The 288,358-nt window shown below is 50.3% G+C and overlaps 2 protein-coding genes across 3 annotated transcripts; one reads left to right on the top strand and one right to left on the bottom strand.

The window, feature by feature from the left end:
* Window positions 1–23,504: 23,504 nt before the first annotated feature.
* Window positions 23,505–36,502, top strand: SNTA1 (syntrophin alpha 1). 2 transcript variants are annotated; one of them, XM_084271359.1, is made up of 8 exons: window positions 23,505–23,803; window positions 26,278–26,463; window positions 33,324–33,522; window positions 33,615–33,822; window positions 33,890–34,020; window positions 34,774–34,970; window positions 35,081–35,268; window positions 35,552–36,502. In XM_084271359.1, exons 1-8 carry the CDS (start codon window positions 23,524–23,526, stop codon window positions 35,642–35,644), a joined length of 1,482 nt encoding a protein of 493 aa, XP_084127485.1. In that variant the 5' UTR covers window positions 23,505–23,523; the 3' UTR covers window positions 35,645–36,502. The 2 variants fall into 2 exon arrangements, with proteins under 2 accessions (XP_084127485.1, XP_084127486.1); XM_084271360.1 differs by having other exon boundaries at window positions 34,865–34,970.
* A 36,033-nt stretch (window positions 36,503–72,535) lies between these two features.
* TOX2 (TOX high mobility group box family member 2) lies at window positions 72,536–222,609 on the bottom strand (the record flags this gene model as incomplete). The annotated part of the gene is made up of 9 exons (XM_084271592.1): window positions 72,536–73,734; window positions 78,772–78,902; window positions 80,960–81,367; window positions 83,878–83,958; window positions 94,864–95,091; window positions 99,180–99,419; window positions 135,964–136,209; window positions 162,125–162,190; window positions 222,508–222,609. 9 exons carry the CDS (start codon window positions 222,607–222,609, stop codon window positions 73,698–73,700), a joined length of 1,539 nt encoding a protein of 512 aa, XP_084127718.1. The 3' UTR covers window positions 72,536–73,697.
* Between the last annotated feature and the right edge of the window lie 65,749 nt (window positions 222,610–288,358).

Genomic DNA, 288,358 nt, shown 5'->3' on the forward strand with positions numbered 1-288,358 from the left:
ACAGCCCAGCTGCAGCCCCGCACCTTGAGGTCTGGGTTCCATCAGGTGGCCAGGTTGGCCTTGGAGAGACATCAGGTCCTTGGACAAGCGGGATGAAGAATCAGGGAGTGGTTTGGGTTGGAGGAGACCTTTTAGAGATTGTCCAGTCCTGTAACAGGAACCTCTTGTACTAGATGAGGTTGCTCAAAGCCTCATCCAGCCTTCATGCATCCACAGCTTCACAGAATCACAGCGTCACAAGGCTGGAAAAAGCCTTTGAAGATCATCAAGTCTAACCAATCCCATCCTAAGCTAAACTTCTCTGGGCAAGCAGTGTCTTGCTGTCCTTGTAAAAGTTTCCTTCTTTATACCCAATCTAAACTGACCCTTTTTCAGTTTAAAACCACTGCCCCTTGTTGTGTCACTACAAGCCCTAGTAAAAAGTCTCTCTCCATCTTTCTTACAAGCTTTTATCTATTGAAAGGCTACAATAAGGAAAAACGTGACTTTTCCCAAAGACCAGATAACCCCATGGCCCTTCTTCTGTGGAAAAGTGGGGACGTGAAAAGCCTTGCTACAAGCTGTCATGGTTAGGTGTGACTTTGTTGGACAGGGAGCTTTGTGTGTCAGGAGATCTCCCACATGGCTGCCTGGTCTCCCAGCATTTCTGCTTTTCGACAAATGCCCCAGGGAGCCTGGCCACAGGAAAACACATTTAGATTTACATAGGAAAAGCCCCAGAGGTTAAGTCAAATGTCCACGTCAGAGCTGAGAAATGAGTGTCTTTAAGTCTTACAAAGTCCAAGCTTGAGTGCATTTACCTCTGGTATATACATCAAAGCCCAGAAATGCTGGAGTTTGTGATCATGAGGGCTTCACTGAGAGCCTGAGAGTTCTGCACAGGGTTTTTTGAGGCCGCAGCCTTGTGCTGACATCCAATCAGCATCTGTAAACTAAGTGCAACCCTGATGCCATGCTGGAGGGATTCTCTGTGGTAGGTGTTCTCCAGGGAAAATGCAAGTAGGACAGCTGGGTCAGGGATTTCCCGAAAGACTTGAGTCTGTAGGAGGAAAGTCATGTGTCTACAAATTGGGTTATAGCCAAGGTTTCTGTTCCCAGCAATAAAATGGAAGCAGGGCCAGGACCTAGTCTCCTGTCCTAAGTAGATATTCTCACTACCAGTTAGCAAGTCATACTGGTACCAGTGTGGCTCCTGATGCCCTGCCACCTCTTGGCTCAGCCTTGGCAGAGCTCATCACCAGTGAAGGAGAGCTTGTGGGATGGAGCAGGCGATCCAAACTGCGAGCCCTAGGGTGCTATCCATCCCCTCAGGTCACTGCCTGTAAAATCAGGGCAGAAAGAGCTGTGAGCCCTACTCGCCTCTTGGGAGAAAATGGCACACAGGTCCTGGCTGCTGTTTCCCAGTAGGACCATGCTGCCAACAAACTGGGTTATTAAATCTCCCAGTTCTGGGATGGTGGCTGCCAGCCTGCAGCCTGTTGAAAGCCTGGCTACAGGTGAGCTGTGGTACACCGCAGCTTGAGTGAGGTTAGCTCTAGATGCTCAGGGAGCCACAGGCTCATTTTGAGCTTGCTGACCAGGAACAGGTATCTCTTCGTCCCAGATGTCCCATGATGGAGCTAATCCAAATTTGCACTAAAGTGTCAGTAGCATCCATCTGGTGCCATCATCCTTGCTTTAATTCTGTAGCTTTGTGTCCTCCCCTTGAGAGGCACCAGCACTTCCCTGAACCATCCTGTTGTCCAGAGCCTGCATCCTCTGTGCAGCTCTTATCTCCTGCCTCACTGGTCTGCAGCTCAGCTCTTGCCTGTGTTTACCACCATTTCATTTCAGTGTCATCTACAGCCTCACTGTGGCCAAATTTATGCTGGTGAAGCAGAAAGGTCTGTTGTGTGGGGTGCTGATAAGGGCTTTGTTTAATTTTAGCTGGTCTGCAAAGCGTGTGAAGCCTCTAGGAGAGCAGCAGGTTGGGCTCCTTCAGATGCCTCACCAGCATGATGGGAACAGCTCCTCAGCCACAGCCTGGCATCTCCCTGAGGCTCACCTACTCGGGAGCCTGAGTGCAGAGGAGGAGGTGGGAAGAGCTGAGCTGGTGGCATGAGGCTGTTGCTACCCCGCTGTGTGTCCTGTCCCTCATGGGCACCATGACCTTGGGGGGATATGCCCTGGTGTGAAGTGTCACTGCCCGGGATGGGGAGGAGGGCAGGAGGGCTGGAACCACAGAGTGCTGAGGGGTGCTGGGGGAAGCTTAAAGGAGCAGCTGATGTAATTTTGGATTCCTTTCTGTTCAACAGCTTTGGTGTTGCCCAAGGAGAAACTGTGGTGGGAACAGAGCTCAATTGCATGTACTGCTGCTTGGTTTGGAAAGATGAAACAGCGGCAGAGGGAAATCCCAGGGAGTGGATTGTGCTAAATAACACTCATAATACCCACAGAGTCTCAGGGTAGGGTACATACCAGGCTTGATCTTGCTGACCTCAACGCTGATGGACGACATAGGAGCTCCGGACAGCAGCTTTGGGAACTTCCATAGTTGCACATGACTTTTCCACAGAAACAAGCTCATATTTTATAAATGTGGCCATTCTGCTGCTTCTCTGGCAAGTGTCTTCTACAGAGACAGAAAGGTGTGAGCAGGGAACAGGGAATGGGCTCTCCGTGCTCTTTACCAGATTTGGGGTGAATCCTGCCAGGGTTGTGGGTAAGACCTGGGCCACAGGCATGGTCCTTTAGGGAGGATGAACTCCAGATCCTGATGGACCGTGTCACCCTGAGACATGCTGCTGTAGCCTGTTGTGTGGGGAGCGCCCCTTCCCTGCCTCCAGCCCCCCAGATTTTAAGGAATACCGTGAACTGAGCTCATCTCATGCTCTGGAGCTGGGGTGTGGTTTGGAAAACATCAACAGCCATCAAATGAAGGGGCTGGTTGCAATTTTTGCTCTGTTGGTACGTGGGTACCCAGAGCAGGGTTTATTTGCTCTAAGAGGAAAAAAACGCACCCAGCCTTTATGAGTATGGATTTATGTTCTGTGTCCAACCAAGCAACACCTGTTCACTGAGCTGGTGTTTCTATATATCCTTGAAACAGGCTGGTGTATTATAGAGGAAGCTCTACTGGCACATGGAATTTGTTAGGAACCCTTGTTTTTAATCATTTGAACATGGGGTGTTTGGGACAAGAGACAGAAGACTTCTCAGTCCCGTGCAGCACGTCAGCACGCTCATCCTAGAGGGGTAGATTTGTGTGTCTAAATATATATACACATATCCCACCCCACTGAGCATCCACAGCTTTGCAAACAGCATTTTTAGGACTATAAACACACAGACACCATACAGGGTAGTAACAAACACACAAACCCTCTGAAAACATTCACACACTTGGCCCACAGCTCAGGAGATGCCCCGTCACCTTGAAAGGGGTGATCACATTTCATCATGTGTCAGACAAATAGTTAAGGTGTTTTCCTGTGGAGTCCTTCTCCCTTTGGTGCAGGGGGAGCAGTGCTTGCCATAGGAGCAGGCACACAGCTCTGCTCCCACACCACACTAGGTGAGGTGTGCTCTGAAGATGCATCTCTCCATTTCAGTTTGCTGTCCTGCCCCATCCTCCCACCCCACACCCCTGAGCACTGATGTAAAGCACCCTTCTGGGTTTGAGCCTCTTTCACTCACTGTGCCCCTTCTTGCTTCTGGCCCAGCTCCTGCAAAGGTCCTACCAAAATATACGTCCTTCATTGCATGGCCTTGAGCCCCCCGTCTGAATAAAGCTTGTGCACCAGCGTGACGCAGGTGGCTGTGGGTGAGGAGCTCAGTCTCTGGGAGCAGGACTTCTCAGCCTTGCTCTCATTTTTCCAAAGTACAAAGATCTGTGTGAGCTCCTACCCTGCAGGATGCCCTGTACTGCAAGGTACAGATGGAGATGGGTCACCAGAAGGTCTGAAACACTGAGATATCCCTCCTAGACCCTGTCCCCGCAGCTGGTGAGGGAGCTGAGAGCAGTTGAAGGTCCTCTCTGCAGACACGTGTTAAAAAGAGGGAGTGGGATGGCTCCTAGGTGGGGGGGAGGTTTTAACTGGTGATTGTGGCCCCAGGCCAAAAGATGTGTACCCATTCTTGCTCCCCACAGCTCAGCTCCTTCAGCTCATCCTGCTCTTCCTCACCCCTTTGCTGTCCCCTCCCAGGTCCCACAACAGCCTGGTCCCGAAGTTCCTTCTGCAGGGCAGACAAATCTGGTGGCAGGGATTAACGGTCAACGACCAGCGAATGCAAGAGGGAACATCATTTGGAAATCTCTCATCTCACAGGCATGTGTAGCTCTAAAAATGCTGAAGAAAGAGTAATTACTGTCATAAAAACAAGTGGGAAATGAGATAAAGGGCTTATCTCATGGGGCAGGTCGTGGCAGGGTAACCTGCCTGCTTCCTTCACTGGGAACTGGTTTCAAAACAAGACAAAATGGAAAGTTTGGTACAAGCATCGTTGGCACGGGTGAGAACTGAGGGAAAGGAGAGCAGGGCAGAGGGTGCCAGAAACGGAGGTCTGGAGCTTGGTGGAGTTTCCCAAGGTCAGTCCTGTGTCCGGTCAGTGTTTCTCCTGGCACGAGGTGAGTGCATGAAGGCAGGTCAGCACTGCCCAAAGAGGCAGGCGTGGATGGGGGGACCATGAGGGGACCTCATTGAGCCAAGAACTGCTGGAGGAGAGGAGGGGTGGGAGGAGACCTGTTCACCAGGCAGGAGGCAGAAACCAAACAGGCAATAATTCTGTGGCTACATCTGGGGACATTATTTATCACACAGGTCCCTTTCTTCAAACATGAATGTTTGAACCTGAGAGTGTCCAGCCCAGTTTAGAACCATAATCCTGTCCCTGAAACATCTCAGATCTTCCTTGTTTGTACATTCAAGCTGATGGGTGCCTGCTGCAGCCACAAAGACAGTGATACTGTCCTGAATATTGTATTTGTTTTTCAGAGGCCATCTGGCTGCGTTTCGGTATTGTTGGAGAGGCAGTGACACCCCCAGGGCTGCATTCCCCCTGAAATGCCCTGTGCTGGCAGAGTAAATGACCAGAGGGGTGGAAAAGAGATGTGTGAGCATTCAGACATCAGGGCTGTGTGTCAGGATACACAAGCAGGTCCTGTCCCATGTCACCTGCTCCTGCGGGTCACTGTCCAGCCAGGCAGCTGCACACACCAGAACCTCAGGGTGCATGCAAACCGTGACAGCCTCTGCAGGGACATCTCCTGCCAGGGTCTAGAGACCCTCTCTCTGTGTGCTGTGACAGAGCTCAGTGCCAGGCAGGGTCAGGCCAAGGTGATGCAAAGCCACCAAAGACAAAGTTGTCAGACTCTGCTGCCATACCCAGCAGGAGCTAAGGGAAGTCCAGCGCGTGGCACTGGTTTGGACTTGTCAGAGGATGCTGCTCCCAGGTTGATTTGCTTTTAACTTCTTCTGGGGACACCCACCCCACCCACCCCCAGGGACACCAGAGCCACAGTGTGTATACATGCCATTCAGGGTCCTGCAGCATAAACTGCTCAAACTTTCCCCTTTTGGGTCTCGAAGTCCCCCTCTTCTCACTTCAGAGCAGCACTCAGCTAAGCCCGTGCCTAGCTGCACAGGCTGCCTGCCATCTGGCACGAGCAGGACCAAGTAGAGTTAAATAAATGTTAAATACACACTAATACCACGTGACAACTAGCAAAAGGCAATGACTTCAAGCTTGAAGAGTCTGGTTATGTAAACAGCATCCTGAAATTAATATTTACCTTTTAAAGCAAACAGATATTTGGGGTGTTTCTTAGTCTTTCTGCCTAGCAGATGCCAAGAACAACAGCTTGGTACTGCAGGGAATTGGCTTGACAGCTCAGGGGACAGTAAACTCCCCACCAGTCTCCAGACTGTGAGGTCAGAGCCGGTCCCTCTCTTTTCAAGCAGATAAATTCGCATAAGCACCAGATTAATCTTTGCTCAGGGGCTGCGACCTCTAATGAGGAGTGGGAGCTGCCCCGACGTCGCAGCCGGGCAGCGGGGATTCGAGCAGCAGATGGGCTAGAGGATGAAGGGTTTGGGGATGCTCAGAGCAGACCCTTGTCCAGGGGGGCTCGGGGGAGGCAGAAGGGCTCTCCCATGGTGGGCAACACCGCTTGGGCAGCAGCATTGCCTCCAGCCTGGCTGCTGTGCTCCATTTCCAGCCCGACCTGCACCTGTGGGGTATATCCCATAATTTCTCTAAGGAGAGATCATTTTGCACATCACAGCCACAGCCCCATCAGAGTGCAGCGTGGTTGCTGCCACCCTGTGAAGAGCAATCCTGGTCATTCCCACCCCCATCCCTGCACTCAGACCTTTCCTGGGGTTCACTACAGTGTTTTTAGGAATTTTTTATCACTTTCCAGCCAGGGGACACGTGTTCAAAACACAGGGACAAAGCAAGAATCAGCTGCCACCCCGGAGGTGTTGGGGATCTCAGTAAATGGGAGATGAGTGGAGGCAGGGATGAGACTCTGATTCCACCTTCACTGGGATATTTTTTGTGGATGTCTGAAGCAGAAGGACATTTTGGTGCATCTTGCAACTCCCACCTCTGCCGTCACTCGCTGCCTGGCTTTATTTCACCCCTCTTCTCCTGACACACCTCCTTGGCTTCATCCCTGGCACTGTGCTTTCAGGTTCATCCTCCCAGTTGGAGACAGTTCTTCCCAGTTCTCATCACCTCCTGCATCCTGTGTCTGGCTGTGGGTCCACTCATCCCACCCAGCAGCTTGTTGAGGATTTGGGGCTTGGATTTCTCACTCCCCCCAGCAGATTCTCAGTGCATTTTTCAACCTCCCTTGCAACGGGAGAGAAGCAGCACAGGGAGCTGGCAGAGTCAGGGGTGTGTCCAGGCTGAGAACAGAGCTGGGGACCCTGAATCCAGCCCTCGGGGATGCAGTGATTCCACGAGCATTGAGCCCCTTGTGGGGGGACATGAGGCTGCCACCTGCTCCTCGCCCGCCACGCAGCTGGCACTTGGGATGACAAACCGATACCCGCTTTTGGAGGTCGTTACCTGCCAGGCACAGCAAAGTAAACCCATTAATGCCAGCAGCATGTGGGTGGGAGCTGGGACGGGCCGGGGCCGGGAGGATGTGGGTAGGCTCTATTACCCCTGTAAAATAAAACCCAACAACAGCACCGGATCGGCTGCGAGTGGGGCCCCTCCGTGGGCAGTGGGGGGTGGTGGTGATGGGGACTGATTAAACAGATGTCACCCCAAAAGTCTTGCCTGGAGAGCCAAGCTGAGCGCACCAAACCCCATGAGCTGTAGGATATTCGAGTGCCAGCGAAGGGCTGCACCCATCCCAGGGTGCTCAGCATTTCCATAGGGACTGTGCTGGCAAACGTAGTGCGTTTGAGTGAGGATGCATGCTGAATACCCCTTCCCTTTGAAATCTAAACCTCTTTGCATGTGAACTTCTGACAGTGTATGCTGGGACGTGCAGTTGCGGTGATCTCAAAGGTGATAGCGAGTGGTAAGTGATGCATCTGCAGCGCCAGCATCGAGCGGGGAACCCACAGCTCATTGCAGGGCAGCGGGGCTGGGTGATGCAGGGAACAGGCTTTGACAGCCATCGCCTCGTCAGGAAGGGCTGTTGGGCTATTTCCCGACTTCTCTTCCTTCCTTGATGAGGTCAGACAAAGCTGAGCTGGAGAGAGTGATGGGCGTTTTCCTACTGACACCTTTTCAGAGGAGCCACGAAGATGATTAGAGGGGCTGGAGCAGCTCCCCTATGAAGAGAAGCTGAGGGAGTTGAGCTTGTTCAGCCTGAAGAAGAGAAGGCTGTGGGGGTACCTCATTGCAGCCTCCCAGTCCCTGAAGGGAGCAGAGAAACAGGAGGGGAATCAGCTTTTCCAAAGGACAGGCATGGCGGGACAAGGGGGAATGGATTGAAGCTGAAGGAGGGAAGGTTTAGATTAGATATTAGGAGAAGTTCTTTCCAGAGAGAGTGGTGAGGGGCTGGAACAGGCTGCCCAGAGAGGGGGTGGGTGCCCCATCCCTGGAGGCGTTCAAGGCCAGGTTGGATGGGGCCCTGGGCAACCTTGTGTAGCTCCAAGCCTAGAGGTTGGTGTCCCTGCCTGTGGCAGGGGGTTGGAACTCTGTGATCCTTGGGGTCCCTTCCAACCATCATGTGATTCTATGATTCTTCAGTCTAAAGCCAGCAGGATGCGATTGGGTCACCTGGAGATCTTCAGGGATGCAGGGATATGACAGAAGGGTCTTGGTGATGCCAGCAGCCCTCTCTCTTCCTGAACCAGGTCCATCTCTGGAGGGGGTATCCAAAACACATTTCAGCATCCCCTTACTAGTTACAACCAATTGGTTATGACATTTGGTGCATGGTAATCGAATGCCCGTTTTCCCTAAATAGCAACTGATACAAATCAGACAAACCCTGAATCTGCTCTGAAAACGAGTGGGTTCCTTGCATTTTCTATGAAAACCAGAAATCCAGGCTCTGAATAAGCTGATTCTGACACAAATAACCCTCTCCAAACTGGACAAAACAGAAATACTGGATTTTTGAGGAAGACCCATGGCCCTCTGTAGTCAGGAATGTTTTCAGAGCTGCGAGCAGGAGTTGGTCTTTCTTCAGGGAAACAAGCACAGAGCTCAGTGAGGGATGATGGTTCAGAGCAAGTTTTCCTCCAGATGATTTTGACAACTTTAATCCTCCTGCCCTGCATGTTCCAGTGGGTTTGTGGGAGGATTTGCACCCCCTGGCATGCCTAACAGGAGCTGGTTACCAGGAAAGCTCTCCCTGCTGCCGGCTGGCTGGTCCCAGGTGCCCACTGCTCCCTGGCCCCCACACCAGAGGTGCCATCAGCCTGAAGCTGAGCAGGGACAAAAAACCTTCCACCTTGTGCTGGGGCTGTTGAGTCCAAAGTAAGAGCTGCTGGGGTGATCAGCTACGTTTGGGTGTGCATGCGGGTGGGTGTGGGCGTGCTCCTCTGACCCTGCCACATCGCCCGGCTCTGCCTGGCCATCACCGCCGGTTGTCAGTGCTTCATCCAGTTTGGTTATGGCTTTTTATTCTGATAAGTTTTTGGGGAAACACCACCACACACACACACACCCCCCACACACAATCCAGGAACTCTAGGGAATTAAAAATAGGTGTTGCTGAGCTTTGACTGCAGCTGCCTGTCCCAGCCGTGCCCTGCCCTGGGTGCCCTGGGCAACTTCTGCTGCAGCACAGGGACTCTTCATCTGGGCAATGCCCAGTGCAAATCTGGATGAAATTTCCTTTTGGAAAATACAAGGGAACAAGCGAGTGACCTTTTTGTTCCAAGCTCAGGCTTCATTTTACATGATAAGCCTGAGAGCTGGAGATGAGCAGAGACTGAAATGATGAATTTCACTTAAAAACCCCACACCATTAAATGGCACATTCTGAAATGTCATGATTTTTCCAGCTGTTCGGCACAAAAACCAACTGGGAAGTGTCAGCATCCGAGCCCCCATCAACCCTGTGATCCCAGATGGCTCCCAAGGCTTTGGCCAATCCCTGGCTGGGTCCCTGTTTGCTTGGCCTTCCTTAGAGAGACACACGGCTTCACACCCTGCTCCTTGCTTGAGCCTCACCAGCCTCTCCAAGTTGGGTCTGAGGCTCTGCCCAAAGTACCAGGATGGTGAGGGGGGTTTGGGGTCAGTTTTGCTCATGGCCAGACCACCCACCCCAGTTGCTGATACAGTACCTGCCCCAGGATGGTGCCTCTTCCAGCCGGAGCTGGCCCCGCGGGCAGCACACGGTGCCCTGGGAGCAGCCAGCTCAAAGGAGGAGTGGCGAGCAGTGCAAAGCCCATATCAGCAATGATTTCCTGACAAACAGTGCGGCTCATTGTCTGTTCTCATTTATAAACTGCTCCACACCAGCCATCTGATATCCATTATTACAATTACAAACAACCCACAGTAACTCTCCAGCTGGTCAGCTCCATCCTAACAGCACTGCAGCCATTCAAGGATGCCATATGGTACCAGAGTTTCCAAAGCAGCATTGTCAATCAGCCTTATTAATTTCTGAGTTCATTTCTTTTCCTTTTAGGGATATATTTTTTCCCCCCTTTCTTTCTTTCTATATAAGACAGAGACACTTCTCTGGCCTTAATTTGGAATATGCAGCTTGACAGAATAATTGAAACATCTACATCTACAAGGCAGCTGGCAGGGAGAGGAAGAGCCTGAACTCCACGAGCAGCCCCCCGAGTACCGGTGCTCATGCAAGACCTCCAAGTGTCTCTTACCATATATACCACAGTGCATGCCACGAGAATATTAAAAACCCATTAGATCCGGAGCGCCGGACATGGCTGGCTCTTTTACTGCAGATGGAGGGTTGCTAATGGCCATTTTCCTTCGATCTCTTGGTCTCCTTTGAGCTATATTTATTTTTCCCCAACATTTTGGAGCCTTGGGGTGGTATTATTGGAGACGCTCGCAGATGCTGAGATGCCGCCGGCTCTGCCGGTGCCTGTCCTGCGGCGAGCGGGGTGCCCACGTGTGTGTCCCCAGGTGCTGCCCGACCAGGTCTGTGCTGCTGCTGTCGGACAGATCCTCCCTTTGGGGTGATTTATGTGGAAAGAGCCACTTTTGTGCTGGGCCGCTCCTGGCTGCATCATGTATCTGTCACGGTGTCGTGGCAGCTAGCAGGGAGGCAAAGGGCTGTGTCTAGCCTGAGCATGGGTGCTGGATGTGGCTGCTTCCAGCCCTGCAAACACACAGCAATTGGGCATTGTGGCTTCTACACTTGCAGCAACCAGCTGCAGGGACCAGTGGGGTTTATTTGTGCCTTTGCTTTTGTATTTTAAAGCAAAACCAGCAAGCAGCCAGGGACTGTTTCTCTTCTCAGCTGTATTTGGTGGTTCTGGTCCCAGCTGAAGCTCAGCACCTGAGTGCTGGCAGAGTCTCCTCTCCTGGGAGCGGAAGTCATGGGGGCACAGGAGACAGGGACCTTTCTGGATGAGCCTCCAGCAGCATGGCACCCTCAAAGCATCCCTAGGAAAATGTCACAACATGCTTTCCCCGGTGTTTGGTCTCTCCCCAGTTGACCATGTGGTATTTACGTGCCAGAGTAGAGCTGCCTGTCAGGCTGTGGGTGCCTCCAGCAGCATCCCCAAAAGTACCTGCAGCTGGAGGGTGGGCAGAGCTGCTCTGCACAGGGCTTCTCTCCTGTCTGCCATACGTGGCCAGGGAAATAGCAGGCAGGGTGTGAAGAGAGAGGGACATCCAGGAGCTCTGTGTGACATGGCAGGGGAGAGCGGCACGTTTTGGGGGCCGTGCATAGAGCATATTGCATGGGATTATGTAAAACTCTTTGTTATCCTCCCCACTGAGGGCAAAGAGCTCGGCAGGGCTGGGACAGTTTTTGGGGAGGGGGGGGAATCTATAGCTGCACAGATGGTGCACAGTGGCCTATGGCCACTGGAGGAGGACCTCCCTGTCCATCTGTCCTGTGGGCATTTCCCACATTGCTCTTAGATCTTTGGAGGCAGGTCCCAACCTTGGGGAGCCTGGCGAGGATCCAGCACCACACTACAGCCTAGTCCAGCCCTGCCAGTGGCTCTGCTCACCCTGGAGTGCTGACTGATGTCCATCTCTGTTGCTAAGCTGCCTTGAGTAGCATCTCTTCAATGATGGGTGCTTGCTAATGGACAATATTAACTGCTTCAGACGCTGACACCCCTGAACCATGTGGTTTATTGCGCTCCTCCCTACACTGTCCCCTCAGCTTGGGCTGGGAGCCCCTGTCACATGGTTATTCCTCACTGCCATCATTTCTGTCTTGTCCAGTGTGCATGGGCACATCAAACCAGCAGGTTTTGGTGATTTATTTCTGGGTATGATAACAAAAGACCATCTTCTGTTGCTGTTTTGTACTTTGTTTGGCTCTCAGCCTCATGAGCCCTGATCCCCACCCAGTTCACACACTGTGGGGATGCTGCGGGACACGGGTGCTCCCTAGGTGGGTGCCAAGGTGTCTTGTGTCCCTGGTTTGGTGTTGTTGTGTGGCCTGGTCTCACCCACTGCGGCTCCTTGTGGCCAGTGCTCTGGTGTTGGGCAGCAGCCTGAAGCCCTCCCTGGTACCTGTGGGCCATGGGGACCTGCGTCACTGCTGAGCCTTCGTCTGGCTTTCCCCTGTCCCTCTGGCCCTCTCTGCTGTGAGGATGAGAAAGGCTTCACAGTCCTGTTCCACACCAGAATTCACTCCAGGTCTGGTTTAGCATAGGATGGGAATGGTTGGACTTGATGATCTTCAAAGGTCTCTTCCAACCTTGTGATTCTGTGATTGCCCCGTCCTTCCAGTCCCTGCTCTCTGCCTCGGCTGGGTGCCCAGGGCTGTCCAGGAGGGCTGGTGGGCTGGCCTGGGGTGCAGACCCCTTCACTTTCCCCATCCCATCACCATCCAGCCCTGTCCCCCTTTGCTGCAGCTCCCGTAAAGCCATTCACTCACAGCCTCTCCGCAGGGCACAGACCTCCCTCTGCCCACTGGTTACACCTTCTCCTTGGAGTTTCTGAACTTGGGACATTTTGCTTCATTTTTCTGCGTCTTCTCCCCTCTGGCTCTTGGAGAACCACCCTGCACTCCGAATCACAGAATCACCAGGTTAGAAAAGACCTTTAAGATCATCAAGTCCAACCGTTCCTGTCCTGTGCTAAACCAGATCCCTGAGTTTTAAAACACACCCAGGGATGGTGACTCAGCCCCCTCCCTGGGTAGCCTGTTCCAGGCCCTCACAACTCTTTCAGGGAAGAACTTTTTTCCCTCACATCTGCTCTGACCCTGCCCTGGGGCAGCTTGAGGCCATTTTCCCATGTCCCATCTCCTGTTCCCTGGCTGAAGAGACCATCACCCACCTCTCTGCACCCTCCTTTGAGGTAGTTGTAGGCAGTGATAAGGTCTCCCCTCAGCCTCCTCTTCTCCAGGCTAAGCCTGCAGGAGGCTGCTCGCTTGCTCTACATCTCTCTTGCTGTGGCCACAGAGACATCTGGGTCTCCATGGAGCAGCCCTCACATCTCCCCTCCTTGCTGATGTGGCACAAGTGAGTTTGCCAGTCAAGAAGTGGCAGTGCCGCGCGTCAAACGTTGGCAGAGCCCGGCACTGTGCGGCTCTATTGTCTCCCCACATTCTCAATGCCACTTGTTCAAAGGAGCCCTCCTGGCCACAACATTCCTTGTGGGTTGGGAATGTGTTGGGAGAGTCTCTGGGATCTCACGTGGGTCCCTCCAGCCCAGCACCGCAGGGCCAGATGCTGCAGGGCCATGTGGCAGCCTGTGTCCTGCAGCAGAACCTCTGCTCTCAGGTTTGTTTTCCATTTTCCCCACCCCTGGTGACCTTTTGCAGTTACCCCATCACGCCCCAAAGAGCTCCCCATTACTAAACCCATCCTCTTCCATGTCTCTGCCCAGCGCTGAGGCTCCAGGATCTGCCCTGTCACAGTTGCTTCTGCTTGAAGGTTGTTGGGTTTTTTCCCCCAGTTTTGAGTTTGTTTTTTGGGGTTTTTTTGGTGGGATTTTACTGTTTTCTCAGCATTCTTCAATTATGATTTCACATACCTCCCGGAGCTGACTCACTGCTGACACCATCGTCTCTGTGTAGCGGAGGAGAAGCTGAGCCAACATGACTTTCTGGTCTTATTCCCTCCTCTGCCTACAAGCTTCCTTCTTCTCCTCTTGTCCTTCCTGAGAAGCCTGGTTCCCCACATGCCATCAGTTCCTCGGGGACACCTCGCCACGAGCATAGTGCTCACCTTGCTTCATGCTACCTGTGCCCGTGGTGCTCTGGGTGAGTCCTGGCATCGCCCATGGTTGTATCTACTGACATTCCCAGGGCTCAGAGCACAGGCTGGGCAGGAGAAGCCCCCACATCAGCACCCCTCCTGACACATAAATTACAATTTATGCTAAGACATAAGGAGAAGGGAGTAATTCCCTTTTTTTCCTCAGATCCTTGAGGGTGTTGGAAGAAAAAGGGACGCTCTGCCAGCTGCTCTCCCCTGGGGCCTGCTGCCCAGGGATGGGGAGCACAGCCAGCAAGCTCCCATGCAAAACCTCCCCCAGCCTCACAGGAAGATGCTGAGGTCAGTGCTTGCTCCAGAGCCTGGCCTGCACCAGCTTTCCAAGAAACTTTGGAGGAGGGAACCCCCCTCCCCCCAGAACAACAACCGAATTTTTTCATTCCCAGCTGGAGCGAGGCCAGGACAGTTTTTGGTGAAAATGGAGCTGTTGTCCTCTGGCCAGCTGAATGGCTCCTGCCCAGCCACCGCCATGGGACAGCAGAGCTGGGGCCAGGAGGGGACAGCCAAGGGGCACCAGCCTGCGGTGCAGTGGGTTTTGGGGTGAACCCTGCTGAGTCCCCAGCGAGGTGCCGCTGGAGGGGACCGGCTGCCTCTCCTGCGGGCTGTGATCACGACTTTGCTTTGAAAACTCGCCAGTGCTTTGTTCTCCCTCTGATACAATCCATTTGGAGCAAATGCAGTCTCGGAGCATCCTGCCAAGCCCACAAGCTTTGGGGAGGCTGCTGCGAAGCATTAGCGGCAGATAAGGCCTCCTCGGGGATGGGTGTCTGGTGAGGGAGGTGATGGTGGCAGAGTCTCGCCTCTTCCTGTCCCTGGCTTGGGGACAGAGGAGCCTGTGAGGCCTTCGTCAGCCAGGGGATCCCAGCCTCTGCCTTGTTCCTTCCCTGGCATGCTCCGGGGCCTGAGCCTGCACCCGACTCTGCCTCGCATCGCTGCGGGGCCCCTGCCAGCCCTGGGGTACCCCAGCATTCCCCCTGCTCCCCAGGGAGCTCAGTGCAAGGGGCAAGGGTGCACAGCTTGGTGGCAGTGGGGTTGGGATGGAGCCCCATGCTGGGCTCCTGGTCCTGAGCCCCAGCACTGCAGGACCCACAGCTGGACTCACCAGGGCAGGAACTTCTTAAGCGCCTGGAGGCAGATTCTCCTTGCTGCCTTGTCCCGCCTGGTTCCCATCCAGCCATCGCTCCTGCCAGGTCTCTGGAGGGACAAGCTGGACAGGTCTGCCTGCCTGACACTCTGGCCAGGCACAGAGGGCTGCTGCCAGCCCTGGCACTGCCCCTGGCTGTCCCCTGCCCCCCAGCCCCCATGGCAGTGTCAGGGGTGTGGGCAGGGCTCCCCATCCCTGTGTGGGGTACAGGCGGGGCTCCCTGTCCCTGCATGGGGTGTGGGCAGGGCTCCCCATCCCTGTGTAGGGTGCAGGCAGAGCTCCCTGTCCCTGCATGGGGTGTGGGCAGGGCTCCCCATCCCTGTGTAGGGTGCAGGCAGGGCTCCCTGTCCCTGCATGGGGTGTGGGCAGGGCTCCCCATCCCTGTGTAGGGTGCAGGCAGAACTCCCTGTCCCTGCATGGGGTGTGGGCAGGGCTCCCTATCCCTGTGTGGGATGCAGGCAGGGCTCCCTGTCCCTGCACCGTGCTGGCTGGGCGGTGTGATAATCCCGGGATGCAGGCTGTCCCCAGCCCGATGGCCCCGCGGGGACACGGGGCGCCTGGTGACAGTTGAGGGGGAGGTTGGGGGGTGGGAGCGGGGCAGGGCGCAGCGGGGAGGTTAATGCCGTTATAAGCCGGGGCGGGGGGTCTCCAACAGACGAGGCCTCGCCGGCCAGATGGGGAAACTCGTCTGCCGCTCGCCGGGGCCACAAAGGAGGGACCCCCGGTAGCAGCTGGTCCCAAGGAAGAGGTTAAGGAGACACGTGTCGGGGCAAAGCCCAAGGGTGGCAGACGCGGCCCCGGCCTTTGTCGGGGGTCACCTCCATCTGAGGGGGAGCAGGTGGGGCGGGGGCCGCCCGCGCCTGGGGCCAGAGGGGCGGTGGGATGGCTCCATCCCGGCCCTGCGGGGCAGTGGCCGACTGCAGGGCCACGGCATCGCCCCTGGGAGCTGTTCAGCACCATCCTGCCTTTGTTCACCTTCTGGATAATTAATTTTTTTAATTTTCTTTCTTTCTTCCCCCCAGGATGAACGGCCCCATGGCGGGAGTTGCTGATGGGGGTTTGCTGGGTGCCCTGGCCTGGAGCAGGGGACAAGGCAGGGGACAATGGGAGGGTGAGCGGCTCGAGAGCAGGGGCAGGGTCTGGCTGAGCATCCTCCCAGACTGACTCAGAGGAGCCCAACAGGGATGCACACGGGCATCTGTCCTGCCTACTCCCTTCTGGTACTCCAAACTCCAGGTGATAATTCATCCCTGGGGTTGGGACCAGCCGGGATGCAGCCCCGTGGGCATCACTGGCCCCAGGACCCACTGAGGATGCCAGAATCCAGCCAGGACACAGCCCTGCACCCCTCATCTGGCTCAGCCTCCCGCTACCCCCTCTGATCCCCTCACTGACGACATGGGGCTAATTTCAATTATCTTCTCCAGCCCATATGAATTCTATTAATATCAAAGTAATGAGGTAATTACTGTGATTTGGAGGCACGGCTGGGGAATTGCTTGGGATAGGATTTCACCAGCCAAGAGGGTAAATTAAAACCTCTCTTTGGAAAGGAGCAAAGGGCCATATCAGAGGTGAGCAGGGGCCAGTCAGGGACAGTGGGTGGTGTTCAGGGTGTCCGTCCCAGGGCCACTACTGCTGTCCCTGGGTTGCCTCTTGTGCTGGTGGGACCCTTTGGAGATGCCATAGGTGGAATGGGGAGCACACAGTAGGGTGATTCCCCCCATTCCTTTGCCACAGCCTTTCCAGCCCCAGTGCAAGCCACCTCAGGGCTCATGCCTGGAGCATCCACCCTGTAATCCACCCTTCTCAGCCTTTCCCTTGCTGTGTGGGTCCAAGCTGCTGCCCTGATGCCTGGTGCAAGAGCCTTAAAAGTGGCACTGAGATGGGCAGCATGCATCCTGCTGCAGCAGCAGCCTGGGGCTTGGGGCTGTGGCAGGTCCTTTTGGGGCACATGGGGTTCCAACAGCTCCACAGAGGATGAGGAGAGCTCATAGCCCCTGCCTGGCCTCTGGACCAGAGGAGCTGGGGCTTTTCCAGGTCCAACACCCTTCCCTGACCATCAAGAAGACCTGGCAAAGTTCTTGAGCCCTGAGCTCATTGAGGGTCCGTGGACCTGAAAAGACCATTGGGAAGGGGGATGGAGCAGGGGCCACGCATGTATTTGCATACACCCTCCTGTAGAACAAGGTCCAGCTCCTTGTGAAGTTGGACAAAGAGCTTTGCCCAGGGCGGTGGTTGGGACCCGCAGAAGTGATGCCCATAAACACAAGGCAAGGGGCCCCTCCTGCATCCCTCCTGGCTGTGGGGTGCCTGGAGGATGCAAGCAGAGCCTGCAGTGGGGTCCCAGCCAGGAGCTGGGGGTGTGCTGGGCACAGGGGTGGCTGGTGGCAGAGCAAGGGGAGCGTGAGTCCAGCCAGGGGGTAAAAATAGCTCTTGTTGGGGAGCAGGAGCATCACAGATGCCTGCAAAACAGGGAGGGAGTGTGAGGTGTCTCCCAGGTCCTTAGGAGGGGAATTGATGAAGAAGGGAAGGGTGGGTTTGGGGGTCATGGTCCTGAGCAGAAAGCCAGGACCCTGATGGACACCACCCCGAAACCACCCCAGGCTGGAACCAGCCCAGAGCCCAGAATTACTGGGAGGAGGTGTGAATCCCTCTCCAGTGCCCCCTTAGCCCTACTTGCTCCTCTGGGCTGGGAGAGGGTCAGGGCAGATGAAACAATTTGTGAGTTGAGTGGGGGGGTTCTCAGCTGGCTGCCAAGCACCGCCTGCCCTCCTCCGGGTCCCGAGGTGGGGAGTGGGGGGCTGTTTGTCCCCCACCAGGCAGCACCCAGCCAGATGGGTGGGTTGGGGCAGAAGGCGCCCCGGCGCCCAGGGAGGGAGGGCTCGGGCCACCCCCCTGCCCACGACAGGCCCCGGCTGGCTGCAGGGCGGCTCTTTGCTGGCATCTGCTGTCAGCTTGAGATCCTGCAGCTGCCTGTTCAGGGAGCGGGAGCTGGTCCTGGCCCCGCTCCCGGCAGGACGGCCCGCGGGAGGATGGGTCCGGCATCCCCGGCTGGGCAGCGGCCCCGCAGGGAAGGGGGTTCCCAGCCAGACCTGGGGAACAGCCCCCTGCGCTCCTGAACAGCCTTTTTCCGGGGCACAAGCCTCTTCCCAGCCCTCCTCCCCTCTGCACTGTGCTAGGGACAGCCTGCAACCGAGCCAAGCCGGCAAGGATGCTGGGGGTCTGAGGGAGACCTGTGAGACCTGCTGAGGGGAGACCTTCTCCCCACCTCCACTGACCTGCCAGGAGGGTGCAGAGAGGTGGGCGATGGTCTCTTCAGCCAGGGGACAGGAGATGGGACAAGGGGCAATGGGCTCAAGCTGCCCCAGGGCAGGGTCAGAGCAGATGTGAGGGGAAAGTTCTTCCCCAAAAGGGTTGTCGGGGCCTGGCACAGGCTGCCCAGGGAGGGGCTGAGTCACTGCCCCTGGGTGTGTTTAAAAAACAGGTAGATGTGGTACTTAAGGACATGGTTTAGCACAGGACAGGAATGGTTGGACTCGATCTTAAAGGTCTTTTCCAACCTGGTGACTCTGTGAACATCCCTGGAGCCAGAGAATGAAGCAGCATCCATCAGGGGCTCCTCCTGCTCCAGACAGTTGTCATGTTGATGACCCATCACAAAGAAACGATGGCAGCAGAAAGAAGTGACATTTTTGAAGCTCTATTTGTTGAGTTAAAAAAAGCCCAGGGGCTTGTGCCAGGGGAGCTGCTGCTTCCCATGGGCAACCCAGGGCTGTGGCAGAGCCAGGAGGGGATGGGGCTCCCAGTCTGCGGTTTTGCTGGGGGTGTATGGGGCCCAGAGGCACTGGGAGGGGTGTGGGAGGGTCCCTGTCTGCAGTGCCACATCCAGAAACCCTCTCTGTGTGTGGGACTGCGTTTTCTGGGGAGGGTGGTTTTGCCTGCAAGTGTGTTTGTCTGTCTGTCAGCACCCTGAAGTTGCAGCCTGCCCAGGATTTTAGCAGCCTCCCTGGCAAACATGTGAGATCCAACCAAAGCCAGGCTGGAGCAGCTGGGGAGCAGGGAAGGGTTTGATATTGCTCAGTAAAGCACCCAGAAGTTGAAGAGCCTGGCAGGCAGCATTGCCTGGGCTGGTGCTGCCTGGAGGAGAGATGTTTCCTGTGCCCACAGGAAAGGCCACATCACCAACACTGGACATCTCCAAGCTCCTGTGCATTGCCTGTGCAGCCAGGGACCACAGCAGCAATGTCCCCAGCACTCTTTGCAGGCCTGGTTTGAGCTGGGATTTGCCTGCCCTCGCTTCGTGCCTCAGTTTCCCCACAAGCTCTGGCTACACAGGGGTGCTGGTGCTGCAGATACCACACCAGTGGGTGGCCTCTCCAGCACTGTAGCCCACCAGCTCAGCAGTCCAAGGAACAACTCCTTCCTTGTGCCTGGCAAGGAGGAAACACCACTTTCCTTTGCAAGATGCAAATTAACCAATTTGGGGGTGTCTTCCCCATTCCCCATGGAAGAGGCTGGAGAGGTAAATCAGCCCAATCAAAACTGCAGGTGGGACAGTGGAGTTTACGATCTGCAACTCATGTGCTGATTTTACATTTCATTTACATCTGCTGAGTTATCCTTAGGGCTGATTGATGGCCCTGCCACTGCTGCCACGTGGTTTTACAGCATCTGAGAGACAGAAGCCCCACCAAACACTGAGCTTTTGGCCTTTCCCAAAGCTGTTTCAGCTTTTCCCCATGTTCTTGTTCTTTGACAGAACTGATCCTGCTCTGATAGCCTAAGATCTGCCACGCTGCACTAGAAGTGTTTTCCCACCGTGAGAGCCCAGCTGACGGTGCCTTTCTTACTGGGAAAGAGAAGAGTCTGGACTGAGACAGAGGAAACTGCAGGGACTAATTGTGTCCCAAAGCAAAGAGAAAGGGCTCCCAAGTTAAAGGACTAAGATTCCAGTGAAATTAAGGTCAGACAATGCCTTTTCACTGCCTTTCCTATGTAAAAAAGGATGAATCTGTTGGTTGAATGCATATTGCATGGTCAAATCTATCCATACCTGTATTAAAATATATAAATCTATCTATACGAACAACTACATAATAAAACCTGATTTATTTCCCTGTGGGGTTTCCACGGGGCTCAGTCCTTCAGGGCAGTGTTGGTGCTGTGTCCTCCCATCCTTCTCCAGATTCCCAGGGGACGCTGAGCAGAGCAGCACTTCCCCAGTGCTGAGGGATAAGCCTTGTTGGAGCATCCCAAGCACATCCAGCAGCCCAAGATGTTACCTGGATCCTCGTGGCTCAGGAACATTGTTCCAGGGACTGAACTGTGAGCTCTTCAGTTCTTACATTTTTGTTTCAGAAGGAATTAATTTAATTAACACAAGCAACAAAACATCTCACCATGGCATGCTATAAATAGATGGGTGGGCTCTGACACAGCTCCCAGCTATGCCAAGGAACGAGTCTAATAATAGCTGATAACGCTGAAGTTCAGGGGACCCGAGAGATCAGGCAGGGAAAATGCCAGGATGGGCTCAGCCCAGGGTGCAGCCAGCTGGGGAAGGGCCTGAACAGGACCCTGAGAAGGGCCTGGCGTGGAGGGCACGGAGCCCATCGCACCCACACCACCGGGTTGACCTCCTGGGGACTGTTTGGGGGATGGCTGGAGACACCAGTGATGCTTTTTCCAGCTAAAAAGCAGTGTTTTTTCCCTTGGCTGGGGTCTGGGTGCCCTGGCAGCACCCCCAGCCCCACCCTGCAGCCTCCCATGCTCCCCGGGGGCCCTTTCCCTCCCACCGCTCCTGCTGCCAGGGAGAAATTCCCAGCTGGGCTTTTGTCACCGACGCGTGTGTGTTCCTGCAGGGAGCTTCTATTTCTGTGAATAGCAATTTTTCAAGCAACTCCCCCAACCTGCCCCTGCCCCGTCCCCCCCACCCCCCCCACCCCTCCCCTCCTGCCTCCCTTCAGCGGGGGCCCTGACAAACGCCACTGGCATCCCTGGAAGCTGGGCCTGGCTCCCAGCCCCTGCCAGAGCCTTCACCCTCCAGCCTCCCATCCTGCAGCCCGTCCTCCCACACCGCAGCACGGGGGTTACGCTCGGGGTGTCTTGTACAGGGTCAGATCCAGCCGGGACCACACCGTGCACTGGGCTCCCAGCCCTGGGACACGAAGGAATTCCTGAGAATTCCTGGGAATCTGAGGAGCCTGAGTAGAGGGGGGCTTGAGAGCCCGAGCAGGGGAGCAGTGCCTGCGGGGAAATCCCAGAAGAAGCAGCTCCTCTGTCTGGGGGGCACCAGGACTCCCCAGAATGTCTGTGAGTGCCCAGCATCCCTGGGACACAGCTCTTGTCCGCCCCAACTGTGCAGAGGAGCTGGAAAAGTGGTTTTTTCTTTGATTAAAGCCTGGAGCGACCCCCCCACAATGCTACACCAGTCTGCTGAGCCCTGCCACTCCTCCCTGATGTCCCCCCTGCTCTACTTGGCCTCCCCATCTGGGACCCGGGTCCTAAGGGCCCTCAGGGCTCCCAAATTGCATTAGAAGAAACCCAATGCTGTGGTACCTGCCTTGGGTCTCCTTCCCATGTGTGTGATTGATCCGATTGCCAAAGGAATATTAATTTCTGGAGAAGGGGGGAGCTGGTGGTCCTGCAGCCCATGCAGCAGTGCTGGCCATGGGGTGGGCTTTCTGCTGTGACCTCAAGAGCTTTGGGAGTCCCCAAGCATGTCTGGGCCCACAGGTCTGCTCTATCTGCAGCCCCTCAGCTCCATTGTGTCCCGCTTCCCCCTGGAAGCACCTTCGTGCTAACGAAGCCCATCCGCACGGGGTGGGGGGAGAGCTGGTGGGCAGGGACTGTGGCAAACATCTCCAAAATCTCGGAGCTCCCTTGGCCCCAGCACGGGATGAGGGGATATAAATGAAGGGATGGCACAGGGAGAACGAGCCCCATCTCCACTCGAGGACAGAAGGACAAAATTCCTCTTTGCTGTACACACAAGGAGCAGCACGGACCCTGGATGGCCCCGTGGGGTGTGTAGGGGATGAGGTCACAGGGAAATATTTTCGGATGGGTGATGGGGCCGTGCAGAAGCGCTCACTGCAGCAAGCAGCACGGTCCTGGGAAGGTGGGGAGACACTTAAAGCCAAGCCCCAGCCTTTTTAGCAAAAAGGAAGCCAGGAATACGAGTGAGCTGTCTGTTTTGTAGAGGAATAACCTTCAGGGTTTGCTCTGCTGCAACCTCAAGAAATTCCACAGCTGCTGCTGCGTGGGAGGGAGCCCGAGGAGCATTTTTCCCCTCTGTGCGTGGCCGATGCTCCGGGCTGGCTGTGGCCCCCAGCCAGGGAAGGGCTGAGCTCAGCAGCACAGGCTGTGACACCCCAGCCCAGGCAGCCAGAGCCCTTCGCCATGTCCCCTTCCCAGCCCACAATAAATACGTTATACTCTAAATCCTTGTGTTCCACAGAGGCTCAGGGACCTCGGTAGCCCCATCCCAGAGACCCTGGAGCTGCCCAAAGCTCCAGGAGTGCAAAGGGTACACATGGGGGATGCACCAAGAGGTATTTTCGCTCCTAGAGGTATTTTCACTCCTAATTGCTGCTGCTTGGCTGCAGAAAACAATGCAAACCTGCCAAAGGCAACAAGATATTGTTCCTGCTTTCCAGATCCAGGACAAGCAAGGGAAACACGGCCTCTTCTGTATGTCCCTAACACCACCTCCCTCTGCCTCGCTCCGGTCTAACACCCGCTGTGGTTGGTTTTGTTTAGGAGGTGTCTGTCCTGGGGTCACCCCAAAGAAACCAGGTCCCATGAAATTCCCGGTGCGGGGCTGGCTGAGGCAGCCCCTGCCCAGCCCCATGGGCACCGTGGGGCCTCCAGCTCCTCTGGAGGAGCCACAGGTGTTTTGGGAACTTGGTGCATGGCACAGAAGCCCCTGTGACGCAGCGCCCACCCCCGGGTCTGGCTCCCCCTAAGGCAGGGGTGCTGGAGTGGGGTGCTCCCTGGGCTCCCCGAGATCCCGCCCTGCCCTCAGGTTTGTGCTCTGGGTCCTCAGCCCAGTGCTCTTGTGGGGCCCCCAGACCCTGGTACCGCTGGGCCCCCCACTAGCTGGCGTCCCGCCGCGGGGACGGTGACTTCGGGGAGGCTGTGGTTGCCGCGGGGGGCACACACACACTACGGGCTGAGCCAGTCGCCCCCAGCCCGGCTCCCGCTGCTCCTCCCACGACACAACCCGGCGCGGGGACCCCCCGGCACGTCCCACACCCGGGACCAGCCACGGCAGAGCGCCGGGGGCCTAAGTGCCCCCTCCTCACCGCGTCCCGGGCCACGGTGGGCAGCACCGGCGGGCAGCGGGGACCCGGGTGTGTCCCAACCTCCCCCCAGCCCTGCCCCATCCCGGGCCGGAGCGGGCAGTCCCCGGGGATGCGGGTCCCGCCCCCCACGCCCCATCCCAGGCCGGAGCAGGGAGCCCCCGGCGGGGCGGTGCGCGGGGCGCGGAGCGGGGCGGTGGGAGCGGCGGGGGCGGCGCGGCAGGCGCGGAAGATGGCGGCGGGCAGGCGCGCCCCGCGCACCGGGCTGCTGGAGCTGCGCGGCCCCGGCGGGCAGTGGCTCCGCGTCCTCCTCACCCTGGCCGAGGACGTGCTGGGGGTGAGCCCGGCCGACGGTCCCGGTCCCGGTCCCGCTGCCGGCCCCGGTGAGGTACCGGCGGCGCAGCTGAACGGCGGCGAACCGGGCTCCGCCGTGCCCGAGGCGCTCGCCAACATCAGGCGCACGGTGCGCGTCGTGAAGCAGGACGTGGGGGGGCTCGGCATCAGCATCAAAGGTGAGGGTCGGGGCCGTGGGGGGTGGATGTGTCCGGGCACCGGGACCGGGCACCGGGACCGGGCACCGGGACCTGTTGCTGCCTCTTCCCGGCCGCTCGCTCCCCTGCTCGGCATCACACCCCGCGGGGGGAGCGGAGCTGGGGCTGGGGGCTTCGCACCCCTCGGCACTGCGCTGGCGCGGGGCAGTGAGGGGCCAGCACAGACAGCCCGGGGAGAAGCGGGCTTTGGGGTGCAGCAGTGACCGGCAAGCGCCGAGCACCGGCCGGAGCGTAGAGGGGGGTCTCCGGTGTTTGGGAGCCGGACCCCCACTGTCCCTCCCGCTGCGCTCAGGGGCAGGGTGCCGTCTCCTGAGGCAGGTGGGACGCGCAGGGAACCCGGTTACACAAAAGCTGCCCTTTTGCATCCAAAGCGGGGCTCAGCCGGCGAGCCCTTGTCCCCTCCCAGCCCCCCTCCCCGTGCCAAGAATGTCCCTGTTAAAGCGTTGGCAAAACCAAGCGATCCCAAACCCCTCGAAGACCTCCGGGCGTGGAGAGCTGGGGCGCTGAACCCTCATTCCCGAGCCGGGAGATGCCCGCTCCCGGGGAGCTGGGCAGCGGGAAGCCTCGCTGTTCCCATCCCTGTTTTCCTTCCCGAGTGGGATTTGCCTGAACTTCAGGCTGGAAACTTCCCGGGGAAGGGATGGCGCTTCTGCCTGCCTTTGCCTGTCACGCAGCTCTGCCTGAGCTGGGAACTCCGTGAAAGGAGGATTAGACAGGCAGCAAGCAGGCAGGCAAAGGGCCATCGCCGTGCTTGGGCAAGGGGCTCTGTGACTCCGTGTGCTGGCAGGGCAGGGGGTCCATAACTCCGTGTGCGGGCAGGGTAGGGGGTCTGTAACCCAGTGTGCCGGGAGGGCAGGGGGTCCGTGACTCCATGGGCGGGCAGGACAGGCAGCGGCGGCCACGCTCTGGCCTCCTGACGTGGCTTCTCCTCCCAGCTCGGAGGGGACGTGGCCACAGCCTCTGGCTCCCTCTGGAAGTAGGAAGATTTTGGCTTGTGGATGTCCGGGCGCTGGGACTGGATCGAAACGGTGCCGCTGGCTGTGTCGGCAGGGTGCCCAAGCCTGCCAGTCCTTTTTGGGAAGCATAAAACCCCCTTCAGAACACCCCCTTGGCTGCCAAGTTACCGCTCGCTCCGGGGCTCTCCCAGCAAAGGAGGAACGTCACTGGGTTCAATTAGAACTTGATTTTGGCAGGGCTGTATGCGGAAACCGGGCAGTCACCGTCCGAACTGGGAGCTGGGAGCTGTTAGAGGTGGGGGGATGGCCCTGCCCGTGCCACCGCTGCTGCTGGCGGGGAGCATCGCTCCTCGGATGCTGAGACTTCCCCATTAAAACCCGTGCCAGCTGCGCTTCTCCCAGCAGTGCTGCACCCCAGCCTGGGGTGTGGGTGAGGTGTCCTCCTTCGGGTGCGACAGCGGGACAGGCACCGTAGCTGCTGGGCTGGCCTTCCCGTGGCTGGCCGGACAGCACGGAGCCGAGCTGCCGGAGGCTCTTGGGCCCTGGCATGGGCTCTTGGTGCAGACAGATCTGGCAGGGAGCCGCTGCCGTAAGGACGGGCTCAGCAGCTCGGAGCAGCCCCCGCGGGGGCCTCTGACAGCTGATAGCCAGAGCCCTCCGAGGGGCTCAGACCGTGTCTGAGCAAGGAGATGCCTGTGGCCCTGGCTCAGAGCAGCTCTGGGGTGGTGGGTGGTGGCACAGGCTGGGCTCTGCATCTTCCCCCAGGACCAGAGATCATCTCTTGGAGGCTCCTCAGGACAGGCTGGTGTGGGGCACGTCAGGGGCTATTGATCCCCAGCTGCTCCTGCCCGGGCTGGGGCTTGGCAGTAGCTGCTGCACCCCTGCTCCCTGGCACGCCTGCGGCATTGCTGCTCAGATCTCCCTGCGGGTTCAAAAGTTAACGTGCAAATTGATCTCCCCAAGCTGCCGGGAGGTCTGAATAGCATCCTGTTAGGCAGGAGAACGGGGAGCAGCAGGTAAAAGAGGCTCCTGCGAGGAGAGGAGCAGGCGGATTGGTTCCCTTCTCCCTGGCTCTTTTGCCTCTCCAAAAAACGTTCAGCTGCCTGATCTGTTCGGATCATGAAGTCCTCAGAGATCGTCGCTCTGCACACACAATTAATAATGCAAATAACGACACACTTTCCTGCCAGGATCGATGGGGAGGTGGTCAGGGTACGTGTTCGTTCTGCTCCATCTGCGACCGTTCGCAGCAGCTTTGGAACAGTCTGTAAAGCCTGGTGGTGTTTTGGTTACTGAGGTTGTTATGAGGGTGCCATGGGCATCTGAGGAAATGGGGCAGCAGGATGTCCTGGCACAGCTGAGCACTGGGAGGAGGGCTCAGCCTCGCTGAGACTGTCTGGTACCTAAGCATCCCCCTCCCCACAAGCTCCTCCATGTGCTCCAACAGCCACAAACACATCCTTTCTCTTCTCTTTCAAGGTGGCCGAGAGAATAAAATGCCCATCTTGATCTCCAAGATATTTAAGGGGCTGGCAGCGGATCAGACCGAGGCGCTGTACGTGGGGGATGCCATCCTCTCCGTCAACGGGACCGACCTGTCCGAGGCGACGCATGACGAGGCAGTGCAGGCGCTGAAGAAGACAGGCAAAGAGGTGGTCTTGGAAGGTAGGAGATGAGGAGGTGAGGGGGGACAAGGGTTCTCCTGCTTCTGGGGGACCGATCCCCATTTTTCCTGGCAATGTGCTGGGAGCATGTGGGTGGCACATCATCTGCATGCACATTTGCATACCCTTTCAAATGGAAAACAACATGTGCAGCCTGGTTTAACGGCTCATCCAGAGAGCTAGAGGTAACTGCTGGGATCTCCCTCCAGAGAGGGAGAAGCTTGTGCCACTGCTCCATGCCCAGTGGGACCACGGGCAGGCAGTAACAGGAGGCGTGGGATGGGTTTATGGGGTTTGTGACCATCATGCCCTGAGGTTCCTGCAGCCATGGAAAACTTTCTGCTCTTCCTGTGATTTTCATTTAGACCCACACCCTGGGCTAGAGCAGGGCTGTGTGGCTCTGCAGGCTTACACCGCTTGGGATGGGGTCACTGGCACGCTGCTCCTTGCTGGGGTAGGTTTTGGGCAGGCAGGAGGAGCAGGATGCTGGGTCAGCTCAGGAGTGCAGCCACAGGAGGGGCCTCCCAGGGGGTGTCTGATAGCTGAACCCCAATGGTGCTGCTCCCCGAGATGTGACAGTTGAGGCTACAGACATCCCCGGGATGTCGCAGCCTTCTTCAGCCCAGGGGAGACTGAAGCTGGTTCTTTTGGGAATGGGCTCTCTCTTAGTACTGGTTGGCCAGTCCCTGGCATCTCCCTACCCCGTGGGGGCTGTCAGGCTGCGGGAGCCCCTGGAGCCCTGCTTGGGGAGTGGGGGCAGGCTGCTGGGTTGGGACCATGGGAGGAGGGACACATTACATCTGTCTGTGCTTGCCCACCCTCTGGCAGCTTGGCTGGGCAGGGGCGACCACCCAGGCTCCATCCCTGAGGATGGGACCCTTCCCTCTCCAGCCACCCCCGCTGACAGGGGGCACCGCAGACCCTTCCTGGGGCAGCTGTCCTACTGCACATCCCTAGGAGAGGATTTATGTGGGGGCAGCATGCTGGACTCTGCTCAGAAAAGAAGATTTGTGTGTTTTCTGCAGCCAGCAACCACCGTGGCCCTTGCTTTCCTGCACCTTCCCAGATTGTCTCAGCTCCAGATTTTCATTTTTAGCTTCGCTCAGCCCTTTCTGCTGTGGGTTCCTCCTCTCCTGGGAGCCGCAGGACCACGGTTCAGCCGGAGGAATGTGCTGCTCTGCACAGCTGCTGGGAGCAGAGAGGGTTGGTGGTGGGGTTGCTTTTCTTTTCCTTTTTTTTTTTTTTTTTTTTTGACCAAAGAGAAACACAAGAGCCTCTTTCTCTGGGAGGCTGCAGAATTCCTCCCCGTAGCTGCTGTTCTCGGACCACCCTCTCCCTGTTATTTCCTTTTCATCCTTTACTTTGGCGTGGGTTTCCTTTCTGCGGGAGGTGGAGATGAGCTGCCCTTTCTGTAGAGAACAACTTCTCTCCCTGGACCTCCTCCTCCTCCATCCCCTTGGGGACTCAGCCAGGTTGTCCTCCCCGGAGGCAGCCGCAGGCAGAGCCTTTGCTGTAGCTCAGGTATGACCTGCTGGGCTTCTTAATTAATTAAAACTCCCAGGGAGGACCCCTGGGAGGAGAGTGGGGCTGGGCTGGTTCCCACCATGACGTGCTGGAGGCCTTGTGATCAGTTTGTAGCTGCTGCTGTCGGTCTCTGGCAGTGAGGGGCGTCGTGGGGCAGGGGTCTTCCCTGCTTGGTGTCACGTACACACACTGTGTGTCTCCCCTTCCCACCATGTTGGGATGGCTGGCGCTGGACAGCCCTGCCCAAGGAGGATGGCAGGGCTGGCACCGTGTGGCAGTCCCAGTCGGGGTGTCCTGCTTCGGGACACGGTGTCCCCTGCCTTATCCCTGTCACCCCGATGGCTCTCCTGGAGCTGGCCTGCCCTGGGGAGAGGTGGCAGTGCTGAGGGGCACAGGGGGCCCTCATAGGTGGCAAAGGGGGGCTTCCCTACTCCCTTCTGCTGCGGGCTTGCTCCAGGGCTGGGTGAAAAGCCCACCATAGCCTTAACCTCGAGCAGGCGCTGTCCCAGGCCATGCTGACTTCCTTTATGGTTCCTGCATCTGTGGGTCGGGATGGTGACTTGTGGTGAGACTGTCTGAAATGGCAGAGCTGGGAGGTGACATGATTTAACCCACACATGAGCAGTGGCTCCACGGGCCTGATCTCACCCCCAGCTTGGCTTCTGGCTCATGGGTGTCCTTGCTGGCCGGGCGTGAGGACACACAGATACCTCTCGGGGTGTCCTGCCAAGGTTTTATTTTGGATGTGCCAAGCTGCTCTCTTGATACTTGCAGGAGGAGTTTGACTATATTTATATTACATTGTTATTTTGGGAGGAGATGCTCTCCCTTACCTTATTTTTCCCTCTTCCCCTCTCCCCCTCTCTCCACTGCTTGGTATCCAGAGAGCATCCTCAGCAGAGGAAGGGCTGGTACATGTCCTTCCACCCACCCCGGGAGGGGCTTTGGTGCCAGGAGCGATTGTCCTGCTGAGCCCCCTGTGATGTACTGGCACTGGGAGTTAACTGGGGCAGCAGTGGGCATCTCATTCCATGGCAGTGGGGGCTCTGCATCTGCACTACAGCTCCTGGGGCTGTCACAGCTCTCCAGGACTTGGCACAAAGTTACAGCTTGGAAGCTTGAAGTTCAGCAAAGCTGAGGGATACCAGGAGCCTGCGGCGCTGGGGATGCTCAGCTCTGGTGGGCTGGTTGTCCTACCCATGGGAAGCCCAGGCAGTCGCAGGGGGTGGAGATGTGTGTGGTGTGAAATGTGAAATGCCCAGAAAACTTAGGTGCCCCTGGGGTAAATAACACACGACACAGAGAGGAAAGGGGTTTGGGTGGAGGCGGGTGGCAGCAGCTGGGGTTTGTGGTGGTTCCCGGTCACCACCAGCCTTCTGCTCAGGAGAGAAAGCCCTGAGGTGGTCCCCAGCCCTCTGTGGGACACTGAAGTGAATGTCCTCTGGCAGATGTGACAGTCCTTTCCAGCAGCTGGATTTGCCCTTGACAGTGTTCTGTGTGCTCTGTGGTTTTGGTGTGGGAACAAACCCAAGCAGAAACGGAGGCTTTGGACCTGCCCTGGGGATGATGTGGAGAGGCAGTGGGTGTCCACGTCCTCCCACCTTCTCCACACCTTGCTACCCTTAGGCTTTGCTTTCCCTGGCGAGTTTTCTGGGCACATGTCTCCTCCCATGGAAGCTGAGAGACTTGTCCCACCATCTCCCTGGGGTCACTCAGCCTGTGGGTCACTGCTGGCCATACAGCACAGGAGAAAGTTCCTTAGCAAAGTGCTGGGGCACAGCATGTGGCACAGGGTGCTGGGACAGGGTCTTGGGGCAGGAATCACAGACTCACGGAATTGTAGGGGTTGGAAGGGACCTCAAGAGCTCATCGGGTCCAACCCCCTGGCACAGCAGGGTCCCTAGGACAGGTCACACAGGTCGGCATCCAGACGGGGCTGGAATATCACCAGAGAAGGAGACACCCCCTGGGCAGCCTGTCCCAGGAGGGACAGCAGTGGTACCTCCACCCTGCAGCGTCCCATGGTGTCTTCCTCCCTGGGGTGGAAGGGTTTGGGCCAAGGCAGCAGAGACCATCAGCTGCTGTCTTGTGCTTGGAGCCAGGGATGCTGGACGGGGCAGCCTCTGCAGTGGGCATTTCGGAAGCATGTCACAGTGTCAGCTTGATGGTTATGGGTCATTTCAGGGTGTCTCCTTGGGGTGTGTGTTTGCTCACCCTGCTGATTGAACATGTTAATTCTGTGTCTCCTAGTCCTGAGGCAGAGGGAGACCATCTGGGGACGGGCTTAGTGTCTCCTTAGGGCCAGCGCTGGATCTCCAGGACCTCTCTGGAAGCCTGCCTGGCATGATGGCTACCAGCACAGTTGGACTTTTCTGACAGGCTGTGCTAGCAAGCTTCTGGAAAGCTCTTGGCAGCTCAAACAGCAGGACCCATTCTACCCCTGACTGGCAATGCTGTGCTAAACCTCTCTCCGTTGCATCCATGCCATGGTCGCCAGGATGAAGCAGAGTGTGCCAGCATGGGGCTGGTGGCCCAGGCAGTGGGTGATGCCCTGGAGCCCACTGCTGGGTGTCCCTGCGGCTGGGGCTGACTTCCTGCCTGGAGGAAGGTTTTTGGCTCCTTGGCAAAGCTCTCCGGGCTCAGGAGCTTGGCTTTGGGCCATGCTGAGCCATGAGCATGTGTGTGGGGCAGGTCGTGGTAACTCGGGGTCGAGGGCACAGCGGTGCTTGGTTTGGGCTCATTTCCCAGCCGTGGGAGGGATGGGCTGGCAGAGCAGGAGGGTCTGCTGCCCAAGAAGTAAACCCAGGGAGTTTTGATGGTTTTGCCCCTTTCTGGAGGAGGGAAACACCCTACTGTAGCAGAGACCAAGCAGGGCAGGCCTCAGGTGTTGGGTTGGACACGTCCCCAGCACAACTCGCTGTAGAATTCAGGGTGCCCACAATGCTCCAGCGATGCCACAAACAGCTGCTCACATGTGGCCTCCCCAGAGACTTCTGCTGTTTCCCCAAAACCTGAAATAAAGTGTTACTCAGTGCAGAACCCTGAGGGGCTCTTTGTCCCCCCTCCTTGATGCCAGAGAGGCCCAGTGGGACAGGCCATCTCCCCGGGGAGCAGTGGGACCGGGAGGACTCCTTGCTGCTGGCTGATCCCTGGTGGGGTGTGAGCCAGCTGGGAGCCCCAGCCCAGCCAGGGTTCTGGTTTTAAAAAGCACCGAAACCCCAGCAGAAGAGTTATGGTTGCCAGCACCAGAGGTGATGCTCAATATGGTCAGCTGTTCTCTTTCATGAGATGGGTGTAATTAATGGATCCATTCAATGCCAGGCAAGTCTGTGCAGTGAAGGGACCGGCAGAAGTGTGACTGCAGCACCTGTGCCAGGAAAGCTTCATGGCTTCAGTTGGGCTTCTCTGGGCTGCCTGCTACTCTCCTCAGGGGAGGTGGCAACTCCCATGGGATGCTTGCCCAGCAGCTTCCTGGGGGGGGCATCACAGCCCCACTCCCCTCCCAACCCCACCCCATTGTGTCCTGGCTCCCTGCACTGGCTCAGGACCCTGCTGTGCTGTGGGAACCGGTGTTGGTGCTTCATCACCAGCCGTGAATCTGCCTTAAATCCACATGCCAGAGAGGCACTTGCACCCCTGTCCTGGGCCGGGCAGCGTTCCTCTCCTCTGCTCCGTCGGGACGTGACCCCACCACCGCTCAGCGAACGCTGGTGACGTCCTCCGCGTGCCCGGGGAGCCAGGGGCTGGCGCGGGGACGCTGCTCGGGTTTCAGCGGCTGAAGGGTGTCTTTCTGAACTCCAATTAGTTCCCAGGCACCGGGATAATGGCTGGTCCCCGCTGCCAAGATCCATGACTCGGGGTGACATCCAGCCCGGCTCAGATGCCTGCGGGAGCGCGGCGGCTATTTATAACGGGAGGCGCAGGGCACGAGGCCGGTGGCCCCACGCCGCCCCCTCGGCCCCGGCCGCCGCGCGGGTAACCCAACCCACGTGCCGCAGCGGCGTCGCAGCCATTTATAGCCACGTCCTGCTGGGTCCGGGCAGAGCGGGGCACCCTGCGGGGCTCTGCTTCCCCGCCGTGCCCCGCCGCTGCTCCCAATGGGGTCTGGGGACTTGGAGGTTTTGGGATAGGAAGGAAGGGGGAGATGGGGGTGGTGGGCGGGTGGAGGGTGGGGTTGATAACGCTCTGAGCGCGGGGTCTCTTCTGGTGGTGAAAGGATGTTTTTACTGGTGCAAAATGAGGCTGCAGTGGCTTTGCTGCAGCGATGGTCCACCAACCAACCACCTAGCATCGGCTGCAAAGCCAAGCTCATGTCCTCTCTCCTGCCAGCCACACTGCTGACTTGGAGCTGGAGTGGAACCAGCGGTGACAGCTGGAGACGTGGCAGCAGGCACGTGTCCATCCCGTGGTCCTTTCCCCAAGGGCCACCGAAGGGCAGCCCTTCCCAGAGCCACCACCCTGTCCCATGCTGTCCCCTTCCCAAGAGCGACCACCCTGTCCCGTGCTGTCCCCAGGGTGAGGCTGTGACTGGTCCCGCTGGGCTGTGGCGTGTGGGGCATTCCCCCCACCCCGCTCAGCCCAAGCTTTTTGGCTGGTGCTGCCGACCTGATATCCCAGGCATAGCTGTGGGACCCCACCAGTTCATGGTGCCTTTTATCTCCCCCTTCCCCTAAACCTCAGGAGCCAGCACGGCTCTGAGGGCCTGGGCTCCGGAGCCAGACTGGCTGGGGACCACAAGCTGGTTTCTAACTCACGGGGCAGGGCCATGCGAGCTGCAAGCGGGCGGTTCAGGGCTTTTCCTGGGGCCAAGCCATGGTATTTGAGAGCTGTTGTTCCCAATTGGCGGTGGGACCTGCTGTACCAGCACGGTTTGGACTGTGTAATTTTGGCCTGGGACTCCTGCCCATTCCCCGCCTCCCGCCTCCATGTGCTGCCCTGGGGACCCAACCAGACTTGGATCTGAGAGCTCATCTGGGTTAAAGGAAAGAAAAAAAGGAGGAAAGGACGTTTTTACCCCTCTGAGGGGTTCTTCAGGCTGGGATGGTGGGGCAGAGGCACTGGGGGGATGCTGGGTGTCATGTCACCCTCTGGTACAGCTTCTCCCACCAGTGCCCCTCCCTGAACCCATGGGGTGCTTAGCAGAGGTCCAGCTGCAGAACCCCGGGGTGGGGGATGGCTCCGGGGAGGTAGCAAGGAGGTACTAGCTCTGGTGCAGGGGTGTGCAAGGGGTATTAGGGGGGCCCAAAGGGTATTAGGGGGGCAGGTGGGTGCTGGTGGGCAGGATGAGGATGCCACAGGCCCTGCTGTGCCTTCAGCTGGGTGCTGCCTCTTTTCCAGTGAAGTACATGAAGGAGATCTCACCCTACTTCAAGAACTCCTCTGCGGGGGCAACAGTCAGCTGGGACCCCTCTCCTGCTGCCCTGCAGAAGCGGTCATCCCCCCTCCTCCCCGCTCGGGAGCTCCGGGAGGGCAGGACTGTGCCTCTGAAGATGTGCTACGTGTCCCGCAAGTGCCTCCCTGCCGACCCAGAGCACAGGTCAGGGCACGGTGCCGGGGAGCGGCACTGCCACCGCGGTGCCCCGGGGTGCTGAGAGCTGTTGGGGACCCGGTGGGACCTTGTCCCTGCAGGTACCTGGAGGTGTGTTCGGCGGACGGGCGCGTTGCCCTCTTCCTGCGGGCAAAGGATGAGGCCACGGCCCAGTCATGGCTCAGCGCCATCCAGGCCAACGCGGGCGCGCTGCTGCCCCGTGTGAAGGAGGAGCTGCGGGCCCAGCTGGCGGGCACCAACACCGTGACTGGACGGGACATCAAGCACGTGGGCTGGCTGACCGAGCAGGTACCCCAATGCCACTGCTGCCCCTCACCAACCTGCTGCCGGTGGCCCTGACCCCCTCCCCTTGCAGCTCCCCAGCGCCGGCACCAGGAACCTCTTGGCCGTCCTCACCGAGAAGGAGCTGCTGCTGTACGGCAGCCTGCCGCAGAGCCGCGACGCCCTGGGCAAGCCCGCGCACAGCTACCCCCTCATCGCTACCAGGTGGGGACCACCGGCCCAGCGCCCTCCTGCCCTGTGTGGGGCATGGGGTGCTGGCAAGTGACAGCGTGGTGGCAGGGGCTGGGGTCAGGGCAGAGCCCCAGAGGGGTGGCAGGGATGGGGGTGCTGGCAGGGATGGGGTCATGGTAGAGCCCCAAGGGGGTGGCGGGGATGGGGGTGCTGTCAGGGGCTGGGGTCAGGGCAGAGCTCCAGGGGGAGTGTCAGGGGCTGGGGGTGCTGGCAGGGATGGGGTGCTGGCTGGGAACAGGGCAGAGCCCCAGGGTTGTGGCAGGGGCTGGGGGTGGTGGCAGTGAGGGGATGCCGGTAGGGATGGGGTCAGGGCAGAGCCGGCAGCGTTGCCGGGCGGTGGCAGGGCCCGGGGGGGTGTCAGGGGTGTCCCTGGGCGGTGCGGGGTGTCAGTGCCGGGGGGCTCCCGGCGTGCGGAGGGGGAACTCCCGCGGTGCGGCCGCGGAAGGTGCTGGGTGTGCGGGGCTGCAGCGCCCCCTGCTGGCAGCACCGCGCCGCGCAGCCACCGCCGGGATGCGGGATGCGGGATGCGGGATGCGGGGCGGATCGGAGCGCGGTGCGGGGTACGGGGCTCCGTGCGGGGCGATGCTGAGGCGCAGTGCGGGGCGCGGAGCGGGGCGGTGGGTTGGCGCGGTGCGGGGTATGGGGCTCAGTGCGGGGCGGTGCTGGGGCGCGGTGCGGGGTACGGGGCTCGGTGCGGGGCGGTGCTGAGGCGCGGCGGTGCCGCAGGCTGGTGCACTCGGGGCCGGCCAAGGGCTCGGCGCTGTACGAGACGGAGCTGTCGTTCGCGCTGCGCACCGGGACCCGGCTGGGCGTGCAGACCCACCTCTTCAGCCTGGAGAGCCCCCGCGACCTGGCGCTCTGGACGCGGCTGCTGGTGGACGGTACCCACGGCGCGGCAGAGCTGGTGCAGGAGGTCTCGGCAGGTCAGCGGTTTGGGGGAGGGAAGGAGGGGGGTCAGGTGGAGTCCGGGCGGTGGGTTGGGGCGGGCAGCCGCCGTCTCACCCCTGTACCCCCTCCCGTTCCTGCCCCCCAGCCTGCACGTGGAAGGGGCAGGATTGCACCCTGTCCATCCACATCGACAAGGGCTTCACCATCGCCACCAGCGAGCCCGGGCTCGGCAGGACCATCCTGCTCCAGCAGCCCTTTGAGAAGCTGCAGATGTCCTCTGATGATGGCACCAAGATGCTCTACCTGGACTTTGGTGGCCCGGAGGGAGAGATTGTGAGTTGGCTTTAGCCTCTCTGCCCCCACCCACACTCCCACCGTCCCCAGGGTGGAGGAGAGAGGGGGAGCAGAGCCCCCACCCTGTGCTCATCACCATCCTGCCTGGCACGTGGGGGTGAGGCACGGCTCATCCACCCTGGCCATATGCAGCCCCTGCGGTACGCAGCCCTTCCCAGGGCTCCAGTGGGGTCTGGGGGGGCTCTGGGTGGTCCCCACAGAAAGCTGGCTGCTCCAGAATAGCCCTCCCCATCGCAAACACCCCTCTGTTCCTTTCTTACAGCAATTGGACCTTCACTCCTGCCCCAAAACCATCGTCTTCATCATCCACTCCTTCCTCTCGGCCAAGGTGACCCGGCTGGGGCTGCTGGCATGAGGAGGGAGCTGAGCACCAGGCAGAGCAGCCCCAGCCCCTCGACAGATCTATGCACCTCCCTCCAGGCCAAACCCAGCCCCAAGCCATCCCAAGGAGACCAGAGCCCCTGCAGAAGGGTCACGCCACCCCTGCCACGGAAAAGCACCATCCAGCTGGGAAAAACTACTCTGGGGTGTTTGGGGGCAGCGGTGGGATGAAATCCCCCTTGGATGGCAGCACCAGGACTTCTCCAGTCCCTCCTTCCTCTCCTTCTTCCCACACCGATGCTCAGTGGCGTCTGGAGAAGCCCAGTCAGGGCGGCCGCCCGGTCATCACCCCAGTGCCTTGTGAGATGCTATTTTCTGTACAAAGAACCCGTTTGTATCCATGTTTTATATTTATATCACCCAGGTAAAAATGCTGACATGGCACCAGCGCTTTGCCTGCCTGGCTTGGGCACCCCAGAGAGTCCCCAGGTCCTGCAGCACAAGGACATATGTCTGTCTGCCAGACAGACAACCCAAGGGCTGGAGCCTGGAGCCAGCTCCGTAGTGCTCGTGAGATGGGAACTGCTGACCAGCTCTTGTTTGCCAAATTTTTCCATATTGTTCCAAACGATGGGAACCACATTTCCCTGCCAGAGTCGGATGTTTCGTTTCATTTTGCTGGCTCCAGGGACACTTCATTTCTCGGTTTAGGAGGGAGGTTGTCCGGTGGCTGCTGGGAAGGAACTTCTTCTATGAACCAAAAGATTCTGCATGAAAAGGCCTTTTTTTCCTTTTTTTTTCCTTTTTTCTTTCTCTTTTTTTTCTTTTTTTTTTTTTTTCTTTTTTTGGGGGGGTCAAATAAACTTTGCAGATCCCACCCGGCGGGAGCCCAGATCTGTCTCCTGCTCTCACTTGGAGAAGTAGAGAATTGAGTTGTGGGTGATACCTGGCTGTGTCTGGGGGTGTTTTCTGCTGGGGGGGTGTTTGCTCAGAGGCTGTGGGATGTTGCTGTGAGCCAGTGGTGTGGGTCTGGGGGCGCTGGCAATACTTGGGGGGGGTGTGTGTCAGACTGGGACAAGAACTCTTCACAGAATCACAGGATTGTAGGGGTTGGAAGGGACCCCCAGAGCCCATGGGGTCCAACCCCATGCCAAAGCAGCTCCCTAGGACAGGTCACACAGGTCGGTGTCCAGACAGAGCTGGAATATCCCCAGAGAAGGAGACTCCACACCCCCTGGGCAGCCTGTCCCAGGGCTCCAGTCTTCTAGAGCATCTGATGCTGTGCTGGGCATGGCAGAGCCTGCTGAGGGGACATGCTGACACCTGCCTTGGCAGTTCCAGGGGGGTATAAAACCCCACACCTCACACTCAGTGCAGCACAGGGATGTTTCCACGCTTGGAAAAGTGTATTTTAATTTTTTTTTCAATTTCTCTGATAAAAAGCTGCTCAGCTGGGCAGCAGCTGAGGCTTTGAGTGGTCCCTTCATGTGCTACCCTTTAGTGGGGGTCTGAAGTCTCCCAGGAAAGGCATTAGCTGGGAAGGTGGCCAATGCTCAGGCTGAAGGCTCAATAATTAGCAGCAAAATAATATAAGTTTTAATGAGAAGTCCTGCATCCTGTTGCACTGTACAGGGTCATCCCTGGTGTGGGACTGATGAGAGTGGCGAGCTGCTGTCAGCACCACCCCAGGCTGGGCTGCAGAGCCCTGTTTGGGAGAGGATCCCAAATTCCCAGCTGGGCTGTGGGCCTGAGGTGCTGTCCCTTAAAGCAGAGGTGATGCTTGTAGGTGAGGAGTCTGTGAGCTGCAGGGTTTCCACTCCAGTTAGAGTGTATTTCCACACCCAATTAAGGATTTACCTAATAAAGATGAGCTAGTCCTTAAAAGAGGAGGGTGGGCATGCTTAGTGGGGCTGGGGGAAGGCTGCCCTCACTGTGCCAGCAAAGGGGAAGGTATTTGGGGGTGGGGGGCGACAACCCTGGGGCTGTTGCAGCCTTTGGGGTGCAGGGGGAGAAGCAGGGAACAAGCTGCAAAAAATGGAAGGAAAGCTGTAAAAACACAAAGCAACAAGGGGTGCATGGGGTTGGAGATTGGGGGGAGCATGGGAACAGCTTACCTGGTGTAAGGGAATAGTTCTTTGGGCGGGGGGGGGGGGGGGGGGGCAGAAGCACTCGGCTGCTCAGGTCTTGGTGGGACAGGGTGGTGGGGAGGAGCCCATGGGGGGTACAGCCCGTTCCTCCCCATGCAGAGCCCCAGGGCTGGCAGCAGTGAGGTTTTATGATGAACAAGGCCCTGCTGTTTATTGGACATAACTGCCAGATTTCCAGGAGACCCTGGAAAATGGATTTGGAAAAGAAAAAAAAAAGAAAAAAGAAAGAGAGACACCCCCCCCCCCCCACACACACACACACACTTTACTAACTGTTAAATCAATACAACAAGCAATTTAGAAACAGATGGTGTATTTTTCTATGATCAAAAGCATGCCTGCACAGGGAAACACATTATTACTGCCATTTACCTTCCTCTTCCTGCCCTACAGCCATTACTCTTTGGGGCTCATTCCAATAAAAGAGGGAATCACTCCCAATCCAGAGCAGATTCCCTATTAATTTTATAGACCACAAACTGCCTGGACTTTGCTGCATGGCTCAGGCAGACCGTCCCTCTCCGTGCCTGGGCTATGAAGGGAATGGCTGGGTCTGGAGATGGGGCTTTCTTTTCTTTGATTTCTTTCCATTTGATATTAGTGATGGGGACACACACACACACACCCCAACACACCTTTCCCCCATGTTTTTTATGGTGGGAGCTTTTTCCCCACCCATTTATTTTATGGTGGTTTCTCTACACCCTTCTGGCACCATCCTGTGCTGGATGGGACCCTCTTCCCACTGATGCTCTTGAAAAGGGGCCCATGAATAAGCCTTATTTTGCTGAGTGATGTCAGACCACCCAGAAAGTGGGGATAGAAGCTGCCACCCCACGAGGAGCTTGTGGCACCTGGCACCCTCTTCCTAAGTCCAGCAGCATCTTTGATTCCCACAAAGAGGTGGGAATTCAGAGAGGGAGCACCAGCATCCTGGGCATGCTGGTTATTTTCCAGGCTCGAGCTGAAGGGTTGAGGCCAGTGCTCATCAGAGACTCCCCCAAAGTTTTGGGGAAACAACACTGCCATGATTTCCTAAAGCTCCCAGTTTCCCTAAAACTCCCAATACCTGGAAACATCTGGTATGAACACTGGATTTCTCTTCCCAGGGAAAGTTTTGGGGTTGGCAGTGGGGAGTGTTTCCCAGTGCAGAGCAGCATCTGTAGGGAGCGATGAGCGTTCCTGCTTGGGACTGCACCACACTATTCCCTGGGGAGACATAACATCTCCTCAGGGTTTTATTCTGCCAGGCACTTTATGGCAGCAGGACTAATATTTTTGAAAGGGGCTTTAAAATAAACATAATGAACTCAGCTCGTAGAGCTGGAATGATGGTAATGGGCTCAGATAAAAAGGAACATTTCCTCACTGGAGTCACTTGAAGGCAACTGCAGTTTTATTTGGCCACCCCGACTGAAAGGGCTCCGGGAAAGGGGATTTAAAAGGTGCTGAGAGGATGGCAAATGGGAAAGGAGGAGGAAAAATGGTCATATTTTGCTCTCTGCGTGGAACTCCTGCGATGCCGGTTGTCAGGGGTAAAATGGGGATGGACATGGGGGCACAGAGACATTGGCACCCAAAACACTTTGATGCCGGGCTGGAGGGAAGCGGGTGGTGGCAGTGGGGTTGGCAGCAGCCCCTCTTTCATGCCGCCCCTTGCCCTTTGGGAACAAACCCATCCAGGACATGCAAGGTGAGCGCTCTGTTCCCTCTGTGGGGATACCCAGCTTGGTCAGCATCCCTGCAGCAATGTCACAAGTGGGAACTTTCTCCATAACCAGCTTTTCCCAGTCACGAGACCCAGGAAACAGCCCCGAATGAAGGAGCTGGAGTGGGAAGAGAGAGATGCCGTGGGAAGAGTGATTAGGTTGTCCCCAGGTGTTTGCTCACCCACAGCAGAACACTGTTTCCCTCCCGATACCGCTTGTACTTTCCATTAGTTGGCTCTGACCTTTCAGTGCCATAATCAAACAAGACAACCTAACACTTAAATCTGAGCGTTTAGCGCTGACATTTACAATTGGTTCTCGAGTTAGAGAGGCTGAATGAAAATTTCCTAGCAGACAGCCTGCTGCAGGGAACGGGGATCAAATCATTCATCTGCTGAATAACAGCCCCCCCCCCCCCCCTCAGCTGCCTGCCCGGGCCCCCATCGCATCGCCTGGTATTTGTACTGCAGCGCTTGTCATTGGACAGTCAATATTCATCTGGAGTTAGTGCAGCATGCTGGTGCCAGCCACCCCACCCACAGCTCCCATTCGGGATGCAGGGAAACTGTATTTGGCATTTGATGAATGTAAACAGGAGTGATCTCACCCCGGCGTGAGCCCTGCGGGAGCAGGGAGGCTGCATTAAATGTTAAGAATCCAAGGTGGTAACGAGGATGTTTTCTCTCATTCAGCTGCAGCAGCATCCTTGCCCGAGAAGTGAGCACTTGGTGCAGCCCTCAGTGCATCCCTCATTGCATGGAATCATAGAATCACAGACTGGTCTGGGTGGGAAGGGACCCCAAGGATCACAGAGCTCCAACCCCCTGCCACAGGCAGGGACACCAACCTCCAGGCCTGGAGTTACACAAGGTTGCCCAGGGCCCCATCCAACCCGGCCTTGAACACCCTCAGGGATGGGGCACCCACCCCCTCTCTGGGCAGCCTGTTCCAGCCCCTCACCATTGTCTGTAAAGAACTTCCCCCTAATATCTCATCTAAACCTTCCCTCCTTTAGCTTCACTCCATCCCCCTTGTCCTGCCATTATCAACCCTTTTGAAAAGCTGATTCCCCTTCTGTTTCTCTGCTCCCCTCAGCCTCTCTTCATAGGGGAGCTGCTCCAGCCCTCTCATCATCTTTGGGGCCTCCTCTGAACGCTCTCCAACAGTCCCACATCTTTGTTGTACTGGGGGCCCCAGATCTGGACACAGGACTCCAGCTGGGGCCTCATGAGGGCAATCACCTCCCTGTCCCTGCTGCTACCCCCCTTCTGATGGAGCCCAGGATACCATTGCCCTTCCGAACTGTAAGAGCACATTGGGTGCATCCCTCAGTGCATCCCTCAGTGCATCTCTGGGTGTATCCCTTGCTGCAGCTCCACAGGCCCTTGTGTGCCCTGCGGTGGCTGCTCTGCTCTCCCGTCCCCATGCACATCCCTAGGCAGTGATGGGCTTTTACAGCCCTGAGCAGCATTTTCCTGGTGAAGTTACAAGACTGGTGGGATGTCGGGGTGTGCTGAGAGCCAAAACACCCCTGGGAGCGCCCAGGTCCTGCACCCATCTGGCTGTGGCCTCCCCCAGCCATTTCTCCTCCCACTTGAGACACTTTATTCAGGTAAAACCATTTTTAAATAGTTTGGCCAAGGTTTCTCATGCTCACAACCTTCAGTGCTCCTGCTTCCCCCAGACAGCAGCAAAAGCAGATGGACTGCAACCCAGGGCAGCACAGCCCACCCTCCACCCTGCCCAGGAACAGCCTCATCCCATAAACAGGCTTAAACAGCCCAAAACCCTCTCTCCCACCTGACTCTTCTCTGCCTTTCCTAATAGGACATAGAAAGAAGTCAACATATTTGTTTAAATTATGGGATAAAACCACCCATAAACCATCCCAAACATTCACTATTCCCCTGTTTTCCCAGCACTGCTCCATGTGCTGCTTTGCTGACATCCTGATGCTGGGACATCCTGATGCTGGGATGTCCCATCAGGGTTGTGGGTGTAGCTGGGATCAGCATTGGCATCTGCACCCACTCTGCATCCCACAGCTTTTCTTCTGCTGGGAAGAACGAGTGTCCTGCTGGCACAGTGTGCCCGTGGTCACCCGCGATGCCGATGTTCAGGTGCTGTGGGGATGGTGGGATGGGCATAACGAACACACCTACACCATCATGCACCTTCACTGCAACAGCCAGACAGCTTCCTAAGGAGAAATACAGAAAAAGCAATTATTTTATTTTAGTTTTTATTGTATTTTATTTCTATTTTATTTTACTTTATTTTATTTTATTTTATTTTATTTTTTCTATTTTATTTTGTTTGATTTTATTTTATTTTATGTTATTTTATTTCTATTTTATTTCTATTTTATTTTTAATTTTCTTTTTAAAAAAGACTTATTTCTCACTTTTATCCAATCATACCTAAAAAAAAAGTTTGCCCTTTCACTCTTTCTGGGATATATTCTCTTCCCTCTTGCTGCCCCAGTGCTGGGCCTGCCTGCTGGGGTGCTCGGTCCCCTTCCAGTGTGTGACATCGCCATGGTGACAGAGCGTGATGCAGAACTGCAACTGCGTGGCTCACGTGAGGGGTGAGTCATGGCCAACCCCTTTCTCCCCTGTGGAGAGGCACGCTGGGTTGTGCTGGGTTGTGGTGGGATTTAACGTGTGACACTCTCAAGGAGAGTCCCTCCCACACGCTGCGGCGTGGCTGATGCTGGAGGTGTCCAGCCGTGTCCCACCATGCCCAGTCAGGACCCCCTTGTTTTGCTGGACCTTCTCCATCCGTCCAGGATGCTGGAGCATCCTTCACCCCTCCATGCAGCGCTTGGGGGGTATAAACACTTTCTAGCTGGGCTCCCATCAGCTGATGAGGACACCCCTGTCTGTCCATGGGGCTAGGCCCTATGTCCCTTTCCTTGCTGATGTTCCCCTGCTGTCACCTGCTCTGCAAGAGCTCCATGTCCCTCCCCAGGGCTCTCTCGTGTGCTCCAGCCATGGGCAAAGGCCTCTGAGTGACCTTTCCCTCCCTGTTGGTGTCACCCAGAGGGGAGGGGGTCCTGTGTCCTGACCATCACAGCAAAGGCTCCTCCAGCAGCCTCCTGACCCCCTTGGGCTGTAACACCACAACACCCCCCCTTGAGCTTTCATCTCTCCCCCATCTCTTTGCTGAACCTGGGAGCTGTGGCTGCTGCAGACACCCAGGCACAGGGAGCTGCCCAGGGGACACGGGGGTCCCTCACACAGCTGCTGGCTGAGCATTGTGCAGGGCAGAGGGCTTCACTAGGGCTAAACCATCTCCCACCCAGCTATAATCTTGGAAACCAGTAAGCACCAGTGTCTGCTCAGTGGGAGTTTGTGTGCTTCACACTCCAGCTGTTTCCTGTGAAAACTTCAGTAGGAAAACTTCTGTCTCACTGCAGGTAAATCTTGGACCTTCTCTGCAGTTCCCACTCTTCTGGGAGCTCCCAGGTGATGTTAACCTGCTCCCACACCTTCCTACTGCCTCACTTTTTAAAAAGGTAACAAAAAAGTCAGGAGTACAAGGAGAGAGATGGGAATGGGTTTCACGCAGCATCTCTGGCCCTGAGGACGAGCCCACAGGTGACATCTCGATCGTCCTCCTTGCCACAAAAGGAGGAGGCAGCTGGTATGGATGCTGTCACTAGGAGCACTGGACAGAAAGGCAGGGACAGCTGGGGATGGTCATCCCAGCTCTGCCATTCATCTGCTTTGGGACAGGTACAGGCTGGGCCCCTGCATCAGTTTCCCTTTCTGTAAAGCAGGCATCTCCCTGCTCCCCCTGGTGCTCGCTGGCAGCCATGAGCAGCAGAAGCAGGATGCAATCCTGCACCGAGTTACCCCAAGGGATGAGCTGTGTTGGAAAAGTTTCTGAGATGCCTTTGTAGACGTGTGACACCTTTGTAAACCCACATTACAGCACCCACCTGCTAGGAACCACTGGGGTAACAAGCTGAACTGATTTATCCATCTGCTCCTCCATCCATACCTCACTCTCCATTTAATACACCCATTTAATTTCTCTCTCTGTGTCTTCTCTGACAGATTAGGCTTTGAGAGGCTCAGGACCAGAGAGCAGGGGAACTGACATCCAGCAGACAGAGGCTGGTTCTAAAGCAGGGCTATGGGACCCACATCAAATTGGACATCAGGAGAACTGAAGCCAGAACTGGGATTTGATGTACAATGTGCTGAGACACAGGTGAGACCTTTCCAGGGTTCCTGTGCTGTGTTGTACTATATATTGTCAGTGCCACGTGGTAGATTTAACCCCCCCAAAAATACCAAATTCCTTCCTAAACCAGCAGGTTGTTCAGGAAGGCTTTACAGTGCCACATCCCCACGCAGTGGAAAGGACCTGTTGTTTCAGATGGTGATAATGGGAGTAAATAACAAATTAAAAAACCCCATCAAATCAACTAAACTAAACCAATTCTGTAGATCAGGAAAAATAGCAGAATTTCCAACCCCCAGAAAGCTCCTGCTCCAGCAAAGGGCACGTATCCATGGCAACAGGAGCCCTCACTGTCACGATAATAAAAAAATATATTATTCTAGGAGAGCTCTTAAAAGGGAAATATACATTTTGCTGAGGTGGATGATGAAATATTGGGTGGCAGAGTGAGGAGTGAGCCAGAGGAGTCTGGGAAGTGATCCCGGTGGTTCTGCAGCCTGCCATGGGTGGGAGTGGGGATGCAGACTGGGCAGGAGGATGGGGAAGCATCCCACAGTTGTATCTGGGACTTGTCTGCCTCCATGTCCTCTGTGGTCCCATGCATGTGCCTGGGAGACCACTGTGGAGGAGGCCCACCCTGACATGTAAACCCAGAGCAGCAAAAGCTGGTGGCAAAGGCTGGAAATCACAGGGCTGTGCTGGTGCAGGATGGCATTGGGTGCAGGGGAGCTCCAGGGGAGACCCTAATGAGGTCTGGTGCCCCAGCTTGAGCTGGCACCCAGCATCCTCGTGGCATTGCAGCCCATCCTGTGCTCCTGGCTGCAGGATGTGAGCCAGCCAGCTGTGAGCTGTGGAGCTGCAGCAGCTTTTTGGGAAGGGTTTGAGGGTTTTAGCAAAGGAAAATAAAACTGTGGTAAACCAGGATATTGGCTGATTTTTTCCTGGGTTTGAATTTGGTAAAGAGGCTAAAAGCTGATGCTGGAAAATCAGCATCTCACCCGTGGTGACAGGAGGATGTGTGGAGATTTGCAGAACACTTTGGAACAAGGCAGAGGAACAGAGAAGCTGCATTTTATTCCCTCCCCCTGGATACCTGGGGATTTCTCCCCAGCAAGAAGCAGGGGATGAGCAGCACAGTGACAACATCCAGCTGAGCTCACAGCAGCAGGTGCTGCTGTGCACCCTGCCCATGGTGGGACACAGGGCTGGGATCCCCAGGGGAACTGTGCTGCTCCAGCTGTGGAGCACCCGGCTGGACCACAGCATCCCCTGTGCTCTGCCAGTATGGGGTGGCAGAGGAGCTCAGGGGTCCCTCCTGACCCCCTTTGCAGCCCGTAGAGAGCTCATGGCTTGTGCTGCTTCCTGCACATCTGGAGGGGAATGGCTGCTCTGCAGATGGGCTCCCTCCGGTCCCAGGTGGTGTGTGCTGTGCAGGGTGGGGATGCTCCTGCTTTTGGTCCTTCTCATCTTCAATGCACTGATCAGGTCTCTTCTCTCTCTCTTCCAGCCTCTCTCCCCAGTCCTGCCCTGCCAAAGCCAGTGTTTTGGCCCAGCATCGTGCCTGCCATGGGTAAGGGAGCTGCTCAGATCAGCCCAGAAAGGGATGGAGTCAAAAATCACACTTTTAGGGAGTCCCTGGTGAAGTTGGGCAGCCAGGGATCTGGAGAAAGAGGACCCATGGGGATTCCCAGCCCACTACCCCCTCCTCCCTGGCTGTCATCTCACTGGTCCCCCTGGCTGGTAAGATTTCTAGGCTGGACCACTCTGCAGCACCATTAGTAACCTCTGATGGAGGTAACCTCAGCTTCTGCCCCAGAAAGATGTGCAAATCCCCTGTGGGCTGGCAGAGTCCTTGGGCTGTGTCATCCCCTCTGGAACCTGCCATCCCTGCTGTAACCTCTCTGGCTGCCTGGATGCCAGCAAATGCTCAGCTTGTTTTAACGCTTATTTCTCCCTCCTCATGCCTCACACTGTCTGTGGTGAACCATGAAGTCTCCTTCCACGCTCCCACCCACTCAGGAGATCTTTTCTGGCAAAGCACTTCAAAATATATCTGCATCACCCTGGGTGCTGTGGGAAGGGATATGGCATCCCCCTGGATCTGTGTCCTGGTACAACTCCCTCTCCAGGGGCTTTAGTAGGAGCACAGACCCAGGGCTCACGTAACCTGCTGCCCAGAGACAGCCCCACATTGGACTCCATGCAGGAGGGAGAAATCATCTCCACAGGCACCTTGGAGGAAGCAAAGGATCTTGAGACCTATGGATAAACGCAGGACTGAGTGAGCTGGGGCTGTTCAGCCTGGAGAAAAGAAGCCTGAGAAGGGATCTGATCAATGGTTATCAATAGCTGAAGGGTGGGACACAGGGGAAATGGGCAGCCTCTTCTCAGTGTCTGTGGGGACAGGACAAGGGGCGGTGGCCTCAAGTTGGAGCACAGGGAGTTCTGCATCAATCTGGGGAAGAAATTTTTCATGGTGAGGGTGAGGGAGCCCTGGGACAGGCTGCCCAGGGGGTGTGGAGTCTCCTTCTCTGGAGAGATTCCAGCCCTGACCTGTGTGACCTGTCCTAGGGACCCTGCTTTAGCAGGGGGTTGGACCCTGTGATCTCTGGAGGTCCCTTCCAATCCCTATGATTCTGTGGCCCTGTGATTCTGGGACACCACACCTTACCTCCAGCATCCCACAGCACATCCACATCCCAGTGATGTTGTCTTGGCTCCAGGGAGTGTGCAGTGAGCAGACAGCAATTCCTACAACCCTCACATCTCGGAGGGAAGGCAAAGCAGTGCGAGTTCTCTGCAGAGCCCCTGGCAATGCCATTTTGGCCAGCAGCAAGCACAGCATCCCCGTGCTGGTGGGGATTGGCCAGGCTTTGCTTGTGGTCTCACAGAAATGCAAGGACTCAGGAGCTGGTGAACCCTGGCCCCATAACCCCACACTAGAGCCTGCACCTCAGTGTCCTGCATCCACAGAGGGGTTTGCTCTGTGCCCTGGTGAGCATGCTTTTCAGCATCCTCAGCCCCCCTTTTCCCTCGTGGGGTGGTACTGGCAGTGTTATTTTAGCCTAAAAGCAGGAATCAAGGTTCTTGGCTCCAGCACCTCATTAATGCCCAGCACAGCCCACTCGAGTTCTAAATGCCTCACTGCTCCATCAGGCAGCATCCAAAGGCACTGCCAGGGGGATGGAGTGCGGCTCTCTGACCGGCACGGTCCCAGGCACTGGCATCTGGGGAAGGGCTCTCAGGAGCCCCAAAATAGCAGCTGCTTTTTTCCTTCCTTTAGACCCACAGGCACATGGAGTTTGTAAAAGATTCCTGGGGACTCTCCGGGAGCAGAAAGGTGGGAGCCGGGGGCTGGGGGCAGCAGGAGGATGCGGGGGCTCGCTCGGCCCACCTACCACCCCCCCACTGTAGGGACCCCCCCTCCCGCAGAGCTGTCGGGTCCTGCTGCCCCCCGCCCGGGCGCTGCTGGGTGTCCGAGTCCGGACTCGATCCTGGCAGGCGTGGGAAGGGCAGGAAACAGGGAGCAGAGGGCTCGGTGTCCCTGCCTGTCCCCCCGGGGGCTCACCCGCACCCCGGCCTGTTACAATGCCAGCTGCAGGGCTGGGGGTTTTGGTTTAAAAGGGGACAGGTTCGGCTTAGCTTGGATTTCTTGCCAGGGGCTGGCGAGCGGCCGCTTTTCCCAGGGCGCTGCAGGGGGAGCTCGTGCCGTGCGGCAGCACCCCAACTCCCACCGCTTCCCTCCGCACCCCAACTCCCACCGCTTCCCTCCTCACCCCGACCCCCAGCCCCTTCCCTCCGCACCCCAACTCCCACCACTTCCCTCCGCACCCCGACTCCCAGCCCCTTCCCTCCGCACCCCAACTCCCAGCCCGTTCCCTCCGCACCCCGACTCCCACCGCTTCCCTCCGCACCCCGACTCCCACCGCTTCCCTCCGCACCCCAATTCCCACCGCTTCCCTCCACACGCCGACCCCCAGCCCCTTCCCTCCGCACCCCAACTCCCACCGCTTCCCTCCACACCCTGACTCCCAGCCCGTTCCCTCTGCACTCCTAGCCACTTCCCTCTACATCCCAACAACTCCCAGCCTCTTCCCTCCGCATCCCACGCCTCCTCCTTGGAAGAAATCCTCTTGCAAATGAGCCCAAGTTTCTATCTTGCCGCCTAACCCAGGAGAAACTGAGGCCGGGGACACCTCGCTCCGAGCGATCCCGGCTGCAGCTCGGGACAGCCGGCCCGTGGAGGAGGGAATAGCAGCCCATGGCTGGGGAAGGGTGTTTACCTGGGAGCTGGACTCACAGGTACACACAGATGCCACCTTATGTGTTCTGCCCATACAGCTGGAGCAGCCCCCTCCCTGAGGATGCTCCTGCACCACCTGAGCTCTGAGAGCGGATGGTCCCAGAGCCTTGGCCTGGATGGAGCTCTGCTTGAGCCTGAAATCAGTGAGATAAGCAGCAGTTCTGGGGCTCGTTCTGCTCATGCATCGGCCCCTTTGATTTTCCTGTTTCTTGTGCCTGTTTCACCAGCAGCTGTTGGCCCTTTCAGCTCAGTTTGCTGGTGCTTAAACAATACCCCAGGCCATGGGCCAGCCTTTACAGGAGGACCTTTCCTCCTTGCCCCAGCAAAATCCACCCAGCACAAGTGCAGAGGGTGGAGGCGACAGTAGATGTGGTGACTCCTTTGGGAGTCAGTCTAGATCTTGGGGTGCTGCTGGACAAATGTGGGACTTTTAAGAAGAACAGGGAATTTAACAGCCAGAGAAGGTTCAGGATTAAGTAGGATTAACCGTGTGCATGGGGAAAAGGGGAAGTTCCCCAGGATGCTGCAGCCGGGTCGGGGCCAGCAGAAGATTATGTGCAGCCCCATCTCTTTCTGTGCAGCTGGGACATAGAATCACAGAATCATAGAATCATAGAATCATAGTCTGCTCTGGGTTGGAAGGGACCCCAAGGATCATAGAGTTCCAACCCCCTGCCACCAACCTCCAGGTCTGGATCTAGACAAGATCCATGTAAACCCCCCTCCCAATTTGCCTGGTGTTCAAGGAAAACTCAGCTCAAGATCTTCCTGGGATGTTTTCCTCCCTCACAGCCTCTACCTTGTTTGGCACAACCTTATTTTCCCTTCCTTGTAATTCCAAACTTTGCTCTGGCTCAGGACCAGCTACAAAGGAGCTCCAGGGAGAATCACTGGCTCCTTTCCCTATCAGCTCAGGTATCTCTGATCCAAACCACAGGAAAAACCACCTAAACAAGGAGGTTAAATAAACGTGTGCAGGCTTATTTATCTATCTTCTGCTGCTTGCTCTGGGGAACGAGTAACAAGAAATGAAAGAATTAGTTAGGAGTTGCTTACCCACCAGAAACACTTTTAGCCTTTTATCTGTATTCCTCACAGGTGCCATTTTCATACAAACACAGAGAGGATATGTACTTAGGAACGTAGTGCTGGCTTGGGATGTGTATAGGAGATATAAAGGACTCTGGATAAATTGGAGATAATTTAGCTTTTATATATACACAAATATAGATATACACATCATTACCATTTTATTTATGCGTGTGTGTTTACACATACAGATCTTGTATTTACATATTTATAGAAATGCTAAATGTATTGAATGCTATCAGAGGCAGCCCGTGGATACACGAAACCCTGGGAGCTAATGAATGGAAAAAAAAGGAGGAAAACAAACATAAAATAGTGATAAATCAATGGCCTCACCTTTTTCTGCTGTTGCTAGAAGTAAATTACGTTGCTGAACAAATACATTCACCTCACAGCGTACTGTAGTGGAGGTGGTCAGAAACAGCCTCCCTTCTTCCTCAGCTTGCTGGGTTTCCATTTTCCAAGCAAAAAACCCATCACAACTTTGCTTGGAAACCAAGCTGTAAGCATCACTTAACCCAAAATCCACTTTTCCACCTAAACATCCCTCTTGGTGCTGCTGTTTGATGTGGTGGAGGCACCAGGACAGCCCAGCATGTGCCTTGCTGCAGGGCTGGGGTCTGGGTGGGAACTGGAACAGTTTTTATCAAGCCTTGCTTTAGGGTGGCACTGGATGGTTTTGCCTGGGAAAGTTTGCCCAGGTAGGACATCACACGCTGCTCCTCACCTCACCATGCTCCCAGGTGATGTGAGAGAGCTTAGAGAATTGGAAAGAGGAAATCTTTTTAAGGTTGAAGTGGAATTTCACACCTTTTCTAACATGATATTTTGGGTTTTGCCTTTTGGTTTGGGTTTTTCCCCTGCCCCCCTGCAACAGTTCTTGGTGACTCTAAAGTGAATTAAACATGAGCTTTAAAGGCTGGATGCTCTCCTGAAGGGTAAGTTCCCCTGCCTGGTTTGGACACCCACCCCCAGCATCTGGCAAAAAAAAATTGAAATCACATTGTCTGTGCAGATGAAACTCCCCCAGGCACTGATTTCTTGGTTTGTTTTTTGGGTTTTTTGGGGGGAATGGCTTCACTTCCACAGACAAGGCAGTTGTGAGATGGTATTTGGAATCAAAAACATCATCAGAAGAGCAAAAGCCCATCCTTGGTGGGGCTGCTCGTGCCCTGTCTGCAGCAGACAGCTGCCTCTCAGCTCCCTTTGAATTGCTCTCAGTGCATTACTTGGTTTGCAATTTCATTCCTTTTCCTAGGAGCAACCTCAGCTTTATGTTTCCCTTTTAAGCTGATTGAAATAAAGTATTTGAACAAATGTCATGGGCACTTAGAAATCTCTCCTCTGTTTACTCTCCTTTGCTTTCATTCCGTCCACCTTCTGCAGGACCAGCTCTTAAAGCCTTGAGTGCTGTCTGTCTAAATTAATGCATCTTGTAGGCAGAATACCATACAAATTCATTAATTTTTTGTAGATTGGAAATATGCCTTTATTAAGTCTCTGTTCATGTTTTTCCAATGGTTGAATAGTTGAGCTTCTTTATAAACCATCAGCAAAGAGACGGTGGCTCCTTGAGATCCATTAGGTACATACCTCTGGGAGCCTGTTCTTCATCCAGCAAACATTTATAGTTTGTGCTGAAAACAGGCCCCAAAGAAGAAGTTTTGTCTTCTCCCAAACTCCCTTCAAAGTACCTGTCATTGCATGCATGACTCCTGCAGCTCCAGGCAGGCAAATCCGGGGTGGGGGGATTCTACCTGCACCTCTATCTCACCCGACACCCCCATCCCTGGAGCTGTTGTGCCTCCTTTCAAGCCATGCTGTCAACCTTCTCTTTCCTTCCTTCCTGCCCTCTACTGACAGGAGATGCCTGCTCCTGGGGCACAGAGCTGCTGCCCCCAGTTATGTCTGCTTTGCACGATGGGCACGAGGTTGGCACCTGCCTGGGACAACGTCAATGTGTTTCTCCAAGCAGCAAAGCCCATAAACCTTGGATTAAACCCTTTGGCTCCTCAGGGAAATGAGGCCAGTTCCATATATTATCCTTTTCCAAGATGATTGTCAGGGTTCTGGGGACGTATGGAAGTGGAGGCAAGGGCTGAAGTCTCTTGTGCTGGCAGGGTGAGGTAAAGGTACCAACGCCAGCCTCTCCTCCAGGCCCTGCTTGCCTTTATGGGTCCAGCTGGTGAGCCAGGAATGTTGTGGGCACCCAACAGCACCCACCCCACCTGGCTACTCCAGGACTGTTTTCCCCAGGACCTGTTACAATTAGCCAAGGCACTTTCAGCCTGTGACTCGTGGTACACCTGCCTTTGGGGCTGGAATTCATCTGATGGCTTTAGCATGATCTCAAAGATGAACTGTTTGCCTTTCCTTGTGGATCAAAGACAGTGTCTTCTGTTCATCACAGCTATTTGGTGGGCAGAGAGCAGGTCCCATGATGGGCAGGGGCTGGAGCGAGTCTGGCCCAGGGTGCCCTTTGCAGCTGTCCTGGGACAGCAGTGACACGGTTGCCCAGTCAAGTAAGGAGCAGGAAGCCTGGGACCAGGTGTAAGGTCTCATTTCCCACCTCACAGCAGCATGTGGGGAAGTAGGATGTGCTTTAGAGATGCAGTCTGCATCTCTGACCCAAGTGCACCTGACCCAAGTGAGAGCCCCGGGGTGTCTGAGCACTCCTGCTACGGGGTGGGGTGGTCGGGACAGGCTGTGAGGTTGTGCAGCAACATGCTGAGTCAGACATGGGGCCAATGCTCCTGTAGGAAGGAACAGAGATCTAGTTTATGCCATAGCTTGGGGAGGGAACAACGTGTGGAGGACACATCACTGGGGCTTGGGAGAGGCTGGGAGGGCTTCTCCTGGGGATGGTGGTGTGTCACTCTTGCAGAGCCTGGATGCCAAGCCAGGAACCCAGCAGGGAAGGACATGGGGGAAGGACGTCTCAGCCCATGTCAGTGAGATGCTGAAGGTACACTGTGTGACTGCTGCAACCTTCCCACAGCCCGTGTAGCCTGGGCACCACGCACCATCTGATGCAGAACACTGGGCCCTGCATGTTGCTATGACATTGTACCCTGCATGCCTCTCAAACTGAGGCCCTGATCTACATGGCTTCCTCGAGGCACGGTGGTCCTAGGGTTGTTTCTGGACTCCACAAACCACTCTGGTTTCCCCAGTGAGACTCTGTGTTTCCAGGGCTCTGAGCACAGATGTGTTTATTTAACTGATTTTCATAGGTTTCTTCCAGTGCTTCAGAGAGAGGGGAAGCTCTGGGTACATTAAACGAAGGCAGTGTAAAAAAAATCAATTGAACTCCCATCTGAGTTGCACAGAGAAGGGAATAAATTGAAAATTATTTTTAAAATGACTATTTTGATTGTTCCTGCTGCCAGCTGGACCAGTTCCTTCTGCAGCAGGAGCTGCAGCCCTGGCCAGGGATCCTGGAGATGCGTCTGCGTCAAGCAGCTTCAGAGGACACAGAGACCAGTGGGAATAGTTGAAAAGGGCACCCATGAATGTTGATTTCGGGCAGGACTGAGGAGCACTGGCTGTCCAAGCCCATATTTTGAAGGAGTGGATGTAGGTGGACATAAAGGGGTGACCTATGCCTTGATAGTCCTTGAGGATGGGCCCATGGGGAGGAGGCTGGTGTTCAGATGATGCCACTCTCCAGTCCTTGGTGCTGGTGGTCACACGCTGGGTTAAGGGCAGGTGCCACCCAGGGAGCAGCTCCATGACTTTGTCTTTGCAGTGTCACATCAAAGTAGATCTGTGCACAGTGCTCCAGAGGAGGAATTTGATGGTTAGAAAATGTTTGCGACCCCTTGTCAGCAGTGTGGAGCTTTCAATGTGAAACTGCAAAAGTGACCCCAAAAGGCTGAGGTGTTTCTGGCCAGTTTGCTTTTTCAGTAACAACTTCCCTGGTTTCAAAAACTCTGGAATGTGCTTTTTTTCTCTGCTGCTGGGAAGTTACATGACAACACCGTCCTTTGCTTTGAGAGAAGTGACTAATTTTAACAAAAGACTTGATTTGAGTTATTTTCTTCATCATTGTGGCCCATAATTTGAGTTGTGATTATCTGTCAGACAGGCTAATGGCTAAAACAGATGCAGTGACAGACTCAGAGGAGCGATGCTGGCCGTGCCACCCGGCCAGCCTTGTCCTCTCTGGCTACTAGGGGTGGCAAGGAAGCCACTGTCCCTTCCACTGTGGGATCCCACAGAGGAACTGCTCACCAGGGACATGCCAGGACAAGAGCGGGTGAAGGGTGCTTCTTATGGATTGTGTTGGGGTGGGAGTTTGGGATGGAATAAGAGAACCTGGGGGTTGCCCAGGCCTTATGGGTTGTTTAGGGGAAGGGCCAAAGGAGGTGAAAAGGTCGAGGTGGATCAGGGAGGAATGAACGTGGGAAAAGGGGGGAAAAAGCAGCTGGTATTGAGAAAGGTGTTTGCAGCAGCTTGTCCCATGGAGTAGGAAAGAGGTCCAATGGGACAGCTGGGAAAGGGATAACAGACAGAGAGGATAGTTGGTGTTGGCCTGGCTTTGCTGGTGGGAAGAGGAACTTGCAGGTCTGGATGCTTCCCTGGAGCCAGCTCATCACCTGATGCTCAAGAGGAGAGTGGCATGGCCATGACTGCCAAGACCAGCTGGGGCTGGGTGCTTGAGGAAGCCTAACCAGGGGTCTCCTCCAAGGATGTTCTTTCCCTAGTGTCCTTATAAGGTGACTGAACACTGGGTGTGTACCTGGCCTCGCCATGTCTGTCAGCAGGTTGCAGGGAGGAGGAGGAGGGACTACAAACAGGAGAGAAGGGGAAACTGGGGACTGGATGTGGAGGGGAACAGGGATGGCTGCACTTTGGGAAGGGGCACAGGCCGAAGTTGAGCAGTTCCCAGCAGGAGTCACCTGGCAAATCCCCCTGGGAATGGCTGCTTTCCTGGGAAGGAGGCACTGGGTTGCATTCAGGGATTTTAGCTGGAGACTTGAATGCCATGACCCAGCCTGCCTGCTCCTGTCCTGCTGCCCCAGGGACCCCAGGTGCACCTCACTGCATCACGGTAAAGCCCAGAGCCTGCCCCAGCCCTTCCCAGGAAAGCCCCAAGTGAGCATTCTGAGAAACACAGCAGAGCTCTGCTTCTGCTTATTACCACATCTCCCCCTCAGTGCCCTGGCCACAAAATATCCGTGTGTCCAGCCTCCGGCCAACGAGCCGGAGCATCGCGAGGGGCAGCGCGGGCAGCCCCACCGCCAAGGGCACACCTGGGTGGGCTTCTCCCTGCTCTGGTGACTTGGGATACCAGCACAGCCCAAGGGTGTTGCAGTTTTGCATGGCTGGGTTCTGGTGGAGAACGGGGGCTGCAGGTCTGGCTTCTCCAAGCAGCAGCCAGAAGCTCCCTGCAGGCCCCACAGAGCAAACACCAGCTGGATCAAGGCCGCAGTCGTTGCTGACCAAGGCCGAGCCCATCAGCGATGGTCATGGTGCCTCTGGGAATCACAGTGAGGAGAAAAAGCAACACAAGCAGCTGCTTTGTGCCCCCAGAGAAGGAGTGAGAAGATGGAAGGAACTGTGCAGGCACAAAGGCTGGGGGGTGGGGGGGCAGGCGGGGACGAGTTGCCTCAGGTGCTAAAGAAAAAGATGGCCCAGCGGCCCCTGGAGAAACCCATGGTGCAGCGGGTGTCCCACCACAGCCCATGGGACAGGTGAGACCCCACCTGCAGCCCATGGAGAGGTCCCATGCTGGAGCAGGGGGAGACAGACGGGAGATGCTGTGACCCGCGTTGGAGCAAGGCCCTGGCAGCAGCTGCAGCCTGTGGAGAGAGACACACACACAGAGATGAGTGAGAGGGAGATCCATGCCAGAGCAGGTTTGCTGTGGGGGGCTTGTGACCCTGTGGGGAACTGGGACTGAGAGACTGAGAGAGATGGTGATTTATGCCTGCACCCCATAGCAGTGCCCCACGCTGGGGCAGCTGGGGAAGAGCTGAAGCCTCATGGAAAAGGACTCACATTGGAGAAGTTAATGAAGGACTCTCTGCCATGGGTGGGACCCCACAGTGCAGCAGGGGAAGGGGGTGAGGAATGAATGCCCCCCTGGCCAAGAAGGAAACCAACTTGTGAGGAACTGACCCAAACCCCCATTCCCCAAGTCCCTGCCCCTCCCAGTGGCACAATAGGGGGAAGAAGGGAGTGAAATCATGACTAGAGTGAAGTCTAAGAAGGGCGGGGTGGGGGGAAGGTGCTTTAAGATCTGGTCCCACTTCTCATTACCAGACTCTGGTGTCACTGGGGGTGCAGGGCAGGGTCATCAATTAGAGAGTTTTCTGTCCTTTATTCTGTGTTGAGCCTGCTTTACCTGTGATGCTCATTGTGGAATGGTCTCTCCATGTCCTTATCTCAAGTCCTGAGCCTCTTAATATATATTTTCTCTCTTGTCCAGCTGAAAAGGGCAGTGATAGAGCAGCTTTGGCAGGCGTCTGGCCTCCAGCCAGGGCCAAACCACTACAAGGGGACAGGCGGTGGCCAGTGGAGCTCTGTCACCTGGAGTTACTGAACGTTCAGACATCATCTCTTGTGGCACCCATTGGGTGGATGACCAGAACAACCTGGTTTTAAAACCAACACGTCTTGAGTTCCAGGTATTTGGTTTTACTTTCTGAGCATGCAGAGTTTCCATTTTCAGGCTTCCCTTGAAAACCCAAAAGCTTGTTTTCTGCCTTCACGTAACCAACTGGACAGTAGCCAGGGGAAGGGCTCTGCAGCTGTGTCAGAACAGAACACACCAAGCCCTGCAACACAGAGGGATGGCAGGTCCAGCTCAGCCCTCCTCTCCATCCCCACCAGCCCTGATGGCTGCAGAGCTGGGGTGACCTTTTGTCCTCCAGATGCTGCAAGTTAGGGGTGCAGGCTGCTCCCTGGGTGTCCCCAGCTATGATGGGAACCTCTCCCCATGTCACAGGAGGGTGGCAGGTTGTCAGGTGGACATCCCTGAAGTGATTCCAGAGTCTGCTCCAGACCTTCCCTCCATTCCTGGGATGCCTGTAGAACAGGAGATCTTTGGTGCCAGAACGATTCAGCCCCAAAGCCAAAGCTCAAGCACTAACACTTGTTCACACTCAGTCTCTCCCTTCCAGGAAAAAGCTTGGGAAACATTTGTCTCTGACTGAAATGGTAGGAAGGAAGAATTTGTCTATACTGGGTTGAAATTGGAGCAATCAGGGCACCAGACACTGGTCTAAGAGATGGGCTGATTCCCCTCACTACTATACCCCATCACAGTTAAACCATCACCTACTTGTGCATCATCAGAATGCAGGCATGCCATAAATATCTCATTTGCTAATTTTGAATGGCCTTAAAAAATAAAACAAACAAAAAAAAGAGAGGTTTTGTGAATTACCTGTTGCTAATAGTTAAGGAATCAATAGTTCAGAAGTCATCCCAAAGTGAAACCCTTTGGTCCTTTCAGGGATTTTCTGTTTGCTCTTTTGCTCCAGTTCAAGAGCTCAGATGTCTTAAAAAAACACAACTCCTGTCCTCTGTGGAGCTGGGCACCATAGTGCCCATCAGAAACCTCACTGGGGCTGGAGGGGTCTGGAACTGGGCACAAGCCACAGCAGGTTGGTTTGGGAGAGAAAGGGGTATGAAACCCTTCTGGGAAAACTACTCCTCTTGTCTGTGAGGTGAGGAAGTGGGATTGATTGCACTTCATCCTGATTGATAGCCTGGGACTGACCCATCTCCCCTTCTCTCTCATGTTCTCTTACCTCAGTCTCAGGTATTTTTCTGGGATATTTTGGGGGAATTTCTGAGGAAGACAGGCCATCCCACTGTAAACTAGCCCCATGTACAAGCTCCTTCCCACACCTGCTCCCAGCCTGGTGCCAGCAATGCAGCAAGCCCACAGCACTGTTTATGGCTGTGGTATATTCACCAGATAATACATCTTTGCTTACTGAGTTTATGATTGCTCTTTAAAGAGGCAAATTAATTTACATCCTATAATAAAAACTGTTTGGTGACACACAAAAGCTTATAGATGTTGAGCAAAACTGGTGAGGTGCCCACAGCTGGGGAGTGTGGGTGGAGAGGTGGTGTGGTGGTGCTGGTCCAGGCATGTCCTGTCCTGGGGGTGAGGTGGTGGCCAGGGTTGGTGCTGGCCATGTGTGGAGAAGCCTGAGATTGTCCAGATGGAGTGGTGGTCTCAAAATCCCCCAAGGAAGTCAGATCCAGCATGGGAATGTCCTGGGGAAGATCCTTTCTGTCTCATCATGGCACAGCCAGCACCCAGTGAACATCCAGCACCAGTGAACACAGTGCCCTCAACCGAATGCCAAATGTTCCTCTCAAATTTTGCCAAGGAACAGTCCCTTTGCTAGGAAGAGTTCAGCTTTCAAAGCCAGAACATTTTCTTTTTTTAACTGAAAACTCACACTCTCCACCCAAAACACCACTGAAGAGCAGGGGCCGCTCGAGCCTGTCAGCTCCGCTTCCCTCTCCCTTGTTAAAAAAACCTGCTGCTCCCTGCCTGAAAAATGTCAGAGGGAAATTGAAAAATAACATTTTCCCCTTTTCCTGCTGCCACACCTGCTTTCCTTCAACAGCAACTGGCATTTCTCCAAGCACCTTGACAAGCTCTGCGCCGACGGGTGCTGACGGAGATGGGTGCAAGCGGTTGGGGGGGGGGATACGCAGGCACCCGCAGATCCCAGGGATGCCCAAACATGGTGGGGTGCTGCTTCTCCCCAGGGGTGTGGGCAAAAGCATGGGACCCCCATCTCCAATGAGCTCTTCCTCTGCGAAGGGAAGGGGTAAGGAAAAGATAGAGAGTTTGGTACAGGCTCATTGTAAAGATGGAGAGACCCAGATATGAGTCAGAAGTGCCCCAAAAGTACTGGAATAACATCACTGTGATACTGAGAGTAAGTGCAGAGGGGCTCAGTGCAGCGGCAGTTGCAGTTGCTTCACCTACTCAGCAGCTTGAAAGCATGGAAAGAAGTTAAAAGCCAAGTGACTCGCACTTTTATCGCCCTGCTATCGGCTGTGCTGCAGGCACTGCCACCTCCCCCTGCTGCCTGCAGCCACGGCAGCCCCAGGCTTTGCATGGCTGTAAAAATAAGGGCTGCACAACACCTCCAAAAGCATCCACTGATAGAGCTGGGATGGGGCATGGAATCATAGAATGGTCTGGGTTGGAAGGGACCCCAAGGATCACAGAGCTCCGAGCTCCTAAAGCTCGGTTGGGTGTGCAGCCCACCCGCCCACCCGCCTGGCGTCTCTTATGTCACCTCACTTGCGGGTGGATGCTGGGTGCTGCAGGAGCTGGGTTTGCCCAGGTAACAGCATCCAGGCTGGAAACCCTCCCAGCTGTTGTACCAGTGCTTGTGCACCGTGTGTATTATCCAACTGGGTTGCTCTTCCTATACATCAAGGCCAATCACCCAGCCAAAAGTGCTTGCTCAGAGCCTCCTCAGAGCTGAGCAGACCAGAGCAGGACCTAGGAAGTGCTCTGCAAGCTCGGGGACAGAATATGGCCCTGCTGTCAGGGACTGGGAAGGCACCTCAGCAATTACTTCAGAACTGAGCTTGCAAGTCTGCTGGTTTTGTTCAGTTCATCTGAAAGCCTTTGACACATCCGTGCTGTGTGTTTCTTTTATGAATATGCAAATCAAAGCAGTGAAATTACAGATAATGATATGTAGTCAAAACTTTTCAGAAGTTAATGCATATTCCTTATTTTGCAGATTTCTATCACATTTGTATTTGCAAAATAGATGAGATAACGCCGCTCAAGAGAACAGCTTTCCTGTCACCAAACCAGCCATACACCTTTCAAATCCTGCCCTGGAGAGCTGCCAGCTCCCTTCCTGGTGGCAGCAAGGTCCCTTCTGCAGGGACAGGGGGGGTCATGCTGAGTGCCTGGGCATCACTGGCCCAGGACCTTGCTGCAGAGCTGAGCTGCCATGCACTGTGTGCTTGGTTGGACTGAGGCACTGCTGTTCTCCCATGGTCCTGACACAGTGCTGTGGTTCTGCTGTGGATCTGGGACAAAACCAGATCTTTGGAGATCAGCCACAGAGGCTTCTGCAGCCTTGGGGAGGGGGTGTCGTCTTGGAAAAAAAAATGACTAATTTGATAATTCGTTGCTCTCTTGTTGTCAGCCCAACTTCAGATGTGGCAGTAGCGATGCAGTGAAATTCTTCTCAAGATGAGAATGTCTTTCCAAAAGGCAATTTCATATTTTTCCAAAGTTTTCAAAATAATGCTGGTCTGGTGGGGTTTCTTGCTCAGGGAGAATGTCATGAAGAATATGGGGGGTTTTACACAAACACTTGGTTTTGTTCTGCTTTAGGAGAAATGTCAGCACACTACCAGGCAGTGGAAATATGGAGTTTGACCAGACTTCTCCTCTTTCAGAGCCATTCACTGCTGTTCCAGCAATGTGCCCCAGTGCCAGGTGAGAGGCAGTGCTCCCCTCTGTCTGTTCCTCATGCTGCTTTCACCCTGAGCACTCCATGTGTGGCAGGCGTGATACCCTGGGAGTATTTTGCAGGTCCTATGTTGGCTGCACCAGCGAGCTCCATCCCTTTGGCCACCAAGTGCTCCATGGGCAACCCACAGGTGCTGACCCACAGCACTTGGGCTCCTGGCAGCACCCTGCCCAAGCTCTCCACATGCTTCTGGGCTTCCTAAAGTCCGTGAGTTGTTGGCTGGGGGCTGCCTGCACTAATTCCCTAATTCCACTGCAATCCCAGTTCATTCCCAGCAGCAACTTCCCTTGGGTTTTGAAGAGGAACCAGCCTGGGCTGCCGTGGATACTCATCACCCATGCTTGAGGGGACTCGTAGGAGCATCTTTGCCCCTCCCAGTCCCAGCTCTGGTGGGAACTTGACCCTTTTCTGCTCCGCTCTCCCCCCCAAATTAATTTCATCACCTTTAATAATGTGCGTGGGAGAGCGGTTTCCAGCAAGTGACACCCGCTAAGGCAGCGGCTGGCGAGCCCTCCTCCCTTCCCCCTCCTCTTTTTCTTCTTGCAAACACCTACATCCTTCCTGTATTGTTTCAAACCGCAAGATAATAAACTGAGAAGCAAACGCTGTCAGACGGGCGAGTGAAAAGGTCTGTGGGGGGAGGTGGACCTCTGCACCTCGGGGGCTCCACCTCGCCCTGCAAATATCACCGGAAACCTCCGTCCTGCCGCTTGCATAACCAGGGCTGGGGTGCCGGGGTGCTCACCCCGAAACAGCCGTGCTCGGTTCAGCCCCTGACCTTCTCCTGTCGTTTTTTGGTCATTGTGTCCCTCACCGCCTCTCCGGCAGCCCCCAGCAGCCCAGGGCTTGTGGCACAGGGCTCTTCTGCTTCTGGGAGCTCCTCAATGGGGTCTCACCACCAGTTGTTTTAGCACAGAGGGTTTTTTTGGGGTTTAAATGGCTCTTCTCCTCCCCTTGGCTGTTGTCAGGCCACCTTCATCCCAGCTCCCTGCTTGCTGGCAGAGAGGGGCCAGATCCTCTATGCTGGGGTGGCGAGGCCAGCAGGAGGGTGCTCCACAGAGCACCCAGGTCCTGCTCTGACCCGGGGCTTTCAGACTAAGGATGCTAAAGTGAGCAAGAGCAGCAGCTCAGCAGCGATGTTAGAGGGGAAAGCTGAGGCTGCCAGCACCCACTCAGCAGGCATGGGAGACACCTCCGGGCAGCACAACCCAACGCGTGTCCCCAGCCCTGCCCTGATGAGCCCTCTGTGCATTCGAATCCATCCCTGCTGGCAGCAGGATGGATTCACTGCTGCTCAAAACCCCAGAACATATTTCATGCCTAAAACATTATAATTAGGAAGAACAGCAAAAAGCTGCAGGAACAGAAGGCTCCTGTGGCTCTCCAGGAACCGCCAGCTGAGCACTGGCAGTTCAGGCACGACTTCGAGGAAAACCTTTGCTCAGGTTTGTTTGTCACAGCCAAACAGTTCCCTTGCACCTCTGAGATGGAGGCACCTGGGAAGGTCAGGCCAGTTCCCAGACAGGCAGAGTTTAATGGGATTTTGTTCTCGATATACTCAGAGGTTATCCTAGGGCAAATACTTAGGTCCTGATAAGACAAGACAGGGCTTCAGGGGAGCTCAGAGTACTGCCGTGCTTCTCCACAACTGATATCCCATCAGTTACAGGGCCAGAGAGATGGTCTCTACCTGCAGAAGCAGTGCTGGTGATGTTTTTTGGGGGAGCACATGGCTGTGCCCTGCAGTCCATCCCCCATGTGCTCTACCTGCACCTGCAGCACTGAGCCTGTGGGAATGCCTCAGTGCCTGCTGACAGGGCTGCTCTCCAAGCATATACCTAAGCATTTTTTAACCCTTACAGAACCGAATAGTACCTCATGGTACCACCATCTTGCCAACTCTCTTTGTGGCAGGTCCTGGGGACACCAAATGGAGCAGATCCACCAGCCCAGCTGCCAGTTTGCAAAGCCAAGACTCTTTCTGTTCCCCAAATGAACCAATTTCCTTAACACACTGTGCAGAAAAGCACGGGGGAGCTTCAGGAGCTCTGTGAGCTCCACCTGTCTCAGAGTGGAGGCCATAGGACGTCTGTCCTGCCTTGTCCGTGGGGATGAGCTGCTGCTGAGCAGTGCTCTGTGCAAGGGCCTGGAACGAAGCAGTGAAACCGAGCCCTGCAGCACCAGGCAGTGCTGGGAACACCGGGACGTTTTGGTGGGGTGACCGTGCGTTGACCCTGCTGCCGGCGCGTGTGAACGGGGCTGCACTTTGCGGTCCGTGCCCACCGGTGCAGGGGGGGATCTCTGGTTTGGCTCGGTGCAAGGCTGGCGTTTTAAACCCCAGGGTGCTCAGAAGTTAACCACGCTGCAGCTTCAAGCTGGCTTGATCTGAAAACCCACCGAAAGCACCCACGGGTCATGTGCTCCTTGCAGTGCATGTGGAACCAGGCCTGTAGCGCTCAGGCTGCACCGCTGTACCCTCAGTCACGTAGGCTTGGGTTTTGGGGAGCACCCTGAGCAATCAGTGGGGCTAGGTACACAGCATGACCCAGGGACAGACAGGCTCATGGAGCCTGGACAGCAGCTGATGATCATAGAATCATAGGATCATAGAATTGTAGGGGTTGGAAGGGAGCTCCAGAGCTCATCGGGTCCAACCCCCTGCCAAAGCAGGGTCCCTAGGACAGGTCACACAGGTCGGCATCCAGACGGGTCTGGAATCTCTCCAGAGAAGGAGACTCCACACCCCCTGGGCAGCCTGTCCCAGGGCTCCCTCACCCTCACCAGGAAGTTCTTCTGCATATTGGTGTGGAACTCCCTGTGCTCCAACTTGAGCCCATCGCCCCTTGTCCTGTCCCCACAGACACTGAGAAGAGGCTGCCCATTTCCCTGTGTCCCACACTTCAGCTATTATTAACCATTGATCAGATCCCCTCTCAATCTTTTTTTCTCCAGGCTGAACAGCCCCAGCTCACCCAGCATTTCCTCGTAGGGGAGATGCTCCAGGCCCTTAATCATCTTCCTAGCCCTCCTCTGGACTCTCTTTATGAGATCCCAGGGAGCCCAGAACTGGACACAACACTCCAGGTAAATACTCCATGATGGCTCCTGCATGCTTGTCGCAGGCTGTGCTGAGGCTGGTACTGTGGTTACACTTCATACCAGCTAAGCCCCAGCCCTGCTAAACCATGTAGGGGCATCACCCATCTGGCTGCTGTCACTGAGCCCAGTGAGGGGTGTGGTAGCAGAACTTGTAGATGGGCTGAGGCTCTGCCATGTTATGTCCTACAGAAAACACTCTTCCTGGTCCGACATCAAGCAGAATATGACTATTCCCACCTGCAACAGGCAGTATTACACCGTTCACTCTAACAAAGCAACTGGTTCCCAACTAGAAGAAATGACCCATTTTGATCTTGCTCCTCTAATAAAGACCTGGACTGATTATTTGTGTGGCTGCCCTACCTGGAGCATCCTGCAGAGACCATACCTCCAGAGTGCTAATAATGCCTGTGGAAATCCAGAACAAGAGACACCCCAAAGGGTTCCTCTTGCTCTCTGGGAGGCTCTGCAGTCCCCAGCCTTCTTGCCTGGGTGTGAGGGAAAGGATCTGTGCATCGTGGGAACTGAAGATAAGGATGTGGTGGAGGTGCATTATTATCTTTTCATGGGAAATTTCTAGATGAAAGGAAAAAAATTATGGTTTATGTCTCATTCTGTATTCACATTTTCTTTTCATTTTGGGTTTTGAGAAAGGAGAAATTATTCATGTCTCCAGTTCCACCCTTTCTCTCTCTTTTTGGTTTCTCTCTTTCTCCCTCCGTGCCAAAAATGAGAACACAAGGAGATGGATGGCAAATGTTTATAGGGAAGAGGAGACTTATTCTCTCCAGGCTTTTGAGTCTTTTCAACTCTATAGCTTTAAATAATGCCCTGCAAGTGTGGAAAAATGGCAACTTGGAAAGTAAAAAAGTGAAGTGTCGAGACATTCCAGTGCAGAGAAATGAAAAGAAATCAATTCTTGAGTATTACTTGCTTTAATGCATTCAGTGTTATGAAGGGGTCAAAGAAAAAAGACCCAAAACCACAACCCAACAACCCAGAACGTGAAAATCTTGATTAGGAGTCTTGAATTGCTGAGGGGCTTTAAGAAATGAAAGCTTTCTAACCTGTAAAAGGGGAACTGTGCATTTGTTTTGTGACAACTTTAGGTTGCTTTCCAATTATCCGAACCAAGATATTCAGCTGTTTCTTCTCTTGATGTTCAGATGGCCCAGGGAAAGAGCCAGCTCTCCTGTGAACACTGCTGGGACTTGCCCACCCCTGCAGGTGTGGCCAGTGGGACCATCAGTGGGCTGAGGCTCATTTTGCCCATGGCCAGGGCAGGGGTGTGACTTGCTCTGGGTGTCAGGCTCAGTTTACAGGCTGGGTATCCCTAGGGAGAGCAGGAAAGCTGTGTTGTGGTCCTTCACAGCGCTCGCTCGGCGACTGAGGTGATGCAAGAAACTCCCAGGAGATGAGTTTTCAGGGTGGAAAAGGCCTTCAAGTCTTTCCTGTCCCACCTTTTTCCTTTGGTAATTTTAGAAGCTGGAAGAGCCTCTCCATGTGCCATTTCCAAAGTGCTGGCAGGGAAACAGGGGGAATGCTGGAGACCTTTTTTTATTCCCCTGCACCACTCAGGTGAGAGGGAGACAGCGCAAGCCCCGTGAGGGGTAGTACTACACAAGCCCTCTGCCAAAAGACTAGCCACAATTAAAGCAGTCAAATAAGCCTCTAATTACAAAAACTCCCTGCATAACTACAGAAATATTTTGTGTAAATTGCTAGAGAAAAAATGTAGTATAAACTGTGCTCCAAGCCAATAAATCTCCTTGCAGTGTAGTGCTTCCGGAGACGGCATCTAGCGAGTGCCTGTGTGTTCCAGCAAGAGAAAAAAAGGTTCAATATGTTCTCAGATGCCTTTATCCTGTTTCTCTGCTAACTTCCCCCAAGCCGTTCTGTCTCCTGGAGAAATCCCAAATCCCTGGGACTTCTTCCAGCCCTCCTCTTCACTGTGGGAGTTACAAGCTCCTCATCAGGAAACAGAAGTGATTTCGTGCTACACGTGTGCCCCGATGGGATGGGGAGAAGCAGCCTGACTTTCGGCATCCGGCTTCCAGGCTCCTCTGCTGCTGACAGCTGCTGAGATGGGTCTGAAAGCCCATGTGGCTCTCTCCAGCCACCCCTCCTCATCCACTTGCTGCCATCAGGTGTAGGGTGTGAACAGTGGTCCCGGTGTTTCCCCATAGGGCTGAAGAGTGGGTGTGAGTTAGGATGGAGGGAGACATATTCCCCAGACACAACCATGGTGAGACATGACCAGCCCGTGGGAGACTAGAAGGAAATCTATGGGGGAATTGCCATTTCTGCTCAGATATGTCTCATAGACCAACAGGTCTTATGAATTTTCTGCTATTTACCACTGATTGGTGGCACTTTTTTGTTCCCCCATTGGTTGGGAGCCATAGGAGGGGCTGAGGAGCAGAATAACCCCAGCTGGGTGTCCCAGCAGTGCAGGTGCTGCGGGGCAGGGATGCTTGGGCACAGGGCCAGAGGGGTATAAGAAGACAAGGATGAGCTCTGACAGACCCTCTAGGACAGATGCATCTCAGGCTTTGCAGTCTGGTTGTTTTTCTACTGTTAAATTGTCACTAGACTGGTGATGCCTCTAACAGGTGGGTTTGTTCTGCTCATTTCCTCCAGGTTGATCCTACAAACCACTTCAAACCTCAGGATTTCTGTGAGTGTGGTACTGCTGCTGTGCTCACACATCCCTGTGCCAGATCCAGGCAGCTCCACTCTCTGTCTGCCTTCCTTTCACAAGCACCAGCCCCATGGAGGCAGAATTGCAGGGCACGAGCATGTGGCCTCACAGCTTTGCAGGAGATACTGACCTCTGGTCTTTACCCCATCAGAAGTAACTGCCCTTTTATAGTCATAACTATCTCCCGTGACCAAAAACTCATCTGGAAAGCAATGAAACGTACATTAATTACATACTGAAGAGCAGTAGAAGTGTTACTCTTTCCCACAGACTTGCAGTGCAAGAGGCTTCCCTCATAATAAAACTTTAATGTGATTTCAGGAGAAGCAACTGGGCTCTGCTGCAGTGACTGAGCCCCACCAGCAACTGCAGGCAGCTGTGGGTGCCTGGCCTGGCTGACCTTAAAAGTGGGTCCCTGGGCAGTCCTGCAGCGTCTCCTGGTCCTTCCTATCGTCCCTGGGTGAGGATCCTGGGAGATGAGGGGGGATAACTTGGGGTCAGGATCCCACCAAGGGATGTATTCGTCCCCTGTGATTCTTTTCTGTGGGTGAGTTTGCAGTTGGTGCTGGAGCGACGGGTGGGTCAGAGTGCAACACAGAATGCTCTGACACCCCACCCACACACCACCAGGCTATAATGCACATGGGCCAGGGATTGGCCTTTCCTTTCATTACCTTCTCCTTTATCCCCATCCTAAAGCTGGTCTAGATGTCTCCATCCATTGTGGCCACAACCACTGCAGAGCTGTCGTGGCAGAGGTGTGGTGCTGGTGGCTGGATGGTGGCACAGGCTGAGGGGACCTCTGGGCCAGGAGCTGTGAGAATGGGGGCTCGGAGTTGTGATGTGATGAGGAACTCAGGGCATGAAGGAAGTAGGGGAATCTGCTCAGGCAAGGGCATGAAGACCGTGAGGACCTTGGCAAGGAGAGGGATAGGGGACTTTGAGACCCCAGGCTTTCTACACCAAGGGGTATGGGATGATGAGCAGTGTCTGCCCACCTCCCACAGGGTCCATGACATCTTTCTGGTCTAGGAAATCAGATCATCCCACTCAGGCAAAAAAGGAGCAGTAGGTAACGTACTACCTAGGGAAACAGAGCAAAACCCTGAGCAGAGACTCCCTGGTGGGTTCGCAGCCTTTTGCTGCCTTGGAGCTGTGATGGGAGCATAAACACACTCAGAAAAGCAAGGCAGGAGCCCTGGAGGTGCTGGGATGGAGAAGATGAGCACTGCTGAGCAACAAGTCATTCAGCTGCACAAATACCTGCAAATGAGCTCACCAGTATTATCTACAAAAATAGCCACCTCCTGGGTTCTGCATTATTTGACCTTCGGTCCCCACAAACAGAACTGGCAGAGCCACAGAAAGCCCTCTAATGTGCTTGCAGTGTAATAAAGTAACCCCATGAGGAATAACATCTCCAGCAATTACTGTGCCAGGTATTATGCTGATTTATCAAATTGCAGTTGAAAGTCAAGACGGACTGAGGATACAGTGATGAAACATCTGATCTCACATCTGACTCTCAGGTACCCTTCTGGGCAGCACGGTATTTCATCCCGAAGAACTGTGGTTGCTCTCAGCTCTCTGCTTCAAAAACCATCGTTCAAAATGATAATCTTGCTCTCCTTGTATGTCAGAGGAAGTACTTCCCCTGCACCCTGTGATCAGCTGTTGAGGTGATGCTGAGGATTTTGGGCTGGGCCACACAAACCCTCTGCAGTCTGGTGCTCACGGAAGGGGAGCATCACCGCAAGGCAAAGTGGCACTTTCAGGCCCTTCTGTGATGATGGCATGATGAAAGATGATAGCAAAGCTGCATCACATTGTGTTTGCTTGATGGGTGATGCTTTTCCATCACCTGGTGTGACAGTGCTGGCCAGAGGGCAGGCAAAGCCACCGGGTCCTGCTGATGAGGCTCAGATCCCAACTTCTGCAGCCCCTTGCACCGTGCAGCAAGGACCCCATCAACACAAATCTGCCCCAATGAGCTGGGCTGTGACACAGGTGGAAGTGTTCCATGATGAAGCACTGGTAGGTCTGGGGTGATGAGCTGGAGGTGCTGTGCAGCCAGTGCTGGGTCTGACCTGCAACCACTTTGCCCAGTTGCAGGGTACTGCTGAGCCTGAGGATGGGGGTTGCAAGAGTCACAGCATGCCAAGAGTCATGACATGCCCAGTGCTGCAGCATGTTTCCTTCACCAGGGACTTCTTCTGTGTCTGACCACTCTGCTTCTAGCAGGACCACAGCAAGGACCATTGCTCTCACCACCAGCACCACACAGCAGCCCCAGTGGGACCCTTGGGAATGGAGACACTTGCCTAGGGGCAAAGCTGGCCTCAGCTGGGAACCAGGACCTCACCAGGGCTGGCTCCTACCATGTGCCACACTTGTCAGGGACCTGGGATTTGTCAAATGAAGCCCTTTCCTTTGATCCTTCTTGCATAAAGTTCTTAATACTGCTTGTCAGGACCATTTTCCCTTCCATTCTGTCATCTTAATACTAATAACACACATGTAACAAACTGTCCTGTGTAACAATTGTGCTGTGGGGGCATTTGTGGTCATGGGCCTGTGCCATGGGTGCAGCTCAAGGTGGTGCCTAAGGTGAAACCACAGGCAAAGACCAGGCCCTTTCTGCACACCCTTGGTGTCTGGGAGGCTGTATCCCAGTGGGGTGCTGGTGGGTATCACTGTTTCCATATGAACCAGGCATCTCAGTCTGGAGACATTCCACCCTGTCCCATCCTGTCCCATCCCATTCCGTCCCATCCCATCCCATCCCATCCCATCCCATCCCATCCCATCCCATCCCATCCCATCCCATCCCATCCCATCCCATCCCATCCCATCCCGCCTGGGGCTGTGTGGGCTGGCCCAGAGGGCTGAGTCCTTGTGCTTGAAGGGTTAACACCACCTAGATCCTGATGCTGAGATTTGCTACAACCTACAGTGCTGCTAATTGTGTCTTCATTAACCAAAGACAATTAGTTAGGTCTCTCCCTGCCCAGTGCCTCTTACCTTCCCTCTCCACCCTGGGATGCCTGGGAACACCTGCCTGGGTTCTGCCTCCCCCATGACATCACAGAGCACATCTGCCCTGCAAGCCCCCTGCCCCAAAGCTGTTTTGGAGCCTTTTGAGGATTTAGTTGGTGCTTATTGACTAGAAGTGGAAGTGCTGCAGCTTGTCCTGCCTGGGAACACAACATCCCCAGTCACTACTGCTTGGGTGGGAGGAGAGGAGATGCCAATATCCTTCTTCAAATACAGGAAAAACTACCGCAACAAGGAATGCAATAAATCCTTCCCTGTGTTCAAAAGTGAGGGATTTGCTTTGTAGGGAGAGAGATTTAGGTTATCTGCCTGGAATTTAAAGGTTTTTAAAGGGAGGTTAGGCACACAGGCAGGGTTTAGGCAGAGCTGACCCTGCCCTGAGGTGCAGGAGGAGATTGGACGGCTTCTTGAGGACCAGCTACCACCTTTTCTACTAATGCTTCTGGCAGACTGAGGGTTCAGACCAAGGTGAGGTTCACCTGGCCACACCATCACTGCCTGGCCCACTGCCCCTGGGATGCTTGCCCTTGCTTGTGCAGGGCTGGGGCTGGATCCATTAGTGGAGAGGGGATGCGTTTTGTGAACCAGCTGTGATGGTGGATGGGAGGCTCAGCTCCCAGTTGCTTCCCTGGAGCAATTCCAGGTCCAAAACAATTGGCTGACAGCTGGAATACCGTTTAAGCACAGCTGCCATAGTGCGATTTCAGAGATTAGTAGGGATTAAAGCAGTCTGGATCATCTAACAATTTCTTATTAATGCCCCAGGCTCTGTAATAGCCAACTGCCCTGCACCCCCAGGCAGCTGGAGATGGGTTGCTGTGTTCTCCATGGCCACCCCCACAGCAGCCACCAGCCCTTTGCTGTTGCCTGCCTGTGAATAGGCAGAAATGTAGGTAGGATGGCTAGAAACTCATCAGAAATGTGGGTTTATCCTGAACCAGCACGGTTGCCTTTCAATGGGTCTCTGCACTGTGGTCCCACCAACAGGGGAGACCTGCTCCGTGAGGGCTTTGAAACCAGTACCATGGCCACACAAAAGACAAGGCAGCCCAGGGTGCTTGCTGGGGAGCAGGTCCATGGGGCAGCTGGGCACCCTGGACGGGCACTGTCCTTCAGAGAAGAGAAAGCACAGGGGCCTGGGATAGTGCAATACTTCCAGCAAAGACCTCTTCCAGACCTCCTCCTTGGGCTGAAAACTCCTTCCTGGTGATTTCAGTCCCTCAGGGCCACTTACCTGCTACACACAAAACCCCTTAACATTTCAAAGTCCTATCTCCTTGTTGTGATAACTCAGGGTAGGTTTTAGTGTCCTATTCCCCCCCACCCACCCCCCAATTGAATAATTGCATGTTTGGAAGAAATCTCCAGGCTCTGATGTGTGGAGTTGGACCCAATGATCCTTATGGGTCCCTTCCAACTCAGGAGATTCTATGATTCTAAGAGTTAATTATCTGCTCCTTACTACCTAGCCAAACTGGGTTGAGCTGTTCTTGCTCGTGCTGCTCCTCAGGAAGGTTTATTATGCTCCTTGTTTTATTTTCAAATGTCTCAAGATTACAGAGATAAAAAGGGACCTTCATGGCATTATGCTGGCCACCAGAGAGGAAGAGTCCCACATTTATAGCTTCATCCAGCAACTTGCTCATCTCCACAGCAGTTGCACTGTGTTGGTGAGATTTTGCTGTGCTTAGACCAGAAGAAAACGTAGAGTCACCATGGTCAGTGGGAGAAGGAACAGGCACCTTTTCTGTTTCTACTTCCAGAGGGCGGGAAGCTCGGGGTTAAAAGTGTAACGGCTCAAATGAAAGTTGATTCACAAAGTTACGTCTTGATTTCATGTCTCTCTCATGCCGAGAAAGCAAATGTGCTCAGCAGAGAGGACTGCCACTCACTTGCCTTGCAGTAACGCTGCCATGGCCTCACAAGGCGAAGAGGACATAGAGTTTAGGCCGGGCTGATTGCAGGAGGAGTTCGTGACCTGCCTGGATTTCTGTGGGGTCCTGCAGCTCCAGGGACTTGCTGTCCCTTGCCATGGTGCCCTGATCTCCATCTATCCCATCCAGTGTGGTGAAGCGGGCACATGATTAGTATTAGTTGGCCAGCAATGACCTCTGTAAAGGGTGTGCACAGTTCTGCCTAAGGGACTACAATGCTAGCACGTGGTGTGCATTGTGATACCTCAGGAGAAGCAACCTACCTCTGAGATGGGGTGATAAAGAGGAAGGGGAACAGGAGGCGCCTGGAGGCTGCAGACCCAGCTCCGTGGCTTTGTTAGGGAGACAAAAGCTGCAGCTCACCACAAGGACCTGGGATGAAGAGGGGTTAACGACCATTCAATGTCTTTGAAGGCCAGCAAGAGATTGCAGTGCTCCTGCTAGAGTGGGTGATAATGAGCTCTCATCATGGCAAAACACAAGCATTTCTTGGGAACCCTATGAATATGAATATACATATATGTCTTGTATAAACGCTGTGTAACTGACCCTTAACACATTAGGAGGAGCGATCCTGTGCTGCCCAGCACTGCAATAAAGAGTACTTGCTTAATAGTCACCAAGGCTAGTGAGTTTTGATTTTGGCTTTTCATGGCATCGGTGATCTGCTGGGCACTGCTTGGTTCAAACCCACCATGCCCCAGACCACTCTTCTGTCTCTTAAGGTCTTTTCCATTGCCCCATCCAGATGGATTTTGGGGTAGGTCGTTTGGTGTGCCAGCAGGGTGTGTGGGAAGATGCTACAGCAGATGTCAGCTACAACTCCCACCGCATTACTTCTCCTGTCCAGTGACCTGCGGGCCAGCAAGACCTGAAGCCTGGTACTCTGATGGGGCAGCAAGTTTTTGTACCATTTCATTAAGTCACAAAATCAGCCCTTTACCTCATCAAAAATCCCCTTAACTCTAAAGGGTGAGCTCCTCCCTGGCCTATTAAGTGGCCTGAAAACTTGGAACAGTTATTTCAAGTCATTAGAAAACATAAATGTTAAGGGCACTTTCACCATAGATGGCAGCAGTGGAGAAAAATCGGATCTTGGTGGTGGCCATTTGGACCTGAAGGAGACACAATATCCCAAATTGCATGAGAAATGCCGCTGTGCCCCCCCTTGGTCCCCATTTAAATGCACACTGAAAGAAATGAGGCCTTAAGCTAATTGACAGTAACGTTAATGACAGGATGTGCTGAGACAAATGGGCTTAAAACGATGTGTTAACAGGTTCCCCCAGGCAGGAGGCCAAAGGTGTGAGAGTTCAGAGAACCCCTGACTGGTTTGGAAGGGCAGAGACCTCAGAGCTCCTCCAGTTCCATGGGCAGGGACACCCCCCCGCCCCCCCCCAGCCCAGGGTGCCCAAAGCCCCATCCAGCCAGGGATCCAGGGGCAGCCCCAGCTTCTCTGGGCACCCTGAGCCAGGGCCTCCCCCTCCCCAGGAAGGATTTCTGCCTCCCAGCTCCTCTCCAGTTGCCCTCCTGGCCCTCCCTGCCCTCAGCACCAGCCCCTCTCCAGCTCTCCTGGAGCCCCTTGAGGGACTGGAAGGGGTTGGTAACTCTCCCCAGAAGCAGCTTTCCCTTCTCCAGGCAGAGCCAGCCCAGCTCTCCCAGCCTGGCTCCAGAGCAGAGGGGCTGCAGTCCTCAGAACATCTCCATGGTCTCCTCTGGACTCGCTCCAGCAGCTCCATGTCCTCCTTGTCATGGGGTCCCCCATGATGGACACCTATTTTTACACCATTTAAATTTTCCATCCTTCTCATGTCCTTCTCATCCCAGCTTCCTAGGAAAAGCTGGAAATGGGGCTCCTGTGGGCATCGCTGGTGGCCACCAAGAAGCTTGATGACCCCCATGTCTGTAGGGTCATTTGGCAGAAGGGAGGAGGGTTGAGAGGGCTGCTGGGGTATGGGATAAATTTTTAAGGAAATGCACTGGGCAACAAGTTACTGCTTGAGAAAGGAAAGTTCCTTCTGCTGGAACATTGGGATTTTACAGGAAAAGGAAAGTTGGCATTTTACAGGAAAAGGAAAGAAAAAACAAGTGAGGAAGTGATGGGAGGGGAGTGTGGGATGGGAAAGCTGAGGAGGACACTTCCTGGACATCACTGGGCAGGACAATTCCAGGGTGTGCCCCCAGAATAAGGAGAGACTGGTTCAGTTCTACTTTTCATATGTTTTATTATAAAGAAAGGTAAGATAAGCATTGTGAACCGAATGTGCCGGGCGCTGCGAAAGCAGCACCAACCAAATAAAAAATAAAAAAAACCCAAAAATGCACCTTATGAGAAACTGTAATTATGCTCTCTAATTTTTTTTCATAAATAGACAAAAATCATTGTCAGCAATTTTTAAATAGATGGACATATGGCAGAAAAAATATAATAATGCCATACAACATGGATATAAATTGTCCATTTCTTGCTGTACAAATAATAGAAACAAGTTTGGCAGGCTTTTTTTTTTTTGTTGGTTTTTTTTATACACATCTCCCTTCTATGTATAACTAAAAAATGTGCTACAATTAATATAAAATGCTTTTACTATAAAGTAAACTACTAATTTTTTTCACAAAAAAATCTTAAAGATGTCTTTAGCACAGCTCTAAAACACTTAGTAAACTACTTACAACTATCCAACAAATTATATTTTCATGATCTTTTTCACATTTTTTTCTCTCATATTTTGCCTTCTGCTCTCTCCCCCCACCTACCTAGCAATAGTTTTTAATTATTTTTTGTAATTTTTTTGTTTTTTTTGCCAGACATCCAAGGCCTTTTTGCATGTACAATATTCACACAAACTTCACATTTTCTTGCACAAAGTTTAGTGCTGTTAGCAAGTCAAAAGAGTGCATCCTCCTACTGAGCTGGCCTAATGCTGTAGGACACCAGACCTGGGCCTACGCTGCGTCTAAAAGCAGTTCACTAGGAAAATAGTCTGTAGCTAAGCTGATGGCAAGCAGAAAGATGGTGTCCTCAGGTTGGCTTTGGGGTTTTGGTATATATTTTTTTGGTGGTTTTGTGTTTGTTTATTTTAATTTTTTATTTTATTTTATTTTATTTTATTTGTTTTGTTTTGTTTTATTTTGTTTTGTTTTGTTTTGTTTTGTTCATGATTTATGAGGTTTTGGGCTTCCACAGAAAGTAGACTTTAGAGTTCAAAACCAATGAAAGAAAACTGCTCTTAGAGCTTGGGAACGAAGCCAGCGACGAGGTGCAGTGGTAGCTCTCTCGTCCGTACGACTTGCTCGGTGCCTCTCCGGGTAGTCTGTAAGATAGACCCTCTCCAGTGTCCTTCATCTGAGCCTCCTCGAAAAGAGATGTTGAGTTTTAGGTGAGGTAGAGTGCCTTGTCCCTTGGCAGCATGCTGTAAAGAGAAAGGAGAGGGCAGAAGGGGTGAGATGTGCAGGGAAACAGCCGGGAAAAGTCACCTGGGGGAGCTGAAACGACCATCATCTGCACCACCCGGTCCCAACGCCTGTTTCCAGCCTTGCCATGGAGTTTGTGGCACTCCATCATGCAAAGCGTAGTGGTCTGCACTGAGGGTGGGGTGTGCAGAGGTGAACCAAGCATAAGACATGTAGGACTAAGAGCCTGGTGTGGTTGCAGCTCTTCCTGAATTTCAACAGTTAAGTCTAAGACATTAAATTATTTCCTGTAGCTGAATTTTTGCTCCCACCAGGTTTGCAGGGGAGGACCAACTCTGGATTGCCCTGCAGAGCACATGTGTGTGATGCTGCTACCAAGTCCACCCTCACGCTGTGGAGCGCTGTGCCTGGAATCAGCCCCTTGGTCACTGGTGCTGCTCTTCCTCACACACTGTCCTTAGGCTAAGCCAAGGAGCTTCAGGTAATATACACTTGGTTTTGGGTAAAATCTGTCTTTCTGACACTGTGTAAGGTGTAGGGTTCTCAAAAATCTGACTGAGAGGCTGAAGATACTTGCGGGTGTCCAGGATAACTGACATCAGGTTGACAGCTGAAGAGCACAAGAGCAGAAGACAACACCTCCTTGATGCCTTTTTCCTCCTCTCCTAAAATAAACACAACTAGAAAACCTAATGATCAGGAAGTGAGGAAAAGTGCTTTGAGACAGCAGGATTAACTGGCCTTTCCTGTGGGTCTGATGAAGACATCAGGAGGTACAAGGAACCCAAGAAGACTGCAGCACTGCCTTACTTGCAGGATGTTATGGAGGAGGGCAGGTGGGACAGCAGCCAGGCCATGTGCTCTGCATATCCCTGGCCCACCAGATCTTGAATAAATCATGTTATCAAAGCAAAGACTTTGATTTCCAGAGATCCAGGCGTGTCCTGGAGAGGGATCCAGCTTACACCACTGAGGTGCCCCGCATGTGGATGGCTCCACAGCAAGGTGTGCAGGTAGGTATCCCCACTTCTGTCCCTATCTGTAATACCTGGTGCTTCAGCCCTCCCTGTTGCCATCAGCAGTGCCCTACAAGGGAGCCCAGATGCTCTTTTTTTCCCAGACACTGTACAGGGAGGAGTGGCTGACATCCTCCTCCCCTGGCTGACATCCTATATGGCTTTGTGTGGAAATCCAGGCATTTTAATGGGCTTTATCATCTACTCAGACCTGCTGGAAACAGTGTTGGCCCTGTAAAGACATCTTGGCCTTAAAAGGTGGTGAAGAACATTAAGAAGCTTTGGGAGATCCCAGTGTGAGCGGAATACTAGGGAAACAGCAAAGAGCAAGGTAATGCTGTTGTTGATAGAGCTGTCTTCTGATACAGCCCAGAAGAGTCTGCACTTCGTTAATCTCCACACTGCACAATCTGCATTTAAAATGCAGCCTTCCCTCCTGCACTCTGCAAAGATTTAATGCCACTGAGTAGCAGTGAGGTATTCCTCTACTAAAACTTCATTAATTTTACAAAATATGCCACGGAACATTTCCTAGTTCATTAAAAAGTATTACCATAAATAATTGAGTCCCAACTAAGTGCATTTGTGAGGGTTTATCCTTGCCTTTTGACAGTGTTTGCTCATTTAGCTTCTGATTTGGAAAATTCCCCCATTTGGAGAGGATTCACTTCATCGTTAGCAGGAGGAATTAGCCAGGTTCTAAGTGTCCGGATGAAGTGGCTGTACATGTTTTGTGCATCTGGACAGGGTGGAACTCAGAGCATCCTGGTTTTTAGCACAGAGGGAAGCAGGAAGAAGGGAGAAAAGCTGCTGAATGATGGTACCCCAGAAGAACCTGATCCCTGCCCTGCGAAGGAGTGGAAGAACATAGATGAATCCAGCTCAGTGCTATCACCAAGATACCCAGGAAACCAATCTAAGTGAAACCCCTGAGGACAGCTTTGGTATGGAAAGAGCTGTAATCAGAAGTCAGTGAGGAGATAAGAGTGAGGTGCCTCGTGGAATTAGGCAAGATTTACAAGTGGTTGTAAACCCTTGATACAGGTGAGCTAGATCCCCTGGAGAAAGTCACTGCAAAACACAGGTATATTCAGCAGGAAAGAGAGAGTGTGAGAATAAGGCTGTCAGGTGAGGGAGACAGGGGACTGTGTAAGTAGGTTGTGATATGATGGCAAAAAAAAAAAGCAATAAAATCATATGCTACAATTGCTTGTGGGAAGTGATAGTCATATACTAAGCAGGAGCTGAGAAATGCTACCCGTGTCTTTGCTAGCAATCTAGGACAGCTTGGGCTTAAGCCCAGAAAGAGCTAGGAAAATTGGATGGAAGTCAGCAAGCAGAAAATCATTAAGAATGGGGAGAGGATGGGCTAAGAGACATTTAAAACCCCCTCTAACATGGCTGATTTGTGAATCAAGGGGTGTCTGCTCACAGGATCCTAGAATTGGAGGGGCATCAGGTAGGAAATGTCATTTAGTGGCACCTTAACCAAGACTGGTAGGCTGGGAAAAACCCCAAACCCTACAGCAGTTCCCTTATTAGATGGGGAAGGACAGAAAGACAACCCTGTTACTTTTTCAGCAGTCACCTGGATGACAAACACGAAAGAAAATGCAGCATGAGGGGGGCTTTACCCCAGCTAACCCAGTGCCAATGCACGTTGGGAGCTGAATAAATACCGAGGTGGGATGTGAGGTAAAGATCCCAACCCAGAGAGCTGACTGCCTGGTGCTGGGGGTCTCAGCACATCCTCTTTCAGGAACCTGGGACTGCAGCTGAGCCACATCACACTAGAAAATAATCCCTTTTCTTGCCAGGTAGTTGCTGATTTTACTCCTCAGAGCACTGGGTGCTTTCATTGCAATTAAGATGAATGCAGTTTGGAGGTTGAAATGGGCAATTACATGATCCAGAGACTTCCCAGCTATAGCTAATACTGTGCTGATGAGTCCAGCCCAAGGAGAATGCCTTCCCTTTCCCATGCTCTGCCCAGGTCCTGCTGACTGCTGGGGCCCTTAGCACAGCACTCACCCCGCACCCCTCACACCCAGCTCATGGCAAGGTGCCATGGAGGAGCCCCAGGGACACCTTGGAGCATCGCTTGCAAATCAGTGCTAGGAATACTGGAGAAAGCAAACAGGATGGGGAGATGATGAGCACCAGATGGTCTCTTTTCTGGACACAAGAGTAACCTGAAGGCACACTGGGGCTACAGCCCTACAAACATCTGCTGATGCTGCAAGCAGTGCAGGGCATGGGCTTAGGCAGCAAATACGGGGAGCTGGCAGGAGGTGCTGGCACTGCCAATGCACCAGGCTCTGCAATAGCACGAGCAGCTCCTGTGTCTCTAGCCAGGGCTCCTTCCCTAACAGACATCGGGGTTTTTTGGTGCACTAAGCACTCTTTGCAGCACTGATCCATATCCATCTGAGTTCATTGCTGTAATCTACTCTAATAATTATCTGGAAGTCTCTGCATAATCTGTCTGGTTTTAAAATGATTTTTTTCCTTCCCAGGAAGCTGTGATAAACCCATGAAATTCGATATTTCTGCTGTGACAAAGGCATGAAATGCATGAGCTTTGATCATGAATTGCATGGGCCCTTTTGCCTACAATACAGCACTCTGGGCAGATGTCACAGAGCTTGTTTTAGCAACACAAAACTCAGTCCTGCCTACTACAGGAGTGCTTCACCCCCTTCTAGAGTGCCCCACGTTTTCAGCAGTGGGATTTGCAGAGAGAGCCACACGTTTTCCCTGCTGATCCTCTAAACAGCAATGCTGTGGGGGCTGTGCTAATTTCTGTGGGAGCTGGCTCTGCCCAGCACCTCTGGAAATTGGGATCCATTTGCCACAACCCTACAAGTAGTATTATTATTTAGTATTCTGCCCACAGCATCTAAACCAACTTTTATCATCAGGTCCTAAACAGGTCCCTTCCTTCGGGTTGTCTGAGAGGCTTGGGGAAGGACCACGTGAAGGCAGCTGGCAGAACCCAGAAGGATCCATGCAGCCCAGCACCCTCAGGCAGGCAGATAGCAGTGATATTCTAATGGCTCAGCAAGTTATTTATTTCCCTGAAAGAAATAAATGTCTGTACAGTCTGTGCCCAGCCCAGCAATTGTAAGTGCACTGCTGGCACCGGTGGGAGCTGTGCTCTGAAAAGGCTGGGCGCTTGCTATTATCTCCAGTGAAAGCACTGTGTTCCAGTACTTGAAGCAAATCAAACAATACTCAGAAGCTACCATGCCTCCTTCCCTACCTGCTCCCCCAGCAAACCACGTGCCTGTTTTACAGAGCACAATAGCTGTCTCCAAACTGCTACTGCTGAGCCACGAGCAGTGGACGAGCTGAGGCTGGAAATGGCTTTCACACCCTCCCTGTTCCCCCACTTTGAGACTATCCTGATGTTTTTATTTATTGGTGAATTCAAGAGGCATTGAAGGGACCCTTGTGCTGGCACACTCATGCCAGAGCTCGCAGGGCATGAGTAGGGAGGTCTGTGCATTGGTCTGTGCATTGGTCTGTGGACTTGTCCTGCAAGGGGCAGGGGCCAAACTCTCAGGAGGACGAGGTTTTGCACCCTGATCAGGTGAAACCCCAGGACCAATAAGGGACCAATAAGCTACAGGAGGTTGTGGCCTCAGCAATAAAAACAATCACTTTAGGAGCAGGACATTGCTTATGGACACGACCATAACCTCTGGGGACTTTGCCTGTGACACAGCTTCCCAGGCCTGCTCCAGAGGTAAATGCACCAAACTCATCCCTTCCTAACAGGATGGATGCACAAAGAAAGGAACCCTCTTCATGCCCAATGAAGAATTTGTGATTTTCAAGCTCTGTGCTTCCATAGCATCACTTCAGTGAGCCTAGAGAGAGGAGGAAGCCTTGAACTTCATTGACCATAACTAGCCCACAAACGTGTGGTAGGTTTTAGGGCAGATTCTCAGCTGTTGTACACTGTCACAGCTCAGATAACATCAAGTGCATGAGCAACATTGTGTTTTGTCTACTGGCCTGCAGTGGTTAATCCCACACTCTCTGCTGGGGTAGTCGTTGTCCCACTCGCTGCTTCCTGGGGGGTTTGATGCACCAGGCGAACGGGGTCCAACACTGTTTTGAAACTCAGACGAAATATGTGAGAAGTCCTGAAGGGGTGGAAAGGAAAAAGGAAGGGTTACAGGAGCATGAACCATGGGACAAGCAGATGAACACTGCATAAACACTCATTGCCCCAAAAATGCAGCAGCGCAGAGCTGAGGGGGAACCCTGGGGACAGCAAGGGGGGTCCAAGCACAGGACCCAAAACCACCGCGGTGAGAGTCATCACAAGCAGGTGCCAATGCAGCAACATCTGTTTCACATCCCTCTTCCTCCCTCTTCTTTTTCAGGACCTCCCTCCTGAGGTAAGCAGCTGCAGAAGACCTGAAAGCCTTTGCATCAGCAGCCTGGCAATCCAAACTGCTTCTCCACTGGCAGTGCAGCGCCCTTTGCAGCAACGTGTTCTCCCATCATCATGTACAGTAACACAGCAAGCACCTCCACACAGGCAGCGCTCGCTCCATCAGCTGTCACCACTGGCAGTTTAACAAGGATGCTGTGGGATTGTTTTATCTGAAAACTAATTAGCTTTGCCCAGTTTGAGGGTTGGCTTAATTAGGCAACATTTAGAAATGCATATAAACAAGAGCCATGGTAGTTAACTGACCAAGAATATGGATTTCTTCAAAACTTCCAGTGGGTTTTTGGTTTGTTTGTTGGGGTTTCTTTTTACATTTAAGTTGTTATTATCAAGCATATATGGAATGAAGCTTCACCAAACGGTGCCCTCAGCAACAACAAATCAAAGTGATCATGAGGACCCCCTTCTCTGCTCATTTCTGGACTACCACTGGATTACAGAAGCCACTTCTGCTTATGCAGAGCCAAAGTCCAATCAGTGTGCTGGGGAAGTTACTTGGGATACTCTGAGCAGGTTGGAAATTAAAATCTGATTGAGGATCTGACCTTCCCACATCTGCTTTTAGCATGGTCAGGGATAACTGTACTTCCACACCCCTGCTCTCCTTTGCTTTTCTTCCACTGCAATAGCTATTCCCAAAGTTAGCCCCAAACTGAACAGGCCACGTTATGGGAAAGAAAACATTCTTCATTGCTAAAGTACTGTATGGATTTGGGGAAACGCAGCTAACAAACATGTCAAACACAAATTACTCAGCCAGCTGGGTGAATACTGCAGTTAAAAGCATCATCAAGTGATGGTAGCAGCTCTGAAATCAGAGCATATGTCCTCCTCTGCGAATAGTCCATCCAGTTCGTATTCCAGATGGAGAGACTCTGGAAACCACTCATCTCCTCCTTCGTATACTGGCACGTTCTCTAGAAGGTATAGGCAGAGGGGTTTGCTACAGCCCATTTTTCTTCCAGATACATTTTCTTAATTGCAGGTTTAAAGAGGAAGAGCCTTGGGGCCCACAGGCTGGGTCCCTGAGCGTGGGCTGAGCCGGGCTTGGCTAAGGATGGTTTCCTTCAGCAGGTTTTACGTGTCCATAGCACACATCCATGGGATTTGCCTTGCTGCTCCGCTGCCAGCATAGGCACACATGCAGGCACACACTGCACGCTCTCGGCTCTCTGCCACAGAAGTGATTTTTCTCCTGCTGCCAGGCAGATTGGGGAAAAATATTGATTTTCTATTTTGTTTGTGACATTCCCTCTATCCATTTCCTCTTCCCCCTGGTAGCCCCTCTGGATCCTTGCTGTTATCCCATGCCCTTCCAGCACTGCCTTTCCTTAGTGCTGGTGTAAGAGGAGAGTCTCGCTGACGATCAACCCCTTGTTTCAGGTGACTGATGGTGGTGATTATCCCTCAGAGACAAAGCTGGGGGACCATGAGCTCAAGGAGCATCAGGAGGCACCCCCAGTTCCCACATCCTCCCCCCTCTGGAAATGCTGTCATTGCTCCATTGCATGAATCTGCCCCATTTCTGTGGGTGCTCACACTCCCAGACAGCTCAGCACTCTTGAAAACATCACCCCCAAACTACCAGATCTTCAAGCTGATGGAGCCTTGAGAAGAGTTCCCTGGGGACAACATCAACACCCACCATCTCCAAAACATCCAGAAAGGCACAGACCCAATGGGAAGATGGGAAATGGCGTGGTTCATGCTGCAAACCCTCCCTCCCTCCCTCTGAGCACCTACCTGCTGCCCAGGAGGCGAGGCGTTCATGGGGGGCTGTACCTGTAGTGCCATGGGGGGGGAGAGGAGGGGCTGCTGGGGGACCTGCTGCATGCTGAGGGGCTGGCTGAGGAGGGAGCTCTGCGGGTGGTGCAAGGAGAGCTGCTGGTGGAGGGGAGGGCTGATCTGGAAGGAGGGTGGGGGGGAGGCACTGATGCTGGGCAGCATGGGTTTGGAGGTGAGGGTCCTGGAGAGGCTGGGGTGGGGGTGGCCGCGGTAGTTCTGCAGGTCCGATGGGGACAAGAAGGAGCCCAGGCCGGGGTATGGCGAGGAAGCCTGTGGCGGCATGGGGTACATGGGCTGCTTGGGGGGGATCATTTTGGAAGGTGGATTGCTCTGGGCACTTTTCGTCTCCCCCTGGTCGGCAGAGCTCTGTGGGAAAACAGAACGGAGTTTGATGAGCAAGGAAGGGAGGAAACATAGTTATCCATCTCTGGATGTCTGTCCATCCAGTCCAGCTACCTGGGCTCCCCATGGCTCCTGCTCCTTGCCCACCAGCCAGCACACCCAATTCCAGCCCTGGGGCTGGGTGCCGTGTCCACATCTGGGACATCAAAGTCCAGTAACTCAACTGTGCCTGGGGCAGAGCTGGAGCGCCGCAGGGGCACTGAGAGCCAGCTGCCTGCCTGCAGGTCACACCTACAGCTCACCCAGGTGGGTGACAGAATGACTTTTGCTTCCTACAGACAAGGAACGGGACCATAGAAACTCTGCTTTCACATCCCTGCGGTCCCAGCGGGGTCTGTGACACACAGGACAATGGTGGCCTCATTTCTGCAGGGAAAAGAAGAGCAGCAGGACATTTTCTGGCTTGTACAATGAGGGTTTTGTCCTGTGATGGGTTCTGGAACGATACTCCAGACCCTTTCCCAGCCAGGATCACACTGTGTGGTTTTACCCAAAACAACGTTGCTCTTCTGCAAAGACCCATCGGAGAAACCAGGAAAAAATGAAGCCCTGGAGCTCGGTGACTCCATGCCCTCCGTGTGACCTGCCCCAAGCTGCCACTGGGCACATTCAAGGGAAGATCTCCTGGTTTCCAGAGGGACCAAGAATTGCTTCTAAACCCACACACTGTCCTGTCCATGCTGTTTTTCTGCCCTTGTTGCTGTTTGGTTTACAAGTTAAGACAGATAATGGTGCTATTGTCTTCGAGCTGTTCCAGCACACCCCCACAATCACACAGATCCAGCAGATTTGGGACATCACATTATTTCTTGTGACAGCTGGATGTGATGATTGAGTACTGAGGGTGTGGTATCGTACCAAGGAGAAGCTTGGAAGGGAAAACAACCCAATACACAGACTCACGACCCAAGGGCAGCACATCCCTCTGAGCCAGAAAGCCTATGAGCTCCTCAGAAGCTACCTCAAATTCACAGACAGCACATGCCCATGTCTCTGAAGGCACGGAGGAGAGCAAGGTCCCAGCTTCCCTGGGATTGCTGTCCACGTTTGGAGGGTTGGGATAGGTCCATCACTGCCACCTTGGGTGCAGCCTTGCATCACCCAGAGTTCCCATATGAACCTGAAATCCCCTGAAAGGTCACTGTTCAGTGACTCTCTGGGCTTTGCCCATGTCCTGGTTTCAGCTGGGATAAAGTCAGTTTTCTTTCTAGTTGCTGGCTGTGTTTTGGGTTTAGCATGAGAACATTGGTAACACCCTGATGTTTTCACTTGCTGCAAGGTAGTTGTAGTGACTACACCAAGTCAAGGACTTTCCAGCTTCCCAGGCCCATCCAGGGGCACAAGCAGCTGGGAGAGCACAGCCAGGATGGCTGGCCAGATGGATATTCCCCATCCAATAACGTCATGCATCCTGTGAAACTGGGGAAGCTGGGCAGGACAGTGGGGTCCTGCCCAGAAACAGACTGGGCATCGTGGTTTTACCCTTCCCATGCATGGTGAGCAATTGCATTTCTGCATCACTTGGTTTTTGTTATTATAATAATAATAATAATAATAATAATAATAATAATAATAATAATAATAATAATAATAATAATAATAATAATAATAATAATAATAATAATAATAATAATAATAATAATAACAATTATTATTATTATTATTATTATTATTATTATTATTATTATTATTATTATTATTATTATTATTATTATTATTATTATTATTATTACTTAGACTACTACCATTCTCTTCCTCTTTCTTTATCTCAACCCACACAATTGTTTTCCATTCTCCTGCCCATTCCCTTGGGAAGAAGGGTGAGCGAGGGGCTGTGTGGTGCTTACCTGACAGCTGTGGTGAGACCATGGCAGCCCCACAGCAGTGTGATCAGCAGGTACGTGCTCACACGCTCATCAACCTGCAGTTTTGGGGCTCACTCCCTAACATCCCTGCTCTTGGCTGAGCGTGCACAGGGGTGAAGCAGGACCCAGGGTCTTGAGCAGGGGGAACAGCCTAATGGCCTGGAGCAGGGTGCAGGCAGGATGCTGATGAGCCTACAGCTGGGGTGTCACCTTCCCCCCGGGTTATTCCCAGGGAGCATTATCCCATCTTCCTGCCCTTGGTTGTCAGTCCCTTGTTTACTGCACTCACACCCCCAAAGCCTGGTGAGGAACAGCAGTTGGTGGTGGGGACAGGCACCAGGGACCCCCAAGCACACTCCTCCCCTGCTCTGACACCTGCTGATGAAGACACCCCAAAGCGGGGTCTCATTTCAGGGCATAAAGGCAGAAGGTAGCCTGGTGCCCGCCCTAACTGCACTGCAGGGCACTTCTTGTACCTAACACTGGGATCAGTGCTGACAGCACAATTACACTGTGTGTGGGATAAACTTGTTCCTCCCTGGAGAGTCCTGTGAGTTGCAGCTAACCCAGCACTGCCACGTCCAGCGGCCGCGCGAGCACGGGCCGTACCTTGGAGACCAGGCTAGCCCGGTACGCAGCCAGGGCTTTCAGGTACTCCTTCTTTGCGGCTTCTGTTTTCCTCTTGTAAGCCTGAAAGGAGCAAAGAGTGGATAATAATTAATAATAAGCAGAGCAAGGTGCTGCTGGGCTCGGCTGAGCCCTGCAAAAATGTGTGCAGGAAAAACTGATTTCTGCCAGAGAGGAATTTACCCCAAATCAGGTAAATAAAAGCACCTGGATTGGACCACGAGGGAATTTTAGGAGGTGTCACAAACTCAGGAAAATCACTTCCCAACAGGAACCATGGCAGAGTGTGACCCAGGCTCTTGGAATCACAGAATCACAGACTTACAGAATTGTAGGGGTTGTAAGGGACCTCCAGAGCTCATCACGTCCAACCCCCCTGCCAAAGCAGGGTCCCTAGGACAGGTCACACAGGTTGGTGTCCAGACAGGGCTGGAATCTCTCCAGAGAAGGAGACTCCAAACCCCCTGGGCAGCCTGTCCCAGGGCTCCCTCACCGGGAAGAAGTTCTTCTGCAGATTGATGTGGAACTTCCCATGCTCCAACTTGAGGCCATTGCCCCTTGTCCTGTCCCCACAGACACTGAGAAGAGGCTGCCCATGTCCCCCTGTGTCCCACAATTCAGATACTGATAAACATTAATAAGAGCAAGACAAGACCCCAGTATCCCCAAATGCCAAGGCCAGCTTAAAAAATGGTGAGGCATTCAGAAATGCTGAATTACTAGTTTGTTTTCTTAGCTTTCCTGTCATTAAACCTTTAGAGCTCCAAACTCCAGCTCTCCTCTGTAGTCCTGACAGCTGGGAAGTGCTTTTGCATCATATAAAAGCCAACGTTTTTACCTAATCTTGACTCGGGGAGCTGGGCCTTGCGGGGAAAACAGCGACTTATCAGGAGAGTTTGCTACCCCAAGAAATAAAATCATACAGCTTTGTGAGATCGAATTATTATTTATTCTTCCTTCTCTTCCCTGCAACGAGACATGTTCCATGATCGTTTCACAGTGCTGCTCCCCTTTCAGCCCAGAGTTTGGCCCTCTGTGCATGTAAAAATAGGAGCCTAATCCAGCCTGTCTCAAGCAGCGTGAGTCCCCACGGGTAAAAGAGATTAAACTCACCCAGCAAGAGGAATACTTGAAAATGGAATAAAAACTTTCAGCAAAAAGGCAGAAACTCCTAAGAAAAATCCCCGTCAGTCCTCTCCTCTGCTGGAAACTCAAATCCCTCCTCAAGCAGTGCACCCAAAGTTGATTTCAATTAGGAGAGATTTGCATACATTTAATTCTGCTTTAAAAAAACCCACACCAAAACCCAACAACCTTTGCCAGCCAAGATGATGAAGCCTGGTGAGGATGTTTAGCTCCTTCCCCCTCCACCCTGCAAACTTCCACGGGCACAGCAGCACCCCAGGCTCCCTCCCAACACCAACCTCCTATGGGAGACTAACCTTCTGGCGGTTAACCTACCCAGCTAGCTGAATTTCCATTTGAAATCAGTACAGCTCAATTCTATTAAAAAGCAGCTTGAAAACGTTATTTTCACCACTAAATCAAGCAGATTCCTGTACTGAAATGTTTATGACTTGACGTGCTGGAGGTCTCAGATGGTGATTTTTCTGGAGCAGAGCGCGTCCCTAAGTTTGTCTTTGGCTTTGTGGCGCTCGGGCAGTATTATATTTGCTGCCTTCAGAGGGAAATTACATCTCAAAATGTCAGCCTGAAGAAGAGTTGCCCTGTGAAAAAACAACTGTTTCTTCAAACTGCATGGGTTCCCCTAATAAAAGCTGTTACCTCTCCCTGCAAACCTCACCTTGCCACCGCTGCAAGGCAGAATTGGGGGCTGCCCCCCAGCTTGGCTCTAATAGATGCTCTGAAATGTGGTACCTGCTGCCTCCATGGCCATGAGATAGGAATTCCCATGTCAGGGGCTGGTGTAGCAGTGGCCATAGCTGGGTGCTGATGTATTGAAGCAGAGTTAGGGGTTTTTTTTCCTCTCCATAGCAGTGAAATGAGCATTTTTGCCTTTTTTTTTAACTCTGGGACAGTGGGAAATCAGCGTATGCATGCACAGCTACGCAGAGATGAATTCAATTACTAGGAAGACTTGTGTGAAGAAAGAAAATATCTGCAATTTATGGACAGTGAGAGGGCAGGTAAATGAGACTTCCTTAACCTAAATGCAAATAAATGAATAACTAATAAATTTGGTGCCTATCTTCATCTCCATCACTTGCTTTTTCTGCTATACCTTTTTTTTTTCCCCTTCCCCTCCCCACACTTCATCCGTCCTTGTCTTTTTTAGACAGCACTGAGCCTCAATGCCTGTTTGGAAAGAACTGCTGGGTTGCAGCAAGACTGGGGAGGGCAGTGGAGCAGCGTTCACTCTCAAAGGGAAAGGGGCTCGCTCTCGAAGGAGCCCCCACACTGCTTGGGGCAGCCCCTGCTCCAGCCCTGGGCTACAGAGAAGGAAAAGAGGATGAGCCCAGGGGGTGTTTCCAGCTCTTGAAGGTCCCCAGTGGGTTATCTCATTTGTGACCATAGATGCATAATCCTTGTTTGGGATCAGTGTTTTCATCCTTCCGTGGTGCATGGCTTTCCTTGACACTCAGAAGATGCTGAAACCTCCTTCCAGGCCAGTCCAGTTGGTTGGAGCCTTCCAGCCCCAGTGTGGATGCACAGACTGGTTTGGGCTGGGAGGGACACCAAAGCCCCTCCAGTGTCACTCCTGCCATGGGCAGGGACACCTCCCCCCAGCCCAGGGTACCCAAAGCCTCATCCAACCTGGCCTTGAACCCTGCCAGGGATCCAGGGCCAGCCCCAGCTTCTCTGGGCACCCTGTGCCTCACCCCTCACTGCAAAAAAACACTCTGAGGGTCTCGTGTGGGGATCTGGAGATCCAGTCCTGCACATGGGTGTCTCTCTGCACCCAGCCAGCGCTCCACCAAGGACAGGGAGCAGTGGCACGCTGTGGTGCCGCTGGGAAACACGCTGACGTGGGCAGAGCAGATCCGAACAAAACTCCTCACCAGCCCTCTGTGTGACGGCAGCTCCAGCACAGTATTTATAACCTTTAAAATTTTAATTTAAACATTGACAAAACCATGTTACTTTCTAATTAAATCCCATTTTCTCCCAGGGATTTTAATTTCAAAGTAATTTATCAGATTTAAGGATCCTCAAAACATTCTTGCCTGCTTCTCTTTCTAACCTGCCATGCCCGCTGATTTATTTTCCTTATTCGTTAGCAGGAGGATTCATTAGTCATTAAGCGAGTGGGTGGGTTGGGAGGGAGCAAAAATGGTTAGTGATTATGAAAACAAAAAATCAGAGCTGTAAGAAGCATATGTTGGGATCGTAATCCTGACACCTCTGTGTCTCAGCAAAGCAGCTAGTAATTGTACCGTAATGAAATGTTCTTGTTTGATAACCAGTTAATTAGAGAAGACAATTATTCCAAACCCCGCTGACGCCCACGAACGGCTCCGTGTCGCGCAGGCACTGACTGACAGCCGGAGCTGTTATCGGTAACCTCTGCATCCCAGCCCTCCTGCTTTAGCACAAGTGCTGCTTTCCAAGGCTGGAGAAGGATGAGGAGAAGCTAAACTCTCCCCCAAAAAAACATGGGGTCCATTGCTCCCAAGTGAAGAGGTCTCTGCTGCGTTCCTACATGGAGGTTGGGGTAGCCTGCCTCAAAAAAAGAGGTAGAAATGATGGGGTGAAAATTGCAGCGAAGGTCTCCAGGAGAAGGGCTGAAGGACTCGGGTGAGGAGAGAAGATCGAGAGGACCCACCACCTCCAAAGGAAACTCAGCAGAGAAAGAGGCAATGAATGATCCTCTGCATCCACCACAGCTAGGAGAAGAGGCAATAGGCTTAAATTGTGACAAGGGAAATGTTGGCTAAGCAGGAGGAAAGCATTCCTAACAGTCAGGATAATTAAGCATGGGAAGAGATTGCCTGGGGAGATGTGTAATCTCCACCACTGAAGGTTTAAGAACCGATTAGGCACACATCCATCAAGAATGGCTTATGTGGAGATGATCCTAACTTCAGGCAGCAGTATGGTCTGGTTGACCTCTTAAGTCCCTCCTTGCCCTCCTTTCTATGATTCCATGGCTGGGTCTTTCTCCCCTGAATGTATAAATTTGGATTTTATTCAGCTTGTAAATCTGGAGGGTGTTTCTTGTAGCTATTACACACTCTCCTGCAAGGTACCTCTTGGGATCATTGTAACTTACAGCTAATTCATGACTCAAAAGGGCTTCCTCCCTGCACAGAGCTGTCTGCCACGCTGCCCTTGCCTCTGCATACGGCCTCCTCCACACTGCCATCCGAAATGCTTACAGCAAACATGGCCACGTCACCCTTATTCCTTCCCAGCTCCTCCTCACCTCTTCACAGTCTCCTCTGTATCCCTCCCACTCTCTGCTGAGGGAAGACACATTCTATCCCGCCCCCCCCATTAAAACCAGCTAACCCAAGCTACCTTTACTGTGTGTGTCTCAGTACATCTCCTTTGGACTGGATTGCTGAGCCCTGAGGTCAACACGCTTGGAGACACCTGTCAATGATGCCTATCATGAGGTTGCTGGTTAAGCAGTGCTCTCATTTCTCTGGGCTCTCCCAGCTATGGCATGGGAGCTGTTGAGCATCTCATGCCCCTGAGGACACCCACATAGAGGACTCTGTCTTTGGGAACTGTTTCATGGTTTCAGGATAGTCCCTTCTTGACCCTGGTGGAGATGCTGTTGTGAAGTAGTCCTTTGGAGAATGAATGGATAAACCCATAACAGCAGCAATTACCACTGATTAAAGCATCCTGAAAGATTTGTGCTTTCCTTTGCCTTGACTTCATGGTGCCACCTGGCTGTAAGTCATCTGTCACTCCATGTGAGGGCACAAGTGCGTCTCCAGGACAACCCACAGAAGGCTCCAAATGAAACACAGAAGGGTGACAACCTTTCAAGGCCAGGTTGGATGGGGCTCTAGGTAACCTTGTGTAGATCCAGGCCTGGAGGTTGGTGGCTGTGCCTGTGGCAGGGGGGTTGGAACTGTATGATCCTTGGGGTCCCTTCCAACCCAGACCTGTCTATGACTCTATGAGAAAGCCAGCCCTAACCTCCAATGAAAAGCACACAACGTTCAACTTCCAGACATGAATCTTGGAGATCTTGCTGTCCAAGAAAAGAAGTCCCACTCTTGGAGCTGCTTTTAAGAGCTGCTCTGACCCTTCATGTCTTCCCTATCCTTCTCCTGGCCCATCAGACCTCTCCTGAAACCTTGTTTAGGATCAGTGCTTTCATCCTTCTCTGGTGCATGGCTTTCCTTGACACTCAGAAGATGCCGAATCCTCTTTCCAGGCCAGGCCAGTTGGTTGGAACCTCCCAGCCCCTCACTTTGGGGCAGTATCTGCAAATTGCAACCAGTGGTGGTGGCTCCTTCCCTGAGAGCTCTGTACAATGCTGGAATGGGCAGTTTGATGGCCACGCTGCAAGGCAGCACCGGCTGCATGTGGTTCCCATTGGATCTCTCCCCTCCAATGGCTCTGCCATGATACAGCTATACAGCTGTCCCACTGCAGTGTCCTGTCACCTGATGATGCATCAGGTTCAGTGAGCAGATGGATCTGATTAGATGGGTGATCTATTATTTTCTGCTGAGCAAGTAATTCTTCTGCTGGGTAATTCATCCCCAGAGTGTGAGCACCCTGTTACTGCCCAGGCTGTGCATTTCTCTGGGAAAATCACACATGTGTCTGGCCATGGAGTCATGTAGTGTTACTGAACCGGTCCTGGGGAAGCAGGAACTCATCTCTGGTGCCTTTGTGTCCCCAGTGACTCCCCAGATTCATAAACTCAACTGGAAATGCTGATTTCGTCTGACTTTGCTTCTCCTTGCTTAGGATGGGAAGCCCTGGTTTAGCCTGAGGTTCACTCAGCAGATTGCTCAGGAGCTTCTTGATGTCTCTGCTCTAAGCTCCCAGGGACAGGGGAAACATTGAGCCAGTGCTCTGAAACTGTTGCTGCACTTCCTTGAAAAAAACCAAGCTGGATCCAGAGACCACGTGCACCTGCCAGCTTGACTGTGTCCCCATGATCCATCACCACTGGGCTCCAAACCAGCGTCCTTCTACACCAAACTACAGTGGGCAATGGGAAGGTGTTCAGAGAGGAAGTCAAAGAACACGGCAGAGAAGTGCAAACGCCACCGGTGTCTTCCCAACATGCCCCAAAGGCTTTGCAGGTTTACCACCCATATGAATCCCCTTGGTGGAGGACAGCCACCCTGGGCTGGGTGTCCTCCGCTCCGGAGCAGAGGGAGAGGCCACACCTCAAGTGCTGGGTCCAGTTCTGGGCCCCTCACCATAAGAAGGACATTGAGGTCCTTGAGCAAGTCCAGAGAAGGGCAACCAGGCTGGGGAAGGGGCTGGAGGGCAAATCCTATGACAAGCGGCTGGAGGGAGCCTGGAGAAGAGGAGGCTGAGGGGAGACCTTATCCCCACCTCCACTGACCTGCCAGGAGGGTGCAGAGAGGTGGGCGATGGTCTCTTCAGCCAGGGGACAGGAGATGGGACAAGGGGCAATGGCCTCAAGCTGCACCAGGGCAGGGTCAGAGCAGATGGGAGGGGAAAGTTCTTCCCTGGCAGAGTTGTGGGGCTGTGGAACAGGCTGCCCAGGGAGGGGCTGAGTCACCTTCCCTGGGTGTGTTTAAAAAAAGGGTAGATCGGGTACTTAGGGACGTGGTTTAGCACAGGACAGGAATGGTTGGACTTGATGATCTTAAAGGTCTTTTCCAACCTGGTGATTCTGTGATTCTGTGAGTGCTGGTGGCCCCATGGAAGGAGGGGAGGGGGCTGCAGCCCTGCTGGGCGGTACGAGCTGGGACCAGGCTGTGAGCACTACATCCGTGCTGGGAAAGAATCCTTCCTACTGAATTAGCAGAGTTTAGTGCTCAAACTCTTCTAATTTCTGTCAAACCAAGCAGCCCTTTTAAACCTCTCCGGGTAACGCTGCGAATCCCGGCCTGTATCTGCTAATGGAAAACAAATAACTACCTAACAGGGAGGCAGGGGATTCTGTGAGCCTGGAGCAGGGACCCGGAGCTGCAGGAGGATTACCACCACCACAGGTACCCCATTGGACGATAATGGCTGAATTAGCATTTCACTCTCCACCGCAGCCTAAGCTATCTCTACCCGAACAGCTGCTAAACTATTTGCAAAGTTCAAAGAGGATGTATTAATTTTATATGTTGGTTTTTTTTTTTTTCTTTTTCATCCTTCCCCCAGTCACATTCTTCAGATTCCTGTGTAAGCTTCTTAGAAAGGGCCATGCCAGCTGTTGAAGAATGAAGATTACAACGTCCCTGCTAATGCAGCGTGGGAGATATTTAAAGGTATTGTTATTTATCACTGTTACGCCCGTGCAGCCACACTGGAAGGGGTTAAAATGGGGAAGAAAACGGTGCTTTGCTGAACAGGTGTCCTTGAGCGGTACCCAAGGACACGGAGATTGCTAATCCTGTATTCCACAGCATGATCAAATCACCAGGCAACAGATATAAATAAAAAAAGGCAGGAAATAAGGAAATTTAGATACAAGTGTGTCAGAGGGAAAATGAAGATTCATTGTGAAGAGGCTGAGAAGAGAAGAAGAAGAAGGAACAAAATGACAAAGGCACAAATGATAAACCAGTAAGAACGAGAGGGGGGGGGGAGCTGGGGGGGAGAAGGAGGTGGTGGTGGGGGGTGAAAGCCTCTCTCCGAAATACATGTCTCTGACAGCAGCAGCCAAATCAAAGATGCTCTGAGATTATATGGTTTCTTGCATAATACACATTCTGGTTCCCGCCTGGTGTTTGTCTTTCAGCCAGAGCACAGGGAAAAAGCAGCTCTGAAATGGGACGTGAGCAACCTTTATTTTGCTTGTTTCATCAGGAGGAGAAAGCAAATTTGCTTTGTGGGAGCAGCAGCACCTGCTCAATGGCAAATAAATAGCTACAGCTTTGATATTTCAGCGCATATAATCATTAGCAGCGCAAATGGCAGAGGATTAACCCTCTGTGTGCCGGCTGGAGCTACCTGGCAAAGGGATGGCCTCTTGTTTCTGCCTTGGAAATGCTCCAGGTTGTGTCTATGGGGTGAGTGGAGCTGGAGCAAGGCTGAGGGTCTGCCTCTCTGGGGGGGCACAGGACCACCCTAGCCTGAGGCACCGTCTCTGTCACAGCATGGCTACAAGCCATCGGCACTGGGCTGTCATCGTCCCTTCTGCACTGGTCACCCCTGGCTCTGTAGAGCTCCTCCATGCATGATGGAGCTGCAAGGGGTGGGTGGACACCTCTGCAGGTACAGAGGGGCACATGCTGGGGGCTGCTGACATGTGGTGTGGGATCACAAGCCCAAAACGCCCTGGCTGAGGTTGGGTGTATTTGCCATCTTGCTTTGAACTCCATCCTTGGTTGCTGACCCCCTGTCCCCCCTCCCCTGGCAGGAACTGAAACACATGCAAGGCTGGAAAAACACTGTCCCTGTTGGAAAGTGGAAAAGAAGGTTTGTAATCTTCATCTGAAGCAGAAACTAACAGTGCTATAACTGCATGGTGGGACTGGGGGCTGCACATTGGCCCAGACCCACCATGAACACCTCAGGCTGCGAGGGATCCCAGCCCAAAAGCACATCCTCCAGCCTCAAATCCACCCACCTTTCTCATGCCAGGAAGAGGGGAAGCTTACTTTAACTAAGACCTTGGTCCTAATTTTGCAAGGGTGTCCAGATCTGATCTCTTGCTTGCCTACTTTGCCATTGCTGTGTTGGCTTTTCCCTGGGTTGCATCACTTTCCACAGTGAGGGGATGAAAATACCCAAACCACTGTCATCATGAGAGCTGGGAGCAGTGCCCTGGGTGAAATATCTCCCTTTCCCACCTCTCCACCCCTGGAAGAGGTTTTTTTCCCCCCTTTCCTTTTTCCCTTCCCATTGCATTGCCTTATGAATCTAAACAAACTCGACTGGGGATGCTGGCAGGGGAAAGCAAACAGGGACTAAATAAACTCTCCTCCAGCCAAACACTTCAAGAGTGAACGTGCCCCATCGCACACACCAGCAATGGAGTGCCAGAGCTGAAGATAAATAGCGTCCCTCCAGCCAGAGTCCCGGGCAGGGAGGTAGCTGTCGTGGGAGAGAAGTATACAGCTGGAGACAAAGCCAGGAAGTTAATATTTAAGCATTCAGACAAGGAACAAATGACTTAATTAAATCAATTACAGAGGGAGAAATGGAGCCACTTAGAAAGCGTGTGTAAAGAGACGGCAAGGCTGCTACTCTCTCATAAAAGAGAAGAAGGGAGAGTTAGTGAGGAAGATAAAGGGACTGGTCTAATCCCTGCTGTTAATTAAGAGCCCAGCGTTTGCACTGCGCTGAGTCAGGGTCGCTCCCGCTCTTCCATTACACACACCAGGCGTGCAGCCGCGCTCCGTGCCCAGCCCACGGAGGTATTTGTAAGCAGATGGAGTCAGGGAGAGGCAGTCCCAGATGTTGGGAGGGATGAAAGCAGTAGAAAGAGGTGCAATAAAAGGTTTTCTGTGCTCCCCACCCTCCCACACCTTGCACCACCAGCCCAAACCCAGCCCCTGCCGTACAGCTGCCCTGGCTGCAAGGCTGGGGCCAACTGGCGGCACAGGGATGGCTCTTCATCCCTTTGGCCCAAGAAATTCCTGCATGATCCCCCAGTGGTCCATCCAAAGAGGAGGAAAGGGAGGATCCTGAAAACATCAAAGCAAGGATTGCACAGAATGGAGAGTCTGAATGGTTCAGCAAAAGGGCTTTCATCCCAGAAGGTGCCTTGCTTTTACACCCAGCTTGGCGACAGGTGGAAAGCTGGGCTGTTTCCTAGCATGACTTCCATTTCAACGGGTATTTTTTCCTTCTTGCTGCTCCCTCCCCAAACATAGCTGCTTCAAACACTGCCCATGGACACCCAACAGGAGATGGAGCTAACACCCAGTGGGAGATGGAGCCAGACTGATGCCTGCAGCCAGGCTCCAGGAGAAGGTCTCTCCACTCATGGGGGAAATGTCACTTTGAACATGTTTCAGGTTCAGAGACACACACCACACAGTGTTGGATCTTGCTTGGCCAGACAAAAAGATACTTGCTATGGAAAGTGTTCCCTGGGGTTTTCTCAGTAGGCAACAAGCAATTACATGCTCCTGTAACTGACTCAGCATCAACAGAACAGTTAAAATGGGGCCCAGAAGTCTCCTGAAAATGGCTGACAGCTTTGGGACAGGAAGGTTTCCTCTGTGAGACCACTTCAGACATGTCTTTCCTAAGCTTTTAAAGCCTTAATGTTAGAGTGGAGGCCAGCAGTGTAGAGAGTTAACAGATTTCAGCTGGTTTGCCATCACCCCTTGTAAGTAAATAAGCAGACAAACCCATCTTCCACCTAAGGCTGCAAACCCCCATGTCAGGGAAAGGCCACTGAGGTTTTCTATGAAGTATGATCTTATCAAGAGTAATTAGTTGTCATAAAAATTCACTCTTTGTGTAACAACAGAAGGTCTTCTCAAAAAGGGTCAGAGGCACAGCAAAATTAATGCCTCCTTCTGCAGCCCCATCCCTGCCCTTGCTCAGCCCCCCCCCATCCTCAGGGCACATGGGTGGCAAAGACCTGTGTACAGGGTGTACCCCAAAGGAGGTGTCCAAGGGCCGGGTCACATCACTGCTGGAGCAGCTCGGGGTCAGGAGCACGGCGTGCAGACCGCTCGAGCATCGCTTCAAGTGGCAGTGGGCACTTCAGCAGCACTCCTGAAAACAACCTCTGCTGCTGTGCATACACTTGAGCCTGTTTCAGGCCCTGGCTACACTCTGAACGTGCCTGGTGAGACTCTGATGGTCTGAACCACGGAAAAACATATTTAAACAGTTGAAAGGACCAAAAAACTCCCCCCAAAACCAAAAGAGAGATCAGTAACTCACTTGTTTTTGTTCTTCTCCCAAACTGTCCCACATTGATGCCACGATTTTCGATACATCTCCGAAGGTAGCGTTGGGGTTTTGCCCTTTGATGGCAGCTTGTGTGTCTCTGAAAAACAGGGCGTAGGCTGACACGGGCTTTTGGGGCTCATTGGGATCCTTCTTTTTCTTCTTCTTTTGGCTTTTGGGCTTTTTGCCCAGGTCTGTTGATGGTCTTTTCTCTCCAGTAACCTGCAAAACCAAGAGATGTCTCTTAGCAGTTAGCTGGGAGGAGCCTGATGAGGGTCCCTCCTAAGGCTTCTCAGCAAAGGGGTTGAGAAATGACATGGAAAGACAAGGGTTCCCAGTGTTGTGAGTGGGGGCAGAAGCCCTGGGGGGTCTCTTTCTTCCCCAGCAGTGCCCAGCATCATTCCACAGACTGCTGGAGGCTGCCTGAGCCTGGCATGGGTGCTCCTTATGGCCAGGGTTACAGTTTGGGTTCACCCCTTGCTGCTCCAGTCATCCCTGCTCTAGATGCTCATCCCCAGCTACCCCCTCTCCCCCTCCTCCTCCCCAGCATCACAAGCTCCCTCTCTCCCTGGTTCCTCTTCTGACACCTCTCCAAACACCTTGCTTCCCAGACAGATCCTTTTAGCAGTCCACAATGTTTTCCAAACTTGGCTTCCACATGGTTTCTGGTTTCCAGCCCAATAACCCCTCTTTGCAAACTGCTTCTGACCTGTCCCACCCATGTGCATGCTGGTGGCTCAGCCTCCCTGCTCCTGGGGCAGGAGGGTGGTGATCACCAACCAAGCAGCACCAGCACCACATTATCCATCACTCTGGAGCCATCCAAAATTTGTTTCACCCTGCTAACACATATCCCTTATCCAGGAAAAATACTTGGGAATTAAACTAATTAATCTTATGGATAAAACATTGTGCATGCCCAGGCTGGGTGCTGCTGGATGATGAGGTGTGCCAGTATCCACGCTCAGTATCTTGGGGGTGGTTGAACCAAGGGGAGCAGGACACAGGCGGCAGCAGCTGGACCTTGTGGCTGCTCAGCATGAGGCACTGCTGCCCAAGGAACACAGCAAGGTGGGAACAGGGATGTTTCCAGTGAAGAAAGAAGATCCTATGGCTGAGCCTCTGCTGGGATACTCTGGGCAGTGTGCTGAACATAGAGGACCACAGAAGCCTGTGCATAACGGTGTGCAAAGGAAAAGACCCTTGGAAAGTACTTGGACACACACCATAGCTCTCAACACATTACCTGTGGTCAGTGAAAGCTTGCACCACAGGGAAGCACCATTATCCTTATTTTATAGCAGAGGGAAAACTCAATCCACCAGTGGTTAAACACAGCCACAAATCAAACCCTTTGCTGCCAGCTGGCTGCTGTTAGCAGCATCTCTGCATCCTCTAGCAAGCAGGGCACTGGCACCTCCACCAGCAGACCCTCTGTGCTCGGGCATCATGCGCCCAGCCCTACCAGAGTTGGGTGGACCCAGCTCTTCCAGCCACATGGGATAGTTACATTGCTAGACAGTTGCCCAGCCTGTCACTCAGAGGTCTGATAAACATTGGGGAGCAAAAAAATCAATTGACATAGGTCTAAACACCAAGCTGGGTGCAAAAGGCCTTTTCTCCCCATGGATTTGTTGATTTGATTGCATGCTTGGAGACACCTGGAGTTAGGAAGCTTCACTTCAGCTGGCCAGGAAAGGGCAGCAGCAGACCTGTCCTCTGCTCTGCAGCTCTTGACTGGTCATTAACTTCAGTATCAGCGCAGTGACATTTGTCAAACAGACAGTGGCCGCTGGTGAATGAGCAGTGAGACCAAAAAAAACTGCTTTTAATTGAAAATTTGCCCGATTGGGCTTGAATGGGAGGCCTGAGGGGAAAGGCCAGCTTATTAGGAGGAAAAAAAACCCCACACACAGTGGGGCTTCAGCCCGTTAGCAAGTGAGATGGTATTTTAACCAACTGCCATCCTGCTTGATTCACCTCAGAGCCATGGAGGGTCCTGCTCTCCTCACCACTGCTGCACTGCTCAGGCAGCACCAAAGAGCAAATGGTATTTATGGAGAACAGATGCTGCTGGGAAGGCTGCTGGGAGCTGGTGTATCCCAGGATGGACCGGAGCGGGTCAGGGCTTTGCCTGGTTTTGCTGGGGTTTACCAGGTGTGGGGCAGCACTGGAGAGGGCACGAAGAATACTGTGAAGATGCTGAGGGTGCTGGAACATTGCTCTGATGCAGAGAGGCTGAGGGACTTGGGACTTTTTAGCCCATAGAAGAGAAGACTGAGGGGGGATTTTATCAATGCTGATAAATCCTTGAGGGGTGGGTTAGGTGCATGGGGTCAGTCTGTGTTCAGTGGTGCCCAGGGACAGGACAAAGAGGCCATGGGCACAAACTGGAGCAGAGGATGTTCTACCTAACCCTGAGAAGGAACTTCTTTCCTGGGAGGGTAGCAGAGCCCTGGGCCAGGCTGCCCAGAGAGGTTGGGCAGTCTCCATCTCTGGAAACATTAAAACCCCATGATCCTGGACACTGCCCTATGCAGCCTGCTCGGGGGGGGATCCTGCTCTGGCAGGGAGTGGGACTGGATGATCTCCAGAGCTCCCTGCCAACCCCCATCATTCTCTGAGTCAGAGTGACTGTGAAGGCTCGTGCAACGAGATGAAGTATGTGGTCACCAGCCCCTCACTGACCTTCTCAGTCACAAGATTAATTTCTGCTTGTTAGCCATCACTCTGATGACTTAGTGCAGAAATACCCTTAGTGGCCATACAGAAAATGACTGATGGGTGCCTTCAACACTGTGTAGACAGAGAAAGCAAACAGAGATCTGCCAGCCATCACAAGGGCCTGCTGCCTTCCTTACACTTGTGGTCTCCTTCCTCCACCATCACTCCTGTCCCACCAGTCTCGCTGGGTAGTTTACAGGACAGAAAAATGGTGTGTGTGGGGGCATGCCTTTAGGGTTAGAAAAAAACCCCCCAAATTTCTACAAGTTTTCATTATTTGGACATCTCTGAATTCTTCCTACCCCCATGGGTATCACTGGCTCATTGAGATCCAACCCAAAGCTGTGACACCTGCAGTCCTGGCCAGAAAGATGGAAGATGCAGAAAGAGGCACAAAGAGAGAACCTGGTGTGTAACTAAACTGAAACTCATTTTCAGCTGATGTGAAAGATTTCAGCTCCCAGCGAATTGCCCAGAGCTGTGTGACATGGGTTCTGGGGAGATGGGAGACCGTGAGGTCCAGCAGCACAACCCATCCCACAGTGTCCCTCAAAGGTGGAATTGCAGTTGGAGAAACATCATCTATTTTCCATCACTCGTATCCCTTCTTCTTAGTTTTATCTCCTGAAGTTCAGTTTTTGCATCCCCATGTGCACTCTGCTTTGAAACTTCCAGGTGTGAAGAGAAAGCTGCTAACGGATGGAAGCTGGTTGATGGGAATACATTTGCCTGGATTTCACAGAATCATAGTGGCATTTAGGATGGAAAAAACCTTTAAGATTTCCAAGGAAAGGGAAAGGGTCTTGTTCAGCCCCAGAACTCCCCTAGTTTTCTGGTCTCTGCACTGTTTGCTGCTCTGGATACACATTCAAATCCTGCCACAACCATCTATTCTTAGGGGCCAAGGTTACAATGCCAGTGCTCCTGGTGTCAACCCTGGACCAGCACCTTCCCGAGGAAGGTCTTCCATGCCAGGCTTTTACCAAAGCCCCCAGGCACCCACAGTGTTTGACCTGCAGAAAGATGGGCAACAAGCAGGATGTCCCCGAAACCCAGGGAAACCCTTGGGCTTCTGGCTGCCATGCTCACCAGGAGTTGGGTTGGCCATAGAGGCAGACTCTGTACCAATAAGATATTGCTGATTACCTAAAACACTGCCCAGGTGAACTAACCACAGTGATTTTCCTTCCCTGCTTCAGTCTCCTCTACCTGCGACCAGCAATCTCATTTTGCATCCAAAGCTTTGCAGAACCTTAGCCGTGAACCCGCTTCGCTCATCAAAACCCCCACTGGAGGAAGCTGCAGCTTGGTGGAGCTGGTAAACTGTGTGAAGCCCAACTCTCATTGCCAAACCTGCTGCATGTACAACCCAGGCATGTGTGCTAGCCTGACAGGGGCTGGCTCACCCAGGGATGGAAACATTCCCCCTCTCATCCTTGGGCAAGTCTCCCACTGTATATATTAAAAAAAAGAGAAAAGACCAAAAGTCTGTGCCCTGATTTAGCACAATTTATCCCCCACTGGGAAAACACCCCATCACCAGCCGTTCTCTCGCTGCCTGTGAGAAGAGGCGTGACTGCACGTACCTTATAATGTGACTCTGTCTCCTCTTCCTGAGTAGAACTGGAGGGAGATGGTGTAGCAGACTTACTTCCCGGGGGCGATGGGGAACCGTGGGTAACACCGCTCCGCATCCCCATCTGAGAGATCAGCTGTGACTGGCTGAGAGCACTCATGGGGCCGGCTAACATCCCGGGGCGATTGAGCAGGGGCACTTGACGGTTGGACTCGTAGGACGCGGCGTCCGAGTGGACCATCTCCTGGATCTGAGTTAGGAGAATATCACTTTGTAATTAAAGAAGGTATTAATCTATTTATCATACTGTCAGATCGCTTTATGATGAACTCCTACTGACTGATATAAAGTACTCTACACAGCTGGTAAAGTCTTCCTTGCAACCTCTTCCAAACAAGGCAAGAGCAAGAGGCAAAGTCCATGCAGTCAGGGCTCTGCTCCTGCCACCGCCCCGCTGACAGGGACTTCAGAGAGGTGCTGAATTGTGTCTGTATGATTGTCTGTGTGTCCAGGAGGTGCCCCTGACTGCTCAAGGACCAGTGGTGTCTGGTACCTGTCAGAGGTCTGAAAGAAAAGTTGAGAAATGAGCCATTTTTGGCCAAACAACCAGGAGAAGTGATGGCATCGCAATGTCATGGGCACTTCTGGGGCCAAACCTCACTGCAGCACACGTGGGGCCATTGCTGAGCATCAGCACGTGTTGTGCCAGGGTACTGGGGGCCCCTGGCTGACTGCCCAGCCCTGGTACATCAGTGATGCAGCATTAGAGGCCATGGAGCCCAACGTGCTCTTCCTGAGCATCGCTTGATGTTGACACTTAATAGCTGCATCTGCTTGTCTTAGTCTACAAAGGGAACACAACCCCTGTCCTGGGATGGACCCCAGCGTGCTGGGGCAAGATCTGCTGGTGGCCACCACCTCATTACAGCTCCTCCAGGACACAGCTCCTCTCACTTGTAATGTCACAATCGGTTCTGATCCCACTCAAAATCAATGTAGGAGAAACCCCAAAAAATTCCAGACAAGGACAAAGGAAATGATTTGGGTCCTGTTCAGATTTCCCAGGGAGGGAAGGGATGAGAAGCGATGCATGGATGGGCACACGTAAGAAATGGGAGAGGTGGTTGTGTGATAAGAGTTGTCCCCAAAAATGAAGTTTCCTAACACATATTTATCTGTTCTCATAAAACATCTGATGGGACCGAAAGGCGACTAATGACACACAGCTGCAGGGACGCACGGACACGGCACCGGCCAGCGGCACAGGCGCTGTCTCCTGAGCACAACAGCCTTGAAAGCTTCAGAAGAAAAATGAAACATACAGATATGGCTAATAAGAAATGCCAGGCACTACATTAGACAAAATAAAAATGTCTTCTGGAGGGGATATTCCCCCTTGTCATGACATAAACCAAAGTTCAAGTGGTTGGATCTGAGGGGGAGCAGCAACAACCCCCTGCTCTGGCCAAGGAGGGATGATGAGATGAGATGGAGACAAATGCAGCCACACTGCAGCAGGTTCACAGAAGGTTTTGGGGCTGCCCTGCTGTCTGCTGAGCCAAGACCCCATTTCCATGTGTACCCTTTTCCCTGAAGACCCCATTTTCACCCCAGGATCCAGCCCTGCCTGGCCACCCCCCGCAACAGGGCTCAGCCCCACGCAGCCCCCCAGGCAGAGCCAGGCTGGCTGCTGCTTCACAGCCTCATCCAGCCACGGAGGCAGCTGGTGGGAGGGAGAGCGATCCCTGCCTGGAACATTTTGCAGACTTTTCCCCTTTTATATTAATCTGATTAATGTTAACAGGAGTTTAAAGACCTCAGCTTTATTTATTAGCAATCTTCATTTCCGATAAGCCCGCTGAGGTGCAATCTCTCATTACCAGGGGAGACTTGCCAACTCCATTAGCAGAAAGAAACCCGGGGAAGACCTGCAAGAGCTCGGCAGGCTTCAGAGGAAATAAATCCAAACTCCAGCCCAGATTTACTCCTGCAGGTCAGGAATCAAGAGCTTTACACAATACCCAACAGCGTGTTCTGCTCACTGTCAGATTCCCCATCAGTAGAGGAGCATGTGGCAGGGGAACAGATTCCCCTCAATCTGCCCTTTCTCCTTATTAATTACAAAGGGTGGGGATTGAACTTGCAGGAAGAAAACCATGCCAGGCATCTTGACAGCTCCAGGAGGAGCCACGGTGAATTGCTGCCCTTGGCTGCGGTGGGTGTGAGGGAACACCAGCAGCGGGGTTGCCTTTGGGCTGTCACTGAGCTGGGGAGAGTAGCTGCTCCTTGAACTGTGGCAAGTTTTACACGCCTTAAAACCTGCCCTATGGCAGAGGTCTGGCCTCTCCTCACCAGGTGCTGCTGTGTGGGAGGTCCTGGCCAAAAACAAGACATGAAGGATGTGCCTGTGGCAGCCAAGCAAGATGGGGATGGATGATGGGCTTTGGGCAGCACAGAAGGCGTCAGAGAGGCGATTTCACAGACTCACAGAATCATAGGGGTTGGAAGGGACCTCCAGATATCATCCAACCCCCAAATTTTGCATTTCTGATTGAATTTGTGAGTGTTGAGGGACTGGCCAGGGGTGAACCTGCAAGGTGGGGGGACAGGTCAGCTCCCATCCACTGTGTGCTTGCCCCTTCCCAGATCCCTGTGAAAATGGTACATTTCTCTTGGATTTTGTTAGTTTAATCCAGACTTTCCATGTTGGAAGAGATCTGACAGCTGCTAAGCAGAAGAATACTTTATTTTCCTTATTTTAAATTTAAATGAAGAAAAAGTTTAGAAGAAGATGGGTGTTTTGGAAACGGGGAAGGCTATGCAACGTGGCTTAAAAATGTTTAAAATTCAAATATAGCTGGTTCACATTTGCAGCCATGGCAGTCTCTGGGGTAAATACTGTATTAAGACAATTTCTTTGAAACTTTTATTATGTGGCCAATAGACCAAAACGTCTCCTTTTATCCATTAAAGATGTAATCATACACTTTTTCTTTACAGCACATGTTATTTATGCATTGGAGCAGAACCAGTCCAGGAGTGCAATTATGGATATGGGACACGTGCAGCCAATGGTTATGAAAATTTCTAGGAAAAAACAGAAACCTGAGCCCCACCTCACACAATCCACACAAAAGCCTCTGGCCAAGAGCACCCCAAGCACAGCCCTCTCTTAAAAAAGCAGAGACATTGGCATTTGTCCTGGGATATCCCCTCCCAAGGATATCTTAGCCCAGGGGTCTCCTTACTTAAAATCTTTGATGAATAGTGTTGGTTCTGACCCACTCCCTCTGTCTTTCACATCTCCATCTTTTCCCATCCTGGCCAGGAGGACACGTGTGACTATGCTTCCCACATGAACCCAGCCGACAGCTGTCTGGAGGGGCAGGATTTGGCTCCATCACTTGCCACTCAATGAATTTCTATTTCCCCTTTTTAAGAAACAAAAAGTTTTGGAACAACACAGCAGGCTTTCACCTCCCCAGAGCCCCTGCTCTTGACTCCCAACATCCTCAGGAACGGAGAGGCTGGGCAGTGGAAAAGCCATTTGCATTCTCCAAGTGTAAAGTGTTTGGGGTGAAAATGAAGGAGGTGGCTTCTGTGCAGCTCCAGCACTTCTTCTGTGGGCCCTTGGGCGACAAAGGTCCTTGCTCAAGCTGGGGAAAGGGGTAGTCCTGCTTTATGCACCCATCAGAGCTAATATCCACCTCCTAAGAAAGACCCAAGGAAGAAGAAACCCCAGAGTAGGATTCAGAGATGCTCCTCTGCAGCAAACTGCCTAATTAGGCAAGTAAATGATGAATGAAATCGGGATGACGGCAAGCCAAAGGTAATGAATGCAATGTTCCCCCCACAAAAGCAAACAACCTCTTTTCCCCTGGCACATCAGTCCTGCAGGATGCAACCCCTGCTGTGGGCTCGCGGGGGCTGCACCCACGCCTTGCCCCTCCACCATGCAATCAGCGTCCCCACAGAAGCACACACATAATTAAACCACCACCCTGCCATCCTGATTAGCTCCATCACCAGGAGGGGTGGCTCCAAGAGCCAGGTCAGGTCCCGTCCCCATCCCATCCTGGGTGCTGGGCACAGCAAGCTCAGCACTGCAAAAGGCTCAGGACGTGTTTGCAGCCTCCACTGAAAAGATGTTTCGCATCTCCGAGGAAACATGAGTGAAATGTGATGTAGTCATAGCTAAAGTAATTAAGTGCATCTTACTTAGCAGATTCCCAGAGGCTGTGCTAACTCCAAGGCAGCTGCTTTTTTTTTCTTTTCCCCACAATATTTCGATTTAAAAAAAAAATATGAATATGCATATCAGGCCTATAAACACTCCAGCTAATCCTGAGAAGGAGAGAAAAACAGGATGACAAGTTTCTGGGGAGAAGGGTAATCCAATGCGAGTAACTAAACACCCCAAGGATGAGCCTGGCTGGGGACCTGGGCACCCTGCAAGCCAAGATAATGTTTCAAAACAGTTTCAAGTTAACCACCCTCCGCAGATTCATATGTAGTAAGCAGGTCTTTCCAGCAATAGGGGCTACAGAAGTGGCCAGCAGATCTGGGGTCTGGACCCCGGCTCAGCAGGGGGTAGCTGCTGCTGAATGACCTCTCCTGCAAAATCCTAATGCCCAGCTGAAGCCCCGAGGCAGGTTCCACCCTGTAACTACCCTCTGCCTTTGCTTTGCATAGGATTTTCCTCCTCCTCCTGCTTTCCTTAGTCTTGGCCACACCTTGAAGATATCACCATGTTTTGGTGGCAGAAGGACAAGTTCAGAGGTTCTGTGTTACTCTCCCATGTTGTGTTTTCCCTCGCTGGGATCCTGGGTGGGGACATGTAACGATGATGGCCAAGGCCAGTGGGAGCAGGCAGATGGTGCAGCCCCAGCCCAGGGGCATTGCCAGGGAGACCATCACACTAGGACCAGCAGGCTTCCCTGCAGAGAAGGGCTTGGGGTATGAGAAGCTGGACGTGACCCAGCAATGTGTGCCTGCAGCCCAGAAAGCCACCAGTGTCTGGGGCTGCATCCCCAGCAGTGGGGCCAGCAGGTCTGGGGGGGGTTCTGTCCCTCTGCTCTGGGGAGAACCCCCTGCAGTGCTGCTTCCAGCTCAGGGGTCCCCAGGACAAGAAGGACATGGAGCTGTTGGAATGGGTCCAGAGGAGGCCATGGAGATGATCCGAGGGCTGGAGCCCCTCTGCTCTGGAGCCAGGCTGGGAAAGCTGGGCTGGCTCAGCCTGGAGAAGGGAAGGCTGCTTCTGGGGAGAGCCCTGAGCCCCTTCCTGTCCTTCAAGGGGCTTACAAGAAAGATGGAGATGCACTATTTAGTAGTGCCTGTTGCAACAGGACAAGGGGTAATGGTTTTAAACTTAAAGGAAGGGAGATTCAGATGAGACAAAAGGACAACATTTTTTATGCTGAGTGGTGAAACACTGTCCCAGGCTGCCCAGAGAGGTGGTAGATGCCCCATCCCTGGCGACATTCAAGATTGGCTTGGATGGGGCTCTGAGCACTCTGATCTAGTTGAAGATGTCCCTGTTCCTGGTGGGATGTTGGACCAGAGGAGATTTAGAGGCCCTTTCCAACCTCAACCATCCTGTGACCCTATGACTACTGCCCTTCCTGGGTGGGCTGAGCAGAGCTGCCGCAGCCTTCCCCAGCTGGAATCTTCCTCCCTGGGAGGCACGGAGCAGCTATTCCAGGGGCAGCCACGAGGTCCACCAGCAGCACAGCTTACCTCTGCTTAAGTTTGTTCCTCAGAACAAGCCATTACAATCACAATCAACCAGGGAGAGAAATTATCTGCCCACGAGCTAAGAGACAAAGTTTTCCCAGCAGGCTTTTTCCGCGTTGAAGTTTCAATGTGAACGCAGCCCCATAGCTGAAATGCTTAAAGATGATTTACTTAAAAAAGAGAGAGAGAGAGAGCAGGAGAGAGGGAAGCCGATAAGAAAATATATCCCCAATTACCACCCCTCCTCTTCCCGATTTGTAACTGCTCCTAATAAACTTTCATGGTCTGTGTAAAATGCTTTAGTGCGGTGACAAATTTCTGCTGGAATTCGAGATGTCTTGTTCAGAGTAATAGCTATCTCACACAGGTGCCCAGCTGCTATTGTAAAATCAGTAAGCATTTAATTGAAACAAATGACTATAATAATAGTACATTATCCCTGCAGGCTCATAGCCATAACAGTTTTAATTATTGAGTTAAGAGTCAAACTAATTTATCCTTTAAAGTAACAGCCACATCTTTGGTTCCACCGATCATCCTATTATGAATATGGAGGGAACAGTAGGAAGGGATTTTAAAAGGAAGCAATTTATTTTTGTAGGGTTGGGGGGCACTTACCATATGGCAGAGGCTTTCTATAGGCAGGAGAGTTCCCAGCCATGGCTGAGAATTGCTGGGACAAGCCTCCCTCATGGATGCTCCTGGTCCCCAGAGGGACCAAGCACCCCTCCCCCCTGCCCCCCCCCCCCCCCCCCCCCCCCGCCCCAGCTCCTGGGGATCTGTAACCCCATCAGGCTGCTAGAGAGTGGCTTTGAGGGTTTAGGTAAATGGAAATTTCTTAAAACAGCACTGATATTGCATTTTTTCTTCATCAAACACAGTGAAAAAAAGGTTTTACAGGCTCAAGATTGCAAGTTTGATCTGAAGGAACATCTCTGAATTAAAGCCAGGTAGCAAAGAGAAAGAACCCATGTTCATGATTCAGAAAGAGTATTTCTGAGACACAAGTGTGCCCCAGGGCAGACCTGACAACACAGCTTTCCCAGGCCCTGGGATTGAACTGCCTTCTTACTTCTGTCCCTGTGCCACAGGGCATCTCAAGCATCACTGTGCGTCTGTGGGGCGGGACTCCAGGTGGAGGGGACAGAGCAGGGCAAAAAGGGGTGGCTGCAAGGCAGCAGCAGCAGAGGAAGGCAGGTGCTGCCCACTCCCAAAAAAACCCTCCCTGCCCAGTGTGGATCAAAGGCTGCCCGTGGGGATGGGTTCACTTAAACTGCCCAGCGGGTGATCTCTGGAGCAAACCCCTCAAGGCCAGCCCCCACAGCCAGCCCCTGGAGCTCTGCATCCCCCAGACCAGAGAGCTCTCACCAGACTGTCCTTCAACAAAGCACTTGCAGATCATAATCAAACCCCTTCTGCTTTGGGCAGTGACTCAGAACAGTTCCCTGCACTCTCTCCAAGGTTCCCACCCTGCTCCTTACTATGGATGCTCTTTGCACTTCATCAGCCAGCTCCTGCATCCCACAGCCCTCTTCCAGAGCCACCACCTTTAAGGAGAAAAGTCCTCATCTTGACAGTGTTTTTGCTCCCACAAGTGGGACAATGTTGGTTCTCCAGCATTCATTATTGGTGGTCCAGGCCTTGCAAAAAGCTCTGCATCTCCATCTTCTGTTCCTTACCTACTCATTGTGATACCTACAAACTTCACACTGGCAATTATTTAATGCTTTCTTTGGCAAAAATATGACAAACTCTGGGTAGAAAGAGTGACAAGCTGATCCACCAAACTTGTGCAACATTGCTTCTGTATTGTTCAACTTTCTCAATATACTTTGTGCTTCCAAGTCAAGTGTCTTGCAGATGTCTGAGTATATTATGTTAACACCGCTACCTTTATCACCCAAACCTGTAATCTCATCAAAAAAGATATCAAGTTAGTTTGACAAGTTTTGTTTTCCATCAGCCCGTGTTGATTGGCATTAATTATATTACCTTCCCTTAATTCTTTATTAATTGAGGCCTGGATCTGCCACTCCATTATTTCGCTGAGGATTGATGACAGTCTGACAGGGCTGTAATTACCTGGGCTGTTCTGTTTCCCTTTTTAAATATTTGCACATTAGCTCTTTTCTAGTCCTCCAGAGCTTCCCCAATATTCCAAGAATTACTAAATACCAGCAACAGCAGTGCTGAGAGCTCCTCAGTCAGTTATTTCACACAGAATCACAGCATCACAGAACGTTAGGAGTTGGAAGGGACCTCGAAAGATCACTTAGTCCAACCCCCTGCCAGAGCAGGGTCACCCAGACTAAACCACACAGGAACACATCCAGGTGGGTTTGAATGTATTCAGAGAAGGAGACTCCCCAGCCTCTCTGGGCAGCCTGTCCCAGGGCTCCATCACCCTCACAGTGACAAAATTCCTCCTTATATCCACATGGAGCTTCCTCTGCTCCAGCTCACACCCGCTGCCCCTTGTCCTGTCGCTGCCATCCCTGAGAAGAGCCTGGCTCGTCCTCCTGACTCACAAGCCACCTCAGCCTGGTGACTTGCAGAGGATTTGAGCATAGAAGAGAAAAGGAAGTTTTATGGTTCTGCTTTCAAGGCTACATAACCTGAGATCCCAACCCCTCTAATCAATATTGGCAGTTTCAAATGTTTTCGAACACGAAGCTTCACCCTACAGCTGACCCCAGACCAGGGTCCCGGGGCTTCTCCCAGTTCAAGTTGTGTTTATCTCTGTCTCCTCACCCGAGGGGAGTTTTTTGATCTGCTTCTGTTACTACATAAATCGCTTCATGTCTTCTCCAGCCTCTGCATGTTCCCCTCCTGCCCCCTCCCCAAAGTTCCCTGCAGCTTGCGGATGCTGGGTGGGCAGGGAAGGGAAGGGCAGGATGGAGGACTGGCTCTGGAAAGCACCTGCCTGACAAGCCAAATTCAGCCCTGCTGTCACCAGGGCAGAACCCCCAAACACAATTAACACTGAACATACATTCTCTGGGGGAGAACAGTGGCACAGAACAGGATAGAGACCGTGCCTGCCAAATGGAACGTGCTTCATTAATATTCCCATCGTTCCCAGTGCTGGATGGGCATGGCCAAATGGAACAGACTGAGTCAGTATGGCACAGACTGAACCTTGTTCTTTGCCTATGGTACAGCCCTGCCCATGGTCATCTGCCAACAGGAGCATTACTGGGGACTTGTACAGCAGAGATGCCCATGAGGGTCCTAAATCCAGCTACTCCCACACCCAAGGAGGGCCAGCCACGTAGGAGTCCTGCTTCAATGCGTGCTTCTCTCTCCCTTGGGCTAGTGAAGTTACTATACAGGTTGCAAAGGGTTACAGTTTACAGCAACTCAAGATGTTGAAAGTCAAACCCAAGCTAGCTGGACCTCCAGACCTCTCCTCTGCCTCAGTGCTGCTGCAGCCCTGCAGCCCTAGCTGGGATGTTGCTTCTTAAGGAGAAAAGTATTGTAAGGTCTTTTTCCACCCCGAGTCCCACCAGCTGTACAATGATGGAGAAACCACACAGTTGAGATGGGGCCATAGACTACACATGGGATGTTTCCTATAGCTGACCTCCAGCAGCTCTACAGCTCTGCCTACGGAGACCTGGGCTTCCTTTATGCTCCTGAGCTGCCTCATCACCAGTGGGCAGGTGACACCGCCCCTCTACACCATTGTCACAGTGTTCCTTTGACTTGTGGGAGGGATAAACTCTGCTGCTTGCCTTAGAGGTGCCTGGGAGTAACTCCACAGGATGGACACTGCAGGAGAACTGCAAAGCAACCAAGACTGGTGCTGGGACCACTCCAGGAATGAGGAGCTCAGACTTCTGCCTTCCTGTAGGACATGGTTCCTCCAAAGGGAGCTTCCCCCATCCTGCTCCCTTCACTGCAGGGCAACACGCTGCTGTGGGGACTGGCCAGGCAGGTCAAAACCATCCATCCCCAAACACTCCCTCACTGCTGACCCAGCAGGGCACCATGATGTGACAAGCTGCACAAAACGGCCCAATTCCCCATCCACCAGCATTTTTACAAGTATTTCACCTCCTCACTAGGAGCAGCATCGACTCTTAGAAGGAGGAGATGCACGAAGCAAGGCAACCACTGTGGCTATTCCCAGGGGAGCAGCACGTGTCCCTCTCTAAACTCCCCCTCCTGAGGTCAGGAATAAGCAAAATGAAAGCAAAGCCCTGGACCGTGCCCCTGCCTGGAGGAGTGACTGTCCCTGGCCATGGGGAAGCAGCTGGGTCGCGTGTGGGATCCATCCATGTTCCTGCAGCTCTCAGCCAGAGAACACTCTGTAAATAATGTATTCAATAAACTTCATTTTTTTTTGCTAAAGTACATTATTTTACGGATAAAGAACAAGCCTGATAATTCACTGAACATGTTTGCAAATAATCTATTCCATTAATTTCCAGCATGTTTTCTGAATACGTTATTTAGTGATTTCATAAGAACCGTGTGTAGATGAAGGCAATTGCTGCTCATCCAGGCATAACACCAACACATCCCAAAAGCTGGGGCCAGAATTCCCCTGTAACGGGCACTGGGAGGTAATTAAACAGCACCAGACCCCTCACCCCTTGCCAACCCATGGGGGGTAACAAGACTTAATGAAATTGTCACATCCTCTCTGCGTGTGCTGGCAAGAGGAGGACAGCCAGTGAGAACCAGCTGGTGGGAGAAAAGAAGCAAAGGGGGTAGATGAGAAATACCTGCTGGTGTCCAGGTATAGGGACCGAGGGGGCTGAGATGGTCCCAGGAGCGAGGAAGGGTGCAAATCCCTTCCAGAACGATTCCCTACTCCAGACTCCTGTGTCTGTGCTCCAGATGGATGGAGCAGCAGACAAACGGTCTCAGGGAGTATTTTTGTTACATTACATGGGTCTAATGGAAAGGCAAGCTGTCCCCATGGGAAGTGTGGGGACAAGTATCTTCAGCATCAGACCTGTTTGGACATCAGATTTTCTTTAACTTTTGGCTTTCAGTTTTTAATCCCAAAGATACCGGCAGGGAGATGGATTCAGAAGGCAGCATTAAAATCTTCTATAAAATTAAGTATCTTTGTGTGCTTCTAAGGGCTGGGATGAGGGACCACATGTTACATGGTCCTACAGGCTGTGCTTCCCAGGTCCCTGAATGTGGATCTGTTCCTGAACTGTGCACTCCAGGGGACCATTACCTGCCCAGCAAAGCTGGACCATGGGTCACAGACAGGATTTGAGACATGTAAATAGATTCCTGGGAAGTAGAGATCTGGTTTCATGGGAGGATTAGGGATGAAAATAAAAAGAGAAAGCAGGAAAATACTAGAGACACAAAGTTCTTTGCTTCGCATGCTACAGAGACTCCTTGGGGAAGTTTGCTTTTACCAGATCCTTGACATTACTGCGTGTTTAAAATTTTGCTCAGCCTCCTTTTTACAAGATTTTGAACTGCTGGGATGGACACAAGTCCTCTTCCACAGGCTCTGCTCCCACCAACACCCTGGCACTCCCGATAAGAAGGAAGGCTTCAATTCCCCAGAAAACAGAAGAGGTTCAACCTCTGCTTCCAGGGCTTGTGCAGGAAAGGACAATGCCAAATCCCAACCTGAGAAAATGGGAAAAGGGAGAAAAATGGAGGTGGCCAGTACCCGGGTGGGAGGCACTGGGGTAGGCTGGGAGGATGCAAACTCAGCTCTGCCTGATCTGGACAAGTGCTCCCACACCACAGCCACCCCCCAGGCCAAGCTGCTGTCCCTTGCAAGCTCTGCTGCTTTAAAACCCTGCACAGGGCTCGGGAGAGCTGAGGGCTCTTTGCTGATACGACAAAAAGCTGCTGGTGGACTGGAGGCCACTCATTTCAGTTCTGCTATCCTGACTGTCAAAGAGCTCGCTCTGCCCTGTGTCCTTGCCAGGCCCGGATCACACCGAGCCTGCCCTGTCCGGCTGACACGGGGCAGCACCCTGGGGACGCCAGGCCGCATGGCTCTGCACTGCTCCATGGCAGCCAAGGAGCACGTGGAACCCTCCCAGCCTGGCAGAGGGGCCAGAATCACAGAATCATTAAGGCTGGAGAAGACCTCCAAGACCATCTAGTCCAACCATCCCCCTACCGCCTATATTACTCACTAAGCCATGTCCCTCAGTACCTCATCTGACCTTTCCTTGAACACCCCAAGGGACGGTGACTCCACCACCTCCCTGGGCAGCCTGTTCCAATGCCCAAACACTCCTTCTGAGAAGAAATTTCTCCACATTTCTAACCCAAACCTCTCCTGGTGCAACTTGCAGCCATTCCCTCTTGTCCTGGCACTAGTTATCTGCGAGAGGAGGCTGACCCCAGCTCACCACAACCTCCTCTCAGGTAGTCTTCCCTGAGCCTCCTCCAGAGCTTCACCTCCAATGCAGAAAACACCTGGCAATGTGGGGGCTGTGTAAACCCTTGGTTTTGCTTCTCAGTGTATTTGGGGGATAAAAACAAACGTTGCCAAGAGCACTTCCAGCTCCTACCAGACTTCCCACAGCCCCCTCACCTACTGCTGTACTCCGTACTCCCACACCCGCCCTCTCACCCACAGGCTGGGCCTGTAGCCATGTTGGCCCCATCATCTCCCACGGTATTTACTGGACCCTCCCTGTGAGCTCCTGCAGCTTATTGAAGCTTTTCTGCCCAGTCCCGTTCCCTTTGGTTTATGTCTCTCCTGGCTCCTCTCAGACATTTTAGATATTGCATTCACATAAAGCAATAGACCCAAAAGTAATGACAGGCCTCCAAGTTTTATTGCAGAGAGCATTAAAAAAGAAGAAGAAGAAGAAGAAAAAGAAGAAAAAAGAAGTAATTTTAGAACACAACAGGAAAATGGGAAGGCAACATAGGAAAATCGCCCCTGTGGGATTAAACTCTGTGAATTAATTTTAAAAGCCCCCCTTTTTTTTATTTATTGCAAAGTTTAACAACCTGCTTTTGGAGCACCGTGAGAAATGCCTGCAGAGTTACAAAGTTGGGCTCCCCAGTGCTGATACCACATCTGCACACAAACCACATCGCTTCTCTTACACATCTGCAGCGAGCTACTCCCCTTTCTTCCCCCCCCCCCCCCACCTCGGTATCCCTCTGTGTCCAGATATTGCTGGGATTATTGTGCTGGATTGTAAGAAGCACTTCATAAGAGTCTCCTGTTACCAGGAATAGACGCATCTAGGGAAGAGGGATGGTTCTGTGGCTGAATATTCTCTGGGTATCTATTTGAGTTTCAAAACTCAGCTCTGTCAGAGCTGACTGAGACAGAGAACCAAATCTCCCACCCACCGGTTCCCTGCCAGCAAAACGATGATCACAGCATTTACCTGCTCTGCAGAGGGGAACCTCTGAGAGCTGCGAGGCAGGCGACGGCTTTGCTGCATCACGTAAACTGTTACCAGAAGGCACAGCCTATTATCTTCTCATCTTTAATTATAGCAAATGCTGAACACTTTAAAAATAGGTACGAAAAGCCGCAGTGCTGCTGTATGTACAGAACTAATTGCAGGAGGGAAGAGAAACTCCAGCACCGACTGCTGCCGCAAGAGCCAGATGCCGTAACTTCTGCTCCGACTCCCAACAACAAGCCCTTCCCATGTCTTCCTTAGCTAATATAACCACAGATGCCACTCCGACAGACACGTGGAAACCCGCAGCAGATGCAGGATTAAAGCCATACAACTTCAGGAGTTGCTTACTTTGGTTCCAGCAGCAACACTGACCCGAGCTGCTGCACTGCCTGCCTGTGCTGTGCAATATGGTTTATTAGATTAGCCCTAGCGTATTACAGAGGACTGGTGAAAGAATATTCAATCCAGTGGGATCTCTGTCTTTTGGGCTTCTCCACAAGGGGAAAGAGACACTTGAGAGATTTCCTTCCTCCTAACATCAAGACACCCGGTTCCTGGAGGTGAGACATGCCACATCTAATGAAGCTTTGGTCTGCCCAGCGCTGGATTGTGACAATAACAAGCATTCCTACTGCTGGCCTTTATTTAATACAGTTATCAGTGGGGACTTTCACCATCAAACCCACTTTCTTCCATCCCAAAATGTGTAACTCCAAGTGGAAATCCAAGAGTAAAGCATGGCCCCATTAAAGGTTTGATTTCTCTTCACTGGGATTACATTCTGGCACTGGGGAACTTGATCAATTGAGTCTCGAGGCTCAATCAATAAGCGTCAACGGCAACATACTGCATTACAGTGATGCTATCCATTTATCAACTTAAATAACTCCACTCACCCAAAAGTCAGAGGCACTAAACCAGCAATTAAGGTCTATGGGGAAGTTTGAATGGCGGCTCTTGCCGTGCTGGCCCTGGGTTTTTGGTGCTCCCGAGAGAGCCGAAGGAGCTTCCACCTCAGTATCAGGCACATCACCCTCAGTGCGGAGCTGCTGAGCTGACAGATATAGCAGGACTCAAAGGCAACAGAAAACATCTCAATTAGGCTCTTTAAAAAAAGTGATCACTATTTTGTCTTACACATTGTGCCACCGAAATATTTTGGATGGCGTTCCACGCGCAGCGCCGCATTTGCATTTCCATCTGATCAGACATCAAAGACACGTGCCAAGTGCGTGTTTACATTCCAGATCAAATAGCATATCCCAGAGATCTCATTAACCTGCTGACCTGGAATTAAACAAAACCACCTGGAAAGGAAGCGCCTTCCTCCATGACACGCACCCAGACAGCTTCTGAGTCTGCCAGCCGAGCTCTGAACACGGGCGGCTTCATGTAGGTGTAGGGGTTTGCATTCCCTGGAATACTTCCCAGGGTTTTTTTATTCCTGTCCAACAATTTCAGCACGAGCATTCGCGTTCTGCCAGAGCTATGGCCATCATACAGGTAGGAATTAGCCCATGGCAAAGACCTATGATAGGTTAGGGGAAGCAGGTAGAGGGGGTTGCACAGGCAGTATTCACCCCTCTAAAGGGGTCTCTGTCAGGGGCTCACAATTGGTGAGGACCTCAGCTCTCAAGGACATCTCTATCCCCTTCTCTCCACTGTCAAGCCATGCTGACAGCGCAGTCCCTCAGCCCTACGCCTGCTGTGGCATGGAGAGGGGTGAGACACTGGGCTAGAAGCAAAGGGGCCTGTGCCCCATAGACAAAGAAATTCAAGAGAAAAAAAAAAAAAAAACTATTCCTGCAGCAATCTCAGCTTGAACTTTGGAGTTTAGACTGTTATTTACACACATCCTCGTTTTTCTAAACAAACCCTTAAAGCTGCTTATAGGAAAGGCCTGCCAAAAACTTTTATCGCTTCCACAGACTTGCTTTCCAGGAACAGACAATATTCCCCACGTAGCCAGACGTGTATCACAGAGGACATGCCAGAGCAGATAGGCTCGGGAGAAGCTACAGCAGGAGTCTGCCATCCAGGCTTGGAGGAAGGATGTCTCAGCTTCCCTGGCTGGAAATGCAAAAGAGCAATTACTCCAGACCTGTGACGGGCAGACACAAATGCTGTGTCACGATGGATGAGATTTGCAAAGATCAGGTCTGTTCCACACTTGCAATTTCCCATTCCTGTGATGCAGAAGCCGAGGGGACAAATATATTATCTGGGAAGAAAGGGTTACTTTTCAATCGAAAATTAATGCGCTGAATTCTGTATTAACATGTGGGATAATTAAAACCATCTTTCCAATGAATTTATTATAGGATATACAAAGCTAATTATAAATTCTCTGTTGCTTAATCCCTTGCAGTTTGCTAATGCAGCGTTGAAATCTCTTTGGCCACACTTGTTTAAATTATTCATTAGACACAGCAACAGTTGTGAACTGTAATTTAAATTGGCATCTCATGAATATTCAATTAATACAATAAACACTGGAATGTTTTACTGCACACTGCTCGATAGTTTGTGCTCGAGCTTGTGTTGACACATTTTTATTAACTCTTTATAAAGGTGTTACCTATTTATGTCACTGATTACAATGAGAATAAAAAGTCCCACTCATAAATATTTGTGTCGTCGTCTTAAGAGAGACAATGTAATTAGGCAAAGCTTCAAAAATCGTAATTAATATCGGGCGGGTATCCTTTCCCTCCTGTTTTCCTCCGAACACACAGACTGGCACGCTTTCAGAGCCTGGCACACCTACCCACGTCATGGCTTTGGTGCTGCAGCTTTCCACGCTGTCCTGGCCAAATCCTGGGGTGTCACCCTTAGGGTGTCCCCAAGCGATGCTCCACCTGGCACCCCCAGGGACTGGTGCCGAGCTGGCACCCCTGTCTGCCACCCACACTATGCTCCGCTCCCACCATGCAGAAGAGAGAGGTACAGAGAAAAAAAGAGGTGGATGTAAATATTTACTCTCTGGTCTCAAGACTTAACTTTGGTCCCACCAAAATTAGGAAATAAAATGTAGCTGGAAATAAAATCCCCATGTGCAGCAGCCTGGCAGCGCTCTGTGATGACCTGTGGTCCTTTAATGGGGCGTTTTTAGCTGCAGCACTAAACAATAAGCATCAAGGGGCTGTGCCATTCCACGTGGTTGTCTATTTTAGGACTGAACTTTTCATTCAGAAGCAAGGTCCCGCTCCAAGAAGAGACTGTAAAAGCGGCATGGTGGGGTGGGACTCTGCATCTGTGGCTTTCCAGCAGCACCACCTCACAGTGGCTTAGCTCAGAAATTAAAATATGCTCCCCCCACCCTCCCCAGCTGCCATCCTGGCAAACAGGGGGACGTGGGACTGAAGGTAGCAGAGATTCAGCATCACCCAGGGCTGTGAAGTACTCCCAGCAATGCGGAAAGACAGCGAAATCCCTCGCACTGGAAAGCAGCCTCACAGGCACCCGCTTTCACCTGCACCGATCGCAGCTGCCGGGTGAGAAACAACAGCAGCTTTTGCAGCCATTGCTTTATTTCCAGAAAAATATGGAATTTTGGTTTCTGGAGCAAAGCCCCAGCCAGGACATTTTCAGGTACACAGTGCAGCCTGCCTGCTTACTCAGGGGATAATATCAGTGCCCCTCTGCTGTACCGGGTAATCTTATTAGCAAGCAACCGAACAAGAAGACCAAAGGCCAAGCAGTTCATCCCAGCAGGACATTTTGCTGGCTGCTGATGTGACACAAGCCATACCAAGGCTTTTGTGTCCTGAGGAGAGTGTAACACCGCAGGAGGAGCTGGGCTGAGGGTCCCTCATCAGCTTGTAGTTCACTCCTGAGACAACACAGGCAAGGACCTTGATCCCCCTCCCAGCCCATCTTGGGTACCAAGGGTCTTCAGTGAGGACAGTTGGCAAAGCTCATGAATATTCACAAAGTTTTTAAATGCTAATTACATGCCGATCAGCAGAGTGATCAGCTTCAAAAATGCACTAGTTTAATGAAACAACATTATTATGAAGTTATTACTGTGCAGACACATTTCAGTTGGCCTGGGGACATCTGAGGGAGTTTCAGACTCAGGGTCAAAGAAAGTAACTTCCACCCATCCTTCTCCTATAGCAACCTTTTCAGACTTCCATCACCCCAAAAGGCATTCACAGCACCTCCAGCAGATACCTGTAAGTATTTTATAAACATTTAAACTTCTAGCAGTGGGGACAGCAGACTATTGATTCAATGGCCATACCCTGCTAAACTCCAATGCTCAACATTAAACAGATCCTGGTACAAGGCATTAAGGTAACTGTGCATCTGCTCCTCTTCTAACAATATGCTTCCACCACGGGACTCAGTATTCACCCTGGCATTTGCTCACTGGTGTCAGGGTTTGATTCCTCACGGGGAAGATTATTCCCTCCTCTATTTCCCTGTGTGCACAGCAGGAACCACCGTCTCCTTCATGAACTTTGTATTCCCTTTTTGTCCCCCCCGTCTAGGACAAAAAAACCCTGGGTTGGCATCTCTTAATTACAGCTTTGTCCCTGGCAGTTCCTCTGTTCACCTCAACCTTTATTTCCAGTGACATCAAGCGTGCGACTAGTAACGCTCTTCTGCTGTGATGCCTCCTGTTCCAGATCAACCGCCTGTGAGTCAGCGGAGGGTTGTGCACCCGTTGTACTTCCCCATAAATTAGTAAGTGATACCTTGGCTTGAATTGCAAGGGTCTTTCAAGAATAATCAGTGCATTTTTGTTGGTGTTTCTTCAAGCTATTTCTCATGTACCGCAGCTGGCATCTTGTTTCAACCTTGCAGTAGAACAGAGACAATCATGACACTTTGTACTGCTAATGCCTTTCTTTTTTTGATCCATGAATAATTTTTTTTTCCCTGCCACTGTAGCAGCTCTCCCAGAATATTAAAAGCCATGCAGCCTCCTGTAACCATATCAATTCAGCTCTGACGTGAGTCGGAGAGCTGCAGCCTCCCGGTGATGTCAATGCATGATTCAGACACGCTTTCCTTTATGCTCCCAGCTCCAGGGCCTGCTCTGCCTCTCTGGGAAGGGGAGAGTTGGCTGAGCTCCTACAAACTGTCACGGTTCACCCAGCCCTACTGTTTGCATTCATGTACACAGGACACTGCCACAGTACTCTGCTCAGCTGGAAGCACCTTCTCCCCAAAGCCCTGAAGAACCGCCATGGGTAGAGATCCCAGTATCCAGATGGATCATTCCTGGTGTCCCCATTTCTGCTGCCTCCAGACCAGAAGCAGAGTCTGCAGAGGCAGGATGGATGGTCCACTGAGAGAGTGAAAGTCTCTCCTGTGGATGTAGGAGAAAATGGGGAAGACATTCCTAACCTGTGGAAGAATTTGGTACTTGCCACTGTGGCAAACATGAGGTCTTGTGGGCAAGTTGCAAATGTTTCCTTTTAAAATTCTCACTCATCTTCCTGGGACTGATGGGAAGCTCAAGATGTCCCTTATTTTGTCCACAGTTGTACACAAAGGGACCTACTCACATCAGTGATGCTATCTCTGCTAGGATGTTCTGCCACTCTACTAAATGCCTTGACTGTCCCAGAGGTTGGGATATCTGCTGTGTACATTCACAGGTCCAGTTTGTACATCACCAAAGGTACCCTCACCCTCCGAACAGGCAGTTCTGCAGTCCTGGGCTGAGCTTCAGTGCCATGGTACAGGCTGGGCACTTGGCTGCCTCAACCCTTCAGAAACACAAGCTGGAGACAAGAAACTTCTCTTGACACACAGCTGCAGGGTCTCATCCTGTTTCTTGGTCTTTGCAGTCAGCGTTTGCAGAGGGATGATGCACCAAAGGAATATCCCTTCCTGTGATACCAGCAGGAATGCTTCCATGTTCCTTTCTTCTGTCTTGGGTGAAGCAGTTGCAAAGCCCAGCTATCTTGTGTCCCTCCAGCCTCTTCCCTCCTGCATCTCAGCCACTGCTCATCCCACAGCATCAGTGGGATGCTTGCTGTGGACCAGGTTTGGTTGCCCACAGCAGGATCTCTCTCCTAACTTTAGCTGCTCCTTGTCATGTTCATGTCTACTGATTTCTCTTCAGTGTGTTGCAAAGACAAGAATGCGAATGATTTTTAACCTTCCCTTTCAACACACAGCCATTCCTTTCTGCTGAGCAGCTGGAAAAATTAACATCTCTGCAAACACCAGCACCTAAAACATGGACTGATGCACCTCAGCTGCGTGTCTCATCCTCCTCAAATCCCTTCCCAGCCATTTGCTCCATCCCAAGGTGGGTATTTCAGACAGGTCCAATGAATCACACTCCAGAAGAGCCTCTTCACTGTCAAAGAATCTTGGGTGACTAATTCAGTCTTGGCAAGTGACTCCTAGCCTGTCACTCCACAAAGTTGGCTTGTCAGTATCGGCATTTTCCACAGGTGCAGCGGCTGTAACAGCCTGGCCAGGACTAATGCTTAGGGGGTTTTAAGCTCATGACTCAACACCGACACTGCCCTGCACTTGGCAAGCTTATTCTTGGCTTCAGCCACAAAGCCTGCTTTTTTCCAAAAAGCATACATTCTTTCCTGAGGACTATCTCCTGAGCTGCTGTCTCTTAAGGACTTTTTATAACTCCACTGTCAGACCCGCCAGCAAGAAGGGCATTGTCTTTAGTTGATGCCTCTGGTCCAATCTCCACCAAGCCAGGGGATTTCTCCTTCTGTCGATCTCCATGTTCTTGGTCTTTTTAGCTTTGAAGTCACCTAAGTGGCTACTTCTTCTATGATGGGGTGCCCTCAGTTTTCCTCATGGTGGGCTATTCATATGTTGTAGTGTGGGGGCTTAGAGCAGTCAGCTCAATGTCCTTTCTCAATAAACCAACCTGCCGACCTCAAACATACTGGCTGCTCTATGCTGTCCCATACCAGATGCCTTGGACTCCTGGTATCACACAATATTTCTTTGCTGATCAAAGCACCATCCTACCGGCCCAGCTTTCCATTCCCCAGACAACAGGAAACTTCACAGCACTGGCTCCAGAGGAAAGGGCTCATGGAGCCCAGCCATACACTCCTATAAATTAGATGCATGCTCAAGTCTTGCCTACATAGCTGCACTGTTGGCCACCCTATTTTCATGCTGAATTCAAAGTGGCTGAGAAGTCCACTCTACTTGTGTTCAATGCCTGCACTTCTATTCAGTGGTAAATACAAGGAAGAAGTGAATTAGGAAAAGGTTTCTTGGAGGAAATAGTACCCAACCTTCCTTGAGCTAATGCTGCTTTCCATAAATGCTCTTGCAAGACCAACTCGTCTCCATGTAAGGAACAACCAAGCTCATAAAGTCTGGCTGCAATATGTATTGATTTTAATGATCCATGGTTTTTAAATGACTGTCAGTGATGTACTACAAAGGAGCTGTCTTGCTACAGCCATAATCATAGCTGTTTGCCTAATTTTTCCCCACCAAACCTTGGATGTCAGCTGTACCTGAAGAGCAGTTATTATTATCCATGGGGTATGTGGCATAGGGTTTGCCAAGTGACTGACTGGGTGTTAAAAATCTTACTGTCCACTTCCTCACACCTTTCTATTGTAATCATATGGCCAACATCCCACACAGCACAAACACTACAGAAATTTAAATACAAGGGAACATGATGTAATATTATGGTGAGAACCCTGCTCCTGACTCCTGGCAGACACCTCTGGCTACAGAGCCAGCTCCGCTTCCACGCACGCATCCTCCAAGGACAGCTGAATAACAGAGTTCAGCATCACCCAGAGGACACAAATGCAAAAAAAACCAAACCCCTAAATAATAATAATAATAATAATAATAATAATAATAATAATAATAATAATAATAATAATAATAATAATAATAATAATAATAATAATAATAATAATAATAAATCTAGTTGAAATAACTAAAATCTTTGACTGTTCATGGGCAACAGGAAAAATCAACATGGAATTCACGAGCACTTCCAGAGAAGTGTGGTACTTCTCGGTGAATGGCTCAAATAAATCAGCATGGCTGAATTGTTGCTGACTGCACTAAATCCATTGTACTGTATATGACTTTTCTACTTCAGTGAGAAAGCAAAGCAAAAGGGAATGAAGCAAACTGTCACTCAGGAGAATTCCAGCTCCGATCAACCATTATGGATCAGGAAATCCAAATTTTCAAAGGGGCACAAATTTAGTCCTGGATTTCTGAGGCGTAAGACCCAAAGCGTGAAATGAAAAGGCAGGATTGCTACAGACAAAAGTCCTCCTGTACAAACCTGAAACTGCTAGTGGACAAGAGCGTGTACAGACATGTGCATACAAACCATTCCTGCAGGACATGGCTTGCAAATAGAGCTCGATGTGATCCCAGCAGGTTCAGGTTTTTCCCCTCAAATTCTTTGGAAATCCTCATCAGGGAATCAGAATCACAGCAGGTTAGGAGTTGGAAGGGACCTTGAAAGATCACCTAGTCCAACCCCCCTGTCAGAGCAGGGTCACCCAGACTAAATCACACAGGAACACATCCAGGCAGGTTTGAATGTCTCCAGAGAAGGAGACTCCCCAGCCTCTCTGGGCAGCCTGTCCCAGGGCTCCATCACCCTCACAGTGACAAAGTTCCTCCTTATATAAGCTTATAGAAGCTCCATCAGGTCACATTTTATCAATGGTCTGGGACTGTGAGAAGCCAGGGAAAAACTACTTTCCTACGTCCCACTTGCCGGACCCTGTGCACAGTGGGAGCCCCTCCCACAGCCAGCTTAACAGTACAGATCTCTACTGCAAAGTGAATATCCAGTGGTTTAGCAGAGGAAATGTTTACAGACCCATGCTGCTTGGCCACACAAGCACACATCCCATAAATCAGCAGTGGTATCGCTCTTCCACTTGGCATTAATACAATATCCTCATCAGGGCACAATACTTAGTGCTGAACTTTGGCTTCCATCCCCCCAGGAGCTGGATTTCTGCCTTGTAAACCAGCACAGCAGAACCACAGATGCTGAATTATTAAAGGAGGACGTTCAAAATCAGCTGTATGCATGTGGGACAAGATCTCTAATCCATCTTGCCAATTCCCTGACATGCATTTTACGGGTCCTTAGCACAACCAGGACTCCACCAGTTCAGCCCGTGATTTACTGGAAGGATTAAACCAAACTTTCTCTTTTTCTCTTGGTCTCTGCTGTTTGGATTTCACTCTCAGGATAACTCCTGCTTAGACCACCTGTAGATGCTGTAGAGCCACGTAGTTGCTTCTAGTGCAGTAAGGATGATTCTGTCATAGAATCCCAGACTGGTCTGGGTTGGAAGGGACCCCAAGGATCACACAGTTCCAAAACCCCTGCCACAGGCAGGACCACCAACCTCCAGGCCTGGAGCTACACAAGGTTGCCCAGGGCCCCATCCAACCTGGCCTTGAACACCCCCAGGGATGGTGCATCCACCCCCTCTCTGGGCAGCCCGTTCCAGCCCCTCACCACTCTCTCTGTAAAGAACTTCCCTCTAACATGGAACAACCTGCCTTAGCAACCCTGCATTTCCCTCCTATCTTTAAATCTCTCTGAATTCCCTTTCTCCTGTCCCAAATTTGTCCAATTTCTTTGAGTCACCCTCAAATTTTATTCCTCACTGCCTACACCCAGCATCATTAATAAAAAAACCCATAAACAACATAGCATCCAGGGCAACAACAAAACCTTGAGAGAATCCCAAAATCACGACGTGCTGGGTGTTTGAGCACTGCTCTCTCTGATGTTATAGACAAACAACTTACTAAAGAATGGGGGGATTGGCAAAAAGTGCTTCTGCTCCAATAAAAACGTCCTGTGGGTCAAGACAGCTGCTCCCTCATTGACCTCGCTCTTTGCTATTCCCTCTTCCTGCTGCGACACCTCAAATTATCCCACATTCATCCACTTTGGCCTCTGTCAATGCCCAGAGAAGGCCTGTTCTTCCCAGCTTGCTGCTCACCCCATGATCTCCACTTGCTCTACACCCAACTCCCACAGAAACCAGCTGGGAGGGGGCTCAGTCAGTGGGGGTAACCGTGCCCAGCACAGCCCCAGCAGCAAGGGCACAATGGGGCTGCCCACATTGGCCACTACAGATCTGCCTTTGGACCCCAACTCTGAAGCAACAACCCACAGAAAAGCATCAGGCTCCATCCCACACCGGTGCCTCCCCGTTGGGTGCCTGTCCCCGGAGCTGCGCTGCAGGTGGCCGGCAGGGATCTGCTCTCTCTAACAGCACCACGGTGCTCAGCAGCTGCCTACTGCAGGCTACAGGACATCTCGATCCGTGATGAGAAATGCCCGCCACGAGGGAGATAAGTGAGAAGTATAACACCGGCAATTTCCACGGATGTTGAAGAATGGCAGCAATACACTTCTCCCTGCCTCGCGCGGCCCTTCGCGGCGGCCAAACAATTTCCATGGTGTAAACGGAAGGTTCCTAATGGGATTCTGCAGAGCTGGGAGACAAATCTAACAGCCACACAGAGCATTAAGGAATGCTTTCCAGCCAGCACAGCCAAAGCGAAACGCTCGGACATATAACATTACCAACTGGCTCGCTGCCATGCATCAGATGCAGAGACATTTTTCTCTTTCCCTGACAAGCTGCATCTGTAGCAATCATTATAATTTCTCTTGACATTGCATCTCACACCTCTTCAGAGAGGCAGGACTCCAGTAGCATTCTTCATTTAAATGGTAACTTTGATTTTGCTGGGCTGCGGGGATGTGAAGTGCTTCAGCCTGTACCACTACGGCGGAAGGAAAGGGTGCTGGGAGCTGTGTTTTTCAGGGTCTGCTTCAGAGGTTCAATACTTTTGGTCTTCTGGGGGCTGGGGGTGTCTGAATTTGGTGGCTGGACCTGCCCGGATCCTCACCCACCCCACCGGTAAAATGCAGGTAGGGAACTGGGGGACTTGTTGAAAAGGAAATCGGACTCAAGATTCACATTCAGGTTCTTCCTCTCTCTCCATCATCATTCACACTGACAGCAAACCCCACCAGGTCCACAGCCAGGAGAAAACTCCTCTGAAAGGCTAGGAATTACCGCTTGTATTTACAGCCCAGGAAACCTTACCTACCAGTTAGAAACCATTTCTCCCTTCACTCCCAGCGATCAGCAGAGTGGCTGATGCAGCTCTTTGATCCCCTCATTGCATAACAAAGCCTGTTACAGCCGATTATTTTTATTGTCAGCACTTTCCATTATTTGCCTCTAAAAACAGCTCCCATTTAAATGATAAAAAAAGACTTACTCAACGTGCTGCACACCTACAGCAGCGAACAGTCATCATAACCTGCACAGCTGAAACAAAAGCCATGGAAATTTCCATCCTTTTGTGCTCTCCTGCCCCAGAGGCATGTGGACTCTGCCTCTGAAACCAGCCACGGTGAGGCCACTGGAGTATGAAACTTCTGGAAAGGCAACCGAAAGCAAGCGGAGTGACGCAGCGTGCGCGGTGACTGGAAACCGGCCTCAAAGTTGCACGGACCCTTCCTTGTCAGCAAGGAAAATCTGGGGTGATGAGTAATTGCTGGAGCAGGTTAATGCAACCTGGCAACATGCAAAGAGGAGGCAAATGACAGCTAAGAGATAAATATGATTGATCTAAGGGATAAGGGCAATTAAAGATGGGCTGCAACATTGATCAAAACGTGCAAGATGGATGGCAAAGGGTTGCCAGATGTGCTAGCTTGGTGGGGTAACTGACAGTGCACACAGCTTTTCCTGCATCCAAGCTGCTGGTTAAAACTGGCAAAAATTGTTCTGTTCACAGCTGCCTGATGCGCTTCGAGAAGGACGTTATGTTGCACTGTGATACAGCGTGGAAACAGTGCAGCAGGGGTTATGATGCAAACTAAAACCCTTCACTGTCCTCTGGAGGCTGTCCCACATGGCACAGACCTAGAGCTACCACATCTCCTTCTTACTCCCATGGAACAACAGCATGCTGCAAGGAGGGGAGTGGCACAGGACAGAAAGGACGGCAAAAAGGGGGAATACATGGCACTAGCACCCAGTGGGATGGAGGGAGCTCTGTCTCTTTGGCAGAGCCACCTTCATCACATTAGACCTATCACTGTTGCTCTAGAGAGGTGGCAATGAAAGCTCAGCTTCATTTTGCACCCCCACACCAACAGCAGTGACAAGCAGGGAGCAGGAATGGGATGCATGTGCTTTGGGGGATATCGGTGCCTGGAAACGACTCCACTTTCCTGTGAATGGTCCAAACAAGAATAAGTTCTCAGACAAGCTGCCCCACAGACTAATGTGCACAAAATAAGGCACAGGGGAGGACGGAAGCAGACTCTGGTTGACCGTCTGCAAGAGGGTTGAGCACATCCAGTAAGAGGCAGAGGAAGATGTAAGAATCTGCAGCTCTCACAGGACCTTTTGCAGCGCTGGTACATACGTACGGCCTGGGCTGCTGGTGCAGCACAGCTCTTGGTAAGCAGAGAGTCCCCAGAAACACATTAGTGTCAGCTTTACTTACTGTTCCCAACATAGCTGGGGTCTCCAAACAGGACCCTAAACCTTCGCACCACAGCCCACCACCCACAGCCTGGTGAGGTTTATCTCATGCTGCAGCTAAAGGCAAAGTAGGTTTGCATGGGCAAGGGTAGATCCAACCCTTGCTGTCAGCTGACTGTTCCACCTCTTTTTATCTATTCTAACACCAACTTTTGACATAATTTCCAACATTTTTGACAAACTGTGATAATGGGAGCCAGCAGAGGTAGTCCCACAAGTACACCAGAGACCGAGCGGGTGGGGAAAGCCCAAACCAGGAACCACCTCTCAGATCCTGGGGCCACAGTGACAAATCCTCCCTGAGGAGATGGGGAATTGGCCACGCTGGGGCACTCTTTCCCCAAAGCCACAGCCCCGACTCCAGAGAAACTGACTTCTAAATTGCTAGTTTGTTTTCCAAAACAGGGCGGTTCTGTGCAACACCCCCTGTGCACAAGCAAAATCTCATTTGCTGGATATATATATTTTTTTTTGATGTCAGCACAACACATTTAAACTCACCCAGAAAAACTGTCGAAGTGGGGTTGTGGGCTAAGAAGGGGGAAAAAAGATGTCCACTAGCAGGAATACACAAACCTAAAGGGTTAAAACTAGGCTCAGTAACAGGCACGCCTGCCTGTGTCTGCAGATCAGAATCAGTTCTTAAAGAAGATATATCCCATACCTTGAACATATTTACTCCATATTGTTCTGAAAACCTCCTTCATGCTGTATTCATCTTATCTGCCTCTATAATTCACCATTTTATTTTCCACTACATTTTTAATTTCTATGATGTTTTATTTATACTACTGTCTTTTTATGAAACCCCAAATTTCAAAACCAACATCAGCATTACACACGTAAAGTAGAGTTCTTATTATCAACATAGCATGGGAGACAAAACCCGACAGGAATAAATCTTGGGTTTTATGTTGGCAAGACATTCTGCAAAGTAAGTGACATTTCTCAGCAATACAAATTGTACATTAAAAGATAATTTTCAGAACATGATACCAGCTATGCAGTGCAGCACCATTACACAAAGCAATAGCAAAGCTGTGCTTTAGCAAGGGCTGTTTTTACGTTGTACTGGTGTGGCATCAAGATTGCATCAGGTCTTGTGAGCAGCCTTGGGAGTGATTAAGTTTACTGTGCCCAAAAGCCAGTTATTTGGCAAAGTGTCAACACAGCGTAATTGATATTTTAATTACACTACTAATACACACATGCTGCTCACAAGGAGCCTCACTGGTGTTACACAAACTGGGTATTTTTATAGAGCTGATTACTGTCCCAAAGTTTGCTTAAAATGTGAACTTCATGGGAAGAGTTTTGAACTGAGATAAAAGCAAAGCAAATTGCTTCGCAAATACCTAACGGCAGGCAACAGGCAGCGCAAACAAGAGGGACCATCTCACTTGACATATGTTCTGGGGATAACATGTGCACCCTCCCCACGCTTATGGCACGGTTATTTTATGGCTGATAAGGCAAGGAGTGGGACTGCCCCGGAGCTAACGGCTTATCGGAGAGATAGTGCCCACCTCCAGAGGAGGAGAGGAAAGGAAAGATTAGGAGGATGAATTTCCACGGAATAGTTAAAGGGTGCAGCACAGCCGGATGGCCGTGTGGCGCTGGGACGCTTCTTAACTGGAAGCAGCCGTTACACCACCTTGGATGGGACCTGATGACTTTCTGGCAAAGGGATGAGTAGAGGAGATAAGGACCCAGTTTGTAAAACAAAACCGACCAACAGAGGCACTTCTACAGCCAGCCTTACATACACACACTGGCTCCCACTCTGCAAGACCTTTCGAGCGCAGCACAATGTGGTGCTGTAGGTAAGAGCACACTGTAACGCTTTGCTACACCCCCTTGTTATGGCAGAGGGTGAAAAGGGTGGACATGAGCATGTAGCACTAGCTGCAGCATGAAGGAGAGTGGATGGGGAAGGAGAAACCCAGATCAGGAACGTGATGAACAGGGTGTGTGGGTGCAAGAGCTCTGTGTTTACCAGGCTGCACATCTCCTGTGCAGCTCCAGCTATTACTTTACACCTGTATGTTACTCTTCTGTCTTGCCTCTGTGAGCAGTAAGTTCTTCAAGGTATCTCCCTCCTCACTGTAGATTTTGCACTGTGTCAAGCACCCATGGCTCTGGCCCAGGTATGTACAATATACAGGCCATCACAACTGCAACAGCATGTAATACTACTACTACTACTACCACTACTACTACTACTACCACCACCACCACCACAATAGTATAGAGCAGAAGTAATTTATCAGAGGGTATCACAGAAACTGCCCAAGGGTGAGATCTCCCATATGCAGTAATGCCTCATAACTTGTCCTTTAAGAGGTGCTTGGTGGAATCTGTCACATCCAGCCAGGCAAGAATCCAGCACTGCCCAAAGCCTGCAGAGTTCGGGAAGACCGTTGCTACCTCCCAGGAAGCACCAAACACTTTGTGAGTGTTGCAGGTCTCAGGTCCTACCTCCATACAGACATGCCAAAGGGAAACGGGGCCTGAGAGGTGCTGACCGTCATCCAGACACTTCAGCCACCCATTAAATTTTGTGGCTGAAATCAAGTCTCTCTTTCTGGAAGGATCCAGGTTGTTAGGAGGAGACTGCAGGGGCAAACCCCACTTCATAAAGCACCACAGAGGAGATGCACAAAGATACGACCAGGAGCAATGTCCTCCTCCCCAGGCTGGATACCGACCTGCCTTTTGGAAAAATCACTTCTCAGAAACTCATTGGCCATTTCTGTACGAGTTCAATGAGCACTCACCATAGCAGCACCGTCTCCCCACCTCCTCTTCCCCTCCCTAGCCCTCCTCCATGAAGGCAGGGGGTGTGCTGAAGAAAGGGGACTTCACAGCACGAGACAAAAATAGGATTTTAAACTACTGGAAAAAGCAACTTGGCTTATCACTGTCCTGGTTTTGGTCAGGATGGAGTTAAATTCCTTTGTAACAGCGGATGGAATGCTGTGTTTGGGAGTTAAAATGGGAGCAGTGCTGATAACACCCTGATGTTGTTAATTGCTGTCAGACAGTCAAGGACTTTCTCAGCTCTTCATGAGAAAGGAGGGGCGAAGCCAGGACAGGTGACCTAACTGCCCAAAGAGAGTATTCCAGGCCAGTTATGTCCTGCCCAGGATATCGGGGGCTGACGGGAGGAAGGCCTGGGGCGGCTCCGGGACGCGCGGTTCTGGGGGACGGTCGGGTTCTGGGACGGCTCTGGGTGGCACGGCCTGAGTTGTGTGGTTTGGTGAGAAACTGCATTGGGTATCAACAGCTTCATATATTTTTGCTCTAAAGTCCTGTTAGCATTGTTACATTGTATCTTTCTGTTATCTTAGTAAACTATCCTTATCCCAACCCACAGGCCTCTTAATTTCTTGGTTTTGGGGTATTTGCCCCTTCCTTTTCCCTTCCCTTCCCTTTCCCCACACCCTTCCCTTTTCCCTGCTCTTTTACTTTAAGGAGCAGGCAGCTGCGTGGATCTCGGCTCTCAGCCGGGGTGAAACCACGACAATCACAAAGAAGATGAATGTGTTAAGTGCTGTTGCTCTGGCAGGGGCTGACTGAAGCCATAGGGGATGGACCAGAGTGAAAGGGGAGCTGGGCCTGCATCTGCCTCTGGAGAACCTACTCTGGGTGAAGGTTGGGGTGTCACCTTGCCAGGGGTCAGTAGAGTCCTGGCAGCCCCCCTTGTGCCCAGCTGAGCTGTTCTGCAGGCAGGCAGCTCCGAGAGGTTTTCAGGATAAAGGCAGGTTCCCATGTGAGATCCTCACCCTGGCAGGGGAAGGTCACTCTCTTTCCAACCTGTCAGGCCAAGGTGACACCTTTCTCGTCTTCCCTTCCCCTGTTTGGGAAGTAAATCTTGCAGCAAACCCCATATCTGCTTTGCTTCTCAGCTATCACACCACCTCACTCATGTGAAACCCTTATTGTGACACCTGACTTTCTTGCCCCTCAGAAATGGGATACCCATGGGTGAACCCAAGGACCTGCCACCAGTTGTAGTTTGGTCCCTCAGGTTCCCTCTTCTCATAAGCTCTGCTGCAGCCTGAGCAGTTGCAGAGTTGGGACCTGACCATGACTCCCATCAACCCAGTCCTCTCCCAGCAGCCCTTGGCAGGGACCACTCAAAAGCATCATCAGCTGCAGGACAAGGCAAAAAGGGCGTTCTGCTCTGCAAGGAGCTTGCAGTGGTGTTCAGGATGACAGGAAAGCTCAGAGAGGACCCACAGAAGGAGACCTGTATTTCCACAGGCACCCTGCACCCACCAGCTCTGCACTTGCACCTCCAGCTCTGAGAGGAGCAGGGCAGCGTTTCTGCTCCCCTAAAACTCAGAGCTCGGCTGCAACAGCTTAAACTTCAGAAAGTAACTACCAATACGTGCCCCTTCCTCTGGGAAAGCATGGCTTTAAATACACCCAAGAACTATTTACTCTTTGATTGGGAATCTTGTCTCCCAGGTTCCGACCTGGAGTGAAATTTTATGACCAAGGGATAAAGCTCAGGGAGGGGGGAGGGAGAGAGGCATGTAGGGAAGGGGGCTTTCAAGTGAAAATGCCAACAGATACTTAAAGCCAGAAGCATGTGTGGGTGTTGCTAAATTAAGCTCGCAAGTAGGTGGGGCAAATGCCTTAAACGAGTTTGTGAAGGTAAAATAACGTTCATTAAAAATAGAAAAACAACTGAAAAAATATCCTTTGTATTCAACTTCACACTCGTACATCATAATGTTCCAGTAAAAGCCCATTTTCCCTTGAGATAATAAAAGAATTGAATTTTTCCTTATCGGTCATCTATTTTTCTAGCTAAAGCTATTACTCCCTCTCTGCGGTTGCTAGGCAACAAGAAATATTAATAGCAGCTTTTATTAGCTTAGCTTTAGCAGTGGAGTACCAGAATGAGAAAATGGAAAACATAAATGTGTTACATAAATCTTTCAACCTTTCAGGGTTTGTGTTAGTCTCTGTTTTCATAATGATTTATTGAAGTGATGGTTCATTTATGAGAAAAAGGAGTGTGAAATAAGAAAACGGAACATTACCCTGAAGGACTGTTTGAAAATAAATAATTATAGGAGGTGAAGAAAAGCTGTTTAAAACCATTTTTCTGAGTTTTATAAAATTTAAAAAGACATATTTCTTTCATTTATTGCCTCTGAGAAAAACACTAGCAGGGAATTGCAAACAGGGCTCTGTTTAATACAAAGAACCCTTCACGTACCGTTGTATTATTACTATTTTCCACCAAGGGCTCATGTTCAGGAGTTTAGTTTTTAAATACTGAACCATTAATAAGCAGAAAGACAAATTAGTCAAAACCTAAAGCACACGACACTAAATTGCCAGTGCAAACTCTCATCCAGGGCTGAAACTTGGGGGCTCTGTGAAGTTCTCATCGCGGGTGACACGCTGAGGTCAGGCGGAGCACTGCCCTGCCACTGCTCCCGCTTGTGTGGTTATTTATTAAGGCTCTTCTGATGACTGTGAGCTTGCTCTAAAGGGCACTGCTGCATGTGCACCACTGGGATACACAGATTACTTTAAATAGCTGATTTTAACAGGTGATGGTTTGTAATTGTTGAAGTATTTAGCTGTTGGAAGTATTTACCAACAAGGCGTAAGTTGTGCTGCTTGCTGGGGTGGTGTATCTCCAGTTTAGGTAAACAACTGGCATTCCCACTTGGCTTTTGTGTCAACATCTAACTGGTTTCTTTCTTATATCTGCTACTGGAAAACTTTCAATGCTCATCAACTCTGAACAGCCACGTCCAACTGTGCTGCCTACCACCAAGCACCCCAACCGCCTTCCTGGGCTGTCCAGGGGAAACTGATGCACTTCCCACTGCCTCCAGGTCAGGTTGTAAGTAAGAAATTTGCTGTGTTTGATGGGGAGCAGCAGTATTGGGAAGGATAGGAGCTGGGGAGAGACATGCAAAGCCAAGAGAGCTGGCCAGGCAGCTGGTCTTACAACCTACCTCTGGGAAGACCTTGCTCAAGGTCTTCTGGTGGGCACCAGAGAGGATATTTCTCCTTGGTGGCATAGCCACCACCCAGCCTGGGCATACACATCGCATCCCTGGGAAAGGGCTACTCTTCTGCTATTGAGTCTAGAGAAAAGGAGGCTGAGGGGAGACCAGATCGCTCCCTACAACTACCTGGAAGGAGGGTGTAGCCAGGTGGGATTGGCCTCTTTTCCCAAGTAACAAATGACAGGATGTGAGGCAACAGTCTCAAGTTGTTCTAGGGGAGGTTTAGATTGAGTATGAGGAAAGACTTCTTCCCCAAAAGGGTTGTCAGTCACTGCTGCCCTGGGCAGCGGTGGGATCACCATCCAATGAGGGGTTTAAAAGATGCATAGATTTGGTGCTGAGGGCCATGGTTTAGAGGTTGGACTTGATGATCTTAAAGGTCTTTTCCAACCAAAACAGTTCTGTGATTCTATTCCTTTCCATCTCCTACATGGAGACAGGCTGGTGGCTAGTGCAGAGTTGTTTCACTGTTTGGTTCCACACAAAGCCATCAGGACGCAGCTCTTCAGCCTGCAAAGCCAACCAACCAGCCCTTCAGGAACTTCTGGGCTTCAGTCATCCTTGGTACTACAATTCACCCCCATTTAGCCTTCACTCTCTCCCCTCTACATAAACAGCTCCCACAGGTAACTGGAAATCTGACGTTTTTACACTGTGAATCACTGGAGATGTTTCATATTTTTCAATTAATCTGTTGGCACTCAACAAACTGAAACAAAGAACTTTCTGGCTGTGGCTGAGGCCTTTTCTCACTCGAGCTGATGCTCCAGCTTGCTGTGAGCAGAACAAAACTTACCCCTCTGGGCTGAAGGAAACTAGTGCCTTTATAATAGGCACAATGATCCCTCCCTGTTAGAAGCACCAGGAAGATGCAGACATGACAACAGCTGCCAATCTCTCCAATCCAACTCTACAAACCTCCTTCAAAGCCAATGTTTGCACATAACAGCCTCCACATGTCCAAAACAGTGGTTTCCCCCACAAAAGAACCCCACAAGGCTCTGCCCCGATTCCACCTGGCCACGGAAGGGCGGGGAAGGAGCAGGGTGGCTGTAGGACAACAGGCTGATTTTCCAGCATGTCCCATCATGGCAATGTCCTTCAACAGGGCTTGGAGGAGTACCAAGTTTCAAGGGTGCCAAGAGGTTGGGAGGGGTCTCTGGGCAGCGCTGTCCCCCTGCCCAGAGGCTCCCAGCTCCCCCAGCCCAGCGCAGCACACCCGGGCACTGGGCACTGTCCCATCTGATGAGCAGAGGTGTCCCCAGCCCCCTCTGCTGCTATCTCATATTTATGGAAATATGTTTGCACTGCATTGGAGATTCTTGGGCTCTGACCTTGATCACCCTTTGTTTCTGTCAAATATGTTCTGCCAAATCCCTTCTGAAATCTCATTTATTCACAGCAGCTCCTTAACCCAGCGGGCACCCCACCACACCGGCGAATGCATGTTTCTCATTCTCAGCCCCCTCCCCTGCTCTCTTCCTAGCCCCCAGGTCCCAGACCCAGTGTGCCCCCAGCCCAGCAGGTCTCCCTGCAGACCCCCACCTGCTTGTCCACACTGTAACACTGCTGGGATGCTCGCAATGGGCAGTCATTCTCTTTCCAAGGTAAACATCTTTTCTCCTCTGTTTTTTTTTCCCTAAATATTCCTATTTCTCCATGAAAATCACAGCTCCTGTTCTCTTTCCCTCCTGCCATTCCTCCTCTTTCCCTCCTTCCTTCCTCTTTTCCCATAGAAAAGAGAAGACAGTAGGAAAAAAACCAAAAACAAACCATGTATTAGGAATTTTCTGCTTGTTTCTTGTCACCAACACAAAAATTAACACGAGCCAGCCCTACCACCTCCCCAGCCTCCCTGCACCTGGCTCCATCACCCTTCCTAATGTCACATCTTCTGCCATCTCTTTGCCCGCTCTTGTCCACCCATCCCTGCTTCTCTCCTCTCCAGCTCCCAGCATTCTATCGTCAGTGTCTGAAAACTCCCTTAGCTTCTAAAAACTAACAGGAAAAAATAATATAAAAGGAATAAGCGACAGAAATGGTGGTGAAGAACCATGTTATGGAAATGCTGATCTGGTCCATGGGGCTGAGCGAGGTGCGCAGAGGCTGGTGGTGTGGAGGGTGCTCTGACTGAGGATGCTGAAGGGATAAGGAAATGTAGAGGTGGCTTTGGTTCTTCCCCATTAGGGCACAGCTCCTTGGCTCAAATGAGGGGATCCAGCTCCTGACACTCCAGGGATGGGCTGGAGCCAGGAGCAGGGTCTGGCACACAGAAAATCCCCCTTCACTCTCCAACTCTCATCCTGCCATGGGAATTTTGCACTGATTTAAATCTGCTCTGCCTTGGTATTCATCTGCATAATGGGAGCAGCAGCCTCCTCCCCTGTGGAGGCACTGGGAGGCTTAATTCAATTTAAGGATAATGCTGGGACATCCCTGGGTAAGACACACACTGAAGGGGACAGCAACCTGCACCTGCATTTCCCTTACTCAGTTCTGAGCTGTAGAGGGAAGTACCAGTCCCTCAGCTCTCAGCAAGTCCTAGGCTCACATTTTTTCCAGCAGCTCGAGATTTTTTTCATGAGGATGCCTTAAAAAAAAAAATCCCAAGGCTCAAGCTACTTTTTTATTTTAGAGGAAAAGCCTAACCAACGTCTAAACATTTTACCTTGAATTGTTTGTCATTTGTCACTGTGTTCAAACCAAAAGACATGGCAGCCAAGGCAGGAAATAGCTGTGTATGCAAAACCCAGTACAAACTACAGCAAAGAGCAGCAGCGAGGAGAGATGCTCCAGCATTTGCATGAGCAGCGTTGGTCCTGGAACAAAGACAAATTCTCTCCACGCCTCCTCCGCAGCGCTCAGGCAAGGCTCGCTCCCAGACTGGCATCCCACCAGTACCCGTGCAGCAAGACATCCCCTCTTTTTGGAAATGTTAGCAAACAAGCCCCTTTCCTGATCTGGAGGCTTCCTGTTGCCAACACACCCCCCCGAAGGCGGTTGACTTTTGGGTAGGGTTGTAGCACGTCGCTCCTCCTGCACGGTGACGCAGCGAAGCCTGACGCACGGCCGGCTTCACGGGGCCACCACCCCGTGGGCATGTGGGCAGGAGGTATGAACCACAGGAGCTTAAAATTCTGCTTCATCTCCTGGATTTCATCATGTTCTCACATGCATGTGCTGCTCCCATTAATGCAACAAGAGTTCTGTGTGCACTACAGGACCGATACTGCCATCGTGGGCTGGTACCGGAGCAAGCAGAGACTCCACTGGGGCATCCAACTGGTTTGTTGGATGCCAGGAGGTGCTGCCTTGCAGGGGGAAGTTGGCCAGCATGGCAAAAAGGCTCTGACACGAGGGTACAGCAGGATTTAATTGTGACCTGAAATTGCAACCCAGTTCACTCCCTGGTCTACTTCCTTTGCTGCTGGGCTCTCTGAAGATGTACTACAGCTCCAAGGCTTTCCGCTCAAAACGGAACAGTTTCAATTCACCATCGGCTGGGAAATTCAGGGTTCACTGGATTTTTTATTTTCATGGTAAGGGGCAAACAAATCTTAATCTCTCTATTCTACGTTTACAGCCCACTAAGCCCCTTTCTTATCTTCTCCAGCTCAGTCCTGATTTATTGTCACGATGCTGCATTTGTAAAACACTACCATAAAGTAAGAAAGAGAACATTTCCCAAGGACTACTCCAAAATAAATTATTTCAGACGTACAGAAGCTGCTTAATAAATCCCACTATTCTTGTTTCTTTAGGTATTTTAGAAAGTGATTTATAAGTGCAATATCACCTCTCAAAAATGAGACAATCAACACAGGATAAAATTATCGTGTTATGAAAATAGGGGTCAGGCAAAGGGGCCGTGCTTTAAATTAAACCAGGGAAAAATATTTCTGCTGGAATTGACTCTTTTTGTCTCAGAAATGAATGTTTTAATCACCCAAGAACCTAAAAGCTAACACGGAGGCCTAAGCAATATTTAATTTCATAGAAACACGCCTGTGTTCAATATTGATGGGCAGAACATGGTATTTTTCTCAAACAAGGTAACAATGAAACTTGGAGACGCATCAGGACTTCAGAAAGCCTTGGGATTTTCCTAGGCTAAAAGATAATATCCCATTTAAATATTTAAATATCACTACCTTTCAGACTGCTATCTATTCAAGCAATCAACACCAAGCGCTCTCCGGCTAGCGCAGCGGCAGGCTGGCAGGCATGCTATTTAGGTAAAATTAACTCTGTTTGATATTGATGCTTTCCAACGGCATCCATGAAAATCAATGATCTTAGAGAGAAACAATGTAAAAAACTATCCATGGGGCTAAATCTGCTAAAGAGGAAAATATTATTAAATGGCAACAGCATTAGTGCAATATCACTGTCAAAATCAAGTCACAACCTTTCCTCGGCTCTGCTGATGCAGAAGCGTCATAAGGTCTAATTAGCCCTGAAGTTTCTTCCCAAAGCTGCACTTTGTTTCATTATCCCCACCTTATTTATCCCTACAGGAGAGTCATTTGAAACTTCACAAGGTATCCCCTTGCACCGTGTGAGCCAAGAGGCAATTTGAGTTTGCGAGTGCAAGAGGGATCCTGTTCCCATTGCATTCAATAGGACAGCTCTTCCCTCTGGGAGCATCCGTGCTCCTCCTGCTGATGCCACCGGGCCACCCTGGCAGTAGAACACAGGGTGATGGGCTGGGGGCTTTTCCCAGCAGGAGAAGGGATGTAGGGGGTAGGGACTATGATCTAGGGGCTTTGGCTGGTCACCTTCCCACGGGGTTGGGGAACACGTGCTTTGCTCAGTTCAGCGAGGACATTATGATGTCCCCAGAGGAAAACCACCTTCCCCAACTCTTCAGAGTTAACAAGGCTCAGGAAGACACCAAACTGGAAACACACAAATTGCCACCATGAGCATGGCCATACAGGTGACTGCAGCATCTGCCACTGCACTCTGACCAGGGCAGTAGCAGTGCATCACCAGCTCCTCCCAAACCCCCAGTGCAAGCATCTCATCACTAACACCCTTCCACGCTCAGTTAACTCATCGACACACAGAGCAGCATTAACAAAAGACAGCAAGAAGGGAAAGGCACTGACCGTGGGTAGCTGGCTGGAGAGAAGATGCCCGTCCTGACTCAACATGTTGGAGACCATGATGGCTGGCAGGTCCATGTTCTGGTAGGGGTACGCTGGGATCAGGCTGTTCGGAGGGAGGCTGTGGCACAGGGAGTGATATCCAGTTTCGTGGTCCACCAAGTGCAGGAGGGAAGGGTCGGGGAGATTAGGAGGTGTTATGGGAGGGATCTCATAGTCTTCGTTATTCTCATTCTGACCGTTATACGTCTAAAACACGAAAAAGACATTTGCCATGTGTCACTGACTTGTTGCTCCAGCAAAGGAAAGCCAGGGTTTGTGCAAGCAATACAAATGCAGATTCCAGGGGAAACAGTTTTGTTGCAATAAAAAATTCTCCATCCTGGACGCCAGCAGGTCACAACTACATAGGAACCGGGTAGCGAGGTTGGTGGCACTGCACTGCCCATCAGGGACACCGCAGGTCCTCACAGCCCTCAGATCTGCTTTGGGGCATCTGCACTGTGCCCCTCTCGCACGCTGCATCCCTCCAGCACATCTGGAGCTCACCAATACCCTGGTAGAAACCTCCATGCCCAGACCACAGCCAGCAAGTCATGCTTGCAGAGCCTGCAGCCAGGAAAGGGCATGGCTGGTTCTCAACCAACTGCTGCATTTTTAAAAGCCAAGTCTCTTTCTGGGCACCCAGCTCAGCTCTTACAGCATCTACACTTTGGATTTTGAAGAGTCTTAAAGAGAATTAACTCTGTAGAAGTAACTAGTGCTTGGGAACAAAATTCCCATTGATTCCTCACAATCTCCAGCAAAGAAGCTACGATCAGGGAGAGAGATTTGGAAACACAGCCATCACATGTTCCATCAATCCTTTAAAGAAAGGCTGCATGACTCTGCCACACACGGAGATTTGTCTGTCCTTATATCTTCATCCAAACTGCATTTGGACAAGCACTGCCTCAGCTCCCCACCAAAGCTCCCCTGAGGAGACCCTGGACACGCAGTGCTGTCGGTACGCCTTGTGCTTCCCATGCTCTTCTTGTGGCTTGGTTACTTCTACACATCCCGATTGAAATGGAGAGAGAACATGTCATAGCACCAGCGCGATCGTTTTCACTTCAGACCAAGACATACTTGCTTCACAACATAAGTGTGAATCTACCCCAAATTATTAATTATCAAAGCAGAATCGAATGAGTCTCCGGCAGAGGAGGCTCAGCCCAAACATCTACTGTTTCACATATTACTATAGCATATGAAATTCTGATTAGCTATACTATTATACACACGGATTTTAAGCTAAATTTCTCAGATCACCTAGTTTCATGGTTGGATTTTGACTTAATACTTGATTTTAGAGCAAAACCCCAGATGTGTGCAAAACAGTTAAGCACCGTAGGCTTTATTAATCCATTGCCCCAGAGCTCACACTCAGATTCCCGCGCCTCATCACCCCAGACCACAGGGAGAAAAGCCTTAATAAAACAAAATACAAAGTCACATTTAACTGGAATACAGAAGTCACTGAGAGAGGCTGCAGGGAGCAGGAGGTGCCTGTGCATAGGTTCCCAGAGGGAACGCTCCGGCACTGTTGGGGAGAGACACGTCCCACAGGGTGTCAGACCTCACCAGGGCTGGAAGTGTCTCATACTCTGCTAGGCTGGACCACCACCTCCCCCCAACCCCTTCACCTTCCCTTGCAAGAAGAGACAAAGAAAAGAGCAGATACTGTGCATCCCACCCGACCCTTCAGCCTGAGATTCCCGCTGCCTGTGGGGAAATACGAGGATGCAAGAAATCCAAGACGGAACCTGGGCTGAGACAGCACTGTACCGACTCATTGTTCAGGGGAAATTCAAGCCCAGCTATTTTTTCCAGCAACCTTCTGCCTAGCAGCAGTATTATGCCAGGAAGGCAGGGGGCTGCGAGGATGTACACAGCAGCAGACAGACAGATCCCATTTAATACGTCTAGTAGTGAGGTTTCCGTTCGGGCTACGCACTTGGAGGTACACCGATTCTTTCCCAGTTATTTAAGAGGATTTCACTCCATGCTTTATGGAGAAGGATTTAAATAAATCATTGCACAGCAAACTTGTTCCTCCAGCTGCTTTCTTTTGGTATCAGGTATATAAGCGAGTGGCTTTGCTGTGCTTAACTAAATTATGTAAAACCCACTCAAAGTTTCCTAAAGCTCGCTTCAAAACTACAAGTTCCTTGTGTCGCTGCGGAGAAGCGCTCCGAAGGGCTTTGAGGTGGTTTTGTAAGGAACACGAAAGCCCCATCACCCTGCTTATCCCCCACCCCCCACCCCCAGCACGTTTCTGCCTCAGCTCTATTCAGCCAGGGGAAAAAAAAAAAAAAAGAAAAAGGAAAAAGAACCAAGACCTGTTTCAATCACAAAGCTTTCCGAATAGCTACACTATTGTGCAGACATATCAAAATCACAATCAAAGCTGTACACAATCAAAATCAGATTAGACAATATCCAATCAACATAATCAGACTCGGCGCCTGACAGCTTTTACACCCTGTCGCCACCAACAATTTTCCAGAGCGAGCTGCATTTATTCTATATATGTTTTAAATAGATCACTAGAAAGATAAGGGAGATGAGACAGATAGACACTCAGAAGGGTGGGAAAGGGGGGTGATTTATTGTCACACACTGTGCCTGTTGACACGTCTGAGGTGACTTCTCCATCACCGCAAAGGGTGGTCTCACATCACGTGCACCAAACCCATCCCCTCAAACCAGGGATGCCCAACACCCCTTTGTACCACTGCACAGGCTATGCTGCAGATTATATTTTCTATTCTTATGTTAATTTGAATTAAATTAAACATCCAATTATATGTTATAAGGATACATTACAAATTAGATTAGCGAGCTGGTCTGAACACACTCATCCCACCGGGGCTCCACACGCGAGTGCGGAGAAGCTCGCGCTGATAAAGGGCTGCTGCCCATTACAGGACACAAAACACCAAGGAAGATCTAGAGTTTTCCATTGTCAAGCAGATGACAGTGGTTGTGATTACACATTATTCCTCCTCAAATTAAAACACTGAAGTCAGCTGAAACAACAAGTCTCTTCTTGCAAACCCTCCCTTGGCTCTCACCACAGGGCAGACGGGTGCTGCTTCTGCCTGCAGTGGGACAGAGCCAAGCCCTCTCGAGAGGGGACAGTACCTCTACTCTGACCCCTCCTTGCCCACAGACCCCTGGGCATCTCTGTGCCCTGGCACCAGGGTGTGTGAGCTGCAGGGCCAGCACCAGGCATGGACCAACCTGCCCCAAGCACGGCACCTGGGCTATGTCCCATGCTGGCGCAGTGATGTCACAGGATGGCATCGCAGCAGGTACAATCAACCTTCAACAGCAGCAAAATCTTATTGAAAAACAGTTTTTCCTTCCTGAAATCCAAGTTTGAAGAGGGGTCCCCGTTCCCCCTCCACCTCTTGACTCAGGGACAGATGGGTCAAGGAGAGGTAGTGTGGGGACATGAAGAGATGCATCCATCTCCCTGTGCTCAGGTCACCCCGCTAGCTTCTCCATCACCCTTTCATCAAGCTTCACTGGGCCTCAGCACCCTAGATCCATGCCTTAGGCATAGGCAAATATAAAGTGATCTGTCATGGGGAGAAAGACTCTGGTTCCCACCCAGGTTGAGTAGAGGACCAAGAGGTGATTTCTACATTACTGGTTGGAGACACCTCAACATGGCCCTCTGCCATGGGAACTATATGCTGAGATCTCCTGGGTTTCCCATATTCCTTGATGCTTTTCAGGAGAGGGAAAGAGAGCTGGATAAGGAGACATCCCAAGCCCCAGGAACATGAGGCTGGTGGGGAAGGACACAACAGCTTGTGCAGCAGAAGACCGAGAGGAAGGACAGGGAAGTGGTGGGGCTGGAAGATTAAGGAGCTGGCAGGAGCAGGTCCCTGGGAGCAGAGCGAGCAATTGAGAAGAGAGAGTGATGCAGAAGATGGCCCTGGCCAACCAGGGCAGCACAGCTACTTGAGGATGGAGAGGGAGGACACACAAGAGTTCCGGACCCATCCACCCACCCTTGTGCAGGGGCCAGGTGGCTCCACACATCCAGCCGATCTGAGACCATGGGATGTCCAGACCTCTTAATGCAGGGCAGCTCCCAGGGGACCAGCTGTGATGCAGCCAAAGCCCTCACCACGACCACGATTTAAAAGACACTATGAATTCACCACGGAAGTGACTCAGGAAAGAGCTACAAAAAGTGTTGAGCACATCTACAAACTAAGCCCTTAGGTTTCTGTTGCTTTTTCCCTCTTGGAAGGGGAAGGAAGTGCTGTCCTTCACAAACCCCTGCACAGCTGGCCAGCACCACATCTCCCCTGGGCACTGGTATGCATCACAGAGGACATGACTTGACCAAGGACCTTGGAAAACGTTCGCCTCACAGTACATCCAATGTCCAGTGACCCCAGTTCTCCCGAGTCGAGCTCTGTGTGACTCCACAAGGCCCCAGTAGCTGCAGCTGAGCATTGATTCAGAGCAGCATTATTCACAGTGAGAACGATAGAGATTTGCAGCATTATTGTGGGTAAATATTTGCCCTGTCAAATAACATTCAACAGTAAATATGAGCCTAAGAGAGAACATTTACTCTTGGTAAGGTATAAGGAAATACACACGCTGGCACGGTCCATCCTGTCCTAATCATCCAGATGACACAAAACACCATGGACTTTGTACCAACCCTCATCTACCAACTAGTTTTTTCCTGCAGCTACCACAAGAGCTTACTGGTGTAGGAACGTGACCCTCTAGACACTTCAGAGATTAGATGGGTCTAAGCAAACCAAAACCAGCCTGGCAGAGTTCGCAAAGTGAGGAGAACATTGCTGTTTCTGAGGCTGAGGTACGACCACAGGCTGCATCTTCAGCTCCTGATGTGTGTAAAGCGCAGGGAGGACACAGAAATTATGGAGTGCCCACACCATCCCACCTTCTCACCTGAGCCTACCTGGACATGGGGACAGCAGCAGGACCTGGAGCCAAGGGCTGTGTCCCCAGGGACAGCACTCCTCTTCCACCAGCACCATGACATCTACCAGCACAACCTGGGAAATTGGCTGCAGAAAAAGCAGCCAGGTAGTTTGTGGGACATCTCAATTGTACCAAAGCTGGATGATGCATCCAGTCAGGTCAGGAGCCAGACAAGCACATCGCTTTTTCATACAGACACTTCCCCAGTTTTGACCTCGAGACTTTGGTCTCTTCAGGGATGTGCTCAGTAGAATACCATGGGACAAAGCCCAGGAGGGAAGAGGGTCCCAAGAAAGCTGGTTAGTATTTAAGGATCACCTCCTCCAAGCTCAGGAGCGATGCATCCCAATGCAGAAGCAGTCAGGCAGAAATGCCAGGAAGCCTGCATGGATGAAAGAGGAGCACTGAAGCCACAGGGGCAGAAACATTAGCTCAGGTGGCAGGAGAAGGTGGAAGTCACTTGGACATTGCAAACTCCAGAGCAATGCTCTGGGGCCAGCGAGGGAAACGGCTTGGTGCTCGCTGCGGGGTGACACGGGCGGCTGTGGGCAGGGGTGCAAACCCTTCAGCACCCCTTCTCCTGGGGGATGGGGATGCCGGGGGGGTGCGCTCACACCTGTGATTCCCAAAGCCCCGTGCCAAGAAGTGAAGTAGCGCTGATTTTCCGCGTCAGCAGCTCTGGGTCTTAGGAATGGAAATTGATTTGTCTCATCTTCGCACACGGAGATCCAGCGTGTGAATAGCAGGGCCAATGAATTACTTGGGTAGAGTTGGATAAATACTGTGAAGAAGTATTTATTAAGTCAGTCACATACAATCTACAAATTGTCTTTGAAGTGTTCCCAGCCCCTTTTACATTAATTTTCACATGCTCAGGTTTTTGACTATGGGAATGTGGTTGAAAAGGGGAAAAAAGATGAGTTCTTGCATGAACATCAATGTGCATTGGAAGCGTCTGCACAATCTTCAGTACCAGGCAGCCGTGCCGGGGAGGTTGGGAGCACAGCAGAGCAGCAGGCAACCTCTGGGAAGGCTGGGCTCTGCCTACCTCTGTGCTCTTCCTCCATACCACTAGCAGAGGGATTTTAAATCCCAAACCAACACTGGTTCACCCAAAGAGAACTGCACACCTCCACGTTCCCCATCCCTCACCATCTCCTCCTCACGCAGGCAGTGCTCTGATGCAGATTCAGTAAGCTACGACAGCACACAGCAGAAAGCCAACCTCCAGCTCATCCGCAGTGCTACAGCACGGCTTCGCCTTCAAACCAAGCTGGATGTTTGCCATCTAACTCTACAGGAGTTGACCGTGTCCCATCATGACACACATCCCATGTAGTAACACTAACACAGCCACGGGTCCTCCAAAAGCCACGCCTGCCAGATGGTCTCAACCAATTTTGATAGTGCAAAAATGGTCTATTTTCTACAGTAAACCCATACAGGAGGGAGATACCAGGGTCCTAAACGTTCATCCTATCCCTAATAACCTTTGGCCTCCTTGCCAGTTGCTACAGCAGTGAAGGGATGGCTGTGATGTGGTGCTCAGCAGGACACAGACTGTGAAGGGACCCAGCTCAGTATATTCAGAGGGATCAGAAAATCTCAGCTCACTCACCAAGATAGAAGTTTTGGGAGGAAGGCAGCCAGTTCTGCTGCTCTCTCATCAAAGAAGAGTTCCTTGTTTTGTTTGGTGGGTTGTAAATGAAGAACGACCCACCAGTCACTGATAATTACCTGTGTGAGGGACAGTCATAGAACCCAAGGATCACAGAGTTCCAAACCCTCTGCCACAGGCAGGGACACCAACCTCCAGGCCTGGAGCTACACAAGGCTGCCCAGGGCCCCATCCAACCTGGCCTTGAACACCTCCAGGGATGGGGCACCCAACCCCTCTCTGGGCAGCCCATTCCAGCTCTTCACCACTCTCTCTGTAAAGAACTTCCCCCTAATATCCCATCTAAACCTTCCCTCCTTCAGCTTCACTCCATCCCTCTTGTCCTGCCATTATCTACCCTTTCAAAAAGCTGATTCCCCTCCTGTTTCTCTGCTCCCTTCAGGGATGGGAAGGCTGCAATGAGGTCCCCTCACAGCCTTCTCTTCTCCAGGCTGAACAAGCCCAGCTCCCTCAGTCCCAAGGATTCATCCTGGGTAAGGCACACTGGTGGCTGTGGCTGAACAGCAGTAGCAGAGGTGACAGTCCCTACCCCACACCCTCAGGTAGGGCCCAACAGGGCATCCCGGGGGTCACCATGGGACCTTCATCTGTGCACACTCCTGCAGCATCCCTCTCCATGTAAATAAAGAGCTGACAGTCCAAGCTGCAGCTGACCTGCATCACCACCTCACCAGAAAAAAAAAAAAAAAAAAAAGCTAAAAATAATGGAGTTCTATGAACAATTTATAGCAAAAGAAATCAGCCCTATTGTGGGCTTTTAAAAAGGCTCCCAATCCACTCTCTCCCCACACTTTTTCTCCCCCCCCCCCTTTTTTTTTTTTAATCAGTATCTTATCCAGAACTGGAATCCTGTCAAGAATAGTGGATAGCAGAGAACTATAACTTCTTATTATGTGTATAGTGATTTTATGAATTCAGTGGGGAATGAAATGCAATTTTGTCAGACTTGTCTGTGTTCATAATGACCAAGTCAAATTAATCATCATGGATAATACTCCTGTGTCAGCCATTCAAGAGATTTTTTAATAGAATTTTTCTGATTCATGTCTTGCAGTACATCAGATCTGTAGTAATGCAGGCACTTCTAAAAATCAGTGCAATTATGGCTTCTTGTTGGCCTGTCATTTTCCTGGAATAAAAATGTCTCTGCAAAAGTCACATACTGTACATAAACCAAAATGGAAAACAAAAATATAGTTACAATTAGGCTTGATTTTTTCCTAAAGATTTAATATCTTTTTGAGGCCATTATTTACAGGCAATGCATAAAGCCACAGGGCATGATGCTGAAGATGGACTGGTTTATCACAACACACACGATTTTTGCCCTGGTTGTCATTCTTCCTTTGATTGCCCTATGAGTTAGTGGTTTTTTGCAGGCATGAAAATGACTATCCCATAGAACAAACAGGAGATAGGTAATGGCCTTGCAGTCAAATTATTGTGTTTATTAAAAATGTATCCAGGAAAGCCCATACAGATCCCAGAGGGCTCTTGTTCAGGAAAATCTCTGGTTCAAGAAAAGGTTACAGTTACCATAAAGGCAGATATACATGCATGGAAGCAGCGGTGCAGCATGCAATGGTATATAAAGGATTAGTAATGCTGTGCTTATCCTTCTGGGGAAGGGAGAGAGAGGCAGACCTCTAATTCCCCAGTGACACAGACAAAAATGAGTTTTGGAAGTAGTTACCCCCCAGGAATAGAGAGGAAGCAAAATGTAATCCATCTTGGATAGCTCAGCCTTACTTCTTTCACTGCAAGGCAGCAATTGCCTTGAGGAGAGTGCATGAAGGACACAGCATGTCCCAAGACAGCTTCAGTTGAACCTGCTGGGACAACTGTCCCTCCAGATCCACCTTCTCCTGCCACCAAGTACATCCTGGGGACAAAAGCTCTCACAACTGCTTGCAGCAAGGAATGGAAACCCACAACCTCATCCCTGCAAGAACTCAAGACCCATGTAAGCAATCAGACCAGCAGTTTGACTGGTCAAAGATGCCGACCTAAAAATTGGCCAACACTAGCTAGTGTTTTGGATGGGATCTGAAAATCCCTCGTGAACAATTATGGAAGCTCCTCAGAGAACAGAACGATTCATCCCTCCCTTTCACCTACCTCCTTTGGTTTCATCATCCTTTCACCTCCTTGCATCTCTACTACGTTCCTGACATCAACATCTGGTAGCAGGGGGTTCCTCAGGCTTCTTATACAATTCACCCAAACCCACCCCTTTGTAGACTTGCTCTTGTTACTTCACTGAAATGCCATTTTCACGACACAGAGCATGTCCAGGCATCACCTTTCTCTGCCCCATACTGTCCTGATCCCTGCTGGGGTCTTCACATTCTGGCATACATGGAGGTACTACATTTGGACCCCCCCATACCCAGCTCTGGAGGCTGGACTCTGTACGGCAACATCGCATCCCTACAACAAAGACCTTGAACTTCCAGATAAGCAGATGGAATATCAAGGCTCAAACAAAGTCTGCTGACAGGGTTTTCAGAAGCACTCAATATTGGCTTATGCAAATGTCAGCAAGAACCAGAGCTCCAGAAAACTCTTTGTTCTATCTTCATAAGCAGGACAAGGTCTGTAAGGCACATCTGATGAACAGTCGCTCCTGGATCACGCATCATAATACCCAGCTTCACCTATGCATTCGTTACCTACCCACACTGAGAACTGTTTCATTTCATTTCACTATATTTTTGTGGATATTCCTCCCTATTTTTTTCCAAGCCAACATGCCAGTGTTCCAGGAAGAGCTGGGAGAGGTGGAATCTCAGCTCCAGGTTGGCAAAGCATACTCTCCATCATCTGTCTCATGATTAGCCTCCTTAAAATTGTTTAGAATGATCTTTGCCTGTTTTTAAAATATATTGAAAGGACCATTCATCCAGTGAGAGAGGAGCCAATGGGGATCTAAAATTAGACTGACTGGGCCCCTTTTCTCTTTCCCAGTATCTTGTCTGGAAGTGAATACAAGGAACATGGTAATATTCCACTCAAGAATATAATGCATTTCTGGGAATTATTTGAGGAGTTAAGGTTTTACATAATTGCCTTTTTTGTCTCATGGCATACTGAACTTGCATAATAAGATCAGCACACTTCACAGAAACTCATTGTTGGGCTGTGAGGATTTGGTACTTTGTGTTGAGCCAAGGGTACATTACATAATGATGTATAATGCACTGTAAGCAGGTCAAGAGATAAGGTGGCCTGAAAACAAGTAATGGAGTGCATGCAAGGAAGAATTAGTAAAAAGCACTCTAAGAAATTAATTCAACCTGGCTTCAGCCAAGCCAGAAGCCCCCCGAGCAGGAAGGAAACCATAGTCTGTACCAGACTTGTCTCCACTTTTGGTTTTCCTCCCATGGACTATTTCCCTTGCGCTCAAAACCGAAGGTATGGGGCTAAGGGATTAAAAAAGCCTTCGTGGCACACTTTGCATGGATGCTTTGAAGTGAGTTTTTCAGGGTTTTCTCTCAAAGGAAACGTCCTAGCCCTCTGCATGCAGCCAGCAGAGCCATGCTCCATGCTGCAAGTAGCGCAGGAAACACCGCTTCACCTAGACACCTGCAGGAAGCTCCTGCAAAGCCATAAAGGCAACTCAGCCCACCATGAAGCAGGTCTTTTTTCACCCAGATATGCCCTGATTATGGTTTTTTTTCCCTCCTCCCATCAGTAAATGCGTTTTCAAATGAAGCCCCCTGAGGTCCTCCCACCCCAGGGCACATCTGCAGCCACCAGCACTGGTGTTCACAAGGTGCTGAGACATCCACGTCTGACGGAGCACTTGCAACCAGTGCTGCTGCAGAAGTGAAGGCTGCAAATCCCTTCCTACAGCCCAAGGGGGCAATCTGCAATGTTTTCCTAAGTGGTCCAACACTACACCTGCTTTTCTCTCAGCACCATACGCTGCGCTACCTCCCGGCACGCAGCCGATGTGCTTAACCACAGGCGATACTGCTCAGCATCCAGGTCCGAGCCAACAAAGGATGAACAAAGCTGCTGTTCAGCAGTATCTGCCCTTGCCTACAAAGTGAGGGTATCAACCAGGTGAAACTAGGTCACCCCCAGCATGCATTTACTAAATTTCTAGTTATTTGATGTGGTGAGTTAGCCTGGCACGGCCAGCGGCCACAGGGATTAGGCCAGAACCTTTGAAGCCCAAAGTGTCGCTCATCACACTGTGTGATGACTTTTTGAGGCTTCAGTTCCAAAGTCAAGACTTGGGACCCCAAAGCAAATTGAGAAGAAAATGCATATATTCAATGAAATAAGAGAGTAATAAAATCCAACAGAAGCAGTGGCACCACCCCCCCCTCCAGGTTTGACGTGTCTGATTAGCAGGAGGAAGGCAGAGATGTGGGGAGAGCTTGCATAATGTGGTGCAATCTAGCACCTCCCCCAGGGTGCCCAGCTGCTGCAGAAGCAATTTCACAGCTCATCATCCATTATGAGATTAAAATAATTTTTTTTCCTCCCGTGAAGTATTAATAAATTGTGCAGGCAGACCAGAGTTAGTGCCATTTACACAAATGGTAGTGAATCACCCACCTAGTTATTTCTTAATGGATTGAGTATCTGTGTTCCTCCTTATCCTGTAATTTAGAAAACTAAATACACAAACCTGTTTATTTGTCTCATCAGGCCTGGAGCCAGCTTTTATTAAGCCGGGAGATATGGGGACAATGGCAAAGCTGCTGCCTCCTGTGGACCTGGCCCAGTACTTTATGAGGGAACAATACCAAAACATCAACCCTGACACATGTGAAAGGGGAAATGCATAACAAAAAGCCCAAGCCCAAGTTGAAATCCCTCTCAGAATTCACTTAACTTTCCCTTCTGGGGCAAAACTCAGTGAGGCATCGCTGATACAATGCGGCTTCCTTGGTACACATAGTGAAGATGTAAAGCTGTAGTCAGAGCACTGCTAATGGCTCTTTGAACATCTCTGCTTTATTATGGTATCAGAGGAAGCAGGCATGTTTAATGTTTAAACTTCCAATGACAAATGCCTTCAGCAAATATGTTTTATGTATTCATTCAGTGCTTCTTAAGCGCCTGTCGCCTTAGCAGCTAAGGTGCTGCTTACCTTATTTTATTTTATTAAAATTAAGAACATCGGAATGCTTTGTAAAGCACCACCTCCTTCCCTCCCCTCTCTCCTCTTTATCCCCAAGAGGAGCTTGAAATCCTTTACCCGTCTATCCACTGCAAAACATTTCAGATGGCCAGGAAGTTGCTGAAATGGGAAGAGGAAATTAACTGAAATCACCAGTACAATAAATCAGCCTCCCATGTTATCCCCAAGACCCTCAGCCCCAGAATCTGGCTCCAGCATGAGGGAGAAGTGCCAAAGCCAGATACCTCTGAGTCCCCTTTGCCAAAACAAACCCTGAGATGAGATGGCAACAGCATCACCCTGATTTCAGTCTCATGATTGGGTTTGGGTGGGTGCTGCCCCCCAAGCAGGGAATGTCTCTCTACAGCCAAGCAGGGCCTGGCTTTGGGTTGCTTGAGGAGATATTAAAAATTCACTATGGGTGGGGATGCCTCGCTCCTTGCAGACCCTAAATATGCAAAACTCATCAATATACCAGCCCTCCCAGTTCCTGAGATGCCAAGATAATCACCCGGGATCACTCTCTACCTGCTTTGCATATACTGAGCTTCTGAGCACCCCAATCTCAAGCTACACAACTGCATTCATTTACTCATTTGCCCAAAGCAGAAGCTGTCACATCACAAGAGCCCAAAGGTGCTGGGCTGTGAGGGAAAGCACGAAGCACCAGGAGACTCATGACAAAGCTGTGAGAACTGTAACACTGTGCATGGCCCAGTATCCAAACCACCAGTGAAGGTGTGGCAATCCCAGCCCTAAGCCTCCAATATGTGAATTTTGGGAAACAAACAGATTTTATCTTTAACAATTTTAACAACATATTTTCTTTAATAAAACCAGACTAAGGTATGGTATCTAAGAAAAGGCAGGGACACAGGCCTTGCTGTGAGGGGCCTGTCTATGTCCTTGGTCACAGAAACTCCTCACACACCTTCTAAAGCGTGAAGCAACCTGGGAAAATGAATAACTAGAGCAGGTACCATCCTCTCAGGAGGAAAATGAACAAGAAAACCATCAAATTAACAATCAACACAGCAATGTTTCCTACAGTAGTGGCAACTCTCCAACTAGAAGGGAAGCCAGGACACCAAGCTGCTGGGAAACGGAAGAGGTCGAAGAGTCAAAATGAGAGAGAGATGCTAAAATAGAGAGGTGGGGGAAGCTCAGACCACAAAGTGCTGCAGGTAACAAAGCCAAAACAATGACCCCATGGGAAAAACTCACATTTGCCCTGTGTGCTCAAGGGCTTCAGGTGACATCTTTCCAATGCAAGCCCACACAACACCTAGATATCTCCACAAACCTGTGATGACTCAGAGCCAAGCACTTCTATTGCTAATACTGGTACTAACCCGGGTACCTCAGAGTCCTACTTGGTGTTACCAAAGAGCATCATGCCAGTCTAGCCCCAAATATGATTAAAATGAGACAGATCCTTTCAAGGAAGACCACTAGAGAATCTTGGCTGCAGGTGAAGCTGCATTGGCTTTCACCGTTCCTCCTCCCATCCCTATTCCTGATATCAAATAACAGGAATCTCTTTCCAGGCTGGAACACAGTCAGGCAGATGTCAGCAATCAAAGACCAGATGAACAACAGAAAAAATAGGCAAGTAGAAGAGAGTAGTGTCCCTAACATGGATGTTGCATCAATCCTTGGTGATGAAATCTGGAAACCAGGACAAGTAAAGAATTACCCTGCACGTTCACATCACAGCGTTCCAACAATTGGCCACCACAGCATGAGCTGCTCAAAGAGCTGCAGAGGTTTCTGCGTCTTGCAGAGGGCCTTTTCCCTTTTCCGTGCCCAGCATCTCTGTGTGAGCATGATAAATTCATTCCTGAAGTTGTGTTCAAGTGCCAAATAATTTCCATCCTTCCCCTGCAGCTCCTCTCTTGACATTTCACGACCAATTTTCCCAAGAAAAACTTAAAAAGGCCTGAGCTACAGAGTGTTTTCCTAACTAGTCCTTTGTGTGTGCACACCCACACGTGGAGGCACACAGAGCCCTGTGCTTGTGCAAGGGCCTGGGCACTGTGTTTGCACAAGCACCAACGCTCACTGCACCTGGAATGCAAATACTCCAGTAAAAATGCACAGCTTTCAACCTTCTCACACTCAGGGAAGGAAACATTCTGCTGATTTGTATGAAATTGGGCTCTGAGAGCTCTGCTGCTTCTGGTGTAAATGGAGATGCTTCCCTCTGAAGTGTCCAGGGACATCCCAGGGAAACCTGCCCTGGGATGAGGGGTGAGCAAGTGAGGACCACACATCTTCCCTTTGATACTGGCACGGGCTCCCAGGCTCAGTAACATCCTCACCTGCACGCCGAGGAGGGTGTCCTGCTCCTACCTCATGCCCCATCTGTTTGCAGAAGTTATGGGCATCCCCCTCTGATGGGGTGGATACCAGCACCTTTTGGGTATTTGCTTCAAAAAAACACCAGGAATTGCTGAAGCTCAGAGAAACAACAAAACAACTCCAGAGAAAAGCAGCCCGCAGCTTTGAGCCTGGCACAGCGAGCCTGAGCCTCCAACACCACGTAGGTGTCTGGTTTTGTTTAGAAGTCACCTGGAATTCTTAAAATAAATTTGCTAAATTGTCTTCCAGAGACTGATGGTTGGTTTTTTTTTTTTTTTTTTCCCTTTTCTTCCCTCCTTAATAAACTTTCAGGGTATCTTTATTGTTATGTCTAATTTTAGAGATAACTAACATTTCCTGAGATTCAATTTCTCTCATAATTGTTGGAAGGAAACTAAATTGTCTGCTGTAAACATTCACTGTATTGTGTGAAAAGTATCTTTATTACAGCCCACTGGGAATACTAATAAAATTCCCAATCCTAGCCCTTCCTCACCATTTTATTTTTTTTTAAAGCTCGCTCTTTTCTCTTATATACCCATTAATGTCAGTTCAAACATTCTGCAGTCGAGAAATGAGAACTTAAAATATATTATTTAACAATCAAGGGTAGAATAAAGACTTGTGAGCACTAAGATCCTTTCTGCCTTCTCTTTCGGTGCTTTCTATTACAGAAAATGAGAATGGCTCTTCCATTTGTCTGTGTGCGTGCTTAGAGTTGATGAAAAAAATCTCATTAGTTTAGTCTGACATATACTCAATACAGTCTATGTACATTTTTTTCCCCATTTTATTCTACAGCTGCAAAATGATACTAAATTTCATCAGATTGGAACGAAAACTGTGGTCTTGGAACATTTCCCTTTAAGGGTCTTATATTTATTCAGAATTCATGAATCATTTTCCAGTAATACAACTATAATTATTCTTAAAGTGTTATGTTTGAAGGTTTAATATGAAATACTTGCAAAAAGCTCTTTTTCACTTTGATAGTTTGTAATCTTCATGGTAATCAGATCAGTTAGCTCCTTCACATAGCAGCCAGGAAAATACAATTTAATATGAATCTCATACTCTTCACTCATGTTTTAATTAAAGTAATAAAAGCCAAGTCATATTTTGCCCTTTACAGTGTACACAGATGTATAGACCTGGGCTATACAGCATCGGCTCAGTCACTTTTGATGGCTGCTGATGGATTTCCTAGTTTGAGATAAATTTAATTCAGGCTTGCTCAGAGGCTGCTGAAAGCAGCTTGTCACTGACAAGTGAGACCCAGCATGGTCCTCAACAGAACCATGATATGGGTGCACTGGCAAATCGTGGAGCTCTGTGTCGGCTTTGTCACCATTCACCCATCAGCAGGAGCTAAGGCTGACATTACTGTGGTCCTTCAGCTGGGTCCAGCTTCACACCTCCCTGTGAAAGTCTAGTGCATCCCTAAACTGTCTCTGATTTCTGGTTCCCACCATCGCTCTGACCAGCTAAAGCCTTGTGCATCACCTGATGGAGGCAGATCCAAGCCTTCCTCAGAGAAGCAAACTGCACAGGACTGGTAGCTTGCATGCTCCCTCCTCCCTGGGTACCTGCACTGCCCGCTCCCTGCTCCCAGGCACCCACAGTGCATGTGCCCTTGTACTGGCAGTGCGTGCTCCCCTCCTGGGGACCCACAACACATGGTGCCCAGGTTACCCATGGCACCCTGTTCCCCTGCCCGAGTTACCCACAGTACCCGTGTTACCCATGGCACCCTGTTCCCCTGCCCAGATTACCCACAGTACCCATGGCACTCATGCTCCTCTGCCCAGGTTAACCACGGCACCTGGGTTATCCATGGTACTTAGATAACCCATGGCACCTGGATAACCCATTGCACCTACACTCCCCTGCACAGGTTGCCCATGACACCCAAGTTCCCCTGCCCAGGTACTGGCCAGCTGCACCCACCCTGCTCTGCTCACACTCCAAGAAGGGGGAGCCCAGGCATCTCCTGAACAACTCCCACAGTATAAGTGTAAGAGCCAACACAGGCAACCCATCGTGTGCCAGTGCCAGCCCAGTCCACCCTCATGTGATGGTTCCCCACGGGTCCCAACACTTTGCTCGAGCAGGGAAGGGTTGGGGACCTTTCATGCTTGCTGACCTGTTGGACAACCCTTTGGTACCACTGGAGTGCGTGGAGGTTGGAGCAAACTCCTGGCTGAGTGTGAGGAGCTGGATGGCTGTGCTCAGGACACATAACCCTCATCACCCCCAGTACCCTCAGAGCCCCGAGATGCTGGGTGAGCGGGCCAGGCCCTGTGGGATAGAGCGGGGCCCAATCCTGCACACATCCAGGGCAGCCCCTGAGCTGACAGGGAGCCAGGGGCTCATTCTGCAGCTGGCTGTGGCTATGGTGGGGTCTTGTTCTGCACAGGCCTTCATCCAGCCTCCGAAATGGAAAATAACACTTCCCTGCTGGAAGCAAGTGGCTCTCCAGGTAATCACCCTGGTGGGACAGCAGAGCCAAACACCTGCTTGGGACGGGGCTCTGACAAGAAGAGAAAAAGGAATCAAGGAAAGGAAATCCCAAGAGCAACAGGCCAGGTTTGGGGGGGGAGGAGGGGGCGGGGGGAGCGGATATGTTCATATTCCTGCAGCCCACAGTGCCACATTTCCACAAACACACTGAGTTTTCCAAAGCTGCTCCCCAGAGGTCCATTACAGAAGCAAACCAACCACTGCAGGAGCCAAAACCAACCCCCCAACAGGACACGGTACAAAATCTCACTTGTCACAGCTAACCAGCAGCGATGCTATCGCATTATCAGAGCTCAGCATCAATCGTTAGCACGTAAAGACCTGGCTCCCAATCACGCTGTGTCGCAGCGGGTGATTCGGGAGACAAGCGGCGAGGAATTAGCGCAGCAGCACTGGAGCTGGAGGAGCTGATGGCACAAACAGCTTGTGGATAAAAGCTCTGGGATTGCCTTTGTCTGAAGTGACAGCCACCACTCAAGGACAATCCAGCACCCTCCCCAGGAGCAACGGTAGCTGACTGGAGGGGCGCAGTCAGAGGTTTTAAGGACATATAAGCACCGTGCTAATGTGATACCTATAGTTTGGAGGTGACCTGCTCCCTCCCAGAGCTGCCCTAGGTTTGGGGCACCTTGCCCTGGGCCATGCTGGCCATCAAAGGCAGCAGCTCTGCCTACACCACGTGCAGCATCTTTACAGTAGCGTTGAGCACAGTGGGAAACCTTTGAAAAAGTGACACTTTGTTGGTGATAAGACACCACACACCTTATTTTGGGCCTATTTTATGAGCTGTTGGCTTTATGAGCTTGTCAGCATTGTTGGACAGCCAGCACATGTGTTCTCACAACAGGAGTCATCATGCATGCCAGCAGATCCCCTTCAGCGTCATTTAGTCTGCCTGGACCTCTGCTGTGCACCAGCATGCTCTGAAGCAGTCCCAGGTACTCCATCTCCTTCACCCTCCAGCAGACAGGGAACACTTCAGGAATCTCAGAGCTCCACTCCATATCAATATCTTTTCTATGTAAAACTGGATCAAGATGCAGCAGCAGCAAACGCTGTCCCTCAGCAGGACACTCATCATCCTGCTGCTGCTGCTCTCTGCCAGACCTCCCCAGCCCCCAGGCAGCAGGCCCATGGGCAGAAGCTGTGTTGCCTCCAGCCCTATACCACTTTCCAGCATTGATTGGGGTTTTATTACTAATTTTTAAACTTTTTCCTGCTTACAGACTTCTTCACCACAAAAGAAAACTGAGCTCTGCTTGCAGGTCCTGACACGTGATCCCACAGCTTGCAGACCGAGGGCTGCATCAGGTGGGGTGCTTAATACCCACATGCACGTTACCATTGGGTCAAAAGCTATCTCTGAGCTGATTCAGACCCTAAAAAAACTGAGAAAGGCTGAGAGATCACTGCTTGGGCCAACCAGAGACCACAGCTGGCTGCAGTCACCTGAAGACTTTGGTTGTGCTCAGCCCTCGGGCTGCCAGCCCCAGTGCGTTGCCATCCCTCTGCTTTCTGCTCACCACTCCCGAGGGTCTCTTCCTCTCTCCTGCCTTTGCCCCTAAACCTCAATCTATTCAGCAACCTCAGCTCCTTGATGAAATGTCTGCCCATGAAATTCAACCACCATGATAATTTCAGTGCTTGCTGTCCACACAAGTCGCTCTGCCTCACCTGACAGGTATCTTCAGCTGTTTGAGATGCTATTTCTACCCCCTGCCCGGAGTAAATGCACTAGAAACAGAGGCTATCCATTTTGGTCTTAGGAACTGCTCGGTTACATTAGCTTCTCACTTGGTGATGCTCAGTGGCTGTTTTTCAAACAGCCTATTGTTAACAACTTAGGAGTCCTTTGAGACCCAGGGTTGAAGATGATGTTCGTTCTGCTTGTAACACCGAGGGATTGTTTTAATTACTTTACTTAAGCACTGCAGCTGACCCTCTACCAGCAACAGAAGCTTCTCTTGCTATGACTCACTTACAGGAATCGCTTCCTGACTCTACCTTTCAAAAATTTCACTGTCACTGAGGAGTTCATGCAAAATTCAGAAGCCTAGATCATCAGCTGTAGTTTCACTCACCTCCAAAACCCCACCTGGAAGGGTTTCCATTAGCAGCTGATTATAATAAATGACAAGTAACACACTATTGTTCATTCTAAAATAGTACACGAGATTCTTCCTGAATTGCCTGCTAAGAAAGGCATTTAATATCTATCAGTGTCTTCCCTCTATAGTTTATTCTCTAGCCCAACAGATGCAGTTATACAGCATTACTCAAAGAACAGCAGGGAAAGAGCAAAAGCTGTATGTTAGCATGGGTGCCTGCTGCAGCACCCAGCTGCCACTGCACTGCCGAACGCTGTTTCATCCTCTTTTGAGTCCCTATAAAGCTCTCACTTCTTTTCACCAGGTGCCTTCAATATATATATATCTGGAAGGTGCTAGTGACATTTGCAATATATAATTGTAAAGGGATTGGGGAGTCATCAGGTTTTTTACTTTACAGGGAATTCTGCTCCTGTTGTGGGTGACTCCTGACTTCAAACACACAGACTGTGTGCAGGTTGGAAGAGGCCACGAGGCAAGAGAGTGAAGCCCAAAGAGCACAAGGCTGCTGGAAATTCAGGAGCTTCAGAGCTCTCCATGCCTCAGCGACAGGTTCCCCGTTTTTTAAACCCTTCTATTAGTAATTTTCTCTAGCCCTGACCATCCTGGCTATCATCTCTTCCAGTGATCAATAGATCAAGCCAGTCAACAGCCAAAATCAATAGATTATGAAAACCCCGAGACACATCTCCAAAAATCATAGAAAATACCGAGTTGGAAGGGACCCATAAAGATCGAGTCCAGCAAGTTAAAACAAACACAAGTTTTTCCATACACAGTGACTGATCAGACCCCTCAGATGAAAGTTCATCAGGGGACTTGAGTGGCAATCACACAAAGAATAACCTCGTGGTGGGCTCTATCTCTCCTCCACCACCCTGCTGCACAGTCTGCTCTATGGCAAGACTCAAGAGGGGGATCCCCCTAAGGTATCGCTCATGTTTATGGTCTCCTGCCTTTCTTCTGAATCAAACCCTGGCCTGAGACAGGGGCAGTAGTGACCGTGAGAAACCTGCTGCACTTCATGAGCTTCAGGCACAAACTGCTGGAAACTTCTCCATATTCATGCATTGTGGCAGGTCAGGGACCAACCACCACAAGAACATGTTACACACCAGCAACTGCACACTGCTGCTTCACTGCCAGAGACAGAGCATCTCTACTGAAGCTGTCGATGGAGGGAAAACCAAAGCCCATACCTGTCCTGTTTCAGACCTTCCTACTAGGGAGGAAGGAGGAAGGATGAGGGTAGGATGGCCCATGGTTTCATTAGCAGCACTGAGTTGCCCTCATGCTGCCCAGGGCCCCATGGACCCTGCAGGACTGTGGTCATTGTGCCCTGGCTCCCCGGTCCCCAGCGAGGAAGGAGACTGCCGGCCAGTGTCACGACAAGGCCTGTGGCATATTTTACAGCAGAGGCTGCTGCAATGAGCCCTGTCTAGTCTGGAGTGTTAGCAGAATGCAAGGAAGGTATCTGTAGCTTCCTGCACCATCATTAATTTCTAATTACGCTTTCACTTGCTGTCTACATTATTGCTTATTTACCAAACATGGCTTCTTTGTACTGTCCAGTCCCTTATAACTAGCAAACCCATTGTTATGCTAAAATGAATGTTCTAAATGTTATTTATTATTTGATAAACCTTGTGTAACCCTGAATGAGGACATTAAATGGCAAGAACACTACTTCAAAATCCCATTTTAAATAAGTCACCAAGACAGCTGTGCCTTTATAAAACACATTAGAGTGGCACTCAGAGCACATATGGCTCAGGGATATATACAAATTATACAATTTCTGTCATTCGATCAAATAAGAGGGACGTTTTGACCCCAGAAATGAGTCAAATGTAAGTTGTAATTCAAGCCCCACCGGAGGCCCCGGTGGTAATGTATCCTGACGGCTGATCAAAGAGCCCTGACCATTTGACCCACCAGATCAGCGACTTACTGTATCTATTATGGCTAATACAGACCCGAGCTCGGAGATTTATGGAGATAAACAGATAGAGGGCAACAGACGCAGCAGATAAATGTTGATTTATACACATGGAGCACACAGGTACACACGCAGATGGATTTCACGTGTGCAGAAGGGGGCTGGCAGGCAGAGCCCCTCACTAACACTGACACGGGGACACGTGTGAAGACAGTCACCGTACGCGTGCACGCACACGTGACGAACACCATCTCTCAACTCTGTTCCCCTTGGTGCTTCGGAATAACCCCCACATCTGCTGAGCTCCTGCTGAAGCACACAGCCAGAGAACAACCCACCCTCTATTTTACACACATGCTGCCACATGCAAACACGCCTGTGCCTGAGGATCTACCTTCCCCGCAGTATAGCGGCTCCCTCGCCAGCTGCCCAGGCTCCCCCTAATGCACACAGCCCCCCAACCAATGCTCTCTCTGCTGCTCTGCAGAGTTACCAACATCAGGTCTCACACCAGGGCAGGGTGAAATCACGCTGCTTCGATGCCGCTGCGCAAACCTACAGGACACACGTGGCTCCCAGCTGCTGAGAACGGACATTTTTGGCACACAGATGACCAGCACAAGCGTGCCAGCAAGAGCACCTTGTAGCAATAGCATTAGGAGGAGGAAATAGTGTGCAAATAACCTACTGTCAATCTAACTATAACGTTTTCAGCACTGACAGTTAAGCAGCGGGGTCCTATCTGTGCTCTCAGGTACAAAAGCAGAGGTGCTTGTGGCAATGCGTGTCCCCGAACAAACTATACTGGCATCTAACAGCATTTGCATGAGGAGTCTCACAAATCAACTTGCTGGTACAGAAACAGTCATGTTGCTCAGCTGGAATAAGCTCAGCGCTGAAAACTCCTGGGATCAGGTAGAATGCAGGATCAAAAATGCCCAGCAGTAAGTTGTCAGCTCTTTCTTCCTTCGGAGCTGCCAGCAGCCCGAGACGTGCGGCAGAGAGCGGACAAATGTGGCAAACACTCCCTAAAGGCTTTTCTGCAGTGTTCCTCCATGGACCAGGCACAATCACATCCCTGCTCCCAAGGGACAACTGTCCTTAAGCCTGCGCCAGGGCCTGGCTGTCCCCACACCCCATCATCCCCTGCTCCCAGGCGAGGTGTTTCCTGCGCTGATTCACCTGTAACGTGGGATAGTGACAGCTCCTTCACGTCTGTGAAGTACCTGTGGACTCTTCCTGCAAGTCCCAGAGTCTCAATGCCAAACAAAATTCATTCCTGTCTGGCTACAGGAGGGATTTCCCAACCTCTGTCTTTCGGGGGTTACCCTCCCTATCACAAAGACCTTAATAAATGCCTTTTCTTACCGATTTTGGGGGTGTTTTTATTCCTTTGAGCAGCATCCCTATATTTTCCTTCATCTTTCAGAGGACGCTGTATGGTTGGTAATCTGTCCATTCCTTGGGACTTTTGCATTACTTAATTCCTTGACTTGTTTTTGGGGAGGGGGGAGGAAAGAAAGAAAACTGACAGGGGTGAGGAATGATGCTCTGCCGACTTCACAACAGACACCTCACTCATCTCGGGGGTCAAATGTCCGCGATGGTTTGATCGGATGTCAAGCTGCATTTATACCCTGGCCCTTGCTGGGGTTTGGATTACATTTCGCATTTGACTCACTTCTGGGGTCAAATGTCCCTCCTATTTGATGGAACAAGAGGAATTCTTTCCCCGAAGCGGGCGTGAGGCTGGATCTGTCAGCGTGCTCATTGTGTGTCAGGCTCCTGCATTTCTGTGTTTTGTTCCCGGCTGAGACAAGCCCCTTTTGGGGATGACAACGAGAAACGCAGCCGACGCCAACGTAAGCAATCACATCCAGAAGGAGGAGGGGAGGGAGCAGATCAGCTGGCTTTCAGCTGTCCTGGATGGTATTTTATTTGGGGGGTTTGGGGTTTTTTTTTTAATTTTTCCTTTCTTCCAAGCTAGCAGATCTGCTGATCCCAGTCCTGGCTTTACCATGAGATACTGCAGAAACTCCTTAGGATCAAAAAAAACCCATAGAAAAAGCTGAGATAAGGCTGGGGTCAGGGTGCTGCGGGGCCCTGCTGCTGTCCAAGGGCTGCTCAGCACTGCAGCTGCCCTACCCATCCTCCGCAGCTCCCTACTGTAAAACAGGAATAATCCTATCTGTGTGATGGGAGAGGATGACTCAGGAGCTTAACCAGCTGCTAGATCTCTGGGTAAGAAAGTGTAAAGCATTGTACTGACAGGCAGGGGCCATTTAACCCCTCCCTCCCCAGGTTTAAACCTGCGTAGGGGGGAGAGGTGATGAACTGCTTTCCACCTAACTCCTAGGTATCTTGGAAGAAAAAAATCCCAAGGGGATATGGAACTTCCCATAACAAAAACTATCAAACTACTTCTATCTGTGGACACCTAAAAACTTTTCCAGATGAAGTGAGACCACATGCCCAGATGAATTTCTTGCTCTTTCCCACCCACCTCGAAGCACGGAAGGGCTGGAAGCTGAAGCCTGGGGGATTTCACCATGAGTTGCACCCCAGGCCACCACAGGGGGAGAGTGAAACTGGGGTAGATAAGGAAGAGTGCCCTGAAACAAGTGATGTGAAGATAAGATATCCTACTGCTAACACTGGACATCCCAGCCCCTGTGCCTGAGCTGGGCTCAGCATGAAGCTGTGTCCACCCCGGAGAGCTGCAAGAGTCTAATGATGCCCAGTGCAACCAGTTTAAATCAAAACTGGGGACCCCCATCCTCCAAGCCATCTATTACACAGTGATAGCTTCAGTAATTAGCGTGTGTGATTTGCCTTTGATCCCCAGGGCTGACCGATGCCCCGTGCACTGTGCACGCTGCAGAGGCATCTCCAGGCTGATGATTTAGGAGTCTCTCAAGTGGGACTGTGAAACTGAGCTCCTGCTGTTTAACGTACTCATTTGGGTTACAACAGGTTTAGCAAACAATAAAAACCATCTGGAACCCCCATTTAAATGGAAGCGTTGTATTATCAGTGGTAAAGTCATGACCAGTGCTATAAAGCCTCTCTGGTAAACAAGCACTGATGTGCGGGTAAATAAAGGCAGACGATGAACTAATGAGGGTGAGGGAGGAAGGCTGCTCCCTGTTCTCCTCGGGCAAAGCTCATGCTGGGTGTGAACTGGGATGAACTGGGTTCATCGCCCGCTCTCCACTCCATCCGTCCTGGGCGAGGTTATGGGCGTTCGCTGCAGCATCCCAGGTGGGCACCCAGCTTGGCAGAGCCCCAGGTGCCACCCACACTCTGTGGTCCCACTCCCAGCTCCTCTCTGACTGTCCCAAGCATAGCAGCATGAGGAGGGGAACTGGAGACAGAAGACAAACTTCCCCATTTGTTTTCCACATCAATCCCTGCTCCCCATCGAGCTTTTGCTCTGTGAGATAAAGCAGCAGCACAGCCCCCAGGCACAAACAGGAGGTACCTGCACCCTGCCCACCCTCTGCAAGACAGCTACCTCCTCCCTTTTCATCCTTCACTGCTAACTGAAAACAGGAATTAAACATCACCAAGTAAACAGAGAACAACTGAAGAGTACAACTTCTACTTCGCAGGTCAGGGGGCTCTAAGCTGGTTTGGTCTGTCCGTGTACGTGAACCCTCCACCACTCGGCAGCTTCTGCTGTTAATCAGAAGTCAGCCCTCCTCCTCTTCCTCCTCGACCCTGGTACAGCAGACCATTCCCCACCCACAGCATCACTTCTGGTTTGCCCCACAGCTGCCCACCCGGGGAGGAAGCGGGATGCGACGGGGGCTGTGGGGTGATTTCTGTTGGGGTAGAGGAGGAAACACAAATGGTTCCTGCCGGTTGTGGTCCAGCCCCAGTTGGGTCCAATCCTGGCACTGCCAGCCCTTCCTGGCAAGGCTGGGAAACAATCATCCCTGGGAGGTTCCCAAGGCAGAGGATCTACGACAACTGCCCCATTAGCATCCCCCACCATCTCATAGGCTGTGCACCAGCCCCGGGGAGCATAGGGGGACATGACAGGGCTGAACCCAGCCAGGGCAGCTTGGGGTCACCCCACTTCTTTCAGTGTTTACTCAACCTCTGGCAATTCCTAGCTCCAGCAATCAACCACACGTTCTTGTTGAACAACTACATATTTGTTTCTGCTGAATTACTCGATAGCACAAAGTCTGTGGTTCCTTCCCCACCCTCTGGACATCCAGAGCAGGAACAACTCTCCTGAGCAATGAGCCAGTGCACTGCCAAGCTCCAAGGCAGCAAACAATGGGTTTCCAACCTCTTTTCAGTTTAATAGCTAGATATTTTCATCACTGCTAGTATCTGAGTTAAATACATCACGGATGACTCACTGGCCTTGTCATTCACAGCGATGCTGCAGTACGTACCAAACTCCAGCAGCTGGAGCACACCACAACCACAGCCCAGGGCACACACACTGGGTCCAGAGCAATAGGAAGGTGGCAGCATCTTGGGCTGGATGGTAACCCTCACATGCTTGCCTTTTACACTCTGCAGTGTGTCACCTTCACACCACATAACTCTGCAGAGCCCATGCTGTCACGTCTGTGCTCAAAAGGACCTCACAACAAAAGGGCCTAACACAGCCCAAAAATGTGAATCTGACAAGTATTATCAGTGAACCTTGTGCTTTGCCTCCCGAGACGGCTGGATGTGATGAGATGCTTCATCCCAAGGGTGCAGCATGGGGCATCTCAAGGCTGCACCGAGTCCCCAGCACGCTGCAGCTCTGCCCAGCCACTGCAGGGGAACACAGATGGGACCATCTCTCACCTCCTGGTCTGGAGGACAGGTAAGTATGTGCTGAAGTCCTCACCTCCCAGCAGGACCTAATTGTGGGCTTAATATGTACTTAGGGCTCTGCTGAACATTTCTGCTTCATGCGTATCCAAGCCCAGAGAGCACCCTGAAGGCTCAGGCACCTGCAAGACCTGAACACTTCTACTCTTGTCCTCCATGCGTGGGCTAAAGCTCCAAAACAGGAAACCTTTGATTCCTTTTTCTCCCCAGCCATCTAACTGTCAATCTATTTAGCTACATGAAACGCTCTATGTGGGGGAAGGAGACACCTGAACTACACACAACACTCAGAAACCTCACCATGTCCAGAAACACTAATTTCACCTTCCAGTGAAGGATGCCTCACTGAAGAGCCATGGCTCTCCCAGTACTGAACCCATCTGCCACTGCTCCCTGATAGCAGCCAGGCTGACAGGCAGCTCTGACCTCCCCTGTGGACCCTCACGGTGTCCCCAGAACTCAGATTCACGACAAACTCTTAGAATTTGTGCTTAGGCAGAGCTGAAATCCCCAAGAGAATCGAGCCACAGAGCCCACCCAAGCAAACGGATGCTTACCTGATTTGCAGATAGAAACTCCTGGGCGTTGTCGTTCATTCCCATGTACATGTTCTCCCCATCAAACTGGAAAGACAAAAGAAAGTTGGAGTTAGTAAAATGCTGTCTGCATGCCGGGGTTACGCACAGCCCAAGGACTTCCCTGGCTCATCACGTAAAGAGCCAAGGTTCCCAGAAGAAAATCCTGACCTGGACCTCTAAAAACTTTTGAGCATGCATGAGTGTACACACATCACCTACTGTGAGGGGACACAGTACTGGAGGAAGTTTATGTTCATTTTTAAGTGAAATATTGAATTAATCATTCCAATTCAGAGAAACAGACCAAAGCCAGAGGTGAACCCAACAGGGAAGCTCACCCAAATGAAGCTCTTGCTGAAATTCCCACTAGACCAGCAATCAGCTTAAAAAAGCCAACTTCCATTGATGGGAATTTCAAAAAAAGGCAGGTCTCACTCCATCCTCTTCCAGGTACGTACATATTCCTTAAACCCAAAGCAAACCCATCACAGTGATGCAGAAAGCTGCTGTGACCATACATCAGGGGGTCTCTATGCAGAGCCCAGTTCCACATCCCAAGTCCATTGCAAACTCTGGCTGGCAGAAGGTGCATTCCCATCCCATCTCCCCTTCCCCTGCCTGCTCTGCCAGGACCGGGGGGCAACCTGAGCACAGGGCATTCGCCCGTGTCCCCATGGCTCCTGCAAACACACCTGCACCCCTCCACCTGTTTCTGAGCTGCTAATCTACTTACTAGGCTACAAAACCCCCATGGAAAACTGCAAAACTCTCCTTGTTAATTAGCTACAGTGGGAGCTTTCCCCTTGCTCCCATTCCAAAGGAAGGAAAAAAGCCCTCCAGGATCGTCTCCGGCTCAAAGTACGGCTGGGGCAGTTCTCAAGGCTAAGTTCACAAATTAATTATGGCAGTAAAATGGACTATGCCATAAAACACTCCCAAGATGAGGATGAAGGAACCAGCTGTGAATGACACCATGTGCTTAACCAGGGGGAGAGCCAGCCCTCTCTGAACGATGAATTGAGGATTCCTCACCCTCCTGCTCTCTGATACCAGCTATGCCTTAACAGAAACAGGCTGAATTAAGAACAATAAAAGAGGAATCTAAATAAAACCAGGTGAAGACTTTCAGCACAGAGACTATTAATTACACTTCCACATCTCAGAGTGCTACAGGATTAGCTATTAAAGTCAGCAGAGTTAGTAAAGCCAAGTGGGGGGAACGCGGCTCTGCTCGGCGTTAGAGTGCACAGACATCCTCTAATTGCCAAATTATCCTCTGGGATAACAGAGCAAACCAATTAAACGCAGTGAAATTAGAGTGGGCATTGTGACACTCAGTCACTAATACCGGTAGCAGCCGCAGCAGGGTGGATGGGGATCCCTGTGTAAATGCAGGATTTCATTAAACCCATCAGTGAGGCAGGAGCTCTGGGATGCAGCGGGCACCAGCAGCCTTACAGGCTGGCTGGGACAAGCAGCTCTCCCAGAAGCCATCCAGGTGCTATCCCCATTGAACCGAATTCCCTCCTGCCTGTAAAACCATTCCTGGCCCAGCTGGCTCCTGCTAACACACTTCCAGCTGGAGCTGCCACACTGCCAGGACAGAGACTCAGTTAGCTCACAGCCCAGCAGAGAAGCCTGGGTCTGCAGTGGGATGGTTTGGTGGAGATGCTCAGCCCTGCAGAGGCAGGACTAGGCTCTGCAGGAGGAGCTGGTCTCTGACTGGGCATGGCAGAAGGTTTTAGAAAGTCATTTTTTTATTGAAAATGCCAAAATTATAGTCCCAAGGTCCCCCTGAGCATCCCACCACAAAATCATTAGGTAGATCCTGGAGCAGACATCCCAAGGCTGTGTCCTGCATGGATGTAGGGTCCTTCCTGGGGTTTGGTCCACAGTGTCAGAGCACTGCAGGATGCTGAAAAGCTATTGCATCCTGAGACTGCACACTGAGTTGCAGTAGATGAGCTACACAAAACCTTTCCAGGTTTTTCCAGAGAAAATATTCCAGTGGGGAATTAGCACTGTCCATCCCTGGAAACCAGTCAGGAACTTGCACTGCAGAAGTATTTCCACAACAGGAAAGGAAGAGCTCTTGAGTAAAAGTTTTGCCTCTGTAAGAGGCTTAAATACTCTGATGATGCACATAAATCCATCCATCCATCCATCCATCCATCCATCCATCCATCCATCCATCCATCCATCCATCCATCCATCCTCTTCACACACCCCTTACTTTTGTCTTGCTCCAGCACAGTATTTTGCAGACCTAGACTAAGACCTGGGGGAAACAGCTCCTCTCCAGAAAACAAGTCACCTGCAAATCCACACTCAGAAAACAAAAGGTGTCTTTCACCAGGGACGTCCAGGGCAGGACAAGCACTCTGTTTCCTCTCCCTTCATCAGAATGTATTTTTTTTTATGGCCATTTACTGTTCCCTTACCTCCACTCCATACTTCCTCCTGCCCTTGCTGCCTTCATAATAACCATAATGAATCCTGCCTTCAAAATTACTGTGCCTCTGATTGCCAGTCTGAGCAGCGAGCCTGAAAATCAAGACTCAAAATGCAATGGAAACTTCAGAACTTCCCCAGTGCTGATTGGATTTTTTTCCCCCTCTCCTCCAGGCTATGAGGGTGCAAACAAATTTATTAGAAATTCTCCCATCAGGATATTTTTTCAATTAGACGTCTGCCACTTATACAGCAGCCAGGTAGAGCAGATAAGTAATGTGCTCTCCCTCTTCTCATTATTGTTTCGCTACAGAATGCACTTGAAAACAATCGGCCCCATCATTCCAGACAGATTTACAGCAGAAACAGACATTTTAATATTTCCCTTTGGTTACAAATGCTCCCTCCCTTTTCACTAACCCCTGGTGCATGTCAAGCCTCCCAGGCACTTCCAGACCTGGGCGCATCCACTGTGCCTCCCCATCCCAATTGATCCAACCTGCCCTGAATGATGTGCATGCACGGAGGAGCAGGTATCATTTTCAAGTCCTAATTTGAAAGGAGCATAGGCTCGTGCAGTTATCTTAATCACCCTTTTGCTCTTTTGTAATTATTTAATTTCTGTTATTTTTCAGCTAACAGAAGCAGCTTATTAAACAAATCAGCAGCCGTGGCTAATTCTCACCCTCTCCCACATGAAATGAGCACGAAGCTGAGGTGAGCTGGGACCACTCTGCTTTCGTAGCATTTTGCATCCAAGAGATGGGGAATCACAATCCCTGTGTAGCCACGCTGGGAAAGGGAGAGGAGAGGTGGGAAGATGTGATTAATTGCTTTCTCTTCATCTGAGGCTTGGACCTGTTTTTACCCACCTTGCACTGACTTACATCAGTGATGGTTCCCCACACGCACAGGTAGTATCAAAGACCTCTACTTCCAAATGGACCCATGAAGCCCCACTTTCCCAAATCGCAGCTCAGGCTTGTCTCACGAACCATGATCATGATGGAAACAAGAGCCCCAGTGCCCAGTGCGTCTTTGGTGACCAACGACACACTGCCAAACCAAGGCCAGCCACCTGCCTCTCTCTGCAGGTGACACCAACTCTGGCCCAAAAGAAGGGGAGCACAGGTGTGACCCAACATTGTGTTGGAGGAGGTGACATCACCTGGCACCCATGGACAAGCCCAGGGATGCTATCAGCCCTGTTCAGATCGGGGGGAATCGGTGTGAGGGACAGAGCCGTACTCCGCGACAGCGCCTCTGCATTGGGCACACTACCATGCTTTTGGGTCCAAGCAAGACATACAAGGACCGTTTTCTGCAAGAAAAGACCCTCTGAAATTTAGTTTTTCATGGAGAATTTACTTAAAATACCATTTTTTTCCCTATGGCTCTTCCAGGGGGGCTGTAGCTGGCCCCACTGCCACACAGCCAGCAGCCCACGCAGGGAGCTGAGCGCAGGCTCGACTGGGACGATGCTCTGCAAAGCACCTCTTCCCTCTTATTGCTTCTCTAGACTCACTTTTGGTTTGTCATTTTTGAGGTACAACGTTATTTTGAAACTTGTAAATGTGCCCGGAGGTCACACGGGTCCCACGTTAAGGAGGATGGAAGTGAGTTAGAAAAATAAAGGCGTGCTGCAAGGCGGGACGGACCCCAGAGCGAAGCAGCTGTGTGATCTCCGGCTCTGCGCAAACACCCAGAATCAATGTTTGTTAACTGGGAAGGACCCAGCGGAAAGAAACACAACCTCCTGCCAAGACTCAGAGGAGGTGTTACTTTCTCATGGATGGCACCGCCAGCCTGCACGGGCTCATTACAAATCTCACTGCATGCCTTTGTTTCCGGAGTGCCACGAGCTGAAACCCTCGACTTCTGTAAGAAACACGTTGGCAGCACTCACAGCGACAGCTACAACACCTCAAAAATCTTCCAAACTTCTTATTTAATTTTATTTTAATTTTTTAAGTGTGGCAGGTTGTGGGTTTGGGGTATTTGTGGGGTTTTTTGTTTGTTTGGGTTTTTATTTTTGTGGTTTCATTTTTTGTTTGTTTTGGATGTTTTTGGGTTTGGTTGGGTTTTTTTTTTTTTGATCGGATCTTGCCTAAATTTCAACACTCGCTGTTGGCAATACTGGACTTCAAGGCCACTGAGGATCTGGAGCTTAAAAAAGTTGTTAATGCACATCCAGTGGCAACTAAAAGCCGTCATCACCAAGGAGCTATTAAACACCCTGTGAAGAACAAAGCAGATGCTCCCAGTGATTCCTACTGCTCAGAGCTAAAGCACCTGCCTCTCAGTTTTGCACCTCTGTGCCAGGACACAAGAGACAGGGGGCAGCAGGTCCCCCCTCATGGTGACCTCATTTCCAAACTGGGTGCACTGGGGGTGTCACCCTTCACCAGAGATGCTTGGGATGTGGCTGGTTTTGGTGTCCCGCAAGCTGCACCTCAGCCACAACTAGTGTGATGACACAGCGTGACCCACAATAATGCCATGCAACAAAGAGCTAAGCTTTTAGTGAAGTGAGATTACAAGAGATCTTGCATAACACCACCCATGCTGTATTTAACACTCCCCATAAAAAAAAAACCAATAAGACCCCCCCAGTAAAACAACAATACCCCTGCCCCCAGTAAAATCACCAACTGCAGCCGATGCAATACCAGGGTGTATTTGGCTGCCTCTGAGGGTACCCCACCCACCATGCAGAAACACAACTCTCCTTTAGAAAGCTTTAGAGATGTCAGGTTTTCCCCACAACTAATTTTTATCAGGCAAGTGTTACCTGAGCAGCAGAACCACATTCTGCTGTCACCACATTTTGGACACGGCACTCACATCCCTACATCCCTACGATGCACACAGCACAAGGCACCCTGCACACCACACCAATGGCAAGGATCCGGCAAGGATCGCCTTTGCCGGCACACATCTTTGCCATGGGATGTGAAACATTCACTGCTGCCTGTGGAGCTGCCACTGATTTCCTCCAGGAGTAATTTAGCATCACGCTTCTTGGGGGAATACATCGCTGAGGTTAGCTTAATCTCTTTAGCTGCAGCTTCCCCATTAAGGCCTTTACACAACCTCTGGCCCAAAGTGATCTCCTTAGCATTATTTATTTGCCCGCTGAAACGCTTGGATAGCCCCTCAGTTGATCCTGTCAAAGGAGGTCGAAAGTTCAGCAATAGATTTACGACATCCCCCCCCCCCCCCCTCCAAGGACCCTCCTGCGAGGAAAGCTCTGCATCTCCATCCCAGCCACTCCACTCGCTCCTCGCTGCGATCTGCTTCAGGAGAAACATCACTACAAGAAAGCACGACATCACAGCAGGTGCTGAGGACACTGTGTCTTGCTGAGCATCCGCAAGAGCCCTCCCCAGGCTTTCCACACCCACTCAACACTCTTCTAGTTTATCCTAAGGTAACATCAGATTGATACAGATGGAAGACTTAAGGCTTAAAACCATCTAGTAAAAAGTGGTTTGGTTGGTTTATTTGTTTTAAGGGCAATTCAGAAATAAGATAAAAGCCTAATAACAGTTATTGCTCAAACATACCAGAAGCAGGAAACCTACTGTGCAGCTGGTGGTGCCAAGGGCCGACCGAGGTACAACAGAAACTGCCAAGGGTCTGAAACTAGTGAGAGAGGCAGGAATGATCTGCGCTGGCTTGCGCCCTGAAGGAGTTTTCAGTGGTTCTCAAAGCAAAGCATTTTCTTTGGAAAGAGCCATCCAAGCAGCCCTCACACTGGGATGGCCTGTAGGAAAACCTCAGGGGTGGAAGGGGATGGTGCCAGAGCAGCAGGTCTGGTCCCTGGGTGTGAGACTGGCTGGAACTGCACACATCAGTGTGAGAGCAGAGAGACACCTGAGACGAGGGATGGCATGTCTCACAGCCCACTTCCGAATGGTCAACGAGTACTTGGACAGGGGATAACCACCTCCCTGGACAGACTTGTCACAAGGTTCCTCAACAAAAAGCTTGTAACGACCAAACCCAACTTGCTGTGGGACAAAAGGGAAGGTCTTCTTGCTCACAGCCAGTGAGAAGTTACTCAGTAGGGTTTAGAAAGCAGAGGCTCACGGTCCATGATCCATCTGCACTGAAACCTATCCAGTTCATAATGGAAGCGATCTGGAAGGATTCAAGTTCATTAATGAGACAAAATTATTCAGGCTAGCCAAAACTAAAAGCGACTTTGAATGGCTTTGCATTCAGACTCTCACAGTACTAAGTGGCGGTGAGGAAATGGAAGATTAAATTTAATGTCAATAAATGCAAAGTAATGCACTGGAGAAAAGCAGTCCTAACAATACAGACACGACAATGGGTCTTAAAATAGCTGTTACTGTCCAGGAGAGAAACTGTGCCTTTGTTCCAGAGAGTTCACTTCCAACTTTTGCTCAGTCCTCAGCAGCTGCCAAAAATGCCATTCAAGATTTAGGAGCAATTAGGAAAAGAACAGAGAATAAAAGATCAAACATGACGTTACCATCTGTACAGCCAGGAGAAAGAGAGAGGACAATAGCAGGGAGGATCCAAGGACTGGAATGGCGTATGTGGACAAGGTAAGGGGTGACAGATACAAAGGGACTTGATGGAGATGTACAAGAAAGCGTGAGATGGGAACAGGGAATGGCTCCTCTCTGGCTGTCAAAGCCCAAAGCCAAGGAGGCAGACACAAGTTAGGGGAATTACACACCTTACGGAGAAGCTCTTCATATGGGACCCAACAGCACAACCTCTTGCTGCAGGATGTTGTGTCCTAGAAGGATCCAGAATAGCAACTAGGCAGATGAAAGTAAATCTAAACCATCGGGCTCAAGGTGACCCTGAGCTGTGGGCTGCTGGAAGCTCCACAGGTGGATACAATCTCATCAGGTATTAGGAAAAACATTTTCTAGTATGTGGTTGGTAAAATACTGGACCACAAGGTTCTGGGATCTCCATCCCTGGGATACTCAGAGCTCAGATGGACCAGGTGCTGCCCAACCTCCTCTGGTTGGCCTGGCTTTGCTCAGGGGCTCGGGACACACAAACGTCCCTCCCAGCCGGCAGTACTTGGTCTTTGGGTGCTTCTGTGACATGTGGTCATGCGAGGCTTACCCAGGCAGCCACCCAGACCTCCAACATCCCCTTTCCCTCTCCTGGTCCTGAGACTGGGGAGGGAGATCGTGAATGCCATTGCTATTCAAGTTGCAACACTCATTTATCTAAGAGACTGGCTGGTTTTCGGTGAACTCTGCACACGAAATTATTGTTATTACATTATTTGGGGGGAATGAGGACTTAAACTCATTTACCCGGACCTTTCAGAACCTGCAAAGGAGTTCAAGCTCTTCACAGAGAGACACAAAAAAATCCATCCACTGAAAGCTACAGGGAGCAGCAGAATTTAGTCTTAAGACTGACATGGAAATAGATTAATTTTTTTTTTCCCATTTCATATTCTAATTACAATTCTTCTCCCCCTACTATTTTCTGTTCTCATTACAGTCTTAAAATTGCTCTGCAAATTCTGTACCTTATTCTGCTCTTCCTACCATCTTTGTCATGGAAATGAGAAACAGAATGTATAAGCATGAAAATATTGCCGAGATCAAAATCCTGCTTAACCCTTTCGCGTGCAGCTCCGAAGCGCAGCGCAGGCAGCAGCAACACCAGCCAATCCTCCATCCAGCCTCCTCTCCTTCTCCCAGCCGCAGCAAGGGAGAGGAACGATGCTCAGAGAGATGCACTATTAATTGAAAGGCCAAAGTTGCTCATGCTTTCACCTTCGCTGTGCATGGAGGAGGGGTTGGGGTTTTTTTGACTCAAGTTTTGCCCCTGAGGGCTGATCTGCATCTAATAGGCTTTGATGGTGTTCTGCTGCTCAGCTTTCAGCTTGCAGTCTGACAAGCACCCCGATGCGACACCAGCGGGGAGGTGTCGCGCAGTGCTCCCAGCAGCTCTGGTGCCCGTGACATCTCCATCCTCTCCCGTGATGCGGACAGCTCACCAGAGCTGCAGCTTTGGCCAGACCAAACCCTTCCCAATTTCTCTCAAAGGTTGGAGATGGAGAAGGAAAGCAAGCTGCCTGGGAGGTGAACAGCACCTCCAGGCACCCATCCTCCCCGCACAGCCCCGCTGACACCCAAGGACCACCCCAGCCCATCGCTGACCCTGCCTAGCACTGTTTATTTTGCAAGATACGATCGAACCGACGTAGCTGCAAGTCTCGGGCACGTACATCGCTTCCTTTTTGAAGCCAAACAACGAGCACATCCTGCGCTGTTTATCGCACTTACGCAGGTGCTCGAGGAGTTTATCTGAGAGCAACAAAAACACCACCAGCAAAACAAAACAAAAAAATACCCAACCAGGGCCTTGCTATGAGCTGCTCCTTCTCTGCCCAGCAGCCCAAGGCACCGGCTTGCATCATAAATGCCTGGGAGGGGGGGAGGAAGGTAAATGAATGCAGCACATTTCCTGGCACCGGGCTGGTGTGTAGACAGCCTGAAACAAATACAGTAAGTGATAATGAGACTTAACTGCACCGCCTGCTCCACCAGTAACTCTGGTAATTCACAGGAAACTAAGAGAGGCAGAAAAATGTACTGAGATCTAAAAGAAGTCATTGAGGCTCTGTGCAAGGAGCTGTGCCAGCGTCAAAGGCACCTAGAAACATTGGTTTTTTGCAAGATAAAAGCTTGGGGTTGAGATAAAAATAGAGCTTATACCTGTCTGCCTCAAAAGCAGCTACCAGCGAGGGGAGTCTGTTATGGAGATGCTGATTTTGATACAAGAACAACAGCCCAGAGGTATCACCAAAGAGGGGCTACGCGTGGCCACCAGCACCGAAATATCTAAGGAAGCAAATTGAGCGCCCAGGATGGAAGAAACCTAAAGCCAGAAAGTTTTCCCATCCCATTTTGAGAAGGGTTTGTCTCCCCGGGCAGGGGAGCGAGCAGGGACCCTGCGTGGGCAGCGATGCTCGGACACACACCCAGCCCAGGGATGCGAGCGAGCGCTCAGACTGGATAAAAGCCATTCACGGGCGAGGAGAAGTGCTGGGTGAGCAAGCAAAGGAAGCAGCTGCTGCCGCAGCAGCCCCGCCAGCAGTCGCTGTGGTTACGCTGGGTTTGACGTACGTGCGCGGCGCGGGAATGATTTTGGAAATCTCTATTTATCTTCTCTCAACTGGAGAGTAAATAAATAAATAAGCAGGCGAGTGCACGTCGCAGGGAGGAAGAGAGCTGTCAGCCGAGCGATGCAAAGATTGCTTAAAGCTATTAACCTTTTAAGACCGCGTATTATGCTTCTGATGCCGACGCCTTGTTGACAGCTGCACAGGTTAACAGCCCGGCTCCCAAATATTCCCTAACTCACTCCAGTAATTCACAAAAATCGCAGGTGCTACTCAATTCCCATTCAAGAAGAAAAATAGGAACTAATTCTCTCCACAGCCACTGTTAATTCAGCAAAGCCTGGAGCGCACGCTCTTCACTTGTAAGGGCAGCCAGGTACTTTGCTCAACGCTTCCATCACTGGAAGCTTTGCCCTGCTAGCAAAAGCAAAAGGACATCTCTCCCTCCCCCTGGGATACGAGCTCAGACTTTTTTTTCCTTCTGTTGCAAAGTGTTAGAGAGAAGAATAATTGATTTGCAAGGCAACTTTGCTGAGAATGGGGAGCAGCAGGCAAAACAGCTAGTGAGGAGGGGAAAAAAAATAATCAGAGAGCTTCCACATTAGTCATTCAGAGAGTAGTTTCCAACACACAAATATTTGGCACCAGTGAAAACCTGCCTTCTGTGGTTCTGCACTCAGCAGGGTATGCAAATAACTCCTGCAGCGGTAGTATGACTTGCAAAAAAACCCAAAAACCCAACAAAAAAAGAGCTGACAAAGTGCAATTAATTCCACAGTTTTACCTTAGACAGTTGGATGTGTTAATGATTAAAAAGGAAAAAAAAAAAACACTAATGAAAAGCAAAATCTCCTTTAAAGACAAAACCACCAAGGATGAGGAGAAGGTAATTTACGAAATCACGTCCTGGAAGTCTGGGAGCATCCCCACTGCCGCTTCCATACAGCTGTGGAGCACCCTGCACTGTCCCTTCTCTTCTTGGACTCTGTCTTATTTAAATCATAGGCTCCACACACACCTTCTCGAAGTGTTTTTACACCATCTAACCAGACCCTTCTGCTGGCGAGAATTGGGAAGGGCCTGATGTAAACAAACTGAAGAGAAACGCAGCACACAGTTTCCTGTGACAGAGAGACGGCTGATACCCTGCCAGCACCACAACCATGTTACTCTTTCTAACCCACACCATCAAACCGACAGGGACCACTAGCAACCTCAATGGGTATTTTGATGTTTGGAGGACAAAAGTGTGCACGTGCCACGGGAAGGATGCACAGAGAGCCCGAACCCCCATGCTGAGACCGCTGGGAGCAAAGGGGTTACCCCAAACATCCTCACGCTGCAGGCCCAAGTGTCCCATCGGGTGGATTTCGGATCCCTGCTCTGGCACAAAGAGCATCACCTCCAGCACACAGGCCTTTTCACAAAAATTCCAATTATTCTCTTAAACAATGAGCAATGAGCTCCCCAAGCCATTCCAGGAGCCTGCACTGCACCCAGGGGACCCCACTGCCATCCACAGCCCCATCATCTGTCACCCTGTCCCCTCTGGTGGTGGAAGAGAAGGGGCAACACTGGATTTTCCTCACTGGAAGATCTGCCTTTGAGGCATCATCGTGGGGCCAAGCAGACAGGGACAGCACAGCCAGGCATGACTTCAGAGGCTGCAAGCTGAGCAAGCCATTTTGGGGAAAAACATCCCCAAAAGCCTCACAATCTTGACCTCTAAGAAAGAAAAGAAATTTAAAAAAATGCAATTTTACTGGAAAGTCAGTGCACGGAGCAGCTGCAGTAACACCCAGGCAGTGGTGACAGTGGCTGCAGGGCTGGGAAGGGAGCTCTGCCCTCAGCAGTGACCCGAGCAGCGCGGTCAGGTTAAATAACCCGTCCCCAGGGCTGCTCTGATCGTGCGGCCCCACGTCCGTGAGAACAGCGAAACCCCACGAGACGGCAGTTGGGGCAGCCCGGCAGCGGGGCTGTGAGCACGCAGATGTGCTTGGGGTGCAGGCACCTCCTCACCGCTGTGAAGTCAGAGGCCGGAGCCAAAATCCATTGGCTGAAATGCTGCAAGGAGACGGCTCAGAGCTCTGGAGATGTTGCAGGGGGTGAAGCTGCCCGCGCAGCGCCCATGTCGCGACTTCGCACGCCGGGGCCTCGCGACACGCAAGCCCAGGGTTGTACAGCGGCTGAAGCTCAGCGACATTTCACACAGGCAATAAAAACACTTCGGAACGGTATCTCCGGCAGCGTTACCACATCCTCATACGTCCTATTTAACGAAGTGCTGAGTTAGGTTTCTCAAAGCTGCTGGGCTGCATTTCCAGGGGCTGCGCACATTAACAGCCCTGCTGCCGCGCCGCCCCGGCCCTCCGTTCCCTTCCAGGTCCATGCGCTGTATCCAAAGCTGGTCCCGCTTCATTCATAACCTCAACTTCTGGTTATTAATAAAAACCACAACAACCAACCTTTCCCCTCCGGCACCTCTGCTTTCAGCTCTTTCTTTTTCCCTTTGAGACCTTTCTCTGCTCACCTTATTAATCTTTCTGGTAGATTTTACTGCCACGTAACTTCTTTTCAAGGGAGTGAGGAGGTAGTTTGTGATTACTGAAGCCAAGCCAGCCTCGAGTTTATGTCTTAAAATATACACCTTAGCACTGAAAATTCTCAATGTCTTAAAAAGACAGTGGAAAACTCATTAAAATTAATGAAACTAATCAGAAAGAGGCACCTCTGATTATTATTACGCCCTCGCCTCACTGTAAATAATTGAATAGAGATATTATTATTACTATTATTAACCCTAACAAGAAATTTAAAGCGTGTTGATGAGAAAGAGAAAAAGCAGTTTTGCCCAACTAATTAATGACTTAAACAAAAATAAACAAAGGGAGCCTTCCTGATTTTGGTAAAGTCTTGCCTTTTTCCAAGCCCTTAAAAGCAAGACTGACAGCTTTATAGATAGGGAAATGGGCAGATAAGATAAACACACACAATACAAACTTGTCCAAAGCTTTTACAGTCTTTCTCTACGCCACTTCCAGCTCATTAAATTACAGTATTACTATAGATTTGCAGCAAAATTATCTTTTATCTCGGCTTCTTTTAAAGCTATTTGGCATTTGCTAGTATTTTCTATTATAAATCTAATTGCAGATTCCAAACAGACAAGGGCTCATTAAGCCTTAATTATGCACATGTTGTTTTCAACAAACATTTTCATTTGGACTGCTGTGAGCTGTAATTGTTCAGAAGGCACCGCAGCCTCTGATTACCCACTTGCCTGGGATGGCAAAAGCTACTTTCAAGTAGGTCATGGCTGGGCTGAACAAACGATTTGCAACCTGTGGAGTTTGGGTTGTGCTGCTCCGGCAGGAACGGTGGCAGAGCCGGACACCAGGGAGCCGGCAGAGGTACCGGGATGTGTCCCGTGCCGGTACCAGCCTGTGCTGAGCCCGGCTTGTGGGGATAACTGTACTTGGCATGGGCAGGTGGAGTGCAGCGGGGCAGAGCCCTGGGCACAGGATGGAGTCACAGAATCACCAGGCTGGAAAAAACCTTTGAGATCACTGAGTCCAACCATACCCATCCTCTACTAACCCAAATCCCCGAGCACCTCATCTACCGCTCTTTTAAATACATCCAGGGTCGGTGACTCACCCCCCTCCCTGGGCAGCCTGTGCCAGTGCCTGATAACCCTTTCAGTGGAGAACTTTTTCCTTATGTCTAATCTGACCCTGCCCTGGCACAGCTTGAGCCCATTTCCCCTTGTCCCATCTCCCGTCGCTTGGGCAAAGAGACCATCGCCCACCTCTGCACCCTCCTGTCAGGTAGTTGTAGGTAGGGGGTGATAAGGTCTCCCCTCAGCCTCCTCTTCTCCAGGCTGAACACCCCCAGCACCCTCAGCCCCTCCTCATAGGATTTGCCCTCCAGCCCCTTCCCCAGCCTGGTTGCCCTTCTCTGGACTCGCTCCAGGACCTCGATGTCCTTCTTGTAGTAAGGGGCCCAGAACTGGACCCAGCACTCAAGGTGCAGCCTCACCAGTGACAAATACAGGGGCACAATCCCTTCCCTGGTCCTGCTGACCACACTGTGTCTGATACAAGCCAGTGAAGTCAGTCATTGCATGCAAACCTCACCAGCTCCTCTAGGAGAGAAAAGAAGTCCTTCTAACAAATAATTTCCCACCTAATTAAGCGTTAGGGTTCCAAAGGTAGGCTGGAGGTGCTGGTTGCTGCTGGGCCCTGAAGCTTGGCAGGTTTCAGCACTGCTGGAAGCAGCAAGGTGCTGCCACAATCAGTGTTAAAACTCGCAGCCTAAAATCCTGCCAGCCAGGTGTCCAATATACCATCTCCGGACAAAATTGGTGGCAAGAACAGGCCTAATGAATACCCCCCTTCCTTCATGTTTCTTCCTCTCTTCTCCATGTAGGAGATGCCAAACTCTGCCATGTCCCAAAGACTCACACTGCACCATTAGAAGGTGCCTTGCCTTTGGAAAAAATAAGACAACTTTTCAAGCAATAGTTTGACTTAGAAAAGTTTTCTAGGTCATTCTGACTTGGCATGTATGTGTCTGACCTACTAAATCCAACACAATGAAATTACAGAGTTCTTTCCAACCTGTCGGTGTCAGATCATTCATAAATCCAGATGCACTATTTACTAGCGTGGTATTCATATATTCACAAGTAGGGTCTTGCCAGGCTCCTTCTGGCAGGGAAGTGTTTGCCCTGTTCAACATTAACTCATGCTGACAAAGGGAAAATGTGAAAGCTCCCTTGACAAGCTGCATTCCCATCTTTCTCACCCAACCCTCAAATCCTGCAGGATTTATGGTTGTGCTCCCCCTTCCACTGCTGGGGAAACTCCCCAGCCCAGCCTGCTGCCAACTTCACCATGGGGTGGGAACCTCAAGGGTCTGGCCATTCTTATTTGCATGGGTGCAGCCCACTAATCAGCACAGATTCACTAAGGAAGCAAAGGGAAGCATTAGCTACCCCCTGAGGTCCTCACGCTCCAACACCCCGCATCCCTCCTGCAAAGCTCCTTGGTGACATGGGACCTGCCATCAGATCAGCCCTGAAGAGTCCAACACAGACTTTACAAGAGGAGGAAAAGCTGCTGAGCCTGTGGGGATTCACGGAGGAGACACCTTGGTGGCAGTCACTGCAATCATCTGACACCAAAGGGGCTGCTTAAATCTCCTCCAGTATTTATGAATTCTTGTATGTAATCCAGGCAACGCCCGTTAAAGGAACGGCTGGGAGAGGTGCTGGGGGGTATCACTCTCCATGTTCACGTGTCTCTGGTTGTCAGAGCAGCTGCCCACGTGGGCTTCATCCTCAGCCTCCTGCAGAGCTGCAAACATCATCTGAAGAACCAAAGCAGTGTCAGGGCCAAGTCCTTGCAAGCATCCCTCCCTCCTCACCAGGATATGCTGCCCACCGGCACCCTCAAGCCATGCTGAGCTCACCACAGGCAGTTCCCCTCTGGAGAAGCATGCTTTCAGCCATGGAACAGTTCCCAGGCTCCAGCACACTTGCACCCAACACCTTCAAACAGAGGCTGTAATGCCAGGTATGGGTATAAAGCCTAAGGTCAAAACTAGACAGCCAAGGTGACTAGGTGTGCTTGCATGGAGTGCAAACAGCAGCATCTGACTCTCTCTTGGTTACAACTTTTTCCTGAGCCACAGGCTAAGGAGTGTGTCTCCAACAGCTCATCCAGCTTTGGAAGGGTGGACCCACCAGGCAAAGAGCCCACAAAGCAGCAGTGACACATACAAAAGCATGGCCTGGGGCAAGGAGTCGCCCACAGTTAAAAACAAGGGTAGGGAAAGCTGGTTTTCCTTCCTCACCTGAGCAGTGTGCGAGGAGAGGGATCTCCTTGTGCACATCACCCCTCGAGTGTGCGAACGCAGAGACAGGACCATGCTGACAGATGACCAGAGCTGCAACTGGCTCTGGGTGCTCCACAAACCCTTTCAATGCCCTGTGGGCATGTGAGGGATGGGTAGCACCTCACAGGCTTCCCCAGCCACGATGCTGGAAGCCTCACAGGCAGGGGTATGGTCCTTCTGCAGTGGGGAAGGATGCACTGCTGAAATGGATCATGAAATAACAGCTCCAGACCTGGGGTTTTAATGAGGTGATACTCAAGTTCAGCTTCAATGCCTCACAAGATCTTTTAGACATGTTTCCAGAGACTGCAAACTTCTACTCGGGGCTTCGCAGTGCCTAAGTCAGACACCTGAAAAATCACATTTAACAGCAAACAAGATTATTCTCTCATACTTTCTCAAGAGCATTCAGTAGGGGAAAGTGATTTCCACCCAACACTGCATCCCAGTTCTGGAAGCCATGCCAAGATTTCAGGCCCTCCAGTGCATATGTTTCATTTATATTTCAGCCACACTTCTATAAAAGATCCAACTTTTTCTTTTCCTTTTTCCCCCCCCCACTTTCAAATTTTTCATAACTGTTAAGAGAAAGGTTCCTCTTTCTTCTGAGGCCACAGGGAGCAGAAGGAATTATGCCGGTGCCACACGCGACACGATACAACAGCCGCGGACTCTGCTTTGGTTAAACGCCATCGCATCAGTGAAGGCTTTTTCTTTATTTGAGGCTGTATTATACAGATTTAAAGCATCCTGGAGAGATGAAAACACTTAATTTTTTACTGCCTGGCCATAATCTCTTGTTTCCCTTGGTTGCCCTGCAACCTGTCCCTCTGCAATCTTCTAACGCTACATGAGCAGCATCTTCTCTACCTGCTAATTATAGGCTCCATTGTGCCAGATAATTCAGCCCCAGCGAGGCTGCATGCTTGTTACGTATCGCCAGACCGTGCTTTGCTGTTGACTAGGAAAACAGAAGAATTAATCACCTTCTCTGGCCAGTAAGTGGGACTGGACACTTGTGTGCTCATTGGAAAGAAAAACAAGTTTGGTTCCTTAAACCAAAACATAATAAATAACCCAAAGAGCAGAAAGCTCATAGCTTGTATTTCTTGATAAACAGCGTATTAATATATAAAGTGTAAAAATGTGTATCTAAATATTTGCGAGTTAGAGGGGAAACAAGACGCAACACAGTCAGATCTGGGGGATGCTACAAGGGCTGGTGCAGATAACCCCCAAGCAAACACTTTATGTGCAAATCTTGTTTACCTTGCTGCCTGCCAGTGCTGTTGTTTCAGTCTGCATGAAGATGTTTACTGCAGGCTGCACAGAAAACATCACTTTACTGCATCCCTTCTGTCGGTCCATCCATCACTTGGGTCCCAGTGTAGCTGCTCACCAACTCCTGCCTGTGCCCAACAGCCCCTGACCTCACACGATACTGATGCATGACCATATTTAATTACTTTCTGCTTAATTCAGAAATTCGGGTCACTCTGTCCCTCCTGGGAAGTCTCTGCTCTCTCACCACCATGCTGTGGCATGATCAGCTAGTGGAGGGGGCAGCATCAGTCACCCTGCTCTGTCCTCCGAGGCTGCTCAGCTGGGGTCCTCCAGCAGCACTGGGGGAGAAGGGCTGGGGCAGCCCCACGGCACAGGATCCCTGAAGTCACACCAACCACCCCAAACATCTCACCAGCACAAGACTTACAGAAGCATTTAATCAACAGCCTAAGCTCCAGCTTAGGCAATGGTGAGATCATTTTCAGCTTTTCCTCTCCGAATACAGCCCTTGAGCTATGGGGTCAAAGCAACAGGGAAACACCAATTCCAGCATCTCCAGCCTGAGGTGCATGTCAGAGCCAAGCACTGCTGAGAAATACCAGAGGCTTCACCCTGGAGAAAGGAACACATGCTGAAACAGACACATGGTGAGCAGGACCAAGCAATGGATAAGCACAACCCAGGGGTGCAGGAGGCATGCCAGGAGGAGGAAGCTTTCACAGGAGAGCTTGCAGAGAGCGCAGGGGACATGAGGAATGCAAGGAGACTGAGTTTGTTTGCAGCAGTTGTCTTCCCCCCCGCCTCACAAAGTGCAGGGGAGCTACCAGTATGAACTTCTTTAAGTACTAAAGAGATGGTCAGGGATGAGATGCTCTCTAGGGAAGTGGTCACAGCACTGAGCTTGACTGAGGTCAAGAAGCATCTGGACGATGTGCTCAGTGCCCTGCTCTGATTTGGCTGGGCCTGTGTGGAGCCAGGAGTTGGACTTGATGGTCCTTATGGGTCCCTTCCGACTGAGAAGGTTCTGTGATTGCATGAGATGGCAGAAGAGAGAAGATACTGGGTAATTCCTCATGATACACGTTGTGTCCCCATTTACTGCTGGGGCCAGAGCAGCTGATTTGTTCTTCACACAACACCCAGCACTGAGAACCCAGGACTGCTGGAGCCAGTGAGAAGGAAAAACCTTCTATCAAGTGTTAACTTCTCTGTTCCCTGTGCACCGGGCCCAGCAGCAAGCACTGAGCAAGGTTCCCATAGACACAACCTCTGGATGATTCAAACAGCAAGAACAGGGGAAAACCCATCGGGCAAGAGAGCTGCAAAGGAGGTCAGTCTGTCCTTCCCCAGAGCTGAGCACTGATTTGTCCAGCCTGCAGATACAGGAGGACTAAGGCAGCGTCTCTTTCACCTGCCAGACAACAGCAAAGCAGTGTCCTGGTGCTAGAAGTCAGATACCTCTGAATGGTTTTGCCCAACAGTCCCAAAGGAACCTATAAAGTGCCAGGTACAAAATCACCAGCAAAGTCAGGTGCTCTGCAGCCCAGCCCCAGACTGTCAGGGGCTGCATCTGTCCTTGAGAGATCTACAGGTTTGCTTTCCACACTGGGACAACTTAAAAGCCTTATCATAGGGCAAGGAAGACGGGTGACAATGAACCAGACCCAGAGATGTGTAAGATGCCATGACAACCCCAGGGCTGCAGCAAACAGCACAGCACTTCTGAGTGGGGAGTGGGCATCTGTCCCACTGCTCGCCCTCAGGGACTGAGGGTTACAGCCGAGCCAGCTGCTCAGGCGTGTTGACACCTACCAAGGTTTCTTCTCAGAGCTCCCTTCAAAGAACCCTCCAAAACTTTGAACCTATTTCCATTCAAGGTTCAACCCGTGACAGTCAAGGTACATTTTCTTCACACTGGCTTCCACCAGCACCAATGATCTCAACTGAAACCCCATCTAAATGCAGTTGTTCTCTGAGGAGCCGATTTAATAGAAGACTGATCTCAACTGAGCGAAGAGTTCCCACACTGAGCTGCACTTTGGTTCAAGCCAAGCTGGGGTTTAGGTGTGGGCGATGCCGTATGCAGGCCCAACACTGCTGAGGGCCACGAGACTAAGCACACCATTCATTCTTCAAGACAGAAATAATTAACAACACACCAACAGAAGTATTTAACCAGGTCTCCTGTTGCTTAATATCTTTATTAATGACCTGGAAACTAGGCTGCTTTGTGAAACAAAGTTTGCAGATGAAAAGAACATTATTTAGGTTAATTACAAATGAGGAAATCTGGGGAATTTCAGAGCCACCTAACCAAGCAGAAGGCAACATCAGAGCAGGAGAAACCCAACGCTGGGAACAGTCCATGCAGGAAGGAGCGTTTGAAATCCTTCTAGGCTATAGCAGGGTTTAAATTAACTGAACATTAAGTGATAAGAGCGACTGTCACATCAACCGCCCCATGCAAACCTCCTCTGAAAGCACAGCAACACCAAAATGATAGAGTACAGAAATAACAGGTCAGAAAATAATAAAGAAAATACCGTATTGCTGCAATCCAACCTGTCAGTGCACAGTCGCTTCAGGTGCTGAACTCAGCCCTGCTCATCCCTTTCTCAGGGAAGGGAGATGGGAAAACAGGGGTGGAAAGATGGGAAACTGAGGCAACACATGGCATTTGAAACATGGAGCTATTTAATGAGGGGGAAAAATGGAAAAGGCCCTGTTTTGACAAAAAAGGGGGTTGAAGAGACCTGATCACATGATTAAAAAGAAATTAATCACTAATTTTGGCACACTGCTCAGTGCAGAGATGTGAATCCCTAGCAGTGGGATCAGTCCCCTGCTCCCACAGGAAAGCGTGGTGGTAGGTACTGGCCGATCCCCATTGCAGCCAGGGAAAAACCACTCTAATCTCCCCCAAAATGGACTCATTTAGAAGCTATTGCTTTCCCCACATGTAAAATAGGGATGATCCCACTCGTCTCCAGCACAGCAGCGAGATGTTTCGCTACACCACTGCGCGGAGTGATCCACGTGCGCCCAGCGGAAGGAGAAACCCTCCCCAAGCAAAACCCTGTCCTGCCATTTCAGTTTCATATCTCCAGGTACTGGGTTGGGTGATGCAGATGCAGATCCCACTCAGGGCTGGGTCAGAGGCACGATTCATAGCGAAACAAATCAAGGCTTTGATGGCAGAGAGCGGAATTTCACAGCATGCCAGGGTAAAACAACACCTATTTATCTCAAAGCAGAAGAGAACATGTGCAGGAAAACACAAGGGGACAAATTCACCCATGGCTTTAGATTTATACCAATGACAGGTTTCACTACCCCCACCTGACTGACCCCAAGCACCCCACAGTGCTGTCAAGATGGTTCATTTCAGGGCACTTAAATCTCATTCTGAGCCAAGAAGCATGAGAAACCGGTAAGCATTAAAACCCCATCCCTTCTTCAGGCTGTTTTGGGGGCTTGGGTCCACAGCTGTCAGGAGACAAAGCTCTTCCTTTCCACCAAGTGATGGTGAACCTCAACTACCTTAACCAGGGAGGCAAAGTCTGGCTGGGAGGCAGGGGAGGAAATCCAGGCAGCCCAGCAGGGAGACATGAAATCCCACCCTGAGGTCCAGCATCCTGGTGCTCAGCACTGGCTGCTCACCTTATCACCTTGTGACAAGCAACAGGGCAGCACACAGTCCTTGGTGACAAGGGAGCTGCTGAGCATGGGTATGGTTTGTGTAGTCAAGACAAGGCAATTGTGGTTGCACCAACAACTCACTAAAGATGAGTGAAAAAGTTCAGCAGCATATTGCATCATTCTTTGCCTTGGCATCACACATCACCAACAAAGTAACTAGCAGAAGAAGTGTCTTCCTTCAAAAGGGGTGACACAGGTCACAGCACTGCCAAAGCTGTTGGCCAAAGGCCCCGTTCCATCCCCCAGCCCAGCTTGTGGGACAGGACAGACCTCCCTATGCTACTAATGCCAAGGTCAAGGAGCCAAGAGGGAAGGTGGTTAAATGCTGCACCCTCCTGGGACGCATCCAGCACCAGTGCTGATGCCCACAGGGCTGGGCAATGCATGGCCAAGCTCATGCTACCCACCAGCACGAGCGCTGGTCTGCGGTGAGTAGCACGTGAGGCAAGACGACCCGTTTGGGCCATTTTGGCCAGGATTCCTTCCCTTCCTCCCCCTTCCCTCTCCCAGCTTCACCCCAACACCCTGCACCAAAGGCAGCCGTCGCAGCAGGGCTCTGTGCAGGTGAGCAGTGAGGGAATGATGCAGCTCCGCAGAGCCGGGGGCTGCTGCCAGCTCTTGGTTACTCGTGGTTGTGTGTTGCACAGGCAATCCCATCCTGTGCATACACTGTCACAGCCATAGCATGCTCCTGCCAACTTTGGGTCCAACCTTCCATATAAAAAGCGACTGTAATATTTTTGGGCAGGCTCATTCTGAAGATGAAGTTTGCAAAAAAAAAAAAACAAACGTCATCAACCACACACAAAAAAACACACAACCCAACAAAACAACAAACAAAACACTAACACCCCACCGAAGCAGCCCCAAGCTCGGAGGCTGTTCAGATCTGCAGCAGGTGAAAGCAAAGCCTGGGTTTCCAAAAAAACCCACCGCTGTCATTCAAACAGCACTTGAAAGTGAATGAGAATGCCAACCAATCAACTCTACGGCAGGATTCAAAGAACAATAAATCCAAACCTCAGCGCTGCGGCCAAGAATATATTTGCAATGCAGGAACACTGCAGCAGCAGCAACAGAAGCCGTTTGCAAGAGTAAATGAGGTTATTTTGGCAGCGGAGCGGATGTAGCAAACAAGCCACTTTACCATATTCAGTTAAACAGAGATGGAGTGATTATAGCAAGAATGAATGCAATAGGGTTCTGAGCTGCTTTGAATTGCCCCGACTGACCACAATATCTGATAAAACCAATGGAAAAAGTTCTGGTTTCCTCTTGCATATAATTGATTATCTTACTGAGATCTCCTGTTTTACATACACATACACACACACACTCACAGCCCTCTGAAATTCAGTTACTTGGCGATGCTGCCAGAAATAAACCAGAGGAGGAACAGTTAGACAGTATTTATTTTTGCCTGGGGTCACGGACTCCAGAAGTGAGAGAGGATGCAAAGCCCTCTCCCAAAATAAGCACCTGGGAGGTTTGCCTTGAGTAGCTGAGATGTCGCTGCTCTGATCTGTACACAACCCAACCTTAATTGCTTTTAAGACAGGCAGGGAATTATCCCTGATGTGGAAGGGGGAAGCATGCTCCATGTCATTAATCAGATCTACCTCAGGGATGTCTTCCCTGACAATAAATGCTGGCTTTTTTTATATTAAAAAAAAAAAAAATAGATGCAAACGTATCCTTGGAATTTCCACAGTGCCAAGAGCTGGCAAATGAAGCTGCTGGCGCAACAGGAGGAACTGGCCCTGGTGCAGCCCGGTGCCTGGGATACTGGGTGACTGGAGAGCAGTGATGTGGGATGGATAGAGGGGACAGGAGCAATGGGTCCATGCTCTTCCCTGCCTCCTATTAGATTCCTCTTGCAGAGTGGCATCACAGACCAGAAGAGTTTTGCACGGAACAGTCTGTATCCTCACCGCATCCCATGGCTGCTCCTGCCTCTCGCCCCAGGCACAGCAGGCATGTCTCTGCCTTGGCTTTTACCAGAAGTTATCAAGGACCAAAAACAAGCAAAAGGAAACCTGATGGGACCCGCTCGCTCTGCTCGCTGCGGTGAAGCTCAACGCTGCAACCGAAACGTGACAAGCAGCCCAGTGAGTGGGGGACAAGACAGGGCTCGGCGGGGTGCTGGGAAGCACGGCGAGCTCGCCCGCTGCCGGCGGGAAGGAGCCAAATATCCACACAAACAAGCTTCCCGTCTGAAATTAATTTACTTACTGAAACAGCACTCAGCAAAACCTGTGATTAATATTTTCCTCCCCAGGCTCCTAACATGACAAAACAATAATTAATGAAATATGAAACTGAAGCTGAGTTACAGTAAGTGTAAAAACATTATTGTTTCTTTCATCTTCCCTCCTCTCTATCCCTCCCAGCGGCGGGAGGCCCCGAGCCCCACACATGCAGGACAGGCCGCATGCAGCACGGGCTGCGCTCGCTGCTGGCCCAGGGCACCACTCTGTACTGGCAGGAACACGGGGCTGGGCTGGCTTTTGGTACCTGCCCCTGGTTACCTGGCACCCTGCTCGAGAAAGGAAAACCCACCGGGAGCTCAGGAGGAGGGTGATGGCACAGGGGAAGCAGGGTGGGGACCGAGCCCCTGCTTTTTGGGATCGTGTCCATCTCTACCGCATAGTGATTAGATGTGATGGCTGAAATGCATCTGGAAGATTCAATCCCAAATACCATATGCCATGTTGTTTTGCCCAACGTTTTCAACACCCACTTTCCTTTGATGTTCCCCTCTACAGTGCATCATTCCCTGGCCATGCTTAGGTCTCACGCTGCCTTCATCCCAAAAGCACTCCTGGCCAAACAGCACACTGGGGTTTCTAAAGGCACCGCTCACAGCTGGCAGAAGCCAGCAGAAAGAGGGCTTTAAATAACAGCTTTAGCAGCACAAAAGCTCCTCTCCAGAAAGCTGAGAGTAGGCATGTTGGGAAGGGGTGCCAGCCTGGGGAGGGGGTGGTGGCACAGTGCCCATGGTCACTCCTGTCACCGAGGACATCAAGACTGGAATGCTTTCTCCAAAACCCGCCTCCTCTAGCTCGCTCATCACCACTTAGCTCATCACTGAATGGCCCACCATGGAGCATCACGTCTCACTTTCCTACCACTTGTGCTTTCTCTGCAGCAACGGAGGGACCTGTGCGGCGAGAAATGCTGAGGGCTCCACACACAGACCCTGTGTCTGGGTAGGTGGGCAGCACCATCCCCACAGAGGTACACACTGGGTCAGCAATCCCAGCGCTGCTCAGGAGGCACAGTGGGAAACACACAGGTAGCTGGCAGATGGGGCAGAAAGTATTGATTCTACCTATAAGGTAGATTCTATAAGGTTGCCTTCAATTGTCTCTACAGAGCGAGTGTTTAAATAAATCATTGCTTAAGCTTTCCAGTGGACACTCTCAAGTTCTCATACTTCTCTGCATCTTTAAAGCTCAAACCTATGGTGTTGCTACAGTTAGAAAACACAGTTACTGAGGTTAACCAGAGCTAAAACACTGCAGAAGTTACGTGTCCATATACGCACCCCTATTATATATTTATATACTTATGTCCACACATATGTATATATAACACACCCACACACCCACACATGTAACCATATACGCGCACACACGCAGACACTGGGCTCCCAGTTTCTGTCTGCTCCCCCCCCCGTCCCTGTGTTGTACAAGCCCAGTTCGGGCAGGGTCAGCCTCCAGCAACCCCACCACAGCCCCACTTCCACCAGCTCTTCACAGCCACAAGCACCCAGCTACGCGGAGCCACAAAACCCAGCTCACGGGCAGCAGAGCGGACCCCACTGCGTGGGACTCAGCTGCAAAAAAGCCCAGGAAAAGGTAAATATTAGGGAAAATAGATGAGATTTTTAACAGCCTTCCAGCTCCTCTCTTGTATTTTTTCCCCCTTGTAGTTAACATGGTCTGGGGACAAGCACAACCTGTTTTTGACTCACGTGAATTAAAGCATCTGCTGATGCATGTTCTCCTCTGCGAGGGTTATGCAAGGCAGGAGGACGTGTCACCCTGATGGCTTCTACTTTCACTAATGACTCCAAGATCAATGGCACGGAAGATGAAGAAGAAAGTGATTTAATTTGCAGATCAACAGATTACACAAGTACACAAAACATTCCCTGTCAAATAAACGTGTTACCTTCACTCCTCCCATCCTTCAGCTGAAGTAGCAGCAAAATGCTATCGCATTGCCCGTTTTCCATTCCTTCACCACCCCTCTACCTCCCCATCCCTGACCTCTGAGACCCTGGCTACATGAAAGACCCCACCAGACTTTTGTTCTTGTATAGAAAATACACGAAGCTATTGGAAAGTTTGTGAAATATTTGGGAGAGGAGCAGAAATTTGGGAGAGTCCTGGAAAGTGTGAAAGGACCAAACTGCACCTGAGAGAGCCCAGGAGAAGCACAGAGTGATGAGCTGGATGGAGAGAGGCACAGCTCCTTGCCCTGTTCTTTGTGAGACCTTTCAGTGCTGCTCTAACTCACCCATGGCTGCAGAACAGGCAGGAAGGAGGTGAGGAACACAGCTTCCCACCACCCTGAGCTTCTTTGGAGGCCTCATCCAGCTACCAATTCAGCTGAAAACGTCAACCTTTGCATCCAACTCTTCCAGCCAGCACTGATTTCTAGTCAGCATTGGGTTAGGAGATTTTTTTGAGCTCTTAATTAAAGGCCACTTAAAAGAGTTTCCTCCATCCTCGAGAGTCTCATGATTTACTGTATATTACTTGAACTCATATATGTCTTGTATTTCCAGACATGATGTAATGAGGTTTTTGTGGTCCATAGAGCTTTCTTACTGAACCTCCTGTTGATGCAGCCAACAGCAACGACTCTGTGCACATTTATAGAATTTTTTCAATATTCTATGCTAGATACTCCAAAAACTGTCATCTCACATGCACACAAAGGAGGAAAAAAACCCCACTAAACCACAAACTATCTTAACATTTAATGATAAGTCAAAGCTTAAATGATCCCAACACAACAGGTTTATGTTCTGGTGGACCCAAACTGTGTTGGCATAATTTCTCACACCCTTCCCAAGCAATTAGTGCTGAAAAGCACAGTTTATCTTGACAGAGCAGCCATGGCAGATTGCATGTAACCCAGGAAGGTGATGGGCTGCCCAAAGGGTTCTGTGACCATTTAAGGTCAGGAGGAGCTAGAAGAACCTCCCTTCAGCGTGTGCTCACAGGGAAGAACAGAAACTTCTCTACTCCACTTTTAGCAACAGCTGTTTTCTTTCTCAGAGAGCACTGAAGGCTGAAAACATGTCAAACTCAGAACTTTCATCGAGCCTACTGAGTTACAAGAGGAGAGCATGGACACAAAAATATGGGATGATAACTGCAAATACCTAGGGATACTAAAGGGTGGAACTGAGTTTTGCCAAGCTTTCCACATACAGTGAACACCCGGCTCCCACAGATTTCTACAGGGCCCCATAGAAACCAGCAACTGGGCTGCTTTGGTCATGATTAAGTTGCACTGAACTTTCTGTATCAAAACCCATGATTTTCCAATTTCTAGCCATTGCTATCCAATGGGGAATGGACCAGCTCTATCTGCACTACAATATACAGCTTGGGCGAGGTTGCCCATCTCTTTGCTAGCTAAATGAAGGGTCTGGTTTTCATGAGTACTAAAAACTGAAGCTTCCACTGAGGCCAACAACCACAACCAAATTTCCTGATATCTAAGAGGTCTCATAAAGCCAGGTCTTGGCATAAACACTTAACTCCTCTTCTTTTGCCCAGAGATCATAGAATCACAGGGGTTGGAAGGGACCTTGAGAGATCATCAGGTCCAACCCCCGATGTAAGTCAACTACGCACCCATGATCATCCACAGACTGGATTAGCTATTACCAAGCCCTATTAGGGCCTAAATGCTATTTCAAAACACACCAAGTCCAAGAGTGTGAACTGCAAATATGAAAAGCGAGGCCATTATGGCTCTTTTGGCCAACGTCAGACGCAAAGCCCCATAACACAAAGAGAAGGGCTCACACCCACCAACATACTCAAGGAACCACCAGCTTTGATGGTCCCTCACCTTGTGCTGGCCAAACCGGCTGCTCTCCTGTGCTCCAGACCTCCCTTTCAACCAGCAAAAAGCAGCTTTTACTATAACTTCCAATAATTTATGCATTTTTTGAAACCACGTCCTTCACACAGCGCTCAGCTGGAGGAATAATCAAGCACACAGCTCTTTGGTGCCTCTGCCATCCTGGCTGTGATGGGTCTAACCAGAATGGCTGATGTCAGGTGATAAATCAGATGCCCTTTAAGTCCCCAGCTGAGCTATGCACACACTTACAGTACCAAAAGCATGAACTATTACCAATATTTTCACTGACAGGTGATAAATCACATGCCCTTTAACTTGTGTGTACCAGTTACAAATTTAGTTAATTAGAAATTCATGCTCACTTCCTTTCATGTATTATTTCCTGCATGATTTACATGAGCTGTTGTTATTTGAATGCTTGCTGGGATTAAGGCTCTTGGATGATGAGTGAGCACCAAGCACAGAACTTCCTTGCAGAGCACCGCGACCTCTAGTGCTTTGCAGCCTGGAGAAATGGTCCTTAGCACAGAATAGCAGCACCAAAGAGCAACCAAAGTATTTTATGGACATAGGCAAGTGGTCCTGTGCCTGCAAGCCTAGCAGCTGTGGCTTGCACATGTAAACTCGGTGTTTTCCCTGAAAATGTAAAAAAAAGAATGGAAAACTCCTTCCCAAGCCTGCAGAAAACAGCTGCTGCATTTTCACATGCTGCACTGCAAAGAGCTTTAAAAAGATCCTTCCTTTAAAAAGACTTACAGAAGTCTTTTCTCAATGGGCAGCCTCAGCCTCCTGAGCGATGACACGATGGGAGCCCAAAGAGCTCTCCCATGGGATGGGTGCAGGAGAGACCAGCAGTGCCCTTCTGCATCCCTACTGTCTGGGATGTATAGCATAGAGAAGAGGAGAGTGAAGGGAAACCTTATCACTGCCTACAACTACCTGAAAGGAGGGTGTAGACAGGTGGGTGATGGTCTCTTCAGCCAGGTGATAGGAGATGGGACAAGGGGAAATGGCCTCAAGCTGTGCCAGGGCAGGGGCAGAGCAGATGTGAGGGAAAAATTTTTTACTGAAAGAGTTGTCAGGGCCTGGAACAGGCTGCCCAGGCAGGGGGCTGAGTCACCTTCCCTGGATGTGTTTAAAAAAAAGGGTAAATCAGGTACTCAGGGATATGGTTTAGCACAGGACAGGGACGGTTGGACTCGATCTTACATGTCTTTTCCAACCTTGTGATTCTGTGCCAGAAGGAACACAGCCGCTCACTCCAGTCACCCTGCTTTACAAAGACCACCCAGAATTTGTTATTCTCCTCATTTTGCCAAACTGTACCAACTCCCATTCCTAACTCTTGTGCCCATATTTCTCTATGGGCACATTTGTGCTACCCATAATGTTTTCATATTGGCTGCAAAAAGGGCATTTGTTAAAATATTCCATGAGTGTGGAAGGTTTGTAACAGATTCAGACACCCAGTGATAAGCACGATAATTTTTTAGCACTTATCTGGCAGACAATTACCAGCAAAGCAGGGCCTGGGTATCTGCAGGAATATATGATACATTCATTCCCTCCCCCACCTCTATAAACTTCAATTATTAATGATGGAAATTTTTCCCTGCCTATTCTTCCCTTGGTGGGAAAAAATCAGCCATTGCTGACGTTTGCCAATTTAAATCTAATCCCCCTCATCTGCATGTAGACGAAGCTCTGTTTGACTCTACCCATTGATCCAGCCAGGAAAGGGTACTCTATAACTTAATCTGATGTCAAACCCTGATGTGTCCTGTAGGAAATCGGTGCTGTAGATCTCAGTGCTATAAATATGTCACCAGAATTAACTGAGAGCACTAATAGGTCAACTCAATGAGCTCCGCGGTGCACACAGGGCACCACGAGGCTGCTGTCTAAGTACTTGTGATTGATGACACCAAAAATTAGCCAGAACAGAGGGTTGTCAGCCAGCCTAGAGACAAGGGACTTGCTGACATGCTTTGCTCTCTGCGTGTGCTGGGTCCCATCCCAGCCCTGGTACTTCTGAAACATTTAACACACTTTGCATTTTAAAAATGATAAAGAAAGATATTCCTACTTCTAGCATAAAACAACAGAAAAGAAGTAGAATCTCTTCCAACTCTCCCTTCCTGCAGGGTTGTCCTCCTGCACCCACTGCCTTTTGGTGAGCAGCTAGAGCCAAGAGAAACCCTGGAGCATCCTCATGGCAAACATCCCTGTGGAGGATGGCACGGATGGCATGAGGTCGTGGAGACACAGCCCATGTTGCTCCAGGCATCAAAGCGATCACTCCTTGCTCACACTGAGCTGTTTTCTGCCCTCCAACCCAGGCAAGAGCCTCCTCCACTTACCTGTGCTCCTGCACTCGCAGCTTACACCAGTCCCTGCTCACCCATCCCTCTCTTAACACACGTACACAAGCTGGGAGTGTTTGGGTAACAGGTTACAAGCACCCAAGCTCAGATATTTCTAATGCAATTTCTCATCCCAGTTTGTGGAGCTCCATGACCACTGCTATTGGGTTGCTCATCATGGTCAAAACGCTGCCCCAGAGCTCTCCCAGGGACTCAAAGTGTGTCACCATACCAGGGACTCTGGGGTTACTAGGGATGGCCACTACAGCCTGCAGAGCCCTGGTCCAGATGCAGAGCTGTGCTACAAGATACACAGCATCTCCGGAGAGGGAGTTCCTGCTTAATTCTCTCCATTGTTAGTCCAGGCACCAAGGGGCTCATATCCAGCATGATTCACCACAGAGCTGCTGCTGCTGCCCCCATTCATTAGGGGAGACAGGGCTACACCATTGACTTCACCTCCTGCTGTTAAAAAGGCCCCCCAGACCAATCCCTGAACTTACACCTGTCTTCAGATCCCCAGGAAGTCCCATGATGGAGAACGCCAGAGCTGCTTGAGCTGCTGCCTCCTGCAGTCCTTTTGAACAGATGACATCACATTTGGTGTGGGGCCCACATCCACCTCTTGGTCCCACTCTGGCTCACTGTGGCCACATCCAGGCCATGACAACTGCTGGGAAAAGTGTCCACCACAGCTTTAAAGCTTCCCCTCCCTTCCCAGGCTCAGGAATACCCCCACTCCTGCAGGAAGTCATGAACATTTTGAGAACAACAGCTGCTGCTTTTCGGGGTACCAGTGGGAGCAGGAGCACCGGAGGGGCTCTCACTCAGATGGCACCAGCAAGCAGAGCCAAAGGGACTGGGGCATTGGGGTGTGGGACTCTGAGCACTTCCAGTGACATTCCATTTCCCCTTCCACACCCACAGGCCTCACACAGGAATAACACCCTAGTCCTGAACGGCTGCCACCCCTGCAGATCAGCCTGCAGCCTTCCCACCTCCAGTTCCCGGTAGGCAGTGCCTTTGACCTCATGACACAGCTTCGTTTTCTGGCTGAGCAGCAACCCAGACCTAATTACACTTCAAATCCTTGGGGGGTGGGTCAGGAGCACGGGGTCAGTCTGTGTTCAGTGGTGCCCAGGGACAGGACAAGAGGTGATGGGCACAGACTGGAGCAGAGGATGTTCCATGTAACCCTGAGGAGGAATTTCTTTGCTGGGAGGGTGGCAGAGCCCTGGGCCAGGCTGCCCAGAGAGGTTGGGCAGTCTCCATCTCTGGAGACATTCAAACCCCGTGATCCTGGGCACTGTCCTGTGCAGCCTGCTCAAGGGGATCCTATTCTGGGAGCACATTGGACTAGATGATTTCCAGAGCTCCCTGCCAACCCGATCATTCAGGGATTCTGTATTATCAGTATTTTTCCAGTCCAAAGCAGTCCAGACAGTGCTGCTTGGAATATCAGCAGGGATGTTAGAGGAAAGCCTCTCCTCCAAACACACAGAAGATCCCACACGTCCCCAGAGGAGTTTGGTCTCTGATCCACCTCCAGTTATCATCACAAAAGTCAAATGCCAGCAGAAGACATCACAGAGTTACCAGGACTGCCAGGTTCAAAGCCAGCCCAACCCTCCCAGCTCTTCTGGATGAACAGGGCTCCTTCTCAGGGTTATTTTTAAGGCTATAAATTATTTGTGCTCAAGGCCTAGAAAATGTTGATTGAATCAGTCTCTCCACTCAACTGAGAACAGTCAGAACCATTTGCAGACAGGGACTTTGAGGTCTGTCTTCTGGGCTCCTTGTTAAAAACAAACCAACCCAAAACAGTTTCAAGAAACATCAGAGGACCAAAAGTCATCTGGATTTTAAACTCAACCAGAAATAGCTGGACAGAGCAGCAAAATTGCACAGAATCCAGACCTAAATTTACTGGGATCCTTCCCAGTTTAGAAGGCCCATAAGCACAACTTTTGGGTAGTCATCTTTAATGAGTTTATCCTCAGAGCCACTGTTGGTGCTGGGCAGCCAGGTGTCCCATAACCCCCAGCCACAGCGAATACTGTAATTGTTCGCACTGTCGTGACAGTGAGCGACTGAAGCAGGCAGCCTGTAGTCACAGGCTCACCTTAAACAGAGGAGCAGGAATTTTCAAACCAGCAACTGGATTTGTCCTCCTCATTTACCTGAGCAGATGTTCACTGTGATACCTCCCGAATCCTGGAGCTAGATGTTTGTGGGCATTAATGGGATTTCCAGGAGCTAGTTTGCTTCAGGAGCTCGTTTTCTCATTCAAATTGTCACCGTTTTCTGTTGGTGTTGCCTCTTTCACTGATGATTATCGTCCCAGGTTTTCACTTTTCTCTGGGTCACTGAGTGCAAATCCGTTCTAATTAGTGTCATTTTAGCTTTTTCGTGCCGGGCTCCCTCACACCAGGACACAGGCTGCATAAATAAGTAATACATCTGCTCTTTGTAGTCTTTGCTAACCATGCTCATCTCACCCCACCCAGCACTGACCACCACATCCCCACGAGTTCACCTCAAAACACAGCCCAAGGTGGGGGCAAACACGGGATGACCCCAGCCATGCTCGCCAGCATTCAGCTTCCCCTCCCGTGGGTTTTTGCATTGCTTCATTTGTCTCTGTGTAGATGCAGTTGCCCTACTTCCACGAAACACCCCTCCCCGGTGTGGATGCTGATCAGCTTGCCCCAGGGTATGAAGTTATACTACCCAGGGATCACAGGGCAGCAGTCACTCCAAAGGTTTGCTAAATTAACCCTCTCATGTTGCAAACACCTCATGCCTTACGCAAAGGCTTGAATCAACACTGAAATGCTGCCTGGCTTGGGAGGCTGCTGCCCTCCAGGTCCCACGCTGCTCCAGAGCCACGTGCCATACACAGAACATAAAAGCACGTTGCCTTCAAACCCTCAAATCCTCTCCGACTGGGAATTCAGTTGGAGCCCTTTACCATCAGATCTTCTATTCTGCTGGTGGTAGAGGCAGGTGGTGCTACCAGAGGTGATAGGACTGCAGGATAGCAATCAGCAAACGGTGACTTCAAGGGTTTCACTAGAACAATGAGGGTACTGCTGTCCTAGTCCCCCTGACAGGGTGCATCCTTCCAGCATCAAGAGACAGTCCATGCAAAAGTAACTGTGAGACAATGTGCCTCCACATCACGAGCTGAGAGGGCACAGAGCTCCTACCAGGGTGAATTCACACCAGAGAGCGGTAGAGAATGAAGATGTGCCACTCTCCCAGGAAGAGGTGAAGGGCTGGCATGGGGGGGTTTTGAACCAGACCCACCTCCTGAGGCCAGGAGGACAAGTTGCTTGTGAGTGAAGGGATCAGAGCTGCATCAGCCCACCAGAAATAGGATGGTCAAATATTTGGTAAGCAAGACAAGGATAAGCATACACATGACATGGCTGTCTCATTACTGCTAAAATTTCTTTAATATGGGGCTTTACCTGTAATAAATAGTATTTACATTGAGAGATAGAGCTGGGGCACCTGGCACTAACACACCTCTGAATGCAGCATGCAACTGAAGCAGGTGGCCTGTAATCACAGGCTCACAGGCTGGAGAGCCCAGCAAGGGCTACAGAAGTGCTAATCTCTGCCAGGAGCCTTAAAACAAAGTAAAAAACACCAGAACATAAGTTTGCCAACAAGACTTATTATTTTATTCTCTCTTTCCTTTCTAGGAGGTGACTTTGCTTTCACCTCTCCTGATGTCGCTCAGGACAGCGTTCAGGATGCAGGGCAACGCTCAAGGCTGCTCATTCAAGCTGGCTCCGGGCTGCGTCTTGCAAACACTCCAGGACTGAGCATTCATTTATTCAGCTGTGCACCAGCTGCAGAAAACCCAATAAACAGCCCCACTGAACATCCTACAGGTTGGCATTCAGTCACACAAAACTACTCCTTAAACAATACCTCCAGGCAAGCCCATTCAGTAAAACACAGCGGCGTCAACACCCCATTTGCGAGCGGGCAGAAGAATTCACAGTACACAGGAACCTCATTCACAACTGTGATCTTGGCACCAGCTCTGACTGTAACTCAGCACATTTCCTTCAACTGACATCTGCTTCTGGGCTGATGCTCAAGGATTTTGTCTTGAATCACAGAGAAGGGCGGTTGGAAACCATAAGAATAAGGTATTTCAGAGAGGCCTCATAATTCAAGAGAATCTTATCTATGGGCTTGGTCTTTGTATCCTTATCAGAAAGGTTCCCCTGCACTTATCTGATAACACATCGATACATTTCTTTGTAAGGTGATGCTAATGACAACAGGAGCTGGCATCTCTTCAGGCAGAGCAAACCAAGTCAAGAAGCTGGCCTGGGGTGTGCATAGCCTTGAACAGGAGGGCAGGATGGAGACCCCGGGGTGCTGCACTAACCCCAGAGGTGGGTTCCCAGGCCCTGCTCCAATGACGCATGACGATAAAAACCAGAGATGGAGCGGAAGCACAGTATGAGCAGCACTACCAATCAACCAACCAGCATTTCTCTCTGAGCCTACTTCAATACCAACCATGAGTAATGACTAACACTAAGCAGATCCTCACACCAGAATAAGGCCATTGTAGAAACCACAATCACGTTTTCTAAGTATTAAACTCAGAGTCATTACTTCATCGGTTCCTGGCAATACCAGAGTCAAAGGTTTAGATGGGACTAGTGCATTTTTAACCCATGTTTCATTACACTGGCAGTTTGGTACCACCACTCAAAGACAGCACAAGGCTGTGGAGAACAAAGTCTTCTTGTAAGGACTATCCCAGCTATAGCATATTCCTGCCCTGAATCAGCAAAAACAGCTAAACCCCACTGCTTGCTTCTCAACAAGATTCAGGATTGCAACAAGGCAAACCCCTTCCATTGAAGGTTACCACCTTGTAATCACCATTTAATAGCAGAATATTGAAGTGACTGCATGTCTCCCATTTTCCAGCCACAGCAAAACTTGAGTTACATCCCCCTGTTCGCTCAAGGATTTCGTCTCAATACCCACATGCCAACTTAGTCAAGAAGGAACATCATTCTAGTTCCAAGTAACCCAGCGTTATAGGATTTTCTAGAGCTGGTCAGACCAATTAGCTCAACACCTTTCCTTTGGAAACAGCCGTTGTGTTCTGAAGCTTAAAAAAAAAACCCCTCAGAACACCCCGCAGTAGAAGCCAAGATGCCTGGATCATGACCCAGATTAAAAGCACACACTGCCCTCAATCACAAACAGGGGAACCAACACTGGGGCATCGGCTCCGACACCCCCCCTCACTGGGTGCCAGCAGTCCCCAGGCAGCGTGGCACACGAGCAACACCAGACAGGAGCAGCAAGTCACATAGAAACACAAGTGTGAAGCAGAAGTGTTCATTGTAATGACCAAAAATTAAACCCAAACTTGCGTATCAGTTACTGCTTTGTCCCTTTGAGCAGAGCAATGACAAATCTCTCTTCAGTGACTAAATATTTATTCAACTCCCAGCAGATATTTAACCCTTAGCAGAAGATGGGTGGCACCTGGTGTCTGTACCAGAGGTACTCCACTCTCACAGGCACTGGAAACCTCAGCCCAGCTGATGGGGCACGACAGCCTGGGATCCTCCTCCCGCGGCTCACGCTGTAGCTGTCGGTCAATGCTAATGCCAAACCCGTAGTGTGTTACACACATGCTGTTGCAGAAAGGCTTTAGAGAGTCATTTAATGCCCTCACTGGAGGTCACATTCGGGCCTGGCACACCCACGTGGATTCGGAGCACGCTCGCTTATACACCCGGCATCGACAGGGCTGCCAATGGCAAGAGCTGGGAACAGCAGAGGTACAAACCGGCCAGAAAATTTTCTGTCCTTCCTTCATGAGGGGAAAATAGAAAAAGGGAAAAAAAAAATAGAAAAGAAAAACCCAACAGAAACGGTTCATCAGATAGTTACAGCTAGCGAGAAACAAAAACCACAGCCCCTTCGGGCCTGCGCACAGCGCGTTTCTGGGGCACTCACCTCCTGGGTTTGTTTCAATAAAGACAAAAGCAGTTGTTGAGGGTTTGGTTGGGTTTTTTTTTTTTCTTTTCAGTTTCTGTATTTAAAAAACATTACCGAAGGGTAATGTAAGGCCCCGAGGCCTGCTCTGCATGGGCAGCCCACAGCACATGGCTCACCTGAGCAGGCAGAGCACCCAACAAGCTTTACTGGTCTCATGGGAGGCCACACTGATGCGTGCAACCTGGTGACCCAGCTCTCCCCCAACCCACCCCTATCACATCACGCTAAGGTGATGGATCCTTCCCTGCCAGAGGAACACATCCACACCCATACTCCCCAGATTTTCTCCCCTTTGTTCCCCACTTCGCTGTGGCCATGCAGGCGTTGCCTGATAACCCATTTATAAGCGTCCACCTCAGGCCAGCTTCGTATCAGGGGTTCCTGATATGAAACCTCTACTCCAGGGGTGCCAACCAGCTGGCTTGCCTGGCCCGGCTGCCAAATGGGACATGCTCTGACACCCCACACATTTGCCAGCCCTTCTCCCTGGGGCAGGCTCCCAGGCAAGGCTCCAGGCTCAGCCTGCATGCAGGGACTGCGTTGGGGTCGCATCCTGTGCCAAAGGACCTGGGTAGTCAGCAGGTCAGCGGACAGCTCTGTTCATCAAGCGAGTTCAGAGGTTTTCGTGATGTTTTTCCAGGTTTTCCTTGCAGTTTGAGAACATGGACAAAGATAACACTAGCAGGAACATGCTGTATTTTGGGGTGTTTGAAGACCAGCAGCAGTGGTGGGACTGCAGGATTCCTTTGGCTCCTGGGACACTCAGCACTGTGGCACAAGCCAGCGCACGCTGTTGTATGCCCAGTGCACATCCTGGGATACCTCACTGCCCACTGCATTGCCTGATTGCACCCCAATCCATACCCAAAACCAGACCTTCCAGCACCCAGCTCCAACTTCTAGCCCCATCAAGAACTTCACACTTAAAGCCCAAGCTGTGCTTAAACCCAGTTCATGCTCACAGCTTAGAAATCTCTGGCTGATTTAAAAAAAAAAAATCAAGATTTGGCCTTTTTTATTTTGGTCCCTCCCACCTGAAAAATAACAAGAGATAGGGACAGACAGAGAACGAAGCCTTCCTTCCTCCCTGTCAATATTTTATCACAGTAAACACCTGCCATACAAACAGCCCTGGGAGAAACAGGAGGTTCGTGGAACTGCCTCAACAGCAACACAGACACCACAGGAAACAAAACAACCTGTGCGAGGAGAAGAGCCACTGCAGCACAGCCCGCAGAGCAAATGTTTGCGCGCTCCACAGATGAGACAAATTCTGCTTTTGCTTATGAGGGGGTATGACTGCTCTGTCCCCACAGACAGAGCCTCAGAGAGCCTTGCAAGTGGTGCAAAAAATCTTCTCCAAATCTGCTCGGCTTCGGGGATTTAAGCTGCGAGTTAAAAGGTGGAAAAGTCGTGCTCTGCACCAAGGCACCAGCTCAAAGGTTGGGCACTGGGAACCTCTCTATGAAAGCACCAGGATTAACAGTGAGGTGGTACAAAGGACTTCAAAGGACAAGAAATGCAGGGAATCCTTCATGGTTTAACAGAATCACAAGGTTGGAAAAGACCTTTAAGATCATTGAGTCCTACTGTTCCTGTCCTGTGCTAAACCATATCCTTAAGTACCTCATCCACCAGCCTGTTAAACACTTCCAGGGGCGGGGACTCAACCCCCTCCCTGGGCAGCCTGTTCTAGGCCCTGACAACTCTTTCAGTAAAATTTTTTTCCCTAACATCTGATCTGACCCTGCCCTGGCACAGCTTGAGGCCATTTCCCCTTGTCCTATCTTCCTGTCACCTGGCTGAAGAGACCATCACCCACCTGTCTACACCCTCCTGTCAGGTCAGTGTTGGTGGTGATAAGGTCTCCCCTCAGCCTCCTCTTCTCCAGGCTAAATGAAAGATTCAGGTTCTGCTCACAAGAGCTAATGAACCCCCCCACACCTCCACAATGTATATTCATAATTTTTAAGACCACCAGAAAACGCAGCCAAGATACACACACAGAAGAATACTACTCCCAACTTTCAGAGTCACGAGCCATGCGGGAAACATCCCAATTCCTGCATCCCATCCAAGACACAAGCACTCCTGGACACCACGGCTCCTGGGAAGCGGCGGTGCTACTGCTGGGGGGACACCTCCAGGGCAGTCACTGCTTGTTTATCACAGAGCACGCAGGGATCAGAGAGACTGGAGGTTATTATTGCTGTTTGAAATGTGATTTCAGGCTGCGAGACAATTTTAGACTGCATCAGCCTGAAATAACCCCCTAGGCCAAACTTATAACTTGTAGCAGTCAGAACTATCATACCCACTTGTCATGTTATTACAGACCCACATGACCCCCGATTTACACACGCACCGGAGCTGTCAGCCTGGGAACCAAAAGCAGCAGTGTTGGAGAGGCCAGGCCTCCTCCTCACAGCATCCAGTTTGTCGCTGCATGGCTTTGAAGTCCTTAGATGCCGTAGTGGGATGGCTCTTCTCCACAGCTGTGTTTCCCCAGCTGGCTGGTGGAGCAGTGCTGGGACATGCCCAGGATCAGGGCCCCACCACGCAATCCAAAGCACCCCTAGATGGTGGTGGGCAGGAGGGGAGGCAGCATCCTCTCTGGAGCAAGGTGGTACTGACACACACACACCTTCAGCATGCTCCAACACCTGTATCTCCAGCCACCCAGGACATGATGTAATGCACTTCCCCACATCTTAGCACAAGTGGGATGCTGCACCGCATCTCAGCGAGCGGCAACGATCTGTCCTATCTCTTTGGCTTCCCTGCTGCAACCATGCGCCTCGATGGTTTTCCCCAGCCTATTGCCCTATCTGGTGTGCACCATAAAAAAACCCCCTAATACCCACCTTGAACAAAGTTATACGGATGGACCCCAGAAATAACACATCCTGATAAAAAGTACTGACAGGGCTGAAAGACCATAGTGTGTTTGGGGCAGAAACCCATCCTCTGGGAACTGGGATTTTACATTTCCCAGGGCAAGTTGTATCCTGATTGGAGCCTGGACCACGACTGGTTGCAAGGACCAGGGGGGTTGGACTCGATCTCTTGAGGTCCCTTCCAACCCCAACAATTCTGTGATTCTGTGACCAACACATGTGGACACCCATGGTGCCAGCTCATGTGGAAGGGCCTCCATGGTTGACCCAAGAAGAGAAAGTCCCTCCCAATTTTGTCTTCTCTATAAAAACACAAATTTGCACATTAAGTCCACCCTCAGTAGGAATTGCCACTGTATCTGTGGTGCCCACCTGCCCCTCTCCTGCTTGTCAGGACAGATGCTTTGCCATGAGATCGTGTCTCCCCAGGCCACGCAGCGTGGGGACAAGACTCAAGTATATGCTACAGGAAACATTGAGAAATCCCGTGTCTTTGATAAAGTGATCCTTCCTAAGCACAAAAACCACACACCCATGATTGATGGAGCAGCCACACTTTCAAACAGTTAGCTCACACAGACAATCCCAAAAGCCAGAAGCAGAGCCCATAAATGAGCACGTACAACTGTTGGCAGAGACAAGGGTTAACAATCTTATCTAGGGTCACCAGAAGAAATTCCAAGTAAAACCCACAGCACGCAGATTTCCTGCTTTCTAACCCAGTGCCCTATTTATACCTCTCTTTCTTCACAATGCCAGTGACAGCTTTTTCCTCGCTTACAGGCATGTTTCCTGCTTTCTGAGTTGTGACTTTCATTTGAAGCTCATTTCCATAACCTCAGAAATATAGTTTCAATGGAAGTGTTAAATGTACTGATAAATTCTTTGCGAATCTGAAAGTTACTGGCAGAGCGAATGGGGGCAATTTACCCTGTATCAGCCAATTGAAAATTATATATTTCAAAATCCTTGAACCAAACGCAGCAAGGTTTATCTCTGGCTGATAAGGTAATGCCTTGCTGCTGGTGAGACAAATAACAGAGCCTATTTCCAAAACACAAAGTTCCAAATATGATGGCAAATAGGCTCATCTGTGCACAGTGACCTTCACAGTCTTTGGTCTTTATCACAGAGCACAGCGACTAAGTCGAATCACGCGCGGGCGCTGCCCTGGAGCAGCACCCAAACAGCCCAGGGTGTTAACTTCTCCATCTGATCAGGCTGCACTTTGTTTAACAGCACATTTTTTCTGTGTGCTGCTTGCATGTGAAACAGGAGCACGGCCCTGCCCTGCTGTACGCTGCTGCTACTTCTTCTGTGCTTTGAAGAGCGAGAGAGGGAAAGGAAACAAAAGAGAAAGAGAAAAGACAGTCTCATCCGACGCTTCTCCCTGGCAGAGCATGAGCATCTTCAGAAACACCAGCCAAACGAGTTGCACTAAATAATTAGGACACATGGGGGGGACTAAAAGTAAAGAAAGACCAAAGCACAGATTTGCTGCAGTGTTTGCACTTTGCTGGAGTAAGAAACAAGACACAAGTTGCCTGTTCTGCAGCCAGAGGTGGCTGCAAGTGAGCAAAGCAGTATGGACGGGGAGCAAGCAGGAAGAAAGAAAACCCAGAAGAGGCATCATGACTTGTGTTAGAATCAGAAGGTCAGATATGGGAAGGGAAGAGAGCGAGAGGAGATGTGCCTGGATGCAGGAGCTCAGGGATGCAGGAGCCTGGGGTGTGTAGGGCTCAGCCTCAACTATGGACAGAGTCAAGGAAAGGCACTTTTAGGTTTGCTGGCAGGAAAAGCATCCAGCTAGCAAAGTCCATCAGTGCACAGCCCACCTTCCACCAGAGGGAATGCAGGGAGGGAGAAACCAGGCATGGAGGCATTCGGAAAGAGGCTGAGTGCCCCAAGCATTCTTTCAGACACTGCCTGCAGCAGCGCAGGCTGAGGGATCTGAGGGGACTGCGCCATCTCCTACTCCATCCCCCACTCAGAAGGACTAGTGGACAGCAAAGCCCAGCAACAAAAGCCACAAGCACGAAGCCCCCGAAGCACACGAGGTGCCGCACGGTGACGCATCCTCCTGACGCAAGTGCGGAACAAGGGGTGTGAGCCCTGCAGCGAGCAGGCTGCCCATCCTCACCCTTCTTCGGAAGCTTTGGGAGGTTATCAACCCAGGTCCATGTGTCACCAAGACCAAGACAGTATTATTTCAAAATGCAGGCTGAAAACATTTAACATGAACCTGAGGAGTGAGGGAACAGGGCCGGACAGCACAGCAACCCTCTGACCCCAGCAGCGCTGCTCCAGCTCTCCTACAGAAACACACACAGCCCTGTGCCCCACATAAAGCATTTGTGCATCCTACATAATTCAGAATCCTATTAAATAACTCGACTCCCGTATTTTTCATAGCAGCAAATTCCATGAATTTTGCATTGAATAAAAATCCAGCAATCATAGCAGTTGCTAATTTCTGTGCTGCGCTCAGAGCAGCCTTTCACTTCCCCATAATGATTTTAAAACATTATCCTGCTGTTTCCTTTTTTCCTGGGCTGGCATTGAAGAGCTTGGCAAACTATTTGAATAGAGCTGCTCTGGGAAAGAAAAAATAAAAAAAAAAATCTGTAAGGAAGGAAAAAAAAATTAAATTCAATCATCACTCTACCCTCTGTGAACTGAGAAAGTCTTGGGAACATGAAAAGGTGCTTTCTAAAGGATGTTAAGCATTCAAAAGATTAGACTGCAACGTGCAATTAAATGTGTTCCACAAACCTTTGTCAGAGTACCCAAAACCTTACTTCTGCATGAACTTAAAATCCTCCCACTGGGAGCTTGTTCAAGTGGTTTACTTTAAACCTGTACTTCAGATATTCCATACCTTTCACTTTTATAATTCTTCGACATATGCTAACACTGGCAGAGTTAATAGTAACTGACTAATTTTAAACCCTATGATTACTGGAGCTGATTTATATAGTAGCTTCACTTCACAATACTGCGAATCATGTACGCAGTAATTGCCAAGTTCAATTTTAGCTCTGTCATACTGAAGCATTAGTTTTTATGCCTCAGCTGTTGCCTCCTCCAAGCTATGGAGGTAAGTTGATAATGCACTAGGTTTTGCTGTTAAATATCATAATATTATGATACCCCACGTCAGATTCTTGCAAGCTTTGTGAGCTATGCATCATCTATTAACTAAATACTTTATTAAAGGAACAGTTTGAAAAGGTTTCTGTTCTAATTTAGCTCTGAACACTGAATACTGGAGGGGGGGGGGAGGGCGAGGGGAGGGTAATGATTTAATTCGCCACCAAAAGTGACTTGGAGGAGAGAAGTACTCACCTGTCATCAAGAGTTTGTGGTAGGAGCTGCAAAAGGATCAAACTGAAGCATGTAAACAAATGCCCTCCAGGAGAGGCCCCTCACCCTAGCCTCAGGCACCCATCGCCCCTCACCTTAGCCTCAGGCACCAGTGCCAGGAGCTGGTTCCTCTCCAATGACAGGAGCCCCAGCCATATCCTACAGCTGCTTTACCAAAGCACAAACAACTCTGGGCAACCATCCCTCCTGTCCCCACGGTGGTGGCTGGAGGGCTCTTGGTGCACAGAGACAGAAGAGAGGAGCAGAGAGAACAGGGGACACCAGCTGCTCCCGGTTACCAAGAGATGGGGCTCTGCAGCCCAGGGACAAGCTGTGGGTGCCAGAGAAATGAGAGGGTAGGCTTGAGGACCCAATGAACTGCTCCCACTGCCTCTCAGCTGATCAACACACAGAGCTGGGCATGAAATAATCTCTTAATGGCATTTAAACCCACCCATCTCCTGGGCTTCATGTTTTAAGGTTTGTTTTTTAAGTGAAGTCTGCTCATAGAGCATTTAACAAATGTGGGCAAACTACAACTGCCTTCTTGTCCATTTACATGTACCACTGATGCCCAAAGATCAATGAAAATGGCAGTGCTGAGTCCTAGGGCACCGGAGAAGGTTCCCTGCCTGTGAGGATACTGAGGTGCAGCCCTGGGGATGGAGGCTGGGTAGGCTCCCAGGGAGGAATGCCCACCAGGTACAGGGCAGGGGAGCAGGGGCTCTGCAGCACTCCAGAGCTGATCTTGCAACCCTTTGAATGAGAATGCCACAACTGAAAAGTCTGTCTTCCTTACACCTTCCATACACCCCTGTGCTTATGCCGGTTGGGCAGTTGGCTTCATTTTAACCCCTTTTGTTCCTCTGCAGCTCCCTCACACCCAGATGGATACTAAAACCTGAATCCAAGCCAACACCTATGTGGGGTCCCTATTGGGAACTGAGGGACCCTGCTCCAACACCACTGCTCAGCAGGTGCTTGTACATTCACCAGCTCAGGGAAATTGCCTCTATCAGTGCCACCTTCCCCCTGCAAACCCCAGCTTCCATGTGCACAGGACAGACAGGCAAGTCATGATATTCATGTTAGGGACTCCGCAAAACCCACGCAGGCAGCAGTTATCCATTCAACTATCACCTTTCCGACCCTCTACTCATTATAGCAAGATGATGACCATGGAAGTGGATGAGCTTCCTCCATCATTTCCCCCCTTGGTTTTCCAAAAGGAAAAGAAACAAGTTGTCACACTGAACAGGGAGCGTCTGGCGAGCCTGGAGACTGCAGCTACGCTCCGGCTCCTGTACCACAGGCAACCACGTGCTCTCTGTTTTGTACAAGCAAGTGGGACGTGTCACACAGAGAAAGGGGAAGGAAGAATGTGGAAATTTTGCCAAGTGTGTGGTCACTGGCAGGAAGGAATAGGATTCCTGAAGTTTTCAGCTTTGATGATTTTTGCTGAAACCATAAGCCACGTGCCACATGCGCTAGGAGACTGCAGCACATACAAATCCACCGTGGTGCCCAGGGAATTCAGAGGTGGAATTGATTCTTTGATGCCTGGCATCCTATCTTTGCAACCCACCAGGGATGTCTGACCAGCCCCATTTGTCACGGAGCCTCTCCTGAGTCCAGTGCTGCTGCAACACAGCAGCCTGATGTAAACTGCTGGTGGCTGCATCAGACCCTGCATAACACCGTTGCAGGATGCCGATGGCATCTACGTCATCGGATGTCTTCTGGAGCTAAAGATGAGCTTAAACCACACTTTCTCACTTGCATCACACCTGTACTTTCTTACCATCATCTCATGATACCCCCAGAGTGCAAACTCCCCATCAAAGGAAAGGAAGAAGCCACAGCCCAGCAGCAATCTCACCAAGCACAAGACTTGCAAGAACAATGATTTCCCCAGCAGTGGGTCAGGAAGAACCAGTCTCAAAGCACACATTCTCAGCACGCAGAGCACAGGATTATGGTCTTGGGTACCAGACACACACTTAGGGCAGAACTTGCAGCACTGAGATTCATCTAAAATACACTCCTGGAAAGAAATCCTCTGGCAGGGGGAAGAATTGATACTGCTTGTACATGCAATCTTTGTCCATCTTTGCTCCTGTTCTTAGGCACCATCCTTTGCCAGGCATTTGCTCAGTGCCCAGTACAACCCATTTCAGCTGGGGCCTCAAGACTCTGCCTGACCACACATAGTTTGCAATAATACCCACCCCCAGTTTTTGCAGTCTCCAAGTTTAAACAAAGACTCATAGCCACATAACCCACAAAGGAAGCCAGCAGAGCTCGTCCATCCCTTCTGCTCATGCAGAGCTGGGACTCCCCACTGCCACCACTATGCACTTGCCTGCAAAGCAGTCGGGGGAGGTTTGCATCCTAAGGGCACATCCCTGCCACATGCCCATGGGCTGGAGCCTCCACAACACTTTTACTACCAGTAGTTTCATGGCTTCACACCAACTAGGAGCTCCATTTTGCTTTTGGACAGAGAGGGGGCATTGCTGTATCCAAGCTGGAAACCTGCATCCCGGGGGAGGCTGCAGAGCAGGAGCTCCAGAGGCCACACCTTCATGAGCATCACACACAGCCCCACACAGGAAAACATCTCCCTCCTCACCCATGGGAGATACCTGCTCCAGCAGGACATCGAAGGCATCCCCACCTACCTTTTACAATTCAGAGACAGGGAGTTAACTGCAAGATGAAGCTTAAAATAAAAACACTGACACCCTTGCACAAAGAGACCCCGACTTCCCTTTCCAATGCCAGTAAAGTGTCACTTAATGCACTGGAAACAAAACCAAACAGAACCCTGTCCTCATTATTTAATGTGAAAGGAAGAGAGGCAAGCAGGCGGCCTCTGCTGCACAAGTCCCTTACCACACTGCTCTGTGACTAAACTGAACATTTACACAGGTCTGAATAGCTGTTTGCAAGGGGCATGTAGACAGCAGAGCTACCAGATGCTGCTCTCCTAATATTTGCTGTATTACATCACTGGATACGGCTCAAGAGCTGCATTTTCCGAGGCCTAAGCTCGCTTTGTATGCCTGCATGTGCAGGTAGAGTGAGCTGGGCCTTGGACGTGGCTTGACTCAGGTGTGGGGGTGCCTGCTGCGCTCAGGCTGTGCGTGCAGACGGGCTGCTGCTCGTGCAAGCCGCCTCGCACGCCCGGCAGCTATTTCTGCCCTTCCTGACACGCACACAGAGCATCACAGCGAGCGCGTTCCCACCGCATCCCTCCACCTGCCGCCACTCAGGCATCGCCAGGGAAAAGCAAAAAAAAACCAACAAACCACCCAAGAAAACTCCCAAACCGGGAGTGTAAGCTGGCATTTGGATGAGAAAATAAAATATACTTCATCAAAGCCTATTTACTCACGTGCTGACATATGGGGAGGCTACATTTAAAAGGTTTAAAGCTTTGTTTCTTGGCTCCTCCTATCTTTGGTTGGCACCATTGCATGCCCCTCCTCTCACCATGATGATCAGTTCCTCCCGGTTTCACATGTAAGTGCTTTTAACCAGTCTGCTGGGGCGAGATGCCACTTCACTGAGGTGAGTGAATTGGGGAGGGAATAGAAGGAACATGTAAAATTACATGGAGAACCAGCCCCCCGAGACCTGCCTGGGATGCACATCCCCACATCAAGCTGTCAGCTCCCAGCGCTGAGCCCCCCCAGGGTTTATTTGCTCCAGAGGAGGAATTCATTTTGCACTCAACTAACATAACCCCCAAGTGCTTTAAAACCATATTCCTCTAATAGAGACATTACAACAGCCATTATTGGCCTGTTTAGCGTTAAACTAAGTGGGTACAAAGGTAACTTCATTTTAAACAAACTACCATCATCGCAAAAAAAGGGATACTGAATATTCCCCTCCTCCATATGGTGCACTCAACTTTATTTTTTGCTTTTCTTGAAGGAGACAGAGTCATTGGCAAACACCAGCTTGTGCAGCAACACGATGAAAAATCTGGAAAACACTTCCCTCAAAAGCCTCATGCTTAATGACAGTTAAGAAAGCTCTGCCTGGTAAATATATTTAACTTCAAGCTCTCTTTCCCCATACTTTCTAGAAAAGAGCAATTCCAATGGCCCATTTTAAAAAATAAACCAACATGCTATTTCTAAATTATTTCCAAGTATTACATTCTTGGAAATATTCCTGCTTCTCTGGGACTTAGCATTGGGCTGCATTTCTGCCACCCAGCCCACCAGCATCTGTAACGATGGGGAGGGGACTCTGGATTTATATGGTTATAGCAGCACACAAAGACACTCAGCAAACAGATTTGCTCCCTGTGCCCCCCATGTCACAGTGCTACCCGTTCAGTCGTGTTTTAGAGAGCCTGGAACTTCGTCTCACGCTCAGGATAAGTGCACCTGGCCCATGGCAGGAGGAGATAAACATGAGATACACAAGTCATCAAATTACAGAGAGCAAAGAGCTCCACAGCAGCAGCCAACTTTCGCTGGATTCCCTGAGCAGCTGCAGCCTCAGGGGCTTTGGAGTGAGCAGACATCAGACACACACCAGCTGTCTCCTGCACCTCCACAGCCACTGCAAAATGTAGCAAGCAATTACTCTGCGTTGGGCCCACCACACTCTGAGGTTCCCCAGGCTTCCAGGACGGGCTTTTTGTACCAGCACCTTTGATCTCTTCGGTCAGAAAGGTCTACACACAAGTTTACACATGGCCAGGTGACTTCTGAACACCAGCTTTGCTCAGCAGCATGAAGATACCTGCGGCTTCCAGGTGTACCTTCTCTGATGCATCCCAAAGCTGCTGCTGTGACTAATCCCATGGTTATTTCTCTGCAGGGAAACTCAGAGCCAAGGTGGGCACAGGTTGGCAGGCAGTATGAAATCCCAAGGTGGGCCAGCCACCCCACAGCCCTCCTGCGTGAGCAGTCCCAGGGTCAGGGCTCCAGAGAAGGCTGAAGGTACAAGCCCTTCTTCTCCAAAAGCCCAAAATAGTGAAGTTGCTCTTCAAAAAGTGTTTTTGTTTTCCCCTCTTTCTGCCTCAGCAGCTCCCGCAGATGCCACAGGCAGAGCAGATCTCCAGCAACACTGACCCCTCTGCAGAACCCTTCCTGGGTGGAGGCTGCATCCCCTGCACTCTCAGCAGGTCTTTTTTGTCCTCAGGAACTCAATTTGACTATGCACACCTCAGAGAAGCAGTAGTGAAGACTGTTACCATTTCTTCCACCACCAGGATAGCTGCTCAACGCTGCTGTTTGAGCCTTCTGCTGGAATTGTCTTATCCCTGGAGCTGTCATGGAGCCATGCCCCCTCCTGCAGCCCCAGCAGGATGCCCAGCACAGAGCACTACATATTGCTGGTGAGGGTCACAGCACTGGTCCTTGGCCCAAATGGCAATACATCAGGTCTCAAATCCCCCTTGAAGACTACCAATTTTTGATGCTGGAGTCCTGCTATCCCAGCATGTAGACATACCAGACAGTCCAACAGCTGCTTGGAGGTGTCCAAGAACATCCTCCTTAACCTCCAGACCCACTGCAATGCCACCAGAGAAGAAACACAGTGGCCAGGACAAACAACACAGCTTTGGCTGGATCTAGCCCTGAACCCCCAGCGCATAGCTGGACCCACAGCACTTCATCTCTAACTTGAGGTACCATGTTTGGCTGAAGCCTTTGTGGCATTTGAGCATGGTGTCCTGCATCTCGGTGCAGAGCATCTCGGAGCTGTGCCACAGGGGTGTTTGGACAGTTCCCCAAGACAAGGAGGGAGCCCAGGCACTCTTTACTTCTGTGGCACTGCGGAGCAGTTGGACACCACAACAGGAACGGGTGTACAGCTACCTCCAGCACTCATCATCCTCTCTGTCCCAGAAACAGGTTTCATTTACACCTGCATGGATCTGCTGGCTCAGAGGAGGTTTCACAGACGTTACCTGAGCAAATTTTATCAATGAATTAAAATCTTGACCTAAATTGTAAGGAGGAATGGATTTACCCTAATCCACTCTAAACATTCATCAGCATCACCTGCCAGCCCAGCAGGATTTAATCTTTCTTTAATCTCTCAAGACCAGAGTACATGGAGAAGAGGTTGGGCATACAACAATGGTAGAGCTCTGTTTTAATTTAAGAAAAAATAATTCTGGCTGCCAAATCACACTGAGCAGCCCTTGGAGATGCATTAAAATCTTTGCTACAATTTTCCAGGCAAACAACAGGTTGCCACCAAGAGAGAGGAGTGTTCATGCCATTCGGCACAGGAGAGGTGCCCATCCAGCCACCTCTGTGGGAACACAGCATCTCCCAGAGCACCAGTCCCATCCATGGCTGGCTGGGGTGAGCACTGGGACTGCACAGGCAGGATTGGTCCGGGACTGGCAGCAGGGATGGGGTGGAGGTGCAGCCAGGGAACCACACACGTAACATCCACCGACGCTGCTGCAAACCCACCAGTGCAAACACAGCCCCTGGTGCCAAGAAACAAGCTGCACTGTGCAGGTACCACGCTCTACACACAGCCCCGAGCAAAGCACAGGGTGTTTTCATGCCTCCCACTGAAACTACCAGCAAACAGGGCGATGCTGGCTCAGATGGCTGCGGATGCCGTGACCGCTGGCATCCCACCCCCAGCAGCTATGGAGCCAAGGGGACCCCCAGCACAACACGCCTGCTGGAGGCAGCACGGGGGCGAATCCCACCCAGCGTGTTTCGGAGCACCCGGATTAGAGCGTTAGCGTGCGATTCGAGGTTTACATAACACCACCAAATGATTTTTTGGCAGAAACAATTGGTATTAGCAAGGAAAAGCGAAGCATCAGGAACAGTCGGCAGAGCAGAGAGACACCTCTCGCGGCAGCCCCCAGGCTACAGAGAAAATAAATAACAAACTCAACAGAAGCATCACTTGGACAGCAGGGATGAAGAGGGGAAACCTCCACCAAAGGAAATGAAACCCGAATCGCAGCTGAGATGAGCAGGGAATTAAGCTTTCCTCTTTCACCTCCTTCCCACGCCGCCGGACTAAGCTTCCTGCGTTAGGAAGGCACTCCAGCCCAGCCTGCGCTACTTCAGCACAGCGCAGGGAAAGCCGCCTTGCACAGCTTCAAGCTGTGAGGTCTGAGCAGCTCCTGCCGAGCCGCCTCCAGTCCCGTGGATGCTAATTGCAGGGCTCAGCGATGCCTGGGCAGGGACCCAAGGCACTGATGGTGCTGGCTAACCAGCCCTGCGGGGCCCGGCTTTGCTGCCGCGTCAGGCAGAGCCGCCGACAGCGACAGGCCTCGCACTCGGAAATGTTCAATCACACAACCCCACGCTGGAAGCTTTAAGTCCATTCAGTCAGGATGTTGCTGGGTTGGAAGGACTGGGGGTTTCCATTTATCCACGGATCTCCCCTTTGGTCTTTCTAGTGGGTCCAGCTCTGGCCAAAGGGACGAGGCCACTGGTTTGAGGTGGCCCAGCGAGTCCCCATCCTGCTGTACGTGCTGCACCGCTGCCAGGAGTGGCTGTGATGTGCCAAGTGCAGGACAGGCACCACCAGCCCCATTTCACAGCATCTGAGGACATCTTGTCCCTCAACACTCTGGCCTGATGACCTAGGGATGCAAGAGCCACAGCAGGTTGACAGAGACCTCAGGGACACATAGCTTTCCTGCTCTAACCACACTAAGCAGGCAAGACCTCCTGCTCCCAAGACCTTCCCTGTTGGCTCATGGTGTGATGATGGCAACACAAGCTAAAGCCCCAGATCCAGCAGCACATTCTCCTGTCTCTGAGCCACCCAAGATTTCCAACTCTGGGGGCAAACAAAAAGCCCCAGCTGAGCTCCAGAGCATTGTAAGAGAAGTCCACAAGAGAAGAGGATGTTGAAATCAACATTTCCCAGACATTTACCCTAGAGCAGTGCTTTGCAAATGGCAACTGTACCTCTGGCTTCACTGGCAGCTTGTGGAAGACACCTCTGGATAGAGGACTTAGAATTGATCAAACCCAATTCAAATTGGAAAAGTTTCCATCATAAACCTGGCTTCACAAGACTTCACAAGACTTCTGTTTTGCTAACGACTGCCTCATCTGTACATTCAGATCCTGCCCATATCCCCTGAAATTCAGGCTCTGCTCTGGGACCTTACAGAAGACCCAGGTTCCACCTGAAGTGGGGCACGTTCTCGGTCACACCAGTTTCATGTGCTCACCTTCAGGAAGTTAGCCCTTAGATACGATCACCACCAAAACAAAAACAGTTTTTTGGGCCAGCTGGACACAGCAGGACTATTACAAAAGGACACAGCCTGACTCCAGTGCAGCCTCGGACAGGGGGAAGTTGTGAGCATGGGGTGGCATCGTGCTGCCACACAAGGCACGGGAAGGGTGGGAGAAGATGACAATTCTTGTATGAGGCTGCCCTTGTTTCCAGCTCTTCACTAATTTCCCCTCAAACTTGCACACTGCAACCTTTCCAGGCAAAAAATAAAGTAAGTGAAACCCTGCACTGGTACAGGAATAGTCACACATGCAGGGAAGGGATGCCGGAGCCAGCTCTGGAGCTCGCAATCTGGATCCCTGCTCCTACAGGATGTGTTTCTAAATCTCAGTCAATACCGCCTGTTTTCTGAGGAATGAGGCATTTCACATTTTATTAACTCTAACTAAAGCCCTTTTTATTACAAACTTCCTATTTAGCATTTGATTGCAGCCGTCACCACTGAGACTCTCACTGTGTCGGAGCAGCAAATCCATCGCTCGCAGTTGGTGCGGGCTGGATATTGATATTTTTCTCTCCTGCCATCTCAATCCCAGAAGGTGCTATTGGAGTTATTTTAAATACACTTCCAGAGGTCCCTGCCAGTCGGAGCTGTGCTGGGATTTTAAACATGTTTTGGGGGTCTCAGACAAAGTACCCCACTTCCACGGGCGACTGAAGTCACGCATCATTATTCCCAACGGGGTTTGACATCCACTTACACGTCAACCACCGTACTTAAGGGGCTGCAAGTTCACCAGGCTAAAAAGACCATTTCAGAGGTACTTTTTGCCCTTTTTCAAAGCTCTTAAGTGGAAAAAAATTGATTTCATTCAGTTTTCATAAAACCTAGGCTCCAGTCTGATTGAAATCAACTGGTTGGATACCCCACACGTACTGTTTGGTGCTGCCACAGCAGAACTATCCTGTTTGCACACAGACAGCCACCCACAATTAATTTGCCACCTTGACACAGAAACACAGGCTGTCAATTAATTAAAAGCCACATGCCACTAGCCTTCAGTTCCCTTTATGACCCACAGCCTTTCCTCCTCAGCAGACTCTTTATCTTAAGGAAGTGGGGAAGAGAGAGAGAGAGAGAGATATAAAAACTACCACCTAATAATGAATACATGACTCGGGTTTTCTTGGCATCCAACAAAAGTTGTTCTCAGCTTTAACAGATTTATCAGGTTTAAAACCACCACATTGCCAACATCCATCTGGGCTGGAGGAGCCCAGACCGTCACTCCAGCACAGGTCCCTAAATATACACAGATTGAAGCCTGTGTGACCTCACTGTCTGGCTGTGGGGTTAGATCTGTGCCGCTTCTTGGAAGGTTTTTTTCTTCTGCTTTCAAGGGCTGTTTGATCTTCAATCAACAATGCTTATCAGCAGTAAAGTCTGCCAGCCATTCCCAAAAGTTTGATATTTTTAACAGCACATCCTTCTTCTCCTTTGAATGCTATTTGGAGACGAGATAGCGCATCAGGGGGAAAAGTTGCCTCCCTGGGTTTAACACTGACAAACAGGATCATACTGGGAGGAACACACATTTCCCAGCGCTACAGCAAGCCCCAGCTTCTGCAGTTCATGTCTCCTCCCCCACCAGTATTCCTGCTTTTTTCCTTCTTCAAATGACATCCAAATGCTTTTTTGGGCCCATCACACAAGCTGGGACAAACCAAGACCGTTCACTTAAGCGTCTCCACACAAAACTTCCTCTAAAGTTTTCATAAATGTCATCGTTTCCACCCTGACAGGGTCTCTTTTCACTAAGGACTCCAGGGCACGCCACCCCTCTTCGCTGGCACTAGGGACTGGAAATGTAATTCCAAAACATACATCATTCTCCCTTGACATCCACGCTGTGCTGAGATGGCTCCTCGTACAGAAACCCACCACACTGACAAGTGCCCGTGAGGAATGAGAAACACAGAAAGGATCTAAACTGTTCTTTTTTGATGAAGAAAAAACCATAAATTACCTGTATTTTGGGGTTCAGTAACTGTAAGCGATGAAACAGTCTTTTAATCCAGAGCTAGCAGGCAGCATCAGCCAAGGAGACCCAAAGCCCACGGATGCAGCAGCGCTGGACTCAGACAAACCAACCTGCTGCAGCCCACACTGCAGCCCCAGGTCCCTGGAAGGGCTTTCCCAGCAGTGTAAATGAAAGGTGATGGCAGAAGTGGAATGAAATGGCTCATCGGTGACTCAGCGATCAGCTTTTTGGGGAGAAAGGAGCTGATAGGAGCACTGGACTGAGGTCCACCAGTTCCCCACATGGACAGCAGGCTCTCTGTTACCTCCACCTGCCCCATCTCTTGTCTCACACAGGGCCACCCTCTACATTAGAACTCAGGCATTTGAGGGTTTTCAGATGGCTTACTGACTCCTAATGAGCCGTGTAGCTCTACCACCTTCCCAGGAAGAGGGAGGAGATGCTCAGGGAATAAACCCCTGGGCAAATCAGGCTGGAAGAACATAACTTCCATAGGTATAAAATGTGAATATCCACCCCTTTGGAAGAGGGAAGCCTTTCAGGGTGCCTTGTGCTGTTCTTGCGCCTCTCCAGGGACTGAGGTCTCCTGCAATGGATGCTCAGCACTCGGGATGTCTCAAATTATTTGTAAAAAGTAGCCCTCAGATGCCTGGGGGTACCCAGAACGACCTGCTGCTTCTGGAGACGGAGTCCTGGGCCAGTTTGGGAATATGGGAGGTAAGAGGCAGAGCTTCAACACAGCCCTTTCCTCTGGAGCCTGACCATGGGCAGGCACCGCTCCACCCTGCAAGCAGCAGGAGATGAAGAGGAAGATGATGGTTTCTTCTAAAGCTGAAAGGAGAGGAGGAGCAGGCAGACAGACAGGGAAAAAGGGGATGGAGCCTCCCTGATGAGGCCAGATGGGAATGGAAACTCTGAGTCATCAGCAGGTTTTGTGGAAAGAAAAACCTGCTAATATGATCCAGCTAATCTGATAAAAAAAAGAAAGTGCTCCTTGGTGGCAGCTAAGTGGAACAGGATCCAAGGGGCACAGAAAGCCTGGTCCCTGGGGAAGACACTGCCTGGGTGGCAGAAAGGATGGTGACATGTCACCAGGGTGAGAGTGGCACATGTCCTTGCACCTCCCAGAGCACTGAGGTGCCAGGGCTGTGCACCTTGGAGCAGGGTCCTGTGCCTTCAGCCTCATGGAAGCAAAGATGCACATCAGAAGCAGGGAGGAGAGGCGCAGGGCAGAGCCACAGGATGTTTTACCATGAACCCCACTTGGAAACCCCATAGCGCTGCCCTTCCCTCTTCTGGCTCCTGTTAGGTGACAAGACCCTTAGAAACACAGGGAAGAGAAAACCCAAAGCACTCTGAGAGCAAGAGTCTGGGTCCTTAAACCAACAGAAACAAATTAAAACTGTATTTTCATCCTTTGTACAACCCAGCCTCCTGTGCCCAGGCTATAATTAGAGGTCAAGAAACTGCCCCAGACCAAGAGCCTCCTGATTTCTGCAGATAAGGCTCCTCAGAAGCCGCGCACAGCAACCAGCGCAAACCGATGCTCAAACAACCTCTCCATAATAACAATTACTGGTCCAGGGCCCTAATTTAACACTTACCTAACAGTTACAGTCGCCACAGAGCTAAGCTGAAATCACAGAGTCGTCAAGAAGAGATTTAATTATATCTACAGAGGTCAACCAATCTATGCAGAAGATTAGGGCAGCGGTGAGATATTCTGTGGCACAATGCAAAGGGTTCGCCCGCAGGCGCCGCAGCAGCCAGCGCTGCTTTTCAGAGAAGAAATGGCATCCAGCAGAACAAAACCACCAGAGGGAAACAATAGAGGGGGGGTGCAGATGATTAAAATATTTAAATCCAGTCATATAAGCACAAAACCAAGGAATTTAACACTAAGATGTTTATATTTATATATAAAATATATATATATAAAATATATAGAGAGAGGTGGGCGATGGTCTCTTCAGCCAGGTGACAGGAGATGGGACAAGGGAAAATGGGCTCAAGCTGCCCCAGGGCAGGTTTAATTAGGTATTAGAAAAAAATTCTTCACTGAAAGAGTTGTCAGGGCCTGGCACAGGCTGCCCAGGGAGGGGGCTGATTCACCGACCCTGGATGTGTTGAAAAAAAGGGTAGATGAGGTGCTCAGGGATATGGTTTAGCTTAGGACAGAAACAGTTGGACTTGATGATCTTTTCCAACCTTGTGATTCTGTGAGATATATATATATATGTTTGATTAGTGCTTGTTTCAGTAAGTTTGTTGCAAGATTTCTCCCCACGCCACCCCCCCCGCCCCAAGCAGCTAAACTGTGCATCCCCCAAGTATAAGCTTTAATTATAAGAAAACGTGTGTGTAGAATCAGGAAGGTGGAACATTAGAGCTCAACAACACCCCCCCCCCCCACCCCCCCCCCAGTTAGGAGTTAACAGTATCAAAGCTGGAACACCCTGACTTCAGAAACACAGAATGAAGCGTAAAGATGAGGCAGAGAACGTGGCACACAGCAGCTTCAGGCAGAAGCTTTGCACTCACTGGATGGAAAATTGTCAAGGAAAACACATTAGCGGCACAGTAACTTACTTTTAATACAGAGCTGTTAGGAAAACACAATTATATGCTTCATTTGTACTGAAAGATATAACCTAACTTATGGTGAAAGCATTTAGGGCTCATTTTGTAAAACAAAACAGATGAGCACAAAGGTAAAAGGGGAAAATGGGGTACCCAGAGGGGATGAGGCTGCCCCACCACAGCCCGGACCTGCTCGGATGGTCCATACGCAGTGGCAGAGAAGTGCAAAGTGACAGCAGAATAGAGAGAGAGTTTTTTCTTCAAATCCCACAGAAACACCACGATGGGGACAGTAACAGCTGGTGGAGTAGCCAACAGCACCCATTCCAGCAGCAGGAGCTCTGTGAGGGATACAGGGCTCTCCCCACCGCCCCGCAGTGAGCACCAGCCACGTGTTACACAAGCTATTGGATGCTCTGGTCTGTACCAAGCAAAATACAATTTATCAGTGGAAACGTTTTCTCCATCCTGGATGCACAAGCTGATCTGGTGCCTGTTGCAAGCTCAGGAGTTGAAGTTCATGGGTCTACTGTGTGGTTTTGGTGGTGTAATGTGCAATAGGCTTTGGACCACTGATTTAGTGAATAAAGTTTATAATATTGCTTTTAATCGTCATAAATAAACAGAAGAAGGCTGAAAGATTTTGATCCTGAAGTTTTAGTCTCCAGGTGCCTCCCCTCCACTACAGGGAATTTATGGATCAGGCCCCTGACAAGATTATTCAGACTTGTTATATACAAGTCAGACCAGTCTTCAAAATATCTCCCATTGTTCCAAAACCAACCAGATTAAAGCCTTCCCTCCGTGTATGGAGAGAAAAACAATTCCTGTGAATGGATGGACATTCATTATTTAGCTCCCAATCCCTGACTTAAAGCCCAAGGCAGAACAGAGCTTCAAACGCTTTCTGCTGTGCAGCCCATCAAAGATCGCTCTGCAGAACGCAGGGCTGTCCCACCAAGGAGCTCAAACACTATTCAGAAGAAGCCCTTGCCTATATTCAGGGCCTAAACAAAAATAAATAAATAAATAGGACCCACATTTGCACATTGACACGAGCTGCCTGCCAAAGGAGAGTAAAACTGGCCCCAAATTAAAAATTTGCCTGACTTTGTTCCCCATCCAAAATCCTCCATCTCCATAGAAAGATTTATGCTGCTTCAAACCAGAGTTGGCTTAGAAACTAGAAAGGAAAAGAACATATTTTATCTTCCAGAATGGCAAAGCAGTTCTGGAACGATGAAAAAGGGACCGTGTTTATCACTGCAAAGTACAATTTATGGTAAGAGTCAAAACAAAACAGTATGTTCCACAGAAATGCATTTGCTGTATCGACCGGGGCTCCTACCAGGAGCTCAGATCCCATTTCTGAAGGGTTCTTAAAAGAAGAGAGCATCGGTTGCAGATTAATACTCATCTCATGACTAGAAGATTTTAATTATCCATAATTTATGACGGCGCAGCGGCAAAACAGGTTTTTATCAGTTTATCAGCCTGAAAGGCAAGACACAGGGTGTGTTGGGAGATGTGAAGCCACAGAGCCCTGATAGAAGGATTTGGGACAAGTTTGGATGGTGCTGGTGAACCCTGCAGAAATGCTACAGGGTTAGTGGGGCTACCCAGCACCCACCTCCCGTTAACCAGCCCCAGGACCACTGGCACTCACAGCATCACAGCAGCGTGCTGATAGGGAGAAGGACCCTCCGGGGACTAACAAGTGCCCTGAGTGGGAATTCGGCACCACACCAACCAAGTCTGATCACTGAAGCACCAGAAGCAACTAAAAAGAGCTGATATTTAAATCTGTGTCTGCAGGAAGACTAGAGAGATGCTCATTCACTCCCCAAAGTTGCCCGTAGGGAGCAGGATCACTCCTCCTGCACCACAGCATCCCTGCATACACTGCAGAGTCAGGATTCCTGCCGCATCCTGCCCTTGCAAAAACAATTTAACCTGGGTTAAGGAGGGAGGAAAAAGTCCCTCCTGTGCATTGCTGACCCACACCATTTAAAAATCTGGGGAAATCCTGTACAGGAGTGTCAGCCAGATCCTGCTGCTGTAAGAGCAGAACGAGCCCCCCAACTCATTACTAAAGTTTATGGGTTTACTTATCATCAAACAGAGATACAAAGAGTCTCCCCAAAAGTGGGAAAATTCCTCAAATTTTCAACAAAGCAACTGGAGGGACTTGAAAATACCCCACCAAAGACCAAAAGGCCCCTTATGTGGTGCAGGAATGTGCTGCATCTCCCCCGTAACACCATCACAACACCCAGGCAGCAGTGAGATACAGTGAAAGCTTCGCTTCCCCATCGAGGAAGCAAGAGAAGGAGGGGGGTCTGCAGCAGGAAAAAGGCTGGAGAGGACAGAAAAAAGTGCTTTAGACAGATTTGAAAAGGGAATCTGAAAGAGAGGTAGGTGCACCCCTTCAGCAGGGCTCAGGCGGCCGATGACAGCAGGTGTCACAGTTTGGACGAGGGCTCCTTGCGGAGACGGCACCACTTTCAGCTAAGCCTCATGCACAAGCAGTGTTTCTTCTGTGCAGCCCCAGGGATGGAACAGGTCCCAGATCCAGCCCAGGGGAAGGAGGCAGGGGGCCAGCATGCTGCCTTGGGAAACGCTGGTGGCAGCATGCCTAGGGAGGGTTTCGGGTGGTTCTGGGAAGGTGCCGTTCCCTACTGCCCCCCGCGCTTTGCGCTGAGCCCAGTGCAACCCCAAAAATCCTGCCAAGGAGCTTCAGCCCTCCAGGCTGCAAACAGCAGCCCCCGGGTGCTGGGAAGTTTGGGGCTGACTCCACTTCCCAGCTGCCGCAGCACGCCGCTCCGTGCAGGATCGCTCCGGACAGGGACTGCTTTACATGAGGAGCCCTTCTCCCCCCGCCTCACTGCCAGCTGCATTCCCAGGAGGAAAGAACTCCTCGCCACAGGCAGCCAGCACAGGGGAAGGCTCTGTCTCACCTTGCCGCCATGGCACAAGGGACACCAATCTCTACCCACGGGCATCCAGCCCCTCGCTCCCCACCACCCATTCCTCCTGGTGACCACCAGCCCTTCTGGGATGCTCCAGACATGGTTACAGAGAAGGTGCAAATCCCCTTCCTTCCAGGGAGGCCTCAGCTTGATGTACACTCCCGTTCCATTATCCCGCTAAGCATCCCTTGTCCTTTTAAGAATGGAAATGCTGACAGGCAATAGGCACCTCTCTCCGTAGCTGCAAAGAGAAGCCGCGGTCACTGCGGCACGCGAGCGGGAGCGGAGCCCTCACGGTGACGGTATCAGGTTCGGTAAGTGCACAGAACAATTACATTAACATTTCAGGATGCTTTAGGCTAAAGCACATCCCCCCCCCCAGCCAGCTCACCAGCGATGGGCACGCAGGCAGAGCTCTGCCGTGCTCTCAGCCAGTTATCCATAGGCAGTGACTCTAAACAAACAAACGAACCAAGCAGCCCTTTGGGAAAACAAAGCCAAACCTGAACAAATCCCTTAAGTCGAAGGGCTTTAAAACCCCTCCATAAATTCGGCAAAGCAGGAGGACAGCGAAGAGCCTGTAAATGCTCTTTGCCCAGGATCTCATCCAGGATACCTGCACGCTGTAGCAGGAGAACTTCTGATTTTACCAGTCCACCCTACCCTCCTCTGTCACGTTTTAAAGTGAAATGTTTTGAGGCAGACACTGCCTTAAGCTCAGTTCCAAGCTGAGCAGCCAGCGCTGGATGGGAGTGACGGGGCTGGGACCAGCGTGTGGTTTCGGAGTTTCCCAGCAGAGTCCCGAGTGCCTCCGGGGAAGTGCGTGTGCTCAGGCTGCACACTCCATAGCAGGCACAAGGTAAGAGCCCATCCTCAGCCGTACAGCACCCCACGCCGGCCAGAGCACCCCTCCGAAGCCAAGGCAGCCCGTGATACCCCTGCCCGCTCGGCACTGGGCCGCGTGTGGATGCTGAAGTTACAACCGTTGATTTCCTGTCTAAAAACAGGTATAAAGTCAGCCCATTTCATCTCTGGCTTCGTTCCAGCAGCCTCATCCCGCAGACAAACGCGCACCGCTGTGCATAAGCAAATGACATTTGATAACTCGGAAAAGAAGAGAGAAGGGGGGAGAAAAAAAGGCGCCCTGAATAGCAGACAAGGGTAAGTCACTTCCTTTCTTCCTCCCGCTGCCTCGCCATCCTCCGTAGCAGTGGCAACAGCAGCATCTGGTGGCAGTGGTCAGCACCCGGGGTGCTCCGCTCCGATGTCCCATCACCCGGCCGGCGCCAGTGCCCCAACGCACCCACTGCGCACCCACTGATCCTCCCGGGATGCGCTGGCTGGACACCCAGAAGAGATTTCCTCCAGCCTCCCCATCCACAGCGCCGCACGACAGCCAGGACCGGTGGATCAATTGCGATCGCCTAATCCGGGACTAATCTCAAGGATTCAGGCCAGGGATGAGCTGACGACGTGGGGCCCCCGCGCGCCCCAAGGTTTGGGTGGCCGCTTGACGGGGGGGGGATGCAGGGACCACGTAGCCCCAGCGCAAGGGCCTGCAGTGCTGCCTGCACGACCAGCTCCTGCACGGCAAACTGGAAGGCAAACTAAATCCTGTTCACATCTAACAAGTCCTGGGTAAAAACCAAGTTCCTAAAGCCAGCAGGATCGGGGGGCTGCCGCAGTTCCCAGCGGCGCACAGTCGCATCATCCCAGACTTTCAGCTTTCACTGACGTTTCAGTGGCACCGATGACCCGCTCCCAGGTGACCCGTGTCCCAGCAGGATTTTAAGCGCATATTTAGCATTTTAAGAGCAACAGCAGTAATAGCAAAACAGTCTGAAACTAGAAGTTCGGCGGATAAAGGGGAAAAAAAATCAATTTAAGTTTCCTTTCAGCATAATCAAGCATCTCAAAATAAACAAGAACTATTAAGTTTGGTACAACTCAATAAAGAGAGATAAATAACCCAAATGACAGGGAACAGTTAAGTACGTGTATTGATAGATAAAGATTAATTGGCTGCATCTGGGAACCTCTCTCCCGCGGGTTCCTCTCCGCTTGTTTTTAAAGAGTTCGATCCCGAAGTATCACAGCAGCGAGGGGAGCCGAGAGCATCCCGAGCTGTGGTCCCAACGCACGGTTCCATTTTCGCCCTTTATTAACTTTTTTCCCCCCTCAGTGCAGTTAACCGAATTTAGCCCAGGAGGACGCAGCCAGGGCGATGCCTGGGAGCTCACCGTGGCTCTCCCTCCCTCCATCCCTCCCTCCCTCCCTCCCTCTCTCCCAACCGGGCTCGCTTCCTTACGGCTTTGTCGCTGTACTATCAGCGCTGCTCACTCACACTCGAAGGCGGCGATACTCGAGGAAAACTATTTATCCCCGAAGTAGAACCCCCATCCCCCGCGCTTCGGCTTCTCCCGGACGAAGGAAATTTCCTACGGCCCCTCCAATGCTCTCAAATATCCCCCCGCGTTCCCTTTCTCCTTACGGAGGGGTGGGGGGGTGGGGGGGGGTGCCCTGCCTCGCAGCCGCAAGCGCGTGGAAAACGCGCGTTACGGAGCTTTCCTCGCTGTGCGGTGGGTCTTGGGGGACCAACTCCCCCCCCCACACACTAAATCCGGGGCCGCACTTCACAGGAGCATCATCGCCGGGGGCCGGAGTCAGAGCCCCGGCTCGGGAGGTACCGGCGGCCCCAGCCCCGCGGCTCCCGCAGCCGCGCGGAGAAGGCGCAAAACAACAACACGGCAAACACCAACAATCACCAAAAGTGCCCGACAACAGCCACGACAACCGCCACCCCCACGTACATCGATCGCTTCGGGCCAGACGCTCCCGCGGGGAGAACACGGAATAAACCCCACGGCTCGGAACGAGCGAGTAAACAGCCCCAAAGAGCCGCGCTCGCCCCGGAGCGTTTCTCTCCCGCCCGCGATCGCTTCCAGCCTGCCCCGCCAGCAGCGCCGCGGGCTCAGGCTCCCCCCCGCCCGGCAGCTCCTCTCGCCCCACGGGGGAGCGCGGCGGGGCCGGCCCCGGGGCGGCCCGGGATGCCGGGGCGGCCCGCGGACCCGACGGCTCTCCCCGCGCCGCTTCCAGACCACTTTCAAAATTCCCTCCCGCAGGAGCCGGGCGCCGCCGGCACTTTCCTTCCTCTCCCCCCCCTTCTTCCTCCTCCTCCTCCTTCACCCGCGGAGAAGTTGCGGGACGCGCCGAGCGAAGCTGCTCGGGCAGCCCCGCCGGGCACCGCCGCCCCCCGCATTTCCCCCCCTCCCTTCTCCCCCCTCCACCCGCCGCCACCGCCGCCCCGGTACCTTGTTGCAGTGATAATAATCCAGCGGCCCGAGGCAAGTGGGGTCGGCGCCGGCCAGGGAGCCCACGGCGGTAGGGGCGGAGGAGTAAAACCTAACGTCCATGCCGGGGCTGCGGGCGGCGGCAGGCGGGGGCTCCAGCGGGCATGGACCCGGCTGCGGCGGCGGCGGTGCCTCTGGCGCGGGGGGCGGGGAGAGGGCGGGCGGCGGCCCCCGGCCCGCCCCGCTCCGCACCGCCCCGCGCCGGGGCCGCTATTGTTCGCGGCGGGGCCGGGCGGCTCCCCCCGGCGGCCGGGCTGTCCTCGCCCCGCTGCCGGTACCGGCGGGTGTTGGGGCACCGGGGCTGGAGCCCCTCCGGGGGCGCCTGGTAAGGGAGGAGAGCGGGATGGCCCCTCTGCGCCCCCCTCCTCCCTCCGCCCCCCCCCCCCCCCCAGCCGGCCCGGGGAGGGGGAGGGCTGCAACAAGCCGCCGGGCCGTGTGTGACACCCGTTCCTGCTCCCAGGAGGGGACCCGGTCATATCGGCCCTCACCGAAACGCTGCGCCCGGGTCTGCCCCCCTCCCGACACCGGACGGTGCCCAGCAGCCTTCTTTCCCCCCCCGCACAGCCCCCGCTGCCCACCCCCGAAGGAGGATGCTTTCCATCATGCTGATGGGAACAGGACCCCAGCTCCGAGACTTCACGTCCCAAAGGCCTTTATCTCCCCACGCCTTCTCCCACCCGGGGCGGGGGGTGAAAAGCCAGGCTCAGCCTCGACACTGGTGTTGCCTTCCCGCTCCCCACGGCTCAGAGACTCCTGGCCTCCCATCACCACGCCTCCTACACCTCTCCTGCTGCAGCAAAGGCAGCACCCACCCATGACTGACCAGCAGCCCCCCATCCCGATGGGACGGGCGTGGAAAGGCCAAATTCTGCAGGTGGGGAGGGAGGATGCTCTGAGGTGAGGAGGCTGAGCTCTGCCCAGCAGCTGTGGGGCATGTGGGATCATCACCCTTCCGCGGGATCACCACCTTTCTGTGCCCTCCCGCACAGCTCCCAACAGGCCTCTTTGAAAGCCAGCCCAGGGGAAGATGATACTGTACCTGGAGCAGGTTTTTTGCAGCACGTTACTTCTTTCCCAGATACAGCGAGTTCCCACAGCCAATCCCTATGCTTGCAGACAGCTAGGACAGGGCTGACAGTTGGCTTTCTGGCAAATCTCCGATGGAAATGGCCTTTTTTTATTATTTATTTTATTCTTTATTCATGACTCCGCAGGCACGCTTAGGACATGTACCGTACAGGAACTCTCTGTAGCTGGAAAACTGAGTTAAATGCATGCTGAGCTCTTCCACAAGCCTCATTCATTGCAGGAGCGTGGCCAGCTCCTGCCAAATCCGGGAGCGGGGAGGCGGGCTGGGGTTTCGAGGGAATGCCATCCCTGGGAATCGAGTGATTATGTAAAAATCACAGCTCTCATTTAAATTAAACCCAAGCTTTTAGCCCTCGTGATGGTGGGAAAAAAATTGATCTGAGGATAAAAAATTGATTTGGGCACGAAAACTACTTCACATTTATTATTATTTTTCAAACCGTATGAATTTTCTGGAGAATCAGCATCGATCCTTCTGTGTTTAGCAGCAAAGCTGGTCGGCTTGTGGGAGTTCTCCACAAGTCGAGCTGCTCTGAGGGCTCCTGGTCAAAGGCATGATAGAGATATATAATAGTTCTCATTGCAACTTCCACGACGTGTGTTCAGCTGATCTGCACCCTTCCTGATTTGCACACACACACAGAAGGCTGGTCCTCCCCCCTGTTCCAACAAACACTGAACTGAGATGTCACATCATTAGAGCTTCAGTATTTTTGTAACACCCCCCCCAGCACGGTGACTAGTATATTTTGAAGTATAAATAATTAAAACTAAACGGGAGTTGTCAAAATAATGGAACAAAGTGTATTTTATGATGCATTATTCTAGCTTGTTTATCCACAAAATTCAGTAATTAGTAAGCAGCCTCTGAGTCATTAGTATGAATTAGAAAGGTTTTGCTGCATTATTATATTTATTAATTATCATAATTATTATATTTCATATATTGTGGAGTCACTGCTAGCAGCTTTACGGTTAAGGCTGAATTTGCTTTTTCAGTTAAAGTGGGATTTAATTCCCTTGTTCCCTATGAAAAAATGAACACGTTTCGTCACCAGGCTCTCAGCATCTCCCCAGCACACACAACCCTGCTCCTTTTCAGCCCCCGAGGCACCACAACGGTCCCATTCAGACGGGTTGAAAAGCCCATCCTTCCCAAACGAAGCACCACTCTCTTAATGCCTCCTCACGTCCCCCGGAGCACGAGATTCTCCACAATCAGCCCTGTCAAACTTTACACGTTCCTCTGCCTTCGTTAGACCTCAAACAGAGACTGATCTGCAAAACCCGTCGTCACAAAGTGTTATTGCTATTAATACCCATAGATGCTTTTCTCTTCTGATGCATGCCAAGGGGAGCTGGCAGAGGAAACGCTCTTCATCAAACAAATGTTCTTACAGCTCACCCCGTGTCTTCAGTGTTTCCACCCGTTAGGCCGTCAGAAGAAGAGAGCCGGATGGAGCTGGGCATCAGGCAGCTTCCCTGGCACAACCCCTGACGTGTCACGAGGTGCCTCCAGCCTCTGCAGTGCTCTGCCCCTGAGTCAGCAGCTCCCGCTGGGCTGGGGAGGACCTGCCCAGGCTCGCTGTGTGTTCAGGAAGCCTCCGACTTGTACCTGCTGTTAAATCCTGCTTCAGCCTGGTTTGACCCACGTTTTAAGGAATTTTGCCTTTCCTGGAGGTTTGGCGACTGCCCTACGGAGCAAGCGGGGGGCTACAAGGAGAGGCAGAGTACTGGGGACCTCTGCTTCCCTCCCATGCTCTGGTGTCCCTCCCTGAGCAGGACCAACGCCATACAGCCTCCCCCCACCAAGGCAGAGGGAGCATAGGACACCCCATACCTCTGACCCCAGCATGCCAGACCGCCCTGAGGGGACTGAGGAGGCACAGCCATCACTGACATGTTTCCTGTGAGGATGATGACTGCATCTCCTGAGCCCCAAGCCAGCCAGTGTGTGTACGCAGTGGATGTGCTACCACTGTGTCACCCACATAGGGACTTGCAGCAGAGCTTGGGAAGGAGTGAGGTGCTTTCATGCCCCTGGAAGGTCTCTCTTTGGGATCTCTGTTGTGCAAACAGAGGGAGATGAATGAGTTCAAGCACCTACTAGCTTTTCCCCCAACTGAGGGAACTTCGATCCATGGGTTTGAATGCAGGTGTCTAAGTTCTACCCAGGCCCCACTTTTTGGTGTCTGTCCTGTCTCAGTCTTCCCCAGGAGGTCAGAAAGAAAGCAGCCTCTCCTTCTTCAGAGCTGGTGAGAGCAGAAAGGTGGCTGAGCATCCCCAGAAAGCCCAGCTCTGCCAGAGCCATTGAACCTCATGATGACAACAAGCTTGTTCTGCTGCAGTGATGCCCACCTTGGACACATCTTGGCTTCCACCACCCATTAGCTATCACCAGCAGAGCAAGGAGCATCCCAGCAGTGCGAAGAACTGCAGGGATCAGCCCACATTCCCATTACGGGCACCAACATCATCCCCAGGAATAACCGACCTCAGTGAGACCTCACAGGACCATTCTTGAAGGATGCCCCACTGCAGAAGGGAAATAAAGGCCAAACCTCCTGGCAGGTGGAAGGTACTCACCCCCGACACCACATGTGCTCGGCAAAGGAGCAGCTTTCACTCGGCTCAATGGATCAGCCATCGATCAGCAAAACGCTCCCTGGATCCACAAATAGAGGACAGAGGTAAAAAACATGAGCCAAGACCTTGTGTTATGGCCAAGTGTCAAAAGGTGAAAGGAACTTTCTGTGGGGACAGCAGAGCTGGCGCTACCACCGCAGCCTTCAGAGCACAGAGATGAGAAGATGCTGCTGTGCTCTCCTCACATCTGACTCCTCACAAACCCCAGAACCTTTGGAGTTGCTTTGGCCAGGTCGTTGAAACAAGGAGCTCCCAACATGACAACTCCCATTTCATGCCTAACATGAGCCCTGGAACAGAAACAGCAGAGCGTGATTTTCTCCACAATCCCATTTAAGCCACACGGGCTCCTCACAAAGAAGAAAAAACTCGACACTGAGTATTTCTAAATATTGGGCTAAACCTGAACAATCATCATATTTCAAAGGCACCTTTTAGAAGCAGGAAAAACTGTCCAAATCTATCAGCTTCATTAGCTGTTCAGAGGAGTCCTCCTCCTCCTCCTCTCATCACACCATCTAAAACGCCTGCTGAAATTATTTTTTAAAAAATAATCACAGTGCAGTTTGTTACTTTAAAATATCAATGTAATTTCCCCACTGTATTTTGCATCTATATTTTGACATTTTCTTCTTTTGCCCAGTTTATTTCTGAGAACTGTTTAATTCAGAGCTGCACTCCTCATTCCTTCTAGAAAGCACACAGATCTCTACATATTCAGGAGTTTCATTGGTCATAAAAATGCTGAACAAATGGATAAAACCAATTGCCAATAAACACAATGCAAATGTGTACATTAAAATGCAATGAAATTGGATTAATTAAATCCACATTGCATCTGGATTTACATGTAATACAAAACAAAATGAAATGCAGCTCAAGAGCTTCCTATTACTTTAAAATGGGGCTGATTGAAAGCGCCTCCGTTTACCTGCGTGGGCTCTGGGTCAGGAACTGTGCCAGTAAATAAAAACATCCACAATCTAGATAAGCTAGATTTGACCCACAAATCAAGGTTATGAATTTGGCATTTCATGTCATTTAAAATCTAATGTAAAATTGCATCTCCGCTAACAAAACAGATGGTATTAGGCCTTCTTTTTGGCATTGGGTTTTGGTACCTGTCCAAAAAATCTTCTTGACATCCTTTAAATGCAGCTATTTAACCACCTGTCACTTTGCTTTAGATGCCCATTGAATTTCTGACAGGAAAAACATTATTTTGTCTACACATTATTTCCTGACACAAGAAACGTAGCACATATCCAGCAAAGTTTACACATTGTGTGAAAATCTATTTAAAAAAAGAGAAGAGTTGTTACATGCTACTAAGGCAATTACTCTGTAATTAATGTCATTGATAGGATAAAACATTCCAGAAACCCAAATAGAACAAAACAAAACAAGCTCAAACGTGACAGAGAAGCGTGAAGGATGCTCACACACCAACTTGCATTGTTCTTTGGCCCAAGTGAAAAGACCTCCTCTCCTTTGGTCAAGCACTGAACTGGCCGATGCTTACGAGCCAATAGTTTTCCAAAAAAGATCTCAATTAACATGGATATGCTGAAGGCAAGAGGTCCCAACACTGTCATACATATCAGCAAGTTTCTTCATATGTTCAAGGCGACATGAGTGTTGAATACCTTGGTACCTCAAGCCCAGGCTCCCCCTGGGGTAGGTGGAACACATAAGATCCTCACCTGATGCCCTTTCCATGAAATGAAAATACAACAAAGCCCAAATTCAACACATTTCACAGGGGCTACATGTAGAGGACGTGGCCACATCCATTACCTAGATGTTTATGAAGCCATGTGGCAGCAAACTTCAAAAACCTTGGAGGAGCAGCTCGGGGCTTTGCAAGGTGAAGGTGCTGTGTGCCAGCAGAGTGTCAGATGGCCAGCTCAGCCTCGCAGGGAGATGGCAACGATGCTCAGAGGCAATAGCACTTGTCCAAGACCTTATCTTTCCTCGATAAATCTGGTTTTGGGGAAGCATCAAACTTGAGAACAACAGCTGATGGTTTGCAGAGCCAGCTCAAGACTCTGTCAGTCGTCTCTGTTTCAGAGTCTGATGGCAAGCTGGTCTGAGTTTAGGAAACGTGCTGTAGCAGGGGAAGGGTATTTTATATCTTGTTAGCAGACCTGTCCTATGTGTTGCTTCTGCTGGCCAGAAGTTTCAACAAGATGAAATCCTTTCACTACAAAAGGCAGAGAGCACCTTGTCCTTACTATCGCCTCCCTAAACCAGTACCTAAAGGCACTCCTGATCTTTAAAAACATTGAATGATCAGCAGATGTGTAGAAAACAGATTTCCTCACCAGCTGCGGCCTTGGGAGGCCAGCTGCAGGTGGCTCACTTCAAAAGCCCTGACCTTGGGCTCTGTGCTTGTGTCTGCCCCAAGTTTATATTTGACTTTGGACATTATTTGCTGTTTGGCTGCCTGGTATCCTCGTTTTCCAAGGAAGTGTAACAGCTTTCCCTCCTTCCTAGTGCTGCTACATGGGAGGAGAAGGCGATCTGAACTGTATGTACTTGCTTAAATCCAACCTGGCCAACTTGGGCAGCAAGATAAGGGTGGCTACATGAGAGAGGAGCTTGCACTCCTGGCAGGAGCGAGGATGCGGGGTGGTTTGGAGAGGAGGACCCGATCCATCTCGGGGGGTTTGGGCCAGTGCTGCCCCAGCTCTCACCTCAGCACGCTGGCACGGTGAACACCAGCATGCCATGCTGGCATTTATAATTCCTCTGGGAAAATGTAAGCTTTCTATAGGCAAACTGTAAGCAAAGAAGTGGGCTACATCCAGGAGCATAAACATAGGTGTCATCTTGCACAGAGTTCACAAGCTTTGCCCCACAGAAAAAGAGAAGTCACTCTGGAATAGAGGGGTGAGCTTCCTCTGCCCCTGCACAGGGATGTGTCACCTGAGAGTCTGAGGTGGTGATGCTCAACTCTGCCAGAGACATGCTGGCCAAGGGAAATGAGCCTATAATCCAGCCCACAAATCCAGATACCAAAGACCTGCCCCTTCACCAAGCTGGGAATGCCAAGGTCCACATCCCTCCTTAATCAACCGACAGAGGTATTTTTTCTATGTGAGGAATCAGTAAATCCCAGCAGCTTCCCACCTCTCACCAACACAAACAGTGTGGGAGTCACCCTCCCAAGCTGCTATTATCTCAGTGTCCCATCCTCAGGAGCTCGGAGCCACCAATATTGCACACATGGGACACAGTGACTATGGGACAGGTGAATAAGGTTTCTGTAACTGGGTGTTACAAAAAACATTCCAAACCATTTGTCAGGGTCCTGTGCCACCGGTATAATAGAGGAAATTAATCCCAGGTGCCTCCCCAGCCCCTGGCAGGAGTATTACACCAGAGATGAATTTGGCTTCGTATCTTTAATTTTACTGTGCAGGCGCTGAGAAGAAGCATTGCTTTTGATTTCAAGGATGTCACATACTGTGACCAAGCTGAACAGTTCCTTCAGTATTCTTCCCCCTAAAGTAAAGGAGTCATTTCTTATAACCACGCTTTGAATGACTGTCTCGGGCTCACGCTCTGAAAGTGATGCAATTGAATCATCTCGCCGGTTCATTTTGAGGGGTGAAGCCGACGCTCCCCTCCTCTACCCAGAAAATTAATCTTCCTGTGAGCATCTCTCGGGCTCTTCAATGCAGCAGAGAGTGATTTGGGTTTTATAAATGATCTCCCAAGCTTGCAGTGGTTGGCTTCGTTCTCTGAACTTACTCAATATTTTGGCGGTGAGGGAGCCGCTGTGCTCCCCACCCCCCCTCAGCCCAGAGAGGAGATTGGTGCCTGAGCTTAGAAATTATTATTTTTTTTTTCTCTTTTTTAAAGCAGTTTCTTGTGGCTCTGCTTTGCCAGGGTGACAAGAAAAAATTATCTATTGTGAGATTTGCCAATTGATCTAGGATTAAATGTCAAAATTCATTTTAGTTTGGTTTCATTGCTGCATTTTTTTTCCCCCTAACGTTTCCAAGCCTCCACTTTCGCTTCTACCCAACATATCATTGCTGGGCATTTTGTGGCAGGGTGGGAATTTCCCAGGGTAGCCTCTGATCTGCAGTTAGGTGTATGTATTATGCTCTAAAAACATTTTTTCAATGCATTCCCACACGTGGGCACAGGCTGCACCCCTACTCGACCACACAAAACACTACGCCTTAAGAAACGAGGCTAAAATTACATCGCAGCTCCCACTTGCTATATATATTATTCTTTCCTAGTAACAGAAAGTTACCTTTTTTAAAAGCAAAAATGTTAATGAAGCTGGAGATTATGGGTGGTTCCTAAGCTCTTTCAGCCTGACCTGGGATGACTCCCGCTTCCTCGGATGGTTTCTCGCCATCCTTGCGGGGCTAATGGAGTGAGGGAGAGGAGAGGTTTGACACAAGTCTAACATTAGGCATCTCTAATGGCATCGCTGAAGCATCTGAGAGTCTGAAGCTTTGAACATGAAGAGGAACTCTGACTACTTCCCAGGCTCTTGGCAGCCTTTCTCTGGGGTTTCTGCTGCCCATGGAAATGCTGGTCAGTGTTGTCAGCTGAGCTGGACAAATCACGGGTTTTCACTTCAGTGACAGAGCTAAAGATGCCAGCGATGCCAGGGAGGGTGTGGGAGTTATCGAGGGTTAACCCCCAAAACATCCACTGTCTGGAACTGAGCTTCCAGCCAAGTGTCAGCTTGCTCCCTGCCCTCTATATACCTTAAGATAATCATACTTGTCAGGAAACAGAGGCTGCCATCCCAAGCCAAAACTGAGAGCAGCTCCTCTTTGAAAATGATGTTTTGAGTATTTTTAATCTGTTCCCTCATCCTCTCTCTTTCAAAGAAAGTGCCAGATTAATACAAAACATGGCTTGTTTAACCCTGATAAATTCAGTTTTCACTAGAAACATACCTCCTCCCATCGATGCCCAAGGACAAGCCCTGTCTCCTTCAGGCCCAGCTGCAGAGACCTTGGTTCTCAGCTCTGGACACCTTGGTAAAACACCCCAAACCGCAACCCACACTCTTCTTCCTTTTAGTCTCTGCCCCTTTCTTTCACCCCTACCCCATCGCTGCCCTTTTTCCCATCATGCCTTTTACTCCTGCCTCCTCTCCTTGGTCTCCTGGGCTTGAGTTTCACCTTGGCCAGCTTCTCTCCATGGCCAAGCGAGACACCCACCCCCCAGATAAAAGCAGCAAGTGTCACAGGACTTGGCAGAGTTTCTTTGTCTTTGTTCCCCAGGTTCTGCAGGCTTCTTAGGAAGCTTGTACAATGCTGAGTGAGGTTGGGAAGCTTCTTTCATGTGAGATGTTTGCTTTGAGTCTTAATAAACTCCATCCCAGGCTCTCCCCTTTTACCACTGTTTTCCTCTACACAGTTAAAGAAGCCAGAACCCCAGTCCCCAAGTAGGGAAAACCAACACGGAATCAGCCCAGGCTCTGCAGGCTGAGCCCCTCAGCTCATGCTCTGAAGCAAACAAAAACACAGCTTACAAAAAGCCAGGCCCCACCACTCCACAGCTCACATCCTGACCACTTCAGCTGGCCAGAAGAGTTTGCTCTGAGACACATATGGGTTAGTAGGTCTTTTCCAGCCTGGTGATTCTGTGGGAAGGGGAACACAGCTCCAGGGTTTGCAGAGGGAGAAGTGCCCTGGGAGTTGAGGTTGTGCCAGTCACTCCTCACTCTCTGCACCCAAGGAGCCTTTGGAGCAAGCAAGGCTTTTGCCACACAGGCTCACCTTCATAAAGCACCAGTGTAACACAATGCTTCCTTCTGGTCACAAGCTGGGGAGAGAGACCCTCTACAAATTTGGTTTAATGGTTAATGTTTTTTTTTTCCTTTGCAAAGCAGCCAGAATAGTTTCTGTAAGTTAAATGCAAAGATTTAAAACCCCCCAACCAATCAAACCAACCAACCAGGGCTTTTTCTTTTTTCCTGTGGCTGCATTGCAGCCTCAACCTGTTGGGTCTGGGGTGGCTGAGCCCCCCAGCCATCTGGGCTGTCATGTCATGTCCCAGGCTGCTGCAGACCGAACTGTGATGCAGAGCAGAGCCCCCATCTCCCGGAAACTCCTGTTTTCCCCTGAAAGGGGAGAGTCTCGAGATTTCAGACAAACCTTTGCCAGCTGACTGTGCAACTAAAGAAAACACTGATGTAATTCGATGAACAATGAGGAACCCAAACTTAGCACAATGATCATTCTGGCTTTGTTTTCAATTTCAGCAGCTCTGCACAACATCGATTATACTCACGGGGGCCACACTTGCAGAGAGCAGGGGCTGCAAGGGAGCGCATCCTGCCCTTGTGTTAAGAAAACACCCTTGCTCCATGTGAATGCAGGCACAAGCAGACTTCAACATGGTGAAACCCACTTGTGCACCACAATTAAATCATGTTTGGGCATGTGTGACAGCTCTGTTCAATTCTCTTTCCTCCTTTCTTCAGCCCCAAATGATGTCCAAGGGTATTCGGTTTGGAAGCAGAGCTGCACACTGGGGTGTGTGGGAGCTGGAAGGCATGGGGAAGCCTGGGATGGGATTCTCCCATCCACTGCTGGAGAATGAAAGCAAAGTAGTGAAATAATTCATGGCCTGGGTTTCCAGAGCACTCACTTCATCCAGCTCTGGGCTTCCCTCAGTCTGTTAATACTCAGCGTTCCTGCAAGCAGCACCCTCCAGCAAGGTGGTCCTCACAGTGCTTGGAGACAGGGTCTGAGTGGGCACAAACTGCTTTGTACCAGCACTGCTGAGTGCAGCTGCAAACACCAGCCACAAAACTCATACTAAAAACCCAGCAAGCTCTGTCTTCTTAGTCTTGGATTTTAGCACCTGTATACGTGTTTCCTTCTGCAAGGAAATGTTTATCCTTCTCAGGTTTTCATGGGGGCTAAAACGAGCCGGTAGCATATCTTTGAAGAACAATGTAAGCTCTGGGTGAGTTCCTTTCCCTAACTGGTTAGACAAGGTTCCCATTCTGGTCAGCTGTTAAGTACTATTTCAGGTGCTTGTGTCAGTACCAGCCTGTCAATGTACTGAAAACGTGGCAAAAGAGGATGTGAGAATGGTGGGAAAAACATCCGTAAATTATTTCTGAATATTTAGTTCTGGTGAGATTTTTTTCTTGGAAATCTTTTCTTTCAGCTGAATGCAAGTCACTGGGAGAAGCAAACACACTCTTGCACTTCTAGAGCTGGATAACTGGTTTTGAGATGGGAAACAAAGGGCGGGAAGAAATGGATGGTCTCACCTGTGCAGGGAGGCTGCCATGGAGCCAAGGCTGGGGCCAGTGCAGTTCAACATGCCCATCAGTAAGCTGGAAAAGAGAGCAGTCAACATGATGAAGATATTTGCAGATAAGACCAAGTATTCCCATGTTATCTTAGGCCAATGTTGCTGCTGGAGGAAGGGTGTGGAACAACACAAGCAGCATGGAGAAGGATGCTTGGGAACCACCATCTAATACCTCTTGTAATGGAAAAGACAGCGGGACCTGTATTAAATTAACCAAGAGAAAGTAGCTGTCTACCCATGGGACATGAAATCATGGATCTCATTGCCACAGGGTGCTGTGCTGTGCTGTGGGACTAAACATATGGGTGGGTCAGAGAGACAAGTTCCTTCAAGCAATTAGCTGTGAGGACCTGGATATGTAACATCAGGACCACACTTCATGCCAGCTTTGTCTCTTTCATACTTTCCTCAAGCAGTCACTGTTAGAGATAGGACACTAGCTTATAGGGGTATTTAGGAAACATTTATGGCTTTAAAAATCACTTTGCTGCTGATGTGGGCCCTGACCACGGGTGAATAGGAGGCAATTGACTTCAGGGAGCTCTGCCTTCAGCCCAACAAGAAGCCAGGCAAGTGCTGTAAACCCCACAAATTTTATTGTTACTGATGAGTGCAATTGTCCTAGGGAGCTGCTTTGGCAGGGGGGTTGGACCCGATGATCTCTCGAGGTCCCTTCCAACCCCTACAATCCTATGATTCTATGATTCAATGGTTGTTTGCCAATAATATGTTTGGGGCATATTTGTGTTAGCCTAGTGACAGAACTGACCCAACATCACATAACAATTATTTACACTGCGATGTAATCCCTGAGCAGCAACACGACCCCGTCAGTAATTCACCAAACGGTGCTCCAGCCACACGGATCAGGCAAAGCCCCAGGAACAGCACTCTCCCTCCCCACAACAATCCACTCTGGCAAATACTGGGCCAAAGGTCTCTCCTGCCCAGGAGTCTGTACGTCTCAGCGTAGCTGGGAAGCAGAGTTAGCCTGACTTTGCAGAGTCACACCTCCACATCCCTCATTTCACTGAGTGTCCCCAAAGCAGGAGCCTTGGCCAGGGACAAAGACCAACAGACTGTACCCAAGTCCAGGTTACATCCTGCATCGAGCACCACTGCCATGGGAAGCACATCCTCTCTCTATGAGCCTCCTTGGTGCAGTTTTTTTTAATATATCCTTATTAAAAACCTGCAAACAGGATCCTTCCCCCTTGTTTAGTGAGTGGCAGCTTAACCATTTGTGCTGAGCGCTGAAGCAGGCGCTGCTTAAGGTGTAAACTCTTTGTTCAGAGCTGCACAGCACTTGCTCTGCATTAATCCTGATACACTATCCTGAGCGATGTTTGCCTTAGAGAAGTGCTTGGAAAGCTCAAGCAAGGCAGGACCTCAGAAAGTTAAACCATTAACAAATCTACAGGTAATTTCCTGGCTCTGAGGGAGAGTTCACCAGCATAAAAAAAATATAAATAAATAGTGACATCTAAATTATACCTGTGATATTAAGAGCTGTTCAGCATTGCTTACAGTCTTTGAGTCACAGAATAAATGGGGAGCAAACCAGAAGCAGTGTGAACCTTGCTGGTTTTGCATTTACAGAGCTGTGCATCTGAGAGGAGACTTAAGCTGGGCATGTGGAGAGATACAGAAATCTTTAGATTTGCATATACAATATTGAGATCATGAGAATGTCACATTTAAATGCAAAACTCACGTGTCTCATGAATAAATCATGAATGGTAGCAAGACTGATTTATTCTCTTTTTTTTTTCCCTCCCCCTCCTTCCAATTGTCATCCCCCCCCTCCCCAGCCACCCAACAGACACTGATCTGCAGAGCAGACAATTCCTCCTTCCCTTCCCCAGGAAACGCTCTGAGAGATGAGACTCGACAAGAAGCTGAAAGCTCTTCCAAAACAAAAACATGTGCCTGTGTTTCTTGTTTATACTTGACTAGGAAGTAAAGAAGCATCATTTCCTCTCTCTCTCTTTTTCTTCTTTCTCAAGAGATACCTTAATACCATGGCAACAGCCTTCAACCCTTTTCTTGTATGACACAACCAGATTCGGAAGAGGTTTGCTGTGTGTTGTAATCAAACCCAGGCAGGTCAATCATGTAAAGAGATGACTTCCCATGCACCGTGGAATAATGAATGAATAGATCACATAGGTCTTCCTCCCTTCGTTCCTTCCTTCCCCTCCTTCTCCCCTCACCATTTCAAGTGGCAGGGCATTAGCATTTTGTCTCTGGTGAATAAAATTGAAGTGAACAATTTCCAAAGGTTACTGGGGAATGCAGAGCGTTGCAGAGATGGAGAAGAGCTGCTGGCTAGAATGCCCACGAGCACACAAAAAAGTCTCCATGTGGACATGCACCTTATTGTGCCATTAATGAGGAGAGAGGGTTTGCATGCAAAACCACAACAAACAAGACATGTCCATGCTGTGAAACATGCCCTCTCACACACTGAGCAGGTCCTGCTTCCTCTTGCTGCGTGTGTATCATTCTCAGGCTTAAGATATCACCACCAATTTCACGCTTTGAAAACAGCGATTCAGATCTCATTAACTTCAGCCTGGGACTGAGTTTGTTGGTGGTTTTTTTTTTTTCCTTTTTCTTACATTTTCTAAAACTCAGACCTGCAGGATTAATCCAAATGATGGCATTGTATTGATCCTGACAGAATCTGCTTAAGAAAAGATGTCTTTGGTCAGCAATGATATTTCCGATCAGAACTGAGCATCCAAGAGCTGGATAAAGACAGACACTTGAAAATGGGATGTAGGGTCTCCTGATGGTTCTCCCCATGTCTCCTGTTGAAGCATGTCCATGCAGTAAATGTAAAGCCTTCATTGGCTTGGTGACTTCAAGCATCATTGTGCACACCAAAAGCTGGAAGCCGTGACTACTGACATTCAACCCCCATTGGTAAAACTTTGTATTCAGTAGAGATTCAAGGGAAGAGCCTCACCCAGAGGTCCCACACCAGCCAGCGGCCCCACAGTCAATCACATGGCTCCTCTCTGCATAATGTGGTTCAAGTGCTTGGCCAGCTGCTGAGGAACATACTTGAGCTAAGGTGATCAGTGAATGAGTGCTCTTTCTGGGTCCAAGGGTTAGTCTCTACCCTCCTCACTGTTACTAACCCCCAAACCTCTAATAATGCTTTATTGCTTGTCCCACTACAGGAATATTTTGGAGAAGTTGGAAGCTCTGTGAGGGAGGGATGTTCCTCACCACACAGAATTCACCAGAGCAGCTTCCACCAACATAGGATGTTGCAAGCCTTCTACACACCTGGCTACACCTGTACTTGGATTTAAAAAAAGAGAAGAGTTTCAAGCATGGGTGCTGCCTTCCAGGACTATTTGCTGTTTGTATCGATGATGTGGTGTTGCTGGCATGCTGCAGTCCATGGCTGGAGACTGGCTGATTGAAGTTTTCATGGCTGTAGCCAAGAACCCTGCAGCAAGTGAGCAGGATCCTATAGCAGCCATCCTGGTGGTGTTTGAGGGCAGTCAAAGGTTTGGCATAGTCCTGCAGCAGTCTGAGCAGGGCCATGCAGACTCCAGCTGCTGCCATTGCTGCTTCTCTACTGAGACAGGAACAAGCAGCCCAGGGGCAGTGGGTTTGTCCGCTGGCTCTTTGCAGACTCTAGTTCCACACTAGCATCAAGCAGGGAATGGAGAGGCAGGGGGAGAGCTGAACCCCCAGAACACTCCCTGAACCACTACTCCTTCTTTGGGTTTGTACTCCCCCAGTGATGTTAGAGACACAATGAGCTGAATATTTTGTCTGTGTCCTGCTCTGTCTGCACAGCTCATGGCAGGGGTGGTGGTGTGTGCCCACACAGTAACATGGGTGCTTTCTTTCACCCTAGAAATGGAATAAAATAGCCAGAGCAGACCTCTCTCTCCCTCTAGCTCCCTTCAACACACATGTATTTAACTGGATCTGAGTTACTGCACACACAGTTTCCTATGACTTTGATTCAGGAATCTCCAACTGGTGAAGCTGACACAGTAGTGAAACTATTCCAGTCAATCCTCAAACCATTACACCGGGACAAGTCATTCCATTAGACAAGAGAGTTTCTTCCAAATCCTTGGACAGACCTTTCCAGATCATAACTGCAAGCCTACACATCCATTACTCCAGCAGAAACTGCACTGAAAGACTGTTCTCAAGGCCACTCGTGCATCCTCAATTCCTTCTTCCTGTAAACAGGCCTGACAGAGCCTGAGTCAAACAGGCAAACTTCTAGGTATCTTGAAATAGCCCTGCAATAAAAACATCCAGCAATCTTAGCTGTAGGTGAACCTAGATTTTATCATCAACCAGAAGTTTCCAAGACCTAGTTTTGATGGAATTTTAATTATAAAGGTGGTTTTGATCTCTGGATATTAGGTACTACAGAAAGACAATACTTAAGAGTGGAAACTTAGAATGAAGGAGGAGTCTTAGGAAAGTAGGAGCTACTACTACTTCAGGAGAAGGCTTTTTAGCTAACATGCTTTGTTTAGTCTGCAGTAGGAAAATATAAAAATGGCAATATTAACCAATGCTTGAAATTGAAATTCAGAATTTTATTTTGAAACAGCTTATCTTTCAGTGCTGGATCCCAGTTCTGTGTCAGACACATTTTTATCATTTCCCCTCAGCGAAGGATAAGAATGGAGAGCATAAGAGGGATTAGGATGAAACCATTGCAGGCTTGATAATGGCACAGAGGTTTTTAGAGATTGACTTTGAAGTGAAAAATTAAGCAAACCTTTATAAAAAGGCTTCTTAATCAGAAATAGTGTATTTATAAGAGGCATCAAATGTAAACAAGTGAAATAGCTAAATGCCAGACTGAATGAATGCCATCTATCTCCAGTAACCTGGAAGCTGAGTTCATTTTCCTTCATTTACATCCTGAAATTATTTGAGGCAGAGTAGAGTTGCTTGGTACTGAACAACATGGTACCCATGCTCCCATCCCACCACTGTACCATCCTTAGCAGCCAGTGCAGCTTCTCCCAAACACCCTTTCCAAAGGCATCACTTGGTGATAACCTGATTGGAGCCCAATTCCTACAGGGTACCCTGCACATCAGCCAAAGCCAGGCCACAGGATGAAGAGCTTCCCACTGCTGACCCCCACTAAAGTCACATCTGCTGACACGGTACAGACCCAGGCCAGAAGCTACATGGCTGACAGGACCATTAAACAAGGGCTTAGCTGGACAGACAGCTGCAGAAAGCAGTGCTTCTCTGAACACTTAAGAGCCTTCTGACTGGACAGCTCAATCACATGTGATTTGTTTTCATTGCTAATTAGATGCCCCAAGTTCCTTAATCAGGAGCAATTTTTCCACTTAAATTACCTGCAAACAGCCCTAATTGTTCAATATTAGTCTATTGTGTGACTAATTGTAGTAGCAGAGAGAGCTTTGCACACTGGCTGGGGAAATGTTTCTAATCCAGACACTACAGGGAATAAATATTCCTGGTATTCTTCAGAGACCTCTTCCCTTCTTAGAGGTTCAAGCTTTTTTGTTAAATTAGTTATCCCCCAACTCCCAAACTTCACATTTTTAAAAAAGTACAGGTACTTTTAAAGTTACATATGCTAGCCTGATCTTCCCTGCTCTTTACTAGGCACTCCCATCTAGGTTCATCATTGAAGTCAGAAGATATAAAATAGTCCCAGAACAGCAAAAAGCCAGTGGATTGTACTTACCTGACATCCAAGAGGAAGCATCAAAACCATCTGACAAAGCTAGAAAATTAGCTCATCCAACACAATACACTTCCCTCCCTTTCTTTTAAGGGAGGCCTTTAAAAACACTGCTCAATGAAACACCTTGCCCTACCCTGCATACTCTTCATTTGCAGAACCCCTCCAAAACCTTACTCATGCTGACTGCCCATGGCAGTTAAATAGCAGCCCAGTGCTCCTGGCAGCAGGTGGGCCAAGGCTCACAGGTGAAGGTTTTGAGTAAATTCTATGATAAAAGCTGCCAGAAAAGCCTTTCCTGCTGTTTGTGTCCTGTTTTTTCCTGTGCTTAGTCATCCACTTCCTTTCCACTTCAGTTGGGTGCTTTCAGGAACTGCTCTATGTGATAAAGAATTTAGCCCCTTGTACCTAATTAAAAAGTGTTTTGGTTTTTTGGCTGGATTGCTTTCTCCTCGCAATTGTCATTTAGCATCCAGAGTTGCTCCCTTTTGGCTGGGGGGAGTAGTACTGGGCATGGGCACTGCCAAAATTAGGGAAAGGAAGCACTTAAACATGCTTTTTTGAGGTTTAAAACATGCTCATTTGAAGGAACTCTATCATGAAAACTAGGTTCCATACCAGATTGTTATCACACATGTGATGCTGACCCTTTATTTCTAGCAATGTTCTGAGAATAACATCACCCATGTTGAAGTACCAGTTACCTCTTGAATAGACCTGGCCACGGTCACAGGCGTGGTGTAGGAGTCCTTTCATGTCACAGTTTGGCCTTTCCTACAGCTGAAGCTCCTTTTAATTTATTTTCCTGAATTTGACAATACCAAATCCCTATTCAGCTTTAGAAGTAATTATTATGTCAAAGCATAAGGTATTTTGAGACCTACTAACAGATGCTCTGCTGTTATTTCATATCCACCTGCGGCACTGAAGCCTCTTAGGCATTAATGAGTACCGTCTCTGAAGGGGACTTACAAGCAGCCATGTGGGAAGGAAACAATTTCCTAGGCTTGATCTCTCAATAAATGCAAAAATCATCCCTGATATCTACTCCTCCCTTTGGGTTGGCTTCATTCCCCTCCCGTTTCCAGAGGATCACAACATCAAAGGTGGAAGAGCAGATCCAAACTAGAAGCACTCATTTCAAATTCCAGTCTAGGACAAATGAGCAGGATTTCCAGCAAAGTTAATGACAGCAGTAACCAGAGACACCAACGATGCTGCTGAGCCTCATGCTCCAGTGAGCTCTGAGTCTTTTTGTATCCACTGCAGCAGGGTGGATGGAGATATTTTTGCGACTGTGTTTGTTCTCTTCTCTGGTTCTTTGATTTGTTTATCAAATTCTGGTTTTCCCGTGGTTCCCTCAACCGAAGATATCTGCTGACTGCAAGGTGCCCTTGTGGGACCAGCACTGATGTCATGTCTTGTGGGTGCTGGAGGGTTACACCATCTTTACTCGGAGTTGAGATCATAAAATGGTGTAATTCCCTCCTGTGGTTACTTCAGTGCAAGTCTCTGTGCAGTCACTGGCGAAGAATCTGGGTCCCTTCTTAGGATACAACTGCATTTTAATTGAATTAAGCTATGTCAAAGTAATCCAGCCATCATATAATCACGCTCCAGTCCTGCCCTGAAATAGCTCAGGGAGTGATTTACAACTCATGCTCCCAAGCAGAAAGGACAAAAATTAATTTCTCCCTCATTTACAGGCTGAAAACTTTTGATACTTGTGGCTTTGTGCAGTGATTTTCAACATTCATAAGTTTCTGACAGCGAAGAGCCAGGTGAAGAGTGGGACATGGAAATTGGCACTGATGGCAGACCCTCTTAACATCCTTCAACACTTCTTGCTTCCTAATACTCTGAGAAGGTCACTGCTCAAGCTTATTTTTTCCCTTTCATTTGCACCTTTTACATTGATCGACTTAATTTTCCTTGTGTCTGTGACTGCAGAGAGATGCTTTGCTGTGCAGATCATTTTGCACATTTATTTGGGAGTAGAGGGAAAGATGAAGGCAGGTGGAGCATCCTGGTTTGCTCGTGTCTCTCTTGATTGCTTTCAAAGCATCTGCTGGATCCTCTGCAATGTGGCATGTTTCCCTTCTCCACTGAAGGATGCAGGTTTGTCCCCTTTACAACCAACTCCTCTGACCTCAACATCTCACCCACCCATGGCAATCCCTGAAACTCGCTCCTTTGGAGCACGTCTCCATGTGCCTGCTGTGTTTCACCTGCCTGACCTGTAATCTAGCTGCCAGCTCCCCTTGGTGAATGTGGTCAAGGAGCAGGAGAGGAGCCAGGATGCTTCTGACCTGCCTGCCTGATGTGTCCTCTGTCCTGATGCTACCTGAACCCCAAGTGTGGTGCTCGCTGTGTTCGCTTGGCAAAAGGCTGAGAGGTCTGGGCAGGAGCTGCAGTAAATCCTGGGGGAGGAAGGGACCAGCTCCCCTGACTTCTGAGGAGTTGCCATGCCTGGGCCAGGTGCTGTCAAATTTATGCACACATCCTGTCAATTCAAAACCTCACTTCTTGGTTTCATGTCCATGTGTGGATTTCATTTACAACAGAAGTTCACCCCAGAAGTAACCAAATCCCTGTGCATCAAATGCTCCTGGGTGGATGGGGCTGACCTAAAATCTGCCTCGAGCAGCTCCTTACCGACCAACAACTGCCATCCCAAGGGGTTCACAAACACAGCTGTGTGAGCAAGACATGGGGAGGTACCAGAAGGCTCTTTGGGTGCCCTCACCATGGAGGACACCTCAGTGACCTCTACAAGGAGGTGTTATGGCATCCCAAGACCAGCCCCCGCCCTGCTGTGGCTGGGTGGAGGGGATCCCTGCTGCCCTGGAGACTCTGTAGTCTTGGTGCTGGGTCAATCTCAGCCTCATTCTCCTCAGCCAAACCAGCTCTGTCAGAGGTTTTGGTGCTACAGGCTTGAGAAAGCAAACGACATCAGGCTATGGTTTTCATCCAGCCGCAGCAAGTGCCTGGATTCCATTCCCCCCCCGTGGGTGTGCCCATTCACCCACAGAAATCAGGCAATTGTGATTTCTCTCGTTTTTAATGTACTTTCTGCTGAGGGTTTCAATCTGATTATCCCTGAGCTTTGGCCAACTACTTCTAGCCCGGGCCCTTGGCCGCCTTCTCTCATGAAAGGCTGCTTTTAGCTCTTTGGCCTACTTTTAACCCTCAAAGATAATCTCGCCGCAGCACCTGGCACGTTGCCAGCAGGATTAAAATCTGCTGGGGTTATTTACTCTCTTAATGAAACGCAATATACCCAAGTATATCAGCTCTAATTAACACCCCGTCTGCAACATCTCTCCTTAGCTCTGGTAATTATGAAACAACTCCACACTCTCCCAGTCACCCCGGCCATTAGAGAGGAACCGAATTTCAGTGGTTTCTCAGACTTATTGCTGCAAATAGAGCTCCTCTCAAACTTCATGCTGGCTCACTCCTCCTGCTCCTCCTCCTCCTTGAAGCTGAATTGTTGCCAGGAGTTGTCTGACACTTTTTAATTTTATTATAGGTTCGGCTGATGTAAATGAGGAGTGGAAGCTCAGCACGCCCTCAGGCCACAGACATGGGGTGGCACAGCCATGGTAGGCCAGCAGCCTGTGGGAAGTCCCAGGGAAGAAGCACTCCTGAAGGGATCCAGGCCTAATGTGGGGCTGGGAAGAGGGAAACGGGGCTGTGCTGGGATATCAGTCCTGTCTATTATGACATTTCCCTGGTGAAGCCCTCCAGGAAGTTTTGTTTTCATAACCTCATTTCCAGATCTGCTTTTTTTGTGTGTGTGGTTTTTTTCTGCATTTTGGGGTTTTTTTTTTGAAGGATCAGCAGGAGCTGAGCTTGTGGCCCTGTTATCTCCTGTGCGAGGAGCTCTGGTGGGAGCACAGCAGGCACTTCTCAGCCTCTCCAGGGACAGAAGCCAGGCCACCCCTCTCTGAGCATCCTCTCTGCACAGCAGCCTGTGCTCTGAGTATGTCTAAGCCCCTTTCACCCAGCCTGCAAATCCCTTCCACCAAGGAAACAAGGCTGGTGAGGAAGCAGTGATGCCAGTGTGGGGCACTGGGGTCGGAAGGAAGGAAGGAAGGAAGGAAGGAAGCAAGCAAGCAAGCAAGCAAGCAAGCAAGCAAGCAAGCAGGTTCAAGGAGGCCAGGATGATGTAGATGTCAGGGCTGAATTTGGTTACTGGTGCATTTTAGCAGTCCTTGCCCCAGGGCTGTTGTGGGTGAAACAAGTCTGACACAGGGATAATGGAAAAGGACTCCAAAGATGCTTTGACAAAGTCTGGAAAGCCTGTCTTAACTTTTCACTGTCACAGCTGCTGATAGAACTCTAAATTATTCGTAATTTGGGGGAGAATAACTCCAAATAAGCACTGCAGCCTCTCAGAAGCCCTCATCTGTGCTAGATTACGTCAAGAGCTCTTGAATTAAACAAATCTGAAGTTTCTAGGCCAAGCCATTTTTGAGATATGACATGAAAAAGCATTAGGAGATGCTTCAAACACTCTGAATTACACTTATTTTCCCTAAGACCCATGTCTCAGAAATGGATTGTCTGATACGCCTCAGGTTTTGCCAAAAACAATCCTTCCCTGGCTCCACACCGCACCCGCGCAGTCCGAAGATGCTCCTATAGCCTTTCTCCACGACATCAGCAGTGGGGCCCAACTCAGGCATGGGAAAGCTTTTTATAAACTTCATCATGGGGAATGGGGAGAAGTGGGAGAGTTGATCGCTCTCCAAACCCTGGTACTTTGCAGCCCAGCTTGCTGCCCCAGAAACCCTGACCCAGAGCTAGCAGCTCCTCCCTCGTGGGTTCCACTGCCAGCTTTTCCCCCAAGAAATAATGATTGTGTTGTGCATGCACTGAGGTTTACTCCTTGGTACCTCAACCCAATGCCACCAGATTAAATAGAGGTTGAAAAGATGTGTAGAGCTGTAGGGAGGAGCACCTGGACCCAACCCTGCCCACCAGAAAAAGGCACATCATCCAGGGGGGAAGTTGCAGGTAACTTGTGTACACACACAGGTGGTATATACCATGGGTGGTATATATCTTCACCAAGGTATATACCAAGGGCGGTGTGTAAATTCAACCCAGGGCTTCAGGTGGGTGGATGGAAGAATTCAACAAGTGTCTCTGAGGCCTCCCCACCTCTGCCAGACACAGCAGAACTAAGCAAACCTCTCGTGCAAAACTTGATTGATAAAACTCAGCCCTCTTGTTAAAAAAAAAAGAAAGAAAAAAGCCATAAAATGATGACATACATCTGACTTCATGCAGGGACCTGTCTTGCTTGGGAAGCAGAAGCAGCTCTCCATCCAGGCTGGCTGCAGCAGGAACTGAGGCTTCTCAGTATTTCGTGACCTCCCTGTCACTGCAGAAGAGGATGTTGCTGCTAAGATGGCTGAAAAAGAAGCTGCACCTTCTGATGACCTTCCTCCTGGGAGGCATTTAGGGAGGGAGGTAAGTGAAAGCAGAGACATCAGTAAAGTATCCATGTACCCTTGCACTTAGTTCTTCTCCACCAGACAACTGCTGGCAGAGTCCCAAAATCTGCTGCTGCTGAGGAAAACAATGGCATACAAAGACTTACTGGGTCCATCAATGACCTCTCAGCACGGGGAAGGGCAGACTCCGGATTTATCCCCCATGCTGGGAGCTTTAGCACCAGCAGCGATGGAGCTAGACTGATTCCTTGAGAAAGCTGGTTGTCAAAGGCTGAGAAAGAGGAGGAACTATTCTGTGGGATCCAAACTAGTGTTATTAGTTGTTCTGCTTGTGAGGTGACTTTTGGCCTCTGTTTAATCCAGAACATGTAGGAGAGGAGAGGGGAAGCAGGTGGGTAACGAGGACCTGGAAAGGGTAAACACCATTATGGAGGGAGAGCAGCTCAGTCCCATGGGGGTTTTCAGGAGGACCTCTACACCATATGGGCTGAAATAAGAGGGGAGGGTGAAGTCTGCTGTGCAGTGGCCCTGGGCCTGTTTCTCACTGATCCTTCCAGAAAGTGCCAGGTGGCCACCTGCACATGGCCTACGTGCTGGGACACGGAGGTGCCATCACAAAGGGATGCCAGACCCTTGCCAGTCAGGGGGACACTAGAATGTCCCTTGAAAGGCTGTGCAATGTGTGCCAAAGTTGGGACCACGGCAACTGGAGGGGGGGAAAGTTATAATTGAATATAAAACAAGCTGTTTTGGGCAAGGTCTCACTGTGGGTTTCTGCCAGCTTGGCCTGGGCTCCCCTCAGGGAAGCTGCAAATGATTGTATGGGAAGAGGTTTTAGTATCTGCACTGGAGATGGGCTTTGCTGAGTGGTTCATCTTCACTGGAGATGGGGTTACAAGGTGCCTGCAGAGCCTTTGGCAAGTGCCTGTGTGCTCATCTTCAAGGTAAGGTCCTTCTGTGTGTGCTGAGCTGCCTCTTCCCCCTGCCTGAAGCATGACAAACACCCCTTAGGAGCCTGTTAGGACACTCGCCCACATCCAGCTCCCTGGAGATGCACCTCAGTCGGGATAACTGATTCCAAGGGACAGCAGTGTGGAAGTGCAGTCTTCCCTGGGCACGTGGCACCTGCACTTCCACATCTCTTCCCCTACACAAGCACCTTTGCATTGGAGATCTGGGCAGCTCTCTCAAAGCACTTCTGGGACAAGTGTGTGTCCAGGCTGTGTCCAGCAAAGGACACTGTGAGGAAGAGATGCTGGGTGGGCTGGGTCACTGGAGAGCCTGAGGGAAAGCTGCAGAACCCCCAGCACAACCCGGCTGTACTTGTCCCAAGGTGACAAGCGCGTGCCAGGCTTCTGGCAGGGGCCACACGGGTGGATGCCATGGTTATTCAACTCAACTTCAGGCTGGCTATTTATGGACAGAGATCATACCCAGAATCCAGGGTACAAAAGTGTTGGAGTGCTCTTTGGGAATCTTCCAGGAAATGTCAGAAAATTCCGATTAGGCAAAATCCAGATTTTTCACAGGAGCACTTGCTGAGCCCCGGCACGCCAGGAATTTCTGATCGAAAGCAGGGACAGGCAGTGGCAGGGCAGGCAGCTGCCTGCAGCAGAGAAGCTCCTCCAGGACAGGAGGGACCCAAACTTTGGAGCAGTAGTCTTTTTGCTCCTTGGGAACCAGCTTCCACTGGTTTGTATTGGCGTTTGACTCCAGCCCCAAGAAAAGGTTTGCTGTCAAAGCTCCAGGGGAGAGGTGCCTTTGAGGACCATGCCCTGGAGAACTGCTCCTGCCTCACATCAGACCTGGTGAGGTGGAGAAAATTAAATGCTAACGGAAATGAAATATTAAATTCAGCCACACTGCAAGTGTTAGAGAAAGGCTGCAGCTCGAGGAGAGATGCTGCAAAACACCCCTCTGCTGCAACCCTACAGATTCAGAAATTATGAGTCATGTATCCCCAAACTGGGTCTCTGCCTTAGAGAAATAATCTATATGTATTTATGTGCATCGCTGTGTGGAGAAGGAACGGGGAGGTGTTTCTAATTTGCTCTCTGCATTTTGAAGGCTGTAGTTTTAATCTTTGCTCTGCAATGCTGAGGCTTGGTTTTCTTTCTTTTCTTTCTAATTTTATTTTATTTTATTTTATTGGTGGCTGAGGCTGCTGGGCAGTTACCAGCTCCAGGACTCATAGCTTCCAAGGGACAACTGTAATAAAGCAGCACCGCTATAGACTATCAGCAATCACACACCCAACGTGGGATTTCTTTTGAGGTAGAGTCTCCAAACGTCTTCCAAGTCAGGCATGTAAATAAGATGTGTGTGAAAAACCTTGTGGAGGGGGAAGGATTGAACTTCTCATTCCCTTATTAAATACTTTCCTCAAACTCATCTTTCCTGATGTCAGGCAGGAGGGAGCTGAGCCAGGTTGGGACCTCAGTCCAGGCTGGATGCCCAGCCCAGGCAAGGTGCTGGCTTCGTCTCAGCAGTCAGCAGAGAGGAGGAGCTGAAAGGGGCAGCACCTATTAAGGACCTATTAAGATACCTGTAAGGTGTCTTAGGCACCTATTTTAAATTGGGATTTCATGGTTAAAGTAGGATGATTGAAGCCTTAGATTGCTGCGTTGCTGTGATAACCTCTGGATCTGTTCACACTGGGGCATCAGCTGGGCCCAGGCAAAGAAAGAAGAGGCCAAGAGGGAGCGCTGCCTCCAGCCATGGCTATATGGGTGCCAAATCCTGCCAAGGTGCTGAGCCTCAAGCACAGAATGTAGCGCTCAGGCAGGCAAAGGTGGTGTCATTCAGTTGACTGGCACGTGCTTGCATGTAAGACACCTTACAGGTATCTTAATAGGTCCTTAATAGGTGCTGTATGTGCACTTAGTCCTGCTGGGATGGCTGGGAAGGCCCCTGTGCAAAATCAGGCCTTGAAAGGGCATTTTGTGGTGGGATTTTAGCAGGATGTGCCATGAAAAGCATCCTTATGACAGAGGCAAGTGGGTGCCAGTGCCCCCCACCATCACCTTGATCTCCCCACCTCCCTGCTCCTCAGGTACCCATAATTACCTCACCCTAATTACTGGCTCCTGCTCATTAGTTGTGTGAGGTGTTTACCCCAAAGTAGGAAGGCAGGGTAGGAGTACTCCATCCCAGGAGAGGGTTAATCTCCGCTGGATGCAGGATGCCCTCATGGGAATGGAATGTGTAGTGCTGGTAAGTGGTTGTGCCCCAGAAGCCTTTGAGAGCCCACTGACTACTGCATGCTAACGATTGGTATTATTAAAGAACAATTGATGGCCTGTAACCAAACAACAGAAACTAATTACTGGAAAACTTTTATTGTCCTTTAATTACTGGGCCTCTTTGTCAATTAGCAGAAGAGAGAGGGAGAGGGAAGAGAGAGGGAGAGATAGAGACTCGTTTTATAGCAACAATAAATTTCCCAAAACTACAGTCATCAGTAGCTGAAAAACCCGAGTCTATTAACACACAATATTAAGGCATGATATTTACTCTAGCTGCTAAATGTAGGTGCTTCTCCTCTGAAGAAGTGCAGAGCTCTAGGAATACTAATCAGCGTTTTCTTCCTAGGGCTCTGCTGCTGCCTGACACGATGGCTTTCATTTTCCAAGTAATTTTACCCCTGGACCAAGGATTCCTTTCTGCCAGGCTCCTCCAGCAAACTGGCCCCGTGCCCACCATATAGCATTGAAGCTGCCTGGGGAGGGGGTGCTGAGAGGGAGGGAGGGAGAGGCACAGACAGGCACCTCGGTGCCAGGCAGATGTGGTGGGATGGGGAGCTGAGAGGGGCCAGCTCGCTGCTCGTCCCTGCAAAGCACGGGTGCAGGTGGGACCGGGTGCCTGGTTGGGGTTTGGCTGCACAGACCTCTCAGTACTCTCTGGTCCTTGTTCCTGGCTGCCCAGCTTGAGCCAAAAATAGTTTGTTCAAGTTTTTTTTTTCTCCCTTTCTCATCCACTGCCAAATAAATTATTTCTGGGCATATTGTCACGAGTAGTTAACCTTCTCTGAGGATGTTTGAACTACAGTTACCCCCAAAAATGAATCACAGGTTTTTTTCCCCTGTCACTTGGCAAACAGTGCTCACCAACATAATTTTCTCCTTTTTTACTTTCTCAGATTAACTAGTTAGTACCTCCTTCTGAAAGAAGTGCTGTGGGCATCACCACCCCTTGGGTAGTATGTGCATCACCAGGGAACCAATTCCCACTGCTGGGTGTGGGGCTGAGCTCTGCATCCTGATGGTCCTTCCAGGTCCCCTCTCCCACGGGGTACCTGGAAAGCAGAGAGGACCACCAAGCTGCTTGTGTCAGGGATGAGATGCTTCGTGTTACACAGTAACTGCCAGGTTGCTCAATGCTTCAGTAAACTTCATTTGGGATGGCTCTCACCTCCCTCAGCAAGGGGATCTGGATTTCTCTGAATATTTAGGAGCTTCATGAAGTTTTCTGTCAGCTCCCACAAGCGTGTTGGCAGAAGCAAGGACAGAGGTTATTGGGAGGAGTTAAATTACTCCCCAGAGTAACTGCTTTTAAAAGTATCTTGCAAAAGAGCAAAGTACAACCCCTTTATCAGAAAACAAATATCATTTCGATTCACGATGGCAAATACTGGAGACGCCTGATGGTTCCATACGTTGGCTGGCCCAGCCTGTGCCTGCGCTGCAGCCTCAGCTCAGCACGCTGACAGTGGGGATTCGTGGCTGTAGTGGGATCAACGGTGGGGAAGTAGCTTAGAAATTTGTCACAGCCTGTCTTATTTTGTGTTGCTTGAATAGATTGGGGTGTTGTGTTGTGCTATCAGAGAGAATCCGGAGTGGTTCCTGCAGGTGACCTTAACGATGACAGTAATCTCTGGCTCTTTGACACCTCTACCCCTATGCAGAGGAATAGATAATCCCATAAAAAGCAAGCTGAGCTACGTGGGATATCTGGAGTTTACCCACAGGGCATTTTTATTTCGGCATTGAGGGTGGGTGCCAAAGCCCCTCTCCCAAATACCCCTCCCCTTCCCAAGGGGGCAGGAGGAGGGCTTAGCTAGAAGACGGAGCGGTGAAGCCAGCCCTTGCAGGGGAGCACAACACGCAACGTCTCTCATGGCAGGTGCTTTGCAAGCAGCACGTACCTGGGACTGCACACCCCATGGTCCTCCAGAGACAGGAAGGAACAACAGACACCAGGGGATGAGGCCGCTTTTCTTGGCAGAGGTCCTGCGGGCGGTTATCTGCAGGCAGGGCAGGATGCGGGATCAGCAGCACCTGGCTGCACAGCCCGGCGAGTAACGGAGCACGGGGTGCCAGGTGGCTTGGGCTTTCCCCCCAAGCAGCTTTATCCCTTCTTTTCCCTCCCCCTTGCACATATGTCATCTGTCTCCTCCAACATTTTCTGTTTTCTTTCCACCTATGGTTTTCTCTTTTTCTTTCCAGCTATTCTTTTCCCTTTCTCTCTCCACTTCTCACACAACACCCTTTCTCTTCCTGCTCTGCAAGTTTTTTCTTGCTTTGTAAAAAAAGGGAAGGTGTAGTACCTCCCTTTGTCCTAATTTCCTGGTAGGACTGATTTTGGAGCTCCTGTTTCTGAGAATTTCTCTCTGTGTTACACACACACCTGGCACTGGTGGAGAGAGAGCAGCACAGCCTCTGCAGGGTGGGTGACCTTATACAAGTAGGAAAGTCCTTCCACTAGCCTATTTTCTTAGGAAATTGTATGAAGAATCGTATCCAAAGTAAGGTCTCTGCCAGGATAGGTATTGCAGTGGAAAACTATTGTGACAGATTCTTGAAAGCTGTGAGGAATAGTAAGAAAAAGCACATACAGAGACAGCCAGGGTTACACACACACTGAAATCGTGTTTTGCCTCCACCTGCCTCGTAGCCTTTTGCTCCCTGTCTCATCCTTTGAGGCCCATGTCTTGCTCAGTGCTAAAGGAAGGTGTCTCCACTGGGGAAAAGGGCCTCATTGCTCCAGGCAGATGCTGAAGCGGCTTGACAGAAAGCTGTAATGGTAAAGCAGGCCCTGGAGCCAAGGCATCCTGTCCTCAGGGCCACCCTTGTCCCTATCCAAGGGCTGCTGGCAGATCCTGACGCTTCCAGGAGGGTTACTGAGCAAATTTGGGCTTTCTGAGTCCCTCTCTGGTTTGCTACTTCTGCCTTACATCCAGCACGTAGCAGGAATGTGTGTCAAAACACTCTGCCTGCAGAAGCAGCATCCATGTGCCCATTTCACAAGTGGAGAAACTGAGGCACAGAGGTGCCATTTCATCCACAGTAGATTGAGGGGTCCCATTCCATCAGCTTCATCGTTGTGCATATGGCATTGCCCATCTCAGCCCCTGAAGGTTTCGTTTCCAACTCAGGCCTCCACCAGGCATTCAATGGGCTCGTGGCTGTGCCTCACGCAGGACTCACTTGCAGAGCTGCTCAGCACAAGCCAAGGAGACCCAGAACCTGTTTCCCACAATTTCTGAGAACAGAGATGTGAGTCAGGGCTCGTTTCCCTGGCAGGAGCTGTAACGCTTTCTCGTGTGCCCCAGCTGGGGGGGTTGGGAAAGCCCAAACCCCTGAGTGTGGTTGTGCCTCTGGAGACTCATTGAGAGCATGAGAGCTATGGGCTGGGCACTGCACATCAGCACAGGCTCAGACCCCGGTCTGGAAGTGCAGTGGTTGGATGGTGTTTGCTTTTGGTGCCCCTCAAACGAGGTGGTTGCTGCCAGGAGTGGGGTGGGCCCCACGAGGGATCATCGCTGTGAGGTAGCAGAGGATTAAAAAAAAACCCAAGTTCTCTTTCTCTGTGGCTCTTCCTGGTGTTTCTTCTAGCAAAATTTTGGCTGTGAGCACCAACAGGTTCCCTGGTCCCCAGTGCTGCCAGCACCCAAGGTGACAGCCCCACCCTCCCGGCGGCACGTCCCCCCCTGCTCTCACCACAGGGACGTGTGAACTTCACCACTGACTTTGACCCATCTGAACACAGGTGGGGTGTTCTCAAAGAGCAGGAGGAGTGATTTCCTCCCGCAGAGCTCGCAGCCCCGGCTCTCTCCCTGGGAAAGGACAGAGCTGCCTTTTTGGGGGGGGGGGCGCACTCCCCGATGGGGGCGGCGGTGGGGTGTAGGTGTGAGAAGGAGTGTGAGACACGCACGGGTCCACAGCACTGTGGTCAGAGGGAAGAGAAAAGGCACCTGCTCAGCTCTGTCACTGCGCTCTCTCCCCTCTTTGACATTTTACTGTTGTCCCATCTCTTGGAGACGCGAGATCGCCAGAGAGGTTCAGGTTTCACTTCTAAAACCCAGAGAGTTTCTGCTTCACCGTGACTTTTCTGTGCACATAAGAACATGACCCAACAGCTCAAAACCAGGAGGAAAAATAAGAAGGGACTCCAATTAAAAGTGAAAATCCTGTGACAGTTTGGCTGGTTCTGTGGTTTGGGAACCTCAGAATCTTTTTTTTTAGCATTTGGGGTTGGCAGTACTCTCAAATTACAGGGAATAACTTGCCTTTTTATAGAGTCTTTCATCTGGAGGAGCTCAGCTTGCCTCACCAACCCAGAAACATCGCCAGCTCATCACAGCAGCCCATCTGTCCCACCCACTTGAAAGCCCAAGGTGAGACGAGGCTGGCAGAGCATCAAGTCGGCCAGAGGATCCCAAACAAGTGCCATGGGACCTTTGAGGGCCATGCCAGACCCAGACTGGCTTTCAAAACTATTACAAAAGCTGGAAGATGCAACATGGATATGGGAGGCAGGGATGCTTGGGTGACACGCAGGCACTTCCCAGCATCGGTCCATCCCTCTTCCCTCCTGCTCCCTTCCATCCTCCCTTAAATAGCAGTTTCCAACCCAGCCCACTGCTGGTTTTGCCTGGACTAAGAGGATATTGTGTGTTTTCTCAGTCTAGTAGCAGCAGAGTTGACTCTTAGATAAATCCATCCCATGCTTTCACAGTCCCTGTGTTTGAGCATGGAAGATGGGATGGCCTGTGTGCATGGATATGGATGCTGCACGCTCTGGAGCTCGTTTTGAACACAAGCTTCGTGCTGTAATGAGCATGATTTACTGGATTTATTTATATGAAATTAGATCATTAACTAATTAGACTACAATCTTAATTTTCGCTGGAGATTATAACTACAGGAAATTGCCAGAAACGCAAAAATTAATCATTTCTGTTCACAGAGTTAAATGATTCAGAGCTGGGGTGGCTCCCCCTGTGCCAACCTGAGTTCAGAAGTTTCATGACGTCATCTGCTTTCTACCACATCCAAGGACATGAGAAATCTCTCCAGAAAGTGGGAAAGCCTAGATGCTAACCACTTCACACAAGGCACTGGTTTCAGGTCAGCCACTGATGAGCTCTTTAGAGAAATATGTCAAACCTGAGCAAGGAAGAGCTACCCAGTGCCAAACCCCAGCACTCCACACTGAAGAGCCCTGGACCAGGGTCTGGAGCACTTTGGGATGCTGATGATGCTAATCTACCCAACAGCATGGTGCTTCATTTTAGCTGGGCTGGTTTGTTCCTGTCTCTTACGATGGTTGCAGGAGATCCTGGAGCAGGAATCCCATGCAGAGTACAATAGTACAACAGGCCTGCAGTATATAATTATCATGCTGTATCTGCTTTCATATCATAGGTATTTTTAGATGTGTCAGTTTGAAATCCAGGATTTAGTGCACAGAGCCTAATGGATTGTTCTTTCTCTCTCTCTCTTTTAATGTCAACTCTCAATATGCATGAAGTAGACATAAAAGCACTTTTGTGCAGGTGCTGTGAATCTCTTAGCATGGATGACAAGGGAAGATGGTTTTCTAGATTCATTGAGCTTCAGAGGAGACAGGACTCGGTGATCCAGCCTGAGCTCCTGCATAGTGATAGCTTGGGCTTCACCCTCAGCCGCCTCCATGAGCCAAGCATCTCCTCACATCCCAGAAAGGGCACAAAGAGTGTCCCTCCCACAGAGGTGTCTGGTTCCTCTTGTATGGGACCACACTCACGTATTGCACAGCCTGGGAAGAAGAGAGGGAAGACACTCCAAGTCCATGCAGCCCTGCAAGGCCACCTGAATTCTGCCTCATTTGAATATGGTACCAGCCCTCCCTATGGCTGTGGGCCATCACAGTGGGATGCATGGAAGAGAAGGAGCAAGGGGGAGCTGCCAGGGTGGCAGTGTGCCTTTTATCTAGTGACCCAGGGGCAAAAGGGTCACAAAAAATTATACTCAGAATCAGTTACCCTCTAACTTTTGATTTCTTTACCAAAATGGCATTCCTGTAGTGTAGCTCTGGGAATGCTCTGTCCCATTAGGAACTGCCCTCTGAGGCTTTCTGGCAGACTCACAGGAAATCCCTTGGTTTGGCAACTCACCTTCTAACAGACCAGTTGCTTGAATTATGCAGAGGCCACAGTCTTCTACACTACTGATCTCCAACTGCATCTGGGCAGTGGGCACAGGCGTCAGACACCTGCACAGGTATATGACATGGGCATGTGTTCACTCGCCTCACAGAGATGTCCAAAACCCACTAACACATCATGCAGCCAGAGTTAATAGAGCTGCCTTGCAGCAGAGCTGCTCTGCACCCAGCACACACTCTGCAAACATAACCCCAGCGCAGGCTCATCCCAGAGGTCCAGGGAGGCTTTGCTCCTCATGCTCCCAGGGATGGGCACACAGAGCCAAACAGACTTATCCTCACCTACTCCTAACCAGACCCAAGATTGCACTGGTTAGACTCCTCCTTTGCCGCTGGTTTGACGTGTTCAAACTCAAGTAGCAATCAGACCTGGTATTTTTTTCCCCTTTTATATATCTATTTTTTAACCCAACTCAATATCAACACGGCCTCAGAGTAAATAAAGGGGCAGCTCCACCCAGCAATTGCTGTACCCAGCACAGTGGCAATTTCTGATTGTGTGAATGATGCTCTAGGACTGTAGTAAAGGCATAACTGAGACAAAAAGAAAATCCTTCCAAGAAATGTCTGCTTATTTAAGCTGTCACTGCCATATAACAGAAACCTTTGTGGAAACCAGCAATTCATGGGAGCAGGTTTTCAAAGTCCCCCTATTCATACACTTCAGCCTAAGGTAAACAACGCTGTTCTGATAGTTAACCCCACCCTGGTTGAGGTTGGAGTGAAGCTTTTTTTTTCCCCTTTTTTGCAGTATGTGATATTTACTTAATAGCTGTTATAAGCTATTATGAGATCCCCTTCCGCCACCCACAGCTGTGAGCTGGATGCATCCCCACTGGTCCCACGGCTGAACCAGCCACCCGCCCTGCAGAGAAGAGTCACTGAGCAAACAAGCAAAAAGCCAGGCAATCAGGGGTAAGGTGGAGTTGGGGAGGGCAAAAAAATCGTATTTTCATGAAGACAACAAATGGTAGGAGCACGTTCAGTGTGCACAGGTGAACTGCTGAAGTGCAGCTGGATTTGGTGCTTTCTAGCTTTGACCTGGGGAGCACTGGGGTCAATCTGGGCTCCAGCACTCTAGGAAGAAGCTTATCTGGGAGGTGCAGGAGCTTAGGAGAGGGAAGGCAGACCCATAAGGTCCACCTGTGCTGTGCTTCAATGGTGGCAGCCTGTCCAGGCAGGGACTGTCTCTGGAAGAGCACAGTGCCCAGGGCAATGGTTTGGCAGGACCGAGCTAACGTTGTTCAGCAGCAATGGGGAACAGAATATAGGCCCCAAACCCAGCACCCTGCACCTGGGGTCTGGACCCTGCTCTGCACCTCAATTTCTTCCTAGCACTCATGCTTATGAAATTGAGAGATGTACCACCAGATGTACCACGTTGTGCACGGTGCCAAGTGCATTCTTTTGGGGAGATAACAATACCAGTTGGTCTATTTTTAATTCAGTTCCTTGACAGAACATTTAGCTGTTCCTCTTAGAGAAGAATTTTGTAATGGGTTCCTATCATGTCAATTTGGAAAGCATTCCAGCCTCCCACTACTGAGAAGTGTAAAACTATTGGCAACATATGGCATCCCCGCGGAGCTATTTAATTGTACAAAGGGCTGCCAAAAGATAAAAAGGGACTCGGGGAAAAAAAAGAAGAAGAAAAAAATACTACAGCTCCCTTCTTCCCCTTTCAGCATCCAACGGCAAAACAGCTTGCTAGATTTCCTAAATCCTCTCTCAAACAAAGCTGGGCTGCTGCTTTGGTGGTTAATAAGCTGGGGACTCTCGTGGTGAGACTGGGAGTTTGACTCCAGCCCAAGTTCCTGCTGGATGAATTTTGCTACTACTTGGTGCTGCCTGGCATGGGACCTGTGTTCCTCCCAGCTCCATGGCCCAAAGGCTTGCTGTGGGCTCAGCCTTGGGGATGAGGAGCTTGTGGGGTTGGATGAGCTGTGGGGCAGGCTGGATTGGACAGGGAGCCTGTGGGGGTGTGTACAGGTAGAGTCCCAGGGCAGCTCCCCAAGGCTGCTGGGGATACCCCTGGTATGTCTGTATCTCAAACTAAACCCCAAGAGAAGCCTTGCAAAGGGTGTTTCTCAGGGCCTTTCGATGTGTCGTTGTTTAACAACGCTGGCATACAAACAGGAGACACATCTCAAGGGTCCCAAGAGCTGTATCAAGTGTATGATAGTTTTTATGACAGCTTGAGGGGTTTTCTTCAGAGCAACTAGTTTTTCAGGAGGAAAAACAGCTTCTGAGTGTTTGAATCACCTTCAGGCACTGACTCACTAGGTGTGGACATGGCCCTGCTGCACCCCCTGCACCTCCTGCTGCCCCGGGCTCAGCACCATTGGCTCTCATTGTGTATGTGCTGGACCACTCCTGGCTTGAGTCTGGGGGATCCAGCTTGCTCCCTTGGGCACCAAGGTGCGATGAGGCTCTCAGGCAATGCTCATGCAGAGCACAAGGATGAGCCTGGTTTAGGGATCTCTGCCCAAGAAAGCCCACCACCACCATCCCTGAGAGCCTAATACCACCAGGCACAGCAGCACATCCCTTGGCCCAGGGCCCTTCTCAGGGAGAACAGCATTATAGGGCCATAAGAGGAATTAAAAAACAACAACAGCAAAAAGAATTTCAAAGAACATAAATCCTTAAACTTCACATGGAAAAGAAGCAGGAAAGAAACAAGGGCAGTAGCAAACACCCAGCCCTCTTCTGCCTAGTGAGATAATTCAAGAGATTATTAAACCACATTCATTCTGCTGAAAATGGAAATCCAGTTTTAATGAATCCTATAAAAGGGAGCATTGAGGATGGCAGGCAAGAGTATGTTTGAAACTCAGTTTAGGAGGGGAGTGGGGCTGGAGGCCAAAACAGATACCCATAGAGAAACAGGCAGCAAGAGATACTGTTATATCAGACACTGGAAGTCTGCAAGAAAATTTGCAGTGCCATTGAAATGCCAGTAAAGGGAAGGGAAGAAAACTATGGAGAAGCTACTTACTTGTCCTGAACAATAAGAGCCCCATGTAGTCTTGAATCTGTTCATGGGTAGAAAGGTCAAAAGTCTGTCAGGGTTTTGTAAAGGGGACATAAGAGGGAGTTAACTCAAGAAATAGGGAGGGAAAATCCCCAAACAAACCAAAAATATCCAGTCTGTCACTAAAGCTGCCCCCTGTACTGGAAACCTGGAGAGTCACAGACTGAACGGCTCTGTCAGAGAAGGTTTCACCCCGATGACACAGGCATTGCAATGCTGGGAAGACTGGATGACCTGGGTACTCCTCTTGGATGGGGAAAAACACATTCAAATGGATTTTCAGAGAATATTTTGGCCACATATCTGAAAATTTATTTTGACAAATAATTTTCTTATTTTCCAGGGCTTAGATGCAGGACAGGATGAGTCTTCCTCCCCATCCCTGGCAGGAGCATCCTGAGGCATCTTCTGGTGGGTCTCTCAGACCACCCTCTCTAGGGACAGTGCACCTGAGACCGCCCTGGTCCTCCACTCCAGGGACCTGCTGGCCCTGACTGGAGTGACTGGAAAACCCTGCAGGGAATTTTGTCTCATCCTCATAGAAAATCCCAATAGATCCTTTGCCTGCTTTCTGCTTTTTAGCCAGCGTTTCTTGCCAATAAAGGAAGAAATAGCCCAATGGGGATATAAATACCCTGACTGACAGAAGATTCCTGAATCCCAGTGACTTTCCCATAATGACCTTAAGTCACCAGGATGGTTTTGAAAGAAGTTCTGCTGCGGTACCAGCACAGGCACAAGGAAGGTCTGGCCTCTGTGGGAGGAAGAAAGCCTGAGTGCATTACTCCACTAAGGGCCATCGCAGCTCCCCATCGCCATGCATTATTTATAGCAGGACTGGCAGTAAATGAGTATCTGATGAGCTCTCAGATTGAACCTTTATGTTGGCTCAGTCCTGCTAATGCATCCTACAGAAAATCCAGCCACACAGAAGCGATGCTGCAGGCTCTACCATCAGTACTCATCCTGGCTTCTATCAAAAATAGTGTGGGCCAGTTGGTCTGTGGAGGTGATTGTGCCCCTGTACTGGGGAGGCTGCACCTTGAGTGCTGTGTCCAGTTCTGGGCTCCTCACCATAAGAAGGACATTGAGGTCCTGGAGTGAGTCTAGAGATGGGCAACCAGGCTGGGGAAGGGGCTGGAGGGCAAATCCTATGAGGAGCAGCTGAGGGAGCTGGGGGTGTTCAGCCTGGAGAAGAGGAGGCTGAGGGGAGACCTTCTCCCCACCTCCACTGACCTGACAGGAGTGTGCAGAGAGATGGGCGATGGTCTCTTCAGCCAGAGGACAGGAGATGGGACAAGGGACAATGGCCTCAAGCTGTGCCAGGGCAGGGGCAGAGCAGATGGGAGGGAAAAGTTCTTCCCTGGAAGAGTTGTGGGGCTGTGGCACAGGCTGCCCAGGTAGGGGGCTGAGTCACTGCCCCTGGGTGTGTTTATAAAAAGGGTAGATGAGGTGCTCAGGGATATGGTTTAGCTTAGAATGGGAATGCTTGGACTTGATGATCTTAAAGGGCTTTTCCAACCTTGTGATTCTGTGAAAATACTTCTGTGAAAATACTTCTGTGAAAATACTCACCAAAACTGCCCTGTGCTGTTGCTTTGGTGCTGTTTGCATGAAGTCGAGCAAAAGGTGTCATTGTCAGTGCAAAGCTGGCCCCTTCTTTGCGTGGCAAATAATTAGATCTGGGAAATCAGATAGGAAAAAAACCACTGTCTAGAAATCATGGTTTAGTTTAATCACAGGAATAACAGAGGTGCATCTGCTGAACGAACTCGCTTTCCTTTCCTAAGCTGGGCTGGATCTCATTAGTAAAGAAATCATTTTATGCTGAAGAAAGTCGACTGTTTGAACGTAACTAGAACTCTACACTTGACCAAATGCAATTTAGAAATTGTCTCTCTCCTCCTTCCCTTTCACATTAGAGCTGACTTGTCATTCCGAAGACGGAGATTGATGTTGTTACTCTAACAGCATCTTGCTTTATGTCGTGGGTTGGGTTCTGTGTTTGGTAATGCCATAAATGAGATCAGCAGGAACAAACAGGAGGGGAACCCTCCTCCCCAGCCCTGGCTTGCATTGGTATTGCTGGGGCTGGACTGGGTCCCCACGCAGGATGGTTCATAAGCAAGGATCCCCTGTATGTGAAATCAGTAGCTGGGAAGTCTCTCTGCCCATGCTTCCCTGCTTAGGGAACTGTGTTTCACCAGTCCCTTTTGGGGGACCACCACTACACCCATGACCTCCCCTCAGAGTGCCTGCTCCCATCCATCCCAGGCCCATGCTCTCTGGTGTTGGCTCCTCCCTTGGTTTCACCTCAGACCTCTGCTCCCTTGGTTCTGTGTGAGACAAGGAGACTCCTGTCCCTTCTCAGCATGTTGTGTAAGTGTTGGGGACCCCAAAGCATGAGAAAGCCTGCACCTCCCAAGCATTATGGGATTGGGTTGGACGTGAGATGTGGGTGTAGCTCAGGTAAAAGCCAGAGCTGGTTCAAAGTTTATTGTCTCATGGGAGTATTTCCTTCTTTTTCCAAAAAGGTCTGGTTTCAGCTCAGTGTACATTGGGAAAGTCTTTAACATCTCTATATTTTTCAGTGGGATGGGAAATGCTTCCCACTGGACTCTTAACAGCCAGCAGAGCTTGTTGTCTGTCCCTTGTCATAAGATTCAGTGAAATAATGAACTTCATTTAAAGCAAAACAAAACTGATCAAAAATACAATCTTCCAACCCCATCCTGTCCCCCTTTACAGAGGGTGAGGATGGCTGATGCAGGAAGCCCTGTTTTGCTGTTGGATATCTCATCATGGAACAAGACTCTCCAGGGTCTCTCCTCTAACATTGTCCTACCTCAAAGCTGCATTTTCTTGGTTTGGTTGGGTTTAGTCATTTGAAAAGCACCCAGAGACAGTGAGGAATTTTCAAGGGCAAGAAATGCAGATGAGAAACCTCAGCTTTCTACAGCTAGTCATTCTTTTAATCAGATCTGAATCGCACTATCACCAACATGAGCCCTTTTAAACATTAACCAAACCACAGGAACCATGTGTGCAGGGAAAAGGTTACTAATTTCTTAGAAAAGTTTTTTGTTTCCTTTTTTTTTCATTTTCTTGTTGCCAGCGGACTTGTTGCTGTAGGGTGACCTGAAGAAAGACCAGGAGGGTCTGGCTACTTGTTCTTCAACTACCCAGTGGTGTCAAAGGTAGCAACGTTCAGAGCATTCCCAGAGGGAAAGGGGACAGGGTGACCTGCAGGCACCATGAACAGTGCTTTCTGGAGCTTGGATTCCCACCTCCTGTTCTGGCCATGCATGGACCTCAGGTGGGAATCTGGATTGTCCCACCAACCTTATGGCAGATGTTCCTGATGCTGGCCAAGCTGTAGGCTCCAGCCTGTTAAGGTCCCTGAGATCTTGGCAGGAGCTACAGCTCTGCAGCCTGCATCCAAGCTGGGGGGAACTGCAGGGAAAGCCCTTTTCACAGCCAGTTCTTGTAAAGCAGCAAGGACATTATGGAGGAGCTGGATGTAGAGAAGAACTGGGCTGGTGCAATCACAGACTGGTTCAGTTCAAACAGAATGATGAACTAAACTTTGTTTGGGAAGGGCAGACTCTGAGGAACAGAACACATGCAGCTGGGTCTGCTCATGCTCTCTATAGGGAAGCACTGGTGCTGGAGTACAGAGGAGACCTTGGGAAGTCAGGAGTGCAGACTGGTCTGGAAGGCACATTCCAGGTGAAGGGAGTAAACATAGAGCTGGTCTCTGGAAGACAGAGTGCAAGACAGCAGAGAGCCTGAAAGGGACAGGCTGATCCACAAGCTTCCTCAGCATTCAGGAGCTGCAAGACCAAGCTGAGACTTGCCAAAACTCAACCTGAGTTACAACTTGCACATTTTTTATTTTTTAAAAGTAAAAAAATCTCAGGTCAGGCAGACAGAAAGGAAGGAAGATGGATGAAATAACGAGTAAATGTAGTTACAGCAAAACCCCTACACGAGTCCTTTGCTTCAGCTTTCAATACAGATGATGCTTCAGGACACGAGGGCGGCGGATGATCACTAATGGGCACAAGATTTATAAAAATGGAAATTTCAGCATCCAAGGTGAAAGCAAAAGTGAAAGAGCTTTCATGCACTCGAGCCAGGGGGAACCAATAATCCAGCCCAGGCCTCTAGAAGAGCTGGCACATGAAATCACGAGTCCGCTCCTAAGGATTTTTAATACATGAATCAAGCAGGAGAAAATGGCAAGCCCAGTTTCTCCCATTTAAAAGAAGAAATAAAGGATCCAGGCAACTAGAGACATCGACAGGATGCGAGGCTTAGAATAAATTTGCAAGGAAAGAATAATTAAAGACCTGAAGGTAAATGGAGAATCGGATCAAATATAGCAAATAAAACACTCGGATGATCCTGACGAGGGAAGTAATAGAAACAGAATGAAATGTAACAGTACAAAGTGCAGAGCTGTGCACGCTGGGACTAATAACATGAATTTCTGCTTGAAGCTTGGGCCTCATCACTTGGAAATGACAGAGCAAGAGAGAAAGTTGTTTCCACTCATCTGTCACAGGGGGATGGTGAGCTGCTGGCACGGTACAGGTCTGAAAAAGGCAAATGTGCTCATCCCAGGCAATGCTTTTGCACTGGGAATGGTGGATGTGAGGGCTGTGTCCCTGCCCAGGTGGATCACTGGACATCTCTCCCCATCCCTGTTGAAGGGCTGCAGGTGGGAAGGAGCAGAGGAAGGCTGCAGAAGGGGCTGTACGAGTTGAGAGCCCGTCTGCCAGGGCTGGGGGAGAGGACGGGTTTGGCTGGTGTAATAGGAGAAAGCAATGGCCAAAGGAGACACGACTGGGATGAGGGAAGGGGGGATAAACAGAGAGGAGGAAGAAAGCTATTTAAGCTAAAGGACTATCTTGGAACAAGGACAAATGCAACATGCTGGCCATGAAAGCATTTAGGAAGTTAGAAGAAGATTTTTAATAGAAGAGTTATAATGATCTGGAACAGAGTCCTGAAGATTAGGAGAAGGAGAAAAATAAACCTAGGCTTGAGATGGAGACGTGGTGCGGATGCTGGAGGTCTTTCTGCATCCTCCAGTCTTACAGCTAGGGAGGGGGATGTGAAACAAGTGGCTGGGCAAGTGGAAGGTGTGGGTCACAGCCACGCTTGGCTTGTTGCTTTGCCTGGAGGTGTAGCAATGATGACCACCACCCAAATGCTTCTGAAGTCTCTGCATATTCAACCTTTCACATAAAAAGCCCCATGTTTCTGTTATAAAAATCTCCTGGTTTAGGGTAAGTTTTTAATTCCTTTTCCCCTGGAGTCATGTTTTGGATTAGTCTTGATGCTTCTGCAGACAAAATAAAGCTGGAAGGAAGAAAGTGGGGAAAAGCAGAGCTGCCAGTAGATTTTCACCTGGGAGAGACAGGGTTTGAGAGGAAAGGAAGCCAGAGTTGGGCAATATTCACCTGTGAGGAACAAGGCCTTTCTAACCCCCACAAGTACCTGCTTTCATCTAAGGTGGTGGTGCTTGAGTCTGGTGTGTTGCTAGAAGGCAGCTGATGCTGGGGCAAAGGGACTTCATATGACGTCTTGAAGAAAATGTTACTCCTTTGCAGAAGGGCTGTATGTTGAGCCTGGACATATAAAAATCAACTTTCTCTTGTGTGCCAATATTATCTCATCTTTCTGGCCCTTCCACTGCCCAATCAGCTTCATGGGCATAACGCTTAAAAGCCAGATGGTGCCGACCTGTGACAAGCATCACAGGCTGAAGACAGCTCCTCTGCAAGGCCCTTGGCAGATCATAGTGTTGAGAGGGTTACTAGCTCAGGGAGGGGTTAAGAGACAGATTCAGCTTTCACTTGCACTAACATCCTTGCTGGCTTTCACAATGGTCTTCTCAATTCAAAATACATAACCAAGACATGAGCAGGGTTAGCTGAGCCTGTTGCCGAAGCAGGAGGCAGAGCAGAGCCTTGATGTTCAAGTGTCAGTGTTGTCACTGATCGGCTGAGGTGGGGACACTATGGCTGGACATGTGGAATGAGCCCCTGGCTGTAATCCATAGGCTGAAGACACATCAACATTTCGCCTGTTAGGAGCAGGTCTGTGGAACAAGAAAGTGCTGTTCTCCATCATCACTGAAGCCACTATTTAAATTCACTTGGTTCACAGAATAATTTTTCCACTCTGGTAAAGGTTTCTTTCGTAAGTGCCACTCCATGTCTCTTGATTTGAATTCCTTGTACCTTTTTTCATCCATTTTTAATAGGCTTCCAGATTTTTAATAGCTTTAGAGATTTCTTTTCTCCTTCATGTCTATGTTGTTGATTGTAAGACTGGCTTTTGGATGTCTCCTTTCTTTGATACCTCGCTTGCCTGGGTCGTCTTTGCACTTATCCTTTAAACATATTCTCAATGTACTTGGTTTACTTCATTGAGCGTTTTTGAAAGCATTGCCTTTGCTTTTCCTCTCAACTCTGTTATCTGAATACATCTTAGGTAATTAATCAGCCTCCATTGATCTGAACATAAATTTCCAGATTTTTCAGACATTCATTACATGTGCTGAATAGAAGTGAGAGTGGCTGGATGAGAGAATTCATACCTGACAAACAGCCCATCCAGATCTGAGCTGTTCCTTCTTCTCATGCTCTTCTCCTCATTGAGTAGCTGGGTGGGGGAGTGACGTTTTACAGACAGCTGTGAATGAGAAGTGAAAACTCAGAATACAAATTCAGTCTCTTAAGGGCTCTTCTTCTCAGTTCCTCCAGATCAGCAGCCATTTCTGAATTTAAAACAACCTGGATTAGCTGGTCCTACAAGTTGCTGCTTCATTCCTAAGCCCACTTTTAGCTGTAATACGTTTGGATCCCAAAGCACCCCAGCACGGCCATGGGAAGCTGGACCAGGTGATCTCGAGCACAGACATGTGTCCTGCTCTGAGTTACCTTCTTTCCCTCTGAAACCCATCTCTTTATCTGTGCCTTAAGAAGAACTGAGGACAGGCAATGAAAGGTAATGTGAGATCCAAATTAGAGGGCATACATGGAGTTGGGGGAAATCAGACCATATCTTTGTCTCTGTGTATCCACTGTCAAGGGCGACCAGGCTGCAAACAAAGAAAAACCCTGATTGATTTAGTGTATCATGAGAGAAACAGCATGCAGCCACACAGTAAAGCCCGTATCACAGAGCATTAACATAAGGGGCTGAATGACCATCTGTGTAATCTCAAGGGTCCCTGATGGAGATTTTTCGTTGAGTTATAATTTATATCGAGCTGCATAATATTATCCTCCTTCCCACCATCCTCAGTACTCCTGGAAGTAGAGGATTTCCTGATAACTGGCTTAAAGAGCAGCCCCAGCTTTCACACGCCTTGGCCAGCTGCTCCCACCTCTGCCCTAAGCATGATCACCCATCCCAATTACACCCAGTCCGGTGAAGTCACTCCAGTGTCGCTGGCACTTCGCAGAGCAGCTCCAAAGTAGCGAAGGCTATTTGTTAGGGGAACATTTCCTGCATAGTTAAAGAGCTTGAAGTCCTATATGCATGTACCTCATTGTGCTTCATTGCCAAAAATGCAATTAATGGGTTTTCTACTGCAGCGTGGGGCAGAAATAGCGCTGCCTTGCTCTCTTTGCTGTATGTACTCTCATGCTGCGAATAATGAGGAAAGTATCATCAAAGAGGAATGGAAAAAACATATGAATTGCCCATCTTAGTGAGTGGACACGAATGGCAAAGGCCATAGAGGGGTATGGAACAGATAAACTCTATGTAACATCTGTAGCAGCCTTCTGGTACCTGAAGGAGCCTACAAGGAAGCTGGGGAGGGACATTTTAGAAGGGCTTGGAGTGATAGGACAAGGGGGAATGGTTTTAAATTGGAAGGGGATAGATTTAGATTGGATATTAGGAAGAAATTCTTCTCAATGATGGTGGTGAGACACTAGAACAGGTTGCCCAGAGAGGTGGTGGCTGCCCCCTCCCTGGAGGTGTTCAAGGCCAGGTTGGATGGGGCTTTGGGCAATCTTGTATAATGAGCTGTGTCCCTGCCCATGGCAGGGGGGTTGGAACTCAATGATCGTTAAGGTTCCCCCCAACCCTAACCTTTCTATAATTCTATGATCCCATCCTTGTCTCCCTGGCACACCAAAGTGGAAAGTGTTTGGAAGGCAAAGGGCTCAGTTTAATCAACTCTCTCCCTCTCTGTGTATTTATATTTACATGTATACTAGTTAGTTTATCCCTCCACTTTGGTTTCATCGGGGATATTTTCAGAATAAGTTACCAGCCAGCATGAACCAGGGTTCTTTAAACTGGCTCTGAATAAAAATAAAAATAAAAAAGTAAATAACTTCTGTTAGGAAAATGCAGTTTAGTAACAAAGAGACTAATGCCACAGCAGATCAGGCCAGGATGGCTGGCCAGCCCCGTGTTTCAGGAGGAACATGTTTTTCAGTGTTTAATTATTATGAACTGTATCTCTTATTCATCCTGTTTCTTGATCCTTTCTCCCTAAGCATTGTATTTGCTCATGGGGTACAACTGTCTCTCAGAAATCACTGTTGCAAACTGATTTCCAATTGCCAGGCCCAAAGATATTTTTATTTTAGTCAGCTATTCTGTTCCACTAATTCAGTTCGTTCATCCACAAAGTTAAAAAAAAAAACAACCTGTTTTTTGTCCCACAACTAGTCCAAAAAATGTGCATATGATTATGTTTTGCCAGCATTTCTGCAGCTCTGTGCACTGCTTTTTGAAAAGGACCATGCCTGGTGTCTGTGTGAGAACGATTTAATATTTAAGGGAAGTGAAGAGGATTTGAGGAATCCTTATAGCTGAGGACATTTGTGAAAAATCTCTTTTCTGGTTTAAAATGGATGAGAAATATGAATCCTGTTTATTGGACTCAGTGGAGACGTTTTGCCCAATGTTCAAAAGTCTCGTTTCATCACTCAGTGTGGATCTGATCCTGCAAGTTCTTGAATAACCAGAAAAAACCCCATTGAAAATAGGGGTACAGTTCACATGCATGGCAAACAGCATGGTCTGACGTGTTGGGGAGCAGAGATCAGACCCCTCCCCATGCCAAATAAAACCCACAGGTACAAGCACAGGGAAAATGCCTTTCAGGCAGGTTGTGGGTGGCTCTTGCTTCCTGCCCATCTCCATCTGAGCCTCACCTGAAGGAGCCCTTCTTGCCTTCTGCGGAGGGTGAAGCTGAGGGTGGGAGGAGCTCTGCCATGCTGGGGTCTTCTTGCCCATCCCTCAGGAACTCACTCCTGTTCTGGCTCAGCAGACATACAGATTCTGTTCCCAGGTCTCCACGTCCTTTAATAAGCTTAGCAAAAGCCCTCCACTGCATATGGTCAGATTGCAATTTTTGAATACTTGTAGCATGGGCGAATCAAACCCAATTTCCTGCAACACAAAGCCCTGCACTGCTCCCCAATGAGAGCTATTTTCCTGCCAAATTGCATCTTTCAAACCACAGCCAATTCAGCTGTAGAGCTGCCAAGAAAAAAAGGTCAGAAAGATTTAAAAAAAAAAAAAAAATTCTCCTCTTACTGTATTCAAAAGCATCTCTCCTAATTCTGCTCAAACTTCCAAAATGAGGGGAAAAATCGCTATGGGGTAGGTGCTGATTATAGGCAATTTCAGCCCAAAGGACAACATTCTGCAAACCTATTAAGAGTACCTGAAAATAACAACTTCTAATGCAGCTGGTGCTGGAAATGCTTTCCATCTACCCCATGTTGGTATGAGAAGTTGCTCCAGTGGATTATGCAGAGCTGGGGCCTTCCTTACTGCAATAATCACTGCTACCTGGACAATATTTTACACCTGTCAATTTTATTTGAGAGACTCTACCACGAGTACCTGCTTAGCAACATACTTTATGAGATAAGTATGTAGTAAATGGGAGGATGGGAAAAGCATCTCTCCTTCTCTATATAGGAGAAAAAGACTGGACTGGAAGGTAATATGAACAAAATAAAATATGTAGAATGAGCAGAGTAATGGAAGATTTTAAGGACCCAAGCAGAGAGCAAGAGGACATTAGGGAGAGAATGCTAGCTGGAAGCTTGTTTATGGAATTGGCATAAGATTGCATTTTAACTTACTCTGTGTATCAGCTGAAAAGGAAGAGAGCTACGTGACTTGTATTAAGTGCAGCACTACACGGAAGGTGATTGGAGACAAGCTGTACTCCCAGGGAAAATATTCTGCCAAACATCCGTGTCCACAGTGGTAGGCTTAGGATAGAGGAAGATCTTGGAGCAGGAAACTTGGAGAGTTTGCAAGTGTCTGTTGACAGGTGCTCTAACAGCCAGCGAGGAAGTTCAGGGTCTGACCAAACCGCATGTAAAGTTTTACAATCCGAATCACACAAACAGCTGTAAACACCCAATTCAAACAGGTTGAGCTGGTGTGAAGGCAACTCTGGGGCATTCAGGGTTCAGGGCAGGTGAGGTAAGAGCCTCTTCTTGTACAGAAAATGTGAAGTTTATTGCTGGCTGAGGTGCAGGGGAAAAAAAACCCACCTGTGAAAGCCACAGAAGGCCCAGCCTAGACAGCTCTGCAGGCAACACAGGCAGGGCTGACAAAAGCAGGAAGGGTTATGGAGGAATCCATGTGGAAAGGGGTGAGACACGAGGCTGGTGCTGCTGCCTGGGATTCACTGGGGCACCGTGAGGGCTTTTTTTTTCCTGCAAGAATCAGAAATGCACCTTCCTGTGACAGGTATTCATTTTCCAAAGCAAGGAGCCCAGGGAAGTGGAGATTAAAACATTCAAATGCTTCACCACAGTGCTTGAGCAGATAATTAGGCAATTAGTACTATTAAATGATGACAAAGCATCTGGTTAGCTGAAGGATATTGCTGGGTCCTGAGGCCAACAGCAAGGGTGAGGGAGGAGATGCCAACTCATGAAGAGCCTTTTTGGATGGTTCCTTACGTTGTGGAGGTTATTTTGGATTAACAATGTACAAGGCTGGTGTCTATTGAGTTGATTTGGTGAAGGATCAAGGTGAGAAACACTGAAGGTAATTGTGAACAACCTCCCCTGTGCAGGAGGACATCTGACCTTACAGCAGAGTACTTGCTTCAAGGCTGAAAAACATGGACTTCTTCCAACTACTGGTGGACTGAGGTCTGGAAAGCCTTCTGTTGGGGCTAATCGGTTTGGTGACATCAGCTAGAGATGGTACCAACTGTGTGTTGTAGCACAGTGCTGTGAGACTTGAGGATGGGCCACCAAGCACGGAGGTCTCTGGCAGTGTGACCCTCCCAGACCATGCTGGACTGCATTTCTTTCTTGCCCCCTTTCTTAGCTCACAGCTTTTGTTTACTTTTTGACTCCTCCTGCACACCCAGCAGATGTTCTCATTGCGTTTTCACACTGATGAACTTCTATTAAGCAGTTACAGTCAATTTACAACCCACTCATGGACATTCATGGTTCAGCTTGTCCCTTCTTATTTCCATTTTTTGTGTTTTATGCACCAGATTTGTTCAGCCACCACACTGCCCCATCATGGCACTTGCAGGATTTCCTAACTGAGCTTTCAAGACTTGACCATTCCGTACGGTTTCATATTTATCCACAAATTTTCTTTTCCCTGCTCATGCATTGAAATGAATGCTCAGGCGTCTGGGCTATTAATAAATACACTTGTTAACAATGGTCCTTATGTGAGCCATTAAGACACTGCAGTATTAATAGCCTTTCCTTTTGGAGAAGGACTATTTATTCTTACCCTTTTCCTTTCTTCAGGCTGGATCTGATCGAGTTGTTCATTGTGAGTAATCTCCTTTGAGAATACAGTTTTTATTTCTCTATGAAAATCATGCATTAGTTCATCCTGAGAATTCTGTGCTGAGACATTCAGCCTTTTGCTTTCACTCTTTGCTCCTTATTACTCACTCCTTAGTGTTGGTTCACCTCTGTGCTGCAGTATGGCTCCTCCTACATAACTGGATGATGAAACTGCTAAGCAAGGAGTGACTGGCAGCCCATAGCCAGTATTTTGTTTCCTCTGTCATTGAATCAGCTCTTAGCAAAAACCTAAACCTTGAGAGGCCCCTGAACTTTTCTTTGGGTGAGCAATAGCTGCCTGCTTATCATGAAAAGCCAACAGTGGCAAGCCCCTGGGTGCTCTCAGCCTAGCATAGAAAAAGCTTTTCCTGTTTCCAAGCCACAGCAACTATGTTGTCTTCCAGACCTGGAAGCCTCCTGGGAAATCATCTCTTATTTTTAAGCACTTTGTAAAGCAGAGTGTTACTGGGTGGGACTCACCATCACCCAAGAGCCCAGCACGGTTGGTCGTGGTGATCTTGGGAACTAATTTTGCCCTTTTACCCCCCTCTTCTTTACACTTCCCCCACTTCCCACAGCCTGAGTAGAACCAGGAGCACCTCAACACTTCTGAGCATTCAAACCCTGCGGTCAAAATGCAGCAGCTACTGTTCAAAAGTCACCATCTGTTTCTGTATGTTTCCATCATGCTCAGCACTCACCCCTCCCAAAAGATACCACATCAGTCACACTGCCTGCCTGTACATCGGTAAAGCTCACATACTACTTCTAACATTCTCTCCCCTGGTTGTCAAACATATTTTATGAGCAGGGTCAGGATAAAACAATCTACCCCCAGCAGGCAAGGTGACCTGAGCGCTCTGTATGCATTACAGTTAGCTTCTTTACACATAGGAACTTAGAGCACTGGTTAGTACAGAATTTATTTGCAATCAATAAGCTATAATTTCCCAAACTGCCAAGAAAAGAAAGGTTAACTTAAGAGCATCTTCTATTCACTTGGAGTGTTGCTGTCTGAGATCCCACAAGGGAAAAAGACAAATAAAGAGATAACCTTAATTAACCACAGGGTAAGCTCTGGGCTTACAGGCTCAAATTCCTGCAGCTTTTCAGCTCACGCTCGTTATATGTCTTTGCACATAGGCAGCAGCTTGGGGTGATCAGCATCTTCAGTTCAAGTGCCTTTAGGCTCAAAAACCTGGCTGTTTTGACCATGGTTCTTACAAAAGGCAATAGGCATGTCAGTGTTGGTTCAGCAGTAACAGGGCTCAGTGCTTGTGTCCTCAAATTATATTACAAGACAAGCCAGAACCTGTGAAAGAAAAAAAAAGAAGGGAAATCTCACAGTGATTCCAGTGGGAAGTAATCTAAACGCTTATTAGCCAGCATCCTCCTGTGTAGATTCACCAATCAAAGATCTGTCACAACTAATTGGAAACGTGTATCATCAACATCATTGTTATTATTATTTTGATTGCACTCAGGAATTTGATTAGAAGACAGCACCTCTGAAACTTACAGCGTAACAATAAAACAAGGAAAAATAAAATAGGGAGTACAGGCAGAGGAGGGAGAACAATCAGCCTGGTTTTATTGGTTAATGTGATAGATGGTGGTTATAATGCACCCAGGACCTGTGGGTTGCTGCCAGGGGAAAGGAAAGTCTTCAGGGTGGATTTGCAGAATGGTATCGAGGTGGTTTGTGTGATATTTATGGAGACAACTACCTAAAACAGACATCTCAGACAGGTCTGGTGAATTGTGCTCAACAAGGTCTTCCTTTCTCTTGTCAGCCAAGGATGCTCACAGTGGCTTGCTGAGTTGTACACGGTGTACGAGTCCAGAAAATGAGATGAATCTCAGGCAAGACCATTTAGGGAAGCGGTGTATGTGCAGAACATGGGCAGGGAGGGAGGCTGGGCTGTTCTTTGTGGGCAAGAAAAGGTCAAAGAGGACACATCTCTAGAAATCCTGGGTGAGGAGGCCAGTGGTCTGACCAACATGATAAAAAGGTAATTGTGGAGCTGAGGGGAAAGTCAGGGGAACAAAGAGGCAAGGAAAGGCAAGGAGATGAGATTTCCAGGAGAACATGTTCAACCCTGTAAGAAGGAAACTTGATTCATCCAGAAGCAAAATGATTGTGTCCTGCAACAGAAGGAGGAAGTCTTCTGGATTAGTAATAGGGGTATAGCTGATCAGAAAACTTTCCATCAATGTCCTTATCCTTCCTAACCTACAGCTTCCCTTCTCCTCAAAACCTAGCCTATGGCACAGCCACCCAGAACTCTGGATCCCAGTCTGCCCTGGACCTCTCTGCAGAAGAGGTTCTCATTCAGGTCCAAAGAGTAAGTTTTCAGAGATTAAAAGTGTGCAATCCACTTTCCTCTGGGTTTGAAAATCCTCCTCTTTGTGATGAAAAGGCTTTACAGAGTCCTAACCTTGCCCTTTCAGTGGTACCAGGGGCAACCGGATCATTTTAGAACAACAAAAAAGCCAAAGACAAGAGTGAACAGGAGCTGACTTATTGTTTAAAGAATTTCATTTTCATTTTGAGGTAAGTGTAAGTCTGAATTTGCTGTTATGTAACAAACTGTATTTAAAAGCAATTGCTTTAGAAAATACACTATTGAACTTTGAAATTGCTGTGATAATGCAGCTTTAGTCTGTGAATGCTCCAGTCTGGGAGGAAGCACAGCAGCAGCCTTTGATGAGGACATGAATTTGTTATGACAGGCTAATTTTACAAATCCATAGCTGCCTTATGGCAGAATTATAAAGATATATATTAAAAAAAAAAGAAAGCCCAAGAACCAAGAAATGTATCATGTCACTTGTGAGAAAATGTTCTCTCAGACTCAACTCCCACAGGTCAGTTCAAGGTAGTACCTAGCTGCCTTTGATAGCCCAGGGAGCAAAATGTTGTGTACATTGTGCATGTTTAGACTGATGGGCAGCTCTGGTTGTTTGATATACGTGTGTGTGTGTGTGTCTGTGTGTGCTCTGATAGGAACTGCTGCACATAAATAGCAAGAGACAGATATCTGGGGAAAGAGCAATGAGAAAAAAAAAATAAATCAGTCTACCAGCCCCCCCCTTCCAAGCTCCCCCACCCCCCCCAATAAAATCTTAAACAATCAAAATCATGCCTGGAACCTTCCTGCAGCCTGGCTGTGCCTGAGCGGAGCTGACACTGCGAGTTAGCATCAGGATGGCATAAGTGGTCTCCTAGAAATAATTTCATTGCAGATATCCCCACTAATCCTCTAGTGGGAAGGGGCAGGAAGGCTTTTCAGGATGGGGCTGGGAGAAATGTTTGCTCTGGAGCCTGCAGATGAGGTAAATAAGGAGGTGGGGGTCAGCGTTTCGAACCACAGCTTGGAGGTGCAGGGAGAACACAGACTGGAGAAATGGAGAATGGGAGCTTGAATTGAATGGTCTGTGCAGGAAGGGAGGAGGCAGCCTGATGGCACAGCTGGGACCCTTGGAGTGACAGCCTTAGCCAGAGCCACCAGGAAACAGGGGCAAGGGAAAGTCAGGGAGCACACTGGAGAGAGCAGAAATCATGTGGTGGGGACCTTATTGAGGGCTCTTTGGTCCCATTGAGTTCTCATGGCCAATGGCTCAACAAACAACCTCCTGCAATGTTTGCTGGAAAGGTGAGTGGAGCTTTTAGGTTTAAGGAAATCCTCTGTGGATGGATGCCAAGGTGCACTCAAGGCTTTGCCACTCATTTTCTGTAGTGCCACATCATACAGTGGCCAAAGCAGCCCGGTTTGTGCTTCTGACAGAAGCTGTAAGGCTCAAACACTCCAACAGTGACTGAGGGAGCTATTTCAACAAGCTCACATCTCAGTGTCACTGTATAAATCTCTCCAGCCTGTCACTGATGGAAGGGTCTATGTGACAGGTGTCACCCATAAATCCTATTTAAATACATCCATTACCACACACTGTATCACTCACAATCACCCATGAAATGTCTTTTTGGAGTCAAGAATCAGACAGGGATGATTTAGGGCTATTTCGCTTATGTGATGGGATTAGCTGGATCTCGCAGCTGTTAAGATGCCATGCCCAACACTGGCCCCAGAAGGGAGGAGGAGAGCAGGCAGCAAAAAGCTCCATTAGCCCTTTCCAGCAGCCTTTCCCACACATGACTGGAGCTGCTTCAAAATCAGACTTCAAAACGGATCCCAAAGATTGCAAAACCCACTTCCCATGGGAATATGCACGAGCATACTGCAGATACCTTAAGTTTTAGACCCAAGGAGACCTGCCTCTCACTGTCTGCCATTATTTCAACCTTTGCAAGTAGAGTGCAAGTAGCTTCCCTCCCCCAGGCACACATGCAGACAGACTTTTGCATGGGTGCAAAAGATGTTATGTGGACAGAATGAGGCCTTTTGCCAGTCAGCAAGTGGTGTTTTTCTGGTTTCTGCTCCAGAAGCAGCAGGCAGTTTGAGACATTAGCCTGCTCCAAATAAAAAAACCAAAATTGGTAAGAGCATCTCATTTAATTCAGGATAACATGAGAACATTTGCAAACTGAAAGGGATGATTTAGACAGGCAAATACGCATCAGGAGACATCAGTGATAGCTCCTATTTAAGCCTGTGCTAGACAGGAACCGCACTGATAGAAGAGGATGGGAGACATCCCAGATGAGCAACTTTTTTAGAAACTGCTGAGTAAAAGCAGAGGAGGAGAGGTGACCACATATCCTGTCACCAAGCAATGTCTGGCAAGAGCAGGTTCAAAGGAAGAAGAGCTGAGAGCAGTCCCAACACAACTGAGACAGCCAGTGTCTTCCTGGCCCTGATGAGAAGCTTCTGCTCTGAGCACTCTGCTGATGCTTCAGCCCAAATGCCAGAAGAGCTTCATTCCCCTGTAGCGACTTTTCTTGTTATCCACAGAAACATCCAGTCCTTTTTGTCATGATGGCCTTGATAACATCTCCAGCACTGAGATAAAATGAGGAGCCTTTGTGTATGAGAGAACAACCGGGTCTGAATCAGGATTGTGGGTTCAAGCGGCAGCGAAAAGCAACCGGTGCTGATCCGAGGTTCAGGGATTCAGCTCTGCCTTAATTTGCCAGAGAGGGCACACAGAAGGAAGACCCATAACCACTTCTTTTTGTCCCTGGTGCTCAGGATGAGCTGCTGGAGTGCTCAGTCAGAAGCTGGAGGAGATGAGAGGGAATGTCAAGCAAGCAGAGGAGGAGAGGGTGTGGGTGCAGCTAGGAGCATTGTCACTTTTAATGAGGAGGGTGATTATGTACTGGCAGCTGTTTGCAGATTAGAGACTGAGGACTTGGTCGATCAGGGATAATTATATCTCTCTGGAACAAGGAGATTTTCTTTTCTGGCAGGGTAAGAAGTGCTGGGCAGCTCTGTGCCCAGTGCCCAGATCTGCTGCCCCAAGAGGAGAAGCCAGCAGTATCTCTCTCCTCCACCCCATTGGAGGAAGAGTCCCATCCTCAAATCAGACCAGAAAGACTGGATTACAATCTAGGGATTAAGCCGTTGTCCTAGGTTGTCCTTAGCTCCTCAGCCATTCTGGCTTCCCAGCAGCTCCCTATAGGGTCCCATGTTGGGTATTTTCCAGCCTAATAAGATGCTCTGAAGATGATGCATCAGGATGGTCTGCTTTGCTGGTCACATATGTGCAGAGGCTGGGAAAGGCTGAGGGTCAACATCAAGCAATTCTGAAACTGCACCCAAATGGCATTGGTTCATCTCCCTTGAACTATTAAATATGGAAAAATAAGGCAGCTCTCTGCAGCCAACAAAACCCTGGTATCAGCAGGAGTGCATTTGTCAATTGGTTTACTTTTGGAAATAAAATAATTAACTGCAAAAGAAGGTTTCTCAGAAGAAATGCCCTTCCCTTCAGTTTCCCCAGCAATGCAAACTGAGATAGCAATCGTGGCATATTGAGAGCATTTCAACTGGCTTTTATTAAAACCCCAACCTGACTCCATAGGCAGCATGTATATGTAGAATATGATCTTCCCACCTTAAAAACTGTAAGTTCACCTATTCCCTAAATGAATAGGAAGCATCTTTTAAATATGTTTCCCAAGCAAGTTGGGGGGGGGGCAGGTTATCTGTCTTTGTCTGCTTTAATTAAAGGAGGTTAACTTGATTACCAGCAAACCTCTAGGCTGGTTAGCAACCCCTTTCCAGTGCTGAACTGGACTCAGTCCCATGAGCTGCAGTGGGAAAGTGGCAATGGTGATGGTGGGAACATTACCTCCAAGTTGCCTTTTTCACTCATCTCCTGGTATGACTACATAGGTTATGCAAAGGTTATAATGGTGATCTCACCCACAGAGGGGAGAACATCCTACACCCCACATGAATACATTCAGAGGAAAAAAAATCTGTAAAATTCATTGTTCCAGGAAGTTTAAAAGGCTTGTGGTGAGCCCAGGCTTTCTCCAAGTGGCCTTGCTCTTGGTAGGGGATGAACAAAGGAACCTGAGAACAAGATGGTACCTACTGGAGCATCATTATGGAAGTACCCCATTTGATGGGGTACATCAAAAGGAGTGTGGCCAGCAGGTCACAGGAGGTGATCCTCCCCCTCTACTCTGCCCTGGTCAGGCCCCACCTGGAGTATTGTGTTCAGTTCTGGGCTCCCTGGGATAAAAAAGACAGGGATCTCCTGGAGAGAGTCCAGTGGAGGGCTAGGAAGATGACTAAGGGCCTGGAGCATCTCCCCTACAAGGAAAGGCTGAGTGAGCTGGGACTGTTCAGCCTGGAGAAAAGAAGCCTGAGAGGGGATCTGATCAATGGTTGTCAACAGCTGAAGGGTGGGAAATGGGCAGCCTCTTCTCAGTGTCTGTGGGGACAGGACAAGGGGCGATGGGCTCAAGTTGGAGCACAGGGAGTTCCACACCAATATGTGGAAGAACTTATTCCTGGTGAGGGTGAGGGAGCCCTGGGACAGGCTGCCCAGGGGGTGTGGAGTCTCCTTCTCTGGAGATATTCCAGACCCGTCTGGATGCCGACCTGTGTGACCTGTGCTAGGCACCCTGCTTTGGCAGGGGGGTTGGACTCTGGAGGTTCCTTCCAACCCCTACAATTCTGTGATTCTGTGATATTCCACTTTGACTGCACTGAAAGGCAAAGTCCTCAGTGGCTTTAAGTGAGAGCAGGACAGGAAAGCCCAGAGTGATACCACCAGAGCTTCTGTGTCAACAAGTGACAGTGGCCAGCACAGTGACCCCTCTCTCTTCTATCTTCTGTCAGGCACCAGGGACTAATAGAAAGTTTTTCCTACTATGAAAATTTTTTCTATAAAAGCATAGGAGGTGCTTGGGATGGAGAGCCTGAGGGGATGTCAGCAAGGAATTAATTGGAGGGAACAGAGGTGAGCAGGTGGCTTGGGACAAAGCTGGTCTGGTGGGAGCCTGTCTTTGTGTCCTCATCCCCCCACTTCCCATGAGTTCCAGCTGCAAGCCAGGGGCAGCGTGCTCTGTGGGCAGCAGTGATGTTCTAGGCATATGACTACAAACTAGGCTAAAAATTATTCTGCAGTCAAAAAAATTAATGTCTTGGAAAAATAAACACAATTTTCTGAAGTGAGTGGGATAATCATAAATTAGACCCAAATGGTGAGTGTTTCTCGCAGCGCTGCATGACACAGTGAGCCAGCCCTTGGGGATTTCTCCCTGCCATATGCAGTGGTACAGCTGCCTGCTGCTTGCTGGCTTCTCCCTGTGCTTGCCAGTACACTCAGGAACCTGCAAGGGACATGCCAGGCTGACCAGATGCAGTTTCCTTGCATGATAAAGGTGTAGGACCGGAGTCTGATCCAGGTTGTGGAGTCCCCTGTACATTGCACAGTCAAAAGGTTCAGCAGATTTAATGCCCTGGAATCCAGATCTTGCCTATCAGATGCAAACAGAGTGAGTTAAAGAAAGGAGATGAGCATCATCTGTCTGAACTGGCCCTGAATCAGGCACCTGAGACATGGTCACACACAGCACACACACACAGTTTGCTATTTAGCATAAAGGATGATATATACCCCCCAAATCCTAAAGAATAGGGCTAGAAGAGTAGGGTTTTGGCTGGCATAAAGTCAGTTCTCTTTCTAGTAGCCAGCTGTGTTTTGGGTTTAGCATGAGAACAACATAGATAACACCCTGATGTTTTCAGTTGCTGCGAGATAGTTGTAGTGACTACACCAAGTCAAGGACTTTCCAGCTTCCCAGACCCATCCAGGTGCACAAGGAGCTGGGAGAGCACAGCCAGGATAGCTGACCCCAGCTGTCCAAAGCGATATTCCCCATCCCACAGCATCACACACCATATGTAACTGCGGAAGCTGGGCAGGACATGGGGGTGCTGCTCAGAAACAGACTGGGCACCCATGGGTGGTGAGCAGTTGCATTTGTGCATCATTTGTTTTTTTAATAAATACATAGTTGTTGTTATGGTTGTGGTGGTGTCATCATCTTCCTTTTTTATCCTATTTAACTGTCTTTATCTCAACCCATGAGTTTTGGTTTTTTCCTCATTCTCCTCCCCATCCCACCGGGATGGGCAGCTGCGTAGCGCTCTGTTATCAGCTGAGGTTAAACCACAATGGGATGTCAGAAAGCTGATCTCAAACAAGATCAGGTCCATTTATGTTCTTTCTGGCAGGAGCCTACCCATCCTATTTATTTTCAAATTCAGCAATAGACACTCCCAGCCACCTCCTCTCCCTCACCCTCCAGTCCCATCGAGTGATCTACCCCAGTGGTTCATGATCCTCACAGCCAAAAGACATATTTCCTTATTCCTTGCCTATTTTACCAACCCTTCCCAAGGTGACTTCTGTTGTCTCCACCACAGACACAGAGAAGAGGTGGTTACTTTACAGCTCTTCTCCTACTTGAGGACATTCCCCCTATATTGTCTTCCTTTATAGAGGTTTAGTTAGCAACAAGTTTGTGGATAATCAACAGTACAGAGAACAGGAGAAAAATGTCTAAAAAACAATAGAGAAAAACCACTTGAAGAGTCCCTTCCCTTCTTTGGAATACATTCCCATGCAGATAACAAGTTGTTGTTAGTGCTGACTAGTAGGCGTAATTGGCAATGACTAATTAAAATGCTTTTAATTACAACACTCAAATCATGATTTTATAAAACAATAACATTTTGCTTATCTGAAAGCTAAGTGTTTGTTATTCTCCAACTACCAAATATTACTCAAGTACAAGCACCCCCCTTGGATTTATCTCAAAAGACTTGGGTGATCCTTTGCTAGCAACAGGCTAAGAGGTACAGGTGCACACTCAGTAATTTTAGTCCTTACATCTTTCCTGGAGCTTTTTCCCTCCTCTGCCTATTTTGGGTTTTCTTATCTGGACTCTCTCTTAGGCCCCTTCTTTCCTGGACTTTTCTGGAGATCCATCAATGCTGCATCAAGCTGAGGAACTGCTGTTGCTGCCTCCCAGGTGCATCCCAAAATGACATCTGCCTTCTCTATTTGCCACCCTCATGCCAGCACCTTGCCTCAGCCACCTTGCAAGTCACTGTTTTTCTGGGTCTTCCCAGTTGTTCCTCATTTCATATTGAATACATGGCTAACGGGCAGTGGAAACACAAAAACTATGCTTTCTGCAATCCACTATGGGGATTTTTGGCCTCTCTCCACCCTAAAAGGTCAGGATGTCAGCTACTATTATCACTGGTCTTTTAAAGCTGATTGATTGGAAAGAGAAATGGCCCCAAAACATTGACAGATAGATGAATGGAAGTGCTGAGCCTGCGTTAGTATGAACAGTGAGGGATGGGGCCAATGTTGCAGCCTTGTGTGGTTTAAATCCTGGGATTTTTCCTTTTCTGGTGCAAACACACCCACCTGCAGTCCTCAAAAGGGCCTTTCCATACTATTCAGGAAATCTGGGGGTTGATATCAAGCAACCAACCTGCTGTACATGGAACTCATTTGCATGCTGCCCCAAGTCTGTGGACTGTCCAACCGTGCTGGGCACTCAGGCCAGTGGCCAAGGCAGCCAAGGCATGCAATTCCTGCCCCTAACTGGTGAATTTGACTTATTTTCTTCTTTTTTTGGTGCATAAGTTGCATTCTTGATGACCCAGAAACATAGCAAGAGACAGTAAGATTACTGCCACGTAGAAGAGGACTTTTTCTATCCCTCAAATGTATAGCTTCTGGTGGGAAATATTTTGAGAGGAGAAAAATTAGCACACAATTCTACGTATGACAGTGTCTGATTTCAGAGAGGGAAGGGACTGGGAGAAGGGTTTACATTTGTGAGACTGCTGGAGGCAGGGGTGGTAGGTAAAAAACGTGCTTTGCCAATTCCTCTTGTGATGTTCAGTTAAATGAGGTCTTAGCCTCTCTGGTGTCTGACAAGAAATGTTCTATTGGGAACCCATGGATATATTTTCTGCCTCTGTAACACGCACACACACACATACAGATGGACATGAAGAAGCTGTTGGTTTGTAGCATTTTCTCTGCATTCTGTTGTATAACTTGTATGATTTAGAGAAGAGGTGGTAGTCTGTCTTTTTCCTTCTATTTAGCTACCAGGAGAGCTACCAAATCTGGGAGATTAGATCTACAGACAGTATATATTGAGGAGACATTAACCTCTTGCGAAAGTGACCTAAATTGCTATTAATTGTAGCGCTGGACTAAATAGCTGTCCTCAGAGTGTTTACAACTGGAGAAACAAACAGTTTGTTCTCGAGATAATGACAAACCGCTTATATTTGGTCTACAAAAGGACTGTTTGTTCCCTAAATACCTGCACCAAGAGCTAGTTTGTGAAAGAAAAACAAGATGTCTTGATGAGCCAACCCCTGCCTGGAGCTGCCCTCTCTGGGATGCCGGCTCTGCCCACCCAGCTCCAGTCAAAGCAAAAAACAGATTCAGGTTTCAGCCAGGGGATGGGGACTCAGGAGCAAGCCCTGTCCAGGTCAGAGATGTAAATATAAAGTGACTTGTGTCCTTAGTGATTTCCAGCATGGTCAAGGCCTGTTAACTACCAAAGACAGCCTGGTCCCAGAGTTCAGCTGTCTCTGAGATGTTGGCATCTCTGCAGTGGAGGCAGGTAGATGCTATGACCCTTCCAAGCAAAGCCATTCACACATCAACCCCTTTTTCATCTCTGGTGGCTTCTGAAAAATCTCACAAAATGAATTATCCAGATAGGTGCCCATAAGGCCAGATGCAATAAAGGCTGAGGGCCCACAATCCAACCTCAAACTACACCTGATCTGCAAACTCAACCTCTACTCTGTAGTTAAGAAGTGAATAAAATTAAATGTTTAATTACTCCCTCCCCTCACCCCTAGCCCCCCGAACATACCTAAAGATGCCTCTTTCAGAAGCTGGTGTGATCCCTTGGTTTTGAAGGTAGTCTGTGGCCCAAATGTTGATACATCCTGCCCTTGGTGAATACTTCAGTGTGCCCATGTCTTGCCTTTCCTGGATTATTACTGAACAGAAGAAAACCAGCTTTACAGAAAGAATAATTTTCTGGACTGGATTCCCTTAGGCCTGCAATTCGTAACGCAGACTCAAGGCTGAATTCACCATCTGACATCTATGTGTATCTCTCAGACATGTATCAGAGACGGGGCAATTTATTGCAGCAGCAAAAATACATCTGCTCTGATTAGATGGAATAAAATAATGCCACAGAGATGGGAGTGAGTACTGAAAATCTTTAGCAATGTGGTTTTCAATCTCCGGCTCCCCTGTATGAATACATATGTGAGTGTGGACTTCACTGCGTCGTGCATGCAGATGTCTCCACTTTCAGCTCTCCCAACCTGTGAGATCCCACACAGGGAGTCATTTTTTAAATTCTGTAGTGGGGGGACACCTCCCAGGTCAGCATCTACAGCAGAGTTCTGCCAGCTGCCAAATACCCTGGCAGGTCTCCTTCCCATATTCAATGACTTTGCAATGCTCAGTTGGCTGGTTTCTCATTGGCAGGCCTGCAAGGTCTATGTTGCATGGAGTCTAAAAAGAGGTGGAAGCTGTTCCTCCAGGCTTGGGACTGCATTCATCCAAGTGTCACCTCCAGAGTGGTGGGGAAGTCACAGGGCATGATGCACTTCAAGTGCTAGGATACACATGGTATGATGGAGCTGCTTCCTGGGCAGCTGCTGGTCTCCAGCATTCCTGCAATGCAGAAGAGCTGATCCAGGAAGGTGCAGATGGCAAAGGACCAGCAAACAAGGGCATACAGCAGGTGGGGGCATGGAAGAACAGGGCCCTGGCATGCGGCGATGCAAGCAGCAGGAAGGTCTGTGACATGAATCACTCCTTTTCCCCAAATCTCACCACTTCCAGCAAAGCTCTGCATGTGTCCTGTTAAACCCAGGAACAGGGCTAGATTGTCCACATGGATTCATACACAGGATGATACCTGAAGACAAGCACCAGCAGTAACACCACCTCACCAGGCCAAGCTGCCAGTAAAGAACTCCCTCACAGCTCTTCAGCTTGCTACACCAGGCTTCTGGAGATTATTTCTGCCAGAGGTCTCCAGTGCTTCCTTAACACTAATTCACTTTTGAAAGTGATTCACCTTGAAGGGCGAATATTTTCTCAAGTATCTCCTCCTGATCAGAGTGTTTCTTCTGACCTTATAATCTGCAGCTCTGTTAATGCCTTAATGGCACCTGGTTATCCCAGCACAGCGGGACGGTGCTGGAGCCTCCTGCCATCCCGGATTATGAGCTCTTCTGGGTTTTCTGGGAAACCCTTGCTGCTCTTTGTAGAACAGTGTGATTTCTTTCTTCCTTAGTGCCAAGTACAGGCTTACAAACCTCTCACTATTGCCTGTAAAAAACATATCAGTGTCTCATTCAGATCCAGCTATTTAGATCTATATTTTTTTATTGTTCCCCCCTGCCTCCAAATTGCCTCTTTTGCAGGTGGGAGCTTTCCTTTGCTCCGTTCTCCTAGGCTGCCTCTATACATCCTTCAGGAGGCTGTGCAGGTGCCTTCCTTCAAAAGCATAAAAAATGTAGTACAAATAACCACCTTTTGCATCCCTACCGACCCCTCCTCCACACATGTATTCCCAGGCCAGGAGGGCTCAACCTCTTCTTTTTGTTCCTTCTGCTGGGGCTGACTTTACAAAGCAGGCTGCAGTGGCCCAGATCACCACAGTTTCCCAGCAGAGCTACTGCAATATTTAGGTCTCAAGCACGTAACCCTCTAATGAGCAGTTGATATGTATTTAGGGCCTGTCCTTCCGTTTCTTGGCTTCTACAAGAATTTTGGGTACCTTGAATATGAAAAACAGTTCGTAGTTCTTACTGTGAAGAGGCACACAGCAATCACAGAATCATAGACTGGTCTGGGTTGCAAGGGACACCAAGGATCACAGAGCTCCAACCCCCACCAACCTCCAGGCCTGGAGCTACACAGGGTTGCCCAGGGCCCCATCCAACCTGGCCTTGAACACCTCCAGGGATGGGGCACCCACCCCCTTTCTGGGCAGCCAGTTCCAGACCCTCACCACTGTCTCTGTAAAGAACTTCACCCTAATATCTAATCTAAACCTTCCCTCCTTCAGCCTCAATCCATTTCCATGTGTCCTGCCATTGTCTGCCCTTTTAAGAAGCTGATTCTCCTCCTGTTTCTCTGCTCCCTTCAGGGACTGGAAGGCTGCAATGGGGTCCCCCTGCAGCCTTCTCTTCTCTAGCAATGAGTAGGACTAGTTAAGTTTATCATTCTCTCTCTGAGTTTATCATTTGTTTCCTGAGCCCTGTTTCCACTGCGGTCAAAGGAAGCCCTTGAACTAGCTTTTCAATAGCAAGGACCGGCTGGCCTTACAGGCCCACAGTTACCTCACAGACCCACATTCACCTCACAGACCCATGTTTACCTCACAGACCCACGTTTACCTCACAGACCCATGTTTACCTCACAGACCCACATTCACCTCACAGACCCACATTTACCTCACAACCCCCTGTTTACCTCACAGACCCACATTCACCTCACAGACCCACGTTTACCTCACAGACCCACATTCACCTCACAGACACACATTCACCTCACAGACCCACATTTACCTCACAGACCCATGTTCACCTCATAGACCCATGTTTACCTTGCAGACCCAACTCTTCAGAATTTGCCTGGTTTTGCCCTGGGTGATCGTAGCCATTAACCTTCCTGAGCCCCTCCTGGGAAGCATTTTGTCAGCAGCAAAGAAAGCAAGCAGCAAAGAGCTGGGATCATCCCTCCTGGTTGCATGCAGTGGTTTGTGGTGGTGGATGGCTCTCCAGGGCTTGGTTAGATGCTTTGCAGGAGTGATCACCCTGGGACACAGCAGTTGTGTGTGTGCAACAGATCATTGCAGCTCTCCTCAGTATTTTATTAACAGTTCTACATTGCAGCATTTACACTTGCAGTGTAGCTGTGAATATCTCTAACATTCAGACGCAGACGTGCTCATGGAAAAGTGCAAATGGACATTATAAGGAGGGTCTGTAACACCAGAATGGTTTTTTAGTGTTGCAGGAGGATTGAACTGATGCTCAGGCAAAGATACACACCCATTATATGCTATTGCTGACACTGAAAAATGAAGGTTGTCCACCCATAAAGCAAACACACTGGCATGTTCTGACCAGGTCCTCTCTTCTCAGGCAATGATTTCTAATGGTGCTTCACCCTGAGAAACAGGTGGGATTAAGTCTGAAATTTACAGTCAAATAAGGAAATGGGTCGTTCTGACGTTTGTGGAGGAGAGAGCACAGGCCATTCTGCTCTTACTGCCTCATAAGCATCTTCAGTTTGAAGTTTCCAGTCACTGCTGCATTCTCTGGCAGGCCAGACAGACGTACAGATAACATAATATGGCACAGCGCATCGTCTACTGGTCAGGAGTAGGAGGAATTGATTTCTGACTAATAAAGAAAATTCATTACCCAGACTGAATGAGTCACAAGGAAATGAAGGTTGCTGTAAAGAGGGAGGATGGACTCATGCACCCTGTTATTTTGGGTGTGCTTAGTTGCAGACAAGGTCTGCCTATGCAGCACCACGATCTGCTCAGCCCTGGCCCATGTCCTGCAGCATGCTTGCAGCTCAGTAACTGCAGCTGCTGTTCAGGGGGGACAGGTCCCTGCTGTAGCTGGGACTTCAGCATGATTTTTTTCTCCCTTCAGCAAACTAGCACCCTTTACACATCCCCACCCCTCCAACGAAGGCTGAAAGAAGGGTATTACTGTTGTCAAGCAGAGCCAGCACGCATGCAGAGGGCAGGCAAAAGGAAGTGAATCCTCAGGGGCAGAGAGATGCTGAGCAGGAAAAAAACCAGGCTCCTGCTCCTCCACTGCAGAGTGAATGAACCTTTTAGCAAGACAGACCTCAGATACGCACTCAGGTAAGTGAGACCAGATCCTTGCTTCAGGCCTGGATGTGGCCCCTGGTGAAGTTTTACTTCCCCAATAGCCTTGATTGGGTCATGTCCTGGGCTTGAGAACGTGACCCAAACTGCTAAGGTTGGGGGTGAGCAGGAACAAGAGTACACCTGGGGTTTGGCCTGAGCAGCCCTTCGTGCTCTCTGCATCCCTGCACCTGCAGCAAATGGCTCAGCACCCCCAAGCAACCTTGCAGGAGAGCAGGAGGAGCACAAAGGATGTGTGGGAGGGGAGAAGATGCTGCAGTTTGCACCACGGGCTTAACGACTGCAGCGTGGGGATTCTGCATGATCCAGGATAACCTGCAGAGCTGTCTGTGGGGTCGGAGCAGGTCGGGGTTCCCTCCATGCCCGCAGCTCTGCAGGCACCCCAGGAAGGTGATGGATCACACTGGAGCACGCCTGCTCTAGCCTGCTTGGGCCAGTGGAGTTGGGCTGCTTGAGGCAGGGGCAGAGGGTGTGCTGATGGGGCATGTGTGCTGTGGGTGCTCTTCAGGGCAGGAGAGGTGAATGCCAAGGGATCATATGGTGAGATCTCTGACCAGATGCCTCCTTTCCATCACACTGAAGTTTCTCTCCTTGAAGGCAGGCTCCCTGTCCCTTGCAGCTCTTTGCATCGTGACTGATCGCATCTTCTGTGGCAGGGAATGGTATCTTCTTAGTTAGAAGCCTCCTTGTTTAGTCTTACAGCTGTCAATTAATTCCACATTTTTGCTATTCAGACTAGCTGGTGGGTAGCAACATTTCCTGCTGCAATGAAAATTTGTTGTGAATAAGAGCTGGAAGGGGAACAGCATTAATATTTGACAGCAGTTAGTGCTCAGGGAGTCTTTGCACTTCACAACCCGAGACCCACAGGGGTTTCTCAAACTAGCAGTAGTTTAACAGCATTTAAACAGGCTTTTGCCACATGCAGCCCAGCTGGGAGCTGCTGCTGGTCCAGGCATGTCTGTGCCATCCACAGCTCAGCTGTGCTTTCCAGCTCAGGCTCGTCCTCTAGATCAGAGGTTTTTGGGATGCAGGAAGAATAAAAGCAGCTGATGAAATACAGCTGCTTCCTTTTTACCCCCCTGGTTTAAAATTGTGCGATGCTGGCCACATCATATCTCAGCATCTGTTGGCATTTCTCCAGTTCAGAATAGAAACCTGCCCCTTCCCTCCCCAGACTTTGTGGAGTTCAAGACTGACGTAATGGCAGGTCTGCTGCCAGCAAAGAGATATTCAGGGTTTCACTCCAAAAATAGGTGGAGAATGGGCAGGAATGCCTATTCTGTCTTTCTGCAGGTTAAATTTTTCACATCTCAGCTTGAAATTTCTATGTAATTTCCTGCAATTTTCTATATTTTAAATAGGACGTCTTTGCAACTTGGTTGTGTCTGAAATTCTCCCTGTTCAGCCTGATCATCGTTCGGTAACAGGTATAATTTTCAAATCCTTGTGCATCCCTGCAGGACTTTGCAGCAAGACCTGTCCTAGCGGGTTTTGCAGGAACCTGAAGTGTGAATGTTCACTTTGTCACTTGGGATTGTTATTTGTTAGAAGTGGAAGCTTGGGCAGCAGCTGTTGGAGAGGTAAACTCTTTGCTGCCTTCATACACTTGCTACATTCTGCTGTGAAGAAACTGCACAGCACAAGGAAGGGTTTTTATCTGTGGCCATTGACATAGAACAGGCAATGCCAAGATTTGGGTACCAGTGCCCTAGCAGAGATATCCCCAGCTATGGCTACACGGGCTTTGTCCTTCTGCCATGGCATGAATCCCCATTGTGCAGGTCCCTCCCCACTAACACCCTGAACATCCAGAAAGTCCCCTTACCAACAGACCTCGCTGCACAGCAGCTGTGATCCAACGGTCCAAGTTACCCAGTGATGGTTCAACCAGTAAATACAGGAAGAGATCTTTGTGGGAAAAACTGCACGCTTTGTTTGGCCCAAAATAGAGTCGTTCATTTCAATTTTTTCTTCATTTTTTTTATACAATGTTTTCAATAAAACTGCATTAAGTTCAAATCATAAAAGGGATGTGTTTCGTATTTTTCAGAATTTGAAAAAGCTTTCATAACCATAATGAGTCTGAATGCATTTTGTGTTTTTAGATGCCTGCAATTTTTTCACCCAAATAAGGCTTTCTCTGAAACCGCTCCCCAGTGGTGCTGCTGACAAAGTGGTATTAACACTGAAAGGAAATGCACAAAACGCCCCTGCCAGCTATACAAACAAGGTAGTTACATCCTGAATTCCCAGAGGAATGAAGCAAAACCAGTACTGAACCTACACCCAACAGTTCCTCAAGGCAGCAAAGGTCTGCATAGGGTGATGCTTGTCCTCTCGGTCTCTCCACAAGCAAAAAAATACTCCCTCTCCCTTCTGTTTTGCAGACATGGAAAACTCCCTCCCAGAAACTCCTGTGGCCCTCAAGGATAAACACAGCCTCATGCCTAGCCCCCAGCCCTCACCTGGCATTTGTACCTCCCTCATGCCCGTGAGATGGGCGGCCCAGGTGGTTCAGGCAGCGGGTACAAGTCAACAGCCTTGTGTCTGAACCTGCTGCCCTCCTACATCTCTGCTCCTCTTGGCACCCGAAGAAAGACCTTGGGAGACAAGCCACAGATTTATTTGGTCTTTAAGCTGTTGGCTGCTGTGTGATCTTTGATAAACCCAGGGATGCAGAGAGCCGCAAGTTTGCAGAAGTCCCTGCCAGCAGCTGATACAGATGCTTTCTGGCATGACACCAGGGAGCTGTGACACTCGTTTGATCATATGTTTATCCACATGTCCCGCACATATTGATAGTCACAGCGATAGCCCGCGGGTCTACCCTCGCAAACGATGAGCATCTCAATTTCTCTCCCTGCATGCAAGGTTTACAAACGGTGGCACCACGCTTTTTGAAGGCCTTTCTATATGGTGTAGAACCCTTCAAATATTGCTGGGGCTCAAGATGTGGAGAATATAGGTCAGAATTTGTCTTTGATATGCTAGAAATCGTGTTGAGTCTGTACTTTGTGAGTGTCTAGTCCAGATATGCTCCACAGCATTTCTCCCTGTGTGGTCACACTGTGCTCTCAGATGCTGCCTTCACGTTTGCTTTCAAAGTAGCAGTCTATGTTTCCTGAACACTCATTGCTGAGTGCTCTCATTGTCAAGCAGCCACACCACAGTGTTTCTCCAGTCCTAGGACATGAAAACAAGTCAGCAGTGACCTCCTGGGTGCAGAAGGACTTCTCCCATCGCCCCAAGAGAGGTGGCATTTGCCAGAGTCAACCCTCTGCCCTTTGACTCACTCTGGTGGGACCTCTGGTCCCTTTCATTGCTTTACCTCAGCTTTTCAACTCTCCCCCTCCTGCCTCTCTCTTTAGCCGTCCCCTCCATATGCATCCTTTTGCAGACACAGCTCAGCCTACACTTCCAGCAGTGCTGGAGCTGGGACCACCACCCCAAAGCGGTGTGTGTGTGAAGGGGCTGGGCATTAGACTCACAGAGTGTGCGTGGCAGGGGATGCTCTAGGTGACAGGCAGCTGTACATGCCAAGGGCTGGAGGGTTTGGGGTGGCAATCTGTATCTGTGCTTTCCATAGTACTGGCATGATGTTCCTGTGGGGTCAATGCATGCTCTATCTCTGTATCAATTGCATGGCCAACTTTGTTTTGTACCACTTATGAATTATTGCTAGCCTTGTTGTCAGAGCTTCTCCATATCTCATGGAGACATCAGTTCACAGGCCAGTGTTTCCAGGCATAATTACACTCATGGTCCCTTCCTTACTTTCCTTTTGTCCCTGTGCACAAAGGTGGCTGTCCAGGTTTCAGTGAGCTCTGAATGTGTTCATCCTCTTTTCCCTGCTTCATGCATCCTTTGCTAGCT

The sequence above is a fragment of the Gallinula chloropus genome, assembly GCF_964237585.1.
Source record: "Gallinula chloropus genome assembly, chromosome: 16".
Taxonomy (NCBI): Eukaryota; Metazoa; Chordata; class Aves; order Gruiformes; family Rallidae; genus Gallinula; species Gallinula chloropus.

What these genes read in the sequence shown, in the direction of transcription:
- SNTA1 (XM_084271359.1), top strand. Translation starts at nt 23,524, where the DNA reads ATGGCGGCGGGCAGGCGCGCCCCGCGCACCGGGCTGCTGGAGCTGCGC. An exon ending in GCTCGGCATCAGCATCAAAG is followed by an intron (nt 23,804 to 26,277) that starts GTGAGGGTCGGG and finishes TTCTCTTTCAAG; the next exon opens with GTGGCCGAGAGAATAAAATG. An exon ending in CCTGCCGACCCAGAGCACAG is followed by an intron (nt 33,523 to 33,614) that starts GTCAGGGCACGG and finishes TTGTCCCTGCAG; the next exon opens with GTACCTGGAGGTGTGTTCGG.